The sequence below is a fragment of the Grampus griseus genome (genome assembly GCF_964374135.1).
Source record: "Grampus griseus genome assembly, chromosome: 17".
Taxonomy (NCBI): Eukaryota; Metazoa; Chordata; class Mammalia; order Artiodactyla; family Delphinidae; genus Grampus; species Grampus griseus.
In genome coordinates, this window is record NC_139011.1 from 78,922,460 (window position 1) to 79,167,520 (window position 245,061).

Consider the following 245,061-nt stretch of genomic DNA (forward strand, 5'->3'; position numbering starts at 1 on the left):
GTGCTCCGATAGGTGTGTGTATGTGTTTGTTTTTCTCCCGGAATCATGGCTCCCCGAAGAAGTGCGTTTCATGTTTGTTTCTTACTCCACTGGTGGGCTCTGACCTTCCAAATTTTGGAGACTTCCAGCTCTTTTCTTTCATCTCACTTCTGTGGTCTGGGGATGAGAAGCGTTGTGCTCCGGTGCTGTGAAAAATCTTGTGTTTATAACTGCATGCGATTTGCCGAGAAATAGGGTCCACAGGTGTTATCACCTTCACAAAACAGTTTGTGATACCCTCTCCTAGAAACATATTAAATGATTTTTTATAACAGCCTATCTTAGAGATAAGTCTGCTTAGTTTCTAGAATTCATGGTACATTTTCTCTAATTCCTCCAACTTTTTAGTTAGAAGGATGATAATCTACCAGTGATAAACATCTGCTTGCACTGTACTTGCAGTTCAGTAATGAAGAAACTGTGATTGTTTGGACCTTTGGCTGTGATGGATTGGATTTGGCAAAGCCAATGATATGACACACCAAACGCACTGAGACGAAATTGCTTCCAGGTCGATAAACTGAAACAAATGAATTTCAACCTGAAGCGAACTTTAACAAAAGTCATCCGTCTCATTTTAGTTATAATTTACTTTTTAAAAGAACGTAATAGACAACATTATCATCTAGATAGTAGAAGACGGTACGCAATTCCTATTCACAAGGTCGAAAAGCTTTTATTCGCTTACGTAGTTTCCCTGTTTCCAAGTTCAATAGTAAGGGTGTATCCTAAGATTTTACTTGCAGTAAAAAAAAAAAAAAAAAAAGACATAGAGGTATCCCTCCTTCAATTACTTTTAAGTATTCTCATTTAAATTTTATATCAGTTAACATCTAGGATTTGGACTAAACATCATACAGAAACCAAACCTGCCAATACTGGTAGGTTTTTGATCTGGTGGAATAAGTAACATTTTTAGTAAAAGAGCATCAGAATTAAAATGTTATAAAACTCTGTATATGGTATGGCTTAAGATTAAAACAAAAAAAACTTTCTGTGTATTTTACATATTCAGACAAGTAAATATGTAAAATTCAGACAAAATTTCATTCTTTCATTAGTAAGGAAATAGCTTTCTGTGAATTCAAAAAGTTGGGAAAAGAGAAAATAATGCACCAATTATTAAACTATGAAATTAACTGGACTGTTTTTTACAGCCTTTAGAGTATGACTGTACATCTAGACAAGTTTTAAAAATCGGACTATGTGTTAGTTGGATGGCTTTTTGAAAATTGACTTATTACATATCAAAGCTGTGTGCAATTAGAATGTAGTGCAATGTTGCCGTGAAACCAGGGTTTGCTGTTGTGGGTTTTTGAGTTTATGGTTAGGTGTTTCACAAGATGGTGTAAGCAGGCTGCACCCCTCGCCTCCTCCCTCTACTTACATATCATTGGAAATTATTTGCTTTTTAGAAGAAAAATAGGTTGTGTCACTGAAATACCAGACAACTCTTTTTTCCTTCTATTTTTGTCACATTCATGAACAGAATTTTGCTTGAAAAATGCTGGTTTCTGAAAACTAAGTTTGGAGGTAAAGGACGTATACATTTCACGTACATATATTTTTATATTTAACATGTACGTGTATGTAATATATACACATGTGTATACAGATACGCATGTTTTACCTACATACATATTTTATTTTAACCCTTTTTCGATGTATTTTCTTCTAAAGGAAATCTGAACAGCACATAGACATCAATCATCACATTTTAAGAGTGAATGTGTGGATGTGTGGGCTACTGCTTAGTGATGATTGCATTTGATAAATTTCCGTCCTTTAATTACTTTCGGTGTTTGTACTGTCGCTTGATTTATTCTTCTTTAGCTGCTCTAAGAAAAGATGTCAAGTTGTCTGGTTTAAGGTGAGAAGTATTATTTCTACAGAGGCCTTCAGTGTGGGGAGAATACCCAAATGTGTCATGATTTAAAAGAAATTCACTAAAGAGAGGCATGTCAATGGGTTATAGAACTGCTGAGCCTCTGGGAAGCACCGTGGAATAAAATGTATGAGAAACATAGTATCTGTCATTAAGATTTTTGATGAATTGCTTGTTAATCCATACACTGTATGCATGTTGCAAAATTTTTAGGCTTAATTAGTGTACTTGATGATTATGTTTATTTTCTGATGTACACACTGATTAAGCATTGTCCATACCCCAGAGCTTGAAACAAGATCAGTCTGTAAAGTAGTACCAAGTCGTCTAACGGGGGACTCAGAATGCAAATAGATCAACTTATGTAAAATTAAATTAGTTCTAATAGAACCCATTTTGCCCGAGCAGCTGGTGTCACATTATAAACAGCGTCCTCTTGTTGTAAGAAATAAAGGGCTTCTGTTGACAGATCCTTATATGCTTCTAAGCTTAAAAAACTCAGTGCGGATGGTGTTAGAGTTGAACTGAAACTCTTAGACACAAGGAATCGTGGTGTGTTTTCTGTTAACTCATTCTATTGTGTTCTTGAAATGCCACTCATTAGGCCATTACGGCATCTCCGGGAGTGAGTGCCAGGTTTCAAAATGCTTTTCGTGATAACCTTCTGCTTTTAGGCATTTAAACTTCTGCGAATTCTTCTCTCGTATTGAGATTCTCCAGAGGGTCTTAGGTCATATATTCAGACATTTATCGAACCCTTCTCTGCCTTAATTTGCAAATACTTTAGGCATGTTCTCTTTTCTCTCCTCCATTCGATGGCTACATTTATAAAGCTAAATGTAGCATTTAAGAAGTTAAAGACCAGAAGTTTATTTTAAAATTACTTGCAACACCGCTGAGAAAGGAATTGTCCTTTTATTTGTGTGTATTCCGTAAACGTTCGTTGAGTGTCTTCTGCTGGATGTCATACGCTATACTAAGCGCTGGATTTGTGTGGAAGATACTTCCTGTTCTCAGGAGAGGATTTCTCAATGGGGAATATATTAGGACAAAGATAAAAGACAGCGTAGTAGGCTGAATGGCGTTGGGAGATATTAATAGTGCACGGGTGGAGGACAGAGAGCCCAGAAGGAAAATTCTTGCTGTGAACAACATAGATCCTCACTCACATGACTTCCGTAAGATCTGTTTCCTGCAAAAACCTCCCGTGTCAATGTCACAACCTTTTAGAACAAAGTCTTGTGATTCTCTCGCCCTCCCATAAAAATGTACTACACTGTGTTCAGTTTTCAATGCATCACGTACATGGTTTAATAAGTCATTGCCACGTCTGCATGTCTATATGTGACATTTCTGTCCATCTTTATTTATTTGATAGATTCGAGATTGCACTATGATCTTGAGGACTTGTCATTTTTCTTCTGTTCTCTTTGATGTGACAGCTATCCTATATACTGCTTACTGCTTTAATGCATATTGTAGCTGAGCTCATATAATTGTTTTATCTATTCATTTAATATAGTATTGTTTAAAAAAATAAAAAAATAAATTAAAAAGCTCCAATGTCATGAATCCACGAGCTTTGGGGAGGGGGGAAGAGAGGGTTGGGGGAAAAGCTATGAAGTAGGAATGTTGAGTATCTACTGATAAGCTCCTCGATACTAAGAGCATAGGGAACAGCACCTTAAGAAGTATTCAGGGGCTTCCCTGGTGGCGCAGTGGTTGAGAGTCCGCCTGCCGATGCAGGGGACACGCGTTCGTGTCCCGGTCCGGGAAGATCCCACGTGCCGCGGAGCGGCTGGGCCCGTGAGCCATGGCTGCTGAGCCTGCGCATCCGGAGCCTGTGCTCTGCAACGGGAGAGGCCGCAACAGTGAGAGGCCCGCGTACACCACCCCCCAAAAAATATATATATATATATATGTAGGTCAGCTACAAGAGTAAAAATGAGGTTTTGCCATGATTATCAAAGTCAAGTTTTTAAGAGGCTTCATGGACTCACCCGGCAGAGTCTCCGTCCCTGAACTTGTGGGAAGCGATGTTCCAGAAGAGGGGTCCAGGGTGAAAGGACATCAGATTCTGGGTCAGAGATCCAATCAGTAAGCCCTGAAACTAGGCCCAAACCAACTTCTGTCCATTTCTTCATCTATAAACTGAAGGACTTGTGCTGAGTGACTTTTAAGGACCCTTCAGCATCTTCCACTTTGATTCTGTGATCCCAGCATGAAATGGACAGTGTGGAGAAAAGGGCCATCCGCTTCTGACACAGAAGATTCTGGTACTCAGGCTCCAGCTAGCGTGACACTCAGAGGACAATCCGGGCAGTTCTGCGGGGTTCTCTCATCTGCCCAGAGACCACTCCAAAGCGAGATTGCCAAGTGCATTGAACCACACTTACTCACCCTGTACTCACGCCAGCCAAGCTGCTCAGAGGCTGAAGGGCAGCCGCTGCGCTCTCAGACACGTCTGTAGCAATGAGACATTGGACCTCCATGTAGCTCTAACCTGCTGTGAGTACCACCCCAGGAAGGCCTTCAGAAACCTGGTATCCCAGGCTGGGCTTGTCTTGTAACTCCCAACGGGGCATCAGATTATCCTTCTTGGCCAGTCTCCTGGAGAAAATCATCAGTCATGCTATGCAGAATGCGTCACAGTTCATCGTAAAGGTTCCCTAGGAGTAACCCCACCCCCAGTTCACATCCAAATAGGGGAGAATGGCTGTTCTTTTCAGGGGTTAGGGGCTTGTCTGGTTAGGGGCTTGGATTTTCCCCAGAGTGGGGTCTTATTTGACTTGACAACGTTACAGGGCTGACCTCCACGAGAGAGGATCATAGGAGTGTCACCACGGGGCGCCGGTCTAAATCTTCTCTCCTCGGAATGATATGTGGTGATGGTCGCTAAAGGACATTTTAGGTGTTCTGAAGTGCATTCCGAGACTGAGTTACAGCAGCAAAACCCCATCCGGGTTGGACTCCATGCTCTGTAGGTTGATGTCGTAAGCCTGTGCTGAGCAGCAGTGTTAAGTCCGTGTGCGCCTGGGAGGACGCTGCTGAGTGCACCGTGCATCTCAGGACACAGGGTCCTCCTGATGAGGCACAAGTCCAGCTGTGCAGCCGGCGGTGGCTGCACTTCTCGGAGCAGTGGGTCTGTTGAGATGTCGTAGCTGCCGTGGGCCGTGTGACTGTCACCCGGGGCCGCTGCCGTACCCACAGCAAGGGCACAGGGCTTTCTGCTCTGCTTTCTTCAGCCGTATCCCCGCCCAGTTCTACATCCCCCAACTCGGCTTCTCCTTCCTTTACTCCTCCTTGAGACTTATTATACTTTCCTTCCTTCTGTGGATTCCTATAAGCTGCTTTAAGTTCTCCCTGGAACAAGCAGTACATTAGCAAGTCAGTAAATAAATTGATGGTCTTTTCTTCGGCGTCACCACCAACTGGTCTGGAGGCGTGGAAAGATGATGGGAGACGCCTCTCCCCTGGTGCCTGTCCTTGGTCTGCTCCAGATTTTGAGACCGGCCGAGGAAGGGACTGGTCTCTATATTAGTTAATACTTAGTAGATGAGACAGTAAAAGTCGGCGATAAGGAGCCTCAGGAGGGCTGCTTGCGGTTGCTGTGCAAACTGACACTCGAGTTTTGGAAATGAAGAAGGATGGGGATTCGTTCTTCCATGGACAGACGCGTGACACTGGACCCAAATGCTCTCCGCTGTTTCCCAATATTTGAATTTTGTCATAGTCAGCAAATACGCAGCGAGGGGTCCTCAGTGCCCTCTTTTCTGCCCAAAGGGAGCTTGCAGACATGGTGAAGAAACAACCATAAATCACCCGGTTGCTACGAAAGGGTGCTCTAGGATCATCCTGCCTGTTTTCATGTCCTGCTTCCTTTTCATCTCACTCTGATCTCAGCTGTCAGTGCCGGGATGAATTAGATGCAAAGATGAAAGGCAGGAATGAGACAGCAGTTGAGGGAATCCCAGGGAGGGAGGATGCATCTGAGATCAGCTCGGCAGTTGGAAGATACGTCTGCTCTTTGCCGTGGAGCTGGCAGCCCTGTGCACCCTGCGGTTCCCAGGTGGAGGGTGTCGACATGAACACCCTGCTCACAATCTGTAGGAGCAGAGAGCACGTGTGCCACACTTGTCTTAAATATGGGCTGCATGGTAACCGTTCTGCCATGTGTTTGGTAAGTTAACACTATGTATCTTCCCACTAGACTACGAAGCCCTGGAGGACGAGGACCTTCTGGTACATCATTTTCTGAATCCTTCCCAAGGAGAGGCTGTGGGGTTTTTCCCACACTCACCTCAGAGTTTGAGGGACACTTGGTAGCCTTGCTCCCCATGGCTACTTCCCATTTGTTTCTCCTTCAAATTTTGAAAATTCCAATTTTGGGGAAGTCGACGTGATCTTCGCCCCCCCCTTCCTGCCCCTTGTCGGGGTCCCTGCAGTTTCACAGGGGTTCTGGCCACTCTCACTGCTTCCTCTTCACCTCACGCCTCAGGCTGCTGTTCGCGACCCAGTCAGCATCTCGTGTACCGGCCCCTCGGTTCCTTGACCTCCCCGCCTCCAGTGATCTTTTCTTCTAACCCCCTCAGGGTTCATCCTCATATGATACTTGTGACCTTGTCGTCATCAATAGCTGCGACGTGGCGCAGCGGGTGGCATAAGCGTCCTGTCTCCTGATTGCTTTCCCTCTTTTACAAGTGTAGGTGCTACGGCCCATCATTACACGCCATGGGAACCACTGCCGCCCTCCTGCCCCACCTGCACTCACCTGCCTACAACCATCCTCTTTACGGCTAGCGTCTCCCAGCTCTGTGCCTGGGCCCAGGCAGCCATGCAGGGCTGGAGAACCGGACCCCACGGAGCGCCACTGTCTTCCCTGCCCCCAGCATTCCCTTACTTTCCTAAATTACAGGCTCAGATGGAAACTCCTGGTTCTCCTCCTGAGAACACGCTGCCCTTCTGAATCTAGGCATCGCCTTCACCTGTCCTGTGGATTCCACAGCCTTCCTCTCCCTTAAGAGTCCGCTCCTGTTACAACCCTCTCTCCATTTCATGGTCAGTTTGTCCTTCTCTGCTGTATAATTCCCAGGAGAACAAAACGAGGTATCTTTTCTTGAACAGACTTTTCTTGACAACCACACTTACATGCCTGTCACTTTGCTCATTGCCACAGAAACGTCTTCAGAGAGCCATGTATCACCCGAGTCTCCACTTCTGTACCTCCCGTTCTGCCCTCACTCCAACCCATTCTCCTTACCATTCCTGGAATAGCCGTTGCCTCAAATTGCTGTTGACTCCAAATGGCCAATTCAGTGATCACTCTTCTGTCTTCAGCTTATTTGACCGCTTGCCAGTGTTTCATACCGTTGACCACACCCTTCTTGTTTTTGTTTGTTTGTTTGTTTTGTTTTTGTTTTGCGGTACGCGGGCCTCTCACCGCTGTGGCCTCTCCCGTTGCGGAGCACAGGCTCCGGACACGCAGGCGCAGCGGCCATGGCTCACGGGCGCAGCCTCTCCGCGGCATGTGGGATCCTCCCGGACCGGGGCACGAACCCGCATCCCCCGCATCAACAGGCGGACTCTCAACCACTGCGCCACCAGGGAGGCCCGACCACACACTTCTTGATGAACTCTTTTCTCTTGACGCCTGTGCTGTCACCTACTCAGTCTCCCCTCCTGGCTTCTCCTCTTGTGCTGGTGGCTAAGTATCATCTCGTTCCTTTGTGTGGTCCCTGGATTTCTACCCTTCCCTGTAGCTGTTCTCTCCCCATGTAATCTTCTCCAGTCCCTTTGGCTTTAGATACTATCTTCATGGCTCTGACACTCAAATGTGTATCTTCTGAACCGGACTTTCCACTGAAATGCAGGATTATGCCATAGGTGTCTTAATTGTAACATGGGCAAAAGACCACTCTTTACTCCCCTACCCCTACCCAAACTTGTTCCTTCTGGTTTCTCTTTGTCACTAAATGAACCACCTTCCGTGCAGTTGCTCAAGCCCCAAATAAGAAGTAATTCTTATCACACTTCCAACAAGTTCTATGGGTTCTAGCTCCGACATATCTCTCGAATCCAGCCATATTTCCCCATCTCCATTGTTCACCTTCTAGAACATAAGCTCCTTTAGTGCTGCCTGGCGTATTTCAGTGGCATTTGATTTGACTCCTTGCTCGCCCTCCGTCTCCCTTCTACCTGTTCCACCTAGTATCTAGAGTGTGATCTAAGCCAGTTTGCATCTCTCTGCCGGCTGGAGCCCTCCAGCAAGGTCCACTTGAGCTACAGTAAATGTACACACGTGGCCACTGTGTGACCCCCAACACCTGACCCAATTCCTGTTCTCCCCGGTCACTCTGCTCCACCAGCAGACCTCCTATTCTCTCAGTCAGACCAGCCTCACTGTCTTCCTCCTTTTGCATCTGCCTTTTCCTCTGCTTAGGACTCTGCCCTCAGACCCTCCACCAGCCAAGTCTCTGGAGTCATTCAGATCTAAACTCCACGTGATGTTTTCTATGATGCCTTCTGTCACAAATCTCACCCTCCACACACGCACAGGGGGCTCTAGCCGGTCGCCCTGCTTTTCCACTCACACCTTCACTTTGCGCACACGGCTCCCATGTTGTACTCCTTTGTTTTTCTGTTTATTCTGGAATTCGAGCTCGCTGGTGACAGGTACCTTGTCTCGTTCTCCACTGGGCATGAGTGGTGTCAGACGCGTGGCAGGGACTTCATAAATACTTGTTAAGTGTTTGCGTCCATAGCGTTTAAAAACAGGCATCTCAGTATAACCTCCAGAAACCAGATACTTGTAGAATTGACCGTTGAGGTCAGTTTAACTATTTGGTGACTAAGAATTGACAGTTTTTATTCTATAACGCCTGATGAAAATATCTATACGATGGATAAGTAATCTTTTTATAAATAATACTTTCTTAGCCCCTTATCGTAGACATTTTCTCCTCCTAAAGATCCAACACTGAATTATTTTCATTGTCTTGACTCATACTGTTGTATCCATCTATTTACTGGTTCTTTAAAAGAATGAGCCCTGGAGAATATAACACAAAGTACTATTTTAATATTGGTATGTTATAACATTGTATATTTATAATGAGATGTCAGTGATATTTAGATAATGTACATAGTCAATTTTTAACCCAAAGAGTTTTTTTAAAATTCAGTGTACATTTCCCTCTAGAATAATACTGTCAAGTAGAATTGTCTACATAAAATTAAAATGAATTAGGTAGAGAGCTCATGCAAAAAGTTTGCTTTTTATTTCCCAACAAGTGCTCATCTGGGCAATTAAAAAATTATTAAGATTTGTATTTTGTTAACATTTTTTTCCTGCATTTTTTTTAAGCAAACTCTGTGCGTTTACAATGTCATGACTAATCCCAGGGGATTAGAGAGGAGTACTTGGACTGTGGAAGCAAACGATGGCTATGGAAGATAATTCGCACACAAGCCACCTTTCCGAGTTTCCCTTGAGTCAGGGTCCCTCCCCCAGAGCATCTTTAGAATCAGTGCCCTGGATAGTCAGGATTTATCCTCACAGACTTCTGTTTTCTCATTGTCAAACCCTATTCTTGAACATTTCTCCATGTCTTGTATTTGGAGTCCATGCTGTGTACTCATCAGGACTCCTGTTGACAAGGGGCAGAACTGTAACTCAGACCACAAGCGCAGACGTATCTTGTGGGGAGGGCAGGCATGTAGCTGGGTTTCAGGAACAATGGAAACCAGGAACGTTATCGCGTAGCCTGTTGTGTGTGCATCTCCCTTGTTACGAGCGCCCTTCTCTCCTGCTGCAGACCATCCCCTCCGGACCCCTGGAGACGTGATGTCTGTAGCTTCAGATTTATATCTGAGCCAACCGAGAACCACGAAGCCTTGGTTGCTCTGAGCTGAAGTCCAAAGATCTTAGAGAAATGCTCTCCTCGGCCAAGTATGGTGAATTTTCTAAACCCCAAATATGAACCATATTATGATACAACAATCCCCACCCGCAGATCCATCGATAAGGAGAAAGCATCTCTCTGGTTTCGGAGGAAAATTCCCCAGGAGAGTGTTCATCGTAGTACGTGTTTTGATGTGCACAGCAGTGCTGAGACTTCGGCCGCTCCTGGTGGGGGGTGCTGCCCCAGCTCCCGGGTGCTGGCCTTCAGGTGCTAATCCTCTGTGGGAGATGCCCCAGCTGCTGACCCCCCAGCAGACACGTCCTGTGCTTTCAGCCATTCACATCTCATTCTACTACTCCTCAATAATACATGTGTGGAAAGACGGTGAGAAAATTAGGCTGAATCTAACGTTTTTTTGGTCTCAGAGTCTAAAAATTCCTTTAACAAACCTCAAGGACACCTTGTTCGCTTTGTCTCATACCTCTTGAAATATAGTGTTTGTTTAAAGCATGCATACAAATTTATATATTGAAATATACTTAAAGAATCCAGGGCTTCCCTGGTGGTGCAGTGGTTGAGAGTCCGCCTGCCGATGCAGGGCACACGGGTTCGTGCCCCGGTCCGGAAAGATCCCACATGCCGCGGAGCGGCTGGGCCCGTGAGCCATGGCCGCTGAGCCTGCGCGTCCAGAGCCTGTGCTCCGCAACGGGAGAGGCCGCAACACTGAGAGGCCTGCGCACGGTGATGAAGAGTGGCCCCCGCTCACCGCAACTGGAGAAAGCCCTCGCACAGAAACGAAGACCCAACACAGCCAAAAATAAATAAATAAATTTATATTAAAAAAAAAAAAAGAATCCAAGATGCTTCCAATCTGTGTAATATTTACTTGGAGTACTTGTACTTAGTCTCTTGAAAAGAATTGAGTCTCTAAGTTCTCCATGTGAAACGAAAACAAAAAGAGGCCTACCTGTAATGTTGTCATTTGTACCTAAGTTTTTTAATGAGTGAATTTGCATTATAAATGTTTTCCATTCATAAATACATACGTGAACCAAAGGTTTTTGTCCTTTCCTTCACTGGTTTGTTTTTAAAAATAATAATAACTAAAAGTTTATTGCGAAAAAAAAAATCTTACAGTTTCCATCTGTTTGCTTCTACTCTTCTCACTTATAGAATCAAAAAACTAAGGCACAAAACCTGGTCTAATTTCATATATTGATTTACTGCCACAGCTGGGCCTCCAATTCTTTTTGACTCAACCTAGTGGTGAAGAGATTACCCTGTTTGGCCAATGCTTTCTTATGCAATCTAAGCCTCAGTTTCTTTGTCTGTATGATGGCGATTGTAGCACATACTTCTCCGTGTTTTTGTGAGAGTCAAGTGACATTAGGAAAATAAAGTGATTAGCACCGTGCCTGGGTCACTAAGTGTTTAATAGATATTAGCTATTATTAGTAGTGATATGGGTTAGCAGCCCAGGAAAAGTTCACAACGCTGTCTTATGATACAACTTATCGGGGTATTATATAGTGACAATAGCTCCACGCTATTATTTTGGTGACAACCTGGTAGAGCATGAAAATTTCTTTTCAATAACAAACTTGACCAGATATATACATTCACATATTTAAGTCTCGACTTAAAGGCATGGAAGTTACTGTAACTTAGATATTTAGCAATTAAAAATCAAGAGTATCGGGCTTTCCTGGTGGCGCAGTGGTTGAGAGTCCGCCTGCCGATGCAGGGGACACGGGTTCATGCCCCGGTCCGGGAAGATCCCACATGCCGCGGAGCGGCTGGGCCCGTGAGCCATGGCCGCTGAGCCTGCGTGTCCGGAGCCTGTGCTCCGCAACGGGAGGGACCACAACAGTGAGAGGCCCGCATACTGCAAAAACAAAACAAGACAAAAATCTGCACATGGATGTTTATAACAGCTTTATTCATAATTACCAAAGCCTGAAAACAATCAAGATGTCCTTCAGAAGGTGAATGATAAACAAACTGTGGTACATCCAGACAATGGCATTTTACTCAATGATGAAAAAAAGAAAAATGAGCCATCAAGCCATAAAAAGACACAGAAGAAACTTAAATGGATATTTACTAAGTGAAAGAGACCAATCTGGAAAGGCTACGTACTTCAAGATTCCAGCTATATTACCTTATGGAAAAGATAAAACTATGGAGACAGTGAAAAGATCAGGGGTTGGTGGGGAGCGAGGGGTGAGTGGGCAGAGCACAGAGGATTTTAGGGCAGTGGAAACACTCTGTATGATATTACAGAGGTGGATACATCTGGCCAAACCACAGAACGTACAACGCGGAGAGAACCCTAAAGTAAACTGTGGACTTCGGGTGATGATGAGGTGTCGGTGTAGGTTCATCAGCTGTAACAAATGAAGCATCTGGTGGGGGTGTGGATAACAGGGGAGACTCCACATGTGGTGGAGGGTCACTGGGGAAACCTCTGCTCCTTCCTCGCAATTTCACTGTAAACCTAAAACTGCTCTAAAAAATGAAGTCGAACACAATTTTTTAATTTAAAAATAATTTCCCATTGGAAGTTCAGGTGTTATTTCGTTTGTTCATTTTGGATCAGTGACTTTTGAAATTTTGAATTTTAACACTATCGGTCTGACTGGAGCCCTCACCTTGAGGAATATTTCCTCCTTAATTTATGAGGGTACAAACTCCACTTGGTTATCCATTTTCTTAATGCTTAGGAAATAGGACATCCCCGTCCCAAAATACTTGGATATAAATTAAATAGGGAAAAGTCGCTATTTTATTTATTTATTTTGAAAATAAATTTATTTATTTATTTATTTTTGGCTGCGTTGGGTCTTCGTTGCTGCGCGCGGGCATTCTCTAGTTGCGGCGAGCGGGGGCTACTCTTCATTGCAGTGCGTGGGCTTCTCATTGCGGTGGCTTCTCTTGTTGCGGAGCACAGGTTCTAGGCGCGTGGGCTTCAGTAGTTGTGGCACAAGGGCTCAGTAGTTGTGGCTCGCGGGCTTAGTTGCTCTGCGGCATGTGGGATCTTCCCGGACCAGGGCTCGCGCCCGTATCCCCTGTACTGGCAGGCAGATTCTTAACCACTGCGCCACCAGGGAAGCCCCAAAGTCACTATTTTAAAGAGTGTAAAATAACTGAAGGGAACTCTGCTAGATTTCACTTATAAAATCTATATGGTATTATCAGAAATTCGAAGGATTAAATGTACACAGAAAAATGTTAACACAAGTTTACTCATAATAATAGTTAAATATGGGGAAGAGCGTTTGGCACTGAGGTGTCTGCAAAGATAGAACCGATTCCCTCTATGGTCCCTCGAGTTCATCCTTGTCAAAGGTGTTCTGTGAAACTCAGGTCTGGGTAAGTACTTGCCTTAAATAACTGCAGTATCTTCTAACATCAGTGGTTTACGAATCTGTCTTAACACTTTGGGATTATTTATTTAGCTTTTTTTCTCTGCCAAGCACGAAGTATTTTTGAGCCATCTGTATGTCTACCTGGGAGGTGATTTATTTGGAGAAGAGGCTTCCTCTCCATACAGGGTAGAAGATTCCGGGCACCCAAATCTCAGCGAGCTCCACACCTGTCGATTCCCCAGCAGGGACGTGTGCGGAAAATGGAAGCCGACACGGATGCTCTCTAAGGAAACTGTTAGTTCCTCACCAAAGTGAAGAATGACAGCAAAGGCAGAAGAAGCCCTTCACACAAGCACTGGGACCTCAGTTTCGCTCCAGATATTTGGGTTTCTGGGGAAGAAACACAAGCAGTGTGATAGCCTGAGGACAGCAGTGAGAAGTTTGGGCCCCTTTTGAGAGGAGTCTTCGGGGAGATGGAATCACATTTAAGGCCTCTTTGTTGAAACTGAAATATATTCGACATATAACGTTGTGTAAATTTAAAGTATACAACATGTTAATTTGATGCATTTATACATTTACATTATAAATTTGGTACATTTATATCACTGTAATGTGATTGCCCTTGCTTCTTATACATGATGTCTGGAGATTAAATTAAGTTGTCCCTGGGCAAGAATGAGCATGACATTTCCAGTAAATAGTGAGGAGCTAACTGTATAGTCTGTGTGTGAGGAGAAGCAGGGAAAGTAGCTGAAGAGGCAAAGTGGGATAAAATTGAGAAACTCCATGTAGTACTAAGACATCTGGGCTCAGTCCTATAGATAAAAGAGATTTCTAAGCAGAGGATGTGTTTATGAAGCTAACACTAGCTGTCTAAGAAATCCACACAAAAATGTACAATAACACAAACACAAGAGTAGTTTAATTTTGATCATGTAAATAGTCTCAAAACTTCGTGTCTTGTAAGGGAAGCTGGGGGCTTTGGTCCACGTGGTCATTCAGGACTCAGACTGACTGGGGATCTGCCGTCTTCAACATATGGCTTTCAAGGTCATCTCTGTGCATTTGGCAGAAGAGAATGAAGCTTGAGGACAGTGGGGAGGCTTTGTGGGCTAGACGGGAAGTGATGAACGCATGAGGCTGCGGCCCTGTCTCTGCACGTGGCCACACCTAACCTCAAAGAGGGGGGTGGGAGGCTTAGCCCGGTTGTTGTCCAGGAAGAAAAGGAAAAGCCATAGAATGGACACAACTAGATTCGCCTTCTAGAAAAAATGATGCTGGCGGCACGGGAAAGGATGTCCTGGAAGGAGGCACATTGCTGGGACTGTGGAAGAGCTTGGCTACCGTGATGTTAGGAGCTCAGATGATGGATGATGGGAACTTGGAACAGGCCCTGGAAATAGGGTTGGAAAGGGATCATCACAAGAGTTTGTAAAGGGCTGTAGCTACGGGGGTGGTAGGGGCCTTGGAGTCTGGGGTCCTGCATGCAGTGTGGGTGTGGGTGTCGTACGGAGCGTGGAGACCGGTCGGCAAGGGGTCCACCCCGTGACTCAGTAGTACTCGAACTTTAACATCTGAGCTTCCCGTTCAGATTGAGAAGTTGATGTTTGGGGTTTAACCCAACATGGAACAGTGAGAATGACAGGCGCCTAGAATCCGAGGCCAGTGACACGGTGTTTGCAGGTTGCTGAGGATGTAGCTGTGCTGTGGAGTGGGGTGAACACTGGACTGCAGGAGGCCTGCCTGGATCGAGACGGCCCCAAGTCTTGTCATTTGTCATCCTTGCCTTGTTCCTAGGATGGGGTCCGGAATAATCTCTGGTCATATCTTTGTTCAAAAAAGGGTAAGAAAAATATTGTGTGATCTCTGGAAACACGTTCAACATTCTTAAAGTCTTTGCAACTGATTTATTTAGATGTGTTTTCTCTTCTCACCTCTTTAAAAGTCAGTGGCAGCAGCTGGGCCTCCAGAGCACCATGCTGGCCTCCTCCGCCATTCAGGACATTCAGAGTGTCAGCCAGCAGGCTTGTTTGTGTGCTTGGGCCATCCTGAAATCATCCTTCCTCTTCTGCTCTCTTCTTTTTGTTGTTTTAAATGCTAACTGTTCAGTCATGGAGACACTTATTCCAAACACATTTACAAAATGAATTGTAGAAACCACAGAGAATCCTTTGTTGGAGACCTTGTGGTCTAGTACATCAAATCACAGTGAGACGGAAACTAGGGAGTCTAGAAAATGCAGGGTTTTTCCTGAGTGGAATCATAATAGGCCTGATTGCCTTTCTGAGAAGAGAGGGACAAGCTAGTTATTATGGACTGAATGTTTATGTCTTCCCTAAATTAATATGTTGAAGCTTCTACCCCTATTGTGATGGTATTTGGAGGTGGGGCCTTTGGGAGGTAATTAAATTTAGGTGAGATCTTGAGGGTGGGGCCCCCATGGGGGGATTAGCGCCCTTATAAGGAGAAGAAGAGACCAGAGCTCTCTCTCTCTCCACCATGTGAAGACACAGTGAGAAAACAGCCATCTGCAAGCCAAGAAGAGAGTTATTAACAGGAATGGAATCACCTTGATCTTGGACTTACCAGCCTCCAGGACTGTGGGAAGTAAATGTCTGCTGTTGACACTGCCTAGTCTGTGGTATTTGGTTATAGCACCCTGAGCTAAGACATTTGTTTAAGCCCAAATCTATCTAAATAGAATAACTGCTGTGTGTGAGTGTGTGTGTGTGTCTGTGTGTAGGAGGAGAAGGGGTTGTGCAGCGAAATGAGAATAAGGGCCCACACACCTAGAATGAGTTGTGTGTACTCAGTGCATGTACAGAGCTGGACCTCCGGCTGCAGGAATGTGATCCAGAATCAGCAGGGTGTGGAGGGATGACTGGGACGAGCACATCACCATGGCGACCCTGTTCAGATCCCTCAAGTCCATGATCCAAGGCCACAATGTCACCACGTGTGAAGTAGGTACAAGGATCTTAACACGGATTTCATGCAGCTGAGTGATGCAGCCTGTCACAAGGCAGAGTGAGTGAGTGAGCTGCCCACCACGGACCAAATGCAATTCAGCTGCCTGGGGATGAAGCAAAACTATATCTATCTGATGTCAAGGCCGTATTGCAAATATATAGATACAGACATAATGGATAGAGACAAATATAGACATAGGTGTGGGCATAGATATAGGCAAAGGTACACATACAAGTACAGAAGTAAAGGTACATGTACCAAAAACCTTTCTCAGCAAAGATTTTACTCCTCACTGTATCTTAACTGTATATCAGTGTTCATGTGGTTCCTGATGAAAAGCGTCACCTGACAAAAGAAAGATCTTTAAAATTTCTTATTGACCCCATCGATTTTGCTTGAAAAATCTTCATTTTCCTGAATGATAACAGTTTTGTAAAAGATGAGAAGATGGAGCACTGGAAACCTTTTACACTGGGATCCATTTCTTATAAAAATGCCAAAAGATGAAGGGAAAACAAATTCACTGGAGAGTTTCGCCATCAGATTCATGGTGGTTTTCTCTGATCGGATCTGATGTGTGGACAAGAGGGAAGCTGGCAGAAGTGCCTGGTGGTTGAGAAAAGGGGCCTGGCCGCAGACCACCTGAGCTCGAGGCCTGGGTCAGAGCTTTACTAGCAGCACGTATTTGGGAAATTTATGAGATTTTAGGGTTCAGCTTCCAAATTAGCCTGTGAAAAGCACTTAGAGCAGTGCCTGCCAGAAGATAAGCGCTAAATCGAATGATAGCTACTATTACTGTGGATAATATCACCCTCATTATAATTCGAGCTAATATGTTGCTGCTTTGGGGGTGTCTTATCTTTCATTTATTATCAAAATGTCATTTGATTCTATAGTTTTCCAATATCTGATTCAATTTGCTACGTTTTACTGGCTACAAATAGGTCTACTTTTGCAAATAGGTATAGGAAATACTCAGAATCCATCTGTAGGGGTTAAAAATGGAAAATGTGAACTGGATGGGCCGTATCCTTATGACTGAGGCGGTTTGGTTTAATCCCAGGCAGCAGCTGGAATCTAGGTGTGCCACCTACACCTGACCTTGACAGCGTGTTCACAAATGTTGACATGAAAGGTGAAGACCTAGAAGTTGAACCTATAGTTTGGCCTCTACAACATCACTGAACTTGGGATCCAGGTGACCATTACTACCAGAACCTGAGAGACTTCAAAGGACACTCTGGAACTTAGCTCCGGCAGGCTGTTACTGACTTCCTTGGGGATGCTCTGAGCCACCAAGGCAGACCAAACTGGAAGGAATGAATCCCCTGTGTCAGACCACACTCCAGTTTAGGAGGCAGTAAGCACCGTGACAAATCGCATACCAGGTACTTGTAAAACTGTAGAGCTGGGGGATTTCTTTCTGGTCTCCCCAGGAGTTACACCAATATAGGGCAGTTTACTGTCCCAGGTAGACATTAGCTTTTATATTTAAAATGTGTTTACACTGAGCTTTCCAAATTCCAGAATTAGCTCACATCATGCATAGTGTGAAAGATTGAATTCTTACCTTCTAAGATCGGGAACAGAACAATGGTGTCTGTTCTTTGCACTTCTGTTCTGTACTGGAGGTTTAAAGGAAGCAGTAAAACTATTTCCATTTGCAGATGACGTGATGCAGTATATAGATTTGTATACAGAAAATACTAAGGAATCCACTAAAAAAACTATTAGAGCTAACAAGCAAGCTCGGTAAGGTTTCAAGTTACAACATAAACATATAAAAATCAATTGTATTTCTACACAGTAGCAATAAACAAAACAAGAAAGTAAAGAAAATAATTTTACTTACAATAGTATCAAAAAGGATAAAATACTTAGGAATAAAATTAGCAAGACAAGTGTAAAACTTTGAACACTATAAAACATTGTTGAAAGAAATTAAAGACAACCTAAATAAATGAAAAGGCATGTTCATGGATTAGAAGTTTCAATATTAAGGTGGCAGTACTAACCAAAGTGATCTGCAGATCCAACACGTTCCCTATAAAAATCCCAGCTGGTTTCTTTGCAGAAATTGACAAGTTGATCCTAAGTTTCATATGGAAATTCAGGGGATCCATAAGAGCTAAACAGTCTTGGATAAGAACAAAGTTGGGGGGTTCACAAATCCCAATTTCAAAACTTGCTCCAAAGCTACAGTGATCAAGCAAGTGTGGCATTGGTGTAAATAGAGACATATAGATCAATAGAAGAGAACAGAGAGTCTAGAAATAAACCCCCACCTCTATGGTAAATTGATTTCAACAAGGGTGCCAAGACGATTCAACAGGGAAAACGTATCCTTGTCAACAAAGATGCTTGGAAAGCTGGATATTCACACGCAAAAGAATGCAGTTAGACCCCTTCTTCATGCCGTATACAAAAATTAACTCAAAGTGAATCAAAAACCTACATGTAAGGGCTCACACTATAAACTCTCAGGAGAAAACATAGATGTAATCTTTGTGACCTTGAATTTGGCAATAGTTTCTTAGATACAACACCAAAGCAGAAGTAACCAAAGAAATACATAGATAAACTGGACTTCATCAAAATTAAAAACCTTTGTGTTGGGCTTCCCTGGTGGCGCAGTGGTTGGGAGTCCGCCTGCCGATGCAGGGGACATGGGTTCGTGCCCCGGTCCGGGAAGATCCCACATGCTGCGGAGCGGCTGGGCCCATGAGCCATGGCCGCTGAGCCTGCGCGTCCGGAGCCTGTGCTCCGCAATGGGAGAGGCCACAGCAGTGAGAGGCCCGCGTACCGCAAACAAACAAACAAACAAACAAAAACCTTTGTGTTTTGAAGGACAAAATCAAGAAAGTAAAAAAACAGCCCTTACAACAGGAGAAAAGTTTTGCCAATTATATATCAGATAAGGGACTTGTATCTAGGATACACGTATAAAGAATTCTTAAAACTCAATAATAAAAATACAAGCGACCCAGTGTAAAAATGGGCAAAAGATCTGAATAAACAGTACTCCATAAAAGATTTCAAATAACCAATAAGCACATGAAAAGATTCTCAATACCATTAGTCATGAAGGAAATGCAAAACCATTAGATAGCATTCATATGCCCCAGGATGGCCGTGAGAAAAAAAAGATAGATAATAACGAGTGTTGGTGAAGATGTGGAGAAATTAGAACCCTTGTGTACTGCCAATGGGAGCGTAAAATGGTGTGGAAAACAATTCAGAAGGTAGGACCGAATGACCTAGTAATTCCACTCCGAGGAATACACCCAGGAGAAATGAAAATATACCTCCACGCAAAAACTTGTATATGAATGTTTATAGCAACACTATTCATAGCTGTCCATCAGCTGGTGATGGGATAAATAAAATGTGGTATATCCAAACAGTGAACCAGCACACTCAGTAGTAAAGAAAAATGTCTTTACACGTGCCATGACGTGGATGAACCTTGAAAATACGCCTCATGAAAGAGCCAGTAACAAAGGACAAGATACTGTACTATTAGCATGAAATGTCCGAAATAGGCAAGTTCATCGTGACGGGAAATAGATTAGTGGTTATCTGGGCCTGAAGGAGGGAGTTAGAGTGGCTGATGGGGCGAGAGGGGTGAATGGCGAGGGACTGCTAATGGTTACGGCATTTCTTTTGCGGGTGATGAAAGTGCTCTAAAATTGTGATAATGGTTGCACAACTATGAACAAGATGAACACCATTAAATTGTATACTTTCCATGGGTAACTAATTCAGTGTGTCATTTATATTGCAATAAAGCTGTTCTTGAAACATTTTTTCAATAGTAGGTGATTGTTTACTTCAGTGTCAATAGGGTCAGTAAAGTCACTGAAATTGGTCAAGCGCCTGGTCTGTCCGCTAGAAATCCAGGTCGTTACTACACTGCAAACATCTGCATCTTGTGCAGGTTCACTGATGGTATGGGTGACAGCTCAGGAAAGCAACTCATTTCAAAGAGCGGGATTTGAGTACCCTACACTCCCAGGGTGGAGATTTCCAGAGTGAACATCCTCTGCTCCTCATTTGTCCTTGCATTGGAGGATTAAATAGCACGATGAAATTTTGCACTAGGCAATCAGATCATTTACAACGACAAAGTGTTGTGAAACACGGGTGAATTGATGGCCCACACGCTCGCAAGGCCAGTGATCTAAGCATGAACGGCAACCCCACACACTCAGGTTGTAACGCATTTAATATCATACCCGATCCAAGCAAGTGGTAGACTGCTCTGTTTCGGTGAACAGACAGTTGGAGGCTGGAGGAGTCCTATCCTGGGCCTGGGCTCCAGGTCTGGGGTTGGGGAAGGGGGCAGGATTCTGGTACCTCTCGGGAAACCGAGACACAGAACAGTGCGGGGAGAGGGTCTCAAACAATTCATTAAGGTCCTGCTGGAGGAGAACACTAAGATCCTTTATCTCACATCCCTCGTCTGTTCAGAGAGCCTAGCACAGTGTCTTTGAGGTTTGTTCAAGGTTGAAAGGATGTGAGAAGGTTTTAATTCTTTTAAAAATTTTTTTATAGTTTTCCTCTTCTAAGGCAATAAATTCTTATTAATATCTTTTTTTTCCCATTATGGACACAGAACCTAGTTTGCTGTCATAAGATGCTACTGCCATGGTGGTTTTTCTTTGAAAAATAAATCGACTCAAACTTTTCAAAATGTTGCTATGTGGTTCAACCCTACGAACAAACAAACAAAAAGTGAAATCGTCATTATGTTATCGGTTAGTCGGAAAATACTGCCAAGGGTGTTTCAAAAAATAGTTTCCAAGAAAATATCTGGAAGCCAGATTTTTCCTCTCGATTTTTTGTCCCATTTCCTAAAAGCTCCCACTTGTCTTGGCCGTTTGGGGGTCTGCCCTTTCCAATGTAAAAGGGCTTGCTGCACATTTTTGAAGGATTGATTGGGTTTGTTTTCTTCCCATGATTTCATTTCTTTCATACGGTTAGGAGTGAGTAGCAGATCGAGGATCCGCTAGGAGTCAGGGATGAAAAGAGCCACATGAAAAAATTCCCTGGCGAGCTGGGCACGACCTGCAGAGGGAAGTGAAGCCAGGGTCCAGTGTGAGGGGCAGGGATGGGGATGCAGGGATGGGGTGCCGGGGGGCTCGGAGCTGGAGACCATTCTGTGTGGGAGCCCCATGCAGCATCGAGCTTCCCTAAGCTCCACCCAGAAGTGTGGTCGCCTTTGTCATTTTAATTGGTCTGTGTTTGTGAAGTGGGGCCTCTATTTACTTATAGCTTGGGGCTTGTGTTTACCAAGCCTGGTGGAGGCCAAGTGACAGGGCTCCTGCAAGCTCCCCCGCTGTATCTTGAGGCACTTTTCTTTTCAGTATCTGTGCCTGTCTAATGCGTGAGCTTCTGTGAAGCAAGCACAGGAGGGTACAAGGCCTACAGGGAGGAATTACACCTAATTACTCAAATAATTGCTAGGCTGTTGCCTTCTTAGTCACTGAAAATAATTTCCAGGTCCCTGGCTTTTATAGATAGTCTTCTAAAGGCAGGAGGACACAGCCCCCTTTTTAACTCAGCCCATTCACTCACAAAATCAGAACACTCGAGCCTGCAAAATTAATAAGCGCCACTTCCATTACATATATTTTAGGTTGTTGTTGCCGTGGCGATAAAGTCAGGGACATTGCATCTCCTCTGTTGAGCCATTGTTATCATCCCTGGCCATCTGCTGCCGAGGAGTGATACTCCGTCTCATTTGCATGATGACTGATATATGGGAGGTTTGGAAGGACATATGCCACGGCAATCATGTGATGAAAATTAAAGTGAAAGTTTTGGGCCCAGAGCCGAAAAAAAATCTGTGTATGCGCGTGAGGCTGTTGATGTGCAAATGGGAATCATATTGAGAAGGTCTGAATAGGGAGGTGTGACGTAAAGAGAGGACACAAGGCAGGTGCTTATCTCTGAGCAGTCAGAGGCACTGGATGTCATATCATGGGAACTACCTTTCAAAGAAACAGCTTTAGTGCTTCCGTTCAGCACACAAGGGAGGAGAGAAATATAAGTTTTGGAAACGAACAAAAAAGTAAGTTGAAAACTTTGGAACTGCGTACTGCTCGCACGGAGGTTTAAGTCCCTCATCCTTGTAGTAAGTTTTTGTGTCTTAGGTCGTCATGTTGAGTTTTGTTTCTGGGGGAAAAAAATAATGAGAGCACTAAAGGTTGAACTTTAGAAGTATGTAGACGGGTTTTTCTGATGTTTGTTTTGAACTTCTGTTTCTGGTTTCTCCTGTGGTATATACTTGGTCATTATTTTAAATGCTCTTTCTGTCTCTCTTAAATTTTTGCAGAAAGGATTGTTGTATCTTCATTGAGAAGGATTTCAGAATAAAATGTCTTGGTGCACTTGCATTGATACTGCATCAATAATGCCTTTGTTCATATACACTTTTGAAATGTGCAAATTTACAACAGAGAATATTTGATACAAAATTATACTTAGTACACTTTTTTCTCTGAAACAAAGTAAAGTGGAAATAATTTCTGAGATCGCAAAAACTACCATTGAGATCCCAAATCTGACAGCTCACTAGGGTAGAGGAAATCTTTTCCGGGGGGGAAGAGGGTTATCAACACAACAATATGGGTTATTTTTATAAACAAAAACCATATCAAAAAGATGCTTCATATATTCTTTTTGGAAAGTCGAAATGCTGGTCATGGCTACACATAAGGGAAAGAGTTTGTGGGAAGTCCCAAAGATATTTAAAATGATAAGTACGGTATTTATAATCTTGTCTTTAAATATTTAGAGAATTGGAGTCTTAAAAAATGATACAGTTCATTTTTTGATAAATTCAGATGTCAGGAGACTCTTCAGAAAGTTAAAGAGTGATATTAGAAAAGGCTGAAAAGGAGAAAGACTTAAAATGAACCTTGAACAAAATTTTGCTGAAGGATGAGTTCAGTGAAATATTACTAAAGGATAGAGAAAAATTTCAAATACCTTGATAAACAGTACTTGGCCTCATGTTCCTTTCATCCTCACAAGGCATTTATTAAACATGCTTTGGTTTGATACATGTGGAAATCATAGAAGTCTCCTAAAGGGGTATACTGAGCTTTTCTTTCAATTTCAAAGAACAAAGCAGCTAATAGGCAAAGTGTGTAAAATAACTTCTTCAGTATTTTTTTCTAAGAGGAAGTGGCTTATTGTCAGAAAAGTTACACCAACTCTTATCTTATGCCATAACCGAGCACTGCAAAATCCCATAAACTCAAGGGAAAAAAATTGACGAAGAAACCTTCAATATAATTGTGTACACTGTCTTTATGTTAGGGAAAAAATAAATAAGGTCCAGGGAATAATCAGATTCAGAGTCTAAAATAAAACTGAAATTAGACTTTCCCTAACTTTTGTTCCCCTTGCAAATATCATCTGCATATTATCCTACTCTTATGTGTGTAACCTAAGATTGCCAGTGATCTCTTTTCTCCTTATTCTAAATATTCAGTTACTCAGTGGTGATTATGTGGCCTTCTTGGCTTACCCCAATATTAGATTACTATAGATTTCTTGTGCCAAATTAGCGGAAATCACTGTTGCACATAAGAGTGATTCACTCTTTTTTAGTTGTATTTATGTTATCGAAGCAGCATCATTTTAAGCTTAAGAGCTTTTATATTTTAAATTTGGGTATACTGTACCTTGGAGAGCATAAATAAGGTAGTTGTATTTAAAACCTTTCAAAGTACACTGGAACTTTTATGGAATTCTAAAATTCTTTTTTTTTTTTTAAGAGTGGCCATTAGTATTCTGCTATAACATCAGCTAGTAAGATTTAAAGTTTCCTGGTTCTTCTTAACTTAGACATTTTAAGTGCAAATTAACTAGAAAAGAATAGAAAACGCTAGGAGCTGTCCATGGTAGCATGCTTTTTAAAAAGTTAGATTTATAAAATGCATATCTGCATACTCTGTGTAATTGGCTTTATTACCATTTTAAAAGGTCAGGATTAAATTCTTATTAGATAAATTAACCCGGCATATACGGTAGTTATTTGCAGGTAATGTAACAATCTTATGCTTACAATTCAATTGCAAAACTTTAAGCTTCCATAATGTTAATGAATGTTTCTGGTTGCAGCTTTAATGTATTTATGAGTAAATAAACAAAAATCACAGGCTACTAGATATGTAATTATTTAGGTTGACATTAAAAGAAAACCACAGTGCAAATAGTTTCCATGGTAGTAGGGCAATGCGAACGAACATCAAAAAATGTAACTTGTATGACTTTATTGCTCTTGAAATTAATTCTTGTCCTTATGTGACCTGCCATGTCTGCTATAGAAATCCAAAAGATCATAATTGTTTGATATGAAGTGCAAAAAGAATAGTTAAATTGAAAGTTTAACATCATGAAATGCAAAATCCCAAGCGGTATATAAACATTAAAAGAAACTTTGGACTGCTAATCCTAGGAAATGAGTTTTATGGATTGAATTCAACAAGGCTTCAGAAATGGTTCCATCTGCTGCCTAGCAGCTGGTGAAAGGATAAATTTAATTCATTAATTCATTTGGAAAAAAGGATCCAAAGTAGTAAAGACTTCATTGCTCATAATGCATATAGGTGAAAACACAAACTGAAATCTGGTCCAATTGATCATCCTAGATAATGAGCTACATTTTGTCTTCCCTTTTTTACTAAAGGTCTTAGTGACTGAGTCAATACGGTGTTGATTTTTATGACAATAACCAATCATTTCCAATCATTTCAATGATAAAAAAAATCAGGGAAATTTAAAGTGAGTCACGATTTTTAATCGAGGGAACTGTAGCATTACAAATTATACACGTTCTCATTTTGTGTATGTGTATGTGGGTAGCAGTGTGTGTGTCTATGCTTACACTATATACGTATCCCTACTCTGAATCATATATATCCCGAATCACTTCAGTGAACTACTAATATTAAGTGGCATCCTCCCCTTTGTCGAAATATTCAGACTTACTTAGTACTCGAGTTGAATGCAGGTAAAGCCTACTTCAGATTCAGAATTCATATTTACTCAAAAGTTGCAAGGTTCAAAATAACACTTGTTTTGTTTTCTCCTCTTTCTACACTTCAAACTAGTTACTCCAGCCTCTGTTTTTACCCACACGCTGTAGAGGTCTTCAAAAGATAAAAAAGTTGTACTTGAAGTTGTCTTTTCCCAACTCCTTTTCTACGTTAATCACGTTGACATAGGACACGGAAAAAGATCTGGTTGGCTGGATTGCACGGGACTTTTTAGTATCTTCATATAAAAATGATAGAGGTTTCACGCCCAGCTTCTTGAATTGTTTACATGTAACCAACACGATGAGGTATTGAAAAAGTTAACGTTGTTGGATTCCCTTTAACTTATAATCATATTGGTGGATTTTTTTTTTTTAATCTGCTGGCATCTTAATAAGAGCGAGTTTGCCCTTAGACATGTATAGCTCACCTTCCCCGGCAAGGTGAATGTGTCCTGGTTGCTCCTTAGTTGACTATGATAGAGGTAAGAACGCCCCTGACCTGATTCAGCAGCCAGCAGCCATTCAAACCCTTCTTTTCGGATGGTGATTTCATGAATGGTTTTGGTCTTTTCTTTCTCTGTGGTCATAGCTCACTGTGGTGGGTTTGTTTGCACCCTGTGGGTTGGGTTAAGAATCAGGGTTTATGCATTTACTTGTACTGTTGCATTGTTTATACAGCTTTGGTTTAGTTTTGATCTTTTTTCTTTTTTCCTTTCTTTTTTTTTTTTGCCTTTGAGGCTCTTCCACAGTGTCAGCTGCTGACTGATAGTAGGAAAAACGGCCTCGTGGTGTGAATGAAAGGGACCTAGCGGTTGGTAAACAGAGATAAGGAATAAATAGAGCACAGGCAAAAGGAGATAGTTCTGCGGGGCCCAGATTGCTGCCAGTCTGTTCAGGGGAGATGCAGAGCCTGTCCTTTTCCCAGATTAAATTAGTGTGCGAAATCTCCAGTGACCTCCTCCGCTTCTCCCCACACTCTTTAGCCAAGCTGAACAGCCTCTGCTGTAAAGGGTTCATTTTATCCAGGGACTGGCTGGACAATAGAGCTCTCCCTGATACTTATGGACAGCTGTCGTCATTCACCGTGCTGTCAGCATTTCATTTTTCATAAGAGTTAAAAGGGTTTTTACCTTGTCACGGAAAGAGGGCAGGAACGTAACTTTGCCAGTTCCAAGGCTGCTCGGGCAGTGGGTAGGACTGGGGCAGGGGCAACTTCGGAGTCAGGAGAAACTGCTAAAGGATGCAGCGCTTTTTGGGTTTGCTCATAAGATTAAACTGAGACAGAAATTAAATTTCAAATCCGGGTTCCTTGCTCGGAGAAAATATCTTTGATGCTGAAAGTTCTGTTTTAAAAAAATTAAGGTCACCCATGCCAACCAGAGAATTCCTCTCCGCCTGCTCTGCCCTTGTTTTGGCTAGAGATGCATGCATTTTATTACCTGCGAGGAACCACCCTTCAACAGGAAGCCTGCAAGATACCTCGGGAGTCTCATATTTTTCTCTCTCTCTCTTTTTTTAGTGATTTACTGCAAATATATTCAGCATTTGACTGATTAAATAGACCTTCGGCAACCTTGAGGGTCACTGTGTAGAGTATGTACATAGAAAATGCATCAGCCCATTGTACCCTGGCAGCTAATGAGATTGGTCGTTAAGTAAATGACACAAAGCCTACAAAAAAAGCTTAGCAGCTCACTAGAGTATCACAGAGTGTCCCTGCACACCACACAACGACACAAACACTGGACTACCCTAGCCCACCCCTGCGTTATTCTGCATCACTGCTTCCCTGAGGTCATCGCGAGAGGCAGAACAAAGGCTAGGAGGTGCGGGTAAGTCAGTCTGGCAATTAAGCCCCAGGGAGAAAGTAGAACAAATCTTAGCCTAACCGTGGCGATGCAAGTCCGGTTCTCGACAAGTAGGTCAGGATGGAGGGATTTTGCTATCACTTCTGGAAATACTGCTTCAGTGATCAAAGCTCTTATGTTGCTGTTACGGTTGTTTCATTTTGCCATTTCATAAAAGTTTTTACATTTCAAAGTCGAGTGTACTCCAAAATGCAAGGGAACTTGAATTGGAGAGGTGGGCTATTGGCTGGAGAAAGGGGGCTTCTGCAAGTGACGACCGTTCAGGTGTGTGTGCAGCTTTGAGAAACTTTCAAATGCATGAGGTAACTCTGATTTTAGTTAGTCCTACTGCTTTTAAGACACAACAGGAACTGGGGTATGAATGGGTGCAGTGAAGTTCTTTCTCGTTAATATAAAATTGTTCCCTCCACTAGTATGTATTTAACAGATGTGGGACAACCGTTTCCTCAATCAGTATCTTAAAAATCAATCAATCAGACACAACAAAACAAGGAGATAATAGCTCCTCTTTTTCTGTGCGTTCCAGTTCTCTTGAAGCTGCAAATAAAATCATTGCTGTGAATCTGTAATGCTGAGTAGGATTAGTGGTTATTTGCTTGCTGTACTTGGGGGAAAAAAATCAAAGCTATTTGACACTGAGTAGCACGGGGGTACTGTGTCCCTTGAAAAATGCTTTTAGTATTGAACTATAACGTCGCAGGATCCTTTTAGAGAAATATGGCAACAGGAAGTTGCCAGAAAGTCTTATTTGCCTTGCTGAAATGTCTGTCTGCCTTAGACGTGTGTACTCAGAGGCTGTTTAGTTCAAGAGAGAATGATATTGTTCCACGACGTTCAGGTAAATTCCATATTTTATTCTAAGAACTGTCAGCTCAGTGGATTGTCCACGGTTTAATAAACTCTGACACTCTCACTGAAAACATTTTTTAAAGTATTGTTAAGTGTGCTGTTTTAAAATGGATGGATTCATAATATCTGTGTCAGGATTCAATTTTTGAAGACACTGTCATTTAATATCATAATGGCATGTCATCTGTTCATGAATTAAAACTCTCCATATTACATAGAAACCAGTTTGCAAACTTGCATTACTTGCCCGGAAACATTTTTATTTATGTGAGAATATGGAAATATTATGATACGGAATAAATTGCTTCCTACTGGTATTTATGGGAGATTCATAATAGTTCATAATATGGTCTGGGTGACCAGAGGTCACATACTTTTTAAATTTTTTTGTCTTGAAGTACTTTTCTCCTTTCCCAACGTTCATTTTCTTTACATGAGTCATTTAAGACTGTATGTGTAGAGTATATAACCGTATTATGTATTACAAACTCTAAGTATTATTTTTATAGCAACCAGAATTTAGAGGGAAATAGATTTTGTGAAGAAAGTGGTATAATTGCGTCTCGTTCTTTCAAGTAAACTATATGTAGGGGAGAGATACTTTGATTTTACTCAATTCAGATTTTTCTAATATGTCATCTCATCACCAGGCCTTTAATGGGACAGAACTCGTGGAAAAAGCAAGCTGTCTGAAAGTGGCTACTCGTGCAACCTAACGATTTTGGTTTAAGGCAGAGTTATGCAACTAGGTCATCCTTCTGGGCGTTCTAGGTGCATGAGGTCCTCTCTCTGTGCTGAACAATTTAAATCTGAAGCTTGTGACGTATAATTTATTTTTTCTACGGGTGCTCATGTTCATCATGTTACTACAGGAGTGAAATGTTCAGAAAACGCACGATCCTTTCGGATGGCTATACGTATTTGACTGCTGCCCTCCAGTCCAGCGAACGGTGGGCAATCTTGGCCCAAGTCTGTTAGCTGCATCGCTGTGGATAAAACTGAGTGGGATTACTTTCACAGGGATATGACTGTCACCCTTCAAAATAAAATGGGGCTATGTTGTAATTAAGATCCCAGGGCACAGATCCTTACTTTTGCTTTACGTGAACTTGTTTTCACCAGTATTGGTCTTGAATTGGAAAAATGTTTTTAAAAATTTAACTGAAAATACCTGAAGAAAATGGTTTTATCTGCCGTATAAATTGCTTCTTCAAAGAAATGTGAGGGACTTCATTTCTGTTGACAGAAGGAAACTTTGTTACTTTTATTCAGATTGGTTTATTTGAGAAATAAGTATTATGAGTTCAAAGGATTGTGTGACTTGCTGTGGGTAGTACAGGGAGCTCATTTCCAGCCCTAACTACCCACCATCTAAGCAGAACTATGACATGTTTCCTAGAGATAAGGCCGTCGTTATAAGTGTCATGTGAGTGACACCAAGTGACCAGAGAATCTACCCCACTCCCTTCCCGAGTTCATATGTTTGAAACCTGGCTCTTCCATTGACCAAATCTGTGGTCCTGGATAGTTACTGAACTTTTCTGGGCCTCAGTTTTCTGGTCTGTTAGATGGGGCACAGGGTGGATAAATCTTGCCTTACAACTTCTGTGAAAACTAAATAAGATAATGTAAGTATTTGAAAAGCTTTTGCTGCTTTAACTTTCCCTTGGAGCTCGAACCAGTGAGTGGCCCTGCCAGTATCAGGTGAAGATGCTGCCACGTTTGCCTCACCCTTACAGAGCTCTTTCTCGTGTGTTTACTTTCAGAGCCCTCAGTTTTGTGAGATTCCTTGAAAGACTGTGAAAACCATTTTACATGGCTGCGTGCTCATATCGAGTCTAAGGTAACAAGTTAAAAATACCAAATGTATATTGATATGTCATTAGACTGATTATGCATAGCTTTATTAACAGCAGTCAGGTGTATGCTGAAATTTCATTACATTTCAACTGTCTATAAGCAGAAACACTAAATTTCATTGCAGTGAAATTGAAATTCATTTCATTTCAGAACGGAATATCCATAGTTTAAATATTTAGTTAAAGCAAAGGTCTCTATCTACTACTGTTAGGTTTACTCCTCATTTTTTAAAATTAGTATCTTTATTTTTTGTCCCTTTGAGATTTATTTCATAAGGTTTTGACTTAGATTGTTTCTTTTAATTGATACTTTGATTTGGTAAAAAAAAAAAAATTTTCTTTTTCAATGACATTATGATTGGAAAATATTTTATTCTATGAACTATTTAAAGAAACTTGAAACTAGTGGACGGCTAAATATTTTAAAATTTCATTCCAGTGAACTCTAAGAGACACCCAAGTGTCTTTACAGGTATTTGAACAGTATTTTGTCAAATGTAGCATCAAATTTATAAACTTTCAGGTACGAGTTTGTTACTTTTTTGGTTTAACTCTTCAGATTCTGATTGTAGGAATGTTTATTCTGATGGGGTTTGACCTGTACATTTAAGTTGCAACTCTTTGAGAATTTTGTTGCTAAGAAGAATTTCTGATCTTATGTATCTCGTATCCACAGGTAAATTGCGTCAACCTCAGAAATGTGAATGCGTTCAAAGTCTTACTAGTGACTTATTTATACTACAAAGTAGTATTAACTACAAAAGTATAATAGCTTTTAAAATCAGAGCATTTTAATTTATTTGACTTAGTGTAAATATAAAGGTATAGAGGTACTTGCACAATATATGTTCTCCAAATATTCCTAAATATTATATTTGTTGGGTTATCAGAGTAAAATACCTATTAATTGATATGCTATTAGGACGAAGAGTTACACTTGGCATTTCCATGAGAAAATATTTACATCATGATTTCATTGCCAAATAAGTATACCAATATGGATGGTACATTTTCTCCACCTTTTCCGAAATTTACAAGTAACATAGGTAGTTTAATTTAATTTCCTAAATTTTGAGTTTTTCCTCATGAAGGAAACATGGCCCAAGGCCAGTGTGTAAACCTTGCCTCACCCTTTTTTTTTCAGATGTGTCATATATGTGTCCAATTTCTATATGAGGGAATTCATGCTTGGCACGGGACAAAACTTAGTTATCCGGACTTGCAATGTTAGGCAGAAGCAGCCGGAAATGAAATGGTTAATTATTTAAATAGAATAAACAGTATTTTCATTCCTGGCAAGTAGATTACAGAGAATAAGAAAACAAAAAATGAAAAAGTTTGTTATTGAAAAGCTAATTTGTAAAGGAATACCGTCAGCTAGGAAGATGCATCAACCGTTTGCTCTTTGGTGTCTGTGGCATATTTGGTATGAATTAGAATGAAGGTATTTACCTCTTTTAAATTTTCTTCTTTCAAATAACAAGCACTGGTCAGGAGTGAGTCTTAACATTTCTATGCTGAAGGGTGAAAAAGGGGTGAGGGTGAAATATGCTCATGGAGAAAATGAAATCAAGAAAAGATTGAAGCTGACAAAATGACTACTCCAGAAAAGGGGCAAACCTATTATGTACAGAGCCCTTGACCTTTTTGTGTGTTAAATATACCAGCGTCTACCAAAAGGGTTAAACAAAATGCATTCTGTTGCATCTGCTTACTAAATCCCTTACTTTAGTAGAAATTCAAATTTTGTAAAGATTATTCGTTTTATTGATGCATATAATTATAATAACAAGCCATCTGCTGATTTGGCAGGCACGGTTAAAATTCTCCAACTCTCATAACCTTTCAAGTACTGTGCCCTTGGGACTCTATTTCACTTTTATATTTTGGAAAACATGTAGGGACAAATAAGGGCGGTCATCTACAGAATGTCAGGCCTGAGGAAGGGAAAGAATGGAGATAGGGGTACCGTGGTGGGTACTTTTCATGGTAGAGGAAGTTATTTTTTCCTTTTCTTTTTTCTTTTTTTTTTGCTTCTGACTCCATGAAGGATTGTCCTAATTCTATGAGGTATTTAGGAATTTTTTTCCTAGGGATTAAAGCTCTACCTTTTCACTCCTGAAAGGCAGTTTCTAAGTCTAAACAAAACAAACGAATAAAAGACCTTTCCGAATATTGCTTACGTTGGTTTTCACAGGTAAATGGAATCTATTTCACTGAGACCTTTTGAGCTAATAAAATATTCCACTGGTTTTATTTATCTGAAATGCATTCGGCTGAATTACCTTCCAGCCATAGATTTCGGATTGTAGAACAGTTTGTACATTTTGATGTGGATCTTTGGTTTGAAGGTCAAATTTCCAAGCGTTTTTGTAGGAAATCACGAGCTGATTAGATTTCCCGTGGCAGGAATCTTCTGGTAGCCCTTCTTTGCTCCCATAAACAGTTGAAGTTTGGTGACATCCCATGCCTGCTTCACTTACTTCCTTGGGACTGTTCCTACATAATCGAACCTGGTCAATCCCGGAGATTCCAACAATCAGATTTTGTGGTTGGGGATGGTATATAGGCCGTATCACAGCAGACTGCAAGTGAGCGGAGGGGGACGGACAGAAGCCGTGGGATCCCAGGACTTGGCTTTGTCAAATGATGGAAACACACACCTCCCTCCTTCCCTCTCCCTAACACATGCACGCACTCACAATCAACGCACACCTGTTAAGTCAGCAACCCAAGAACTATTTCTTAGGTTTGGCCAATAAGAAAAAGAACTTCTGACGCAAACATTGTGCGCATGAATCTCTTCATAACAAGGATGACGTACGTGACGACAGTAATAAAATAGCAATCTTTGTCCTTCACCAGCGCACGCGCTGTGCCGGCGCTGTGTTAAACCCCTATACGCGTTACGTGATGTAATACTTGTAAGATTTCCCTTCGTACCCCTTTTTAGCGGATAAAGCAATTGAAGCTGAGGCACATTCAGGTGCTTTCCCTGAGGTCACCAGCAGGACTGAGGCTTGAGCCCAAATCTAACTGTTCCCCAAATCCGTGCTCTTAATCTCTTTCTCTGCTATGCGGTCTCTGGGCACAGAGGTTAGGGAAAAAGAAACATTGTCAGCGACATAGTGTCAAGTGACACTGGGTCCCATGGACTCTGGGCTCTACTCACAGCCAAGTATGGTTAAGGGTTGAATGATCTTGACTCGACCAGTTGCTTTATTTTGATAACATCTGTCACATTCCGGGCTGAGCTTGGTGTCCACTGGGGTCCTTTTCGTTCCTCAAATTCTATAACTCCATGAACTTTTATAATGAAACATCCCAAGATTTGAAAAACAGTTCACGGACAGCTTGTCTTCGGTATACCTAAGACGTAGATGTTTAGCAGGCCAGTAACCTTGGTATCGGAAGTAGCCTGTTCTAAGAACTGTATGCGCTTTAGCTCTGAGACTAAACATCACATCGAAGTTAGACATTTGCCAAACAGCCAGAAATCTTAGGTCTGTGAGCGTAAGTATAGATACGTGGAAACACCTGATCGTTGCATTCTTCTGAGAATTTTGGTGTCGAGCGGAAGACGTTATTTTTTTCTGCTATGATAACAATACAACACTGACCTGGTGTCAGCCACTATTTTGAGTCCAGATAAGAATTGTTTTCATTTTAACCACAGTCACAACCAGAGCAAAAGCCAATAGGTGAGGTCTGCCATCATCCCCTTTCCTAGATGAGGAGACCCCCCTGGGATACGGAGCAGCCTGCCCGGGACTCAGGGCTGCAGGTGAGAGCCCGACTGACCCCGCCCGGCACTGTGGCCTTGGGCAGCGTGGGTTACACAGCCAGCCTCTGTGCTCCCCTCTCTCTGTGGACTTGTGAAGATTTCGCTTTGCTTAAAAAAAGGTTTGGAAACATAAATTACGGATTACAGATATGTTTAGACTCATTGTAGTATTTATTTTTGCATTTTAGATCTTAATTAGGCGGTTACTATTATAATACTCATATAGTTTCCTTAAATTATTATAGAAGATTAACCCGAAAACACTGTTTAATCTTTTGCAAATACCATGTTGAAAATATAATACCGAGTAAAAAGAGTCAAGTTAATGAGATTTGACAAAAATCCTTTAGAAGAGAAACTGTATTTAAAACAATTTTATTCTTCTCAGTATCTAGCATAGGAACTTTGAACGTTGTGAGTTCAAATGCAAAAGTGTTTGTTGAAATAAAGAACCTAAGAATGAAGAGTTTCAATCACAATGGAACTCTTCCTAGGTATTGTAGATACCACGTGACGTTCACAGGAGATTAAAATATTTTATTCCAGCTGGATATGATTTAAGATATTGTTTGTATTTATAGTTTCCAAGAGAGTGAAGGAAGAAATGTAAATATCGTGAACAGGTTATTTAGGCTCTCAGTTGACTAAGAAATATTGTCTAGAAGGTTCCAGAAGTATAGACAGTGGATGTAAGACGTGGCACCTGCCCTGAGGGACTTTAGGAGCCAGAGCAAAGCACGGTGGTGGAGGTGAAGCCTCCAACCTCGGCTGCGTCATTGTTCACAGGATGGGGGGCTTCCCCATGGCCGGTGCAAAGATGAAATAGGCCACGGCCACACGTCACCTCCCTCTGCCACTCAGCCCTACTGTATGTGGGCCAGAGCACCTCACCAGGCACAGTCAGTTTTATTTTCCCCTAAAAGGTAAGGTTATGGCCTAGAGAATAGAATGACCACCTTTGCCTAGCAGTAGCCTCAGGGAAGAGTTCATAGAAGAGGCATTTAAAGGGTCTTGAATCCATCCATTCAACCAACTTCTTGAGAATCTACTATGTTCCAGCATCTCTGTCACACATGGAGGGTACAGACACAAGTATTGTAAGATCTCATACCATAGCAGGTGACACGGGCAAACTGATGTTCACAGTCCCAAGGGGCCCATGTTATGCAAGAGGCAGCCCCAGGGCAGCCATTTGAAAACCAGTCAGGAGTCATGAATGACAGCCATGTGGCTGGGATTACAGGTGGCTGGGTAACCAGGTGAAGAGACTCAGAAGGAAGAGGTTATTTAGAGGAGAAGCTGATGTACATCTTGAATGCAAGACAGCCAGGTGGCGATGCTGAGTATCCAGCTGATCTGTGGATCTGAGATTCAAGGGCAAGACCTGAGACAGAGAGATGGACGTTTGGACGTGGTTTCCAAGGAGAACGCACGGAGTAAGAAAAGGATCAAAATTAGCAACTCCGGGAAATCTCAGTGTTTGGTGGGACGATGGAAAAGGGGGAGCCAACAAAGGAGGAATGTAGAGAAGGCTGGAGAAAGCCTGGATTCAGGGAAGACAAGGATGTAACCGGCTTGCTCAGGAAATAGACTGACGATGCAGCACGAGACACGTTGGCTAGGAGGTCACTGGTGGTCTTTCCAAAGACGCGCGAGCTGACTTGGGCTGGGAGCCAGGTGGCCCTGGGCTGTGCAGGAACGGTGTGCTGAGAACAGAAAGCCTCTGGGGATTTTAAGAAGTTTGACTCTGAAGAACAGAGTTAACAAGATATAGGGAGAAATGTGTTTATATACTGAAGAGAAGGAACCAGAAGACATAAGAAGGCTGGAAAGTTTGAAGATGTGGATGAAAAACAAACTAGATCGAGTAGGAAGCAAATGTCATAGAGCCCAGTGGAGAGCCTACCGTCAGAAAGCAGCAGGGAACTCTCACCCTAAAACCGGAGCAAGGGAGAGAGGAGAGGCTGCAAATAAAAGGCTGTCATGCATGTATAAGATGAGATATGGGGACCATTCAGAGTAGGTAGGAGTTGATGCAGATAGAAGTAGGTCTGTGCATGGAAGGATGAGACATTAGGACCATTCAGAGTAGGTAGCCCCCCAAATTTTCTGTCAAGTTAGGCAGCAAAGTCCTATTTCAACTCTGTGTGGAATGGTTTTAAACTGTAAGTGCCTTTAACATGTTAGTTTTTATTAATTATTACATTTACATCATATTAAAAACAACAGGTTCTACTTCGCTCCTAAATGTTATGCATAATGGATATTGGCATGGAAACTCAGAAGACTGAAGACAACCAGAGGAGCTAGGGCTTCGAGCTGTCTTAGAAGATGCAGACGATTAGGAAGGGGGAGGGGAAGAGGAGAGTGTTCTCGGTCTGGGGCTGATGTGGAAGAGGTGAGCAGGGGGAGGGGGAGGGGAGGGGTTGGCTTCTCTCCACCCAGGATTCGTGAGGACGTTGGGAGTGATGCGTTCGTCTCACAGCAGGCAGCAGATCCATTTCTGTTCTTTATCGCTCTCCTTTTTGTACTTTTCCTTGATTTACACTGAAGACGGAACTTCAAGGCTGTCTGTTGCTTTACCACCTCCACCCCCGGGAGGTCCACCTGCCCACGCCCAGATGACGCCATGACCTGGACACTCACTTCCCTGCTTTCTCACCTCTGCTCGCAGCTGTCCGAGGGCATCCTATCCCACTTAAAGCAAAATACAGACTCCTCGCTACGGCTCACGGGCCCAGCCGCTCCGCGGCATGTGGGATCTTCCCAGACCGGGGCACGAACCCGTGTCCCCTGCATCGGCAGGCGGACTCTCGACCACTGCGCCACCAGGGGAGCCCTCCACCTGTTTTTTAAAACAGCTTTATTGAGATATAGTTCACATACCATACAATTTACCCATTTAATGTTACAGTTCAGTAAAAGTCTTTAGTATATTCAGAGTTATGCAGCAGTTTTAGAACATTTTCCTTCCCCCCAAAAGAAACTCTGCACCCCTTAGCCATCACCCTCCAATGTTCCCTCTGCCCCAAGTTCTAGGCAACCACTTACCGACTTTATGGTTTCGTAGATAGGCCTGTTGGAAATTTCATAGGAATGTGAGAGCATCATGTGTGGTCTTCTGGGACTTCTCTTTCACTCAGCATGTTTTCAGGGCTCGTCTCTGTTGTATCATCTATCAGTGCTTCACTCGTTCTGATTGCTGAACGATAGTCCATGCATTGGATAGACCACATTTTATTTATCCATTCATTAGTTTATGAAAATTTGGGTTGTCTCCACTTTTCCACTATTATGAGCAATGCTGCTGTGAACATTCATGTACAATTTTTTGTGTGGACGTATGTTTTTATTTCTCTTGGGTATGTACCTAGGGGTTGAATTGCTCTATTATATCATAACCCTATGTTTAACCATTTGAGGAACTGCCAGACGTTTCTCCAACACAGCTGCACCATTTCACGTTCCCTCCAACAGTGTAGGAAGGTCCAATTTCTTCACATCCTCACCAACACTTGTTATTATGTGTCTTTCTATTATAGCCATCCTAGTGGGTGTAAAGTGGTTTCTCACTGTGGTTTTGACTTGCAGTTCCCTAGCGACTAATGATGTTGAGCATCTTATCATGTGCTTATTGGCCATTTGTATGTCTTCTTTGGAGAAATGTCTGTTCAAGTCCTTGGCCCAATTTTAACTGAGTAATTTGTCCTTCTATTATTGAGTTGTGATCTTTTTTATACATTCTGGATAGAGGGCTCTAACCCTTTTCAACCTAGGCACAGTTCTTGTACTCCTTCTTAAATGAACGAAGATTATTATTACTTCAATTTAAAATACCCCCGTCTTTTATTTTCCCGTAGCGCTTATCACTGCTTCAAATTGCGCTGTACACGTGTTGTTTCCTTGGTTCTTGGTTTGGCTTCCAAGAATATAATCCCAGGAATATCATTTCTGTCTTGTGCATCCTTGCTTCTCCATCTCCTCTCTCATGATGATGAAAGGTTGCTGTGATTAAACACATGGACCTTGCAGCGAGAGTCCCAGGGCTGCTCATCGAGAGCTGGGTGACTCTGGGAAAGCACTTGACTTCTCTGTGTTTTAATCTCCTCATTTGAAAGATGGGAAAGATTAATAATCCCTGATTCACTTAATTGTTGTGCAAAATGAGTTACTGTATAAAAATATAAAGCATTTACAACAGTATCTAGCACAAAGAAATAATAGAATGAAAAAGTCAACAGAGATTTTTGAATGAAAACTTCATGAATTTTCGCACTAACAAAGAAAGTGGTGTGTTAACTTTCCAGACTTAATCAGCCTCACCAACACATGTCCTCACCATGACCAGGCAGGGTTATTAATTGGGTACCACCTACCTGTGGGCTTTGCATGAAAACTGATCTCTTTGGGGATCATGGAGTTTTATAGAATTTGTACTGTGTGCCGTGCCTTTTATGAGTGACATCTCATGAGTCCTCACAGCTCTAGAGGGAGGTTCTGTTATGGTATCTTTTTAACAGATGAAGAACCTGAAGATCAGGGAGGTTAAATACAGACCTGAGATCACAGAACTAGCAAATGTTAGAGTTAGGATTTAAATTCAGGTTGGCCTCACCCCTCTACACCTGCTGCCTTGGGCCAGGGCTCAGGGTCTCCTGTCATCAACAAGCATTTCCCAGGTCATTATCACTGTATTTCCCCACATATGGTTTTATGGTTTTTACCGTATTTCAGAGTCTCCATAATCTTAACACGCATTACTGATTGTCTAAACATTCTATCCCATTATTTTCAGTCTAAATGCAGCACAGAAGTTCTCATTCCTTGAGTTCATGGGTCTTTCCAGGGTTTGCTCAAAGAAAGACATACAGGCTCCGCCTGCCATTCTAGCCAGTACTACACGGCAGGAGAAACCCTGGCATCGCACATGGTCTTGAGCACCAGCTCAACTTAAATTAGGAATCATAATGTCACCCTCCTTAGGCTGTTGTGAGGCTTAAATAAGACAATAAGACCGTGAGATGCCTAGTCTGGTGTGTGAATGAACATCCAGGCACGACTGATGGCAGTCATTGCTGAGAGCCTCGTCTGATTTTGTGTTTACGTCTTGCCTCGTGCAGATCACTTCAAGCATCGTCCACCACTTTCTACTCCCCACCACCTCCTCATTCTAATTTGAGATCAGCATGTTGCTTAGCGCATTCATGATAACTAATACTATGTTTCTTCTATTACCTTTTAATTTTATTTCATGATATTTTAAGAACTGCCCAATTAAGTTTCTTTAGGCATTTGTAACACGCCAGTCACTCTCCTATTTTTAACATATGACTGAACTGGCAGTGACAGTCCTTAAGCTTTAATTCCCCCCCACACACTTTGAGTTAACATCAATGGTTATGAAGGTTACTAATAGTTACATACGTTTTCTGTCCGTTTTTAATTTGCAAAGTTATTTTTAATTTGTAAAGTTAATCTCAGTTCACAAGTAAACTGTTCATAAGATTGTTATTCTCTACCTCACTAGTTTTCAGATATTAATAATCTACTTTAAGCGTTACATTTATTAGTCTTACAAGTTAATCTACCCTGTATGTTTTCACCAGCATAACTTTTTGCTACATGCTCTGGATACTTTCATACTTTATCTCTAGATATTTGATCCATTGTTTTCCTAAAATTCATATCCCAGAGGCAGGGCCTTGGTCACAGTTCCCTGTTTTCTTAATAATTGGGCAGTGGTCCTCAAATAGTCAGCACTCTCACTGAGCTTCTGGACTACGGAGAAAGAAGGGAGGAGATTGTCCCGGCCCTGCAGGAGCCTTCAGTGAGCAGAGGGGGAGAGCATGTCGAGGGTGATACATTATGAGGTTAGGGGGGCTTCTTTTGGGAACACGGAACCACGCTTGGGAGGAGGAGTTAAAAGGTGAGAGGAAACCCATCCAGGTTACTTGGAGGCCAAGTCTTCATTTCATGAGCATTCTCATTACTCACTTTGAAAACACACTGTATAAATTAAGTCTTGAAAAGCAGGCATTCTGTAGTTCTTCCAAGGAATTTTCTCCTTGTACACTTTTCGAAAAATTTAAAGTACCCCCAAAATACGTAGTCTGTTACCTCTGATGGAAAACTAAGATCAGATTCCCCCAGTAACCTGCCACAGATAATGAAACACCGGAATCTAGAGAGAAACCAGCAAAAACGAACAAAAACCAATAAAAATAACAGACCGGAATTGGATACGCACAGGACAAAGTGCCTGACGTGAACGGTCCTGACCTCTCTGTACAACCAGATGTTCAAATGACCGAAGGCTCTTATTTAGTCTGATTCATTGTAACTTAAAAACCGCCCAAGCAGAGAGATCGGTTAGGATCTTGACACAACAGTCAGCCGTGACAGCACCGTGCACAGCTGACCTGAATTTGTAGGATTATGAGTTCTTCTCTACTCAAACTATACACCCTGATGTTTGTGCTTCTGCAGGAGAGAGCTTGTCAAACCCATCAGATGGTTCTCCCAACTTACCAAGAAATAAACGCGGCACCCTCTTCTCAAAGATTTTCATTTTATTGCCTCTTTGCTTTGTGCGACAGAAGTATCTGTGCTGTGAGAGGGGCACACACCTTACACCTCGCTCCACTCTACAGGACTCCACCTGTTTATATAAACACTTTTCCCGCTTCTCCAGAAGAATAGGTGCTTAGTGAAGATTTGAGCGAATAAGTTAATGAGTTCATTCAATAATACTGTTCTATACAGAGAAGGTTGGTTATACCAGCATTAATCAAATTACTTATTTGGGACATTATCTTGTATTTAGATGAGGTTGATACTTTTAAAATAGCTTTGTTAAATAAATATCAGTGGGGTAGCAAGACATAAGAGGTGGTGAGAATTCAGAAGGGGCATTGAATTGTTCTCATTTGTGAACAAACTTCTGGTTACGGGGCGGGGGAGGGGGAGGGATAGATTGGGAGTTTGGGACTGACACGTACACACTGCTATTTTTAAAACAGATAACCAACAAGGACCTACTGTATCGCACAGGGAACTCTGCCTAATACTCTGAAATAACCTAAATGGGAAAAGAATTTGAAAAAACCATTCTCATTTGCTTACTGCTGTTTCTTATATTGAGCCATATTCTCCCAGCTTTACTGGAGTGTTGTTTAATAAGCTTATGTTTCAGGACACTAAATAGTTTTTCCTGGCCTGAGCACATCACTGCTAAAGCACCTAACTTCTGCTCCATGAGTCATTTTCTGTTTGGAGAATCACCCTCCATCTCGTTACTAAAACACTCCTCAGCAGTGTTTCCTTCTACAATTTATTTTTACTACCAACTGCTTGTACTCTCCTAGTTCTAAAATATGTATTCCAATGAACAATGTTGACAAATGACCTTGTAAGAGCTTTGCCACTGAGGTATTTACCAGGACAGCGACGCACACTTATTTTTAGTATCAGACTAAAAGGTGTTTTCATCCTTCGAGAAGTTTTCGGGATAATGTGTTCTTCAAAACAGCCATCGGCACGCTTTGCATAGCGTCCGTGAGAAACTCGCTGTGCCGTTTAGAAATAAGTCCGAGTTTACTAGGGCTGGTAAAACACTGAACGTCTCAAGGAAATACGCATCATTGCTTGACATGGAAATTCATTTTTATGATATCATTTTTCATTAATTCATCCTCTTCTTTTATTCGCTTTGGGCCAGTTTAAATGCTGTGCGGTCTTAGATCTGTAATTTGTGAACTCACATTTGATAAAGGCACCTGTAATGAAGAAGTACATAATTGCTGTTCCTTTCTCAACATGAACGGCTTCAACTGAAGGGAAGATCAAGTTCAATAAGCTATAAAGTGGTTCTCAGAATGTACTCCAGGGATGGGCCAGAACGTTCACTTTTTATCTGTTCTTCTCTATCGTGAACTATTAAATACAGAGCAAATACATAGCTCTAGAGTAGAGTGGGGAAGAGCCTCTGTTCCACGTGGATGCAGGGGATGTAGCCTTTGGGATTGGAGTTCTTCAAAGCCTGTATTAGTGACTCTCTAAGGCAACGGTTCTCGAAGTGTGGTCCCCGGGCCATCAGCACCTGCATCACCTGGGAACATGCTGCAGAGGTGCTGTCTCAGGCCCTCTCCAGATGACCCTGCAGGTGACTCTGGCGCTGGTTGATGTTCGAGAACGACTGCTCTGACACTTTGCTGTTCAAAGTGTGGCCTGTGGAGCAACGGGAGCCCCTGGACCCTCATTAGGATTACAGGAGCTCGGGGTGTCGGAATCAGGACCTGCACTTTAACAAGACACCCAGGTGACCCTGATGCCTATTAGAACCTGAAAGCCACTGACCTAAGGGTTAGAGCAGGAAACCTACAGGGGAGGGTACCTGCCATTCAGGGGCATTTGGGAGGCTGTCAAAGTGGGATCAGTGGATGCTTTTTTTTCACTGCCCGAAATATATTCAAACACCCTAATTCAACTTATTTATATTAGGGAACTGTGGGAATAACCCTGAGAGTACAGAGAGAAATGTTTGCAGATAACAGCATGAAAAAAGAAAAGAGTTCCTGTGTTTTGCTTATTTTATAAAGTAGTTAATAGGTCATTCAGCCAACAAAATACAAAACCACTACGAAATATTACCTTTAAACCTTAATTATTTTCAAGGCAGTGTTACCCATTAAATGTTCCCTAGCTTTTTATATTGTGATTTCTATTTTTTAATTTCTTTTGGTAGAAGTTGTTAATTTTATTCTAGTGTTTACCTTACATCAATATATCAATACTTCCGTTTTCTTCTTTATTTCTCTCCTTTTTTTAAAAAAATATAATCTTTTACTATCTGGTTTGTATATTTTAAATGATATACTTTGAATCCCAGTTATTATTTATACCACTTCGTACCAGTGATTTCATTCCATTTTCCAGTTTTTCTGTCCCTTGTCAGAACAAAAAACACTTACATAGTAATTCCTCTCTCTATAACTCCATCCTTGTTTGTCTTCATTTTGCAATTAAATAAATGAAATTCTGACCATTTATCTTTTTGCCAAAACTTTCAGTCATCTCTAGTAGAGGGCTTGGCAAACTACACACATTTTTGTTGAGCGAGATCAGTGGATACTTTGCTCTTTGTGGATCCCTCTCAGTTCCCTCTGGAATAAAAAGGGGGAAGAGATGGGTAAACCTCGTGGCTACAATGTTCAAAAATTTGTAAAGGCACCCTGTCTACATTGTGAGATGGAGAGTAGAACCATGATATGAGTAGCAGAGCTATTAACTGGATAATAAATCATATGTGTGCATATATACACACACACATATATACTCATACACACATATACAGACCATATATATCAATATATCCCACAATGACCTAGACATTTTAAGAGAAAGCATAGTTTTCAAGTCTAACTTTTTTTGAAAACTCAATTTTCTAATTCACTTTTCATGTACAAATAAATCCAAGATGTGTTTGTGTCTTTCTATCTTATTTTCTACCCTCGGATTTAATTTTCTGGAATGCATCTTTTTAGAAAGTCTTTTTACCAGGGAAGGAGGTTGCAAACTTTCGAGTCCCGCCTCATCCCCACAGGGTCGTTGTTACAATGCTGAGGAATCAGTAAGACAAAGCTTTCTGTGGAGGCCGTGAAGTTTGCCTCTTTCCAGGACTCGGCATTTTCCATCTTCTCGTGGTGAAGCCAGTGGCCTGGGCAGAAAAGAATAGTTGACCAAGTAAAATCTTATTTGTAAGAATATTTTTAGCGTGGAAACACGTGAAAATGAAGGGATCTTTTTTTTAAAAAAGGCTTTGGAAATCTTTTGCACAACAAACACCCCCATATGTAAATAGGACTGTCACTAGCTGTTTGTCCACAGCGAGGCCTCCAGATGAAGCAGGGCTGTGCTCTGACAGGGACAGCTGACTCATTAGCAGAGAGCAGTGAAAGGTAATTAACCCTGGGAAAAGTACAGCTGCCGTGCGGGCTGTTCCTTTCTGTAGGATCTGATTAGAAATTAGTGTTAAACCACTGATTCTTTTTTTTTTTAAGAAAAAAAAAAAAAAGACTGTCATTGATAATTCACTTTCACTCTCAGGTGTGTCCCCAGAAAAGGTTCTCAAATGTACTTGTAGACAAAAGGACTCAAATCTAAAAAGCATTTTCTGATCACAGTAGACACCTGTTTTTCTTGTTGAGGGGGAGTTCTTTCAAATGAATATTATTGAACTATTGAAGATTGGTTTGTGCCCTGATCCAGTCTCCCATAGTCAGTATGTAAATTACTTGAAAAGATTGTTTTATACAGTTAATAAGCTGTAGATAATTACCATTTAATTAAGTTTCTCTTTTTCTTTCCATTTTCCCTCTGATGATGCTTCTCGTCAGTAGCAATGGAAACTCTCCAGTTCAAATCCAGTGGACGCTAGGGAAGGTAAGTGAAGACTATTTAGAAATAAACTTTCCCCCCCAAAAGAGAAGTATCCCTAACTTTTCAGTGGCCTTCTAAAACTTGAGAATTTAAGGAACTTGGTTTTAGGGGACAGCCGAAGATGCCTGATTTTGTTAGTGTTGGTCTCATCCTGGTCATTTGAGTTACAATTGTGTATTTTTTTTTTTGAGAAGTGTGTATACCTGTTCATCTTGATTTATGACTTCACTTGTCTCATATGAGGAGTATTAATACTTTAACACAGTCAGGATTTACATATGTGGCTGAAGAATGTGGTGGGTAGCATAATGGCAGCCCCCAAAGCATCTGTGTCTTAATTCCTGAAACCTATGAATACCTTGCGTTACACGCAAAGGGAGTTGATTAAATTGCGAGTCTAGAGATGAGGAGATTCTCCTGGATTACCCAGGTGGGCCCAGCTAATCCCAGCGACTTTCAGAGAGAAGCAGATGAATGAGTCATGCAGATGCAGCCTGAGAAGGACTCAATTCCACCAACCATTTGAAGAAGGAGGAAGGGATCTTGGGCCCCAGAATGCAGTGGCTTCGAGATGCTGAGAATGGCCACTGAAAAAACAGGGACCTCAGTCCTATGACAGTAAGGAATTCTGACCTGCAGCCTCCCGTAAAGAGCTCAGCCTGACTTGATTTCAGGCTGGTGAGACCGTCCCAGACTCCGGACCCCCAGAGCTGTAAGATACTGACTTATTTGTGCTGTTTTAAGCCACACAGTTTGAGGACTTTTGTTACAGCAGCAATAGGAAACTAATACAGAAGATAAGCCAACCTATAGATGGGACGTATTTTACAGCTGACAGTATAAATCCTATGAAGAATTTCTTGTGTTTGAATGAAGAGAAGAAAAATTTCTTGAGAGGCCAAGACTGATAAGTCGTTTTTAGGAATTGGAATCTGTAGATTGTAATGATGGTTATTTCAGTAACTCTTGAGATTTCTGTCTTCTGCATCGCAACACCCTGCCCACACCAAAAATGTTCTCCATATGATATTTTTGTAAACATGATGCCTCTATCCTCCAAGGTACAAAGCAGTACCTGCTTTATTGGGGTGGTGAATACATCTGTGTTTCACTGTGCTTGGGTGAGAGGAATGGAACGTCCGTGGGAAAGGCGACCTCTCTGATGCAGAGAGAAAATTGATCTGACCGTCGTAGTGTATGCGGAGCCTGGCGCCTAGAACCACAGCGCTGTCACGCAGAGCCCGGTGCTAGCGTGGGGACGCTGACTTTGTTCCCTTTCTTCATTGTGAAATGGATAGAGTCTCCCTATAGGCACGGGATGATGACGGGAAAAGAGTGCATGATGGTGCGTATAAGAGTGTCTTTCACGGGGCAAGAGTTCAGTCAAGGTGAGCTCAACTTATTTAGAAAATACCATGTCATTTTACTATCTTGATAAAAAATAATGGATGGGGCTTCCCTGGTGGCGCAGTGGTTGAGAGTCCGCCTGCCGATGCAGGGGACGCGGGTTCGTGCCCCAGTCCGGGAAGATCCCACATGCCGCGGAGCGGCTGGGCCCGTGAGCCATGGCCGCTGAGCCTGCGCGTCCGGAGCCTGTGCTCCGCAATGGGAGAGACCACAGCAGTGAGAGGCCCGCGTACCGCAAAAAAAAAAAAAAAAAAAAAAAGGATGACTTTTGTCTTTCCTTGTGGTTCCATTTTTATCTCCAATAGAAAAGTCATCCATTTAGAGTATGTGGACGTACATTGTTTAAGGTAAAATGTAAGTGCATAGTAGTTAGGACACTGGCCATACTGACAAATTTTGAGAAAGAAAAGTGAGATACAGAAACTGGAAACTGGACGGAGTTTAAGTGAGTTGGAGATCTTCCTAAATGGTTTTCTTGCCAAATTTGGAAAAATAAGAATACTTCTATTTTACCTTTGGCTTTTATCCCCACAAAGGGACTGATTTAAATCACATGCTGCCATTTTTCATGCAAATTAGATGAAAGGAGACATTGGGGAAGAAATCTGACCATAAAATCTGTTACAATCCATGCTTGCTCCCCTTTGTGTTTTGGGAGCTGACTTTTTAACACAAGGGAAGACAACATCGTGAATTCTGCTTACCGGGCATTGTAATCAAGCAGACAGAATCTGTAAGTTCCAGGTGTTGTGCTGGGAAGTTATGTTTTGAATACAATTAATAGGATAATATCTCAAGCATCTGAAGAGTATTATCTTTGGCTTATTTTAATTGAATTCAGTAATAACATATTGAGCACCTCCTTTGGCCACAACATCATGTTGCAATGAAAGGTCAGAACTACACAGCCCCTCAGGTCTGTGAGCTTTACTGGCGCTGGGATGATAAAGCGACCTTGAGTCAGCGTGGCGTCAGGCAGCACCTATGAATCCAGGTGGAGGTGCCGTCAGAACAGGACCGGGACACAGAATTCTGTGAGGCGCGGCCACTTGCAGCACAGCATGGATGACAAATTGCGTTTCAACAGACAGATTTTTCAGCTCTGATACCGAAGGGAAAAGTTCCTTTGGAAGTTACAAATGACATCAACATATTCTAAACATTGAATTTTAGCTCTGTCATTTGACCAGCTGGTCTCCTTGGACCCTCGTGTAACTATACAAAAGTATGGCTTTAATACATTGTTTCACCAAGCCAAGTATGATTTCGACTGTTTGTATTTTTTTTCAACTGGTCTTTGGGGACGTTTATTTATTTTAGCCAAAGTCTCTGAATCTCTCAGGATGCATTCTTCAGGATTCATCATTTCGGGAAGCGTTTCCAGGCTGCACTCCCATCGCTGCTTCTGCCTCTTCCGTTATCATACTTTCTTTTTTTTTTTTTTTACTTGAGAATTTAGGGTTTTTTTTTTAAAAAAAACTTCTTATTTTATATTGGAGTCTAGCCAATTAACAATGTTTGGTAGTTTCAGGTGCACAGCAAAGGACTCAGCTGCATATACATGTACCCATTCTCTCCCAAGGCTGCCACATAACATTGAGCAGAGTTCCCGGTGCTCTACAGTAGATCCTTATTATTAGAGAAATGCAGATCAAAACTACAATGAGGTATCAGCTCGCACCAGTCAGAATGGCCATCATCCAAAAGTCTACAAACAGTAAATCCTGGAGAGGTTGTGGAGAAAAGGGAGCCCTCCTACGCTGTTGGTGGGAATGTCAACTGGTGCAGCCACTATGGAGAAGAGCATGGAAGTTCCTTAAAAAACTGAAAATAGAGCTACCGTATGACCCTGAAATCCCACTCCTGGGCATGTATCTGGAGAAAAACATATCCCGAAAGGATACATGCACCCCAATGTTCACTGCAGCACTGTCTATAATAGCCAGGACATGGAAGCAACTGTTTTCATACTTTCCACATCCTACTGGAATCCTCAGTTTTCTGTTTTGTACCGTGAGGACAGGAGCTGTGCTTTCTATATCTTTTGATGCCTGAGACTAACATGGAGTTCCCTAGATCAGTTCTCAATAAATGTGTATTGACCCAATAATAAGTGTTTAGGACAAAGGGATTGATATTAACAGAATCCATATTAAATTAAACACCATAATGAGAACAAAATCCAAAAATCGTTCTGCAAAAATCCAGTGCCCATTGACTTCAGTGTTTGAGAATCAGGTCATTTCTTTGTAAATTTCGTTAGATTCTCCCATCCCATATTTCCTAGTCAGACAATAAAGATAAATGACTCTATTCTTTTATCTTAATTCAATTTTACAGAATATGGTGGAGATTTTAATGCAAAACGAACAGTTCCTGTTGGGAAAAGCAGCACACTTATTGAAAAAAAATTCTAAAAAACCTCTTAAAAACGGGCAAGGAAAATAGAAAATGTCTTAGGATATCAAGCATATTGTATAACAATCTATATAATAAAACAGCTTAAATAGAGAAAACTCCCTTTACATAATAAAAAACCTCATTTTTGAATCAACAAGTGCTCTTTGAACTTTATTAAAAATGTTTTGACATTATAGGGTTGTTTAGTATAGATTTACTCAAAATAGCACATTTACTTGCAACACAAGCCTTGAAGTTAAGTGGTGAGTTTGATAAAACAGAGTTTCCATAGTTACACAGGAGAACAGAGGATAACTTTTATTTCTTTGGAAGCCAGGAAGGGGCTTTAGAGAAAAGATTAAGAAAACAGACCCAAGCAGGTTCATTACGCAGGGCTTTACACCTTTTTAAAAGCGGAAATTACAGGAAATAAAGTTGCTATTACAGGAAATAAAGTTTTCCCGCTAAAATCTATAGCAGCACGGTAAGAAGTCCTCACATTCCCTTTCCCTGGGCGTTCCCAGCTAGGTTCTGAGTCAGAGGGGAAGCTGGTTTCATGAGACGATCTCCGTGAGATGCATTTTTGCTCACAGTGTTTGTTAAGAACCATGCCGTAAACAAGTGGTTTAAAAGCCACGCAGGAGAGAGCACTGCCTTGCCCTCCAAGGCAGATCCTGCCATCTCAGGTCTAACTTGGTCATTCACGATCACCATTCTGTCGAGAGGCCTGATGAAGGGGAAACGGGAAGCCGCTCTGGTGAAGCCCCCCTCGTGCCAGCTTCACTGAGATGGGCTCTGCGTGCTAAAGACAGTCACTGTGGCCGTGTCCTCTGATGCGCGTAACCCAAGGAGTTCTTCACCGTTGACTGTGGAGAAGCAGAATGACGTTGTTCCTAGCGTCTCACCTTCAGCCCGGGAGCCTTTAACGCAGCCGTGATTAAGAGGACTTTTCCAAAGTTTCTGTGTAGTTACAAGGACAGTTTCAATCTTCTGTCATTTTTTTGCATCAGCTCTGATTATGTTTTTACCAGAAAGATGCATTTGTTTTAAAGGTAACAATACAGACTAGGAGAATAGCTTATGTTTCATCTATATTTATCAGCACTCACTGTACATTTGTGTCTTCATTACCAGGAAATATTAAGGGACATTGTGCCATCGATTCCTGTTTACAGTTTATTATGCAGAGATAGGAAACACTTAGCATGTAAAATGAATGTAGAAATTATTCCTGGATAGAAACACGGACATTTCCCGCTCGTTGGCGCTTCTCCTCCATCACTGGATCAGAGTGTAATTGTCAGTAATCAGGGCTGCTCGCTGCTGATAAAACCACTCTGAATGCTAGCAGCCTTCTTTGTGTGATGACTCAATTATTCCAGAAGTGCCTCATCAAATCTGCCCCATCAGCTGGGCTAATAAATAAGGAGAAGAAACTGGCCCCCCAAAGCAAATTATAAATCCATTTGCATTAACCATTTCGCTGGTCCATGATCTAGGCAGAAATAAGCATGGCAGATTGTGTTAAGCTTATTTGAATATGTTTATAATGTTTACAGCATGCAACTTTTTCTCCCCACAAGGTGTTGGAATTATCGGTCATGAATGGCATCTGAATTCAGCTATGTTAATTGCAACAAGGCTTTAAGTAGCTTTGAGGGCTATTTTGTGACTTAAATCAGGTGAAAGTTAAATCCTCTCGCAGGGAAAAAAATAGGGGTCTTGCACAAGTTACTGGCTTTGCTTCCGAGTTGTTTAAGGAGAAGAGGCCTGTGTTTTATTTTTACAGGTGATGGAAGGACAAACACAAATAATATAATGCCTGCTAGTACAAGGATCAGATGACTTCTTATCCATCTCAGTGGAAACCAGAAGTTATTTTGATGCTCTGTATGACTACAGCAATTTGCAAAGCAAAAACTTACATTTTCTAGAGAAGATCAGGGTTGCCATAGCATTCCTTGTACTTCAATTCCTTGAAAGACTCCATAGGGCAGAGATTTCAAAACGCCAGGCAAACCAGTAAAAATCAATTAAATCCGTCCATGGAAACTTTGTACATTGACAAATCTTATTTCTCCTTTTCTTGTAAAATAACAAACTCTACTGCATAGCAAGAAGTTTTGTTTGTATTTGAACTTCAGTGATCACTTGGGGAAGCAAAAAACGTTCAGAATGGATCATGAAAAGCAATCTGGTTGCTGATATCAAAGAATTAGTCTTGTTGAAAATGCAACGACTTAAAATCCAAAACATACCCCCTAAAAGTAAGGGATACCACCACCCCACTTTGCAGTGGGAGCTGTTTTTCCTGCGGAGCTGTTCCAGTTTTGGTGAAGTTCTTCCTTCTACTCCTACATTGACCAGGAGCCTCATTCTGGGCTGATGGTCAAAGTAAAGCTTGTGGCCAATCAACAGTATATTTCTTTGCCTGAAACGACGTAAAAGAAACTCACCACTTCTCTTCATTTGCCCCCAGCCAATGAAGCCTAACCCCCTAATATCAACCTGGAAAGCGAAGAAGAAGAGAGTCATCTTTGACGGCATAAATATAAAATGGCAGTAGGCTAATGTAAATTGTGTGCATCCGTTTCTCAATATATAATCTCTTGCTATGATAGGAGAGGCAATTCTATAGCTCATTGACTAGAAACATCAAAATAAGGGGCTTAAATTTTCATTAGAAATTTAATGGCACAACATGGCAAATGGAAAGACAAAGAATTCGATTGTCTGTCCAGGCAGATTTATACGAAATTTGACTCTCACTAAAATTATCATGGGGATTAATATAAAAATAATGCTGGAAACTTAGAACTATAAAGGACTTGCCTTCCCATTAAAAGAAAAAATCAAGCAGGAATAATCCCCCTCTTTCAGCATGTCAACTAATGAACAATTGGTGAAGATCCCGGAGTTAGTGACTGAGAGGTTAAAAGTGTTAGAGGTTAGGAGACAGGACCTCGAGGGTCCGCAGTGCTGAGGTTAACATGCTGGCGTTCTCCTGTTTTCGTTTTACTTGGCAGGAAACTAAATCTGAGAGTGGTGTTTGGAGCTTGAATTAGCATCCCAAACTTCTGAGAGGAGCCTGCCATGCATTTTGCATCCCAACTGGTTCTATTGGTAAGCAAATTCCCAAAATAGTAGTTATATCACAGGGCTACCAGTGCTACGACATTTCGTATTCAACTGACTTGCCTTTTCACCAGACTTTTCACTTTGAGTTTAGTTTGGAGGATTTTTTTTAAATACAGAGTTTTCTTTGAATCGTAAGTAGATCTATGGTTCTCTGCTTTAAGGACACAATTGACGGTTGCATCCTATCACTTTAGGTCACCCCACCGCCACCACCACCACCACCAATAAAATATAATCTGATATACCCTTTTTAAAAAATAACACTGCAGATTCATTACATTATATTATAGGTTTAAAGAACCGTCTTTTTCCGAAGCAAGTACTTAGCCCTGAAGCAGCTGTAAATTTAGGACTCCATCCACTATTATTGGCATGTGGCAGAGCAGACAAATGGAGGACTCTGTGATGACTCCGTTTAATGAGGGAAGCCATGTCTTACTTAGAGCACACACTGAAGGACTGTGTAGCCCATTCCCGACACCTTGGGTGTCATATAGTTTTACCTTTTAAGATTGCTGTTTCGTGAAGAGATGGGCTTCAATGGAAAAGTGTCCGTCCTGGTAGGCGGGGTATAGAACTAACTCAGTTACAAGTTGGGGGTGCTTGGTCAAGATGCCAAGCCTTAGGTTAACTGTATTCCAACATGTGTATCTCCTATGAAAATTTTCGGAAGTCCTTAAGTTTTACAACATGGTTTAAGGTCATCAAAGAGATTAAAGATGGCAATGAATAAAAATGGGTTTTTTTAAGGTATCTCTTTGATATAATAACAGGACACAAGCAGGGAATGGAGGGAACCGATTGCAGTGGAAGATTCCTTTTGGTATCCGCCAAGGGTGTGTTTCCAAGAGACGGTGGGTGGAGTCACGAATGATGGACGCCTGGAACGGCGAGCGTCCGCGGGCCCCTCTTTCCCATCCGTATTTTGGTGCACTTGGACTTCCCAGCCCGTTTGTGTCAAATCATATTTCTAAACTTATATGTTGTCGGCGCCCTCTGTGCACGGCTCCACGTGGATCTCAGCTGTGCTGCCTTAACTCTCATCCCCGGGGAGGGGAGAGACAGCAGATGGGGTTAGGGCAGAGGGCTGATGCATCTGACAGCAAACGGCCGGGTTGTTGAGTGGAAGCCGCGAGCGTCAGGAAGCTACTTTTCCCCTGAGAACCAACTAACCACTGAAGAAAGTTGAAAATGAGCCCTTTGAGAAGCGCTATTAAAAGTAGTAAAAAATTGCAATTGTGCAGATGATGTGCTGCTGTGTGCTTATTCGGATGCTAATGAGTTTGACATTAGGGAACTCAGAGGGTTTACAGCTACTCCCTTATGTGATTCAGTTCTTTATTGGCAATCTTTGAGAAAATAAATGGAAAATGTATTGCTAATAAACACACAACACGATAGGGTGTAGACAAAAAGCCATTACTTTCAGGATTTAGAAAGAGCTCTGCCCACCAGTGTTTTCCGGGATCTTTTGTCTTAGGTTAGAGTGTGGCAAACAAAGGGGACAGGCAGGTGGACCGAGGGTGAAGGAGAAGAAGCCAAACACGTTTGTAGAGAAAGCTCTTTTTTTTTTTTTTTTAGTTGCAATCAAACAAACTAAGAACTCCCGAGTCCTGTGCTACTTTTCAGTCCTTACATCCCGTGCGATAATCTGCTCTGTCTCTTGAGGGTTTTATCCCCATTACTCCCCAGGAACTCGAGTTGCTGAGGTGAGTTGAAGAAGCATCTGCTTAATGTCCGGTCAAAGCTTTCAAGTAACACAGAAATCCATGGTTAAGAAGCTGGGCACACCAACCTACTGCAAAGGGTAAAACACGGACGAGAGAAATCTTCTGCCAGGAAGGTTGGTGACTTGGGTTCTAGTATGTCAGAACTGACGGTGAACCATTGTAAATGTGCCTTAATATAGATAGTATACGTATAGTGTTTGTACCAATAGCCACTCTCTTATCAGGCTGAGTGTGTTACAGAGTTTCAGAGTATTCTCTCAAGGGCCAAGTGGACTGAAGACAGATTCTGTTCCATCCCTGGGACCAAACAGAGGTGACACAGGCCTGTGAAAGCGAGGAAGCCACGTGCAAATTGTTTCCACAGGAAGCAGGTTAAAACATTGGCAAAAAGCGTTAGTAGCCTTTTAAGACAGCCTCATTCAACAGCGCCCTAAATACAGATGCCTTTGGAATCTTGTCTTTTGTGACTTCTTGAGTATAGCACGTGCCGGACCGTGTCTGAACTTTTTCTTCTGGTGGTTAAAAGTAAAAATGACAATAATGATACTGAGAGTCCCTATTATCCAATTTTCCTAGTAAATTGAAGGCATAACATAAATTATATATATATATATATATATATAGAGAGAGAGAGAGAGAGAGAGAGAGAGAGAGAGAGAGAGAAATTACCAGTTCTTGTTTGGTAAGAAAATTTTCTTACCAATTTTTGTTTGGTAAGAAAAACAAAAATTAATTTGGCTTACCGTAAAAAAGCTAAACATCGTTTTCCCATTGATGTGTTAGTGTGAGATTTTCATTCTGTTTGTAGCGTAGTCCACCGGAGTTATAGCTGATTGTTGATTGTGCACTTCACTGTTCATTATTGCTCTTCTTTTTATTTGTTCTGCCTTATATGCCTTCTCTTACTTTTTATCTTAATAGAATGAATTGCAGGATTTCTCACTAAAGCAGACAAAGGTATTCAGTCACTCTGAGAGAGGAAGGAAAACCAAGTTAGCGTACAAGTTACCTGGAGAAAGAGAGAGGTAAGGCAACGTTTTTATTAAAGAGTAGAATATATTGAAATAAAATGAGTCCGACCAAAGCATTTATATAAGGCTCGCCTCTACAACAGCACTTTATCTCTGCCCATTTGCTTTGACAGAAATTTACTCTTAACGCCCAATTTAGAATTATGATTTTTGTCAGAAGTACGGTCACTTTAATCCTTTAAAATATTAAACAGGTGACGTTCTCCGTACCTACAAACCCCTTAGCATGTTGATTGGTATGTGTTACTTGTTTAAACGTGTTTGCCCTTAGAGAAGGATTCAGCATTAAAATGTTGTAAAATTCCAATTTTAATTCAGTTGTATTTGAAATTAGTTTACTTGAGGATTAAGAGTAAATAAGTGAGATATTTTTAAAGCATGTTTTTAAAAGCACTGTACCTGACATCTAGAGTTCACTCCTACGGACACTAAAAAGTAAGGAATTGGGTTGTCCTTGGGAGAAATTCTATTTAGAATAACCTATCCCTGTAGGAAGGAGCTTGTTTTCTAACATTTTTCAACACATGCTTCTCAAAATATCAGCAAGAAAAAAAACAATTTAAGGCCCATTTAGGGTGTTCCTTACACTGAGCTATCTTTAAACAGGGAATATTAAAAAAATTTAAGTCTCCGAAAACACAAAGCTGGCGGCTGCCCCCTTAGATCACAAAGCTGTGACTCAGAGGCCGTGGTTCGGCGACTAATAGAAATCGCTGGCACACGCTGTCCACCTAAGGGAGTAATAGAACTATTTGCTGGAGTCGTTAGGCAAAAGGACACAGACGTATGGCGTTGGTTCATGGTCACGTGGCCAGCTGTGCAAAGTTAGAGGGTTAGTCTACACACAGGAGCTGCAGGAACTCAGAAATCAGAAGCAGGAATCAACACACCTCAGCTTCCTCCTAAAGCCACCCAAGCTCTCCCAGGCCCAAGGTTTCCTTCATTGCTGGGCATTTCCACTTGACTCTAGAAATTCCCCTTGAAAAGCGTCTCCTCTGTTGCGGATGTGCATGCCCTTGGCCTTCGGGGAGAGCTCTTTCCAGACAGCTGTGCTTCGTCTGAGAGAGCGCTGAACCTGCTTTTCCATTAGGTGTGGTGTTTGCCAGGCTGGGAGGGATCAGGGGACATGAGACGGGTTACCGGTGTAAACGGTACCACCATTCAATTCTTCAGCTTTTTATGCAGAATCAACGGCAGTACAAATAGAGACGGACAGGACCAGAGAGCTGACATCAGGGATGCTGTGCCCTAAATAGAGGATTCAGAAAATTTTCATTGCATTTAGGATAAAGCATTCAGAAAAGTTCAGAAAATTATTAACGGGGCATCAAGGGTGATGTCAAAGCTCCTGGATTTATTCATTTAAATGTTTTTAAGTTTTACTTTCTGAGTTACTCTTCCTGAGGAATTAATAAATGTGTGAAAGGAGAGCCAGGAAAACAATAAAAGGGTAAGAACAGAGAAAAAAATGCTTGAACATTCAATCTTGGTATTCTTATCAATGAGGCAAGTATTCTTTTAGGCTCACAACTCATTTCCCCCATCTTTTTCTTGTATAACAGGGAAACATCTTTTGCTGCCGTTTGGGCTGATCCAAAGCTATGTTTAAAACAAAATAATGCCAGAATCATCCAAAGAAAGGGCACTCGGTGTAGGGTTCTTTGTTCTTCAATCTGGCCAAGTTTCATCCCAAGGTACTGGCATCATTTAGCTGCTCCATTTTCTGGGTTTAGCCTTTTCCAACTTCCTGAGTTTCTCTTTGTCGTTTTTTAAAAGATGATTTTGTAAAGAAAGCATCCGCTGAGGATAAGGTGCTCCTCGTGGGGAGGACCCCTGGACCTCCTCTGGGCAGGCACAGAACTAACTTCCTCTCACCGTTGCTGTGAGTTTCCTGAGATTGAAGGGACAGCTCACAAGTCATGAGGCACAACAGACAAAACTGCTTTGTCAGTTCCCAGCTCTCAGGAGAGGAACACAATGAAATCTTGTTAAAAGTGGGACTTATTGCAAGTTGAATGTATGTGAAGGACTTCTCAAATTGAAAGTAGCTACCCGCATGAAATTATATGTCACTAAACAGCATGACAATTAATTGTATAAGGATTTTGAGAAACTGTCCTCAAAACATTATGATCACCATGGCCTTTCTACTAATATTAAGAAACTCAAGACTGCTTATAAATATATATTGAAGACGTCACTGTCCAGGGTTCTGTTGAAAGGAGAAATAAAACGTAAGCATTACCGAGAGATTTGTTTTCCCCAAATCTTAAGAAGTGACTAAATATTTACTTGGAGGTTGTTTTTGTTGACAAATAATTTTGTTTGTTTAACCATTAGGTTAAAATAGGATTTTTGAGTGAAAAATAAAATCAAAGGGAACTAAATCTCCTCACATACCCATAATTTGCTTGTATGAATGAAAGCAAAATTGAGTTTATCAATTTGGTGTCCTGCTCCTTGAATCTCTCCCTTCCACAAATCAGCAGTTCCAGGGGTCCCTCTTCAGCCCAAAAGAAGGCACCAGATCTGTGCCTTGGAGCAGTGCAGAAGGAAGATCTCCTGATTGCCCCTCATGTAACTAACTAAGCACCAGGAGGAAAAGGTGGTCAGGTCCATGTCACTAGGGAATTACTGTGCACACCTGTATGTAGGTCTGTAAATATGTGACGATGGTAAATGAAGGCTTTCCAAATGCAACTAAGTAATGAACATTTATTTTATGGTCATTTTTCTTCTTTGTCGCCTATCTGCTTATCTCCGTTGTTGGTGCTGGCGTATCCTTCCCCCAAGTTTTGTTTCTTTGCCTTCTTTATTTTATAAGTTTCTTTCCCTCTTGCCTCTTCTTGTATTAACTCCTCTCCCCAGAGAACTGGGGAAGAAAGTCTTAAAAATTTTTTTTCACGGCTTTATTATGAAATAGATAGCAAGCAGGAACACTTTTTTCCCTTTCTACATAAACACTATACATAACATATCCATAATTATAGGTTAAAAGAACTTTTCTTAGTTTCAGGAAAAATAAGAGTGGCAAAACTTGCCTTTACTGTTTTATCTCGATTGAGTAGATTGTCAAAGCCAGGAGGAACCCGTGATAGGAATGTGAGAAAATGTCTTGTTCCCATCCATAAACAGTGGGATGGAGAGAAAGGTCCTAAGAAGTGAGGAGAAGGACAGCTTTTTAGAAAATCAAAGCTCTGTTTTGGGAAAAGAAATGATTCATTAAGTTTCACAAAATCAGTTGCAGGCTTGTCGATAGAATTTGGGACTTTGGTAGTAAAGATGGTCGAGTGTCCTTTTCCAATAGAAAAAAAACCCCATGTTCCCAACAGGAAGTAGAGTTTTCAAGATACAGGCCATGTTCGTTAGATCAATGTCCTGAATCGTACGTGCCCGTGGCCTCTTCTGTAACGTGGAGGGCTTGAAGGGGTGGCCGTCCCCCTGCCCCGCCGCACGCCCCCTGGGTCTCAGCACAAGCAGTGAGGTAGAACTTCTTTCCCCTTGAATGAACCATCACCGGAACGTGGTACCCACTGCATCTGAGGTTCGATTTTACAAAAATTAAGTCTTCCCATTGGCAATTTATTAAAGTCCATGAGAATAATCCATACAGAGAATATTGAGAGATTCCTGCTCCCACGTGTCAGGTGTTTGAGAACAAAGGCTTATTTTTAAGCTGAGATCTACCAGAGAGCGAGCTTTCTCATGATTGTTGCCCCCCAAAGAAAAGCACGTATGCTCCAGGTGTCTGATGTTCTCATTTCCAAAGAGCTGCAAGACAGGACTAGACCCTGAACTTAGTAACAGCCACGGTCCTTCAGGTGTGAACAGGAGAGAGGAGGTGAAAGGGATGGATTGTATGTTGGGGCCTGATCCATCCCACACCTGCAGCCTGGCCCGCAAGTTAAAATGAACGCTGAGCTTCATGGATGAGTTGCCAGTTCTTACAAGGCTTGTGTGGGATGTATGTGCTCCACCAGCAAGAGGCCAATAGCTCCACGAAATGCAAGCGTGAGGCTGGCACTCCAGGCCCCTTCAAGCAGAGGCCCATGAATATTTATGTCTCCCTTCCGATGACTTTAACAGGGAGGTGGCTGCACAGGGCGGCGGCAGTCCGCTCAGGTCCTCGAACAGCTGAATCGTGAAATAGCACGAGTCTTGGAGCCGTTATGAAGAAGGTTACGTTTAAGCAGTTTTCTGACATTTCTGTATGCCTGCTGGCACTCTGCACACTGTGTTTCTGTAAAGAAACGCGTGGAGTTCAACCTTCACCTGTGTTTTGGGGCGGGGGAGTATGGGGACGTCCAGAGTGGTGGGGGGAGCTCTCAGAGCACCTGCACGCAGTGTAACTGCAGACCCGAGTTGAGATGATGCTCTCCCACGGGAGGAGCTCCCTCAGAAATAGGTGATGGTTTGCCCATTTTAACCCTCAAGCTACTGGTTTCTCCTAAGCAAGTGACTCGCTTAGCACACAGAAGGGAGTTTGCGTGAACTGAGCCACTGGATACGCAGCAGAGACCCTCACGGAGGAGGCGTTCACAGCGCAGTGCCCACCGTCCTGTGTAAACCAAGCCACGTTAATCCCAGGCAGTGTCACATCTATCATAAGTCTGTGTGGTTTTAAAAGAAGGGAAATCTACAGGAGGAAAAAAAATCTCCTCTGTTTTCCTGTTGTTTTCTCTTATCATGTAGTTTGAAAATATTCGTTAACAATGGACCGTTTTACTTAGACTAAAGCAATGGCTGTTCAAAAAAGCAGTGGACACTTTTGTTGGCTAATTTGAAAAACAGTTCAGCGATTGGTGTGGTGTTTATTATGAAATGATGACAAAAGGGTGCTGGTGGTTTTAATAGTTTTAGCTTACAAGAGCTGTCATTAATTTTGTCTGTAGTGTTGCAGGTGAAAAAATGCACGATGGATAAATAGTCTATATTGGTTTAACTGAACATAATATATAGTGTGTTCTGGAGTTGTTTGTCTCAATAGACTATAGTAATCAAAAGTAATGAACCTATTATGTGCAGGACCTTGGAGAGCGTCAAATGGCAGTAAAAGTGTGGCACATAAAAGGTTTATTAAAGGAAATTAAAGTCCATCATTGCCACACCTGCTCCCCTATTATAAGTCTATGGCAGGTCAGTGCTTTCCATCACAACTCAGCCTCGGAGAGCAGAGATGCGTCTCCCATTCTCATTGCAGTCACACCGCACCCCCGCCGGCGTCGGGATTTAAGGATGAGCCGTGGAGAGCGCCTTCGGCCTGCTTCTGATTTTCAACAAGCAGAACAACTTCTTTCTACTTAAGAATTCCTTCTGATAAAGTGCAAAAGTGAATTAAACTACGAGATGCTTAGAGGTTCCTAGTGGAATGGTTGGGTGTAGTCAGGTCAGACTCTTATCTCCGTGTGGACAAAAACAAGTTCTTTATGTCTTGGCATCCCTTTGATAATTAGCTTCATTATATTTAAAATCATCAGTAATGCTGTTTTAGGGAATTTGACAGACACAACACTCAAATTTTACTTTCCTTATGGATTTGGACGATTATAACCCGCATTTATTCTGGAATTATGGGAGTAAATGTATGCCATTGTTGATCGTAAACATTTCCAGTGGTATTTTACAATGAGGGCATTTCAGGGTTTTGTGTTCACGTTGGATTTTTACAGTGGGAATTATTTTTCCTAACTTAGAAAGAGGCATGTAGCAGAAAGTTTCTAGAAATGCAAAGGCATCTGGTTTAGTAAATTAATCTGAAACCTTTTGGTTTGGCATTTGAGGTTTTGTCTCTTTCACAATCACTGTTAATCAGACCATCCCTCTTTCTATCTTTGTCATGCCGGAAGTGTTTGAATCACTAGCAAACACTTGTGGGCAAGGACATCTGCCCCCTTGTCCCTTCCGTCTGGTTCCAGCATCTATAGAAGTGTTTCCAGAACTCATGGGGTGTGAGGCAGTCACAGCTTTATCTCTTCAGAGTCAGATGCTGTTCAAGAGCATGAAAGGCTACTCTGCTTTTCATAACGACCTTCAGAACTTCTAGTGACATGCGTTCGTGTTTTGACCAATGTCAAAGCAGTGACCTCAGGACTCTGTGCTTACGTTACAGATGGACGCAGAGGCTGAAGATAAAACGCTGCGTACCCGTGCGAAAGGAACCAAGGGTGAGTTAGCAAGCAGATTCCACGACACCGTGCTCACCACACCATGAAATGTGGGCGTTCCATGCTCAGTCCCTGACGTGTAGTCAGAAGAATTACAACTTCCTCAGGGCTTCCATTTTTAAACCAAGCCAGGACATTGGATCATGGCATTGAGAGACTAAATACTATGAACCAGGAGTAGAAGACTCAGAATAGTCCAAACGATGTAGGATGCTAATTTTTACAAAATGCAATCATGAGTAGATTTAAACCTCGTGCGAAGTAGCATAATGGTCAGCAAGGGAAGAACACTTCACGGAGACCTCAAATCATTGACGTGACTTTAATGTCCAAGGGAAAAGACCGAATTGTTCGTTTATTGCCAAAGCAGGTTTTGATTTTTATGTTATCCGGTTTAGTGGCTTCCAGTCTAAACTTAGTTCAAGTAAAATGACGACGTGTGCTTTTGGACTGCCCCTGCTGGGAATTTCCAGCAGCTCTGCGAAGTAACGTCTGAAAGGTTTAACTTGTCAGTTATCCCTCTCTTTCTGTAACCAACAGATGGTAATGTAATATTGAAATATAGACAGGCCCTTGATGATCCAAACATCTGGAAAACAGGATTGACTGGCAATAATACCCCTTAAGGAAAATAACTTTTATTATAATTAGCTGTATTTGTGTGACCCTTCATTCTAAATGGAAGGTTTAGCCGGGCCTCTGGAAGGAAGCTGGGTAGCTGTTCCCCACCTGACCCTCTCCCGTTGGTCTTGCTGAGGAAAGGTTGGGTTCGACAGTGATCAGGCAGTCGTTTGTAAGCGTTCAGAGATGTAAGTTGAAGATGTCTAACCAGATTCAACGCTTTCATTAGCTTTGTTTATAATTCCTGTTTCAGTCAAGTCCAGAATCCCCCATTTTTTTAAAAATTCCAGGATGATTTTTTTTTTTCAGTTAAAATACAACCCTCGTTATCATCAGCCATGATAACCAAAATGCAGAATCACGCTGTACGAGACATGGGACTTTTCTCTACCCCAACTGAAGTTTTACAGTGTTCTGTTTTCCAGGTTTAGTTTAAGTTACTTTAAAAGTAATTACATCATATATCCTAGTATTTGGAATGCAGTTTTGGAAATATCACATTTTTATGCAGCAGACTTCTCCATGGGATACATGTTTTTAAAACAAGGACAGTTTTATCACTATTTAGCATAGGCTCACGTCTGCCATAAACGTCAGCATTCTAGGAACTGTATTTGGATTATTGGAATCTCTTATTCTGACTTCTGAAAGCACAGAACTCTATCATACTTCTAAAATGTGAGTATTTTAAGTTGCCATTCTTTTTGGACTTTGAATCCTTTTGGCACATACATATACACCCTTAAATAGAGCCAAAATGTTCTTTGAGAACTGAAGACAACTTTTTCTCGTGCAGCATGAGTCATCTTTTAAAACCACCTGTTGCCTCTCTCAGTATGCTGCGTATCCTGGTGTAGGCAGGTATTCATAAACATAAACTTCTTTAGTTCCCATCATCTCAGAAAAATCAAAGCTCTTTTTTTCTCTAAATAGCTTACTTTTAATAGGATGTTGAAATTAATGTGACTAAAACTTCTCTTTCTACAGGAATGAAATTTATGGAACAGAATCTTAGGATATTTACTAATAAAACTTCGCCAGTTTTATTTAAATGCTTGTTTAATGTCAATAAAAATGTAAACAGGATTCTTTTGAAATTTTTCCTAGAGACAGTAAAATTGATTTAAAAAATAGTTCAAGTCCTGTACTTCTTCAATGAATCTCTAAAGACAGGTATTTGGAAGTCCAATCCATGACTGTGAAGTCCCAGGGTCACCTGAGGCACTGTTCTGGGCCATGGTCACCTGTCCTCTTGTTTCCAAAGAACCAGAACCAGAAAAGATGAATTGGCCCAGAGGGAAACTGAGTGGGGTCTGCACTAATCATACATTGGTCGTCATCTCTAGACGGTAAAAGGTTTCTGTCATACAGTTTTCAAAATTATAAACTGATTTTCCTTTTCTTTCTTTCTTTTTGTCAATAGCACCAATGGATTCTCTAATCCAGGAGCTCAGGTAAGGGTTGCCCTACTTTACTTTTTTCTAAGATTGATCAACTTTAATTATTAGAATGTTTTGTACCTTTCAAGCCTGGATCCTCATTTTACTGTGAGGAATAAGCCAACAGGCCTATTTCACTTGGCCTCTGTCTCTACACCAAAGAAACCGAGAAAGGGAAAAACTACTGATTGTCGATCCGAAACAATTCAAGCTAATATTTTGATAACAAAACACAAAAACGCTGTTCTGTAATGTGGGAAAATCTCCACTTCCTCCTTGGAGGGTGCGCTGCCTCTGTGCACACACCCGTGTGTGGTTTGTTTTCGTGCTGATGGAAGTAAGGAACTGAGCTCATCCGAGAACATGAGTGAGGAATAACCCAAGTCCAGAATGCTCCATGTTTCTTTTTAATAATTAGATAATTCTTTTTTAGATTCCACATATAAGTGATATCATATGATATGTCTTTCTCTGCCGGGCTTACTTCACTCAGTGTGATCATCTCTAGGTCCATCCATGTGGCTGCAAATGGCATCATTTCATTCTTTTTTATGGCTGAGTAATATTCCATTGTATCTACGTACCACATCTTCTTTATCCATTCCTCTGTTGATGGACACTTAGGTTGCTTCCATGTCTTGACTGATACAAACAAACTTATTTACAAAACAGAAATAGAACCACAGACATAGAAAACTAATGGTTACCAAAAGGGAAGGGGGAGGAGGGATAAATTAGGAGTTTGGGATGAACAAATACACACTACTATGTATAAAATAGATCATCAACAAGGACCTACTGTTTAGCACAGGGAACTGTACTCAATATTTTGTAATAGCTCTATAATGGAAAAGAATAAGAAAAGTATGTATATGGTGTGTGTGTGTGTGTGTATATATATATATATATATATATCTGAATTATTGTGCTGTATACCTGAAACTAACACAGCATTGTGAATCAACTATACTTCAATTTTTGAAAAAATTTAGATAATCCTATCAGATAATCACGTGAATTTTTGACAGTAGACATTTGAGGATAATGAGATGGTGGTGTTTGGGGGGGATCTGAGCACTTCCGCCTTAGATACTGTGCTGTGCGCCTCAGGCAATGCTCTGGAAATTCCACCTGACTAGGTTTTGCAGAATAAACTCCAAGTGGGTTTTCTTTCACAGAGTCTTTGCAAGGTATAGCTGTTGGGTTTTTTTAAGTGCATATTTAAAGAAACGCATGCTGCCAATACATTTTCTGTCCTGATGCTGTTTTGTAGTGAAATGCTGCAGGAGAAAGAGGAAACCCTTGTCTCCTCTCTAGGTTTGCAAGCCCAGAAAGTCCCAGACTCAGGGTCTAATCCACCTTTCTGGAAACAGCGATGGTCTATGTGTTCCTCTGGGAAATGTGTGAAAACTGGAGCGTGTGTAACAGTGTCTGGATGTGTAACAGTGTCTGGCACACCTTGACATTTGCGGTGTATGCATTTATGATTTCCATGGTTGTTTTCCAGGCCACTGTGCTCTGTGATTTCCTCTGGAGGGCTAGCTTAGTACCTTCATTCTGCAAGTTTTGGTTCAGCAGCTTAGTGGAACTGGATCTGTCAGAATTGGGTGCAAGCTTTCAGGCTTGTGCTCTTCTCTGTGGAGATGTGTTTGTAGGAAATCCATGGCCCTGCATATGTTGTCGATTGTATCGTTGAAAATATTACATTTTAAACTACTTTTATGAGAGCAGAACACAGATACACCCACACATCGGGACAGGATTAAATGGCCGAAGTGTCTGGCTGCCTTACATTCTTGCTTTTTACATCTGCCCTCGTTAACAATTCCTATTTGTTTGGAGACTTGATGTCCTTGTAGAATGACGGAGAGAAGTTGAAAATGCTCAAGGCTCCAGGAGCCTGCCATGTGTGCCTCCCAGAGTGGGTTCCTCGGGCATCCCACAGCTGAAGAATTGTGTTTCCAGTTGGAGTCTTTTTAGGGAATCAAACTATTCAGAGGAGGGAAGAGTCCTTTAGAGTAATGTGTCTTGAAGAATAACTTGAAAAGAAAAAGAGAAATTTGAAGGAATGAATACTTTGTGTGCTTTGGATTAAGGAGAAATATATAATTCATAGAGAAAGAGAAGACATTAGCAGAGAGAAGCAACTTTGAGAGGAAAAATGTTTAATATGACCCTCCTGGAGAAATAGAAGTTACTGTTTAAGCACTTTATTAGCATCAGTAATTACAATAAAACTAATATTTATTGAGAGCCAGAAGTCCTGAGGGTCCTGGAGCAATCTGTCTCATCAGTCCTCCAAGAACCTTAGAAGGTAGAAACTATGATACTTCCAATTCTCAGATGAAGAAAGTGAAAATGAACAGTTTACATAAATAGCCTAAGATTAAACAACTAGTAAGGAATCCAGACTTCTGACTCGAGCCAGCTTCTCACCCACCAGGCTGAGCTTTCTGTCATGCACAGTTAATACTAATTGTCTAGAATATAAATCAAAACCACGGTCCATTGTTGATGTCCTCGGAACCTGGATTCTTAAAATTCTGCAGTTTAACCCTTATGGTTTATTTTTCAAAGCCTATTTTTCTGAAATTCAAAAAAAAAATACATTTTAATTAAAAATAGCATTTCCTAGTCTCCTAATTCTCTAAAAAAACTTTTTGTCAGATATTTAACTTTACCTAATTTGTCATTAGACCAATTCAGAAAGCTGGTGATAATTGCTGGAAAATCATAAACAAAATGAATTCACCTATTTTTCTTTACTAACAGTAAGTTTATAAAAATTACTGATTATTGCTAATCTGATAATTACTTATTTTCAACAGCCGGATCATGCTTAGGCTAAATAGGTCTCGAGTTGTTTCTTAAATGGTTTAAGTTGACCCAGATATGGACCCTAAATGCCATTCTACATAAATCTTGGGAAAAAATTCTGATTCATATGCAAGGTTTATTTTTAGCGTGTTTTTAATTCTGTCCAACTTCATCCATTTGCTACAACTGTTCCTCCAGTTGATTCTGCAGCTTTGTTGTGGTCCAGAACCCAGCATTTTTGTGCACCTGAATTCTGAGTATCTCAGGAAATGTGGCATATTTTCCTCAGTGTAAAAGTTATGGGTCTTTTGTGGAGAACATTGGCAACTTTATTTAGTTCTTCTTTTTAGAATGCATTGGCCGTGTTATTGCTTCCAGAGCTACTACCTATAAAAATACTAATACAAATGAAGCTGATTTAAATATACTGCGTATTGTTCCTGACACTAATAAAAATTGATACTGACATTCTCATCTTCTTACGATACTCTGTCTTCACCATTAAAAAAGCAATTTATAACCCCAGACCCACCGTTAATCACGTGCCGTATTAGCATTTCCAGCCTTTTCTCCAGCACAATTCAGGTTACAGGTGGTGCTGAGAAGGCTCTCGTGAGCCCGTCTAAATCGTGACCATTGGATTTTCTCTGCTCTTTTCTTTTATCACTATTATCTTTAATCTGATCTGCCTGCAGTTGCATCTACTAATATTGGTAATTGTGTCCTGCGTTGGCAAAGTGTTTTACGCCAGTCCCGGCCCCTCTCCTCTAATGAGGAAAATATATTCCAGCCTCTGAAATGGCTTTCCTGTGTGACTCCTTAGAGGCACAAGTGAATTCAAGGCTCTCAATTATATTAGAGACACATCCCACTGTCCTTTCATGGTCTTCTTGCTGCCTCCCAGTTGGCTTAAGTTTTGTAATAAAATTTTAATTTAGTTTTCTCTTTTTATTTTGTTTTACGTAATTTGTTCCTTCATTCAAAACCTTAGCATTTGGTATTTTCTTGTAAGTTTTAAAATACTAAACATTTTATGAGTTCTATAATCGGTAAGCTATAGATTTAATAACAATATTTAATTGACGTGAGAATATTTTGCGACTTACAGATTTAGATGGCTGTCTCTTCTTTCTTCTATGTTATTTCATGCACTAAAGTCTTTATGTCAGTTAAATATTTAATACTTAGTAGTTTTCTTTCCAATTTTTCTTTTTTTCTTGAGACTAAAGTTCCCTTTAATGGTCATGATTTTCTTGGAACTACTTGTTGCACAGAATTTCTGGAGAGGACGTTCAACGGAAGGAAATACAATGAACAGAAACTGATTTCTAAAGTTAAATGTCATAAATCTATTATCCAGGTTAAAAGAAATACGTTGCTTTAATCACAAGGTTGGAGAAAAGAAGGAGGAAACCCTCTTCTTTCCTTTATTGCCGTGATTTCCAATGCATGGCGCAGTGCATGTTTGGGATATTTAATAACATATCATCTCTATTACGTTCCCGTTAGCCAGGTGTCTCTCTAAACGTGGCCAAACCTATAACTTAGAATCCAAGGAACTGACACCTTAAAGAAAACCCATTTTCCTAAAACCCCTTTGAGGGGAAGTGAGACTGATAACCAAAGAAGGTGAAGATAAGGACTTAACTTGGAAGAGAAGTCTCCAGCGAGGGGGTGCCTGAGGCATCACAGTCCGTCACCCCCCCCCCCGTCATCCGCCTCCGTGTAAAGGGCAGGGGGCTGGGGTCCAACCTGCAACTCGGGGGCATGAGTAATCCTTCCAGAAATTACTGTACTTACCGGGGTAAGAAAGTGTCTTAAGATATCTTAGGGAGGCTTTCAACAGAATAAAAATCTGAAAAGAGTTCGTTGTTTAACAAGAAAATTCCCTTAACTGTGTGCCGGCAGTACTTATGGGCCTGCATTTAGCACTGAGCCTGCCATGAGCGGCCTTCAGTAGGTGTCTGTTGAGTGAGGTGGGCAAATAGTGCGCAGGTTCTGATTAGATCCCTACAACCAGCCCTTAGGACAAGTGACTGGGACAAGTGACACGGTCCACAAGAACCACGGTCTTGTGACAAGTGACAAGTGACACGGTCCACAAGAACCACGGTCACAAGCCGGGTTCAGGGAGGTTACGTGCTTTATACACGCCAGGTCTTTGACTAATAAGAGACTGGACCAGAGGCAGAACTTAGGGCCCATCTGTGGTCCAGGGTGCACCCCACGCCTCCCCAGACCCACTGCAGCCACTGTATTGTCCTCTGTTACTGCAGACCCTAGCATTCCTTTCTTTCCCCGATAGACTTTACTTTTTAGAGTGGTTTTCGGTTCACAGCAAAACTGAGCAGAACAGACAGAACTTCCCACAGATGCCCGGGCTCCCCCACCATCAGTTTCCCCACTAGGTGGTATGTTCGTTACAACTGATGAACCTGCACTGACACACTGGGATCCTATCTTATCATCCGAGTTCTGGGGGAAATATTTACTTAAACTTCATCAATAAATTAATAAATCAAGGTGGAATATATCAGACCTACAAACTAACCCCAGCACATTTTCTTTCTTTTTTTTTTTTTTAACGTCTTCATTGGAGTATAATTGCTCTACAATGGTGTGTTAGTTTCTGCTGTATAACAAAGTGAATCAGCTGTACACATACATATGTCCCCACATCCCCTCCCTCTTGCGTCTCCCTCCCACCCTCCCTATCCCACCCCTCTAGGTGGTCACAAGGCACCGAGCTGATCTCCCTGCCAGCACATTTTCTTGATTCACGGCACTGCCGATTATAAAGAGGCCGCTGTCCTTTCCTTCTGGACTTTTTATTCCATGAATTAATTATGTGATTTTAAGTCTGTTAAAATACCTGGATTTGATACAAATCTCTGTTCGTTCTAGTTGTTTTTCCTTTCAAAGTGCTACCTCCCAGGTGATGAGCTATCATGGGCCTTACCCTTCGGAGACTGATTTTACAGAGTGTGAGGTGTGTCCTTTCTGCCGTCCACGTGAGGTCAAGGACGGGCATTTAGAACTGGGCCAGCAGTGGGCTCCTGTCGCTTCACAGTTGAGCTTAGAGACTGAATAGCTATGTGTTTTCCAGTTTGCATATATAAAATGATGATTGCATGGGGCAGGCTGCGCCCCATCTTAACTGTATATGTTTTATTTTCCATCATAATGCCCGCATCATGACGTGAAACACCATGGGGCTTATACGTAAATATTCAGTGAAGTTTCTCAGAAAAAAATAAGAACAAGGAAATGCGCTTTCTTTTCTTTACCTTTTCTTTCCATGTTCCAACGTTATCACAAGGATATCGGTGGCCTGTGTCAGCCAACGGTTCTAGGAATCTAAGGCGCAAACATCTCCAGAAATTAGACCTTTTCTAAAACCGTGACACATGGCACCCCTGCAGGCCACACACGAAGATTCACTTCACCATGGTTTTCAGATTTGCACAGCTCGCCCACAGAGATAATATTTTTATCCATTTAGCTCTTCTTTTCTTGTAACACAAACGAGGAGGAAGAATATCTCCATCTATATTTGTTGCTTCAGCACTTCTTCTGCCCCAGTGTAGGACCACGTACTGCAGTGGAGACAAAATTAGCGCATGGATGTAATAAACCAGGGAAGTATGTGATAACAACACTGTGGGTGACACTGCAGCGGGAGAGGTCCCCTCCCACTCGGAGATCACGTGTCACCGGGAGCCACCCCGGCTGCTCCGAGCACCCCCTGGGTGCTTATTAGCAACGCAGGCTCCCAGGCCCACCCCAGACGGAGTGAACCTGCGTTCTAGCGAGATCTCTGAGCTGTTATCCTGCATATTAAAGTTCCAGAGGCACCCACAAGCTTAGACTTCACTCCGTACCTGGAAAAGCTCTTCTCTCCATTGTTAATTTTCATGGCGTGGGTTGGCAGGGAAAGACAAGTGTCTGAGATTCTTTGGAATTTTCTTGGTCTGTGAATTCTTGGGTTAATGTTAATGACTGTTTGCATTTCTCCTTGATGGAGAGAAGCAGAACACTGAACAAACAAAATGTTGACAGTAGTGTAGCAAAAAGCACAAGCCTTGGTCTTTTGAGAGTCTTTGTTTTAACCTCTTGGACGTGTTTGAAATCAACCAAATCTTCCTTAAATATTTTCCACAGATCATTAGAAAGAGAATTCGTGTAAGGATGCGTTGAAACCCCACTTTATATGCCTCTACAGTCATCTAGAGTGTGTTCTCAGGCGATGTCACTATTATGTTTCAAACAAAGTCCAGACTCTCCATCGGCTTCCATAGGTCACGTGACTGCCTTGTCACCTTGATGTGTTGATAACCAACGTGCTGAGGTTCCTTTCAACCCACCCAGGCACGTCACAGGTTAGGATGTGGTCTTGATCTTCTCGCCCTGACGTGCTCTGGAGCATCTCTAGCGCAACGTGAAAGTACTGAATTCCATCTCTTGTTTCTCCTTCATCTTCCGTGAAGGAACGATGAAGTTGAATCGCCAGGCAGAGCTCTTCACTTCTGCTCTTATCTCTTAGGTAAGCTATACCCACTTGAAGTCCCGTTTCAGTTGCCGTGTATGTTTGCAAACATAAGATTTCTGACAACTGTCGTGTGTTTCCTGCTTGAAGTGTGAACTGAGATAAATGTGTCCCACAATGTTGATACATCAACTTCCTACAACCAAAGCGTGTGTGTGCTTTAGTTTTCAATGTTTCCTCTCCATGGGTGACTTCTCGTAACTCTAACACAAACTTGGACTTTGACGGGTGCGTGTGGTGGCGAGAACATGGGTGAACAGCAGCCCTGGGTTCTGGGGGTCTGGTCAGACCAGCTGTGGGACCTTGGAGACATGTTCAGATGTCACGTCTTTGCCGCCTTCTTGACTAAGGAAACTGTTCCGTACGGCGCTTTCAGTCTTGGCCTCTGGGTTCACCTAACTGCTCCCCCCATCTCCAAGCAGAGCTAAATTGACCTCTGGCTTTATTCAGACATATCTTCTGATTCGTCTTTGCCACTGAAGCTCTCCTTTGCTACATTTTCACTTGTTCCTTTTCCCCTTGTGTGATCCTTCTCCTTATTTATTTTATCCTCCTTGAAGGAGAAAGTCCTTTTTTCGAATCACCTCCACTTCCAAATGTTCTTCCAATCTCATCACCAGACTGTTTTCTGCAGGAATTCCCAAGCCTAAGGCTACTTCTTATTTTATTTTATTATTTTACTATTTTATTTTATTTTTTATTTTGTTTTATATAATGCTTTTTCCATCTCAACTCTGTTACAGTCTATTCCTGGCAAAATTCTTCCCTTCATCTAATCCCCTATGGGATTTGTACTCAATTTTTTAAGGCTAATGACTAATGTCATCTCTGCAATGAGCTGTCCCCATGACCTCCCAGGCTGACTAATACTTTTTTCCATTGTGTCCCCAAAGCATTTCTTTTCTTGTCTGTTTTAAAGCACTTATTACTTTGAATTGTAGCTATTTTATTACTCATCCATTCATCTGTCCACCCATCCAGAAGAAAGCAGGTTCCCTGCCTTCAATTTTAGAATTTGGTTGGGGAGACATCAAAAAAAGAATAAACTATTTAAAAAACTTTAATTAATCATATAGAATTCTTTCTGATACACCTTAAACTTTTTAAAGACAAGAAATCTATTTCATTCACCGTTGTATCCCTAGTGCGTGATGTTACTTGAGATATCTTATTTTACATTGTCTACCAATATTTGTTTTGAGAATGATATAGTTAGTAACTCACTGCCAAGGAACTTCTATTTAACATATTGATTCTCTTTATCTTTTTTTAATGCCTGTGACCTCTTTCCTTCCAGTTCTTAGATTCTTCCCCTACGTCTGTCCCTTTAAAGTCTAGACTGTTTAGTCAACAAAGCTTCTACCGGCCCCTTGACTACAAACCATGCTACTCTTGCTATAATAATCATTTCTAATTTATTTTTCTACCATCAATACGTGTCTTCCTCTACAACATAAAAATGAGGTCCTCTTAATTCTGTTAACTTCTCCCTTAGTTTCACTTGGTCATTTTCAGTCCAGAAAAGAAATCACAACTAGAACAGAAGTGCCTACTGCCCATTTCTGAGTTGCTTGTAGGAAGGAATCAGCCAGTGAGTCTGTGGACAGGAGACCCTGAGGCCACAGGTCAGCAGGTGAAGCCGCCGCTGCTGGACGTGTGAACACTTGGGAGAAACTGGGGGCCAGGACATCTGATCCTTAAAAGTCCTCACCGTGGTCCCTACCTGAGGTCGGGGGCGCATCCCCACCTGTGGGATCTTCTCGTGAGGTGAGGATGTTGTCCAGGGCTGGGGCAATAAAACTTGTAGGGAAATGACGGCACACGTCCGGGGGTGCCGCGGAGTAGACTCTGCTCTCCCCGGTGCCCCGTGAGAGCTGAGGGAGTTCAGACCCCTCTGCCCTCGAAGGGTCTGTGGAAATTGCTCCAGAGCCTCTGAGGGCCCATGTCCTTGGAGGTGGAGGCCGACACAGAGCCTGCCGTCTGTCCTGGGATCAGGGAGCTCCGCGTTTATTGTACAAGAGCACAATGACATGAGCAGTGAATTCCGGCCAGGTTTTGACCTGCATTGGGAGGGTGAGAACGTGTCCGCCCAGGGAACTCCTACGGGCAGGAAGCAGGCACTCGGTTAAACCAGATTTAACCAAGGCAGACTCTTCCAGCGGCCTGGTTCTGGGCCAGCCGGGGGTTTGGGTGGCAGGGAGTCAAGGGGGAGGGACAGATGAGAACAGAGGGGGTCCCTTGAGTGTAGATAAAGGCCAGTTCCCTCCAGGACTTCAAACCCACTTCCTCAACAAGATGGCCCCATGTTTTTTTAAAAGCAATGAAAAATCATGTACCAATAGAAAGCCTGGACTCTGAGATCCCAGTGTCTTCCCTTTTGTGCCTCAGTGAATTAAGCTTTGATGTCCAGTTTATTTCTACACCTAAAACAGATGCAGGACAGTTTCTTGACAACACTGTAGACCAAGCCTGCACACAGGTTTCTAACTTCATGATTCCTACTAACCGTGGAAACATTTCGAAAACAATGACTTACAGGATAGCTCCCAGCCAGCATGGGTGTGGAGCGGTAACACGGGGTCCCGAGCACTTCTGGGCCCAGACGCACTGCTGTGTCTCAGGGGCCACTGTCCACGTCGTCTCGAGGAGTGAACTCTGGCTCGGAAGCGGGTTCCTATCGCTTCGGTGTTCTCAGGGAAGCAATCGTACAGTATTCTGAATGAGAATATGAATTTTTAAAAAAGTTACATGATGGAATAGTAAACTACAAGGCAGGCACGGGCAAAGTAGTCACTCCGCCCTGCGCCCACCAGTGAATGGGAGTAAGGGCGTCCCGTGAGTGGTCCAGGAGGACGGCCGCCTGCCGGGTCCGGGGGTGGCGGAACCATGTTGGGGCCGAGCCTGCCTGACTTGGTGGGGCCTGGGGATAGAGGTGGGCCAGGAGGGGGCGTCCTCAGGAGCTCTGATGGGAAGGATGGCACGGATACGCTTACGGGGTGACTTACGGGAAGTGACGTGTGGATTTGCAGGTTTAATGTAGAAGCCTGAGAGCATCTAGATCAGGAATAGCCCTTAAAAGCGAGTTATTTCTGATTCAGTTGGATACTTGGCTGTCACAACACGGCACAGATTTGTGTGTGTACATACATATATATATACTTACACACACACGTGTACCCAGGTGACACACACATTTATGTACACGTCATTTTAATAACATACAAAGGAGGTGATCCCTGCTAGTTCAGCACTCACTTGACTATTTTAACAGTTGATCCCCCTTTTAAATATTTCTCCGGCATGACAGCAAGTTCTGTGAAATGGTTCATAATGTGTCTTGGTGAAGTCGAGAAGGATGAATGGAAGCCGTCCAAATATCAGACCAAAGACCTTGTGTAGATCTGTAGGTTTCTAGTTTTTTTAGTTCAGGGAACTGAGATTTATGGACCAAGTATCTGCATTCATGTAAATGTCAGGAAATAAAATCGGCATTTATGATAGTAGTCATAAAAGAGCCACATGGTCTTAAAGCGTCTCTTGTCGTCGTCATGTTAAAAGCCAAAACATCGCCGTCTTAGTTGATGGAGCTGTGTCTGTGTGTCTGTGTGTGTGCCTGGTCTGTTCTGTTTTCCCTCGGTGGGTGTACCTCTCCCTCATGTTGGTTGCTCTCAGTGTCTACTTCTGCTGGTCTTTCTGTGACACTGTGCCCACGGCACACGAGGACACACACACACACACACACACACACACACTTAGTTTCCGCCCCTCTCCCAGCCTCCCTGCCTCCGTCCACTGACTCTTCCGCCTAACACTCTCTCCCTCTCTCTCACTTTCCTTCTTTTCATATTATCTTTCCTTCTTCTGCAAATTTCTACTCTAAATATTTCTACTAGACCCCATACACACACGCTCAAAACTGAGAAAACCATTCTTTTGAACACTGAGAAATATCTATTGTAGAAACCACAACAGGAATGGCCAGAGAAAGAAATTAGTGAATAATGAAAAAGGTCAACATTGATGAACTCTGTTCTAGGTGACAGAAATAATGTGGCTCTCCTTCCTACTACAAAAATAATCAAATGTAAAGACTACCTGACAAAAGTATTTGTACATAAATTTCATCTAAAGAAGTGGACTCGTTATATTTTAAAGAGAATGAAGCCACTGTGTTAGTTTCTAATATGCAAAATATGGTTATAATTATCTATCGCATGTAAAACCATGTTATTCTTACATCAAATTTTTAAGCATATGAAGCCTTACTCTGTGTCATTCTCAACAACCCTTCAGAGCCTGCTCCTTAGAAAGAGTTCACATCTGCACATCTTGGGAAAAAGAAAAAATAAATACACGTTCACGGTAGAGAACAGAGGACACCTGTACTTTACTCGTTACGGTGCTAAATAGCTGGTACTTTATGCTTCCTGGTCTTCGTTTAAAGCTACCCAATGTACTCGGTTTTACTTCTGTGGCCCTGATGCGAGTGTTTCCGGGAGTGAATGACCCACGGTAAAAAAGAAGCTGCAAACCCCATCCCTAGTCCGTGATTTTTACTTTGTGAATAAATGAGATCGTTTTCACTTCCTAAGGATGTGTCTGTGCCACAGACGTAAACAGGACCTTGGTATCTGATAGCTTTGGACCTGGTGCATAGTAGTGTCCTTTATGAGTAGCCCACCGTAAACTTTTTTCCGCCTGAGTTGTCTGGCTGATTCACAGGATCCTGAGTTTATTCACCTGACCGTGAATGAAATAGCAATTACCTTTACTACTTTGGTTCAAGAGTAACTTTTGGAGCAGACTTTTTCCCGTGTGACTCTTACAGTCACTGTCACGTACTCTGTCTGATGTTGCCAATCAAAGATGAGGGTTGAGGGCTTCCCTGGTGGCGCAGTGGTTGAGAGTCCGCCTGCCGATGCAGGGGACACGGGTTCGTGCCCCGGTCCGGGAGGATCCCACATGCCGCAGAGCGGCTGGGCCCGTGAGCCATGGCCGCTGAGCCTGCGTGTCCGGAGCCTGTGCTCCGCAACGGGAGAGGCCACGACAGTGAGAGGCCTGCATACCGCAAAAAAAAAAAAAAAAAAAAAAGGGTTGAAATGGCCTTTCTGAACTGAAATTGTTGCCTGTGTCTGGATCCTGGTCCAGCGTTCTAGGCAACAACCTCTGTAAAAACTTAACCTTCTCGTTCTGATTACCAAATAATCAGATTATTCAAATTCACTTTGAATTCCAAGTTTTATGATGAAGTTAAGTGTGTCATCTTTCCTTGGAAGTGTGCGTGGAAGGTTTCTGGTCCTCGTCCAACTGTAGAAAGTGCTCGCACGGTGCCTACATGATTGTAACCAATGCTCTGTGACCTCCAGGAAGGCCCTGAGTTACACACACGCACATGCATAAAGTACAAATCAGTGTCATAAGGTATAAAGCCAGGGAGGATACATGTGGAACATCAGTCTCCTGCACGTCTCCAAACAGGATGAGGTGGGATGCTGATGAAACGGCAGGGTGGGTGAAGCATCTCATTCATGGGGGGGGACGTGGAAATAACGTGAAGTTACTGGCATTTAAGATTTCTCTTTCTTTCAAGTTTGGGACTTACAACCCTTTCCCCAGGGACGAGCTGAGCTGGTTCCTCCACAGCAAGCGGGGGCGGGGCAGGGAACCTGGCAGCCGGCAGCCTGTCCCTCCAGCCTAGGGAGCAAGGGCACCCCCAGCCCCTGCTGACAGCACCCAAGCCTCTTGCTTTTTTTTTTAATCGAAGTAGAGTTAGTTTACAATGTCACTTGAGTTTTAGGTGTACAGCAAAGTGATTCCGTTATACACATATGGTCTTTTTCAGATCCTCTTCCCTTATAGGTTATTACAAAATATTGAGTATATTTCCCTGTGCTATACAGTAGGTCCTTGTTGGTCCTTTTTTTAATTTAACCATTTTTGCAAGCATATTGTGCTAATAGAATTTCTGCTGGTAGCTCAATTGCTACCTAAAATTATGTAAAATACTGTGCCAGGGAAATTAGACGGGATTGCTTGAATTTCTTCTAAAACTAGGTATTTGTGGATACGCACAAAAATGAATGTATATGGTCTTATCATATACTAACATGTTACACAAAGATAAAGCACAGTATTTTTATCCTCATTATCATGGAATTTCACCACTCTCATTATTTTATTTTATCTTAATTTTTGGATAGGAATACAAACTTTAAGTAAAAAAAAATGTCAGATTATTGCCTAATTCATTAAAGTGAAAAGAGTAACTTTGAACACAGTTCTACAAATGCATTTAACTTAAATTGTCAAGATGCTATTATTACTCAACCGCATTTAATTTTTTTAGCAGATGCAATCTATAGTAAAATACTTATCAGAGCAACTAAGATGATGCAATAATCATTTAGAGTTTTTTTTTAAAGTAAGTCCATTTTAGTTATCTTCTCCTCAAATACGATTTTTTGTTAAGGCAAACATTCATGAACTCTGTGAATTTCATTTTTATATTTCTTCATGATCAAAATAAGATCATTGTTTAATTTTTCATAATACTTTTAGTTTTATAGTGCTATTTGACAAAGTTAATATAAAACCATATATATCTTATTGTTTTATATACTTTAGAACATATATTTGAAGTATTACTCAATAAATTAAAAAAAAACAAACTGTGGCTTTAATGAAGCCAAATTTGCTAGCAAACAACAACAAATCTCCTTTTGTGTTTAAATTCTTTGTGAACTCTTTTGGTATCCTGATTCTAAAATCCACATAATAACCACCTCTTACTGTCTTTACTTTCTAATTTTATCTTAATAGATCCAGCTTCTCTTCTTTCGGGGAAATCCTTATGACCTATCATGTTATGTTTCTGAAGAGACCAATGAGCTATTTATGTATTGCATGGCTAAGCTGTGGCTGTACATTAGTGAATCAATTAGTCAATCTATAGGCAATTACAAGGAACTTGGCAATTCCACATTATTTCACTGAGATGCATCCTTTTCCTTTGGGTATAAATTGGAGGACATTTATATCTTGTTAGACTGTATTCCAAATTTTGGTGTATTCATTTGTGTTTTAGTTGATGATTAAATATTGTTTCTTTTAAAATTTTGGTTCATGTGAGGGTTGAACTGTCTTTAAAACTGACTGATCGTTCTGCCTTCTTGGAGAGCAGAGTTTGGGAATGACCAGTTGGTCATTTGGTCAATCCTTGTGTGGGCCAAGTAGGATTTCCTGAGTTATCTGCTCCTGTTAACTTAATTCCCCCTACCCCGCATACAAAAGCTGGTGTGGATCTGTGACCTTTTGTTCCAAGGGGGTGGGCAGCCACGTGGTCTGAACAGTCAATGGGTAGCTTTCTCATGACTCTCCTGGGGAGAGGCAATTGCATCCAAGTCATCTTTATACACTTGCATCTGGGTGGAGTTCAACTTCCGGGCACAGTTACCAAGCGTTCAACTTCCGGGCACAGTTACCAAGCTTTACAGATGCCCAGGAGATAAGAAATGAACAAGAAGCAGTCTCCGTTCCCTTGTAGATGGTTCCAGTTTCCTGGGAGAGACAACGACCATTCAGAGGGCTAAGTTTTATAATCATGGAAAATGCCAAACCCACAGTGGTGTAAAAAGGTTGTGTTCTGACAGCGTTACCAGAATGACATCCCAGAGGGAGGTGTGTCTGGCCAGTGAGGGTGTGAAAAGGTGGTGGGGCAGCAGGAGGTTTCAGGGAGTCTTCTTAGCTCCTTCCACTGTTACTCAGGATTCAGAGCAAGTTTTATTATTATTATTATTATTGCAATGTGGCTTTTAATGGCTCGACTATTTTATGAAAAAACTGTTGTGGATGTTATGCAATTAATTTATCACTCATAAAACTTAATCCCAATTAAATGAGGAAAAAGCATCTATTAGCTCTGGCCTTATGGGAAAAAAAATTCTCCCCTCTTAAAAACCTGATATTATCAAATAACCTTGCCAATGGAGTCAGTGTTCCATGACAGCAAACCAACCATCAATAGATAGCAACGACTTAGTCGCTGAATGGGTGACATGAGTCATAGGAGAAGCTTAATTATAGGTTTACTGCGGGTGCACGGCTCAGCTCTGTAAACACGAGCTCAGGCACAAGTTTCTCCGATGCGGCTGAGAGAGCTGGGCGTGGATTCAGGGACCATCCTCCAAGAAAGAACAGTGTCTCAGAGTCTTGCCTGTGTAAGAGTCAATTTGTCATTTGCGGTGGCCTGTAACTCTTGGGAATCAGGAGGCCCGTATCCAATGAACAAGGGCTTAGCTTTCCCGCAGGGGGTCTCATGATTTCGTAAAAGCTGGTCCAGTAGCCGCGAGAGGACAGGGCAGAGTGGGAAGCAGACTGCGGTGCAGTTGCTGCGGAAGCCTAGGCCGTTCCTCCTGGGCGCTCTCTTCCATCCTTGGAAGGAGGCCCGCCCTCCTTGCCAAGCATCTCTGCTCCTCTAGGCGGCTTACCTGGCAGTGGAAGGGAGACCCTCGTCCCTAAGGGAGCTGAGCCTTGCTCACCATGACCTTCAGATTCTCTGGCTGCTGTGCATGCCGATTGGCTGTCAAGGCTAGGCCAGGAAGAACCAGGAGACGCCTCAGTGGTCACTCAAGGGCCAGATGTGTTCTCTGTTCCCCTAACGTAACAGCAGCCTTGCTGCTCCCAACGGCCAGGGTCCGTTACTCCCGCCAGGATGGTGACTCTCTCCCTGGCCTGCTGGTCTCCCAGCCCAAGAAGCCCAAGTGACCAAGAGGCAGGCAGAGCTGCAAGTTTGATTGGACTCTTATGTGTCCCCTGGTGGAAGCACTCCCATAGGGGACCAGGATCTTTAGACCCACGGAGGGTAGATTTGGGGTGAGGTCTGTACAGATCCTTCAAGCTGGTCATTGGGAGTCATGGTAAACCAAACCATTCCTAATTCCTGTTAGTTCCTGGGCCCATATATTCAGACTATGGAGGGCGTGGCATGACGTAATGATCGTCAAGCGTGCATATTGGCCCCAAAGAAGGCACGCCCTCTTGGCAGGTACCTCCTTCAAGCCAGCATCTCAGCTGTGCCTTCGAGAGACTGTTCTATTGCCCCATCAGGACTGCAGTTTCCAGGATGTGCGATAAGTGATGCCAACGGTGTATCCACTTATTCTCTCCCCATGGTCGTCTTCCCAACTGGGTCTCTTGGTCCGTGAGACGTGTGAGAATTCTCGTTGATAGAACATTCAGTTATCAGTACCATCTGAGGCAATGAAGACGGGCCAGGCAAACCCATACCCAGAATGTGTGTTAATTCCAGTCAAGCTGAATTGCTGCCCCTTCCACAGTGAAAAGTCCAGCGGCTGGTTGGCCTTCTCAAGAGATGGTGTCCTGTTGGCACATTTATCTCTTCTGCTGACAGATTGGACGATGGGCTGCGAGAGTAGCTAAAGCGGTCTTAGTGGGAGCCCTGCTATGGGGCCTGTACTGTCCCTCCGTCCCTGCCATGATGACTCCTCCACTATCAACTCCAGCGTAGGAAAGTCGAAGGCAGAGGCTAGCTGACTTCTCCTGACCAGGACACTCTGTCTGGTTGGTGGTTGAATGCTTCTTCCCGGGTATGTGCTCTCTGGTGGGTGTCATCATGCAAGGAAAGACCTTCTCATCTCATACTAACTCTCACAGGTCCACCCTCAGGCGTCTTCCTTAGATCCCCTCGACCCTGATCTTCTAGGTAAACCATTGACGTCCTTGTCCCTGCTTGACGTCATGACTTAGTAGGTCCAATAGAAACCAGTTCCTAATGGTCAGCTCTGGCCTCCCGGTCAGGGATTCCATCTCTAGAATGTAGTAGTGTAGTTCTTTGCCGCAAACGACGTGGCCTTGCTCCAGAAACCTGTGTCTCTGTGTCGTGATCCTTCCATGAGATCTTGCCACAAACTCTGTGAGCATCTTTTCCTTTGACCACAGATGCCTACAGACATACCATAGGCTCTACCAGGTTTTATGTCCAACCAGCGAGGCTGTCCTCAGTGCAGCCGGGACCTGCTCTGTAGCCCTGTCCAGGCTGGCCACCTTCCTTGTCACCCAAGCATGGATCAGCTCAGTAGGCCCAGGTGTGGAGTATGCGGTCCCCAGAACCTAATCAGGCAGTCTGGCGTTGTGCTTCCTTCTCAGTGGTGGGAAGAGTAGATGCAATGCTTTGTCCTTTATTATCACTGGGGACACCTGAAATGTCCTGGGCCACTGAGCCCTCAGAGTGTCACTGATGTGATGTGCCCCTGAATCTTTGTCAGTTTATCTTCTACCCTCTGGGGCACAGATGTCTTCCTAGAGCTTCTAAAATACTTGCCACTTCTTGCTTATCTGTTCTCATCAACACGATGTCATCAACCTCATCTACCCACGTGATGATCTGTGGGACGCACGGATCACCCAGGCCCCTTCAGATTGTATTACGGCGGAGGGCAGCCGGATTTGCACACACCTCAGCAGGACTGTGGATCTGCCCTCTTTTCTATGTTACTGGTATGCTAACACTCCTGGTTTCGCTCTCTGATGGAGATGGAAAAGGATGTAATTGCCATGTCGGTGACCGCAAAGCACGTAGTTGAGTCTCTGTTAATCTGCAAAGCAAAGATGCCGTATTTCGGTCTAGCAACTGCAGTTAGAAGTATTATTTGCCTGTGTTTGTGGTTGCCTGCTGTTAACCCCCAGGATCAGTCTTACTAGAGTCTGCACTGGTGAATTTCAGGGAGAAATGTAGGGACCACCAGCCATGCATCCTCTAAGTGTTAAGGGAGGCACTAATCATTGTCATTTCTTCTAGAATATGATGTTTGGGTTTGCTATTTTGATGATGGGAAGGAGAAGTTTTTAAAGATTCCACTTATAATTCCACTTTATTTGTCAACAAGTGAGTTATGTTTTTGCATTTACCTGGAGAGGAAAGAGCCTGAGCACCTCTTCACTTGGGTATCAGTTCTTTTGCGATGTGCCTGCCATGTCTTTGCCCACTTTTTAAATTGATTGTCATTTTCTTATTTATTTGGAAGAATTCTTTCCCTTATTGGCCTTTTAAATAACTGTTTTGAAGAGTGTAACACACCTATAGAAGCACGTACTTATCATAGGAGTAGTGCTCAATGAATCTTCACGACCTGAACAAGCTCATGTAAACAGATCAAGAAACAGAATATTGATAGAAAGCTCTCCTTCCTGGCTGGTATCTTTTGATGAATAAAGGTTCTTAAGATTAAGGTGTTCTAATTTATCAGTCTTTTCCTTTAAATTAGTGCTTTTTGTAAACTGCTTAAGTCTTTGCCAAGGTCATGAAGGTATATCCTCACATTTTTTCTAGAAGTTTTATTGTTTTCTAGTGCATGGTTTAAATCCATAATCCTTGGGGAATTGTTTGTTGTATATACCATCAAGTAGAATCAAGCCTTTTTTTTTCAGATAAATATCCAATTGACCCAATGCCAGTCACTGAAGAAAGAACCCTTTCCCCAATGACACCTTTGCCATAAATTGACCATATATGTGTGATGGCTTATGATAAACTTTGACATCCAAGGTGCTTTTTGCTACTCTTGGTTCTTTTCATTCGCATTCAAACTTTAGAGTTAACTTGTTAATTTCTAAAAAAAAAATCTTCATGGGATTTTGTTTGGGATTGCATTAAATCTAGCAGATACATTTAGGGAGAATTGAAATCTTGCAGTACTGAATCTTTATTCCATGAACATTTTTTATTTCTTCATTTATTAAGATCGTCTTTAATTTTCTCAAAATGTTATTTGTTTTTTATAAGTTTTACATGTCTTGTGTTAGATTTATTCCTCAGTATTTCATATTTCTATGCATCATAAATGGTTTTATTTTAAATTTTTTTCTAATGTTTTTATCACTGGTTTATAGAAGTTCAAATCATTTTTAATAGTGACTTCACTGAAGTTGCTTCCTTATTTTAATATTTTATCTGTAGATTCTTTGGGGTCTTCCTCAAATACAGTCATGTCTCTGAAAGTAATAATAGTATAATTTTTTTTCTTTTTCAGTCATCATACCTTTGTTTTTTCCTGCCAGTCTTTTTAATTCAAATTCATACTTCCTGGTCCCTTCCCATGAATCTGTGGTATTCTGCCTAATTAGAAGAAATCAGTAGGAATACTCACTATGAATTTTCCATGGAAATGTTGGAGCAAGTTTCCTTGGACTCAGGGATTTATAACTTCCATTTGTTTTTCTGTTTTATTCTTTTTGGGGGATGTACCCAAAATGTATCTATTGCTGAGCCTACATTTTTAAATTAATTTTTATTGGAGTATAGTTGATTTACAATGCTGTGTTAGTTTCTGCTGAACAGCAACGTGATTCAGTTATACATATGCATATATCCACTCTTAGATTCTGTTCCCATATATGAACCTACATTTTTAATTGTGTTACGTATCTTCTGGTAACTTGCACTGAGGATTTATTACTGTGGAAAGTGGAAAATAAGCTGGAAAGTTGTTCTAGGGTCCAGTGTTCATTGTACAGATTTGGGGGGGATTCACAGTTCCCCACTTTATTGTACTTTCTCCCAAAACCTGAAAGGTCAGTGAATTTGACTTCTAAACACCTCCAGCAATGAGACTCCCATTAGCGTTATTGACTGTTGTTTTCCTCCATCACTTTTTGAATAAAATTTCAGCCATATGTTGTCATCAAAGGGAGTACCGTTTCCAATTAGAATTCGAGTTTCTAAATGGAAGCATTTTTCACATAGGTAACCAAAAATTTCAGGTAAAACTACAGATCCTTTAAAGATGTTTTAATAAAATCAAAACTGCAGATATGAAATATGGCACTGAAAGGTATTTGGCTCATTGGTAATGTCCCCTGGAGGACTCTGAATGTTTAAAGCAACAGTTTGATTGAATAGAACAATAAATGCAGGGCTGAGTGTGCTTTTTCCCTTTCTTTCTCATCTACTAGAAAAATATAGATAATAGAGCTCATTTATTTCCTTAACATTTCAGAGCTCCACAGATGGGAAAACACAACCCAGTGGAAATTATTTCTGGCAACCTTGAGAAGATATGTTACCATTTTGTGGCATTTCTTTCAGTGACATGTAAAGCCTGGCTTTCCCTCATTGCAGTGTCACAGTGAAGTGTCACAATAAAGCCAAAATAGTGTGCCCTCAGGGAAAACGCGGGAAAGGGACCATTTTCCATGCACACACAAAGGGTAATATTTATTATAAAGCCTTCCATTTTAGCTCCAAATGCTGCCTGGGCCATAGCTACTTTGCAGTGGAGAAACGCACAGAAAGGGAGATTTCAAGCAAATGTTATGTATAAATCTAATGTGATTTATGTGAATACAAATACCGTGTTTAAAAGTAGAATGCTTTTATGGACACACAAGCTTGGAGAGTCTGTGCAGGTGACGCTCAGCCTGGTTTTGGTGGAGTCCAAGGTGCAGAGAGTCAGAACCAGGAGTCCGAACAGCCCTGTCTTGACCTATTTTTCTCGCCCGCAGCACAGATGTCACCTTCTTTACATACAACATGTGCTAACATGGAATTATTATCCCCCTTTGTTGGCTAAGGAATTTCGTGTTCCAAAAGATTCAATTATTCATTACAGATGACACAGCCAATGTTATTTAGGGAACTTCATACACAGTGTCAAATACAATAATTTATTTGAAGCTAAATTTGTTTGTTCCTTTTTTCATTTTTTTAATTTAATTTTTTTATACAGCAGATTCTTATTAGTCATCTATTTTATACATATTAGTGTATATATGTACTTTCGATAAAACCTCAACATCCTTTTCATCCTTCCTTCCACAAGTTATTATTTGGACCCAAATACTGAATTTGATTTTTATTATCATTAATGTCTTCTCGTCACGTTCGTTCTACTGCTCCCAACTGTGGACATGTTGGGGGGCAGGGCGGTGTCTTCACCACGTTTTGCGGCATTTTTCTTTGCTGCAGCTCAGCACCATCTCCCGATCTAATGAGTGTCCCGAACCGTCGGGAGCAGCCCTGTGGTAGGCAGGTTCCTCCAGCTGGAGCGGTGGCTGGTTTATTCGGGTCCGACTCCACCCGGCTGTCAAAGGCAGATGGAAATTACCCAGGTTCCTTGTTCTGATTCGGCAACACGTAGGAGAGCATGAGCTTTGGGGACCAGCAGACCAGACTCAAATATCAGCCCCAGCAATTACGGGTCACGTGATTTGGGGAATGTTCCTTGTCTTTCTGTGTAAACTTCGATAATAATATTAACAAGACGAAATCTCTAAGGATCTTACCGGAAGTACACATTCAGCCTCATCCATCCCCCCAGCCACCAAAGGAAGGAATGGCGTTTGTCTGACCGACCAAGCCCACCAGCCCAGGTCTCTTTGATCAGTGTTTCCTGGTGCTGACGAAGCTTGTTTGAATAAACTTTCTCAGCCCTTTTCCCAGTGCCCGTGCTATGCTAACATGAGTGTTTAGAATCCACTACTTTCTTTCCCTGCTTTAATAGCTGAATGTCATTTGCCAGGAGCCTCTCCTTTTCTATAAATCTTCTTGGTTCGGGATAATGGTTAGTGGCCTCACTTGTGTATCTTCTGAGCATCCTGGATGGAAACGCACTTGATTTAGAAGACTTTGGTTTAGGGGCCTTGAACTCTCTGCACATTCCTGGGAACTTTGCCCTCCTGCCCCTCCCCCTTCAGAGGTCTTCCCCCGGACAGAGTAGGCTCCTGCACGGGGGGTCTGCTTCTCTGCACTTTGCTCCCCTGACACGGGACACGTGTGTTGTAGACTGTTCTCTTTGACAGGCCAGGCTCAGGCCGTGCAGGCCTGCACTTTCCAGTGTCCTCACAAAGGCATGTGCTCTCCTGCCCACCTGCTGAGATGCTCTTCCGCTCCATCGTCTGTGCGTGGTCACTTTATTATTTTTTTTTAAAAATTTTTTTGATGTGGACCATTTTTTAAAGTCTTTATTGAATTTGTTACAGTATTGCTTCTGTTTTATGTTTTGGTTTTTTGGCCACGAGGCATGTGGGATCTTAGCTCCCCGACCAGGGATCGAACCCACACCCCCTGCATTGGAAGGAGAAGTCTTAACCACTCGCCAGGGAAGTCTCTGTGGTCACTTTAAATTCGGGCTCATCAGAGAAATTTTGCCAAAGCACATTAGTTTATTTGGGAAACTCACTGTTCTCTTCCTTACTGGGATAATCTTCAGTTCTCAATGTTTAATCTTTTGTGAGAGATTTCTAACCCTCTTGGATTCTCTCTCCTTCCAGAATCTCTTTCTTTCCTAGAAGGAAGAGTGCTTTTTTTTCTTCTGAAGTTTTAAAACCTACTCCTCCAAATTCAAGAATTCATGTGTGATGCTAATTAAATAATTTCCACAAATGGGCCACCACTGGTGTTTCTCTGCACTGACGCTTCAAAACAATTTAAGGCCTTGTCTTAGGAATAATGCTGAATATTCAGTCTTGTTTTAGCGATGGAGTAATATCTCGTTACTCTGAGTCCAGATTCTCTGCTCCGGATCTTTTTATTTTAAGTTTGCATTTTTCTTCAAAGAGTGTTTAATAAATATATGTCAGAGACTCACTGTTGGCTAAACCCTCTGGTCTTCCTGGGTCTTGCCAAGAGAATGTTTGTCTTAACTTCAGCACATAGAGTGAGCTGCGTTAATGCCAAGTGAACTATATGTAGGAAATCTGTTTTGAAAGGGCCATCCTCAGGAGGACTTCCAAATAAAACTGTACGAGAACAGGAGTAAGGATAAACTGTGGTCCATTTTTGGGAAATCCAATCTTATTTCTCCTCCTTTTATTTGTTTGTTCTGTGTGCCAAATGGGTAAGAACCAAACGGCAGAGTGCCACGAGCATCTTTCCACTTTTTTCTGGGACTGGAGATGGGCAGATCAGATGTTCACAGCTTGTCCCCCCGTTAATGCCCTGTCTTTCAAGTCAAAGCCCGGGATATGGCATCTCAAGGTTGACATGCAACTGTGGCGGAGATAAGCAGTTTCAGTAGCAAACAACTATCCGAAAAACCTTGTGATTTATCCATACTGGACACGTTTTCTTGTAGCTGGTGGTATATTTTTCACATTAGCTCTTTCTTGGGATTAACAAACCAGTGCAAATCTTGTTTCATCCCTCCCTGGGTATTTAGTGTAGTGCCAGGCAAAGTACAGATTAACGTATGCTTACTCAGGATTAAGGATGATTTTTTTTTTTTAGCTCTTCTGATCGGCAGTAAAGTAGAATCTGCACAGTTCAGTGAATTCACCGGATGGGCTGTTTTCGTTAATGGCGACAACTAACCCCAAACCTTGGGTCCCAGGTTTCTCTGGTCGTGCTTGGTGATGGTCGAAGGGCAGACAGCCGTGAACTCTTTCATCATGTTCTTAATCCGTCTCCGTTACTGCAGTGCTGCGCGTGACTGCTCCACGGCCAGGAAGAGGAGAGCCGGGGAGCAGGCTCTGGGGGTGCCGGTCAACAAGAGAAAGTCCCTGCTCATGAAGCCCCGACACTACAGCCCCAGCGTGGACCGCGAGGAGGGACGGGCTGAGCGGACGGCGGAGGCGTTGGGGCAGGACGGCGCCCCGGAGACCCACCATCACCCCGGTGCAGGTAGCGAGGTGGAGTGGCCCCAGCTTGAGTTCCTGCCCACGCACAGGCCCAGGCCCACCTCAGGGGGACGTGCCGTTTGTATGGTGGGAAAAGCAGATCCCAACGTGAGAGCAAAACCAGACATTGGTTTCCCTCAGCATCCACTAGTGAGGACCGGTTTGCCTTCCCTAACAGTGGGGGGTCTAAGCACATGCCACAGAGCGCAGAGCATCCTTGGCCCCAGGCACGGGTGTGGACTGTGCCTCTTTCCGAAGAAAATAAAAGCGACTAAGCCCCCAAGTTGAAGAGGACCTTAACTCCCTAATGGGGTGGATGTCTAGTCCCTGAGAGATAAAACCCCTGCAAAGTAAGCTTTGAGACATTTCCGATAGGACATATGAGACGCAGTCTCTATTTTGAAATTTTATTTTGTTAATTTTTTATTGAAGTACGGTTGATTTACAATATTATATTTGTTTCAGGTGTACAGCATAGTGATTCAGTATTTTTACAGATACACCATTAAAAGTTATGACACGATAATGGGTGTAATTCCCCGTGCTGTACAGTATATCCTTGTTGCTTATCTGTTTTGCACGTAATAGTTTGTGTCTCTTAATCCCCTGCCCCTCATTTTTTTTTTGAAATTTTAGGACGTGCTTCTCCGCAGTTCGCGGTCACCCCCACTAGACCCTGGTTGTCCCAGTGCCTCCAGGACCTGGACCATCACAGACCGCTTTGTGCATGAGGCTAAAATCGAAGGACATGCAAAATGTCTCAAAAGTTTATTTTAGCAAATACATGGAAATCTAAAGCTTGACCTTTTAGAAAATGAAACTAGATGTGTGTGTGTTCTATTACATACACATTTTTTTCCGAATGTGAGTTTTTAAGGAATCAAAATATACAAAATAAGTTGTTACTTGAAAAGAAGTATAAATTGTACAAACCGAAGGCAGCGAGCTTCTTAGATCATAAATATCTATTGCATATAGAATGGTAGTAATTGCAGTAGGTGTTAAGAGAAAAGATACGAAAGCATATCGACTGAGTGAGCACAGATCTCAGATCACAATCATCAGATCTCCAGTCATCCCGGCTTACAGTTAATTGGAGATTCTGTAGTTAAAACAGTTGTATTCTGATTTGCTAGTGCTTGACTGAACTTCCTGGCTTTTGTGTATTAAACATGTGGCGTAAAACCTCGTGGCTCATCTGTAAATTATAATCATCCTTGACCTTTTTGTTTGTTTCCTTGAGCTGGTCGGTTTTTTGTTGTAGTTGATTCACGAAAATTGTAGGTTGAATCTAGTACTAGGGAAAGTCCTTGAGTCAGTGTGGTTAGTACTAGGGAAAGTCCTTGAGTCGGTATGGTTAGTACTAGGGAAAGTCCTTGAGTCGGTATGGTTAGTACTAGGGAAAGTCCTTGAGTCGGTATGGTTAGTACTAGGGAAAGTCCTTGAGTCAGGATGGTTATATCATTCATCTCGCTGACATTAATTTACCAAGTATTTAAGAAAATGGGCATCTTTTACACCAACACATTTTGCAGGCGCCCAAAGGACCAGGACGGTACCTGCCCACCAGCTTCCCGCCTTCTTTTGTAGCTGAATGATCGTTGTAGATGCTTGGTAGTCACCAGGAAAGTATACTGTCAAATATTCTCAGTTAAATATTCACTTAGAAGCACTGATGGACTTCTATCTGCAGCTTCACAAATGTTCACTCTTTAGTATTAGAGCCACTACTGATCATAATGAATATGCTAAAATTACAGCCGTAGTGGCTATTATTTTTGAATTCTTAATATATTCCGAGCACATAAATCATATCACCTAATCCACCCAACAGTGACGTGAGTGTGTATTATTATGGCCACAACTTTACAAATGAGACCGTTGAGGACAAAGGGATTTAATGCTAAAGGTAACACAGCTTGTAGGCGTTGGAAAGAAGATAATTAGGAAACAATTGAAGGACAAGCAAAATAACTATTTCCCAGCTAACCATGCTCCATAATCCAGCCCTTCCCATGCTCTGACCACCTTTGGAAGGCAAGTTGGGCAAAGTCCCTACGAGGTCAAATTACGAAGTCACATTTCCAGAAATGACAGGTCACAGATGCTTCTCTCCCTGGTCGAGAGAGGAAAAGTCTAAGTTGCCTTCAGCCCTCTGAGCAAGTGACCCCCAGCCTCCGGAAGGTAAGAGAGCTGAGTTTGCGCCCAAGCCCAGCATAAGGGGTTTCATCTGCCGTCTCGGTCACTCCAGGCACCCCAAGGTCTTCACCTGACCAGGTGTGTGCCCAATTTTGTCTTAAGCAGGCGGTTCAGTTGATGAGAGAGGGTTAGGCTCACGAAGGCTGAGGCCATGAGCTTGAATCCCTTTAATGGCAAAATTGTGCCCCATGCCCTCCCCTGGCTGTCTTTCAAAGAGCTGCAGGTGGGCGTTAAGGATGGTAGAAGAAAATTTGGACAAAACCATGCAGATGCACAGTTTTCACTGGGGCAAACAGAAGGTGACCTCGCAGAGCCCTCTCAGGAGGCAGGACGAGCTCGTGTGTTCCCAGTGCAGACGAGGGAAAGAAGCAGGGTGAGCCAGTGTGTGGGATCCTCCCGGGCTGTGAGCACGTGATCGTGATTCCAGGAAACCCGTCACACCTGTGGAGGCTCTGGGAGCTGGGATGACACTTTGACTATGTTATCTCTCAACAGACAGCAAATAAAGGATACGCCGCTCCCATTCTAAAACTCTGAAAGATGAATTCATCTTTTATTCCCAACAAAGTTGACATACTCAGGAGGCCTGGAAGACTAATTTACCCGTAAAAGTCACTTAGATAGTTACAGAAACAGAACTAAAATCTGAAATCCAGTTGTACGGAAGGAATCAACCTCAAAACATGTGATTTTCAGAGGACTTCTTTTGTTTAAGTTGTTTTGACGCAGAACAGTTGATACCTATGGAGAATCCGCTAGCAGGTAACTTCAGGATTACCAGACCCCTCAGAGGAGAGACTTTGGTTTAAAGCAAATCAACAGATGTGAGGTTTTACATATCAGGCCGAAAGGAAGTTTATTTATTTACTTTTTTGCTCTATGAGGAAAGTATTGTCCTTCTCCAGCCCCAGAAATGCACCTGAGGAATTTTCTACCCCACGTTGTTGTGAGATGCACTTTGTTAGTTTTTGTTTGTTGTTGTGTTTGTCTTTATGTGTTTTTCTTTATACTTTAAGGATTGTTGCTTTTCATTACAAGTTACCTGACAAGTGTATTCTGGTATTTTCCTATAAATTCACTCTTGAAAGTATCCAAATATGGGAAAATAGTAGGCTCCTGGCCATGGGTCTGGATCTCAGCCCCCCCACTGGCTGGTTGTGTGAACTTGAGCAAGCCCTTGGCTTTTTAGAACGCTGGTTTCCCGCCTGTAACAGGGAGTTGAAAGTACTTTTCTTGTAGTTGTTGTGAGGATTAAATGAAATGAGTAACTGAACACCATGCCAGGAACATACCAGTTCATTGTCTTAGCATGTCACGGGGTCATCCAGTCATTGGGACATCAGATCACCCTCGTTTTAAAGATGAGGACCCAGGACTCGGGAGACGTCGGCCTGCCCGAGGCCATACAGGCAGGTGGTGCTGGGCCAACCACACGACCCCGGTCTCTGGACCTCAGACCCGGGAGGTCTCCCTCCACGCCGTGCACGGACCCTCCCATCCCCAAGGCAGTTGGCGAGCATAGCAAGTGTGACGTGGGTGACGGTGAACTGGGCTGAGTCCTCTTCACACTTGGACTGTGACCTTCCACAGCGGGCGTGGTCACTACTTACTCTGAATGAAAAACGGGCCGCACCTTATCTAGGTGGAAGCTCCCATGTCTCCTCTGCCCTTGCTGACTCTACCATAGTAACAGGGAAGGGAGAAGCGGCCATCCTTCACTGCATACCTGTTGGGTGGCACCCGCTTTCCTGTGAGGGTGAGGCTCAGAAAGGGGGAGGAACCCATCGGAGTTGGCACAGAGACACACGCCAGGCCCAGAATCAAACGAGGTCCCTAACGCAGGGCTCTTTGGATTATGTCAGTGGCAAAAGCACAAAACAGACCACCGGGCCACCCCGGAAAACAAAAACACACAAGCGCAGAAAAAGTAGGCAGCCTGTTACAAAGCTGGGGGGAAGGGGCGCCCTGTCGCAGATACGTCTGCTCAAAAGCGAACTCAACTTCTCTCTTTGTGACAATGACAGTGATGGCAGAGGGGGGTGGGCGCGTGGGAAGTTGGTCTGCAGGTTTGCAGAGCACCCCTGGAAACCCCGCGGGCGACGCACGAAGGCACCTCTACCAGCAGGGCTCCTCTCTTTCTGAAGAATAATTAATAAATATTTTCTTTTAGCATATAACCAACAGTTGAACCAAACAATTATGTAAACTGGAAATGACCCAAAACGCTCGCCTGGCAGCGGCTCGGTGACACGCATCGTCGGGCACACGTGCATGGCTGTCACCCCCGCCTCTCTGGTGATCTGCACTTAATAGGAATATTTTAAACTATGTAGCTAAGCAACAGAGGTAATTGTTGCTTTCTAGAGCTTTTGTTAGCACTCTCACACAGCCCAAATATGCATAATTAGGTATAATGTCTATAAATCATTATTGTACACATGTGGGTAGTTAAGTGGAGTTGAGAGAGTAGTTCAATGAATTGAGCATATTCACTGAAAATGCTTTTTATTTGTTTTCTGTAGTTCATAATATTCTAAAATTATCATAACCCTTTACACTTTCTCTTAACAGCCAACTGTGATATTGAGAAAAACTTCATTTGCATTTTAGACTATGTTTAATATATTATTTAAACCTGGAGTCCCTCTGATATGAATTCAGGAGAGGATACACCATCCGTTCAAATATTATGTGCTGGTTTCGCCAGCCTCTTTTCTAGGAAGTAAAATGTTAAATTTTTCAGTTTATGTTGAATAGATCCCAACAAAAGACTGCACTCTATAATCAGCATTATTTAAAGGGGCTAGTGTTGTGACTGAATTCTTCCCTTCATCCAAAAATGCTTTTAGTTACTATGGCAATATTTACTTGATCCGGGCAGTCCAGTGTTGATTTAGGGAGATAATTACCAGAAAGGAAGATGATGGAGATGCATTTTTGAGTGTCCTTGTCAGACGCAATGTTTATAAAAAATTAAACGAGACCCAAAAAAGGCACATTGTCTTCTGCACAGACACCCTCTCCCGCAGCCCTTACACAGGACGACTGTGCTTTTCTTTCCTCCCAAGATGTTTATTAAGGCAGAATGCACTTCACCTGGTGTCTTTAACAGTCTTTAAGGGGGCTTATTATTTTGTGTTCCCATCCACCACCCTGCCTTTAGAGACACAGAAATAGTCTTGCTTCTTCTTTTTGTTTTGTCTCAGTGACTGCCAGGGACCACTGCCTGGTTATCTGGTGCATTTCACAGCCTGGCGATCTCTGGGCGCCGAGCTCCCTGGACCCCGCCATGTGCGCGGCCAGGGCTGGGGCACTGGCGAATCTGCACCTCAGGTGGTGTGTTTGCACCGGGACAGGCTTGGGGAGGGTGACTGTACATATAAATATATACACACACACAATCTGTCACCCCGACTGGGCCACTGCCAAGAGGGAAGGGGGTGACACGGACAGCTGCTCTGGGACAGTGGACACCCCATGGACAGACTGGCGCTTGGGGGGTGGGCGCTCTCCTCAGTCCCAGGCCTTCTTTACCATCAGGACTGAGAAGAACTGGTTAACATTCAGCATCCTCCAACCGTCCCCACTCCTGACTCATCTCCTTTTTACACAAGTGCGTGCAGGTACCAGGCCAGAAACTGAGCTACTATTCAAGATATTATTCCATCATGTTCATTCTCCCATTTACTTGTGTTTTCGTGTGACATTTCGTGTCACATTTTCGTGTGACAGTTATGACAGTGATGAGGGAGTCTCGAGAACCTCAGGCTTCTTTTAGTTATCGTCTCGTGTAGATGTGTTGTGTATTTCAGCTAACGTTCCATAAAATCTGAAAGTATGTTTGGGACTCTACGGAGGCAGAGAAAATCAACCTAATAAGCTTTGAAAATATATTGCCACGCTATCAGAGAAATTCGATGAATACTTCCTTTTTATAATGTATAGTAGGACATATGCTTAATTTTCTTCCAGTTGACTGAGATTTGCAAATATAAGAGGTACAGTAACACGAATTTCACATTCAGGACTCTGTGATGGTTGAGTATTTATTTCAGTAACTAGACGAGCTTAGCTCTGACATGCTGAAAATTAGAATAGCTCATCTCTTTAAAGGCAATTCTCAGAATATTAAGGTCTGAGTTTTGTTTTGTCAAGAGGGTATGTATTTTTCTACCCAATGTTTATATAATTGATGGAGTCCACATATTCACATATTGCATGTATTATATATGTATATGTCTATCTATCACGGTAATTCCCTTAAAATACTTTTTGTTCTTATTTTTTCAAATATTGGCCTTCTTTTTTCCCTAGAAGAAATCATGATAAAACCCATGGAGGAGAAGCTTCATTCAACTGCACAAGAAAATTCCGATGGGAAGGAAGACAGATACGGCCGTTATCAAGAGCTCGTGGTCAAATCGCTAATGCATTTGGGGAAATTTGAAAATAATGCATCTGTTCAGACCATAAGTGAGAACTTAAATGACAGTGGCATCCAGTCTCTAAAAGCAGAGGGGGATGAAGTGGATGAGTGCTTTATGGTTCATTCCGACGATGGAAAAGACAAAATCGACGATTCCCAGCTGCGGTTCTGCTCCTCCGATGACAACGAAAGTAACTCTGAAAGTGCAGAGAATGGTTGGGACAGCGACTCCAACTTCTCGGAAGAAACCAAACCTCAGAGCGTCCCAAAGTATGTTCTCGTGGATGATAGGAAAGACCTATTGGAAGTTCCTGAAATAAAAACTGAAGGTGACAAGTTTATCTCTTGCAAAAGCACATGTGATTCGGAAACAGAAAGGAGAGAGCCACAGCACGCTCCCGTGGACCCGTCGGATGGCCAAGCCCAGCCCTCGTTCCCTGGGAGTAAGGAGGATGATCACAGGCACGGGTGTCCGGCTGCGGGGGTGGAGGAAGCCGCTGCCCTGGAGAAAACCAAGGGGAACTTGAGTTTGCTGGAGCAGGCGATCGCCCTGCAGGCTGAGCGAGGCTGTGTCTTCCACAGCACCTACAGGGAGCTGGACAGGCTTCTTCTGGAACATCTGTCGGGGGAGAGGAAGCAAAACAAAGTCATTGACGTGGGCGGAAGACAAGTCTTTACCAGTAAACGTAAGACACCGATTTGCTTCTATTTTATTTAAAATGTCTTTAGAGGTTGGGGGGGTGGTAAATGAGTAAGGTTTGACTGCTTCTCCCAGATAGCTTTTTGACAGCACAATTTAAAAACCTAATTTATATTTTAAAATTAGCAATTTTTTTTCCTACTCAATAGATTGTTCTCAGATTAAAGCTTGGTCAGTTTGTAGGGTTTTAACTCACGCAAAGTAAAGACCTGTATTTCTTCTAATAGAACTGCTTTTAAAAAATATATCGTACTTGTTAAAAAGTACTATCTTGGGTATGTTAGAAGTACATTTGTATTTACTGGATTTTAAATCATTTTATGAATCAAATCATTTCCAGAAATTTAATTTTTCTTTCCCGCCCTCTTTCTGGGATCATCTGACTGCTTTTTTTTTTTTTTTTGCGGTACGCGGGCTTCTCACTGCTGTGGCCTCTCCCGTTGCGGAGCACAGGCTCCGGACGCGCAGGCTCAGCGGCCATGGCTCACGGGCCCAGCCGCTCCGCGGCATGTGGGATCTTCCCGGACCGGGGCACGAACCCGTGTCCCCTGCATCGGCAGGCGGACTCTCAACCACTGCGCCACCAGGGAAGCCCCATCTGACTGCTTTTGAGCTTCAAAATAGTGTCAAGCCACCAGGAAGCCAGGCAGGATGCCCCGATCCTTCTTAGGACAAGACCGGATGCTAATGCCTTCATAAGCCTGTGCTTTTGCAAGCTCTCTAACGGAGGGTCCACAAACGTCTGTACCAGACTTGAATGAGACAGTCAGTGTGCTCGGAGGAGACCTTAAAACCGATCCTCAGACTTTAGGAAAGCTGTGTTCTGTTCCGTGTGCCCATAAAGATGTCCCCGCCCCTGGGTCTTGCACCAGGCGGGCCTGGTGATGAGGCCTCCAGTTACGTGGAGTTTCCCAAGGCGTGGTCTTTGGCTTGTTAAGATGAGTATTTCCAGGATCCCATGAGACTTACTGCTTCAGAACTTGCTTTTTTAAAAAACTTTTTTAATTTAATTTTTATTTTATATTAGAGTAGATTGATTTACAATGTAGTGTTAGTTTCAGGCGTACAGCAAAGTGGTTCAGTTATACATATACCCATATCCATTCTTTTCCAAATTCTTTTCCCATGTAGGTTATTAGAGAATATTGAGTAGAGTTCCCTGTGCTATACAGCAGGACCTCGTTGTTTATCTATTTCATATATGGTAGTGTGTACATGTTAATCCCAAACTCCTAATTTATCCCTCCCCCCCACCTTTCCCCTTTGGTAACTGTGTTTGTTTTTGAAGTCTGCAAGTCTGTTTCTGTTTTGTAAATAAGTTCGTTTGTATCATTTTTTTAGATCCCACATATAAGTGATATCATATGATATTTGTCTTTCTCTGTCTGACTTACTTTACCTAGTATGATAATCTCCAGGTCCATCCATCTTGCTACAAATGGCATTATTTCATCCTTTTTATGGCTGAGTAATATTCCGTTGTATCTATGTACCACATCTTCTTTATCCATTCCTCTGTCGATGGACATTTAAGTTACTTCGATGTCTTGGCTATTGTGAATAGTGCTGAAATGAACATTGGGGTGCATGTATCTTTTCGAATTATGGTTTTCTCAGGATATATGCCCAGGAGTGGGATTGCTGGATCATATGGTAGCCCTATTTTTAGTTTTTTAAGGAACTTGCATACTGTTCTCCATAGTGACTGCACCTGTTTCCATTACCACCCACAGTGTAGGAGGGTTCCCTTTTCTCCACACCTTCTCCAGTGTTTATTGTTTGTAGATTTTTTGATGATGGCCACTCTGACTGGTGTGAGGTGATACCTCATTGTAGTTTTGATTTGCATTTCTCAAATAATTAGCAATGTTGAGCATCTTTTCATGTGCATAACTTGCTTGTTTTTAAAAGCAAGTTCCTGAGGTGATTCTCGGGCACCCTAAAATCTGAGAACCACAGAATTCAGAGAGGAGTATCTTAGAGGTAATCAAGGTCGTGGACCTAAAGCGCTGAAAAGAATAATGCGCTAGTGTGGTTAGATGTCCTGACTGCTGAGATTTACCCAGAAATCCATTGTATATTTTAAGTCCATTTTAGTACTCACCTACAAGTAGTCTTGTCAAATACTGTCTTGCAGCTCAGAGTTGAGAAAAAAAGAATAAAAGAATGTCATTTAGTGAGGAGTGAGATAATAGTTCTGTGCAAACATACTATAAGGGCTGGCATGGAGACAGAATATCAAGGATAGTATGTGGTCTGGGGCAGGAGGGTGTGGTAGCAGCTCTGAGCACTCCACTCACACCCAACTTGTGGAAATTACCTGTGTGGGTGTTGGTTTTGTTTTTTTTTTAATGAACTAAAAAATCAGAAAAAAAAAAAGATGAAATTTACTTCAAATTCCAAAACCCCATCATTTCCAATATACTATATTTCATCCATTCTAAGATGCACAGTTTTCCCATCTTAGCATCTCTGTGAAATTAGAAACATGTGCCATCATTCAGTTTTCAGTCGTTTTTCCTTCCTCACTGGCACATAAAATGATGTTTCATCTTGCAACTGATAGTACCTTCAGCCAATGAAATCCAGTCTTTGGAGACACTAATTATTTGTGCCATGGCTTAAAACACTTGACGATACTTTGGTCATTTTTTAGAACTTTTTAAAGGTTTTTTTGTTTACAAAAATTAACAAGGCAATAGAATGTGCATGGTGGAGACTTAGACAATCGCTGATGGGACTGGATGAGTCCACAGTGTAGCCTGTGTGTAGGGTGAGGTCCTGCATTGGGATGTAAGGTCCACGCAGGGAGCTCCAGACTAGACCAGGAAGAAACAGGCAAAACAGTGACCGACTTCAGGGGCCTCCAGGCTTCATCCAGAGGCTGCCCAGGTTCACGGTCCTGCTCCCGTCCCTGGTGTGGGAGCGAAAGAGGAGCTTTTTTCTCCTGTGAGTATTCCATGCTCCTAAGTAAGCACTAATCCCCGTGCACCTTGGGCATGTGACTTTGCTCTCAGGGACAGAACCCTAGGATTTCAAAATACCGTTTCACCCAAGCCTTCCGATGAGTCGGCAGTTCTAACAATACCAAGGTTTGCTATCCTGTTGCCACCCAGCAACAGGGAGACTTTGGGTCCCCCTAGTCTAACTAGAGTCGCCATATAATTTATCCTACAGCCTACGACACTTTCGGGGTGAAGGGGAGCCATGGGAGCAATCCCACGAGTCCATCAGGTATGAACAGGACAGTCCCAAGCAAACCGGGATGTCAGGTCACCAGAGTATAAGGTCATTTTTGTGAAGCAGCATCCAGCAAAGAAAATTAAAGAGGAAGAGCCAGGCCTGGGAGCCCCCCCAGAGCTGCAGCTCCAGCTCGTGTCAGGCACCGGCACCGGCCCCGGAGAGCACCGTGGGGCATCTTTGCTCCCCGCAGAGGAGGGGCTGGCAGACACAGTGCAAGACGGACAGTCAGCAACCCACACCTGGTCAGGTGCCAGCCTGGCCTTATCTCCCACACCCTCCCTGGCTTCCCGCAGACAGTGTGGCCAAAGCGCTCCGTGTGGTTTAGAAAGGCGGCCTCACCTGGACCAGATCCAAGGGAGGAAGCCCATCAACATTCACATCACCGCTCCTTCTTCCCGATTCTTTCCAAGTCGCTCTCACAGGGTGTCAGCACCCAGCCCCTACCAATTCCATGTGAATCAAACATCGGGGATTTTTTTTTTCCCAATTGAATAGAAATTTATTTTTTCACACATCAAGTTCCCATATATCATAAGAAGTAGTTCTGGTCAAAATTCTATTCAAATGATCTGTATTTCTTGCTCTGTTCTTTTTTTTTAAATTAATTTGTGTTGGAGTATGGCCGCTTCACAACGTTGTTAGTTTCTGCCGTGCCGCAAAGGGAAACACTGGGGACTTTTACTAGCATATTCTACACACGTGAGTGCCCAAACGGACTGGAAATGTGGCCGTCTTTTCGGACTAAGTAAAAAATACCCCCTCAAAATCATACAGCATGTCAAAACCCTTCGTATGCACCTTTGTCTCGTACAGCAAAGAGTGTAGTCTCCACCTCGTGGCGTTAAATCCCGTCTCAGGAAACACACACGCCCGCTACTCGGGTCCTTCCCTTCCCGCCCAAGACACGCGTCCTCTCCCTGCCGACCCCGCCCTCCCTGGCTGCGCGCTCACGGGGAGGGCCCTTGGCCCTTCCCCCTTGGCTGGAACCACGTCCCCAGATAATTGCCCCGCGTACCACCTGCGGTACCCACCTGCCCAGTCCGACGGCCGGGGTGGCGTGGCAACACGGGGGCACGTCTGCCCCCCGCAGAATTCCGCCCTGGGGACGTCTGTCGCCTCCGGCAGCGCTGCCCTGCTCTCCGTGCCACGTTTGGAGCCGGAGCACACGGGCCCTCGGCGTCCTCGCAGCCAGGACCCTGCCCCGTACCCATCGCCGGCAGCTTTCTTGCGGCAGGATGGTACAGACTGTTTATTTTCCCTCTCAGCGTCGTGTGTTCGTGATTCCTGATACTTCGCGTTGGGAGAAGCCTGCAGCCTGCCGGCCTCCATCCCACGCTGGTCCTCTCTCTGAGGCTGCCTTGCCCACTCTGGTCCCGGTTCCTCTAGATGCCCTGAATGTGAGGGGCAGGCTGGCCCCGATGCCTGACGTTGTCACTCCACGCACGAGTTAGGGGGGCAGTTTCGGCTCTGAGAATGCATTTCTGTTTTAAGCTTATCTACCCTCTCGGTCACGAATATGAGAATATTCACGTTAGTCCTCATTTATTTTATGTATTTATATAACCCTCTATCTAAGCCAGCAGTGTGTGTGCCGAGCTGTGTTCAGCCGCCCCCTCTGGGCAGCCCGGCAGCATGGGTTGCAAGGTGTCCCTTTCCCCTGCCGCAGCACCTGGTCCTCCGCCCGCAGCCCATGTTCCTGGCAGCGCCCGGCAGACCCCTCGAGCCGGTCCCCACCCTGTGTGCCAAGCCTCTTCCTGCTGCCTCTGTCTTCCGCTTCCACACTAGGAGTGAAACCAATAGCTTCTCCTCTGCAGCTACTGCGCGTTGATCCAGAGCTTCACACCGCAGGGCTCTGGGCGTCTTGGGCCCTCACAGCACTTCCCCCTGGCCGGGCGTGGCGCGAGATGTCACTCTTATTGGAGCAGCCTCCCCACGTGTCTAGGAACAGCTGCTCAAGCCCAGAACTCCGGGGCCACTGGACCTGCTGCCAGGACCCACTGGACCACCCAGACGGGCCCTCCTCAGATACGGCGGCTTCTTCATCGTGTGATTTTTGAATCTGGCCTTTTACAGATCCCTTCAATAGGAGACAGTTTGGGTTTAAATAAATGCTTTCCTTTTTCCTTCTCTTTTTTTTTACTTTTCCTTTTCCAGAGCCTATTCATCCTCTGGTGTAGGGCTGACATTTCATAATGAGGCTCTAACTGTGATCTGTGACATGACAACTTAAAACCGTCACTGTGTTTCAGCACTCCCTTGCCCTGTGTCAGCCTCTGCTTAAGGAACCAGGAAAATTGAAAACATTCTTTCTGCTTCCGCAGGTCTTAGCTGAGGGTCTGATTCAAGGCGATGTGAGAAGAATGTTTATCATCAGAAGGGTGAACAGAGTGAGAAGGTCGTGTGCAAGGCCACTTGCTGAAGGGGAGGGAAGAGGAATAACCAGATGTCTCTCTCAATTTAATTCCTCTGCAGATTCACCGAGGCCTGAAAAGAGGGAGACCAAGTGCCCCATCCCCGGGTGCGACGGCACAGGGCACGTGACAGGGCTGTACCCTCACCACCGCAGCCTTTCAGGGTGCCCTCACAAAGTGCGGGTTCCCCTGGAGAGTGAGTACCGCCGGCCCTGAAATAAGTCCACCAAGTTACCCACTTCCTCCTCCAGTTTGGAGTCAGAAACGGAAATACCAAGTTTTCTCCCTCTGTGTCAAGACAATTTCCATCTAGCTGGGTGTTTAAAACAGAGCATATTAATAGAAAACTTGGGGTACAGTGAGGCCAGTAGATCAGGAGATACTGACATTGAAAACCTAATTTGCTACTCAGAGCTCCCAAGAGGAGGGGGCACCTCAGGCCAGGCAGGGCCCGCGGGGGAAGCACCAGGACCCGCGGCGGGGAGGGATGAGTTGTTGTAAGCAAGAGCCTTTTTGAGCTTTCGTGGGAGGGAGCGGAGTGAACTGGCCTCAGATTGGCCAGCTGGAATTTCTAGTGGGCTCTGGGCCTCTGGCGCTGTCTGTGGTTGTCTGGGACCTGGCCCTGGGGGTTAGGGCAGGTGGAGAGTGTCCTGGAGTGTGAGAGTCAGAGAGAGGAGAAGGTCCGGTGTGGGCTCCCACTGGTTGGTTTGCATTTGAAAAGTGTTTATTCTCTCGAAGAATTAGGGAGCCTGGTGGACGATGTAACTGAATTCCTTTGAATGCAAAGTTGAGACAGTTTGTCGGTGTGTGATGTATTGATGATAAATTGCTCTATTCTTTTCTGTGCTATTTCGTGCCTAGTTCTTGCCATGCATGAAAATGTGCTCAAGTGCCCCACCCCGGGATGCACAGGACGAGGGCATGTGAACAGCAACCGCAACACGCACAGGAGGTAATTGGGATGAGACTCGAGAGAAACTTTCCACCAAGAAAACAAGGAACTTGCCGTGTGTTATCAAAATTCCTGGATCAGCATCAGATATGTTAGCACCTGACATAGGTGACAAATATTCTCAATGTGTGCAGAGGAAAAAGTAAAAAATACCCCGTTATTTACTCTCCTATAAATTTTCACTGAGCAGCCAAGTATGCCAACAAAAAAATGTCGTATTTGGAGACCAGGGGTAGATACTTATATAGCGATACACAGAGAGCCTGGTCTCTGCTCTGAACCTCCCCCACCCCAGAGCTGTTTGACCTTGGAAAGAGTGGCTTAGGGGTTATCTTGAATCCCATCCAATGCACATTAAAACGGTGCCCAAGAGTTCAGATTACTGAAGGTAAACGTCATTTCATTTCACTGAGATTTATTTCACTGAGATCGCAGCTAACTTAAAACCACATGTGTGCCTTTATATACAAATATATTGCATATATATAAATACTTTTGGTGAAAATGCTTATCGTTTGTGTGTTTCATGTATAGATTATGTGGTCATGAGATACTAGTTGACTTATAAGCCTATTGCCAGGAAACTTACATTCTGTGCTCTCCATTTAAACTGAGATATAAAATTAAGTCCCTAACATTTTGCAAAAGACCCTGAGCTGTCATAGAATTATCGTGCTGACACCCATAGTTGGACAATTGCAGTTGGATGAGCGCATTCTACTTAAAATATCGTGAGGTTTCAATAATTTAGTTATTCCTCCTTTACATAATATTTTGATCTTAAAAATGACTCTGTTTTTTTATCACCTCTGAGATGAGGTTTGGGGACAAACGTTGACACAGTAGTTTGCAAAACCCTTTGGGATCTTTTAGGCTGAGAATGGTGCTAAGTGAACTATTAATACAACTTAACATTTGGTGCTTGCCAAGGATGCTGTGAGGTAGGTGCCAGAGCAAATTACATTATCTTTTTAACTCAGATCCACCTACTTTTTTTTTTAAACAGTCTTTCTGGTTGTCCAATTGCTGCAGCTGAAAAACTGGCAATGTCCCAGGACAAAAGTCAGCTGGATTCTGCCAAAACCGGGCAGTGTCCTGAGCAGGGTCACAGGTAGGATGCTCCTCTGGGGTTCCCGTTACTCCCTGCGTGCCGAGCACCTACACAGAGGGTCCCTCTCCTCCCAGGTGCCAGCTCACCGTGGGCCACCTTCGTTCCAACGCACAGCCACCAGTGTCCACTTGAGAGGCTGGGCCAGCTAATCGTGCTGTCACTGAAATGAACTGCTAGACCCTCCAGAAGTTTAACTTGAAATTAATCTGCACGCAGAGGTCACATAATGTGAACGAATCTAAAAAATGTAAAGTCTACGATAACAGATTAATCAAATCCTGTGTCGCTAAGCACCAGCCCGCCCCCTAGTCAGGTAGGGGCCCCTCATGGTTGACGTAACCTTTCCACCTCCTAATCCCTCATCACTCAAAATATGTGATGCTATATGGTCGTCCCACTCTTCCAGATATGCGCACAGTCTCTTTGAAACAAAAATTCATTCCAAATTGATAACTATGGAAATACCTCCTGTCGGTCCTAGGTCCTTCAGAGTCTCTGGTAGTTTGGAGGACCTTACTTACACCGAAATAATAAACTATGGATGAGGACACAGTATGAGGTGATACACTTATTAATACAAAAATCATATACATAAGAAAAGTGATTTGGGGATTACAGCAGATGACCAGGTCCTCATTGTCGTTACCGAGACACTGGAATGAAAAACAGTTATTAGGAACATTTTCAAGATATGGTGTCCCTTAGTATTTGCTTCTGTAGGTTTAATTAAAAGACTCAAATTGTCATGACTTTGCCGAGAGTCAAAATCACATGAGTGAGGAATATAAATCAGGCAAATATCATGAATTACTGAATCACGGGTTAAAAATCTCATAACAAGGTTCTTGGTTAGGATTACAGTACCGTATTCTCTAGTTTCTCCCTAAGTAGGTTAGTTATTAAACATAGAAACAGCATTAAGTTTCATTTTGCTCATTTCTTAGAAGTATTGTTTTAGACTAGAACACTGTTGCAATATTAGGGGTATAAAGCAAGTTATATAGACGATAACAAATTCAACTAATCACTCAGATATTTTGATGTAGCAGCTAAAAAGTTTTTTACCTAATCCAAGAAACATCATCAAAACGTTGACATTCTGATGAGTAAGGTATGTTCTGGTGAAAAACAAAATAAAAATACGTATTTTTGATATTGTTAAATTCTGAAAGTATATTTATTTGTGTCCTTTTAGCAATAGACCACAGCACGACAGCATTTGTGTTTTCCTTGGCCGGCATTGGTGCTATACAAATATGATACCCTTGCTTAATCCACACAGTAATTCTAAAGGAATGTTTAAGTCACATTTAGCTTGGATTAAGATAATTCTATTGAAAAATGTGATAGCTGTTATAATACAGTAATTTTTATTCATATTGAAACAGTGGCAATTTAATAGATAAAATTTTGAAATACTATTTAAAATATTACTTAAAGCAGCAAAAGCATTCAGTCCGAAGGTGGGGAAAAAGATGAGACGCCTAAGAAGAAATTCACAGTTCAGGAATCCAGTTTCCGGTGCCGACACTGCCCCTGTTAGGCGTCAGGGCCCTGCCAGCTGTGCTGAACAGACTATAATGACATTATATTGTCCTCAGAGTATAATGACATTTCCTCACTAGTTCCAGTCGTGACTTTTCACTGCTACTCTGATGAACAGTCCTGAGCAGCAGGAAGTACACACCTTATCAGTGCCCTGATGACAGTTCCATGACACTTTCTCTCTTACTGATGGGAGACTCGGACACACAACGTGCAGCCTCCCTGAGGCCACCCAGCGCCCGAAGTGCCCCCTTCTCCCTCACTCCACCCCATCCTGTGTGACCACAGCTCTATTCCCTAGTGCGGGGCTCAGTGGGAAACTCCAGGTGTGACACACCTGAGCTGCTTTAACTTCTGATGCTGGGATGCTCACCAACGGTGTCGTCCTATTTCTTTTGAGCTCTGCCCCTCTCTCTTCAGGACAAGCTTGGTGAAGCAAATCGAGTTCAATTTCCGATCCCAAGCCATCATCTCTCCCAGAGCTACGGTGTCAAAAGAGCAAGAGAAATTTGGAAAAGTACCTTTCGATTATGCCAGTTTCGATGCCCAGGTTTTTGGTAAACATCCCCTCGTACAAACAGGTCAAGGCCGAAAAACACCACCATTTCCTGAATGTAAGCTTCAAATTCTAATACTTATTCCAAAAACAATGCATCTTGTGTATGTGCATGTTGGGTGAGGGGCATGTATTTAAATATGTAATATACTATTTACTGCTGGGAGGAGAGAAAATATATTGTACGGTGAAATAAAATAAGGATAACAATAGTAAGTTAATCAGTACTACTGGTCTTGCATGAAGTGACACTGAGTATGGTAAATAGTGGATTAATTATTCTACAAATTTGGTGCCATTTTTAATCTAAATACAGTAATTCTGAAGAAATACAGGTAAAAATATGGAAATACTACTTACATCAGCAAGTGTTCACACTGAAGGTGGGAGAAAAAGTGAAAAGTCTAAGAAGGAACTCAATTCAGAAATCAAGGTTTTACTAGGAAAAAAAAAACAAACACGTGTGGCTTTGGAGATGTTCATCCACAGATTTAAGAATTAGTGCAGAAACATTTAAAATGTGTCAGTTCTCTGATGCTAACACAGAGACACTATAACGCATAAAACTTGGTGTTTTTACTAACAGTTTCTTCAAGTTGTTTAGAGTCCTTGAATGTTTTAATGAAAAGGTTAGAAAGTAAATGTTGGGAATAAACCCAGGAATGATTTCTGCCAAGCAAAATAATCCCCCAGTTGGAGTCCTCCATAGACCGGGAATTTTTTACAACGTTGTGCAAATCCCTGGAATCCCTTTGATCTCACGCGTAGTTAACCCAGACGTAGTACTCTTAGGAGCACAGGGTGCTTCTCCCTTCTGTGCCGTGGTCACCTTCCGTAAAGAACGTGAATGGCGTATAAAACCTAACAGTGTATAAACAGACTTGAAAGGAGTTTGTCCACCAACAAGAAGTACATGAAACTCCAGAAGATAGTTTACCTGTTCTTACTAAAAATAGGGCACAGCCAACATAAGTAACCACTGACAGCCTGTTAGATCCAGGAAAGAAAGATATACACACAAATATACACACACAATGTTTTGTATCTATCTGTATAAATTTAGATATAGATATAGTTCTAGGATATATACACACATACATATATGTTGAATTCAGGTGAAACAAATTAATGAGTGTTTTATATGCTCATGTAGTATGGATTTTGGTTTAAAAATGTAGCACATTCAGTGACATTTTCATATTTTTATAACTACAGGAATAACATTTGGTGATGTTTTAAATTATTTCGTGAAAAATAATGATCAAATATTTAAAGTAAACACTACTTACGGTGAAACAGCTATAACTGCCTTTATATTAGCCCACATTAAATGCTGGCTGTGTTTCCTGGTCCCTGAGTGGTTTACAAATACCCAGAGTGGAGAGAAGCCCGTTAATTCTCTCAGTAACGCCTTGGTGCCCACAACAACATAAAGCAGCGCTCATGCAACGCCTTGGTGCCCACAACAGAACATAAAGCAGCGCTCATTCTCGGTAGCGCTGAGAATGCTACCTTTCCGCCGCGGTGCCTTTCCGTTCCCCTGGAAGCTCTGTGCATCTCTCACTCACTGCCCCGAACCGAGCGTGAAGATGCCAGCTCAGGAAAGCCTCCGCCACCAACTCCGTCCCCCTGAGTTGGAGGAAGAAAAACTCGTGCTGTTTTAAGCACGAAACAAACCTCGACATCCAATAGCAAAACAATGCAATTCCATGGCTAAGTAAAAACTGTTATTATGAAAACAAATACGAAAAGTCCGTTTCTCTCCCCTGGGGTTACTGGGCCGCACACGTACGCCGTTTGTGGTTGTACCGGCCTTATGCCTGTCTAGTCCCTGATGGGTTTTGCAGCTACCCACGCTGCCATGGCACCTGCCCGCTAACATGAGTTCTGGAGTTTTTGTCATAAGACGTGGAAATGCAAAACAATATTCAGAGAATAGGCTTCTTCCCCCGCAATCACGTCATCTGATCTGTGAACTTTTGTGAAAACCGTTCTGAATAACCTTCATTGAACGTACGCAGGGAGAATGGAGCATGTTTTAATTTATTCTTCACGTATTTTCATGCAAGGAAGTTCTGTCTTTAAAACAAATCTATCTAATGACTAAATCCACGTACGAGCAATTGCTAATCAAATCTCTCTTCAACAGCGAAGCATTTTTCCAATCCAGGGAAATTTCCTAACCGGCTGCTGAGTGCGGGCGCTCACACACCGAGCCCCGGCCGTGCCAGCTCTCACAGCCACGGTCAGTGCGGCGAAGACACCCACGTAGCGGCAGCTGCTGCCATCCTGAACCTCTCCACCCGCTGCAGGGAAGCTGCAGACATCCTCTCCAACAAACCGCAGAGTCTGCCTGCCAAGGTAGGCCGGCCAAGAGCCCGGAGGGGGGCAGCGGCTCACAGCGAGAATCCACTGCCTGCGTGAACCGGCCACACTCTCCCCCGCCCCTGCAGCACGGCCCCCCTTGTCTCGGGGAGAGAACCTGGGCAGGGATGAGTGTGGTGGGAGGAAGGACCTTGGAGGGAGACAGTGGCGCTTTTGCAGGTTGTGCCCCAGAGCTGGGGCAGGGGTGCGGTATGAAGCCGGTTGGGGGCGGCTCGATAGATTCCAAACCTCTTTTTGTGTTGGGGACTCTGGCACACGAGGAAAGAGATTGCCACTAGAGTCACGCTGAACAACGGAAGCTTTTCACTGCCTTCGAATCAAAGATGGTAGGACGTGTTCCATTACACAGCCCCCCGTAAAACACTGGCAAAATTCATGAAATTTCACTGTTGTACATGTGACTGTCGTATAGCGTAAGGTGGTCTGAGTTGCTGTAGTTTTCACGAAGGACACATCCTAAAACCTGGATCCGTTAAACCGACAAGACAGGGCCCTGGGGGCGTCTTGAGAACTCAGGGCCCAAATTCAAATCCAAAATCAAATTCTGTGAAGTTTATGGAGACCCCAGCTTTCTGGAGCTCACGAAATTAATCACATTTCTCTAATAACCTCTCCTCGCCGACTAACGCAGAGAAGTAGACATCTGTGTTTATGATGCCTTGAGGAAAACAAAAAGCAAAAAGATCCTTCATGTCTTGCCTTTTGAGGAGGGGGTTGTGATGCTCCAAAGTAACAGGGACCCTCGGAGGGAGCGTGAGCGTCCTGCAGTCAGCAGGGACCTGTAACTCCCGTCCAAGCTAAGGGCTGTTAAAAGAAGTTATTTTCCTACCTAGACAGCTGAAGCCAGCTGGAGGAGAGTGCCCAGGCTTATTTGGAGAAGAGATGTTACCCTTGCTTTCAGTGGAAGATCGCCCAGGTTAAACTCTAACCCGAAACTCGGCGAGCACAGGCTCTAGCTCTCTTTTCCCTTTAAGCTCAGCCCGTCCCCGGCATGGTCAGCTGCCACCTGTGCCGTGTGCCAGGCCTTCAGGAGAGCAGGGCGCACAGTGCGTCGAGCCTTTGACAGAAGAATCAGAATTAGCTTCTGGACAGATCTCAGCCAAGTAAACCCCAGGAAGAGTTGGTGGCCAAAAACCACTCAAAAACAATTCTTAAACAAATGAGGTTCTTAAACAAAGAAAAACACGTTGCCTCAAAAATATATAGAAAATGCCAAGCTCTCCAAAATCACAGGCAGAAATTATGTACATAAATGAATGAGGTAGGGTCCTTTAAAAGGGAACTTTGGTTATTTTTAAATTCATTTTTAAAAACCTGAATACATTTCTTCTTTTTAAAGGGATATTCTAATATACAGCTTGTGGGAGAAATACTAAACTATCTTCCTTCCTGGTGCTTTATTCTTTGTCTAGGCTGTCCTACAATAAAAAGTGCCGATATTATAATGGTTAAATCTGCTTAAATTCCTTGAGTAAATGGTTGTAGAGTGAAGGCTTTCCATCTGCAAGGTAGATACTTTTTGTTCCTCAGAATTCTGCCTTTAACCTTTATACTCTCCACGTTCTATTAATTGCTGGAGCCAAACAGTGAATCAAACAAGGATGACTAAAATTTGAAGGTATTTTCCCTTATCGATATATGTTCTTCTCTTCTTAAAACACATTTCTGGTCAGAAAAGTGACTGTTAGATCATCACATTTCGAAAATTCAAACAGCAGACTCGCCGTGTGTATTTGATGCTCCTGCTGGGAGCATTCTGTGAGCCGGGGTTGCTCTGTGGAGCTGATATGCCTGTCCCGGGCGGCAGGAACCCCCTGCACGTCTCAGCCTCCAAACTGCCAACCAAGCCCTAACTGCAAAGCCAAACCACTGATGATAAGGGTGGAAGAGACAGAAAGTGCACCAGTCAGCTTTTAGGAAGAGTTTGTGATGCTGGCGGTTTTAGGAACCTTTTTCCCACGAAAATTGTCTTGTTTGACATCGTGGTTGTTAAAATAGGATCACTGTGGCACCCTACACTGTCACCTGGTACAGAATCCTTCTTCCAGGCCCGCATTTGCACACAACTGTAACAGTTTGCAGAATTCTTTCCTGGTTGGATCCTATTTTCTGAATATAAAAGAGAACCTCATAAATTCCTGAAACCACAAAAGGTAATTATTGTAACAAAAAAAAAAAAAAAGAGAGAGAGAGAAAAAGCCAAAGTAATTAACCCTGAAAAATAGGCTCTGATCAAACAGTGCCCAGTGACAGCCATTTCTTTTTTTTTTTTAATAGATCTTTACTGGAGTATAATTGCTTCATAATACCGTGTTAGTTTCTGTTGCACAACAAAGCGAATCAGCTATATGCATACATATATCCCCATATCCCCTCCCTCTTGAGCCTCCCTCCCACCCTCCCTATCCCACCCCTCTAGGTCATTGCAAAGCTCCGAGCCGATCTCCCTGTGCTTTGCTGCTGCTTCCCACCAGCCAACTGTTTTACATTCGGTAGTGTGTATATGTCAATGCTACTCTCACTTCGCCCTCCCATCACATGTCCTCAGGTCCATTCTCTATGTCTACCTCTTTATTCCTGCCCTGCAGCTAAGTTCATCAGAACCTTTTTTTTTTTAGATTCCCTATATAGGTGTTAGCATACAGTATTTGCTTTTCTCTTTCTGACTTACTTCACTCTGTATGACAGACTCTAGGTCCATCCACCTCACTACAAATAACCCAGTTTCGTTTCTTTTTATGGCTGAGTAATATTCCATTTTATATATGTGCCACATCTTCTTTATCCATTCATCTGTCGATGGACATTTAGGTTGGTTCCATGTCCTGGCTATTGTAAATAGTGCTGCAATAAACATGGTGGTGCATGTCTCTTTTTGAATTATGGTTTTCTCAGGGTATATGCCCAGTAGTGGGATTGCTGGGTCATATGGTAGTTCTATTTTTAGTTTTTTAAGGAACCTCCATACTGTTTTCCAGAGTGGTTGTATCAATTTACATTCCCACCAATGGTGCAGGAGGGTTCCCTTTTCAGCACACCCTTTCCAGCATATATTGTTTCTAGCTTTTTTGATAATGGCCATTCAGACCGGCGTGAGGTGATACCTCATTGTAGTTTTGATTTGCATTTCTCTAATAATTAGTGATGTTGAGCATCTTTTCATGTGCCTCTTGGCTATCTGTATGTCTTCCTTGGTGAAATGTCTATTTAGATCTTCCACCCATTTTTTAACTGGATTGTTTGTTTTTTTGATATTGAGCTCCATGAGCAGTTTGTATATTTTGGAGATTAATCCTTTGTCTGTTGTTTCATTTGCAAATATTTTCTCCCATTCTTAGGATTGTCTTTTTGTCTTGTTTATGGTTTCCTTTGCTATGCAAAAGCTTTTAAGTTTAATTAAGTCCCATTTGTTTATTTTTGTTTTTATTTCTGTTACTCTAGGAGGTGGGTCCAAAAAGATCTTGCTGTGTTTTATGTCAAAGAGTGTTTTTCCTATGTTTTCCTCTAAAAGTTTTATCAGTGTCTGGTCTTACGTTTGAGTCTTTAATCCATTTTGAGTTTACTTTTGTGTATGGTGTTAGGGAGTGTTCTAATTTCATTCTTTTACATGTAGCTGTCCAGTTTCCCCAGAACCACTTATTAAAGAGGCTGTCTTTTCTCCCTTGTATATTCTTGCCTCCTTTATCAAAAATAAGTTGACCATATGTGCGTGGGTTTATCTCTGGGCTTTCTATCTTGTTCTGTTGATCTGTATTTCTGTTTTTGTGCCAGTACCATACTGTCTTGATTACTGTAGCTTTGTGGTATAGTTTGGAGTTGGGGAGCCTGATTCCTCCAATTCCATTTTTCTTTCTCAAGATTGCTTTGGCTATTCTGGGTCTTTTGTGTTTCCGTACGAATTGTAAGATCTTTAGTTCTAATTCTGTGAAGAATGCCATTGGTAGTTTGATAGGGATTGCATTGAATCTGTAGATTGCTTTGGGTAGAATAGTCATTTTTACAATATTGATTCTTCCAATCCAAGAACATGGTATATTTCTCCATTTGTTTATGTCATCTTTGATCTCTTTCATCAGTGTTTTATGGTTTTCTGAGTACAAGTCTTTCGCCTCCTTAGGCAGGTTTATTCCTAGGTATATTATTCTCTTTGTTGCAGTGGTAAATGGGAGTGTCTCCTTAATTTCTCTTTCTGATTTTTCATTGTTGGTGTATAGGAATGCCAGAGATTTCTGTGCATTAATTTTGTATCCTGCAATCTTACCAAATTAATTGATTAGTTCTAGTAGTTTTCAGGTGACATCTTTAGGATTTTCTGTGTATAGTATCATGTCATCAGCAAACAGTGACAGTTTTACTTCTTTTCCAATTTGTATTCCTTTTATTTCTTTTTCTTCTCTGATTGCCGTGGCTAGGACATCCAAAACTATGTTGAATAAGAGTGGTGAGAGTGGACCTCCTTGTCTTGTTCCTGACCCTAGTGGAAATACTTTCAGTTTTTCACCTTTGAGTATGATGCTTGCTGTGGGTTTGTCATATGTGGCCTTTATTATGTTGAGGTAGGTTCCCTCTATGCCCATTTTCTGGGGAGTTTTTATTATAGGAATCAAAATCAAAATCATATGAATTTTGTCAGAAGCTTTTTCTGCATCTGTTGAGATGATCATATGGTTTTTATTCCTTAATTTGTTAATGTGGTGTATCACATTGAATGATTTGCATATATTGAAGAATCTTTGCATCCCTGGGATAAATCCCACTTGATCATGGTGTACGATCCTTTTAATGTTCTGTAGGATTCTGTTTGCTAGTATTTTGTTCAGGATTTTTGCATTTCTGTTCATCAGTGCTATTGGTCTATAATTTTCTTTTTTTGTGGTATCTTTTTCTGGTTTTGGTATCAGGGTGATGGTGGCTTCGCACAATGAATTTGGGAGTATTTCTCCCTCTGCAGTCTTTTGCAAGAGTTTGGGAAGGATCGGTGTTAGCTCTTCTCTAAATGTTTGATAGAATTCGCCTGTGAAGCCATGTGACAGCCATTTCTATTGTCTGTGTGGCCCTCTGCTCTGTGCCCTTTGCTTAATGTAGGATTAAGTGTAAACAATCTTCCCCTCCACATTGAATACTAGCCTGATTCTCTCTCCACCAGGATTTGGTGTTGCCTCCATAGCAGGCTGTTAGTACGTTTGTTTTTTCTAGCCCAAATCCATAGATGTCTTGAGTTCCTAGCTTAGAAAGAAGGATACACAGCTTTTCCCTACTCCTGACTTCTATAGCAGAGCATAGAAGCATTTTTGATGTACCAGAGATATTCTGGAAGATGGACTCAGCTGTCCCACCTGAAAGGTCTGTAGGTGCTGGACTGCCCAAGTCACAGGTTAGACTCCCTCAGAGACCCCGCCTTCAAGGAGCTTACAGGAAGAGGAGGACGAAAGAAGTGGTCATTCCAGGTGGAGAACTGGGTCTTCAGAGGTGATGTTCCTGAGGCTCAGGGGAGGCATGGGTGGCTTGTAGGGAGTTTGATCAGAATTCAGACAACGGATTTATTTTCCTTCTGCCTCCATGTCCTTCCCTTTACCCGATGAGCTTCTCTGAAGTTGCTTAAAGAGCCCAAGAGGAGAACAAATTACAGGTCATGAGTAGGAGCACGACCTTGTCAGAATCAAGCCAAAGGTCACTAACCGTGAGATTGCGTTCATCCACTGGTCGGAGCTAATACAGATTGGTTTTCATGCTGTGTGCAGACTCACAGCTGACTCCAGGTTTACTGGGAGGCCTGCATCCGTGATTTTCAAAATCCCTACTCTTCTGGAAGATAAGGGGGTGAAGGAAGACTTCAGAGATGCAAGAGAACATCTTCTAAAGACAGTGAAGGACGATAGGCACATTCCAAAGTGTTCTCCCCCTTCCAGAATTTCTCAGCCTGAGCACCTGCCCACCCAACACTAAAACACCTCCTCCCTGGCACTGAGCTGAGATGCCAGGGCTAACACTGCCCATCGCTGCCCAAGCTTGAGTCCACCACATCCTGAAAGTAGATCTTAGAAGGAATTGTTTATATGTTAAAATCCAGGCCAGCACGTACCCAGCAGGTCTACGCCACCTAAATCACTTGTGCGTGTTTTAAGTATCTCTTTGAGGAATCAAGTCAGGAGGAAAAGTTAGTAATAGCAAATCCCTAATGGAGATTGTCATGGTTATGGGTACTTTTGTCTGAAGGATGAACCCCATCTCAATGCTAGCACGGTCCTTGGTGCTGAGATTTGTATCATGTCCTTTACTTCCATTTGGAATTAATGTGAGTTTGCAGAGCTCACATGGACCACAGCTTCAATCAGTCCCGCTTTAGTCTGGAGACGGGTGCTCCCGAGATGAGGTCAGGGCTGAGTAGAAGCAAGCGGCAGGAGAAGCGAGCGGCGGGGGTTCGCCACGTTCCCTAAGACCCGCGCTCCGTCCTCCTTCTTCCCCATCTTTCTCCTCCTCTTCCTCCCCTCAGCAGAGGTAGGAATAGGCACACAGTCTATCTTTAGCCCGATCGCTGCCGCTTGCCAAGCGCTCTGTTGTTTGTTTTGGTGTGTTCCCCACCTGTTTAGACAAAGTGGCATATGCACAGTGTGCCTTGAAAGAAAACAAAAAATTGACACTTGCTTGAAATGTTTAAAGTTCAAAGTCTGTTTTGTGCTTGAACAAGGCCTAGACACAGCAGGATATCACATCGCCATTCCTGCTGCCTGCTCTCAGAAATAGCCTGGCGGCTCTGGGTGCGGTTAGAATCCAGCCTTTTGCAGTAACTTTAACATGAAGTCGGAGGATGCTATAGAATGTGAGTGAAATGTCCTGAGGGACCTGAGTTGGGATCTCAAGGAACCAGCTGACATGTATGGGGAAACTGCCTCTTTTCCTCAGTGTAGAACAGCATAGGGAGGTCTCTTCGGGTCCAAAAACCTAATCGAATTATTCTTATTATCAGTTGTTGTTTATTGAACACCTACTATGTGCCAGGCACTGTAAATAAGCACTCTGCCCATAATAATCCTTTTTAATCCTTCTAGAAACTCTGTAAAGCAGATACAATTATCCCATTTTGCAGGTGAAGAAAAGTAGTGTGGAGATACTAAATGACTGCTTCCGAGTGGCACAGCTATAGCCATTGGAGCAAAAATTTGAATCCACACGCACCTAACTTCTGACCTGCCTGAAGAGTTTATCATTCCCTGGTGTACAGACTGCTGGCCCACCAAGGGTTTTCACTGTGATTCCAAGTGCCAGACAAAGACTTGGGGGAAATGGTTACAAACTCAACTTTAATTTTATACCTTATATCAGCCACTTGATTCTCCTCTGAATTCCATCACTGGATTTATGTTGAGTACATTTCACAAGTCTATACTCTTAATAGTTTTAATATTCGATTGCTGTTTAGTAAGAATAAGATGTTTTCAGTTAATTGATTTATTTTACTTTATTTTATTTATTTATTTTATATTTTTGTGGCATGCGGGATCTTAGTTCCTGGACCAGGGATTGAACCCGCACCCCTGAAGTGGAGGCGCAGAGTCTTAACCACTGGACCGCCAGGGAAGTCTCTCATCTGTTTACTGTTAATACCCTGCCTACTTATTTTTTTTTTTTGAGGATAGGCAAGAGGATTTTTTTAATATTAATTTAATTTTTAATTTAATTTTTATTTTATATTATAGTTGATTTACAATGTTGTGTTAGTTTACAGTGTACAGCAAAGTGATTCGGTTGTACATACACATATATCCATTCTTTTTCAGATTCTTTTCCTGTATAGGTTATTACAGATTATTGAGTAGAGTGCCCTGTGCTATAAATAGCACGGGATAAATTAGGAGTTTGGGATTGACGTATACACATTACTATATATAAAACAGATAATCAACAAGGACCTTCTGTATAGCACAGAGAACTCTACTCAATACGCTGCCTGCTTTGAAAACGTTTCAGAGGACTTTCGGTACCAAAAAGATACTCCCCCAAACAAACTCCTTGAGGCACGAGCAGAAGAGCAGAAGTGGCAAGTTGGAAGCAGAAACCAGGCTGCGGGCCACCTGTCTTTGCATGTCCTCTTAGCCCAGTCACAAAGGCAAGGTGGTGGTGACCTCTCTCGTATTAACAGAAAACCTGCCACATGAGGAAAACAAGGCTATCTTATCCTATCAATGTCTTGAAAGTTAATGCTTTTCATAATCAGAACATTTAAGGTAAAATTACAATTTTGCTTTTTTTTACTTCATCACCATCTTTGAATGTAAGATCGTTTTTAATTGTTGAAACAACATAATATCATCATTTGCCCGGAAAATATCGGAGGAAAACAGCCATCGGCCTATCCTCTAACTACAAATGCAAGAATTTCTGTGTTTTCCCATTTGCTCTTCTTCAGAAAATGAATTTCTCCCCGTTTTCCCTAGCTGTACACATAGCCAGCATGCCAGGCTGTCTCCTGCTTTCAGTGACATAAGTCTTTTCCCTGTTGCAACAAACTTCTCATAATTATCATTTGACTGAGTACATAACATGCCATTGTTTTACATTTATTTATTTTTATTTTTATTTATTTTTGGCTGCGTTGGGTCTTTGTTGCTGCGCGCGGACTTTCTCTAGTTGCGGCGAGCGGGGGCTACTCTTCGTTGCGGTGCACGGGCTTCTCATTGCAGTGGCTTCCCTTGTTGCGGAGCATGGGCTCTAGGCGCGTGGGCTTCAGTAGTTGTGGCGCATGGGCTCAGTAGTTGTGGCTCACAGGCTCTAGAGCACAGACTCAGTAGTTGTGGCGCATGGGCTTAGTTGCTCCATGGCATGTGGGATCTTCCAGGACCAGGGCTCGAACCTGTGTCCCCTGCATTGGCAGGCGGATTCTTAATCCCTGTGCTGCCAGGGAAGCCCTTTTTTTAAATTTATTTATTTTTATTTTGTTTTACTTTTGTAACGTGCCATTTAATAGATGCAGCGCAGTATCGTTTCTCTGTTGGCAGACATCTGAGTCACTTCTTATTTTATAGCACAGATAAGACTTATAATGAAAAATTATCTCAACTTTCAGTTCAATAATAATTTATAATTGTATAATTTATGTATAAATTATATAACTTAAAATAATAATTTATAGTCTATTTCACTAAAGATGTCCTATATGCACAAAAGAAGCTCCTTGAAGTCAGGGACACTGTACGTTTCAGTTTTCTTTTACCCGTAAATATAGTGGCTTGAAAATATTATGTGCTTTCTCAGTCATTTCATGAATAAATACATCTGTCTTATTACAGGGTAGCATCTGTAACTCAAAAGTAGCTGAAGTAGATGGTCACTGATGTCGCTCCTAAGTTGGAAAGCGTATGAGTAGTGTTAGACCAGCCTCAAAAAGCTTAAAATTCAAATACTGAAAACACGGGTATAAAACAGCCCTTTAAGAAGTGAGCATAGGGCTTCCCTGGTGGCGCAGTGGTTGAGAGTCCGCCTGCCGATGCAGGGGACGCGGGTTCGTGCCCCGGTCCGGGAAGATCCCACATGCCGCGGAGCGCCTGGGCCCGTGAGCCATGGCCGCTGAGCCTGCGCGTCCGGAGCCTGTGCTCCGCAACGGGAGAGGCCACAACAGTGAGAGGCCCGCGTACCGCAAAAACAAACAAAAAAAAAGAAACGAGCATATTCGGCGCCGGGCTGGGGGTCCATGTCAGGGTGCAGCCGTTCCCTCCACCTCCTGCCGCCCCCCCCACCCTGTCCTCGTTGTCCTGCCATTTGGAGTTTCAAGCACAGAGAGATGTGATGTCTGTTGATGATGCTCTGAATAAAATCCGTGCAGTAAACGTGTGAGCCGCCCATCCATGGGCAGAAAGGGGCCCTTCCCTGGTGCTGTGTGTAATTTTGAATGCATCTGTGAGCTCACTTCAAGCCCATCTGTACCCACACGGCCGCCTCCAGCCCAGTCAGGTGCTCAGAGCAGCCGGCTGGGGCACGGGGTGCAGAAAAGCACCTCTTTTAAACATTAGGAATGATTTTTTTTTTCAATCAGCCCATGATTCCTCAAGATGTAGGACCATCGCAACTCTGAGAATCTCCGATTTTTTAATTTACTCATGGGAAGTTTCTTTTTCCTGTAAAAGCTAAAATATATATTAGTGTTGTCTTGGAATAGTTGGTATTTTTTCAGCAAGCTCGAATCTGCACTATTTATGGGTTTTGCACTATAAAACACTGCAGCCCAGTCACGTGACTCCTTTTTCCTAAGCCATCTGTCACAGAGGTCTGGAATTTTATGTGAATGTTGGTTGTGCAGTCTTAACCCAAGTTTTTTTATTTTTTTATGAAAAATGTCAGCAACTACAATATTTAGCATTTTACTTCACATTGGCCATTAAACTTGATAGCTATAGCTCTGTTTCTTTTCTATAGTTATGTATCAGTTTTGAAGCCAAAAATTGCTTTCATGTACTCCTGGCAGAATACATTGTATCGTGGAGAGAGCACGTAGCACTGATATGGTTAATATCTTGGATTTTTGTAACTAAGGTTTATTAATGCTGGTATAAAAACGTATTTGATATTATACAGATGGCATAAGATGTGGTGGTTACTAAGTTATTATCCCGGATAAGCTGTACTGTGAAATTCAGGGCTTAAAACTATCACAGGAGATTAAACTATTTACTGAAAAGGACAGAAAGATATGACCAAACATCTTAGTACAAATATATTAGAAGCGTATTTACCTCCCACAAATATAATAGAGCATTTCTACCTCATAGGCTGAGAGATTGAGAATAGGAACTTTGCAGGTCAAACAAGCAAACAGAAGAGATGCTTTTATTTTTTAACTCAGGCGGCCGCTACGGTGGATCACATCTCAGGGGGAACTGCTGGGGAGGGGGTACGGGTGCAGTGCAAATGGGGAGTTAAAATAAACCCCTGGGAAGTAACCGTTAGGGATCTTAGGAGCATATCAGAGAAGACTTCTGCTTTGCCGGCCAAAGGGAAAAGAGAAGAGACATTGTCCAGAAGCTAATTGTGAATTGATGGATGACAGTGACAGTGCCGCTCAGGTATTCATTTGACCCACTTGCGAGGGTGACGAGCTCGTTCACCCCGCCTTCTGGGAGTTACTGCCCGGTGGTGTTCACGGTTCAGGGCCACGCACGCCATCCTCGGGCACATGAGTTGTGGAAGGTCCAGGGCACATGGGGACTTTGTTGGCACTTGAACCTTGAAAAGAAGACGAAGCTTAACCAAAGGTCTCCCGAAGAGAAACGCCGTGAGGTAGAGTTCAAGTCTCATACTGAGTATCTGGAGGAGAATCACCTTTATTCTGGAGTTTTCACTGTAGAACTTACCCCCTGCTGCCCGCCCCGTCCTGTCATGTGACACCTGGTACCTCCACTCCAGGCCCCCAGGGGAACTTTGGTTTACACTGCCCGCCTCCCCCAACACGCCCGCCACGAGTTAACCAAGCTTTTCTGGCGCAAGGCACCCAGGGTAAAATGTCACTTTCCTACTAATCTAATACAGTTCTCATATTTCCCAGTAAAAAGTCTCTTCCCGCTGGTTATTTGTGCGTGTTTTTCACGTGAGATTAATATTGTGCCTCTTTGTAAACTCAAGTGTTACTGCTTCAAAGGATGAATTGGGAGTGATAATTCTGCAAACTAGAAAGGAAGGTTTAAAGCTAAACTTGGGGGGAAAGAAGATAAAACAGGTTTAGCCAGTACATTTAGTATTTGGACCATCTTACTTACATTAGGCTTCCTTTGTTTAAACCCAGAAACACGAAGCTCACTAATGGGGCTGCTCTGAAAAGTCTGCCTAAGGATTGAACATTAACCAAAGCAAATCGGAAAGCTAGATTTAAAGTCAGATATACTTCCATAAAAGCTTGCATTTAAAATGATCCCTTAAAAGCCCACATGGCTAGGCTGCCACTGCAAACTGCTTAAATGTTTTTCTGTTTCCTGTTGTATACCAGGGAGCCGAGATAGAAGTGGATGAAAATGGCACATTGGACTTAAGCATGAAAAAAAACCGAATCCTGGACAAAGCTGCACCCCTAACTTCCACTAACCCTTCTGTTCCAACTGCTTCCTCTTCCCCATTCAAAACCAGCAGCCTGTTGGTCAATGCCGCCTTCTACCAGGCCCTCTGTGATCACGAGGGCTGGAACACGCCTATCAACTATAGCAAAGCTCACGGGAAGACAGAGGAGGAGAAAGAGGTATTGTTTCAATGTGGCCGGTAAGCTTGAGACGGAGCGTGATCGAAGGGTGTGGTCAGCTTTTTCCTCCTGGATTAATTCTCGCAATCCTGTGTAGATAATACGTAATTCTGTACCTTGTTTTTGATTTTGGTAAAACGTTGGTTTTAAATTTCAGGAGGAATTTATAAATGAATCCAACGTTTCCCATCCCTTGCCTAAAACAATATGTCATCAGAGTGCGTTGTACCCCCGTCACGGCTGAATAGCATGCGCTGCGTGAGAGGTGACGTCATCTCTCCCTCGGACACGGCAGCCTGTGAGGGGCAGGGTGTCCCTCAACACCAAGCCGCCTGCCTCCGTGTGCTCCGCACCGGATGCCGGAACACGAGAACGAATAGGGGGCAAGGACGCATCTCGTCAAATCCCCTTCCGTGGTTTCGTGGAGGGATGGTGTTGGCGTCCCTGTGTGCAGAGCCGTGGTCCGGGGACTGATCGTGGACGTGGGATGTCTCAGCCATGGCAGCTCCAGAGTCGTGGGCTGGGTTATCCTTGGAGGTGGCTTCACCCCCGGAAGCCAGACATTGTGGCCGTGCGGGAATTCTCAGCCCACATCTCACAGTTGGAGCAACCTGGCTGGGTCTGATTAGCCTTGACTCGGTGTCATTCAGAAGAGTTCATGGCCACACCCTCCACTGGTTAGACTCAGTGACATTGCAGATGTGACCCCAGCTTTACTGTAGGCGATGCTGTTTGTCAGGGAAGTGGTTTGTACTTGCCAGTTGCCGTGTTTAAGGAACTGAAATAGACATTTGAAAGTGCGCGTCGTCACCTTTACAGCGTGTGAAGCTCAGAGACTTTGGTGGAAGACTCATTCCATTTAGCATGTGCTTTTTACTGAAGTATAGTTGATTTACAATATCATGTAGGTTTCAGGTAGAGCACAGCGATTCGGTTATACATATGTGTGTGTGTGTGTGTGTGTGTGTGTGTGTATTCTTTTCCAGACTCTTTTCCCTTATAGGTTATTACGTAATATTGAGTATAGTTCCTTGTGTGATTTTAGCATCTACTTCAACATCTCAGGGCATGAGTCGATGTCAATGGCAGTGATGACAAGGCTGGGCTGTTTCCTGTTCCCCTTCTTTCCTTCCCTCCCTCCCATCCTCCCTCTGCACACTTTCACTGTGATCCCCACGTCCAGGCAGTAAGATCGGTCCTGAGGATGCAGCACCACCTGGCACACGCTTCCTGCCCACGCTTCCTGCACGTGCTTCCTGCACACGCTTCCTGCACGCGCTTCCTGCACACGCTTCCTGCACGCGCTTCCTGCACGCGCTTCCTGCCCACGCTTCCTGCACACGCTTCCTCCACACGCGTGCTCAGTCTGGTAGGAGGACCAACCTGTAACCAAGCTCACGGACCAGCGAGTAGCTTAGCAGGCACGCAGAGTAGACGGGAGGGCCGGAGGAGCCCCCAGGACCCAAGGCAGGCTCTGCGTCACCACTGGCCACACCATCGCGGGGAGGGTGGGGGGACTGACTCAGCAGCAGCTTCAGGTTGGAGTCTGCCATACGGGGTATAGTCATTGTCATTCTGCTTGGCTTTTAAAAATTCACCCAAGGACTTCCCTGGTGATGCAGCGGTTAAGAATCTGCCTGCCAATGCAGGGGACGTGGGTTGGAGCCCTGGTCCAGGAAGATCCCACATGCTGCAGAGCAACTAAGCCTGTGTGCCGCAACTACTGAGCCTGTGCTCTAGAGCCCACGAGCCACAACTACTGAGCCTGAGCTCTAGAGCCCGCAGTCCACAACTGCTGAGCCCGTGTGCCACAACTACTGAAGCCCGTGCGCCTAGAGCCCGTGCTCCGCAACAAGAGAAGCCACTGCAATGAGAAGCCCGTGCACTTCAACGAAGAGTAGCCCCCGCTCACCGCAACTAGAGAAAGTCCACACACAGCAACGAAGACCCAACGCAACCAAAAATAAAATAAATAAATAAATTTATTAAAAAATATTCACCCAAGTATTTAGGGATGGTCTTAGTTAATCTGTCATAACACTGTTTTAGAAGAACTGTTTCTTAAATCATATACATTTGACTCTAATAAATATAAAACTGACCCTGCAACGTGTAAGAAGCTGCTTCGCCTCAGGTGGTGACTGTGAACCGGTGAGTGTGCACCTCTGCCCTCTTCCACGTCCCCAGCTGCTTCAGCTGTGCCAAGTCACAGAAGTTACACCTAACTTACGTCATCACGCAATCCAGAAATCTGCCGGTATTCGCATTAGCGATCGCTCGGCACGCGAGTCTGAGATGGAAGTCAGGAGGCGGGGGGGTGGGCTGAGAGCAGGTTTGTTGATTCGGTCCAGTCCGTGCACATCAGCTCCCGAGACAGGGGACGCCCGCGGTCCACGAGCCTCTCGATTGCCAACCGGGCCTATTCCACTCCCCACAGGGGGACCTAATGGCAGTTACGAGGCCTGGAGGTAGAGGTCCAGTCAAAGGCACGTGGCACGGAGGACGGTCCCTTCCGGATAAGCATCACGGCGTCCCTGTTCCTGGGCGATCCAGCTGGAAGGGAACCCCCCGTGTTGGGGAGTCTCGGTGCTGCGTGCAGGGGCTTAGACGTTCTGTCCTCACCCCTGCGAGCCCGCTGTGCACAGGCCAAGGTCACCGTTGACAAGCAGTCTCCTTTCTGTTCACACACAGTCAGGCGTCCAGTCCAGTCCCGACCAGTAACGAAGCATAGTGGGTTCTTGTTCCCTTCAGGGTGTTTGTGTCATTGGACATCGGTTTTAAGTTTGTGCAGCGATGTCTACAGGGTAACCCTCATATTCCGGGACACTCCTGCTGCTTGGGGGTCTAGTGAGCACCTCAGGGACCTCCTTGTATGTACTTATCCCTCAGATCACCAGAAAGTTCAGTCTCGTGACAAATATTCTCTCTTTATCAAAACATGTGGATTCATCCAGGCGGCTTCATGGATTCAGCTGGAGCACGTTCCTATCTAAGGCTGACGGACCTGTGACAGTGTACAACGTGCCTGCAAAATCGTGGGGGAGAGGATTTGTTCAGATTAGGTTTCTGCTCCTTCCGGAATGGCTCGCCCCTTCAGGTCTGACAGTGTAGACTCACTGCTGCAAATGGCAGCCTGAGTATCCAAGTGCTTGCACTAGGGGTTTTTTTTTTTTTTTTTTTTTTTTTTTTTTTTTTTTTTTTGCGGTACGCAGCCTCTCACTGCTGTGGCCTCTCCCGTTGCGGAGCACAGGCTCCGGACGCGTAGGCTCAGCGGCCATGGCTCACGGGCCCAGCCACTCCGCGGCATGTGGGATCTTCCCGGACCGGGGCACGAATCCGTGTCCCCTGCATCGGCAGGCGGACCCTCAACCACTGCGCCACCAGGGAAGCCCTGCACTAGGTTTGAGTTGACAAATATGGTTTCAGCCTAACGCCTATTGTCACGGTCTGAACGTGGGTGGTTCATTGCTGGGGAGCTGTCCCCGCGGGGACACACACAAAGGTGCTTCTGAACCCCTGTAACTCCTGGGGCAGCTTCTCACCCTTGTTCTTTGTGCTTTCATCCGTGCCAAGGTAATTTACCAGTAGAGAGTATTTTTCACATTTTGTTCTGAATCCCTAAATGAAAAATGTGATACTCAATAGTTATTATTTTGAAAAAGTAGATTGTATTCAATGTCGTCGTTGGGAAGGTAGCAGAGGGAGGCCATGTTGAGTAAGAATAAAGATTAAAGATCTATAAACAGCATCTCATTATCCTACCAGTTCTGAAAGGCAGGATTATTATCAAAGTTTCTAGAGGAGAAAATTGAGGCCTGCCGGGGTAAAGTTGTTGTTCTTTGGTCATATAGAAAATAAGTAATGGGCCTGGGCTTCCCTAAAATGAAGAAAAGGGAGAGGGAGAAAATGGAGAAAAGGAAAAGAAAAAAGTACACAGGGAAATGGAGACAGCTAGGAAATACTGAGAAAAAGCAGAAAGGAAAGGAGAAAGAGAATAATGAAGCAGTGGTACCTGGCCAGGTGTGTGCTGGAGACCACAGTGGTTTCGGTGCTTCTTAGGATGGCAGGACCAGAGCCCCTGAGCCCGGTTACAGGACGTGACTCCACGTGACCACACAAACCAGGGACGGATGGTCCTGGCTGTCCTTCCCGTGAGCTCCGCAGAGACGCAGCTCGGGGCCCCAGTGGTGCTCTGTGAATGTGGACTGTTCCCACCTCCCCAGCCCCGCACATCCCACACGAGACTCACACCCGTTGCCACGACCAGAAACTGGGCGATTATTTCCAATTCATTGTTATCTAGTTCATATGCACAACAGTTGCCTCATTTTGGTGGTAATTTTCAGAAAATATTGTCTGTCTCTCTCAGTGAAATAGCCTGTCCAGATGCCCTCTAAAAGCAAAATCCTGAATCTGGAAAAACCTCAAATTATCTCAAAAGGAAAGCGCTGAGAAATAACTAGGCTGTCAGTTGCATTCAACTGTCAGTTCTCCAAAGATTTCAGGGCTTCAAATGTTAAAAGTGCCAGATGCTATTATCTGTTATTCATGTTCCCATTATGTTCTGGTCTTTACTGAAATCTATGTAAACTTCTGTCTGTACATTAAAGGAATTTCATTGCACCCATATACTCTCTAAACACACACATATATGTATGCCACGTTTTCTCTTTATGTCTCCCCAATATAAATTTATTATTTTCAAAATGATACTTTAAATGTTGAAAAAATTCTGACAAATGATGTTGGCATATTTTTATGGTGTGCTTTTTAGGAGTTTATCCAATATACAATGCTTCTGTAACAAAATTAAGCATTCTTATAGTGACGGTCACCTGTATTTTAATACCTATGCTCTCTGCGAGCTTCTAGAGGTAGAATGCTGGGCAAAAAAAAAAAAGGGAAAAAGACAACTATTTCATAATGCAATCACATACCCAAGAGTCCATAGTTTTTAAAAGAAGTTACAAAATATTTAAAAGGTCATATCCAATAAAATTATCCTACTGAAACATCAGCACATACTACTGTGCTAAGTTAAATACCATATATTCTGCAAGCATTAATTTTGAATGCATTTGAGTCAAATAAGTTAAACTTTCATAGTTGATCATTTCTTTCAAAATCCCTTATTCCCTTGTCTTCCATAATGTGCAGATTCAACAAACAACAGCTAATGACCTTTATGTGTTCATCTGTACATGCCTCCTTAGAGATACTTTGCTCTCGTTCATCGCAAAGAAAATAATAAAATCGCTCTTTTTCACTTTATGCCATTTTTGTGAAAAATTCAGCATCTGAACAGAAAAACAAAAGCTGCTCCACACTGAGACAAAATTGGGTTTATCATTTGTGTCGACTTTCAAAAGGCCAAGTCGCTTGTAAATTATAGTGGAAAACACCACCGGGCTGAATCCAGGTAGCTCCAAATGAAACGGAAGGTAGTGCTAATGCTTCACTTTAGGCATTAACGCTGTGAAACGTGAAAAGGATACACATAATTCACTTCTTTTCTATAGATTCCACGGAAGCAGCATTAAAATAGCCCTTCTCTTCTACCTTAGTAGACAACTATCATCAAACACCTATTTCTCTTTATTTTTCAGGGGTGTATTAGTATCTGCTACTATTTTCAAACATTAATCAATAATATAAAATGGAATACTCAGTATTAAAAATAATATGAAAGAAGAAGCTAGACCAAACCAGGTTTTATTAATTTGGTCTGAAGATAATGTTACTTGAGGTCGTGTAAACGTATTTACCACTGTGTGGTCCTATGTAAAATAATTGATTGAACTGTTATCCAAGTAATTAATGAAAGAGATTGCATTTGCCTTTATGACTGAGATGAAGGCTTAGAGTTTTTCTTTGTTTGGGAAAATCCAGGGATTTTGTTTTTCCACTGATTTTGGGTGTAGACTCAGGATTATTAAAATTGTATTTGCCCTTGCAATTTCATATTCATTTGATTTAAATGAGATTTATCTTGAATAACTCAAAATTGTTTTCTCACCTTAAATGGATCAGTACTTCTGAGATTTAGGAGACAGTGTTTTTATATTAGTTAATCTGATTTTAATATTAAATCCAGAACGTATTATATTTACTGGATATAAACTTAATGATAAAAGTAAGCTAATTATGTGACTGAATAAAACCGTCATTAGTTTTCTGTAAGATAATATATCAGATGGTAAATAAATGATTTGAAAGGATCAGTGAGATTTCCTTATGAAATCAGGATCGGTACCAAGCTTAAAATAAGGCCATGAAAATTAGTGATAACCCAACAAGAGATTCCATCCAATGAGTAAAACCATTACAAAATGCCAACTTAGCAAAAGAGGTAGTTTAAGGAAAACAGGAAGTGATGTGAGACTAAAAGCAATTATCCAGAAAAATCAAACTAAATGTTGCCTAGATATTGTGGACTCAGTGATTACATATTTAAACAATTTAAATCTTAATTATCTGCTTATCAGAAAGGACATTCTGGGCTTCCCTGGTGGCGCAGTGGTTGAGAGTCCACCTGCCGATGCAGGGGACGCGGGTTCGTGCCCCGGTCCGGGAAGATCCCACATGCCGCAGAGCGGCTGGGCCCGTGAGCCATGGCCGCTGAGCCTGCGTGTCCGGAGCCTGTGCCCCACAGTGGGAGAGGCCACAACAGTGAGAGGCCCACGTATTGCCACAAAAAAAAAAAAAGAAAGGACTTTCTCCTAGCCTAAATTTACTTCTTCCTTCTCTGTTTGAAAATATGTGTGATTCATTTTTTGCAGTGTTTCTTTTACCAATGACTGCTGTGTGCATAAAGAACTCTTCCTATGTTCTCTACGAAATGTTTGCTATGCTGTAAAACTTAAAATATATTAAAATATTAACTTATTTACATAGCTCAAGAAATACCTCTGTAGTTATATTTGCCAAAATGCAAACTTTCTAAAGGTGTGCCCGTGAGTTACAATTTCTCATTCTTCACTGAGCATAGATGTCCATAGCGGTCCAGATCTACCCTTATACTCATTATCTTATTTATTTTGTGTACAAATCCGACGAGGGAAGTCATCTAAGTCTTTAAGCCAAAACTCAAATTTGACCCCAATGACTTCAAATACAGTTGTCTTTCCAGGGTTTCCTAATGCCTTGTGTGCTTCTGTATTATTTTTGTTTTCAGAAAGACCCAGTGAGCTCTCTAGAAAATTTAGAGGAAAAGAAGTTCCCTGGAGAGGCCTCCATACCAAGCCCTAAACCCAAGCTCCACGCAAGAGATCTCAAGAAAGAGCTAATCACGTAAGTAGTCATCTGGAGTGGCTTACTCTGTGGTTCTAGAACGGAGACTCCAGTTCAAAACCTTGAGTAACAAATGACGCCTTGGCTTATGGAGCTGACTTTGCAGATGTTTCAGGGCAATTTCAACCCGTTGGTAGTTAAATGTTCTGTATATACCTAGACCTATGCTCAGAACTAAGAGGATTATGAAAAAAATGTACCTGACATGATCTCATGCTAAGAGAATTAAAAGTCTAATCGACTGAAAAACAAAACATGTAAAACAATTAGAAATGTTTATGTTCTGATCAGCAGATCTTAATCTAACACCCGCTGGCCTCAGAGGATCCAAGTCAGGGCTTCAGGGAGCCTACAGACTCATAAAGCTTAACTGCAGAGTGTTATTGGGAAGGGGGTTCATGGTTTTCGTCACATTCTCAAGGGCTTCCGTGACTCAGAAGTTGAAAGGACAGGGCAGGAAGTACTAGTCGAGCTGCAGTGGGTTCTGAGACAGGCCCGGCCGTCCGGAGCAGAAGGGCCCAAGCTGAGCCCCAGGACCAGGTGACCTGGAGAGAGAGAGAGAGAGAGAGAGAGAGAGAGAGAGAGCAGGGTGAGGGCCCTGAGAAGATGGCCAGGTTTCCCATGAACAAGCCACAGGGTGTTTGGGCAGAAAAGTGCACTAGGGCTGGGGTATCTTAGGAAGAGCAGTGTGCAGAATTCTTCAGGGGCCGGGTGCGCATGGGGACCGTCTGGCGTCAGGAAGATCACCTGAAATGTTGGCTAAAGATGCAGACGTGAGATCGTGAGCTGCGGCCTGGGAGATGGGGCCTCCAGGGAAGATGTATAAGAGGAAGAGGACAGAGTGCCCGGCCCAGAATCCGAGGGCACGCATCCTGCTGGGACCTGACAGGGAAAAAGAAGCCCACGAAGAACAAAGACCTGGGGCCAAGGGGGAGGCAAGTGATGGTCATGGGAGCTGAGAGCTCAGAAAACTCCCACCTGGGCCTTGGATGGTTTCAGATGCCACAGCAAGTTGAAAGAGGTTAAAGCAGAGAAGGCAGGGCAAACCCCAGGAGAGCGGGCCTTGGGAATATGCGAGGCCAGCCAGCGGGGGGACGCGCGGCGGGAGCGGGGCGCGGGGGCAGAGCTGGGGTGCGAGGGACGTGCCGCCAAATGACGCAGGGACGTTAACCAGGACTGTGGCCTGAGCCCAGCTCGCACACCCTTATTCCTTTTTCACCCCGAAGATCTCTGGCCGGGGACCGTTGGAGGTCAGAGTGCGGCGCACACGGCTCGCTTACGGGTGTGAGTTCGCCCGGGCCATCGCCAGGACACAGGCCGTCCTGACCGCCTTCTCCTCGTCTTCCGGTCACCACCGTGCGGGGGACGTGGAGACATCAGGGTGACGTTGAGGGAGGGAGAGAGGGCACAGGGAGGGGAGGGGCTTTCAGGCAAAGGCAAGGCGGGAACCGTGGCTTTGGGACATTTATATCCTCAGCAGATAGTGTAGTCCCGGGGGGGTGGTTGCCGGGAGTGAGTGAGTGACATGCAAGAAAATCTTTTCCACAGGAAAGTGATTAAACGTTCATGTATATTCTCACCCAATACAGTTAAAGCTGCCAGCTAATGAGAGTTTCTAGCAAAGAGGGACCCTTGCACTTAGGCACTGGCATCTGTACCCTCTCTTCTGAATCCCCCAGCAGAAAAGTACATTTACGTTTTTCTAATACAATAGATTAAGCACCCTGTCCTGAGTAGAATGCACTGCCCACCGACCTCTGCGGGGCCGTCCTCCCCTCCCTCAGCTCTTCCCCCACGTGTCACCCATCCGAGAGGCCTTCCCGGCTGCTGTGGTCCCCCCTTCCCAGCCCCACTGCTCCCGCCCCCTTTCCCAGGAGGGCAGGTTGTTCCAGCCACTGAGGTTGCTTCTTCCACATCCCCGCGTGGGCCCCTGGTACCACTGCACTGCCGCTCGTTTCCCCGGTGACAGGGACACACCTCAGACGCTGCACAGGCCCTGCACACACAAGCTGTCGATCGGAAGACCCCAGTCCAGCATCAGTCTGTCCTGTCCACACTCAAGTGATTTTTTTTTTAACATCTTTACTGGAGTGTAATTGCTTTACAATGGTGCGTTAGTTTCTGCTGTGTAACAAAATGAATCAGCTATATGTATACATATATCCCCGTATCCCTTCCCTCTTGCGTCTTCCTCCCACCCTCCCTATCCCACCCCTCTAGGTGGTCACAAAGCACCGAGCTGATCTCCCTGTGCTATGTGGCTGTTTCCCACTAGCTATCTATTTTACGTTTGGTAGTGTATATATGTCCGTGCCACTCTCTCACTTCGTCCCAGCTTACCCTTCCCCCTCCCTGTGTCCTCAAGTCCATTCTCTACGTCTGCGTCTTTATTCCTGTCCTGCCCCTAGGTTCTTCATGACCTTTTTTTTTCTAGATTCCATATATGTGTTAGCATATGGTATTTGTTTTTCTCTTTATGACTTACTTCGCTCTGTCTGACAGCTGCTAGGTCCATCCACCTCACTACAGATAACTCAATTTCATTTCTTTTTATGGTCGAGTGATTTTTAAATAATTGGTTATGCTGCATTCCTTCAGGATTTCGTGGGCAGACATTGCTGCCTCGAGCATGATGTTCTCTTAGGAGGTTTACGGTTCCTGATGATGTAGGGCCCACGTACCAGAGCTGCACGTCCCCAAGCACAGTGCCCTCCGGGAGGTGCCCTGGCGCAGCCGTGTCAAGGCTGCCGTGGGCCTGCGAGTCGAGTTCCTAAAATCTTTGGATGCGTTTTGTGTCTGCATATGATCTCAGATATCTTCCAAAAGGGCTAATGTTTATCCTTTGAAGGTAGATTTTGGAAATTTCCAGTCGTTCCAAGCTAAATGAAATGTAAAGAACTGGTAATTAACCCGCATCACCATTTTAGACAGAAAAATAAAGTGGGATCATTTTGTAATGGGCACTTCTCATGGGTGCAAAGAGAAAGGGCTCCAAAAAGATGGTGACCAATTTTTGGAATATAATCATGAATTCCTAGGAAATTGACTCTCTAGGGGCCTCGTGGTTTTCCGCTCCTTTCGGAACAGGGGAGCACTTGGGTGGGTACCACGTACTTCTGCACACCTGTGTCACACACTGGTTCTGTAAATGTCTCACTGCTTTACAGTTTCACCCTGTCCTTATTATGCTTTGTTTTATGTTTCTAAGAGATAAATGCACCTTAATTGCTTACCAGAAACTGTTCCGCTAAAATAGGACTTTTTGATGTCATTGATCAACATGAATTTGCTTAGAGTTTGAGCACCACTTACTGAGGGAACTAGCTAGTTTCCTTTCTGTAAGTTGTGATACTCTCATTTGCAAATCTTCCCAGAATACATCACCCAACTGGGATCTGCACATGTTATTGTACAAGATTTCTCATTGAAGATCTGTAAATTAAACCAGCCGTCAGGATCCAAAACAGGACCTTTTCCCACCACCTCGCCCCCTTCAATCTTGGCTTTATTCCTTGACCTCTTTATACCACAAAGCTGAAACAAAATAGCCACTATTTAAGTGCACACTTTATCATTATATTTCCTAAGTAATTTATAACTGTCTGGTTTATAAAATCATTGGCACTTTGCCTCTCCTGGCAGTGTTAATAGGCATAATTTAAAAATAGAAATAAAATTTAAAGTAAAATAAAATAAATGCAAAGCTATTTTGGCACACCAGGTGGCGATGTATTTCCAAAGTAGGAATTCGCAGGGCACTGTGACCCATCTCTCGCGCTCTGAATATTCCAGCTGTGTAATTATCAGAAAAGATTTTTTCTCTGTTTAGCGGGTGAGTGGCACTTGCAAGATAACTCAGCTCAGATGTTAGTCGTTGTTCTTTTTTTTCTTTACTTGTTTACGTATATTTGTAGCTTCCGCATTTTCCTTTCTGATGTTGCATGGCTGGTTCAGCTCGGATCAAGCTGCGGAAATCAAGCATCTCTCTGAGAGATGAAGACGTTCTAACTCTTACAGTTTCTTAGAGTACCTGAGAATGATTGGAACGTAGCTCACAGGGAAAAAAAATACTGAGAAGGTGACGTTTCAGAAATCTTGGATGTCAGCAATCTATCCCCAAATGCCCCTTTAAAGAGGCAGAGTCTGCGTGCCACACGTGGGTGAGCCTTCACGTTAGGCAGGGTGCCGAAAACATCAGAAAGCACGAGTGACGTAGCTGATGTCCCTGATTATTGACACAAAGACCACCGAGTGGGCTGGGGTCAATCTGCTTACCTCACACCAGCAACTTTCAAGCAGTGTCAGAGGGAAATAAAGGGCTCCGAAACCAAGGAATCTGTTAACTCTGGCGGCAAAACTGCTCAGGGTAACTATCCACTTGCACTATTTTTAAAACACACGTAAGATGCGCAGAACGTGACCAGCTTCTGAGACAAATGAAGTGCCCGGGACAGACTCTGGTCCTGGGCAGGCAGCCTGCAGAGCCTACCGCTTAGGTGGTTAATTCCTCATCGTCTTTGCTGGGTTCAAAACTTCGGATGAAACTGATCACAAGCTTTATTAACTAAACTTCGTAACTATTTTCTGTACTATCGGCAGCTGTCCCATCTAAAATGTCAGTTTACATTTTAGCCATATGTAGTATTTTCAAAGATCTTCTTTTTCAGGTGTTTTCTAACATGCTTATGAAGTTACTATGTTATCTTTTTCTTTAAAAAAAGTCACAAAAATTTCTTTCTGACATCTGTGATATAATTGGTACCTAAGAGCTGCTATCATGGTGAAGCATGGGTTTTTTATATTTATGTTGTATAGCTCATATTTTCAAAGAAATAGAACACCACTGACCGTCGATTGACTCACATCCATTGCCAGGACACGTATTTTAGCATCACTGTCCTCCATCGTCTGAATCAGAGAGCTGATGTGATCCTGGAAACTAGTAACTCAGGACCATGGCAGTTCCCTCTTGTCTCGTCTGCTGGTCCTTATATAATCTACATCTTTAGTTCATTAGCTTCTTCACGTCCCATATGTGTTAACTGGTCTTGAAAAGAGAAGCTACCTCATACCCAGTCAGAGCAAGTGCATCCGTGAAGGCACCTGACCCTGATTCTATGTTTTTATTGACCCAGCTGTCCAACGCCAGGATGCGACGGGAGCGGGCACGTCACAGGCAACTATGCATCTCATCGCAGGTAGCTCCCCACCCTCTCACTTAGGCGTTCCACATCTGTCCTCCGTAAGGACTCACCCTCACCCTCTCTAGAAAGATATTATCTCGATCGGGAGTTGGAGACTGAGTTAGTTGGGGTTTTGGTTCGTTTCGTTTTTCAGAAATAAAGCTAAGTCTTCAGTCTTTTTACTGATATTGTAAAGAAAGTGTACTTCTCTGGTCAATAACGGTTTTCTGATCCTATGATCCAGGCTACAGCCAGAAGTTAGAGTTCATGTCAGGCTCGGGTCTTGTCTAGCTTTAGGGCTCAAGTGAAACCCAGGGAGGACAGCAGTGACCTGAACTGACCTTTTACGCTGTGGAAGGCTTCAGTAAAGGGTTGGAGGGACAGTAGTGCAGAGGCTGTGCTCGGCCCTTCCTCCCACCTGTGTCACCCATGTGATTCGCTGTCCCTCTGGGCAGGGCCTTAACTTCTGAGCACCATCCCTCGGGATGCAGAGGGAGGGTTCTCTGGGTCAGTCATCACTGGAGCCGGGGGTCTCGCTGGGCTAAAGCCCCTGGTTTGGTAAATAGCAAACCAGAGTCTGTGACAAGTAGTCAAGGTGCCCAAAGCCCGGACTCACTAGAGCAGCAAAGCCGGGTTCAGACTTTGTCCCAAACCCCGTCGGTGGATTGAACGTGTGTTCACCAGCTCAGGCTGCCCCCAAGTCGGGCCTGCGTGTGTCAGCGCGTGTGTCTCTGTTTTTGCTTTCTCCTCCCTCTTCAGTGTTTCTGGATGTCCTTTGGCAGATAAGACTCTGAAATCCCTCATGGCGGCCAACTCTCAGGAACTCAAGTAAGTGTCCGGCCAGGGTGGCCTTAACCAGGGGCAGACGGCACCTGAGTAAATTACGACCACGAGCTCTCTCACCAAAAGCTCAAACAGCTAAAACCAAATCGCTGGAATTTAGTTTAGTTAATTAGCTGGACTTGGAGAGTTTGTATTATACAATGTTTTTAAAAGCAATGATGTTGGCCTTCCCTGGTGGCACAGCGGTTGGGAGTCCGCCTGCCGATGCAGGGAACGCGGGTTCTTGCCCCGGTCCCGGAGGATCCCACGTGCCGTGGAGCGGCTGGGCCCGTGAGCTGTGGCCGCTGAGCCTGTGAGTCCCAAGCCTGTGCTCCGCAACGGGAGAGGCCACAACAGTGAGAGGCCTGCGTACAGAAAAAAAAAAAAAATGTTAAAAGCAATGATGTTGAACACCTGCGACACCTTTTCTCTGTTACCTTCAGAACGTGTGTACTAATCAGACCTAGGAGGGTACGGCCAGCATTTTCATCATCTGACTTTAGGAAAACTGCACAGCACTTCACCTTGTGGGCATTTTGAATCATACGACAGCCTTTCACTTTCGGGGGCGACATACAATTCCGGCTCATTTTCACCTTGTCTACAGGATCTCAAAGTCACACGTATATTAACTTTCGTTGATTGATTTGATTTTTCCTACTATTATCTTCTTTTATCCCAAACTTCTCACTTGTTATTTTCATGTGTTGTTATAATACTTGTAGACTAATAAAAAGTTATAATCCACTATTTACCCTTTAAAAATATAAGGCATACATTTAGAAAAGATGAAGAATAACATTAATCAAAATTAGAAAAATGCATTTGCACATAATATTTTAGGAAAAATCAGTGTTACTAAGTCTAGTGATAAAATAATATTTGTGTAAATAGTAGAATTAACACTTGGTGTCTAAATTACAGGTAAAATTTCAGAGAATATATCTTCTTAATATTTTGCTAGTATTTCCATTTTTTAACTTGTTTAAAATTTATCTAAAAATTATCTGGAAAACGTTTATGAAACAAGATGTGATATTAAGCAGGTATAAAAATTCAGAAGTTTAGTACCATGAATAGTAAAGACAACTCTAAAATATACAAAGTGAGTGTACAATTGATTGTGTCAGTGTAGATTCTAGAATCATTTTATTGGCTACCATTTTTCTAGATTGAAATGGCAGGACGTGAAGTAGAGACTTATTAGCAGATTGAAAGGAGAGAAGGGCTAGGCATACTCACTCAGTCTTACTCAATTGCTCTGAACTTCTATATTGCCGTATCTTAAAAATAGCTATCAGTTCTCCTGAGTATTTTCTCTAAACATTATTTCTAGAAGAAAATGTTGATAATACATTGAAAACATGTGGATTGAGTGGTTCTATAGCAATGTTCAGTACTTACCTGCTTTATACAGTCACCTAATAAGTAACATCTTTGTGGTTTTTTTCTGTACAGAAAGAAAAGGGGACATTTCATTGACCTCTTGTTTGGATATTCAGGGAGAATTTCAAAACAAGGTTTTTTTGGCATAGACTTTTCCAGAATTGCAATGTGCTAGTAAACCACTATTTTACTAAAAATATTAATAGCATCTGAGCCTTTCTTACAGTATAGAATATGTATTAAATCTCTAAATGTTTGATTAGAGAATCATTGCAGGGTTCTCTGGTTAGCTCGAGGAGACATATGCAGATTGCATATTTCCTTCGAGAAAAGCATTCACTCCCTATGTTCCGCCTCAAGATTGAATATAGAAGAATTTCTGTGAAAGTTCAGTGGGTTAGAGTTTAAGAAAAGGAATAATGTTCACATTCTTCTTTGGATTATTATCTTTCTCAAACTCTTGTTTGAGTAGAGATCTGAACCCAGGTGGGCATACAAGTGAAATAATAACAATGACCTTGTCTACAAGAACTTTCGGGAAAGCAAACATTTTACGACAGCCTCTGCGTTTTATTTTTTAATAAATTTATTTATTTGTTTTATTTATACTTTTTTACTTTTGGCTGTGTTAGGTCTTTGTTGCTGCGTGTGAGCTTTCTCTAGTTGCGTCGAGCGGGGGCTACTCTTCGTTGCGGTGCGTGGGCTTCTCATTGCGGTGGCCTCTCATTGCAGAGCACGGGCTCTAGGCGCGCAGCCTTCAGTAGTTGTGGCGTGCGGGCTTAGTAGTTGTGGCTTATGGGCTCTAGAGTGCAGACTCAGTAGTTGTGGCTCGCCGCCTCAGTAGTTGTGGCTCGCCGCCTCAGTAGTTGTGGCTCACGGGCTCTAGAGCGCAGGCTCAGTAGTTGTGGCACACGGGCTTAGTTGCCCCACGGCATGTGGGATTTTCCCAGACCAGGGATCGAACCCGTGTCCCCTGCATTGGCAGGCAGACTCTTAACCACTGTGCCACCAGGGAAGCCCACCTCTACATTTGTGTTAGTATCTGGCATTTTTTAAGGCAACAGAAGAGTGAGAATCTCTGTATATTTTTGCATTCAAGTGTATTTTAAACCCTGTTCCTAATTAGCGTTCTAGGTAAAATTGGAATCTCCTTCCAGCTTCACTCCCCTGACTCTGAATTTAACGGTTGACTGTCAGCCAGAGTTATTGGTAGAGTTTCCACAAGACTTCTTCAGGTGGACCCTGAGGCAGAACAGATCAGGTGCAAATGTCCTAGGTTCTTTGGCAGGTGCATTAATCCACCAGGTGTCGGTTGTCCCATCCACCACTGCTGTCCATCTGAATGTAAGGGATTATCATGGTGTTGGAGCAAATCAAAGGAAATAAATTACACACAGAAACAATTTGGAAACTCTCTTTTCTTAAGCAAAAGATAAGAACTTTGCATGATGTAGACAGAAGCCCAGCAGTAAGTTGTGGGTTGAATTTCAGATTCCTTCCAAAATAAGGTTTAACAACAGGGACCTATTGTGTAGCACAGGGAACTATACTCGAGACTTGTAATAACCCATAAGGGAAAAGAATCAGAAAAATTTTATGTAGATATATATATATATATATGTATATACATATATATATAACTGAATCACTCTGCTATACACCTGAAACTAACACAACACTGGAAATCAACTACACTTCAATTAAAAATATAAGGCTTAAAAAGAAAGAAAAAAAGAATGGAGGGTAACAATGAATACGGTGTCTTCCAAGCATTGGACAGTAGTTAACACATCTTAATATTTCCTTTAAAAATGGATTCTTAGGGCTTCTGTGGTGACGCAGTGGTTAAGAATCCGCCTGCCAATGCAGGGGACACGGGTTCGAGCCCTGGTCCAGGAAGATCCTACATGCCGCGGAGCAACTAAGCCTGTGTGCCACAACTACTGAGCCTGCCCACTAGAGCCTGCGAGCCACAACTACTGAGCCCACGTGCCGCAGCTACTGAAGCCCATGCACCTAGAGCCCATGCTCCGCAACAAGAGAAGCCACTGCAATGAGAAGCCCGCGCACCGCAACAAAGAGTAGACCCCGCTCGCCACAACTAGAGAAAGCCCACGCACAGCAACAAAGACCCAACACAGTCAAAAATAAATAAATTAAAAATAAATTTATTTTTTTAAAAAAGGATTCTTAGCCAAAAACCAGTTCTGTACAAGCGAAGAGTCCCGCAAATCAGCTCATTCTGTTTGACTGCTTGTCTCTGTGTGATTTGTTGTGACCCCCTACCACTGCTACGTGGCCCCAGCTCCGCTCTCGTGTCTTCCAGGTGTCCCACTCCAGGCTGTGACGGTTCGGGGCACGTGACCGGAAACTATGCCTCCCACCGAAGGTAAGACTGACCCCATGCCCGAGATGGAAATCAGAGCAGTGGCAGCCGCGCCCGTGAGATCACATGCTTCTGTTTTGTTCTTTGTTGGGTCCGTATTTCAGCCTGTCCGGCTGCCCTCGTGCCAGGAAAGGTGGTGTCAAGGTGACCCCTACGAAGGAAGAAAAAGAAGACCCTGAACTCAAGTAAGTGTGACAACTGAGGCGGCGGCATCAGGGCAGAGGCCACTTGTGGGACAAACGGGGGGACTTCGGTTGGGAGGCAACTGCATGTCTTGTTCATCACGAGGCCCTGGGAGCAGCATGGGAGCTCGGAGGCTGCAGAGCACCTCACCCTCCCCAGTCGTGCTCACACGGGTCTCCGATGGTGCAAAGGAAAGCAGGACTTGGTCCTTGCCCAGCGGTTTTAAAGGAAAGCAGCCTCGTGGACATGCCCTAGTGTGACACACATGGCTGCGGCCTCCCCTGAAACTTAAGGCACAATTTTATCTAAAGCGAACTCCCTCCTCTGAGAAACATGCTTCAGGTCTTGGGTGACAGATGCAGATACAGGTGCAGAAATGTACAGAGGCTTGCTCGACAACGTGCAATATTTAGACATTTGGAAATCAGAACTCCCGTTCTCTGAGCCAGGGACTCTGTGATGAGGGAGCGCCAGTTGACACGTTAGACCCTTGGTCTTTGTTTGGAGGCAACGTAACCCGTAACCAAGGGCTCCCCTGGCTGTTTCTGGAGCTGAGAAGTGTGGCCACACACTTGACTCCACTCCTTCTAAACGGGTGGCAAGTCCCCTGAGCTCTAGAAGTCATTCTCCACCCCTCTAAAGTGGGGTAACAGCGTCTCTGCCCACCAGGTGAGCAGTGAGGCTCACGTGAGATAATGCATGACGGTTGCTTAGCTGGGAGCCTGAGGGCCATCCCTGCTGCCAGCACTGCTGTCTCCCTGGTTGGAAGACATCTGGTAGACGCTGTCGTTTCCCCACTTGCCCCCTGTGTGGTCTGCTCTCACCACCACTTCCTCGATCGCTCGCCTCAGTGCCTCGCCTCAGTAAGTCACCTGGCTTATCTCGTCTCTCCCAGCTGCTAACGACTGTCTGTGTCTCTCCAGATGCCCTGTGATCGGGTGTGACGGCCAAGGTCACATATCAGGTAAATACACATCCCACCGCACGGCTTCTGGCTGTCCCCTGGCCGCCAAGAGACAGAAGGAGAACCCTCTCAATGGGGCCCCCCTCTCCTGGAAGCTGAACAAACAGGAACTTCCCCACTGCCCGCTGCCCGGCTGCAATGGGCTGGGCCACGTGAACAACGTGTTTGTCACCCACAGGAGGTAAGCTTTGCTTCTTTTTTTTTTTTTTTTTTGCGGTACGCAGGCCTCTCACTGTCGTGGCCTCTCCCGTTGCGGAGCACAGGCTCCGGACGCGCAGGCTCAGCGGCCACGGCTCACGGGCCCAGCCGCTCCGCAGCATGTGGGATCTTCCTGGACCGGGGCACAAACCCGCGTCCCCTGCATCGGCAGGCGGACTCTCAACCACTGCGCCACCAGGGAAGCCCTGCTTTGCTTCTTAATGTGTGGTTGCTGTGATTGTTTGTCACCTGGATTGTCCAGGGGAGGGAGCGACCCCCTCAAGGTCATTAATCATAGCATCTTAGATGTCCAAGTAATGAGTCTTGCCAGTTAGATATTCGACCAGTTTGAAGGATGGAAACTGTTATTTTCTCTATTTCTGAAATTCACTGCACGATTTTCCACCACTTGTGAAACCGTGCTTGTGGTTTTTTTATTCTAAAATATTGCTTGTGCTGCTTTTTTTAATGGTTCTGTCAGTGGTTCACTTCAGTTCTAAGTGGTGATAGCTCCTCACTTCTGTCGTGTGATCGTGAACGTTCACTTTACGTGTTTACGTCATGCCCTTCTGCTCGCCAACTGGCTCCATTTCAGGCCAAATGGTAGTTATGTTGCAGCTGGGAAGCTGTGAGTCATCCCCAGCGGCCAGAAAGAAAAGGACACAGCGATTACTAAGTACACGGAGGACAAGAGAGATTGAGAAAACTCTTTTAGCTTCACAAGGACTCAGCTCCTTCATCATCGAGCGGCACGTATGTCAACCAGGCTCTTTGTCAGGAGCACTGATCTTAATCCAGGCTTTTGTCCACATTCTCCATCAAGGAGAGGAGCTGGCGGAATTCCCTGGCGGTCCAGTGCTTAGGACCCCGCGCTTTCACTGCCAAGGGTGCAGTTTCGATCCCTGGTCAGGGAACTAAGATCCCACGGGCCAAGCGGCACGGCCAAACTACAAACTAAGGAGCGGGGCTGGAAGGTTCACTGCACACGTCTCTGGTCGTGGGGCTGTGGCGCACGATACAGATTTAGGATCTAACAAAGCTTCGCGAGTCCTGAAGCTCTGCTTATGGGCAGGATGCCCGCAGAGCAAAGCTGGTTCCGGTTTCGAGGTGCACACCGACGGTGTCAGGAGATGAAGTTTTCCAAGAGCTACACCTGCTTATGGAGGAAACCTGATCTCTTCAGGTGGTTTATTTTTTGACGGTTCTCAGATGCCTGATCACGTTCACAACAGTGCACGTTGTTTTCTTCTGGGTCTGTACCATCGTTTCCTGTCCAGGAAGGACAGTCACACGTCAAGTGAGCCTCGTAGCTGCACAGCAGCTGTGCTTTCTCACCATGGACCCTGTCATATCCATGTTGACATCGATAATGAAATATTAATGCTGGATTGTGGCGAGTGCATCCCTCAGTTAGAACACAGATTTCTCTTGAAAAATCCTGGAGTGGTTTTACGTGATGACGCCAGGCCTGGTGAGGATGTAGAGCTGCAGGGACCCTCAGAGCTCTAAGTGGAAGAGGGATTGGTAGAACCATGTCAGGAAGCTGATGCCTCAGATGTAAGGGAGCTGGTGAGGGTGCCCTGCTGTCCAGCCGCCAGGCGTCCAGGCTCAGTCCCAGAGGCTCTCCTGCACCCGGAGATGGAGACGGACGTGTGCCAGGAGGTCGGCTTCCCGGCGCCAGGCTGGGGACCGCCTGCCCGCCACCTTGGCCCCTGCAGCGCAGGGCACAGGAGTGGCTCCACCTGCAGGACCTCGGATCCGTGTGGTTGCAAAGGCACGGCGGGCGGGCTTGGAGCAGGTGTTGAGTGGGACAGAGTGCTGAGGGCTACGTGTGGTAGGATTCTGTCCCACAAAGTGAAAAAACGTGTAGCAAAATCACGTTTTAAAAAACTAGGTAATGTTTCATCTGCAGTTGGAGTTACTGGCTGTCTCTGCGGGACAGGGGACAGCTGTTGCTACGGGGCAGGTGAACCTTCAAAGCGCGTTCTGTGTTTGAAGGTAAATTCAAGGTATGCCCCTCAAGGGTATTCTTTCAACTGCAAGTACACGTTGTATGTGTCTGTGTACATACTATTTATTTCATAATAAGAAAAGGAAATTATGAGTTCAAAAATATGGGCTGCAGTATTAATGCAGAGATACTATGTTCTAGGAGAAGAAAAACAGTTAAGAATTTAGACAGATGAATAATTCAGATTTCACTGTTTTTCACTCTTGCTACTCAAAGGATTTAAGAGCCCAAATGTAACCTGGGGTTTTCTCTTCGGGGTGGAATGCTTTTCTTTACTATGTGTAGGATTTAAGCAAATAAGATAATAAAATACCTGGCTTATTGCCTGGTACATAGTAAGTGTTCAGCACAGACTATTTCCTTTCCCTTTTGTACAATTATATGAATATATGTGTAGCTATGCAATAATTCATTAAAGTAGGAATGACATGCTGGAATCACACGTACTGACCTACGTTACACCTTTATCTGTCCTGTTCTCAACCCTGACGTCCTGACTTGTTCTGTTCTCTTTCCCGTCACTGCCAAGGGCCAACTGCTATTCCAGGCTGCTCTGTCCCAGCAGACAGCCTGTTCTAAGTTCCTCACGTGACTTATCCCTTTAAACCCTTACAAACCCTGTAAGCTACAGGGACTGCGGTGGCCCTCAGTTGACAGAAGAATCAGAGCACAGGGAAGTTCAGGGATTGCCCCCCTCCTGCACAGCTCACAGCATCGGGGCCCCAGAGCCCCTCTCCCGAGCTGGGTACCAGCCCATCCCTGGTGTTTCCTGGATCCTCCCGACGACGAGGCACTCGTGCAGACTTTCCTCAGCTGTCCTCTAAAGCAAGGTCTGTAACTTTTCCCATTTAAGGTTCAGCAAAATGGGAATAATTACAAAACTTACCTTAGAGGATGGCTGAGAACAATTACCTGTGCATTACATCAGCATTTTGTTTACATACTAATTACTTTAAAACCTTTCTTTAAGACTTCATGTTACAGACTTCCACTTTGAAAGAATAGCAACTGAGAAGACAAATGGTATTATATTAAATACACATCATTATGGATGTCTGCAGCTTTAAAACCAGAAGTCCTGTGACTAATAGAACTCATTTAGTGCCACACCATAACTGTAATTTTATTGAGGTTTACTAACATATTATAAACAATGATGTCCACCACACAGATTTGTCACCTGCCGTTTTACTGTAACAGGGCAGATGAAGATATAGTTTTAAATTGCCTTCCCCTGCGGATTCCCTGGTGGCACAGTGGTTAAGACTCCACCTGCCAATGCAGGGGACACGGGTTCGAGCCCTGGTCCGGGAAGATCCCACATGCCGCGGAGCAACAAAGCCCGTGCGCCACAACTACTGAGCCTGCACTCTAGAGCCTGCGAGCCACAACTACTGAGCCCGTGAGCCACAGTTACTGAAGCCCCCGTGCCTAGAGCTCGTGCTCCGCAACAAGAGAAGCCACCGCAATGAGAAGCCTCCGCACCGCAACGAAGAGTAGCCCCCACTCACTGCAACTAGAGAAAGCCTGCGTGCAGCAAGAAAGACCCAATGCAGCCAAAAATATATATATAAATGAATAAATTTTAAAAATAAATAAATTTTGAAAAACAATTTTTTAAAAATCTTTTAAAAAAAAATTGCCTTTCCCTTCCTTCATAGAATTGTGAATTTGGTCCAGGCCGTATAAAGCATGTTTCTCCTGCCTTACGATACGGAGCCTGAACCCCAAAGGCGACGCCCAGCCAACCTCCCTGTTTTCCTGAGCGGCAAGACCGAGCCTTGTGGAGGATGTGGCATCCTCAAAAGGAAAAGGGACATTAAAAATATTTTCTTGCCCCAGTTTTCTTAAATTTAGGATTTGTTTTATATCCCGGAAGATATAACCACATTGGGAGGTACGAAATATCCAGTGGCATTTTTTTAGACCAAAGCCTCCCTCCCATCACTTAACTGTACTCGGTTCTAACGCACATGGTTGTGGAGTTTCACTAGCATTCCACACGGCTGTCCCCCCTGGACGCTCACCCTGTGTTGTCTAAACAGTGCAGACCCTTGACGGGAGAGACAGAAGTTCTTGGGAAGTATTAACATCCATCTTGTTACAAACCTCCCACAGGTGACTTTTAAAATCCAGTTTACCAGCCAACCATTACTCCTGTTTGTAACCATTTGTCAGAACACAATATGTGACAGAAGACAAGACAGACTTGTACAAACTTTCCAGGAAAAAAAAAAGATAATGTAGCTTATAAAGGCCACTCTTTTTAGTGAGCAGCTTCCAAAATAGAAAAGTCAGGTTCAAAGTTCAGTTTGTGCTTTTCCATTATTTTCTTTTCCTGTGTAAAATATTTCATAATTTATCAAACCTTGGCAACCCACAGAGCCTTCTTTTTATATGTAGTATTACATATCTATTATTGTTTTATTTCATAAAATCTTAATATAGAACAATTTTAAATTCTTAAAAAAAATTCATTCTGCAAACATTTATTAAGGGCTTTGTTTCAGAAATACTCTCCTTTCACTCTGCCAAGTGTTCCACTCTTTGGATGGAAAATGATTGTTTCATGCATGAACTGTAAACAAATTTCTCTGGGAAAAAATATTTTCAATGGCTAATTATCATTTTTAATTCTATTTAAAAATGGTATCTCCAAAAATATAACCAAATGACAAAAGAATTAATGGCTGCATAGAGCAACGAAATCATCTCATCATGTGCTACAGGAAACAAGTATCGTTCAATGTTGTCATTATCATTTTGGTGTAATTTAAACAAAACAGATGACATTATAGGAAGGACGCAGGTGTGAAGGGTGTGGATCTCCAGGAAAAGCGTATAAAGAGCCTGCCGGGCAGCGCACTGCGTGGGCAGTGAGGCTGCTTAAATACACCTACAGCCCTGCCTTTTCTGTTCCTTTCAGGTAGAGATTCTTTAATGAAAAATGATGTTTACAAGTTAAAGAATAAATTCGAAACTTTCCCCTACCCAAACTGGATTTGCCATGAAGCGGGGGGGAGGGATATTATTTGGGGCTTGTATCAATTTGAGTCATTCTGTAAAGATCAAATGACAGTGTGTATAAAGACAGGAAGAGCTAGATTTATTATTCATGGCATTTTTGACTAATCTGGAACAAATCTTATGCAAAATGTATACATACAGTTTTACATTTACAGTGAATAAAATAACCACTACTAAAAAAAGGCCCTTACATGAATGCAAAGTAGTAACATTTTAACAAAATTAATTCAGTGATAATTATCAACAGTAGCTATTTGTATTTTGATTTGAGAAAAAAACACAAAACACTTTATTTGAGGGCCTTTTGCTTTTGTTTTAATAGATATTGTTACTTTCTGCACAGAGACTGCAGATTGTAATGTAATGAGTAGGCAGGCAAAGACTTAAAGAGGAAGTAGCGAGTACAAAATTTTAATTTTTGTCAGAAGTAATATGTGTTTCACATATCAGTATGATTTCTCTTTTCACAGCTTATCTGGATGTCCTCTCAACGCACAAGCCATCAAGAAGGGCAAGGTCTCTGAGGAACTAATGACCATCAAGGTCAAAGCATCTGGAGGTAAGAGGGCAGGGCGGGGTCGCCACCTCCGAGGTCTGGACCCTGGTCTCCGGCGGGTCCTGTGTCTAAACCATCCTCCGTGCGGGAAGTGCTATTTGACTAGGCAAGAAGGAAGCTTTCCTCAAATTTGAACTAAACTATCACTTTCTCTAAAGAACAATCTCTTGGGTTGTTTTCCTTACTTTTTTTTTTTTTTCTTCATTGCAAGTGACATGGGGGCGACTAGTTGGTTTGGAAATGGCTCTGATATATCAGAGTTCCATCACTTTCATCATAGGGACCAAGAGCTATTTCAAAGGACAGGCCAGAGTCCTGGTGTGAACTCGTTGGTCACCTGTAGGTGAGGAAGGGGGCTTGTTTGCTGGAATGTATTAGGTCATGGGGGCTAGAGTTCCTGATGGCGATGTTAAAATGCTGAAATAGGTATATTTGTATATACTGTGTGATGTTTTCAGAGAATAGCCTAGTGACCTTGTTGTGACCTCTAGTGGCCTCTAGTGACATACAGCACAGAGAGTGGAGCTCAGTTCAAAATGTGTGGAGATTTAAGTGAAATCCAAAACTTAAATAAAAGATACAACTAAGGAATACTTTAGCCATCTTGGAGAAAAAAGAAGGTACAAACCTTCTTTTTCAGGTATCAATTTAAAATGTTTGGCAGTATTATGTTATGGCGGTAAAATTTCCATATTTGATTTTTCATAGGGATGATGAGAGAGTGGAACATGCTGCAGCTGTCACCCTTGGGGGTCAGATTCACAGGTGATGTGATTAGGGCAGTTAGCAGAGCATGACGACATGTGACAAAGGGTGCTTGAAGAATAAAGTTTCCTGGGAATACTCAGGCTTGTGAACACAAGTGGTATCATGAGAAGATGACTTAGGTCACAAGAAAAGAGAGTCAAATTCGGAATTAGCCGCCTTCAGATGTGCGTGTTGACTGGTGTGTTATTTTTCCAGAAACTTGTAGGTTGAAAGATCAGTCTAGAGCAGGACAGTTTTTTTTTTAATACATAAAAAGGAATATAAACACAGCATGACAAACAGGTATGTAATGTTCTTTTGCTACTGGACAAAATGCCTTTCTGCTCTCATTTATGCTCAGGTCTTCAGAGAACAGAGTTCAGAGAAAATTCTGTCTTCTAGTTCTCAGAAAAATATCTAAGATTTTGGAGTCGTGCAGAACCCACCCCAACTCTACTGATTTTTCAGTTGGAATTTTAATTGCTGTGATAAAATAAAAGTGTAAATGTGGTGTTGCAGATGCTAATTGTTTTAAAAATCAAGCTGATTTAATTAATTTAGTGGTGTCCATGTCTTAGGTTTACCTTACTTTTTAAGAAGGATCTCCAGCAGAGAAAACCAAGCAATGAGACTTTTGATGAATTAGGGTGCACTGGCTGAACTTTTGTGCTTCAGTCCTGAAAATGATAGTTTTTTGTATGAGCCTGCACGTGTGTGTGTGTGTGTGTGTGTGTGTGTGTGTGTGCGCGCGCGCGCGCGCGCTCCTGGTATAAGCCCTCTATCAAATTTCAAGTTTGGGGCACCTATGTTTGAATCCTTAAATTCTGCTCTACCCTCAGAATGGTATTTTTGTGGAGAATCCACATGGTTTAATTTAGCATCTCTATCTCTATTTCTCTACATGCCTTCCTAGTGTCAACCCCCAACCACAGTTAATGTACACAGTGGCTGAGCTGAGGTCTATATTGGATCCTCCTGTGTCCCTCTGATTCTTGAGTACTTTTCTTGAGTTCTCTCCAGCATTATCTCAGGCGTGTGTTGTTTCCTTCGAAGACCATCCTGACGCATCTGGGAAACAAAGGCAAAACAGTTACTTTACTTTGGGGATTTTATCTGATGGCGTCTTTAGCACATGGGGAGAACCAAGCCGGGGACTGTGACCTGTTGTTACTTTATTTCTCTGAAAGCATCACTCCATCTTTAAATCCATGTGTGACTCTTAAAAAGGGTGGCTTGCTTCCAGGTTGTGCTTCCGTGAAGAACATACCACGTGCACCTTACACCTCCTGCTGCTGTAGGTTTGTCTCAGGTGTGTGCCTAGGCACGGCGTTGCTGGGCTGTGGGGCATGTGAGGTCCACCTTCAGTAGGTGAGGAGCTGTGCTCTAGAGCAGCGACCCAGGAAAGTACCAGAGCCTAGAGCTGTTTCGCACAGATTGTCAGCTCTGCTCACGCATTGGGCTCACTAAATCTAAGTGCTGGCATTCGCGTTTATCCCGCTGAACTGTCATCTCTTGGTCTAGAGTCATCATTCTGGACTGTTGAAATGACCTTAAATCCTGCTTCTGGCATCCTGATCACGAGCTCCTCTTCCCAGCTTTTTAAAATCTTTAAAATGTATTCATATGCCTTCTCTAAAAGAATGATGGGAAAATAACTCCCGTGCATTGAGAACCCGTTGTATGTTCAGCACTTTATGTTTTATTGCGTTAATTCTCACAACGTTTTACTGAAGCACAAGGACGTGAAGTAAGTGACGCAAGTTCAGGAACAGGAGCCAGGCAGCATTCAAACTCCAAAGCCACACTCTCCCCGGGCGGCATTTGCTTCTGATTCTGGTCCAGGGAGAAGCCGAGCTGTGTGTCCCTGGGCTCGAGCCCACCTGCCAGGACCCCCTCTGCCTCTAATAATGACTCATAAGACCCCATACGTTTGGTCGTTAGTCAGCACCATCCAGGTCTTCCTGTCCTGGCAGCGTCGCACAAGAGAGAATGCCCGGGCTTTGGAGCTCAGGCAGGCTCTGCCCTTCCTTTGGCCCCGGGGCAGGTGATGCGACCCCGTCGGGGGTCACCGTGGCCTCCTTTAACCTCTGTGAAGCTCTGGCCTTTGTGGGGGGAAGGAAGGGTGATGACATCTGCCCCACAGGGTCCAGCAGCAGACCTGGAACACAGCAGACCTACATTAAACGCTGGGGCATTTCTTACTAAGGAAGAAAATCCTGCAACTCTTTGAACCCACTTTTTAAGAATCTTGAATATGGGTAAAAATTCAACGTTATAAATTAAAGTCTCATTTTCACTTAGCAAACCACAAACTCAGTGTAAAAGGGCTCAGATTTGTCTCAGTCTCTTATTTTCTGTTTGAACTAAAAGAGTCTGACTTTTTACAGGTATAGAGAGTGATGAAGAAATTAGGCATTTGGATGAAGAAATAAAGGAACTCAATGAGTCCAACCTTAAAATCGAAGCAGATATGATGAAACTCCAGACGCAGGTAAAAAAAAAAAATAAATAAAAAGGAAGAAGGAAGGGAAAAGCAGTGGGGGAAGGGATGGAGGAAAGGAGAAGGCAGGAGAGCAATGAGTTATCTTTAGGTAATCATAATCCTAAATGGAGGGAACACATTGAACTATTAAACGCTATGATAAAAAACAAACTTATCGGACTTCCCTGGTGGCGCAGTGCTTAAGAGTCCTCCTGCCAAAGCAGGGGACACGGGTTCGAGCCCTGGTCCGGGAAGATCCCACATGCCGTGGAGCAACTAAGCCTGTGTGCCACAACTACTGAGCCTGTGCGCCACAACTACTGAGCCCACGTGCCACAACTACTGAGCCCGTGTGCCTAGAGCCCGTGCTCCACAAGAGAAGCCCGCGCACCGCAACAAAGATTAGCCCCCACTCGCTGCAACTAGAGAAAGCCCGCACGCAGCAACAAAGACCCAACGCAGCGAAAAATAAATAAAATAAATTTTAAGAAAAACATACGGATCTTTTGCAATGAACACACAGAGTGTGTCTCCTGTACACATCCTTGTGAAGGCTTGAATCCATGGATCACGCTGGACGATCGCTGGTTTGGCAGCTGTAGCCAAACTGCTCACCTGGGTGAGCCTGGGTGCACCAAGGGCTGTATCAGCAAGTAAGACGATCTTCCTATAACTGCAGAGCCTCTGGAGTATGTGGTGCTTTAGAAAAACCGTCACGAGAAGATATAGGAGGCCTTAGTTTTATTGGAAATTCAAGTAAAGCAATGCAACTTTTTAAATTTAATTTTTCTAGAACACCTCTGAATGAGTCAGTCTTTGATAGAAATGGATCTTTTCCCAGATTTTCCTGACATTCTTTATTGAAAATTCAAGCAGTTTCTCAATTCCGCATTCTCCTGGGTCTGCCCCAGCCCCTGATTAAATTTACCCACGAGGGAATTAAAAGTTCAGTCCAGGATTTGTTTTTTGTCTTTTTTTGTTTGTCTGTTTTTTGGCCATGCCCCAAGGCTTGCGGGATCTTAGCTCCCCGACCAGAGATCGAACTCGGGCCCCAGCAATGAGAGCACCGAGTCCTAACCACTGGACCACCAGAGAACTCTCGAGTCCAGGATTTTTAAAAACACTCATAATAACTCTATTGCAATAAATCAGAAGGAAAAGAATGAGACAAAGTTAAGTTGAAGTGTCTTTCTCCCTTTTCTCCTTTCCTGAAACGTGGGGTTTGGGCCACTGAGGTTACTGACTCTCAGAAGTCTTCACTCACAGGGGCCTAAAACAGAAGCTTTTAGTCCATCTGAAAAGCAGGTTTCTGCGTGACCAGTGTCATAATCTTCCATTAATAGCAATCTAAGCTACAAAGAGAGCGTCATGCGTGGTTTTCGCAATCATGAGAACTTGTCTTGAGAACATTAGTGAAGAAAGCAAAGGCCTTGCCCTCATGGAGCTTACAGTCTAGAAGGGGAGGTAAACAATAACCAAAAAAATCAGAAGCGATAAACTACATCGCACGAGGGCAGGGCATGGGGAGAAGCAGCCAGGGTTCGATACAGAGAGGAGAGCGGGGCTCAGCCACAGGGAGAAGGAAACATGTGGCCGGACTCGAGGAGCTGAGGCCGTTAGCCAAACAGGAAGGGGGAGGAGTGTTTCCAACAGTAGAACAGCCAGTGCCAAGCCCCTAACCCTTGAGAAGGCCCAGCGTTTTGAGAAATAGCAGAGTGAGTGTGGCTACAGGTCAGTGACCTGGGGGTTGTAGGAGGTGAGGCCCCAGGGACACACAGGGCTTCCCAGGCCCTTTTTAAGACGTTGGTTTTTATTCTGAATGAACGCAGAACCATTACGGGGTTTAGAGCCAAGGGTTAACACGATCATATTTGATCTACGATCTGCCTGACATTTGAAGAGACCCGCGTGGGTAGGTGGGGTGAAGACAGGTCAGCAAGAGATTGGGTGGTGCCCAGCTGGGTGCAGGGCCGCCCCTGAGAAGGGGTCACAGTCACCACGGCGGCTGCCCCTGGGGAGCAGCAGTGCAGGTGGGCACCATCTCCGTCCTGGGCCCTCTGACGGGGGAGCCCAGTGGACATGAAGTGCGAGACAAAGCGCTGTCAGGGACGCCTCCCAGGCCTGAGCAGCGAGCAAGTTGCCATCAGCTGGGAAGGAGGGGGCTGTGTAGGGAGCGGGTTTGGGGAAATAGTGAAGGTTTGCCCTTGCAGTCCGCCTTACAGCCACGTGGAGGTGTGGAACTGCAGGCGTGGGAGAATCTGGGCTGAAGAGCCGCACTTGGGGCTGTGATTCCGGCCCTCAGAGCAAAGGTGGGGGGGCGGGGGCGGGCAGGGCTGCCGCTTTCTGAGGACAGGTGGCCATAGGCCTGATCAGCGCCGGACCCCGCTAAAGCCCCGCCCTTCCAAACCCCGCTTCCCACGTTCCCAAGTTCTTTCCATTTCAGATCACGTCTATGGAGAGCAACTTAAAGACGATAGAGGAGGAAAACAAACTGATAGAACAGAGCAACGAGAGCCTGCTGAAGGACCTGGCGGGCCTGAGTCAAGCCCTCATCTCCAGCCTCGCTGACATCCAACTCCCGCAGATGGTGAGTCTGAGGCCGCGCGGCTCCGTCCCAGGGCTGCCCTTGCTGGCGAGCCGTCACCCAGGGCTGGGGCGGAAAGTCGGCTCCGAGGGGACGGGCCACCCACACTTCATCCCTGGGAACGTGATGGATGTTTACGTTGAGCCTATGTCACGACCAAGGGCTTCTGATACCGCAGGAGCCTTTCACAGATGATGAGGGTTTATCTGAAACTAGGTTTATCATGTAAAATGAAAATTGGAGGCCAAAGTTCCCGCTCTCAAAATTTGTTTCCAGATGGGAAGCTTGCTAACGTGGCTTACACAATCTGAGACCCATGCTTTCTTTTTTTTTTTTAACATCTTTATTGGAGTATAATTGCTTTACAATGGTGTGTTAGTTTCTGCTGTATAACAAAGTGAATCAATTATACATATACATATGTCCCCATATCCCCTCCCTCTTGCATCTCCCTCCCACCCTCCCTATCCCACCCTTCTAGGCGGTCACAAAGTACCGAGCTGATCTCCCTGTGCTGTGCAGCTGCTTCCCACTAGCTATCTATTTTATATTTGGTAGTGTATGTATGTCCACGCCACTCTCTCACTTCGTCCCAGCTTACCCTTCCCCCTTCCCGTGTCCTCAAGTCCATTCTCTACGTCTGCGTCTTTACCTAAGTATGTTCTTCATATATATAAGTACTCCTCATATAGAATAAAAAGCACAAGAGTGAGCAAGGAATCCTATTTCCAAAACCTAACCATATGCTTGAGACATTGCAACTATTTAAAATTCATAGAAGATTGATTTCCTTTACATTTTCATAAATATAATAAACATTTGGAAGAGGGCTGCATTGTTGAATGCTTTCCATTTCCTCAGTACAGGCATGTTTAGAACAAGGTTTCTAAAGCTGCAAGTTTTATATACAGAGGGTTTGAAAAAGCAGCAATTTAATAAAGAAATAGGATTGGTTTTCCTGAAAGCAAGAAATCTCGCAATTTGTCCAACTTCCCAGCATGGAACCCTCATCTTCACCAATTCCAAATATGTCTCCTGACAGTAAGAAAAGAAAACAATATTTTTTTAAAAAAATCAATAATGTAATAAAAAAGAACCCAAAGGAAAATAAATGATTACTTTATGGCCGGTATTAAGGTAATTATTGAATATTATTGTTATATTATTTCTTGTTTTGTTATATTATTTCTTAACATTTCTCTCATACTTCAAATTCGTATTCTGTAATAGTTTTTTCTTCAGTGGCACCATAAAAGTCACAGTTACCGTGCAAGATATACTTTGCATAGTTACATACAAGGCACTCTCGCGGTGATGTGGGGGCGGGTCCCACTAAATGTTCACAATTTATTTCGAGCACTGGTCTCCCATCTTGTGGGGGAGGGATTGGAGGCTCTGAGCCTTACGTAACTTGATGCAGGTTCCAAAGCCTGCACAAGCGAGGTGGCCTTTATCACTCTGCCATCCGGGTCCTCGTCCAGCTAGAAACTCGTGACACGGCAAAGGCAGAAATGACAAGGGAACGGAGAGCCGCGTCAGGCAGCTGGTGGAGTCAGTGCTCGGCTGGGCACAGTGAAATCAGCTCCACGTTGAGAAAGCCGAGCTCTTCAGCAGCAGCAATCACAGGAATACCCTTTATTCCTTTGCACTGAGACCTTGTACAAGTCCCTTCTTCCACGCCTCTTGTGCAGTAAGTAAGGCACATTTCCAAAAAGCTGGGAAATGCAGGCCCAAGAAGTGGCGGAGCGGCAGTTCCCCAGCCACTCGTTCCTTCCACTCGTGCAGTTTCCACGCTGCGAGGGGCTGCTCTGTTTGAGCTGCCGCGTTAGGGACAGGAGGTGCCCACGCACAAGCAAAGAGCAGGGGGTGAACAGACCGGACTCTGTGAATCCCGTATTCCACCTGGAAAGACAGAGAGAGGGGGAAAGCCTAGCTCTGACCCTCAAGGCGGAAATGGACAAAGGAGTCTGACGATGTGAATCCCGTATTCCACCTGGAAAGACAGAGGGAGGGGGAAAGCCTAGCTCGGACCCTCAAGGCGGAGATGGACAAAGGAGTCTGACGATGAAGGAGGACAATTCCCACCAGACAGCTGGTGACACCTTGTCCAGCCTCACAGCCCTGAAACCCCGGCCCAGGGCTGTCAGAGGAAGCTTCTGGACGAGCAAAGCCCTCCTCCTGCCTGGCCCACACCCGCCTTCTGCAGACGAGGTCTCCATGCTGAGCACGTGCACGTGAGGGAGGCCGAGAGCCCCTCTCGGGAGGAGGGTGCAGCTGGGAAGGGCCCAGCCCAGCAGCGAGACCTCCACCTGGTGTGGCTCCAAACTGACCCCAAAATACGGGCAGTCGCGCTCACCCCATTAACCGAGTGAAGAGCGCGCAGCCGCCTGCCTTCCCGCGTCCCTCCCTGATGCCAGAGTCATGGTACCCCCCGTGGACTTGCTCCCCTTTTCCCAGCAGCCTGGGTCACGTGATTGATGCCATGTGTTTTGTCCTCCTTCAGGGGCCCATCAGTGAGCAGAATTTTGAAGCGTACGTCAACACGCTCACAGACATGTACAGCAATCTGGAACGGGACTATTCCCCAGAATGCAAGGCTCTGCTGGAGAGCATCAAGCAGGCGGTGAAGGGCATCCACGTGTAGGAGCACAGCGCCACGGGCCGCGGACTCTCCACCGGCAGCCGCGTGTACGGATCTGGAGGGCCCCCGGCCGCTAAGGCAGGCAGGCGCCGTACTGCATCTACAATTGCAACATTGCACTAATTTCCCCCCCCCCAGCTAACGTGAAAAGGAAAGAAAAACTATGATAGACTCTTTGGATGAAAAGCAATGCAGTCAAATATTAGATCTTATTTATTTTCATATGCTTTCCTTTTATTTCTTCATTGCACTCTTTTGGGTTCTTTTTGTACAGTATATGTAAAATAAACGTGACATTTTTATATTTTATTTATTTCTAATCAAAGAGTTTTTTTATCTTTTAATTGCATTTTGAAGTCTGCCATATTTTTACAAGTGTGTTTATTAATTTATTTTCCAATAGAATTTAAATAGAAATGCTCTTCTCAAATCACATACCTTGCTGGGTTTAAAGGAGAAGACAGATAAGAATGAAGGAAATCCTTGTCTATGGACTGCACTGTGGTCCGGTTTGACTTTTATTGCACACTTCTACCCCAACCCCCGTCCCACCTTCACTGGCTTTGTGTTTATAGACAGGCTTAGGTAAGGTGCGCAGGAGGGACAGCAAGATAAAAGGCGCCCACTCGTGGGATGTGCGCCCTCACAGAAGCACAGTAGACTGGAAAACAGCCTGTTCCAAATCTGTTAGCAATAATTAAACATAGCAATCAGCAAAGTATTCGACTTGGCTGTACGGTTTCAATTCATATGAATTATTTATTTGAAATGGTTTAAAGAAACAAGCTTTTTTAGTGATGCAGGTTTGTCCATTTGTCTTTCAAGTCACACCAGACAGTGGGCAGCTCTGACCCTGAGATGAGAAGTAAGGCTTGATGTGACCAGCCAGGCTTTCCTGCCACACGTTGTCACAATATACAAGGGACGATATTGATGTAGATTTGTACTTAGCAAATGTAAACGCATCCAAATGGAAAACTGTGTAGATACCATATCCCCTGAAATAGCATTTATCTTACTGGGTTGACTGGGAAGAAATGGAAAATATAATCACACATGCAAAAATGGTACTCAGATCTGAGTCGTTGCTTGAAACGCTGGCGACGTTGTCTCAGCCTCCTTAGGCAGCCAGACAGCTTTCAATTTGACAGAAGTCTTTCTGCAGAACAACAAGTGCTACAAAGCACACGCACTCGCAACCCACAGACAGACACACTCACAGACACGAAATTGAGCCCACAATCTCGCATTTCTGGGTGGATCAGAGTTTAGGAGTTGCTATAGTAAAGGCAATGTCTATTTCAGGGATTGTAAAGTAGTTAAGCATTGTTTCAAAAGTTTTTTTATATTTATTTTTTTTAAGAAAAAGGTATAGACAACCAGCTAAACTGCCTTTTTGCTGTGCACACACCCCGGGTGTGCAACGTGCCTCTGTGTAAATGGGCTTGATTTCTGTGCTGTAATGAAGTGTTTATTTTTCTTAGCCTCCTGGGTGTGTAGACTGAATGCGATGGCGCTCACAGGCTTGATGTTTTCCACTGTTGTTACTGTTACTGCACAAACTACAGCACCGTCCACGGTGATTTCACCCCATGACACTGGTCATTGTTCGCTATTAAGTGGGGCTTATCTTTGGTTTGGGGTTCATTTGAACCCTGACTCTTAGTCTAGTGAAAATGAGATGTCTGTTCTTAGGTAGGAACGGTGGGTATTTAAAAATCATCTTTAAAAAACAAAGAGCTACCATGTGTGCTGTCTATTATAAATGGGACACCAAACAAAATTTTCTATTAAAGTTATGTACTTGCAAACATTTTGCTGTACAGTCCTTGATAGATGCACACAGATGAGTTCACTTATTACAAAGACAAAAGTTTAATTTGCTAAATATTTTAACAAGTTTGTTATATATTTTATTTAATTTAAAAGAAACCTCTGACCGACCTATGTATTTATTATTATAATTTACTGTGACTTCAAGTTCGTCGATTTGTGTTTGCGTAGTTTGAACAGGACGTTTCTGTGAAGGATGTTTGTATTTATTTGCCTCCTTTGTACTTGATCTGTTTTGTAATGTGCACTGAATTTTTTTTTCCTTTCCACTATGTTAATGATCGATGCTGTAAATTGGGTCTTTTGTAAACAACAGAAAGGCAATGATGTACGCATTTTTTTAATTTGAAGTAGTTTGTACACTGTTTCTTCAAACAATTAATATTTCTTACATCAAAGCAACCAGCTGTGTTCAGTGCTGTACATTTGGTGTATGGTAGGAAATAAAAATTGATAAGAGTTTTGCTGTGGTCCTTCTTGAGCTACTAGAGACGCTTGTGGCCATCCCATGGGAAGCACTGTGCCCTCCCACCAAGGAGCTCAGCGTGGGGAGTGCACAGCTGAGCCTGTGAGTCGCTCTGATGCCCTGGGGTCTGCTAGTCTGCTTGGCTTATTTTTTCACCCCAAGTGGACAGGACTTTTGCCAGTTGGTAGCTGCCCCAGCCTGGGGTTCAGTAAACACACGTGCAAACCAGCAGATGCCTCTGAGATCAGGAAACCTTTGCTTGCGCCAGCAGGAAATTCACCTGCATCTAGTGAGCAGTAAGATAGAGGCCCCGCCCTCCTGATGCTGACATCACTTTGGGGGCTGAGTATATCCGTGCATTCCTGTAAGCCAGTTGAACACAGATTCAAGGAAAATAATCAATTGTGGTTTTTTAAATATTTATTTATTTATTTGGTTGTGCCGGGTCTTAGTTGCGGAAGGCGGGCTCCTTAGTTGTGGCTCGCCAGCTCCTTAGTTGCGGCATGCGAACTCTTAGTTGCGGCTTGCATGTGGGATATAGTTCCCTGACCAGGGATGGAACCTGGGCCCCCTGTATCAGGCGTCTTACCCCCTGCGCCACCAGGGAAGCCCCGGAAAATAATTCTTGACAGCACCTGTTTGGCTTGCATGTTTTTCCCATCTCATGTCGAAGAGAACAGTAAGGGTCCTATGTTCACACGACAGATGTTTTATCAGAAGGCATGTGTGCCAGGCCCACCCCGATGTGGGTTCAGCCTGGTGGGGGAGGGGAAATGAGTGATGGGTACACAGGCTCCCGCGGAAACACTGTGCAGGGTACCACCTGCCTCTGACTTCCTGGGAAAAGGGCTGGTTACAGATGAGCTGGCAAGTCGGGAGAAAGGCATTGCACAGCGCGAACAGCACCTACAGAAGATGACGGTGAGACAGTCATCCACGGAGCAGGTAATTAAAATGCCAAAAGTTAGTGAGAAGTGAGGCAAAAAGCCCAGGTAGGTAGGAAAGGGAGTCATATTAAACATCCAAGGTAAAGAACTGTAATTTCCACATGCAGACCCCAGAATACCAAAGAAAGATCTAAACCAAAGAATGCCAAGATCGGGTTTCCATTAGAGACAATTTATTCCATCAGTTCAAACAATTACCATTTCCTACCTGAAGGCAACAAAATTGTGCTCAGTGCTGTACCTCTGATACTTGGTAGGAAATAAAAATTGATAATGGGTTTTGCTGTGATCAGTTGCGGGCTGCTGTATGGAAACCCTTGTCACCAGCCCATGAAAGGCCCTAGAGCCTTAGACACAGAAGTAGAGCCTTAGACGCTTCTACTGGAACCATGTTTTGAGTGAAAAGAAGAGGGTAAATGATTCCTTGATTTGCCTCCCTAGAAAAAGTTTTAAAAATTAACTTGCCATGGTGCATAAATATTTTACTAATCTTCTTAAAACTCATGTTTTCTACATCTCTTTCCACACATTACATCCATCGTATTGTGGTCTGGGAATAGTACCCTGCTATTTCCTCTCTTTATTTAGCAGCTAATTACAAAGCAAGCAGATTTAATTGGCTAATCACTGTCTGCACTGTCAGACCCCATCAACGATGCCTGGATGCTTCAGCTCCTGAAATCCTCAAACACGTTTATGTAGTAAATATCATATCAGTGATACTGATGGAGAAACTGCTGCTCAGAAAAGTTAGTAAGCTGCCCAACACCAGAAAACTGGGAAAAGGCACAGCCAGATTGAACACTTTCCACTGGTTTTAAGATCTAACCCATGGGGACCTGTCTACTCACCTGTTAGATGCCGTCTCACCTGCAAGAAAGAAAACAAGAATTAGTCAAGGTTAAGATATCTGTTATGGGAAGGAAATCCAAAAAAGAAGGGATATATGTATACATATAGCTAATTCACTTTGCTGTGCAGTAGAAACTAACACAACATTGTAAAGCAAATATACTCCAATAAAAATTAAAAAGAAAAAGATATCTGTTGATCCTCACTCATTTCTATTAGGTCTAAAACTAAGAATGGAATTTTAGGGCCAGCTATAGTAAATACTGCTATGCAGTTTCCAATATTGAATATAAACAAACAAACAAACAAACAAACATTTTTGTTGGGCCCAGACACATGGAATATCCCTAAATCTTGATGTGACAGCAGTACCTCCTGGTGTCCTGAGCTCCTGAATCTCTTAGCTTCCCAGACACAACACAACGGAGTGTTCCCACCAGCATCGTGAGACCTGGAGAGTGAAGAATTTGCCTGACACCCCAGAGGTAAGTCCAAGGTCAGGATTCAACCCAGTTCTGACCCCCCGAGAAGCTCCTGCCCCTTCTGCAGGCCACCAGCACCGTCTAGCCAACCCCCAACTCCCCGGCCAACATCCCAACCTGCCTCAGATTACAGCCCGCGGGCAGGAGGGGCCAGTTCCATCACCAGTCCGGGTAAAGTTGTTCAAAGAAGCATCACTTTCACATTTTAGCCACATTGTTACGATGTGCTTTTCTTGTACCGGCACATCATGCAAATGTGACACCCTAATCATCGATTTGACGAACTGGGATTGAAAATCTTGATACGGGTCATTGCTGCCCCCAAAATAAGGAAAATAGAAAGAACTCATTTTTTGTTGTTGTTTTTAAGGCGAAACAACATGATTATCGAGTTCGGTCATAAGCTGCTTTGTGTATGCCTGACAGCGTTGCGTTGGCCTCCGACAAGTAGAAGGACACTTTGTACCGACCTTTACCAGTTACTAAATATGCAAAAACATAAGGAGAATGGAAATTTCCTGCTCTTAAGAAACAGCTGCTGTTTCAGAGTTTCCCCCTCAGATATGTATTTATCACATATAAATGCAGTCATTTTCCTTCTGCGACTGATTACCTAATTCAGTTTGGAATGAGATCCGGGACTGGGGGAAAGGGGTAGATGTTGTAGATGTTTTGAAGTAAGAATGGCACTCCGGGGACAGGACACTAACAATGCTTTTAAAGGATCAAACTTCTAGCCACTGGAAATCATTGTGAACATTCCTCCCCAAGACTAGAGTCCTTGAATTCCAAAAATAAGGCCCAAGACCCAGAGGACCAGCAGCTTCCACGCCCACCACTGGCTGTGCTGGGCTCTGACACACCTGGACCACCGGTGTCTCCCTGACATGCCTTTGCCACTCAGGGAAATCCTTGCCCGGGACGGAAAAGTTTAAATATCTTCAGTACTTGTTCAGCAGCTTCTCAACAATACACGTATCCGATCGGGAAGGACTCAGCGTGCTCTCGCTGGAGACACCCTTCCAGGACAACAGACGCCCCGAAATGACCGTTAACTCTTGGAGATGCGCTCTGCTGGGAGTATCTCTTCCAAACCTGCACGTGGGGAAAACCCCCAGGGGCCAATCCCACCCTCCCAGGCAGAGCCCTCCTCAAACCACGCAGCACCTTCCTCAGGGGACTGCCAGGGTTACATTAACCAAGCTTTGTGCTGTCTGTGGGTGCAGCACTGGACAGACCCAAGGAGTTCCTGCGTCGCCACGAGTTACACCTACGGGTCCCGTCTTTCCGTGAGTGGATAAATCGGTGGCTCGATTAGACTCATCACAAATCTGAAAGCTTAACTCCGAGCCTTGCCAACAACCCTCTTGGGCGCTTCTGTGAACACAGAGGAAAACCAAATGCTTCTGCTCTCCCCACATGCCCTTTGTCTCCAGAGAATCACCTGGGTCCATGGCAAAAACGTAAATAATGAGCAGAAGCAGGGGAGGGAGAAGGGAAGGATGGAGGAGAGGAAGAGAGAAGAAAAAGGATAGAAAATGAGCCATCCCTCGTATCATATGGTTTTTTAAAAGTAAATGAAAAGGGCTTCCCTGGTGGCGCAGTGGTTGAGAGTCCGCCTGCCGATGCAGGGGACACGGGTTCGTGCCCCGGTCCGGGAAGATCCCGCATGCCGCAGAGCGGCTGGGCCCGTGAGCCATGGCCACTGAGCCTGCGCGTCCGGAGCCTGTGCTCCGCAACAGGAGAGGCCAAAACAGTGAGAGGCCCGCGTACCGCAAAAAAAAAAGAAAGAGTAAATGAAAAGTGCACGCAAATTCCTCATGGGCAAAAACGGAAGCTAATTCCTGGGCCTGGACGAGCCCAGAGTTTGACTGGTTCCCACGGGTCCCGCCAAGCACCCATGAGGATTTAAAAAGAGGTGTGCGTGCGTGCGTGTGCGCGCACGCACGCACACGTGTCTGTTTTAACGTGTATTCAGTGCTTAATGTTCACCAGGAGTTTCCTAAGTGCCATGAACACTCGATTTAATTCTCACCACAGTTCCGAGAGCTCTGGATTACTATACTCATCACGCACTTTGAAAAGGAGTCACCCGGTGGCCGAGCCGCGTGAGCTCAGCTGAGGCCAGCCGGCCACGGCGCCCCTTTCTAGTCCCCAGAGAACGCGCTTGTCCACACCCGTCCTTCCTGCCGCCCTCGCCCACCTGCCCCTCCTCCCGTGTCCTGAACAGGAGCGGCCCGCATGAGTGCTGGCTGGTGCCACAGGGAAACCTAAAACCAGGCTAGATATGGTAGCTTGAATAAAATAGAGTTTTAAAATTAATTTTCCTTTCGTTGTACTTATTTTCAATGTAACTGCTAGAAAATGTAAAGTCCACGTGTGGCTCTCACTACTTCTCTTGGATGGGGTTATCTGACCGTTCCTTCTATAAGAGGCCTGAGAGTTTTCAAGAAGAAAAACCGAGTGAATTTCTGCAGCTTAGAAATCACAAGGCCTTTTTTCTCCCTTTTTTGCTTTTTTGAGGGAGAAATTGCCAAATTATGAAACCATCTGAGAACAAATTATGAAAACATCTGAGAACATAAGCTTTACGTGTTCAGGTAAAAAACCGAAGTGGCTAATCGCACCATTAAATCTGTAACTATGTCAAATACGGTCACATAACCGGGAAATCTACTCATTTTCCCTTTTTTAAAACCAATTACCAATCTACAGAAGCAAATTCTGTTTTAAAAGATCACAGTGATAGTTGGAATAATTTTTTTTAGTACATATCTGCGTACGATGCTGAATTAGAAGCTTAGGAAACCGATCCGGAGTTAGAGGACCAAAAAAATATTGTGTATATCTCTTTTCTTTTAAGCAAGGGTGATCATCTGTGGGAAAGGAATCTGAGTTTATTGTTCCCACAGCAGGAGCTCATCTGCTCCTGAAAGGGAAGGAGAAGGTGGCTGTTACTCGTTTAGGGCAGATCTTTCCGTGGACGAGCCTAACTGGGTAAGGTTTGGGGTGTCATTGCTTACCGTGGACCCTGGTTAGGAGGGGAGGGTAAACGGATACTGGGGTTGATTGGCCAATATTCATGTAAGTGGATGGGGGTGGGGGGGTGGTTCCTGAAACGAGCAAGGTGGTGATCTGCAGCTTTACCGTCCTGGGCAGCACTCCCTGGACTGGTAAAGCCATGTGCCTAAAGGCCCTGCAACGGGAAGGCCGTGTTGATTTATATGGTAAACCATGGGGGTAGTTTCTGCTCACCAAGGTAAAGATGCAGCGATTCTACTGCGGACTTAAGGAATCCCAGGGCCCTAGAGCTGACAGGGACGGCCTCAGGAAACGTGTGGGGACCAGGTGGCCAGTGTCAGCACGTGCTCCTTGGTGTGGCGACACAGCATGTTCTCAGAACCTGGTAGGCACAAGCCGGTTACCTACCAGTGGCAACGACGTCAGCCTGGACACCGTGAAAAGGGCTAATGAGAACGCACCCGCCACCCCCGCCCTCGCCCTTAGCAGATCCACAGGTAAGCCTTGAGTGCGGTGGAAGTGATGCGCAGAGGCCTGGGGCAGAACACACGGGAGGGATGTCTAAGGAAAACCAGAGCTGCCAGTTGCTGAACTGTGTGACCTGAGGACATCTTCCACCACGAGGCATGGCCGCTGTATTTTTATTTTATTGAAGCCTCCAAAAAGTGAAATAACTTGTCCCCGATGACCCAACTGGCGATGGAACCGCTAGAATTTACACCCAGGTCTGTCTGATTCCAAACACCACGGTGCTCCCACCTCGCTACCCTGAACCTGATCCTTGATTGAGAAAAATCCCAGATCTGGGGACAGGGGAGGGGTCGGGGTGGGAAGTAGACGGTGGGGCAGATGTGGGAAGATGCCAAGGCGCTTGCAAAGCTGAGCAGACGGTGAGGTCCTGAGCAAAGGTGACCGAGAAGGAAATTGGGAGGAGACCAAGTTCAAGGAAACATTTCAAAGAGTAGAATCAACTATGCTAAGATCAAGTACATTCCAGAATGCTTTCAGAGACACATACAAGCAAGGAAGGGGTTAGGAAGCCATTCCCGGCTATCGTCCGAGTTAACATTCAATCGCTCAGTGTTCAAGGGTGAGGTATTTGTCGCAGGGATACCTTTGAAGCATTGAAACTAGTAAGAAATGAGAAATCTCAGGATTGTTTCTGCGTCCATGTTCAATCCAAGTTCAATCCAACTTCCTGCCAGAGCCACGAAGCAGTTGCCTTCATCGTAATGACCTATAATTATGTCAGGGCTTTTCTAACTTAATAGAAAAAAGAGTAGTTATAGTAGATAGATTTGGTTCATCTGAGCATAACAGTAAAACCCTAATACAAGTGATAGAAAGGTTTCTCTCTCTCTCTCTCTCTCGCTTTCTCTCTTTATTCAGGAAGCTGAATAGCAGGCAGTCTAATGTGGCTCTAGTTTCATCTGTCTTTCTGAGCTCTCATTCTATCACTAGGTTGCATCCTCAGGGTCATCACATGAGCCAGGATGGCTGCTAGAGCTCCAGCCATCTCACCTGCATCCTAGACTAAAAGAAGGTTGGAAAGAATGACAAAAGAGCAAAAAAGGGACCCACAAAGCTTAGCAGATCCCTTTAACCACCCATCCCATGCACCACATATAACACTTGTACTTTCTTTTTTTTTTTTTCCTGTTAGCAAATATTTTTATTTATTTTTTTATTGGAGTAAAGTTGCTTTACAGTGTTGTGTTAGTTTCTGCTGTACAATGAAGTGAATCAGCTATTTGTATACCTATATCCCCTCCCTCTTGTGAACCCGCTCCCCCTGCCCCAATCTAGGTCATCACAGAGCACTGAGCTGAGCTCCCTGTGCTATAGAGCAGGTTCCCACTAGCTACCTATTTTACACATGGTAGTGTATTTATGTCAAACCTAATCCCCCAATTCGTCCCACCCTCCCCTTTCCCCTCTGTGTCCACATGTCCGTTCTCTATGTCTACGTCTCTATTCCTGTCCTACAAATAGGTTCATCTGTACCATTTTTCTGGATTCCACATATACGCGTTAATATACGATACTTGTTTTTCTCTTTCTGGTTTACTTCACTGTATGACAGACTCTAGGTCCAACCACATCTCTACAAATGACCCAATTTCGTTCCTTTTTATGGCTGTGTAATATTCCATTGTATATATGTACCACATCTTCTTTATCCATTCATCTATCATTGGACATTTAGGTTGTTTCCATGTCCTGGCTATTGTAAATAGTGCTGTAATGAACTTTGAGGGTACTTACTTTCATTGGCCAGAATTAGTCACGTGGACTTAGCTAACTCTAGACAAAATCTTTTATTTTGGATAACAACGTATGTAGCCAAAAATTGGAGTTCAGGGTTCTGTTACTCAGTGGGAACAGAATGGATGTTGAGGTACTCATCTCTCATCCTCTACCTCTGAGTCCACTTGACGTAGAGCATTACCTGTGACTCATTTATCCAGGGTAGAATTGGGTGAGTGTTCTTCAAATAATAGCATTCCTCTCAATGCAATTTTAAAAATCATTATTTTAAAAATACTTTTTATTTATTATTTTTATAACTCTGGTAAGTCTTTCTTCTTCCTGAAAAATAGAAGTTTGCAATTCTTGGACTCTTCCTTAAAAGGATTGCATATGCCCAAAGTTTATATGCATTTATGTATATGACTGAATTTGAGGGGCTTAAAGAGTGGTTCCTAAAAGACCCCAATCCTAAAATTCCCACAGGTAACCCAGAGCCAGGACTGTCACCCTCTACACTCCACCTTGAAAAATCCTACCTAACAGGCAAATCACTGGGGGGTTTTTTTCACCCAAAGCCTGTAAACTGTGATTCATAATAACAAAAACTGTAGGTGAGGTATTTGGTGTGGAGCTAATAACATCTGCATCTGTATGAATGCAGTTCTGCTACTTTGCATCTAGCGGTTTTGGCACTACGTAGGCAGAGCCAGAAAAATGTTATCGCCTGACTCAAGTTCTATAATGTTATACAGATTTAGAGAAACAAATTGGCCAAGACACAGTTTTTCAAAACCGCTACGCCATAATGGAATGCTAATTTCTCCCCTGCAATTACACTTGGATCTGGCCCTGCACAATGAGTGAATCAAGTTTTCAACAGCCTTTTCTAGCCTGTTCCTATGACTGAATTATGCACATTGCCCACGACGCTCTTGATTCCAAATTCATTTCCTATCATCATGTGCATCTTTTTCCTGAATGTTCCCTCAGGATTGTGAGGCTGCTTCTGCACTTGATTCCTCCAACACCTGATTTGGTTAGCGCTCAACATGCGTCTGTCACAGAGAGACACCTGACTCTTTAGGAGAAGGTCTGGTTTACAGGATCTGTAGGGAGGAACTCACTAACAGGGGGGCCAGTTTACATGGATTTCACAGACCATGACAGCTTTCAACAACTCATTTTAATTTGTTTTTCCTCCATCTCTTCTGCAGTCATGACTCTTTTCCAGTCAAACCTACACAATATTCTATTTGAAGATTAGTCCAACTTATTCTCTGATTGAATTTGGTCAAAAGCTCTGGTCCGTCTATTTATACTCAATTCATCTCCAGCCTCTTTTATAGACCCAGAAAATTTTCTCTTAATAATGTCCTTTAATAGCCCCTAAAATATTTGAAGGCTTTTTCTAAAAGTACTGGTAATAGGGACTTCCCTGGCGGTCCAGCGGTTAAGACTCCGCACTTCCACGGCAAGGGGGCACGGGTTCATTCCCTGGTAGGGGAACTAAATCCCACTTGCCGCGCTGTGTGGCCAAAAAATTAAAACAAACAAAAAAACTGGTAATAAACTCTACATTTTTTTAACTTTGGGGAATCCAAAGAAGTGACCAGATAAAAAGCATAAGGGGCAGTCCTAGTGGGGCACGTCCTGTCTCTCCCAAAGATCACCCGACAGACATCACCTCCTGCGCATCTTCCTCCAGGGGGGATCCCCTGCAGGGCATCCTCTCAAGCCGGAAGGAAGGGCCCTCTGCCCTCCACACTGTGCCCCCTGGAACCATGGGAGAATCCGCCAAGGACGGTTGATCCCCGAAGCTGTCGAGCAGACGTAACCTCGTCTCTGAGAGGCTGCAGGATAGAGAGGGGAGGAGGTGCTGGGCTCCAGGAAGCTGACTCGGTGTCTGTCCGGAGCGGAGTCCACCCGGGATGTGTTCCAGCCACACGACCCCGCCGGCTTCAGCAGGTCCGTGCAGAGCTCTAATCGGGGTTTGGTGTCGTAACGCTGGGGACAGAAACCTGGACTCTATTACACCGACTCTCCATTCCTCCCGCGTCACAGCCCTCATCCCAGCTCCGCCCTGCAGCCCAGGGATGCCTGACACTCCCAGTGATGCCTGGGACAGTCACACCCCAGCTTCAAAGAAAATTCCCAGAGCTGCAGGTAGAGACCACCCCAAAAGGGCCCAGGTTCCGGAGAGAAGTCGATGAAACTGTGAAAGGGAAAGTGGGGACCACGAGAAGACCACCGGCGGCTTCAACAAAGAAGGTGGGACTTCAGCTCAGGGGCGAAGTAGGGCTTCAAACGTGAAGTCCAAGGTGGAGCTAGACCTGATTTGCTCTCATTTTTAGGAAATTGTTTTCTATAATAATTCTGCCGGAATCAAGATTTCAGAGACTTGGAGTCACAGGCTCGTGACTCGGGGGCAGTTGTCCCTAACGAGACCGGGACGGCCTGCAGCTCCAGCTCTGTTACCCGCCGAGCTGTGTGATCTCGGGGAACTTTGTAACCTTCCTTGGCCTCTGTTTCATCCACGCTCTCGGGCCGGGCTTTGATCTGATTCAGTATGTGTTGCCTTCCCACCCAGGAATAAAAGGGCCGGTCTCCTGCATACATCCTCTCAAGAGCCCAGAGTCACTGTCATGAGCCTGAGGCCCACGCTGGACCCCTTTGGCTGCTGGGCTTTGACAGAGGGCGGGGCTCAGAGCCTCTACTCTGTCCATCAGCCAGTGCGATCTCAGCACCTTCACTGCGGACACAGTCCAGGGGCATGCAAGGAGGAAGAGGCGAGGTCCCAGGAAGGAGGCATTGAGGTGGAAGTTGCATGGGGGAAATTTAGTGGGAGGTGCCCTTAGGATCAGGCCCTGTGGAAACAGGACGGGGCAGAGGGAGGGGCTGAGCAGTGATGCAGTCACTGCAGAGACCTTAGCCAAGCCTAAGGGGGGCTCTGAGGCTGGGATGCCCCTGCAGAGGTGGTCCACTTTGAAGCAAGGGGTCTGGGCCTTCAAGACCCGCCTCGGACCCACAGATGAGTCCTGAGACCTAGCAGCCTGTCGGGAGTGGCCTGGCCCAGGGGGCTCCCTCCAGGAAGGGCACCCCCTCCCAGAAACTGGGGAAGGGGTGTTGGTGCTTGGGCCCGGGTGCACCCCCCAGGCCCTCCCTTCCAGGCAGTAATATCTGAGCTGGGACTTGAAGGATGGACAGAATCACGGGAAAGAGATGGGAGATGGACACCTGCGCAAAGGAAACGGCAGGAAAAGAGGAAGGAAGCACACGAAGCGCAGGATGGGGCCGGGGGCCGGACAGTGAACGGTCGGATTTGACTAGTGCAGACGGTAACACAGGGGCAGCACCTGGAGGAAAGGTACGGTAACAAGAGGCAATGAGAGCGGGACGGAGGAAGACTCAGAACGGGGAGAGGCTGGGGTCTGCAGGAAGTGGTCACAGCACATCCGTGACACTCGGGAGATGGGATCCAAGGAGCTAATGGTGTTCCACCTGTAAGATCTGTTTAACTTAACCGTCTTGCACAAGACAAAATATTAGCTCTGGGCAGCAGTACTTGTATTATAATGTCTTCAAGTTCTAGCTTCTGAGTCACTTGGGTATTAGAGGAAATTGCAAACCAAGTCTCTACCCCGTAAGCTATAGGCATTCCAGCAGCTTCTCCAATATGTACGAGGATCCCCAGAGGGACCGCATTCTGATGGCCTCTCTCTCTATGAATTCCTGCTTGCACGGATCCGGGTGACCCCGCAGAGCCCTCGCAGCTGTGGCCCTGGTCCACGTGGCTGAATCCCACTGTGAACCTCAGCCATGACTCCAGAGACATTACTGAGCTCACCTGAGATCACACAGTTCCCGAATCAAAGCCGGGTCCTCTTGCCCCCAGGCCTGTCCCCTCCTGCTTCATAGCAAAGGTTCAAGGGTAGGATGTGGCTGGGGAAGTGGGCTGCGCTGCAGGGAGATCCTCCTGGTACATGTGAGGATCTTACTGAGCTTTAATGTTGAACAAAGCTCTTTTTAAAAAAATTATATTGGGCTTCCCTGGTGGCGCAGTGGTTGAGAGTCCGCCTGCCGATGCAGGGGACGCGGGTTCATGCCCCGGTCCGGGAAGATCCCACATGCCGCGGAGCGGCTGGGCCCGTGAGCCATGGCCGCTGAGCCTGCGCGTCCGGAGCCTGTGCTCCGCAGTGGGAGAGGCCACAACAGTGAGAGGCCCGCGTACCACACACAAAAAAAAAAAATTATATTGAAGTACGGTTGATTCACAATGTTGTGTTAGTTTCTGCTGGACAGCAAAGTGATCAGTTACACACACACACACACACACACACACACACACACACACATATATATATTCTTTTTAACATTCTTTTCCATTATGGTTTATCACAAGATACTGAATAGAGTTCCCTGTGCTACACAGTAGGACCTTGCTGTTATTTCCATCTGCACACCCCAAACTCCCACTCCCTCCCTCCCCCACCCCCCTCCCCCTTGGTGACCACAAGTCTGTCCTCTATGTCTGTGAGTCTATTTCTAACATATCCTGTAAAGAAGATACTATAATGTATAAAATATTCTCATTACTAAGGGGTAAGGCAGGCTAGTTATTATAAAAGAATCTCGAGCAAAATCCCTTTCACTGATTCACGTTGTATGTCTTTTTCAAATATATATGAAACTTCATCTATCTTTATGAGTCGCTTTAGCAACAATTGGGTAAGGAATATAGCATTACAAATGCTTACAATTTCATTACTAATTCATAAACTTTTCGTTTAAAAAGTCAGAGTAATAAACAGATACGATTTCAACTATATAATTTACAGTACTAGACATATTCTCTTTTGGCTCCGTGGAAAAGCGAGGAGAAATACAAGGCATGTGTTTAATATGCATTGGAAATAGCTCGGCTTTATTACATTTCATGAAGGACACAGGAGCAAAGTCTCTGCCACGTTTATTTGGTCTGACCTCTGGTGGAAATAGCAGTGATGATGTTGGTTATTATTTAATATTGGGTTGTATTTCTTCTTGCAAATTATTCTTCACTGGCACACAAATACATTAGCAAGTAAACATAGACAAAAGTGCACTGGAAATTAGGAAATACAAAGAAATGTTACAAAGAGATTTTATGAAATGTTGATCTTTAAATGGACACATTCATCAGCGGCCATTTCCTGGTGGCAGCAAATTCCTTCTCAGCTTCTCCCAAATATTTCTCCAAGAAGTTTCCTAACATAAATGAACACATATATTTGTATTAAAATTTTATAGCTGGAGAGATGAGTGGGAAGATCACATCAGTTAAAACCTTTCTGATAAACGACTCTGAAGAAAAAAAACCGTGTAATTTTATCCAGAAAACATTACTGTAAGTAATTTTGTGCTTCCTGCTGCTCTCAGAAAACATGCCAGTTGGAGGTGAATCTTGTTTGTAATTACAGACGCTGGTCTCATCTACCAGAGCAGAATGAAGGGGTGGTGAGTTAAAGGAGGAGACCCGCCGTGCAGAGATACGTGTTAAGCTGCATTTCCCGAAACAGTGAAAACCCTCAGGAAGCAAAGAGTCACCCTGAGCCGGAAACGGGTGCCCACAGGGCGGCGCCTGAGGGTGCGGATTCTGGGGAGCCGTGCACCCTAGGCTCGACGGTGCCTCTGGATGGGAAGGCTGCCTTCTCCTAATTCATCCCATTCAAGGGGCTCCTGTGTCTGTAATTCACTCAAGGGAAGCTGAAGTCCTCGCCGCGGCCGCAAAGCAAGTGTGTACAGAGAGCAAAGCGTGGCGAGGACGGTGTCATTGATGGGATGGAGGGGAGGGGTCCACCCAAAAGGTGAGGATGCAGGAGAAGGGCTGGGCCGGGAGCAGTGGCCCAGAATTCAGGGAAGCTGGCATCTAAGCAGGAAGCACAAGATGCGTAAACAGGTCTTATGAGGCGATGATGGAAACCCATCCTCCCCAAGAGGCCACCTGCAGGCACATGGGACCTTCCCAGAGAACTGGCTCTGCAGTGTCGGGTGCAAGACAGAAGGAAAGGGGACAGGCCACCACGGGAAGGGCAGGTGCGAGGTGTCCTTTTGTTTCCTTTCTCAGGGAAAAGACTTGAACGTGATTATAGGCGGATGGGAAGGAACTGGTTAGAGGCACAGGTATTATCTATAAAGAAATGTGCTTAAATGACAGTTCAGGCATCCTTTTTAACCTCTTTCATCTTCTTTCAACTATCTGTCTTTTACATCCCCTTCCATCACCTTCATAATATTACTTTCCTGTATCAATTAAACTTCTGACCTATTAATTTGTGTTTATTACAATCACTAGTATAAATTCTGGTTAATAGCATCTCATGATAATTTTATGCTATTGAAAATATTATTTGAAAATTATAGATGTTACAGGCAACATTAATTCTCTCTTTTTAAATAAAATCCTCAGAAGCCACACAGACTTTTTTAAATTCATTGCTCTTGTCAAAAGTATTGCTAAGGTCATCCTGTGAGCCTAGGACAATCTCTATAGAAACTTTCTGCCTAAAATCATCCGACTGGCCATACAGAGAAGGGTTCAATTTCCAGACATTCTAATAGGAGAGGATTAGTACAGAGCTAAACATTTAAATCTGTTAGTAGCAGCCTTCTCACTCCTAGGTATTGACCCAAGAGAAGTGAAAGCGTTATGTCCGTGAGAATCTTTGTACGTGAATGTTCGTAATTGTTTTATCTGTGATAGTCCCAGTGCTACTTTACTGTTTCTTCTATCTCTCTCTAAACCATTTCTTTTTAACACCAGTACTAGTAATAGAAGATAATCCTCTTAACAGAAGTCATCTGGTCCAGGTACAGTTCATAATGAATAAGTCAGATCAGAATGAAGTTAAGGTTAGAGTTTGCCTTAAATAACATATTGGAACAAACAAAAGAAATTCTATGTCCATCAAGAAAATTGCTCTGGAACCAGTAAACTCACTTAATCTAATAATTCCACATTAATATTTTCTTTCTGGGGCTGAGCCACAAGAGAGCTTATTTATGCAAGAACAGATCAAAACATCTTCATTCATGATTTTCAGAAACTTGTCTAAGATGACCTGAGGGAAGTCATTCTAGTGATGACGGATTATATTAGAATATTGAATTCACAGTAGAAAAAAATTGGCAACATGTGTTGAAATTCCTAAAAGGTGGGTATTTTCTAATGTTAGAATGGATAAACTTTAACAAATGGTAAATTTCTTCTGATTTATACCATGAGTAAGAAATTTGGTTTTGTGACATTATTTGTGGAGAGAAAAGTAATATTTGTATTTTAACTCAACTATCATAAGTTTGGTTTTTAACAGTGCTAGGGCTAGATGCCTTTGGTGTTGGTCCAAATTAATTGTCTCAACTCTTTAAGCTAAATATTGATTCTGTGAAAACAAACAAGAAGATGGACATTTTGTGACAACAAGAGACTGAGGGAAGTCCAGGCTTTCGTATTATTCATTTATCTTGTACCCAAAATACGATTCAACATTTAGATATTGTTTACATTAGTTACAACCTTCTGCTGGATTCATTTACGCCATCTGCCAGGGAGATTTCTTCTTATTTTTTTCTTTCAAAAGTCCAAACTGGTTCTGAGCCTCACCGTCTTTTGGAGGGCAAATACAGAGGGTGTAACATGTAACCATATGACACCCCCATAATTCCCTCCCCTGGGACAGAGATGATGAGCCATTGTACCACTAATCATCTGTATCTGAGTGATGTTCAAGGGCAAATCCCTCCCTCTGATCTGATAACATTCGAAAGGAAACACCAAGAAAACAAATTTCACTTTTGCAATAGGCACATGAACACTTCAGAGAACGTTGTTAACAGACCTTGATGTGATTAAGGACATTAGGTAACAGCCTCAGTCCCCCCACCCCGCGGACTGTTTCCCTGAGAAAGGAGAAGAGTCATGCCTGTAAAGCGTCTCTGTGATAGTTCGTGATGTACAGTCAACCAGCTGATCTTATCGCTGGATTAAAGGATGAAGGGGGGCTTCCCTGGTGGCGCAGTGGTTGGGAGCCCGCCTGCCGATGCAGGGGACGCGGGTTCGTGCCCCGGTCCGGGAAGATCCCACATGCCGCGGAGCGGCTGGGCCCGTGAGCCATGGCCGCTGAGCCTGAACGTCTGGAGCCTGTGCTCCGCAACGGGAGAGGCCACAACCGTGAGAGGCCCGCGTACCGCAAAAAAAAAAAAAAAGATAGTGTAGGAGACAAAGATGAACATTCAACAGTTTCTATGTTATGTCCTACACATCTTCATAAAGGATGAAGGGGCTTGTGGAGGGACGTCTTTACTCTTGGCCGTGCTTTATCTAGAGTTTTCCAACCTGCGAATCTGTGAACAACCATAATTGCCTCTCTGTGGATGTTGCTTTGTTAGTTGGGTTGGTGGTAAGAAGTCTCCCCAGAAGAAAGCTGTTTTTCCCTCTAGGATGGAGGCTGACTTGAGACCAGTGGGAGGAGCCACATGGACCAAACTCCGCCCCCTGGACTCTCTCAATGCCCGGTATGGATATAGCAGGTGTTCATTTAACTCCAACACGTGTCCTTGGGTGAAAACGTACCCTTCTTCACCCTCACTGGTCAGCTTTCTTGCTTTCCTATGTCAGAAGGGACAGGCGCTTTATCTTAGGTGCCTTGTATGTAGACTGAAATCTGCATTAACGGCTACTGAAAGATGCTTAAATAATAGCGGTTTTGAAATAAGAAAAAAGAGCAAGTTGTGAGTGAGTCCTTTCTTCCCAGATCTCCGTGGTTGAAGGAGGGAGGGCAGTGGTGAGAGCTGTGAAATGACCAAAGCTACAGGCTCTGGGTCACTCTGCTCTTCACTTCTGAGCGGTTTCATAACATCCTCATTCGTCTCCTGTAATCTCCCGTTGGGCTCTGTCCCAGTGTCTCTGCCGCGCCCCCCACCCCAGCTTTCATTCCCCTTCCCCAGGCATCTCCAGACAGCTCATCTTAGGATCTGCCAAAGACTCATTCACCCTCCAGAATTCCTTGCTCACAGGCCCAGAGCCAATGACCAGGGCTGGAGATCTTTCGCCTGCCTCACTCCACCTTCAGGACTCTGACCCTTAGCGAGTCTCACCTCCTATCTGGTCTGAAATCAAAGAAAGCTTTCCTTCCTGTCATGAATTAAACCCATGCAGCCTCAGTACTTAAAGCATATGTTTAACTTCCCCTGCTTTGTGCTGTCTGCCTAAAACTTAAAAAAAAAAAAAACACTATACCTTAACATAAAACACCCTAGTATTTAAAATATTTTAAATTAAAAACAATGAGCTGCACTTATTTCAAATTGGTAAAGATAAAAAAAGAGATAAAACTAGTCTTGACAAGGGTTTTTGAAATAAGCCTTTGTTACACTGCTGTCAGGAGCATAAATTGCTACGTTTCTGGAAGAAAATCTGGCAAGATGTATCGAAAACTTTACGAGTGTTACTATCGTGGACCCAGCAATTTTATTTCTAAAAATCAGGCCTAATAAAGATGTGTGCAAAGATGTTAATTGTAGCATTGTTTATGATGGAAATATAGAAATATCTTCATTGTCAAATAAGAGCATTTAGTTTAGTCACTTATGGCATATTCATATAGTAGAATTCAATAACCATTAAAAGATAATTTGAATTACACACATTAATCTAGAAAAAAATTTTTCCTGATATATGCCTAAGAAGAAAATTGTAAACTTTAAAACAATGTAAAAATATAACAGAATATTACCAATGGTTATCTTTGGTTAATGGAATTTCTGTTGAAATATATTTATATTTCTTTTCTTCAATATGGACTTTTAAATTTTACTACCATAAACTTATATTTTTATATCTTTCAAGATTAATTTTTATACAATTTTAAAGGTTACTTTCCATTTACAGGTATTACAAAATATTGCCTCTATTCTCCGTGTTGTACGATACATCCTTGAGTCTGTCTTACACCCAGTATTTCGTACCTCCCACTGCCCCACCCCGTATTACCCCTCCCTGCTTCCCTCTCCCCTCTGGTAATGACTAGTTTGTTCTCTATGTCTGTGAGTCTGCTTCTTTCATGCTATGTTCACTAGTTTGTTGTAGTTTTTAGATTTCACGTGTAAGTGAGATCATACAGTATTTGTCTTTCTCTGATGACTTATGTCACTTAGCATAATGCCCTCCAAGTCCATCCACGTTGCTGCAAATGGCAAGTTTAATTTTTAAAACTCTCAAGTTGATTCCATTTTTTAAAAGACATCAGGACGGTTAACATACCTACTCCATAATGAGTCAACTTATGGGAACGGCAGATAAACCTCTTCAGAAACAAAAAGAGAGGCCAACCAAGGCATGAATCACTGAAATCTCCAGATAGTTTAAAACTTACTTTCTTACCTTCTCTTTCTAAGCCAACATGCAAATGAGAAAATTGGTTACAGAGTTGAGTTTCAGCAATTCCTCCTGTTCCCAGACAAAACTGGGGAGTTATGGTGAGCAACCTAGAACCAGAGGAATCATATGTACCCCCCAAAATAACCCACCAGTTATGCATTGATTGACCTATCGGTTCGGTCAAGTTGGCTATAAGCCCTTGATAACCAACATTCATATTAATCAAAAGGGATTGAGAGGGTCCAGGAGTTCTGCTGGGGCTCAGTTACTGGCGTGGGTTGTTAAGGAGAGAAGTGTAGACACCCTGGTGCTTCTAGTCACAATATTTTCCACACTGCCTGTCACCTCCATAATGATCACCTCCTGCTGGGCCATCAAATCTTGTGAGAAAGGACACATCACAGGTCCATACCCCATAAGCCCACTGGCAGCACACTCTACGTGTTCAATGAATGGACCAGTGGATCGCAAATGCCCTACAGACGCCCGCCCACCCGGCAAAGCACATCTCCAACCTCCAGTCTCTCTGCTCTGAACCAGGCTGGGCGGGGGCCCCGCCAGCACACATTAGGGGAGCCGGTGGGCATCCTCCCTTCATCCTCTCCATCCTCTCACTCGGCCTGTGTGTCCTCATCCAGAAAGAGCGATTCTGTCTGTTCTCTTGTCTATCCAGGAGCTGCTGGGAGACGTGGCGGCCATCGTCACCGACTGCCGGGGGCCCAGCACCCTTGGTCTCGGTGGATGTCACCTCAGTCTCCCCTCCCCTCTTCCAGCTACGAGAGTCCACCAGCAGGCTCCATGAGCTTATTTGTAACCGAGAAGAGAAAACAAATTGCTTTACCAGTGTTTTAATTCAATTCCACATATTTCTCCGTCCCTGAATGTCTCAACTGGAAGAATTGGTCTGAAAGTCTTCTTTCACTAATTCTCCAAACTGCCATTTGGTGCCTGGATAATTATTGACACCAACCTGATAACAGGAGAGCAGAGTCTGTTTGTCGGATTTTTCCTGGCAGTGGTTGTGATGGTTTTTATCCATTTTGCATCATTTAAAAAAAAAAAAAAGGTTTCATCCTTTTATGTTATTATCAAGCTGCTTTTTTTTTTTTTTTTTTTTTTGCGGTGCGCAGGCCTCTCACTGTTGTGGCCTCTCCCGTTGCAGAGCACAGGCTCCGGACGTGCAGGCTCAGCAGCCATGGCTCACGTTTTTACAGTGAAAAAAATTCAATTTCATATGGCAAAGACTTTGGGAGGGTCTCTTTTATTCATTCTCATAAGTGAATCCAAATTTTTGTTTAATGATTAAAAAATTACATAATTTTCCATAACATTTTACATATCCTTGGTTTCCCTTGGATTTTAGGACTTTTTTCCCTCAATACATTTTGAACCTGTCCTTTTAGGTAAGCAGCAGCAAAATGAATTTTTTTTCCTGGTTTGACTGTTGATATATGCATTCTTCCTGTTTTCTGAAATTTTGTTTTATGAATAACATTCAAAAAATTATACACTAGCAATAAATCATAAAAGAGTGAAATAAGTCATTTTAAAATCAGAGACTATGGTTCATGCTCTTGGTGAAACACAACCTTCCTGACAGTGTTTTTCTGGCTTCATGCCTTTTTACCGTCCCATCACCTCAGCTGTGGGGAGAGTGTGTATTTCATAAAGCAACTGTTTCTGTCGTTGGTAATTGTGATCGCTGCCCTCCAACTCATCCCCCCAAGCCCGAATTGTTATGGCATCACACTCACCCACTACATAATTACAGTTGCCAAACACCTGTTATGTTTTATTCAGAATCTAAAGACATTAAATACCACCTTTTGCTGACGACTTCCACACGTGTGCTTCCAGAGTCCTGACGTAACCCAAACCTTCAGCATCGAATTCAGCTGCATACCTGATGTCTCTACTTGACTAGCTACTGGAAGTTCAAACTAAAAATCACAAACGCAGTTCTTACAGATACGCCCTTAAACAGAATTTCCCACCTCAGTACCTGTGAGCTCCTTCCACACGATTAAACCTAAAAACCAAGGGATACCATGCACTCCTCCCTACCATTCATTCCCTTGCCCACGTCCAGTCCAGACACATCCCAAGTTAACCTACCTTCCTCCTGTGGCTGGATTACTAACGAGCTCCTATTTTGGACCTCCTCATTTCATTCTGCTCTCAGGAGTCAAAACGATCTTTACAGAACATAAATCAGATCATTTCACCCCCAACCGCAACTTGAAACGCTTCAAAATCTTCCCATTGCAGCTGGAAAAAAAAATTAAGTTATTAATGCCTGTTTTTCATGGGTTACCTACATAATATCTTTGTGTCCTACCGGACACAGGACACGGACATATAGCGGGCAAAGCACCGTCTCTGCTTCTGACAGCACTGCTGGGGAATGCAGCTCCGGGTGGGAGCCAGCGGGGCTGCTGACTCTGCTGCCCTGGATTGCGCAGTGGAACCGCTGGACGATCCTGGGCTCCAGGACAGGGCAGGCAGACCTCATCACACGGCCAAGCACAGACGTGACACACGCCTTCTGCGGGCAAGTGGATTCCCCGACAAAGACAGAGCCCAGAAGGGCTGTGTCTCCCAGTCCCACCATTCAGGGAACTCACGGGTCCCCTTGGGGTGGAAGGGATCCAGGAGCCTTCCCTGCGGGGACAGCGCCCTGCACAGGGACAGAGGAGGGTCCCAGCAAGGCTACGAGACCCTGTGTCCCCTGGTTCCTGCCCTACTGCTCCCCAGAGGACTCTCCACCACACTGCAACCTCGGGGACCTCCCTTCTCGTCAACTTACCTCCTGCCCCCATGTCTCTGCGTTTGCATCTCTAGTCTCAGCACCACGGACAAAAGGAAAATTTATGCTGGAACGACAGACAGCACCCCAGGACCTCTGACCAGCAAGAAGGTAGTCTAGGTGGTGAGGAGGCGAAACCAAGAGACTACTGACATTCCCTGCCATTAGGATCTTACCAAAGTGGGCTGTGAGCGCAACTAACTTGGGGACGGTGGGCTTGGCTCTGCGCGTGCGTGGAGAAACGCGTTTGGGGCAGAGGGTGCGGGAGGGAGGGCCGTGCACACCTGCACAGTCCTCCCTCGTGACCGCGACTGTTCCGGGACCAGAGCTCCAGCTGCGGGGCTGACCCCTCAGCAGGACCTTCACCTTTAAACCCTGACGCTAGAATTGCCACGGGCCTCGAGAGGTGGATCACACCTCCACCCCGTCTGGCAAAATGAGCGTTGGCAGTGAAGGCGGCTGTGTCACCTGGTGGCGGAGACAGCCCTCGGGTCACATCCGCGTGTGCACCGGCCCTGTATCCATGGGAGTGGCCCACAGCGACGCACTTGCGAGACAAACACTGCTGCCGGCAAAGGGGCCCAGCACAGTGGTGTGATCGAGTATTTCTTCCAAGCTGGAAAAGTCTGGGAAAATCAGTGACACATGGAGAAAAAGAGAACCAGCAGCTGAGAGTAAAGGAACGCATGCGCGAGCTACGGAACAAGGGAAACTCAATGTTATGTTTCCTGCCTCCAGGGAGGCTCAAAACAAGGAATTACTTAGAGGACAGACGTGCGGTTGCCAAGGGGTGGGGGGAGGAATGGGCCGGGGGTCTGGGGTGAGCAGATGCAAACTCTTACATGCAGGATGGATAAACAACAAGGTCCTACTGTAGAGCACAGGGAACTATAGTCAATACCCTGTGACGAACCATCATGGAGAAGAATATTTAAACATGAATGTGTGTGTGAATAACTGATCACTGCTGCACGGCAGTAATTAACACAACCTTGGAAATCAACTGTACTTCAAGTAAAAAAAAAATGCGGGGCTTCCCTGGTGGCGCAGCGGTTGAGAGTCCGCCTGCCGATGCAGGGGACACGGGTTCGTGCCCCGGTCCGGGAAGATCCCACATGCTGCGGAGCAGCTGGGCCCGTGAGCCATGGCCGCTGAGCCTGCGCGTCCGGAACCTGTGCTCCGCAACGGGAGAGGCCACAACAGTGAGAGGCCCGCATACCGCAAAAAACAAAACAAAACAAAAAAAACAAACCAAACAGCAAAGGAGGGCTTCCCTGGTGGCGCAGCGGTTAAGAGTCCGCCTGCCGATGCAGGGGACACGGGTTCGTGCCCCGGTCCGGGAAGATCCCACATGCCGCGGAGCGGCTGGGCCCGTGAGCCATGGCCGCTGAGCCTGCGCGTCCGGAGCCTGTGCTCCGCAGCGGGAGAGGCCACAACAGTGAGAGGCCCACGTACCGCAAAAAAAACCCCAAAAAACACAGCAGCTGCATGCCGACACGCAGCCGTGTGTGTGCGCACAAATATACACCAGCCCTTTTGTGCGGATGAAAAGCTATGAAACAATAGGAAAGGATGATGGGAACTAAGCAGTGGTCATCACATGGTCCAAAATTCCCTGGGAAGTGGCCGCACCTGAGACAAGGAAGGCTGTGGGCGGCATATTCAGATGAAATCACATCTGGGTGTGACTACAGCTCACCTGACCTGCAGGTGGGGGACCTGGGATTTCGGGGTACAGATCAAGTCTCTAACTGCACCCAGGCCGTCAGTTCACAAGGGCAATGACGTTCCTGGTGGATTAAACAACGCTGGCAAGACAGAGAACGGCTTGAGGGGAGATGGTTGCTGGCTTAGGGGTCCCAGGTCAAGGTGAAGCTGCCTTTAAGGAGGAGCAGAATTCACGGGGAGATTTTTTAAGGAGAAGAAAAAGAAGAGAGGGAATTCTCTTCCAGGAAGAGGCACGACAGAAGAGCCACCTGGAAAGAGAATGAGGCTTTAGTGAGTAGGTCAGGCAGACTCAACACACACCCTGGCTGCGTAGAGCCCGGGCCCAGCATTGTGGAGGCTGTGCCCTGACCCCCAGGGCCTCCTGACTATTTTAATACAATGGAGGCTGCAGCACCAGTGGGACAGCGGCCTCGTTCGAGCTGATGAGGTCCGAGAGGCACTCCTGTGGGAAATCTGTGGACCTCCAAAGCCATGGAAATTCTCAGAGGCCACTTGTAATTAACCTCCATGCACTGTGACTGCCTTCACTCCAAGAGTAAGTCAGAATCAGACATATTCTATAGTACAGTTGGCTGGGACGGGAAATATTCTGTAGAAGGCAGGGGGGCGCAGCATGGAAACCAGCCTCAATAGAAGCCTCTCAGCTAAGACAGGATGGTGAGCTTTGCCCCCAACTGACCTGGAGCCCAGAACTAACCACACCGTGGCCAGCTGTAATCATGCCCGTCCTTCCTACTATCTGGACAAGGAAAGAATCTGTTGGGAGAACAGAGTGAATAGCTCTGTAATTCTTACTGGTTTGTTCTGCAGTGAAATTGAATTGTGCCATGACGCTACCGCATGTGGGGTAACCCTGGCATCACTGATGAAATCCAGCTCCCTTATGTAAACAGGAAATAGGATCGCACTGATTCTGTTCTGGAAGCTTTCAGTTGTGCACTTTTGGGAGCCCTGAGCTTCCATGTAGAAGCCTGCTGGAGAGACCAGGTGGACAGGACCCAGGGTATAAGAGTGAGTGAGAGAGAGAGAGAGAGAGAGAGAGAGGAGAGAGCCTGTGACTCCACAGAGGGGAGCAGAGGGCCACAGCCCACGAAGAGACCCCAAGACCTAGACATCCCCACCCCGTCCAGGGTGCCCACCATCCCCCCCTGTTGGAACCGCCTGAGCCGAAGAACCAGAAACAAGTGAGGAGGACACCCTGGTGCAGCCCCAGAAGACGCCGCATGGAGTAGGATGAACGTCTGAATCCCTAACCAGAGTCAGGGAACTTCAGAGGGTCGCGGTTTTGGAGGCAAAGTTTCGAGGTCGTTGGTTTTGCAGCAATAAGACACTCTTTACCAAACGCTCTCCAAGGCCTCCACGCACTTTGGTTCTGCAGACTGGTTCCTCCTGGTCCAGAATCAAGGTCCAGTGTTACTCATTCATTGGATTGGTGGAGCTCAGGCTTTCAGTCTAAGGACCCGAGTAAGAGTCCAGGTGCCCCCAGGCCAGCTTCAAGCTCCCTGTGCCCACGTAGGAACGGGACAAGTTCCGCCTCACTGCCTGGGGATGAGGAATGCCAGAAAACAGTAACAGCGAGGTGTCTTTGAAACAACAAAGCTGATGCTTCCGTTCTTCTGCCCCGATGGAGACTATGAATTTCTAGATGGAGGGGCTCCCTCGCCCCCTGTGCCCTCGGCAGGACAGCAGACACGGTGACAGCATGGTGTGTCCAGGGGGCGTCTGCCAGTGACTGTACGGTGTCGCTATCCTGGCCGTGGAACGAGAGGCCTCGGCCCCAAGGGACACCTCTTAGCCTTAGATGTATGTTAAAGCGACTATTTTGAGCACCACTGAGAGTACAGGACTTTTAAGCACCCCTTTCCCATTTGGCCTGAGCATGAACTTTGCAATTAGACAAACATGGAGTGAATTCCCGGCTTTGCTGATCACTCTCTGTGTGATTTTGGACCTTGCTTAACTTCCCCGCAATCTACTTCCTTTTTCTGGAGAGCAGTAATAAAAAATCCCTGTATCACTCTTGATATTACATTTTTTGTTGATTAGATATAATATTGTGATATGTATCAAGATCCTATTCAATTTTTCTTTAGTTCTGTCTATATCCTCCATGAAGATAAAGTATTTCTAATAAAAATAATCGCACTCAATTACTGGCGCTAACATTTATGTTCATCTATTCGTTGCAGGGACAGTTTTTGAAAATTTACATAAGTCTACAAAGAATGCACCTATTTTCCATTCCCTGAATAGAAAGACTTTTTGTGATGTTTGCTTTTTAATTAATGTTAGAATAAATTCTTATTGCATGAATTAGCCATTAGATGGCAGGACTTCTGCTGTCCCTGTGCACATACTATCTGTATAACCCAAAAGATAATTAGCAAAGAGGCCCCAGCTCCCGTTCAGAGTTTTAAATTCAAGCTTGGCTTATTTATATTTTAAACGTTATGCCATCTTCTTTCAGGCTAATACTAATTTGCATTTTTTGTATAATCCATACAAATACATCCCATTTTATATGAAAGGATGATGACATGATAGAGATAAGGAAAAGTGCTATTTAAAACATGAGGGAAGATACACAATCCATCTCACAGTAGGTGGCTCTTAGTTTAGGGAAAATGTTTTTGAGGGAAAAGGTAAGGTCCCCAGGGTAAAATCTGGAAGGGCATGGAGAACAGAGAAAGCTGGTTTTTCAGCTTAATGAAATGATGGAGAAACTAGAAGAGAGAAGTCGAGTACCGCAGAGACCAGAACAGACAAGGGTGTGAGGACTCGTGAGCGGGGCAATCTGGCCTCCACGCCTCCCTTTTCCTCACAGACACCTGTGACCTCGGCTGTAGAATTGCAGGCCCTGACGCATCTCGTCCTTTTGAATATTATGTAATATCTCCCCCTGGACTTGTGAGCTCACGCGCATTAACGTGCTCTCAGCCCCGGGCTGCATTCTGTTGCCTATTTGCCAACGTTTGCAAATGTTCCTCCCCTTTTGCAGAATCTGCCCTCAAGTTCAAATCTACCAACAGCAGCTTGGCTTTCAGGCACCTGGGACAAGCATATCCTATATTATCCTGGCACTCTTGGCAAGAGCTCAAAAGTAACTGTACACTACATTAATATTCAACAAGCCCTTTCAAAATGTTTCTGAAGGTGGGGATAAAGTTTCAGGGCTCTTTCGCCCCTAGGCATTTATAAATACTGAACTGGTTTAGGAAAGAGGCGCTATCGGAAGGCTTCACCGTAAGCTGCACCTCTTAAAATAATCTTTCAGTACATCACATCGAAATTCCCCAAACTACGGTGTTGGAACAGATGGCACGAGCGTACTGTTTAGCATCGAGACCACCCTTGGACTGATAATTCCAATTATGATTTAAGTCACGGAGGAGCAGATTTTGTTGCTGGTGCCGCTCAGAAGCGTGTTTTCCTAGGTCACACATTTCTCCATGTTCTGTCGCACAGTAGGAGAGAGGCATCTGATGACACTCACACAAGACCACTGCCAGAAATGCAAAACCTAGTTTGAGGACCCTCTAGGTTTGCCTCAGACAGAATCCAAGCCTCCTAGGATGGACTTGGGAAGCCCACCTTCTCACCATCTTTCTTCCACCTGAGAGGCCCCTCTGAATCCAGAGGGAAGAATGAAATAACGAAATCGTGGCAGAATGAAGCCAGAAAGCAACCCCTTGTTTTCTAAAACTGAACAGAATAGACCGTAACGAAGCTTAGAAGCAGTTTAAACTCTGCAGGAGCCATTCCACGAGGGAAGGGACACACTTCACACTGCTTAGGATCTTTGAAAAGAGGGTGATTCAAAAAGAAAGACAAGGGCTTCCCTGGTGGCGCAGTGGTTGAGAGTTCGCCTGCCGATGCAGGGGACGTGGGTTCGTGCCCCGGTCCGGGAAGATCCCACATGCCGCGGAGCGGCTGGGCCCGTGAGCCATGGCCGCTGAGCCTGCGCGTCCGGAGCCTGTGCTCCGCAACGGGAGAGGCCACAGCAGTGAGAGGCCCGCGTACCGCTAAAAAGAAAGAAAGAAAGACAAAGGGGACTGAGCCTTTTGAGTAGCTCACACTCCTGCTTCTCAACCCACAGGGATTGTGTGTGTGTTGGGGAGAAAGGGTGATTTATAAACCCTCCAAAATCCTGCAATACCATCCAATTTTCAGAAAAGTCAGCTAACGGGGATTGGTTCTTTTGGAGGTTTGCCCAAAAAGACAGAGAAAACCATCTGAAAGTGGAAATGTCTCTCACCACTTCCACCTGGGAAAAAAATGCCAGGATTTGTCTTATTTTGTTTTGGATTTTTTTTAGTGGTAAGAGGAGGGGATGGGATAGCATTGCCTCAGATTTCTGGAGAAAAATATTGATGAAAAAGGTAATTATCACAGTTATTGTATTAGTCAGCTGCCATAACAAAATACCATAGACTGGGGAACTTAACAACAAAAATGTATTTTCTCACAGTTCTGGAGGCTGGAAGTCCAAGATCAAATGTGGGCAGGTTTGGTTCTGCTGAGGCCTCTCTCCTTGGATGAGATATATAGGTAGATAGATAGATAGATAGATAGATATAGATATAGATATAGATATAGATATACGAGAGAGAGAGAGAGAGAGATCTCCAAGGTAGTATACTTTAAAGCTATTAGAATAGGCTCAGCAAGACTGTAGGATACAAGACCAATATACAAAAGTCAGTAGCATTTCTTTACACCAGCAATGAACAATAAAATGCAGGAAACAATTTTATTTACAGTAACATCAAAAAGAAGAAAATGCTTAGCAATAAATTTAACAAAAAAGTGCAAAATTCTAAAACTACCACTCATCATTAAAAGAAATTAAAGAATAACTAAATAAACAGGAAGACTTCCATACTCATGGGAAGTGTTCCCTCGTCTTCTTTTGGGGGTAGGTAGTCTATGAAGAATTCGTATTAATTTTTTGAACATTCGGTAGAATTCACTAGGAATCTTCACCACCCTGCTCATCCACTTCTCAGGCCCCAGGTGGGCTGGACTCAGAGCCTCCACTTCCAATCCCCACGAGCTCCCCAAGTGCTGGCTAACTTGGGAGTTTTCTGGTCTTTGGAGAGAGGAGAGGAGCTGAAGACAGAAAGAATGGGCAACTCAAATGGAGACACCAGGTTTTCATTTAAGTTGAAGTTCTGCAGTAGAGGTTGAAGTGTCTGCTATACAACAGATTCTTAGTAAGTGTGGAATAACACACTTTAAATATTTTCGCATAAATTGAGCAGGGCGGTCTATTTAGGGCTCCTCTACCCAAATGTTTCTCACTCTCTGTATTTATTAAGCAGCTACTTTGTTTCCCATCTTAACACTCTTTTGTTTCCAACATTCTAAACAAAACCATCTGCCTTAACTAGTGACTAGCGATGGGCACCCCCTGACAGTGGCTCTTCTGCTTTTCCCACCCCGGTATCAAAGGATTCCCTTTTTTGAATCTCTAAAACCTCACAAGAGCTTCCTGAAGCATTATGAGATTCCCAGTCATCAAAAAAATTTTTGATTCCCTACTTGAAGGTGTCCAAGTGCATTTTTATATGGCGACACAAACAGAAGTCATGGGTACCACAGGGCCAGGCTGGTCCTAAGGCATGGAAGGCCCTCTCAGACCTTCTAAGGGCCCTGAGGACAGGCCATCAGGTTTCCTTCTGCTCATCCAGCCACAGGGACCCACCGCACACAGAGGGAGGGGGCCGGGGTCATCATCCACAAAAGAAGGAAATTTTAAAATGCTGAGAATACATTTCTTTTCATTTTATTTTTCTTATTATGTGATATTTCAGACATCGCAAAACGTTTTGAAGGTAATTTTATAAACACTCGTGTACCCTGAATCCGGCTTAAGAAATTGGACTGTATAGACACATTTTGTTCTTAGGTGTTTGAACATGCATTTCATTTGCTCCCTGGCCTTTATTTTAATTACATGACAAGAAGTCTGTTAAAAAAAAAAGCCTGGACAAAAATTAGAATCCAAAGTTCAGGCCACATCCTCAGCTGAAATGTCCTTCCGATTTCTCCGGTGCCTCAGACCAGCAGAAGCCTTCGTGTCCTAATTGCTATCAGCTACTCCGTGTTTTGATTTTTACTTGTTCAAAAGCAAGCAACCAAAAACTTTGCCCCTCCCAAATCCCTTTAAAATCAACCGTACAAAACCTTGATCTTGACATTCTCAGGTGATGTACATTAAGAAAAGCTTTTAGGGTATTGTTACTAGTTACCTTTAAAATTGTTTTAGGCTTCTTTTGTCATTCATCTGGTTCTTTTTATGAATTCACATAACATTATAAGATGAATATGAAAAATAGTCACCTCATTTTGGCCATTTTTAGGCTTTCTGTATCAAGATGTACCCTGGGTCCGGCCACTGTCAGTTAGTGGAGAAACAGCGTTATTGCAGGATCAGGGCACTCCCCAGCATTCCGACTGGAAGCTTGAGTTTGTAGTGTACCCAGTTCTGACTGTAATCTAGTCTGAAGCTGAAATAATCATTCGAGTGTCTGTTAAAACCTCTTGAAAATCATCCTTGTCAGGAACAATTGCAGAAGTTTGAGCAAAGCGAATTTACCTGCCAATTTATGAATACCGGTTGGCTTTATCTTGGAAAATATTTTCCTGATTCTGAAAACGCTTTCTGTTTCGTTGTCTAATTTAGTGGATGTATACATCGTGTCTATTTGTTAAAGAACTGTGGATGAGTCATTTGTTTTCTTTTAAACGTTGGAATTGATCCAGAATTATGACTGATCCCTTACTTTTCTCACAAAATATGACACTTGGTAGGAGAAAAGGATTCAGAGACAGACCTCACACATTTTCTCCTTAGTTTTCTAGAAAAAGAGATTGTGAGTTTGGATCAGATTCACTACTTGTTCACGCAGAACAAAAGTGAAAAATCAAATGTGTGTGTTACTCCATTAGTTTCCTGGCAGGGCGAGGGGGTAGTAAAACAAAACATCACAGCCTGGGTGACTTAAAAACACAAATTGATTTCTTACAGTTCTGGAGGCTGGAGGTCTGAGGTCAAGGTGTCGGCAGGGCTGTCTCTAGAAGCCTCTCCTGGGCGTGTGGACGGCCGTCTTCTCCCCATGTCCTCACGTGGTCTCCCCTCTGTGTGTACCTGTCTGATGTCTCTGTGTCCTGATCTCCTCTTCCTGTGAGGACATCAGTCAGGTTAGATTAGGACCCGTCCTAATGACCTCATTTCACCTTAATCACCTCTTGAAAGACCTTGCCTCCAAACACAGTCCCTTTCTCAGGGATGGGGTTAGGGCTTCAGCACATGTGATGCGGGGACACAGTTCAGCCCCTGGCAGCTACACCTGCAAAGCTGCTTGGTCACCGGTGGGTGGAGGACGGGTCTCCAGGGGCCACTTTCTGGAAGAAGCCTTTGTGTTTGAATTCGAGGGGATGATTTTTATCCTCACTTTCCATTCTGATTAAATATTAACTACCACAGCTGAATCCAAGGATCTGCTACAATTGACAGAAAAAGGAATAAATTATGGGACATTCAGCTGAGAAGAAAACATTCGCCTTCATTCCCTCAGGCTCCAAGCTGGGCTTGGTGTGTCTCCGGCGTCTCTGAATCGGCCGTGGCCTCTGCCAGGAATGGACCTGCCTCTGCGGCGCCGCGAGCGTTCCCGTGGCCCCGAGGGAAGGCAGGGAATGTGGTAGCCCAGCCGCGGGCTCGGAGCCACGGGTAAGAGCCATCCCTGCGTCCGGGGCTTGTCCCCTTCGGCCACCTCCGGGCACAGGCTGTGTCACTTCGGGGAGGTGACCAGGGGCAGCGCCTGCCTTTGCCTTGATGTTGTTTTCTCCAGGAGCCCTCAAATTTGAGTGGAATGATTCCAACCCTTCTTATACATATAAAATATGTATTCTGTCATTTTTATTTTCATGAATGGAGACAGTGGAAGTTTATGCGTAATGTATTTAAGAAAATCATGTTAGGGACTTCCCTGTTGGTCCAGTGCGTAAGACTCCATGCTCCCAGTGCAGGGGGCCCGGGTTCAATCCTGGGTGGGGGAACTAGATCCCGTATGCCATAACTGAGACCCAGCACAGCCTAAATAAATAAATATTTTTTTTAAAGAAAGAAAGAAAAAAAGAAAGAAAGGAAGGAAGGAAGGAAGAGAAAGAAAGAAAGAAAGAAAGAAAGAAAGAAAGAAAGAAAGAAAGAAAGAAAGAAAGAAAGAAAGAAAGAAAGAAAGAAAGAAAAGAAAGAAAGAAGGAAAATCATGTTATATCCTGGGCACTTAATCCTCAGCCTGTGGAGTTACTGCCATAGAACCTCCATAGCCTAAGGATTTCCTGGGATTTCTTAATGATTCTTTAGAAAGGGAAGCAGTGAGAGACGTGCGTCATCTTGAAGCGGTTGGACTTCTAGGGTCCGGAAGAAAGCATGGGATGCGGAGGCAGCCTGAGCCTCGGCTGCTACCCGGGGTCACAGGGGAGACGTCCTGGCAGAGGCGGAGAGGAATGAAAACTGGTCAGGACTATTTTGGGCTTCGTCTTTCTCCCTGGAGATCTGTTTGCGTACAGGAATTTACAGTGGTCAAATTTGGAGCGTTTTTACTTTGCTGGGAGTGTGCTGGCCTGTCCCTCGCGTTATGGTGTCTGGAGATCTACACTTGACTACCCGACTGGGCAGGACAAGGGCCGCAGGTAGAGCAGGAAGGGGCTTGTCGGCTCAGAACAACACGGTCCTGGAGAAAACAGGTGCATGAATACCTGTGCTGATACAGCTGACGTATATCTCGGGGGACACGGGCAGCGGCACCCAGCTCAAGAAGCCGGAGCAAGGCTGGGGGAGAAAACATCAGACTTCTGATCTCCTCCACCCAGGGTCCCACCACGAGCCTGTGGTAGAAGATGCAGCCCCCAGGAACACTCTCCAGTCCCTGGAAACTTCCCTGGGCACTTTTCCTAGAAGGACACCCCTGGCCTTTGCCCCTCGTCACTCTCCCCAGGGGAGGCGTGGCTTCTCTCACTGGTGAATCCCCAGGGTACGAGTTGTCTGGGTGGCCCCCCCTTCCTCTTCCACAGGAGCGGCTGACCTGGCCTCAGCCTGCCCTCCCTCGTTCAGTCAACACTGCAGCCTGTAGGTGGGGGGCCTGTGGCTCAGGGGGGCTGGGGGAGTCCGTTCAGGTGGGTGGAGAAGGGGTGCGGGGCAGGGCGTTGCTGGCCAGACCCCATCCTCATTCTCCACCTCAGCAGCGCGCTAGGACAGAGGATGGAATTCGGACCCCGGTGATTTCTGCACCTCCTTCACGGTTGCACACTTGGAGAAGGGTCCCAGTGTGCAGGATTATCACCACTCACACCTCAACTGCGGTAACAGAAAGCTCTGCTGGAGATGCTGGACAGCCTGGGACTTAGAGCATGGTGGCTACAACATTCTGGTCCCTGTTTGAAGCTCTGCCACCCCGGCCCTCCCGCCACTAATGCCAGGACATATGCTCCAGGGGAGCCGCGCTTTTCACGGGGTGTATCACTGGGTCTCAGCTGACAGTCATGCCTGGCTGGGGAGGCGAGGGGAAGTGAAGTCTACACCCGTGTGTAATGCTAACCTCGAGTCCCGACTGCCTACTCCTAACCCTTTTAACCGCCACAAACGCCAACAAAGAACACGCAAAGTCCACTTTCTTCGGGACGGTTTCCCTCCTCGCCTTGGTCCCCAATGTCGTCTCCCCTCTGTGAGCTCCTGGAGTTTTTGGAACTTCGAGAGTGACGTTTGCCATATTCTAACACAGGGTAGTGCTGCTGGCTTAGGCACTGCTGGACTCAAAGCCACACGAGGGCAGGAACATCGTCGTGGTCACCGCGTGTCCTCAGGACAGTGACCCCAAAGAGCACTTGCTGCAAGTTTGTCCGGTGAAAGGAGCTTTCCCTCCCGCTGAAAGTGTTTAAAGAGCTCAGCACCACAGCCTTGTACATCCACCCTGCAGGGAGCTATTCTTTGCCCTCCAGAAGTTGTGAACTGCCTTTCAGACGAAAGCGTTTGATTAAAGCAGGCCTTGCTGCCCAAAGCCGCCCAGCTCACCCGTCGGTCACCACAAGTGGCGGCAAGCTGGGAGTGAGCCAGGCCCCAGGGGCTTTCGGATTTCTATAAACATCCGCACTCATATGTTTAAAGCGGAAGCAAAATCCTTCAAAAGAACTGAAACCGTGTTGAAGTGAGGATGAAATACGCGGATCTGAGAGCTGGCGCCGCGAGCAGTTTCCCAGCTCTTTGATCGTCACTGAGATGCGCTGAGGGTCTCACAATGGAGAAGAACGACGCAGGTTACGCAGTCAAGATCCCCCCTTGCGGACGTGCGGACACGGCCACGGGGGGAGGGTCAGCGACGTGATGGACGAGCCCATGGCTGGTCAGTGGTTGAGACGGGTCAGAACATCCGTCCTGAGGCTGGGCTGCGAGGGGCCCTGAGTATCAGTGCATGGACTCGGCTAATCCAAACCCGACTGCTGGCAGAGCCGTTAGCGATCTTTGCGCACAAGGTGCCGTGATCCGGGTCATAGGAGGAACGGTCTGCGGTCAGGCTCAAGGCCAGGCAGGAGCAGAAAAGCAGGGGGCAGGGAGGCCCCTGGGCGGGGGGGAGGCAGTGGAGTGTGTGTTTTAGGGGACGTACTGGGTGGACCAGCTTGAGAGCATTTTACAGAAATGATCTGTAGGGTACATGGCTTCCTAGATACATTAAAGGTCGTTAATCCTAGTTATGCTTTGCTATACTTATTTTCCCATGTGTCCTGCCAGATCTTCCCTCTGGGCAAGACGTAAGAAAATGGTGACGTTAGAGTTTTTTCCCGCAACGAGGAAGATGTGTCCTATGTCGTCCTCTCAGAGGAGGAAAGAAAAGGCCTGGATACACAAGCTCGATGCAGTTACACCCCAGAGTATTCTGCAGCGGTGGAAAAGCTGTGTGATGCCGCACGGTTCGGAGAACTCACACGTCGTTCTGTGAATCACGCGCGGCAGCAGACAGCATCACAGGACCCGCCGACTCATTTAGAGAACAAATAGGGCGGCCGCAGCCCACTCAGACCTCCGTGGGCCTAGTACAAAGACGCCACGCGGAAGCAGCTCTGGAGGGGCCGGGAACACGCCCTTGTCAGCCTGTATCCAACCACACCACTCACATTTGCGCCGACAAGAATGTGTAGGGACTTCCCTGGTGGCCCAGGGGTAAATAATCCGCCTCCCAGTGCAGGGGACGCATGTTGGATCCCTGGTCGGGGAATTAATCGGATAGAAGCCGGCATGCCACAAGGTGCCACCCCTAAAACCCAATGCAGTCAAAAGAAAAAAGAAAAAAAAGAATGTATATATGTGATAATTTTGTTAAAAGATAAATTTAAAAGCATGTTTCCCAAACTGATCATTTTTATCTTGTGGACAAAAAGGAAACCTCTACCAAATTTTCTTGGCTTGTGGAGATAAACAAAAACTAAAGCGAGAAAATGTGGGTTAGATGTGGCTTTTTTTTTTTTTTGTGGTACGCGGGCCTCTCACTGCTGTGGCCTCTCCCGTTGCGGAGCACAGGCTCCGGACGCGCAGGCTCAGCGGCCATGGCTCACGGGCCCAGCCGCTCCGCGGCATGTGGGATCCTCCCGGACCGGGGCACGAACCCGTGTCCCCTGCATCGGCAGGCGGACTCTCAACCACTGCGCCACCAGGGAAGCCCAGATGTGGCTTTTTAAAAGTCGAGATGAGCAGGTCCAGGAGTCTGCAGCGGGGTGGGCGGGGCTTGGAGAACCTGCCCAAGGAGCCTCCTCCTGCTGCCAGCACAAGGCCACCTTCAGAGACGCTTTGGATGGACACCGACACGGTCCTGCAGGGCCAGCCAGCGATTCTGAGGTCTGGGTTAGAAGAATTTAGTGCACAGTCTACGGTTTAATCAATAATGTCTGTGTTTCTGTTTCTCTTCTTGATTTTCTAGAGTCAAAGCCCTTCCTTTTCATTACTTTGGCTTTAGCAGGTCAAATAAGACAACCTTTCTATTACAAGCAGACCTTGCAAACTCAAGGAGCAGCTAAAATGACATTAACATTTTCACCTCATCCTTCTTTCCTTTCATTCCTTCTTTCTTTATTTTATTTTATTTTTTACTTATCAAAATAATTTGAAGTTTTACTCAATCTATTTTCTTAATTACTTGGGTTCCTAAAAAAAAGTGACCCGGCAATCAAATAATTGATTATTTTTAAGATTAACTAAGGATTGCTGAGGGGACCAAAATTTTATTACCAACAAATTATCTGGAAACTACAGAAAAATCACCAACTACCTTGAAGCTGTGGGAATATTGTTCCTATAGATCCTAACAAATGCTGAATGTGCCCCTTTTAAAATGGGAAAATAACCTTCAGCTCCTTTAAAACATAGAGTTTGGCATTTTACTAAATTTCATAGGGAGAAAATGTAATGAGTCAATAAACCCAATTTGGACGCTGGCTATTGTCACATAAATTAATCTGCCTGCTAAATGATCAGAGTCACATCCACCTTTTCCCCACCATCTGCCTTACAACAAAGTTGGCATTGGACTCCTTTGAGGACGGACTGCAAAAATGTCATTACTTAAAGGCTATTATCCACTGAGTGATGCTAAACTCCAATTTCCTGTGCTTGCTGGCTGATCAGGTAAAGAACAGAGTTTGGAATTTTTTTTTCAAACAATGGTATCCACCCATGTCACACCACAGGCGTTCCTTTCTCTGGGCTTATCATCCAAAGGAGCGGTGCTGTCGTGTGACCTTGGCCTCTTGCTCGGCGGATCCCCCCCGTTTAGCGGGAAGATGGCAGGCCGCGTTTCCATGGCGCGATGGTGACTAGCCCCTGCAAACACGCGCGATCTGTGAAACCTTCCCTGACTGCACACTGAGTGGTCCCATCCCATCTCTCTGTGCAATCAGGCACCTGGCGGCCTCTGCCCAAACAGAATGCTGGCCTGGGAGGGTGTGCGGGCTCCAGGCCTCTGCAGGAGCCAAGCTGTAAATATGGCCCTGATGGACTCCCAAGGCCAAGACACTCCCCACCAGGACATTCATACCATCCTTGTTTGGTAGGAGAAGAGGAGATACAGTCAGTAGAAAGAGCACGGCAGCTACAAAAGAACTCTTCTATATTTAAAGGTTTCTAAGCTAAGCTATAGCACTCAACGGTAGGTAATTTTTTGTGTGTTTTTATTTTTTGCCTTTTTATCTGTGCTTTTCCCCAACAGTCAAGGTAGAATCATAGCCTCCAGCCCATCCTATACTGTGTAATTCCTGCTGTTTAAGCTTCCCTGTAATGATACGATGTAGATTTCTCGAAAGATAACTGCATTTTCTTGAAAGATGTGACAGGTAAATGACGCAGTGACTCAAATGATGATTGATCATTATATTACTCAAGGAAAGGATATTGGGAATATATTTTGACCTCAGATTTTCACAAATGTATTATTAATCCCCTAAAAGTTTTGAGAATTTACTATGTGTTAAACAGGCAAAAACAAATCCAATATAAAGAGAGATGGTCCATCCCCACAGGGCTCCGTGTCTAGACTCTAACAGGAAATTCAGACAAGTAAACAGTAATCCACTACACTACATGATGCAAAAAAATCTCATGTTAGGTTCTCGAAAGGGACAGAGTAGGGGTGTCATGGGAGGCCTCCCAGTGACAGGGTCAGGGTCCCCAAGCAGGAAGACGCCACAGGCCCTGCAGGAAGGTCCCCAGGGGCCGCCAGCTCTAGTGTGGAACCGAGACATGGGCAGAAATTCAGTTCTCAAAGGTTTCAGATGTCATGAGAAGGATTTTAGAATTTGCCCAGTTGCAAGCCATTGAAGAATTTTAGGCAGAAGAATCATATGCTCAGGATGAGTTTTCGAAAGCTCGTTTATCCCGCTAGCATAGCAACAAATGTCCTGGGGTGGGTGGAGTCTGAGTGCGGCGACCAGCCTGGGGGCTATGGGGACAGCAGGAAGAAAAGGGTGGGTGGGTTTAGGATAACGGGTGGGGATGAGCCACAGCCACGATGCCAGCCATGGGGGAGGGGACTGTGCTCCCTACACCGAGTGGCTGTATTTCCATCCCCATCTCAAGCTGCGAGCGTCCAAAGCCACAAAGACACGGATGATACCGTTTCCCTGAAGGACGGACAGTGAACTCCATGGGTGAGAGGTGAGGAGATCGAGCTCTTCCGGAGGAATGAAGATGAAGCCGCGGAAACAGCGGAAACCTAATCATCGAATGGGATTGATGGATCCGTCACCTGGAGAAGCATTTTAGGAAAATAGAACCCAAAAGCGCTAAGGGACAGGGGCAGGCTTCAATTCTTAAATTTGGGTTAGAAAGCGGCGAAGGCAGACAGAACGTTGAAACCTGCTAAATATGCCTCCTGCTGGTGGGAGTGGCGGTGGGAGGGGACGGGACAGACCACCAAGGTCAAGGGCACCCCAGTAAGGAGACAGGCCCACAGCAGGAGGCGCTTGCTCCTCCCGGGGACAGTCCTGGGCTCCCCAAGTGCAGGGTCAGCCCTGACCCAGCAGGATTCCCGCCTCTGGAAGATCTGTTACTCGCTGGGCTTTCTCTACAAGATTCTGAAACATCTGGCTGCTCCGAGGGCTGGGACAGCTTAAGGGGAACTGAACACATGTTAAACGCTGAGAGACAGCCAAGTCCGCTTCCAAGCGCAGAGGGTTCTGGGCTGACATGAAATCTGTTGGGTTGACTTCAACTGTGGAAACTGTCAGACTCCAAACGTTCACCTGGAGACTTCCATTATCCAGACATGATCTCTTTCTTCACTCCAAACTGGACAAGTTCCAGATAATCCCTTCTCTTAATACTGCATAGACTCAGCTTGAGAGATTCATTTCTAGAAGAAAGTCACAATTCAACCACAGTTTTGCTGTAGTAGAATTCAAGAGAATCCTCCCCAAAGTTAACAGCAAACTCCACATTGTGGCGTAAGGGAAAGAGTCCCGACATTCCAAGCAGCTTGAGCAGAGGAGCGTGTTATTAGGAATCCAACGTATTTTAGAAAATGGAATTACATTTGCAAATTGTCATTTGTATTCAGAAAATAGAACATCTATCCCAAAGATGCTCTGTGAATTATATGCGTGATTTGAGCCCACTTTTTATATGTGAAGGTTGCTAGTACTGACACCAGCACCACAGAGCAGTTTACAAACTTTTGATCCTGTGCTTGGCAAAAACATTTTTGGTCCTCTTCATGCCGTGAATGTTAGTGATAATGGTAAAACTCCATCTGAATTAGTTGCCATCTGATTTTTATATTATTCATATACCCTCTAAGTTTTAATTTAAAAGTAAAAAATATTTCATTTGACGCTGCTCATTCAACATGATCAAACTTTTGCAAAACCTGGTGCTAAGTCGTATGCTGACTTCATTTAAAATTTGATTCTAGTTTAAGTACATTGAAAATTAGGTCTATTTATTTCCTCTAGAAAAGAGCTCTCAATGTCAGAACACCTTTTAGTAGTGTGGACTCATTTATAATTTTGGAACAAGGTTAATTATGACTATCTCATGATAACATAGAAGATAGATTCTGTTCAGATTTTTTCTAGATCAAATATTTTGTTTCTCTGTAAGTTGCATTTCTGATTGTGATTTCTGAATTCCTATAAAATTTACTGATCTTCCTTTTTTATATTCTAGCTATTATTATTCCACCTCATTCTGACCTATTAGTTTTCATTCTCTCCCGTTTTTTCTATAGAGTCAAACACTGCATGTCTAACATGCCTTTACATATTATACTATTTTTCAATAACAATAAAGTGTTTACTAAAAAGATGTTGGCATAGAATCAATACCCATCGATGGACGTCTACGTTTCAATTTTCTTCCTGAAAATTCTAAGTTTAAATACTAGTCAACTAAGAGGCGGTGGCTATTGGAAAAGGACTTGCATTCTTTCAACAGAGATGAAAAAGCACAAGCCAGTCAAATGTCAGGGATATATTTAATGCTGAACGAACACACACATCACACACGTGCACGCATACACCTGCACACACACTCCCACGCACACACACATGCATGCACAAGCACACACACGTGTGCAAACACACAGACGTGGGTCCTCAGTTTCTGAAAAGCACGGTGTTAGACACTTTGAAACCCACGGTATTCGTCTTATATCCAGAGAAACCAGAAGATCTGCACTAGCAATTCTGAACTGATGCAATTTACATTGAATTTTGTTAACTCACTTTGATAATAGGATTAAGTAGTTGAATACTGTTTGCTCACCTCAGAGGCAAGGATGATTCACCATCCACAGCTGTTCCAACCTGAAAAACACACAGTGTTTCCAGGACCCAGTGGCCCTGACCATGTATTTCTTAAAGACTGTGGAGATATCTATTCTCCTGTTCAAAATAGAAGAGGCACATTTCAATATATGAATAATATAAAAAGAATATCTAATGAAAAACAACTATTTGACTTTAAGAGACTCTGGAGCTCATTCTGAAAATCCCGGAAGGTCAGACGTGGTGACCATTCCAATGCAGTACTTTTCTCTCCATCTTCTCATCACCACTTGTGATAAACATAAATGTGTCGCTTTTCAGGGAAATTTTCTGTCTGTTTCTCACAAAATTAACATAGATTTACTGTGTAACAATCCCAATGGAGGTTTTCTTTCCCTCTGGTTGCACTACCTGGCACGCGGGATCTTAGCTCCCTGACCAGGGATCGAACCTGCAACCCCTGCAGTGGAAGCACGATTCTTAACCACTGGACCGCCAGGGAAGTCCCCTCAATGGAGATTTAAAGGAGACAAACAAGGCTGGGAAAGCACTGACTCTCTGGGTCTGAGGTCAGAAAACTTTCCAGATAATTTATGAGTGTCTCGGTAGTTGAAACACTGTTCTCTTTCGCTCCAGGGTGGTCATACCTGCAGAATCCCAAAGCTACTTTTGTACGTGTGACAGCAAGCCCCAGGGGGTTGGGACATCTCTGACTTTGTAGCCTCTGCCCTGCCTTGCAGTAGCTGGCATACAGTTCATACTCAAATATTTGCTGAATGACTCGATGAACCGTTTCCAGCACTAATGTAAGTGCGAGAGCTAAGACAAGAAAAGCCCAGGACAATTAAAAAGGCTGTGAACATTTTCTATGCATCTCACCTTCTCTTTAGGTTGAGTCTTGCTTGCAGTTACGGGTAAGGCTGAATATACAAGACCATAATTCACCAACGTGATCACAGAAAACTCCTCACCCCGCCAGGGGTACACAGTGCTCAAAGGACCAAAGAGATCAGTGGGCCACAGGTGCCAGCCCGTCATGCCAGAAGTCTGGGAACTTGGAGATAACGGGCCCAGGTGTGATTCTGGTGGGTTAAAGGCTAGCAACGCCCGGCCCCAGCAGCTGAAGACACCGCACTGAACTGTCTCCCTGCCCTGAGGCCCAACACACAGGACCAGGTACAGGAGGACTCGGGAAACGCACAGGCAGGCGGGTGCCAGGGGGAGTCTGCAGCTGGACAGTGGGCATTTCTGAGTCAGAAAATGATACCTGCGCCTCCTGCCAGGTGGGCCCCTAAAGCCGGTTTTGGCTGGACATTCAAGATTTGAGCTTTCTCCCTCCTCTCTGCACATGGCCTTTCTCAAGGACATCCCACTGCCTTCCTCTAGAGATTGGCCACCAGACTGTCCTGATTTCTCCAGGTCACTTTCTCTCTGCTGCCTCAGGAAAGAGAAAGGCACTGGTATTTCAGCTTTTACTACTGTTTTACCAAAAGGCAATTCAATGTGGAAAGTGGTGAGCGTGGGGGAAGTTTCAGAGGCTCGGGGACCCCTTGCGAACGTCTGGCGTGAGCTCTGTGTGCCCAGTGGGCTCTGGACCCGGCCCTGTGTCAGCACATCCTCACGACCACCCGGAGGAAGGTGCTGTCATGACTAGTCCCATTTGCAAAACCAGGAAATCACAGTTTGCAGAGTAGTTATTTTCCCTTTACCTGTATCATGACGTATAATAGCCCAGGCCCTACTTCTCACTGCATTTTCTTTGACTCCTTTCTGAAAGGTCTGGAAGTTTCTCTACCATGAAACGACTTCTTCTTTGATTCCTGGATCAAGTCTACTCTCATCAGCTGTTAAAATGGATAACTAATAAGAACCTGCTGTATAAAAAAGATTAAAAATAACAATAAATTAAAAAAAAAAAAAAGACCCAGAGCCCCTCAGAGCCCCCCCGAGGTGCCTTTCTGTGGTTTCATTTTCTCTGCCATCACTGGGTAGGACTATTTTCCTTTGACATTTTGTAGCTACATCTCCACTGTAGAGAGCGATCTTCAAAAATATCAGAGCTTCTGACCTTCTGCACTTGCTTTATTGCTCTTTGTCGTGGGGAATCAGGTTAGTGGGAGGAGAGGCATTTAAACCAGAAGCTAATGTTCTTCAGTTTTGGAAAGAAAAAAAACCAAATCTGCATTTAAAAAAACAAAAAACGTTCTCTCTCTCCCACTCTTTGTCTCTTAATGAAATTCTTTTAAATACGTTGGAACACAAACACTATTTTTTTTATTTTCTAACTTTTCCTCTTTCGTTTTTCTTTTTTTACCATTTTATTTTCATTTCTCCTGGTAGGTCTTCTCTACTCTCTCTTCCAAATCTTCAGCCGAGTTTGTAATTTCAATTCTCACATATTCTATTGTACAGGGCTCTTTCTTTTTCCCTCTCTGTGCCTTGCGATATTTTTTTCTTGAATAAAATGTCATCTCTTATTTCTCCAAGGGTTTTAAGCATAGTGTTTTTTTTTGTTTCATTCTAATATCTTTATTATCGTTTTCCAACTGAGTTCATTTTTTTCCTATTTTGTTTTTCCTTCTTGAATCATTGAGTTTATGACTTACTGCTGGTGATGGTTGTTAATTCATAACTAAGAATACGACACTAACACATCTCTCGGAACCTCCTCTCAGTGGGCAGGACTTGAAGACGAATCAACCAGGGAGCTGGGGGCCTCTGGGTCCCTCGTCTCGGCATTTTCCCTGAGGCTGTTGGGTTTCTCCAGAGAAGAGTCCCCACGTCCCAGCTGGAGGGGATGCCAGGCAGCAGTCGGGGGAGGACTGAGGCATCTTGCCACCCACCTGTGGAATTTCTCTCCGTTCTCCTGATTTTCTTCACCCTTTGCCAAGCCTGGTGAGCGTGGGTCCAGGGTGTTTCTCGTCCACTATCTTGAAGAATGGCTCAATGCAAAACGTTCTAGAAAACAAAAAAGGAAACATAATGACCTAACTCCTGAGAATAATTTAAAAGAGACCATGCAACAAACATCTCCACGTGAAGCACATTAAACTCTAATATCTCACTTGAATTGAAGACCAGATTCATAAGTTCATTCTCTTCACCTAGAAATAAGGACGCAGCTCATCTGTGACACAGGTGCCATGCAGCCATGACCGTGTGGACTTGCAATCCGGTTTTGTCCACACCAAAGTGAAGGAAAAGACTTAGAAAAGCCTAAGACCACAATCTTAGCCCACAGTCAATGTTCAGATACACAGATACACACTTTAAGGAACAGCTGACTACTTCTTTGGAACATGTACTATGAACACTAAAATATCCCCAGGGTAGATTTTTCTGTAGGAACAGTTTGTTTTTTTAAAGAAATATCTGTTAAAAGAAAAAGTGAGAGGTATATAAAAATGCCTTACTTTATAGAATGCTTTGTGATTTGAAAAAGTTTTATTTCCGTTTAAAAAAAAAAAAACTTGCGGTCACAGCAAGTCTGTATAAAAGGGTATCTTGTCATCTTCGTATCATCGTTTTACAGATGAGAAAGTCAGGTCAGGTTGGGGGAGCTGGCAGACTGCGCCCAGCGACGGGGGTCCATCATCAGACGGTGGGTGGAGGACGGCCACCGGACATTGATTAAGATGATGCTGGGGGCTTCCCTGGAGGCGCAGTGGTTGAGAGTCCGCCTGCCGATGCAGGGGACACGGGTTCGTGCCCCGGTCCGGGAGGATCCCACATGCCGCGGAGCGGCTGGGCCCGTGAGCCATGGCCGCTGAGCCTGCGCGTCTGGAGCCTGTGCTCCGCAACGGGAGAGGTCACAGCAGTGAGAGGCCCACGTATCCCAAAAAAAAAAAAAAAGATGATGCTGAGATTAAAATATTTTCCCTTTAATACAAATTTTCTTAAATGTGTTAGCTAGAATTCTCTGGTTATAAGCAACAGGAACCCACTCTGTGTAACAGGGAAAAAGGGACTTCCTTCCAGGCCCTCAGGTGGTTTCCGGGATGGAAGAGAAGCTACAGAACTGGGCTTTGGGCTGATGGGAACCACGGGCAGCTCTGGAGACCTGGGGGCAGGGATGCTTGGACACCTGGACACCTGGGAGGAGCGGAGTCTGGGATGGACGGATGGAGGGCATCTCGTTGTCCCATCAGGTCACCACTGATGGCACAGGCTGGGAGAAGTGCTGGCTTAGAGTCCCAGTGAGACGTAGGCTGTGTGGATGGAGTGGATGGGCCGTCATGACTGAGGAGGAACAGACGCTGGGCAGGTAGGACGACATCGGTCCTGTCCTCCTGCTTCACAGCTCTGCCCACTTGTGCCGATGCTGAATGCGAGACAACCCTAGCGGATCTGTGCAAATTCCCAACGCACCTCGCTCCTAGCACGTGGGAAAATAAGGTTTAATAAATTTAGAGTTGGGTAGAATCCCAAAGAACTTGGAATCTCCAAGCCAACAGGAATAACTCTTTTATAATTGTTGCCGTTTTCTTCAAAAGAATACAGCTATCAGAGCTGAATAGAGCATCAGGGCTCTGTAATTAATGGCCTGAATTAGGTTTGATTTTGTATTTAACCAAATCTCCAGTGACTGAGGACCTCTGAGGTATAAATTCTGAGTTTCAAGGATGGAAGCCAGTTGGTTCATCCTGGAAATTATTCTGTACAAGTTAATCAAGGAAATAGAATTTGTGTTTTTGGTTTGTCTCCCTAATCAGAAGTCAAACTGACAATAGGTTATTACAAAAAATGACAAGATGAGGTTTTCCCACTGCTCTAGCTGTACTTCACAGCCCACTAGAAGATGCATTTTGGAAATATGTCTTTAGGCATCTGTCCTTTCAGAACTATTTTTACAAAATATGGTTTTCACTTTGTAAGCCGTGTTTTATAAAATTCTTCGTGTGCTGGATACCCCAAATCCGACTCCTGGACACCACATTGCCATGTGCGGTTGATGCCGGAAACTTAAGATCACGTCCATGGGGCGAAAATATGGTGGGAATGTTTAAACATCGCTGATGGCGTTTACATTGGACTAACACACTCCGTTCACTTGGCATCCAATAGAATCCTCCTCTGCCCACTTCCTGTCCACAAAATCTTAACCCTAAACCCATTAATCTCTAAGAAAAGGTCTGAGGGTATCTTCTTAGGAAAGTATGTTGACCTCTGTTAAATATGGGTTATAGTTTCCTGTTATGTTTTTTACTGTGTTTTTGAATATGTTAAATATTTAATCATTACTTTTTTAAATGATAAATAGTATAAAGGAATACTTGTAGGAGCAGAATGACATGAACATTTTAGGGAAGTTGTCAAAAGAGGATTCTCATGTTGGTGTGTAACATCCTACCCCTGGATAGGCAGGATGGGCAAAGAGACAATCTGTGACAGCACAGCTGGTACAAACCAAATTTCCCTAAATGCCCCTTCATTTCCAGAAAGGAGGATGAGACTTACTAAGTCTGGAGACTTCTAACTGCTGAGATGCTTTTCTATTTGTTTACTTGAATGTGTAGCACTGGGTATCCTGAGCGAGGAGCTTAAAGTTTTACTAAAATAAAGTAATAATTAGGCAAAATACACATTTCTCTTCTATCTCTACAGTGTAAAATCAAGTGCCTTACTAAAGTAATTTCTTTTTTTTTTCTTATGTTCAAGCTAATACAATCAAGTGCATTAAAGATGCCAGAGACATAAAAATATGTTTTATTTTATTTATTTTTATTTTCAATATTTTTATTTTTATTTATTTTATTTCATTTATTCATTTATTTTTATTTTGGTTGAATTTTTTATAGGAATAAATTGTATGCAAAAATCAGGGTTACTATGTTTCAGGCTCTATCTGTCGTATTCATTAAGATACAACGCAAGATGCCTTGGCAAATTGACCAGCAGAAAGAAGCAGTATTTGAAGCACTTTTATGAAAGATTAGTTCATAGCTTTGAGACTGTTTATTAAGTATATAAAAGCACTCTGCTGTAAAATAAATTGTCCGCCCCGCCCAGCATCCCATGACGGTGCCCCTGAGCTCAAGCCCTGGAGCAGCTTCCCATCTCCTAGGAGCACTTGCTGAAGTTCTCAGAAGCACAGCCCTGACGTCGGAGTCGCGTGGCACTCACGGACAGGCTGGGTGTCCTCCTGTGGAACCATTCACAGGACACCGACATCAGACAAACCGTTCTGAGACCATGACCCATGGGGACAGAAGCAAGACCACTCTGTCCAGATAGAACACCAGCGGTTCAGGCACAAATGACCAAACATCCCCCTCTGCCGGCCAGGACAGGTAATGCGGCTTCTGCGAAGACCCCGGCTTCAGCCCTGCTTCTGTGCTAGAAATAGGGCAAGATGTAGTACGATGCCCAGTCGTAGAATCGCCCCTGCTCCCTGACAGCATCAAGCCTTAGCAGAACCCTCTCGTTTGAACCTTCCTCCCAAATCCCACAGTCGTTTCCTTCCAGCTCCCTCTGTTGAGAAGGCCACCGTTCCCCATGGTGTGTGCCCTCCCTGGCTGCAACCAGCAATAACCCAGCTTCCTCAACTGGTGTGTTCCTGGTGTGTTCCGGTGGGCTTTGGTGGTTCCCCAATATCATGTGGCTTTTGCCTTTTGCTATTAAAAACAAAAACTCACAAAACGGCTTCTAATCACTTTTTCATTTAACTCAATAAATATTTTTAAAGTTTTGAATTGAGTATTGTTGAAGATGAAGAACTCAGACATCACATTTAAAATCTCCACGGTCATCCGTTCAGAACTGCTTTGCCAGGAGAAAGGGATTATTCCCAGCAGGAAGTTAGGTGGTCATAACACTGATTTTGTAACGAACCCAAAGTATAGGGGTTCTCACAATCTAGACCAGCTCACAGAACTGCAAGGGGTGGTCTTGTCATTACAACGGGCAAACTGCAGGAAGGCTGTTCAGAAAGAATGTCAGGGTTTGTCTAGAAAACCCAATATTGCCGATTATCGTGTATTTTGCTGGGATTTACTTTCTTTTTCTAACAACCAACAAGAGATACTGGTGATTATGAGGGAGCTTCTGTCTTCATTATCACGTGTACAAAGATGTAGTGATGTGTCTCTGTGCTCTGGTAAACATGCTGCTCTCTGGGGCGCTCTGCACTATCGTTAGGGCTCCTCAAGGGATGGGGCTGAGGCTCATGGTTACATGTACAAACCTATTTTTCAAAGTTGTCTTATTGATAATCTCAATTCTGTGTGGTTTATTGTCAGATCTGATTTTTGTTGCTTTTTGGGGTTTTGCCTTGTCGTGTGACTGATAAAGGGCTTGTCTTAGGGGTCAGAGTGACAGCTCCGCAGTTTTGTTATTTTTAGCTTGTGTTTATTTTGGTGCTATTATCTTCAAGTCATGATGTCTTTGCAGGAATCTTTTTGGTCTCTTGTTCGTTTTGTGGTGTTGGTTTAGTTAATACCAGACACCGTAATCTGCACCTACGCTGAGCGCGGCCCACCCCTGCTGTACCACGTGGCAGGTGATGAAAGCAACAGAGAGACCCTGGGGCTTGTGGGCCGCCCCCTTGCCCCCGCCCCGTCCTCTCAGGAGGCCTCACCCGCGCCCGAACAGTGACCGGACACGTGGACCCCATGAGGACCGTGTCCACGGGGACAACCAGGGACGGCTGCATCTCGACCAAGCCTAGCACCCTGGGTGGGGACAGTCTGAAGGGGAGGGACTGCACCCCACAGAGGGACCAGCAGGGGTACTGCCCGGCGGGGAGGAAATCGAGTTACTGCCCGGGAAGCAGGTGGGTCAGGCCTGGGGCTGCCCAAGTGCAGGGTTGATGCTAGGAGAGAAGAGGGCAGCTGTGGACACATCGGTAGAATTGAACCGATCTCAGGTCATTCCCAGAACTGTTTGCGGAAACTGAGTTTCTGAATGAGGCTAAGTACTTACTTAGCAAGTTATTTATGAAGGAGATGAATGAAACGCAGTCCACCCTTAGACCCAGGGCCCCCCGGGCCCCGCCCCCAGGCCCTCCTGCCGTCCCCGCCCCTCCTCCAGGTACGAGGGGCTCAGAATTCCGTCCCCAGATGCCTGCGTCCACGTCCAGCCTTTCTCGTCTCTCCCTTGGTCTCTCCTCCAGGGGTGGACCTGGGGGACCTGCAGCCTGAGGCCTGGGGGTGGCTGAGTGGTGGCTTGCTGCCAGGGCCGGGGACCCGAGGGTGACAGGAAAAGGGGAAATGCCCCCCATCCTGGGGCAGCACCTGGGCGCAGGGATCTCATGGGGGCCCCCCGCAGCCCTGAGGCCGAGCGACGGAGCTGCCTCTGCAGAGAAGAGTGAGGGGCCCTGGGCGCCAGAGCCACCAGCCCCAGGTGGGAGCCTCTCTGCCGCCTATGAGTGGCTTGTCATCTACAGCTGCGTTGTCCAGCACAGGGACCGCTGGGCACAGGCGGCCGCTGAGCGCGTGGAGTGTGATGGTCCCAGGAGAAAGCCTCGAGCTGCAAATGCACCGCAGAAGCCAGAGGCCCGGACGAGCACGCAGAGAAGCTCATCAGCAATTCCACGACAGCTACCTCGACAGCTAGAGCATCTTGAAGCTACCGGTTAAAAGTATATCATTTAAAATGTCACCTGTAAAAAAAAAAGTCCCCTGTTTCCTTTTTTACTATTTAAATGACCTCTCGGACGGGTGTGAGATTTCTGCTGGACACATCACTGACGCAGAGCCTAAGGGTGGGGGCCCCCTCTCCTGGGGCCCCCAGGACGGCCTTACATCGCACCTAGTGTCCTGACAGAGTCATCCAGTTTGGCGCTTCTCCTGGATTTGTTTTTGATCTTTAAACAAAGCAGCGCTAATAGCTGCACTGAAATAAGCTGGAAGGGTTTGTAGCCCTGTACTCGGTGGCTCTCGGTGGACGGGAGGCCCCTGCCCGGTGAGCAGAGGCCGACCGTGTGCGGGCGATTCGGCCACAGCCCATGTCCTTTCTCGGCCTTTCCAGAAGCGTTTTACTAACACCTCCTTCTCAAGGACTCAGGCCAGCACTTAAGGATTACACGATATGCGCTCGGCAATGGACACGTGTACGAACACTCGTGCATTTTGACAGCTGCGGCCTCTCTTTAGACCCGAGCGACACTGCAGTGGGTGCAGGCGCGCTGGGGATGGTGTCTACACCTCGGCCAAATCCGGGGCTTTCCTGCTCCTGGTTTTCTCCACTTAGTCAGGCCACCACTTTCACTGTCCTGCTGCGCTGCCCCCAAAACGTTCCGGATTATCGTCTTAAGCATCTTCCACGAAGCAGAATTTACTCTGCGGTTACCGAGTGCTCAACACCTGTGGAGAATTTTCTCAGCTAAGAGTATTACGGTCCAAGAATCTTGACGGCAAATTCTTTTTTCTTTTCCCCAAACTCCGAATTTATCCCTCCCTCTGCCCCCGCTTTCCTCTTTGGTAACCGTAAGTTGGTTTCCTACGTCTGTGAGTCTATTTCTGTGTTGTAAATAAGTTCATTTGTATCGTTTTTTTAGATTCCACATGTAAGCGGTATCATATGATATTTGTCTTTCTCTGCCTGGCTTACATCTCCAGGTCCATCCATGTTCCTGCCAATGGCATTATTTTGTTCTTTTTTATGGCTGAGTAATATTCCATTGTATATACGTACCACCTCTTCTTTATCCATTCCTCTGTCGATGGACACTTAGGTTGCTTCCACGTCTTGGCTATTGTAAATAGAGCTGCAATGGACATTGTGGTGCATGTATCTTTTCAAATTCAAGTTTTCTCCAGTTACATGCCCGGGAGTGGGATTGCTGGATCGTGCGGCAACTCTATCTTTCCAGCTTCTTGAGAGACTGAACCAGATCTGTCCAGCTGAGCTGCTTCTGAATATCTGACACACAGAAACTGTGAGAAAATAAATGTTGTTTTGAGCCAAAAAAAAAACAATTACGGTCCATACAGAAAATTCAGTGGGAAGTACCAATAATTTCAACTTTAACGCTAAAAGCAATTTGGAAAAAAACTGCAGGCAATTTTATTTTTTAAAACTTAACAAAATAACAAAAATTGTGAAACATTTTCCAGAAAAAATACCAGTGCCACGGTATTTAAAAAAGAAAAAAAAAAAAAAAAGAGATGTCTAAAAAAATTGATGAAAGTGTTTCAATATATACCAAGAATAATGATCTTGCTTGTGTTATTTTAATGATCAGATAACCAATATGAAGTAGCTTACATGTTTTCCTTAATGTAGGCAAACATATGCTACTTTTAGTTTTTAGAAAATTTATATTTGAACATTATTTGTAATGTAATTATTTTACAGGTCTACCGCTATAATAAAACCAATGGGTGTTCAATTTTATTAAACTTAGAGACTCCTTTTATCCTCAGAAGTACTGCAGGCTGGACGGTCTACCCTTTGGTCACCAAGCCCAGAGGCAGCTGATACCCCTCCCTGGGGCTGTGTGGCGGTTTGATGCTGACAAAAGTCCCAGGGCTGCTGGGACTGGTGCCCGTACATCCTTCCAGCCACATCCGTCCTCCTGTGGCTTCCCATGATGCTCCTCTCCCTTCATTTCCACTTGCATCAGCTTCAAATGCCTCCACAATCAGCCGCAGTGTTACTGCACCTCCTCACTGGGTTAAAGTAGCCCGAAACTAAGAACTGAATCATTAGCATTTAAAATTTCTCACCCAGGGACTTCCCTGGTGGTCCAGTGGTTAAGAATCCGCCTTCCAATGCAGGGGATGTGGGTTCGATCCCTGGTCAGGGAACTAAGATCCCACATGCCATGGGGCAACTAAGCCCATGTGCGCTCTAGAGCCCATGCGCCACAACTAGAGAGAAGCCCGCCTGCCACAACAAAAGATCCCACATGCTGAAACTAAGACCCAATGCAGCCAAATAAATAAATATTAAAAAAAAAAATTCTCACCCAATTTGCCTTTTCTGAAGAGCTCTCCTTTTAGAGACTTTATAATATCCTATGGGACTAAAGAAAGGGTCCTTTTCTTTGAAATGACTAAATGATCTCAATTCAGCATTCTTATAACCTAGCAACTGCATCTTTCAAGTCAAAGAACACTAATTAAATCGAGGCCCTAGTGGTATAATTTTTAATCATTACCTAACTCACCAAGGTGTAAGTGTCAAACAAAATACAAAGTTTCATTTATTATGTCATAATTATGTTAATTATACTAACTCACTGTATCAATTTATTAAAATATCATCAAATCCCTAAGATGGCTTAAAACTGAGTATGTAGGGGGCTTCCCTGGTGGCGCAGTGGTTGAGAGTCCGCCTGCCGATGCAGGGGACACGGGTTCGTGCCCCGGTCCGGGAAGATCCCACATGCCGCGGAGCGGCTGGGCCCGTGAGCCATGGCTGCTGAGCCTGTGCGTCCAGAGCCTGTGCTCTGCAGCGCGAAAGGCCACAACAGTGAGAGGCCCGCGTAACATAAAAAAAAAAAAAAAACTGAGTATGTAAATGCAAAAGATGAGAATGTACCTAGGAAGGTCGAAATCAAATTTTTTTATTGTCATTTGGGCTTTTAGATTTATATTTTCTAACATGTGGTCTTTTCAGATTATTGATTAAGACTCTGTTACTTAAAATGTAAAATAAAGGCTAATCAGTAAAAATCTATCCTGCCAAGAGCTCTAAAGGACATGGGGCTCAGGTGAATTCAGAGAAAGGGACTAAGCAAGCTTTCTGCCTCTAGTTGGGTTTTCCTTTCTAAGCATGCGCCCTGAAAAGCCCTAGCAACGCATACGCAGCAGCCTCTCCCGCAGGAGGGCAGCATCCCGGTCCCAGCCGGCCTCGCCCTGACCCAGCGGTCACAGAGCTCCCCCATCAGCTCCAGACTGGACTATAGCGGCAGTACCTGTACAGCTCAGAATTTCTGCACCTTTTCCTACAGCGGCATTCTGCCACGAACCCAGTCACTGAAAGCTTCTTACCGCTGAAGCTCATTGCTGAGATGAAAGCAGATGTCCTAGTTTAAAAATGTTAAACCATCAGTGATCTGGATAATAGATTGTTTAAACTTTAAAGAAAAAAAACTGTCTTACCCTGCTTTGATCCTAATATTTGATCTTTTTTTGCTACTTCATTTAAGTACCATTTCAGTATGCCAGTGGAGCTTTGAAAGTGAACTGCACTAATGAACTGATATGAATTGATATAAATGTATTATGTGTTATTATTCAGTACTGCATAGTACTTTATGAGATGCAAAGGAAGATCAGATCTTAGATTTGAGTCCTAGCTCTGCTCCTAATACACTGCATGATCTGAGGCAATTTATTGAATATTCCTGGAATCCTGTATCCATAAGTAGCTAGGACTGTGCTTGGTTACATGTAAAGGAAACCCCAAATGACCGTGACTTAAACAAGATAAACATCTATTTCTTTTTCTTATTTATTTATTTATTGGGTCTTCGTTGCTGTGCGTGGCCTTTCTCTAGTTGAGGCGAGCAGGGGTTGCTCTTCGTTGCAGAGCACGGGCTCTAGGTGTGCGGGTTCAGCAGTTGTGGCACGTGGGCTTAGTAGTTGTGGCTTGCAGGCTCTAGAGCACAGACTCAGTAGTTGTAGCTCGTGGGCTCTAGGGCGCAGGCTCAGTAGTTGTGGCGCACGGGCTTAGCTGCTCCGTGGCATGTGGGATCTTCCCAGACCAGGGCTTAAACCCATGTCCCCTGCATTGGGAGGTGGATTCTTAACCACTGTGCCACCAGGGAAGTCCAAGATAAACATCTATTTCTATCACACATAAACTCCACTGTCATTTGAGATCCTCAAAATTTCTTTCTGCTTTTTTATCCTCAAGTTCTGAGTCCTGTGATTCTTATCTTTAAGATAACCTCAAGGTCCAATATGGTGCCCAGGGCTCCAACCATCACCTTCATAGTCCAGGAGACACAGGAAGAAGTGTCCACCTTTCTGAGTTTTCCGTTTTTTTGATACTAGTGAACGTTACGCAAATTTTCTCCATTGAAATAACTGGTGTGGTTTCCACTTTCTGACTGTCCCCTGACTGATCCAGTGCAAAATAACTTTGGACTTGAGGGCCTTGGGCACAAAACTTGGTGCACCACTTCTGGGCTGCACAACTTCGGGTAGATTCATCCATCCAATCTCAATTTCCTCATCTGTAAAAATGAGATGATATTGCCTGAAGCTGTAAGGAGTAAGGGATACAATTCAAGTAGAACTGGCCTATTCATGAACATCACATCTCAGACGTAAAGAAGTAAAACAATGTTCTTCTGTTAGAGAAAACTCTTTTGGAAGGGCTTCATGGCACTGTGGACTTTCTAGAAAGAGAATGAGGTAGGAATGAGTGGAAAGTAATTATTTTCACTCCAAACCCCTCTATATGGTTTGAATGTTCTACCGCAGGTGTAGTACTTTCATTTTATTTTTAAAATGGCACAGAGATTTTCTGGGCAGTGGCTGATGAGTCATTTTTGCTTTCTTATAATATTTTCTACTAAAAATGAGTAGATGTTGGACTCCTGTGGGGAGAGGCACGTTACAAGCTTCACAGTGTTTGCAGATCTGAGCGGGTCTGATGACGTGCCTGGGTCCCCTCCTGCAACAGCTGGTCCAGCCACTGGTCCTCTGAAGCCAGGCCGCCTCGGCACCAAGTAGACAGGTGTCCAGTGTGTGAAGAGCAGAGCAATTGCCGGCCTCCGTAATTGCGGCTTTTACTCACACAGGGAATATTGCAGGTTTATGCTAGATGAGGCATGCTCCCAATTTATTATACATGATTCTATGAAGCATTATTCATTTTTCCACATTTGTGTGAAAGATAGTGTCTTTGGTAGGCTAGAAGCCGGCTGTGGCTAGGGAGTTCACCAAACAGAATTGATTCCAAACCAGGTTTACTGCTTATGATCCTTATTGGAGCAGGGACAGAAAAAGAACTGGTTATGTATTAGCAAAAATCAAATTGTGATTTAAAGGCACTAATTTTGTTAACCAAATGTATGCATGTGATTAAAATGCAATATTGCTGTGATTATAATGCAATCAACAAATTATTAAACTGCAATCAAAACGTAAACAAGTCCTATGTGTCTGCCGGAAGCCTCCTCAGCACATTATTTTAACTCGATCTGTAAACTAGTTTTTAGTAAATACACTCTTTCCTATTTCTCAGCTGTCACATTTCTTTTTTTCCCTTTTAATTTGTTAACTAAAAGAAAATATCAGAGAGACATTTTAAGGGATGTAGTGTATCTTTCCACATATAATTTTTTTAAAGTATACAAATCAGGGTTTATCAGTATTATTGTACAGAATTTGATCTCCTAAAAGGAAAAAATATACATGTATAAACATCCTTCTCGCTTGTTTACAACACAAAAATGAAGCAACATGTTAATGAATGATAAGCTTAACCCTACTTTCATGATTGAAAAATTAGTTTTCAAATTAATTTTTAAAAGATTAAAGGTGGGGGGCTTCCCTGGTAGCACAGTGGTTGAGGGTCCGCCTGTTGATGCAGGGGACACGGGTTCGTGCCCCGGTCCGGGAGGATCCCACGTGCCGCGGAGCGGCTGGGCCCGTGAGCCATGGCCGCTGAGCCTGCGCGTCCGGAGCCTGTGCTCCGCAACGGGAGAGGCCACAGCAGTGAGAGGCCCGCGTACCGCCAAAAAAATAAAATAAATAAATAAATAAAAAAAGATTAAAGGTGCTCAACACCAGCTTGGATATGATTACCCTTTTAAAATATTTTAATGCAGGTGATTATTAGATAATAAAATTATAAAATCTCCAAAATGTAGCCATCAAAACATGCATTTAAAAAAAATCATACATGTTAACCACACCCCTAGCTTTCTTTGCTTGTCCACAATTTAAAAATATCTTGCTGATTGTCTAATCCTAAATCAGACGAGAAAGAAAGAAACACTCTAAGTATCTGGCTCATCTTGTCCCAGGACCCACCCCTAAAAGGAAACCTAAAATATTTTTCACCAACTATATCCTCATTTTTATTTACGTTAACACTGTCGGGCGTATTTAATATGAACCGCCTTCTCTAGGCTCCTTTGGAGTCCTCTAATCTCAGCTTCCAGAAGCTTTGTTCTTCGCTAGAAAATTCTTCCTAGAAGCTCTGACTGTAGCTATGGTGTTGTAATATACATGGCAGGGAGTGCCGCCTTCGAAAGTTGAAACACAAAGAGCTCTTTCATTTCAGCAAAATAGAGTCTCAGAATTGTTTTCTTAGACTAGGGTGGGTCCCAGTGGCAATTACGGCATCTGAGGCTTCATTTCTAGCCTGCTTGAACAAGAGCATCGTCGATCTCTAGGCCTGAAGAGCTGGGAGGCATCTGAAAACTGACCTGGGGATTTCTCTGGTGGCGCAGTGGTTAAGAATCTGCCTCCCAATGCAGGGGACACGGGTTCGAGCCCTGGTCCGGGAAGACCCCACATGCCGCAGAGCTACTAAGCCCGTGCACCACAACTATTGAGCCTGTGCTCTAGAGCCCACGAGCCACAGCTACTGACCCCGCGCACCTAGAGCCCATGCTGCGCAACAAGAGAAACCACCGCGATGAGAAGCCCACGCACCGCAACAAAGAGTAGCCCCCGCTCGCCACAACTAGAGAAAGCCTGTGTGCAGCAAAGAAGACAAAACCGCAGCCAAAAAAATAATTTAAAAAAATAAAAAATAAACTTAAAACCTGAGCTGGTTGTTACAGGAATTCCAGCGTCTCCTTTCTCTGTCCTTTCCTTGCAAATAACAATCTACCAAGTTAAAACAAAACAAGGTAGAATGTAATCTTTTTGATTCTAATCAGAAACACTCAGAAGTTATATATAAAATCATGTATAAATATTATTAGGTTATATATAAAACTCAAACACTCAAAAGTTATATATAAACACTCAAATGTTATACATGAAAACAATGTATAAATATTACTAGTTATGCCACACAAATATTTGTGAATCTGCTTTTCCTACACATCTGCCTTTTAATGCACAATAATATATTCTGTGGTTTACTTATCCATTCTCTAATTGTTAGACATGTGAATCACTTCTAGTTGTGAATAATACATTGTACAACTATCTTTATACAAATTATGTTTTTCTCACCTTTGGACTAAGTAAATTAAATGAACAGTTTAATCCATAAAACCAAAAGTTTTTTTAATCATAATATTAAAAAAAAGAACCCACTGAATTTTAAGAACATAATATATAAAACAATAAAAATATTTTGCCAGGCAATGTTCTAACTGACTTACACATATTAACTTTGAATCCTTAAAACAATCAAATAGAGGTGGAAACTGAGCACGGAAAAGGAAAGCAACTTGCCCAAGGTCACACAGAGAATGTATGAAAGAGCTGAATCTCCAACTCTGGCTGCCTGGCCTCAGGGTACACGCTCTCAGCCACCATCCTGCACCGTCTCTCCAGCAAGAAAAATGGGGCTCCAGTAAGTAAGCAAGAAGGATTGGATTCAGATACTGGACTGAAAACAAAATGACAGGAAACAAGAAAAAGAAGGAAGACAGAGAAGGACAAATATCCTACAGTATTGCTTATATGCGGAATCTAAAAATGGTACAAATGAACTTATTTACAAAACAGAAATAGAATCACAGATGTAGAAAACAATCTTATGGTTTCCAGGGGGTAAGGGGGGAGGGGTAAACTGGGAGATTGGAATTGACACATACACACTACTATACATAAAATATATATACATACACACTACTATACTAATAAGGACCTACTCTATTGCACAGGGAACTCTACTCAATACTCTAATAACCATTATGGGAAAAGACTCTTAAAAAGAGTGGATACATATATATATAACTGATTCACTTTGCTGTACACCTGAAACTAACACAACATTGTAAATCAACTATATTCCAATACAAATTAAAAAAAAAACAAGGAAGGAAAGAAGGGAGGCAGGGAAGGAGGAAAAGGAAAAGAAAGGAAGGACAGAAACAGGAAATACACAGCAGCCTTGGGAACCAGGAAGTGGGCATCAGTGGACGAGAGCCGGTGGGGAATCCTGGCCGCTGAGGCCACGGCGAGTCTCATCCTGGTAGCAGGTGGGTGGGCAGAGAGCTCCCCCTGCCACACACACACGTGCACACATGCACACACATACATACATACACTTGCACACCTGTGTACACGCGTATGCACATGCACACACGTGTACGTGTACGCACATCCACACGTGTACACCTGTGTGCACACGCACAGGGTGCAGCATCCGTCAGCGGTTGGCCGGGACCAGCGCTTTAAACCTGAAACCTGCCCTGTGCAGAGAGTGAACTCAGGCCTCAGGAAGCCTTCTGGTGGGGAGAAAACACCTAAGACAGTGGGTGTGTCTCAGGAACCCCTGGACCAGCAACACAAACGTAAACGAGAAAGAAAGGAAGAGGGAGCTTTCGCCCAGGGCGGGAATACACGCAGCCAGGGAAGGCTGGCTTTGCTTGGCGCTTCGGGCCCTCGGCGCGCCTGCCTGTGTCCTGCCCGCGACCCTAAAGTGAAACCTGCCGTCCACACACCTGCCCGCCTTGCTGACCTTCTGAAGCCAGCCCTCGCTCAAGGGAGTGGCCCCTGCAGAGAAACCCACACCAGCGACCTGCAGGGGGAGGGGAGACCCACCGGATGGCTCACCTGATCCTAAAAAGTCTAAAGGGGGGGCTTCTCTGGTGGCGCAGTGGCTGAGAGTCCGCCTGCCGATGCAGGGGACACGGGTTCGTGCCCCGGTCCGGGAGGATCCCACGTGCCGCGGAGCGGCTGGGCCCGTGAGCCATGGCCGCCGAACCTGCGCGTCCGGAGCCTGTGCTCCGCAACAGGAGAGGCCACAACAGTGAGATGCCCACGTACCGCAAAAAAAAAAAAAAATTAGAATGCTTTCAAACCACACATGAGATGTGAAGAGTATCAACCATCCTCTGCTGAATATAATATTTTAGCGTCTTAAACCTGATTCCTAACCCACTAAAAATAATTAACCCTTATTCCTTTCAGTTTCTGTATTTTGACTTTAAAATATCAACCTGAATATTGTATTGTTCCATGGTGCAGAAAATAAGCTACTTTACATATATACTTACATATTTAAGTCTTAACACGTAGCATGTAATATCTGATTCTGAATTAAGAGGTTTCTCTCTAAATTCAGTGGTGGAGAAAGTCAGCTTCATAAAAATGATTTAGGAAGAGATGGAAATGTTTTGATTCCGTGTTTCAAGAAAGAAAAGTAATGAGTCTCCGGGATCATTAAACTCAGTAAAACGTTCTTCCTCTGAAACTGTATTATTATCATTTGAAGTAGTGAAAACATCTTTAAAGCCAATAATGCATTACATAGTTTTGGAAACAATGACTCATTTGGAGAGCGCACATGTGATTCAGATATTCAGAGCTTCACTCACTACCTAACATGGCTCGGTCCGTGAAGAGTGGGTATGTCTGCTGAAGTGGAAAGCCATGGGGACCCTAACTGGTAGCATTTTAGGAATCTCCCACGTTACCGTGTGGCCGCTCTGGGGTCGCCTTCATTCAGTCATACATTTACTCACTTCACAAAAATCTGCTGCTCGTTAGATCGATGAGACCAGGCCTCTGAGACAGTCACGTGGAGGACCTCACCTGCCGGTCCTGGAGTGAGTGGTGACAGCCAGGACACGGTCCATCCAGAGTGAGTTTAAAGTCAACCTGGGTTTTCCCAGGCCCCGAAACGGGGGAGTTGATCCCGGGAAACGCGGCCAGTAGACGGGGAGGGAGCGAAGCCAGTAACAGGTGTGTTGTAACATTGCATCTCCCCAGGGGCTTCTGGAGGTGAGCGGGGGGCAGGCCGGGGGCCCCGGCTGGACAGGGTCACAGGGGTGCGCTCCCTGGACTTTCCGTGGTTTCAAACACTCTAAGGGAACAAGACTCTCCTAAAATTTCTTACGTGCCCTGCGGTCTCCCCAGAGATAAACTTCTTTCCTCTGCTGGCCTCCAGCTTTTCCTCCTATCCCTTCCGTCTCTGGTTTGGAAGAAGAAGAAAGGCTGGAAACAATCTTAAATCATCTGTTTTTTTCTCGAATTTTACTTATCCAATAATTGCTATGCAAGACATCCTTGATGTCATGGGACCACAGAGAGAGGAGAGGCCGCCCCTGCTTGGACAGTGGGATGAGGCTTCTTACAGGTGACAAGGTTTCTTACAGGTGACAGGGCTTCTGACAGGTAAGGCCTACGGGAGGAGGAGTTTGCAGGGTGGGGAACAATGTCACACTGTACAAATTTACTTCATAAGCGTTCAGTTTGTCAACTCCGTTTAGGATTGTTCCTTGGGCCATACTTTGAAACCCACCCCAAAAATATTGTGTACTGGACTTTTATGATAGGTACGAGTTCCTCTTCACTTAGTTTTTCAGTGTCGTTCACTCCCCCCGCCCCAAAATAGACAACTCTTTTGACTCACTGTGATTTAATAATATGGCGTCCATCCTAGTTTATAAATTAACACTCCAACTGACTTACTCCTTCGGGCACCATCCCTGAAATTCTCAATCTTGCCACAAGGGGGCAGTGTCTCCTGCTTTGAGTAATCTAATCCCATCCTTTCTTGAGATCCAAACTTCAATCAAGGATTTTGTACAAATTCTGTGTGTGAATCCAGTGTCTAAGTCCATTAAAACAACTAAACACCATGTATGTGAAGGGTACATAAGGAGTCTACTTACAAACTAACTCTCCATGCAAATTTATGTTTGTGTTTTATGTTTTAAATTTTAATTTGTTATAAATTCATGCTTGTGGAAAATTGAAATATACAGAAAAGTAAAACTAAATTAGCAATTTATTTCTCTTCTACAGATCAAAGATCGCTACCATAAAAATTTTAGTACGCCTTCTAAAATATCATTTTACTCATGTAACATGTATAATTTTACATACTTTTTCAGATAACACTATATATATAGAAACATTTCTCAATTTGGTGGATTCAAAGAGCTTCATTAAATTCCTCCAAACATAAACATTTCCCAATTTAGGTTATTTCCAATTTTTCGACATTAATTGTTTAATATATTTGATATTACTCTTTGAATGAGTCACAGTATGAGATCACTGGATGCAATGCATGCTTTTTTTTAAGACTTTTTGATACATTTTGACAAATCATTTATCTAAATAAGAAAATAAGGTTTTTTTACTTTTTTTAAATTTATTTTTGGCTGCATTGGGTTTTCGTTGCTGCACGCAGGCCTTCTCTAGTTGCGGCGAGAGGGGGCTACTCTTCGTTGCGGTGTACAGGCTTCTCATTGCGGTGGCTTCTCTTGTTGTGGAGCACAGGCTCTAGGCCCACAGGCTTCAGTAGTTGTGGCACGTGGGCTCAGTAGTTGTGGCTTGCGGGCTCTAGAGCACAGGCTCAGTAGTTGTGGCCCACAGGCTTAATTGCTCCGTGGCATGTGGGATCTTCCTGGATCAGGGCTCGAACCCGTGTCCCCTGCACTGGTAGGTGGATTCTTAACCACTGTGCCACCAGGGAAGTCCGGTTTTTTTACTTTTTATAAGCAATTCATATGTGCAAGATATATAGTTTTAGCTTTGCATGCTTCCAATATGCATGAATTTCTGTTTTCATGATTTAGTTAAACAATAGTAGTCCAACTCTGTTACAAAGGTTGTGTGGTGGGGCTTCCCTGGTGGCGCAGTGGTTGAGAGTCTGCCTGCTGATGCAGGGGACGTGGGTTCGGGCCCTGGTCTGGGAGGATCCCGCATGCTGCGGAGCGACTAGGCCCGTGAGCCACAACTACTGAGCCTGCGTGTCTGGAGCCTGTGCTCCGCAGCAGGAGAGGCCGCGATAGTGAGAGGCTCGCGCACCACGATGAAGAGTGGCTCCCGCTTGCCGCAACTAGAGAAAGCCCTCGCACAGAAATGAAGACCCAACATAGACATAAATAAATAAATAAATAAAATAGCTTTTAAAAAAAAAAAAAGGTTGTGTGGTAAAGAACTGACCTTACCCCATAAGAGGTCTGGCCTTTGTCCCCAACTCCTGGGAGGGAACCCCTAAACCGCTTGAATTTCTGAAGCAATAATAGTATCTTCATTGAGCCCCTCAAATGACCCTGACAGTTTATGTTAACAAGCTGACGCATGGTGGGTATATGGGCCACTTTACATCAGCCCAACCTCTGGGGCAGGTGGTGGGCTTGGAGACTGAGTCAGCCCTCGGGCAGTCAATCACTCAGTCAATCAAGCATGCCCTGTGATACAGTCTCAGTAAAAACCCTGACACTGAACCCCGGACAAGCTGCCCTGCTCAGCAATACTCCACGTATCAGGCATTGACGCTGAGAGGGTTCCACGTCCTCAGGTCAATGGAAGCTGTGCATCTGGAACTTTCCAGAAATATTCGATATATGATAATATATAATTAACCAGTCTCCTACAGATGGACAAATGTGCATCTATCGTTCTCTGAACGGTTTTGAAACACAACAGAGCTGTGTATTTGTATTGTGCTTTTCAGTTTTCAAAGGGCTTTTACATCCACTGTTTTATTCACCTGACTGAGCGGTGGTCGGCCAAGGAGAACAGAGACGGATTCTTTGATCCGCCGGAACCAACCGTTTCTGGTGGGAATCCATCCTGATGGAAGCTGAACCAACAGCATATTTTCAACTACATGGCAAAGAGGCAGACGCAAAGTACTACCCTAAGAAGGCATCACCTAAATGAAGTAGCACCTTGGGGCTGACCTACCTTAACGGAAACCACCCCCTGTGGACTCCTAAATGTGCTGAAATAGGCAAAAGTGTAGCACTTTGGGAGATGGACGCACGTATCTACATAGACGCCGCGCGCAAGCTTCCTTCTAAACTGTGACCTTATCTCTCTCTAAATGTCTCCACTGCTTTTAATACCAAACTCGTCTAGCTAGCATGTCGTGGTGCCTTGGCAGAGAGATGAATTTATATTTGGAAAAAGCTCATGTGACAGTCCTGTGATGTGGAAATATCCCCTGTGTCATCAGAAGAGTCCCCTAGTCCAAAAGCCCACTTAGCAGTTGTAATGATGGGGGCGGGGGAATATTTTAGTATCCAGCCGCTGTCCGTGAAAACTGACAGTCTGTGTGCCTTCAACGTCTCTATTAACTTTGTTTATGAGTACTAAAAAGTCACTAAAACTTCAGATATAGGGGAACCAACAGGTACAGTGGAAACAATAGTTGTGTATTCACTAATAATTGGATAACAGGACTTTTTTACCCTGTGGCCACGTTTCCAGTAAAGCAGTGGCTAATCAACTTTGTATGCAAAGCGCTGTGTGTTAGGAAGTCGAATCCTCAAGGCGCAGGTTTATCATCATTCCACCTGCAGCTCAGCAAACACTGAGCACAAAGGGTTCTGGGGGCTGCAGGCCTGCGGAGGGCCTGTCCTTCACTTCCTTCATGTGTTCCCCAAATGCACGTCCTCTGAGTTCACTCCACGCCTGGCTGACTCCCCGGCCCCCAACCTCCTTCCTGCGCTTTATTTTCTTCATAGTGCTATCCGCATGTTAAATCACAGGAATTTTGCTTACATTTATGTCCCTGCAAACTTCAGAGATCTGTTCACCTCCTCCAGTCCGAGAACAGCACCTGCACGTGGAACGCTCTCAGGACACGTCTGCTGAGCCAATAAACAGGAGTTCGCTGTAGGCTGTGAACGCGCAGCGCTGGAACCTCTCCAGGCTCCCTGGTTACAAGGGAACAAGAAAGTCAGTGGATTCCCAGCCTTCCCCAGGTTGGAGCTTTGGCTGCTGTACCCCCTGCAGCTGGATTCTCCCGAGTCTCATCTAGAGGATCTCGCTGGCCCGGGTCAGCTATTCTGAAGCCCGGAGATGTGACACGGTCAGTGGGAAGTCTTGGTTCTAAGACAGCATTGGATGCAAGTTCGTTTATCCAAGCTCGGAGAGCACCAGAAAGAGATAAATGTGTGATTGGTAGCAGCTAACACTGGGTGAAGAGAGGGATGGATTCTACCCCCTGGTCATTGCGTGTTATTTTCATTCCGGGGGGTGAGTGGCGCTTGCTGGTAAAGGGCCCTTCCCCTTTCTTCTGCTCTTCCGGAGCAGCTGCTGGAAGAAATTACAGACCGAGCTGACTGGTTTCACTTTAAATTCATGACCTGAACCAGGCCTCCCCGCAGCCCGGATTCCTGCTCTGTGTCTTCAGCAAGTTCATGGCCAACAAGCAACTTGTTTCCCTGAGATGCTAGACCCCGAAAACTGCGCAGCCTCCCCCCATCTCTGCCCCCAAGTCCACACACCTACCCAGGTCTGCCCAGCTTTCCCCTTCTGTTACAGGAATAAAAAACGTGTTTCCTTGTTACGGGCTGAATTACAATTGAGGTGTTGAAACCCTAAGCGCAGTGCATCAGAATGTGTCTCCTGTGAACTGAGTGTTTGTGTCGCCCTCCCCCCCCAGCCCCCACCCCCACCCCCGAGTTCACGCTGAAACCTAACCCCCAGTGTGACGGTGTTGGCAAGTGGGACCTTTGGGAGGTGATTAAGTCATGTCAGGGAGGGGAAATTTCCCCCTCTACCCCTCTTGAGTTCTTGTGGCTGGACTAATAATAAAGTTGACACGGGACAGAAGAACGGGAGAAAAAGAAACCAATTTTAATTGTGTGCATGGAGGTTCCAGAGAAATGACACTAAGAAGTGGTCAAAGCAGGCAGCTTTTATATTTTTTAGACAAAGAAACAATACATTGGTGAGGAACTGACAGGACAAAGAAACCTAGGTTTGGGTGCTCAGTTCGTGAAGAATCTAGAGACCTTGGGCCTGGGGAGTCAACGAGAGGAGTCACAAGTTTTGTTCATCCAGCCTGCTTGGCCGAATTCCCTATCTCTGGAGATAAGGACGTCCTTCTACCTCTGGACGCAGGGAGAAGCACGTTTCACAAGGGAGATTTATTTCCTGCTTCAGGGAGATAGAGCGGAGGGTCAGAGTGTCCCTCTTGCGTCGGGTGTTTCTTAAGTAACTTTAGTGCAAAAATAGCCAATGTGCTGTTGAGGCACATTTTGGGGGCGACCCACCCAGGGTCCCACACAGTCACGAGGGCAGAGTCCCTTGGCCCATGTACGAGGGAACTGGCTCTCACCAGACACCAGATCTGCCGGAGCCTTGACCTTGGACTCCCCAGCTTCCAGCACAGTGAGAAATAAATGTTGCTTAAGGGCCCCGAGTCTACGAATTCTCTTCCCCAGGTGTATAGGTTTTATTCCCATGGAGATGCTCCCCGTACTTGATTACGGACCCTACAGCACCCAGACCATGCCTACTCCGTATACTCTTGCTTTGAATTTCACATGTGGAGTCAAACATTCTGCTGGAGCTATGATTATTTCTTATTTCTGCTGCATTAAATGGTTAAAAGATTCCATTCACAGGAAGCCTGAGCTTCACTCCCTGGATGAGGAAAGTCACAGGGTTTGCATCTCTCCAAGACAAATTTAGTTTTTCTAAAGTCCCCCCTGGGGGTTGAACGAGGTCCTTTCTTTCCTCACCTTCCAGAACACTGGACATTGCCAACAAGTTCACTGTCCAAGTCCAGAAGTTTGGGAGCTCAAATAATTCTGAGCCAAGTTTGAAGACGAGGTCTTTAGCAAAGCCAGCCCCCAGGAACACCGGGCACTTGTTTCCCTGGGGACCTCCCCGCTGCCCAAGTCCCCAGTGGGAACCCCCTCAGACCAGCCTCCTCTAGGCCCCCGTCTGTCACATCTCCACCTGCTGGGAGGTCTAGGTAGAACCTGCTGGGCTCCCCTCTAGGGGCCAGTTTTTAAAATAACCTCTGGCTTGGCCAAGTTTTTTCTCAAATGGGATTGAAGGAAGGCAAAGTCCTAGTGTAGATGAGAACAGATGGAAAATATCTACATTTCATTTCTTTTGCTAGATATTTAGTAAATTTTTCAAACGGAGAAGCAAATATTTTTCCCAACATAAACATTTTTTGAAGTATCCTGTTAAAAATGTCCTCCCCCTTTTTAAAATTTTTGTTGTTGTAGTACATCTGAAACTCCTATTATTTTGATGTTGGACCTCCCATAATTATCTTCTAATCCTTGTACCTTTTTCTCGTTTTGCTTCTCTTTATTATTTATTGAATATAATTGACACATAACATTGTAGTTTTAGGTGTACAGCATTATGATTTGATACCTGGCTATGTTGCGAAGTAATGACCACAGTAAGCTTAGTTAACATCCATCACCACATATAGTGACAAATTTTTTTTCTTGTGACGAGAACTTTTAAGATATACTCTCTTAGTAACTTTTTGCAGTACAGTATTGTTTACTATAATCACCACGCTGTGCATTACATCCCAGGACTTATTTATCTTATCATTGGAAGTTTGTACCTTTGACTATCTTCACACAATTCACCCACACCTCACCCCCTTCTGGCAACTATCAATCTGTTCTCTGCATCTATGAGTTTATTTTTGTTTTGTTCTTTCGTTTTGGTTTGCTTTGGGGGCTGGTTCCACATATAAGTTAGTTACATGGCATTTTTGTTATAAACAGTCCAAATGCACTAAGATAGTGATTATATTTGGACACAGGGTCTTTACAGAGATAATGAAGTTAAAATGAGTCCATTAGGGTGGGTCCTAGTCCAGTGTGACTGGTGTCCTTATAAGAGAAGGAAAGGTGAGCACAGACATGCATGCACAGAGGGGAGACTGTGTGAAGACACATGGAGAAGACGGCCACCCACCGGCCAAGGAGAGAGGCCCTTCCCTCATGGCCTCAGAAGGAACCTACCCTGGTGGGTTTTTTTTTTTTTTAAATATCATGCTATTTGTTTTCTTTTTTAAAAAAATATTTATTTCTTTATTTTCTTTTATTTTTTGGCTGTGTCGGGTCTTAGTTGCGGCATGTGGGATATTTCACTGTGGGGCGTGGGCTTCTCTCTAGTTCTGGCACGCGGGTTTTCTCTCTCTAGTTGTGGCACGTAGGCTCCAGGGCATGTGGGCTCTGTAGTTTATGGCACTTGGGCTCTCTCGTTGTGGAGCACAAGCTCAGTAGTTGTGACTCGCGGGCTTATTTGCCCCGCAGCACGTGGGATCTTAGTTCCCCGACCAGGGATGGAACCAACGTCCCCTACATTGGAAGGCAGATTCTTTACCACTGGACCACCAGGGAAGCCCCACCCTGCTGGGACCTTGATCTCAACTTCCAGCCTCCAGAATTGGGAGAAAATGAATTCCTTTTGTTTAAACCACCCATCCTGCAGAACCTTGTAACAGCAGCCCTGGGAAACTAACGCATTCCTCAGACCAAAGGGCCATCTCTCCAACTGTGGTTGCTGCCCCCTTGATCTGTCCTCCCTCGTCTTTGCTTTCTGGCATCTACTCTTCCTTCCTCCTGGATTGCTCTCCACCCATGCAGACACCGTCGCTGATCCTGGGTCCAGCCGCCTCTCTGAGTTTTGTGTCTACACACACCATCTTGGCCTCTTCATTCACCTTTACTCTGCCAAATCTACCACCCCGGGGGCAAGTGAGGAGAAGAGACAAAATCTTCCTTCAGTTCCTGCTTTAATGTGGTCTTTCTCCAAGTAACACCACACACACACACACACACATATACATACACATATATATATACAGACACACACATATACACACACATACATATATACACACACATACATACACATACATACACACAAACACATATACACATAAGCATACACACACGCATATGCATATGCGTATACATACACACATGCGCGTACACATACACCCATGTATATGCATGCACATACATACATAGATATGCACACATACACACGCATATATGCGTATACACACAAACGCATGTACACATGCACATACATACACATATATGCGCTGCACACACACAAACACATATACACATACTCACACACACACACACACATATATACACATATACACACACACACACCCTACCCTTAAACCTTCCCCCATAGCATCTGGTACTGGAATCTGACATGGAGGAATTAACCGCTGCACTTCACAGTTTATCGTTCAGCGTTTAGAAGCGTTTTTGTTTTCTAGCAGAGGTATCCAGTGTTACTATATTAAATTCATTTACAGGGTTTCTATTCTGTTTCCAGAAAATTTTAGTTTCTCAGGGATTGTGTGAAAACTAATTGCCAAGCCCCATGAAGAGAAAATTAACGTTGGGATAAGAGTTTCCGTTCTGTAGCTTTTATTCGAAAAGTTCTACATTCTATACGACACAGTCTTCATTAATTAAGTCTCTGATAGACACAGAATATGAAGTCACTCAAGGTGGAAGCCTGGGCAGACCTCTGTTGACAAGAGCAGCTCTCGCTTGGTTTCTGGGCGTACACACTGGGGACTTGCCAAAGGAGAGCTGCCCAGACGGCAGGGACGTGCTGTCGCGATGCTCTTTGGGATGGCAGACTCAGGAAGTCCCCGCTGTGTACAAATGCACGAGACATTTCCCAGGCTCTAGACTGTGCACTTAGACCCCAGGGACAGGCGTCAGGAGGGGTCCCGTCAAGGCTGCTGGCCTGGCCTGTCTGCCGTCTTCTGGCTGAGGCTCCGGTGCTGCGTCTGAAGGACATCAGCTCCCCATGCCGGCCTGTGGCCCAAGGGCAGGGGGTCCAAGCACAGCACAGGTCCCCTCCTTTCCCTGCTGCCTGTGGCTCAGTCTCCCCCTCAAGGATGCATTTATGAATAAGAATGACAATCCTGGTCTCATTTAGAGCAAAAGGGGGCTGAAGCGGGTGTTAAAAGATATACTGAAGCATATTAAAGTTTATAAGAGTTTATTTGTGCAAAAATTGATTCCAGGTGCTTCCCTGGTGGCGCAGTGGTTGAGAGTCTGCCTGCCGATACAGGGGACACGGGTTCGTGCCCCGGTCCGGGAAGATCCCACATGCCGCGGAGCGGCTGGGCCCGTGAGCCATGGCCGCTGAGCCTGCGCGTCCGGAGCCTGTGCTCCGCAACGGGAGAGGCCACAGCAGTGAGAGGCCCGCGTACTGCAAAAACAGCAACAACAACAAAAAAATGATTCCAATTAGCGACATCCCATCCAGCAGATGGAAAGGCGCTCCGAGGAGCTGCATGCAGTGAGACTTTACAGGCAGGGAGCGAGGAGGTTACGCCAGCAAACAGCAGGCTAGTGTGTCAAGGTCACTCCCTTCAGGGCACGCCCGGGGTCTACCAGGCACATGACCTCGCTGGTGCTGGACGGCCATTCCCAGTTGGCCGGTTTAAGATTCCGTTTCTGGGAGAGCAGAGACTAATGCAGTTAGGTCTCAGTTTGACGACATGGGTTCAGTGTAAGTGACTTTATTTGGGACCTATCGTCTCGTAAAAGATCAGGGCCGGGAGGCCGGGCGCCCCTCTCAGGGTCTTCCTGCCCTTGTTCTCTCTCCCATCCCGCTCACCTCCTGGTTGTCTCGGAGCAGACCCCGTCCTGCGTTCCAAAGCCCCCAGCCTCAGCGAGCTGCCTCCGAGGACCCCGAGGGCCCGGGCTGTGGGGACTTTGCGCTCGATCCCACACCACACAGAGGCGTTGCCCATGCGATCTGGGGAGGCCACGGCTTCCTTTACCTGAATTCTGATCCGTGATTAGCAAAAAGCCGTGCGTGTGCCGGTAAAGGGGCTGGAGGGTGTCGCCTCCATCACCCCAGCTCGGCTTCAGAGCCACCAGGAGTTCGGAGCTGGAAGGGGAACGAGAAAACAGAGATAGGGACGCGTGGGAGGTGTTGGCGCAGCCAGCTCAGGGCATCCGGGCCACACCCTGGACTCACCGTCCCTGGGCGCAGCGTCCTGCCCCTCGAGGGCCAGAAGGGGGCACCAGGTGTGACAGGCTGTGCAGGGGTGGGAGGCGGTGCTGGGAGGGGTTGTCATGGAAACAACGGGCTCCACAGGAGGCTTTGTCCGCGTTGCAAATAGGGAAGCAGTCTACAAAATGAAGACAAAATGTAATTTCTCGACAAACACATTCTGTGGTATTTTTGTCACTGATCCTACCGCCCTGTGAGACGTGGAAATGCTTGATTCTGAGACCCTGGTGTCATATGGAGGGAGGGGAGGGGCGGGGGGTTGACCAGAGCTGAGATCTCAGAGTACACATCGTAAGTAAGGGGGGTGCTCTGAAACCCAGACCTGCCTTAAGTCCCATTTCCCACGCTTAATCTACTGTCTCTGTTAATTTCCTGTCTCATTAAACAGTCACCTCAGAAACCCTGAACCCCTCTTACCCTGCCTGGCCTTCACCCTGCCCTGGTTAGAAAGTGGGCCTTACGTGCCTGACGGTTCACATAAAGCCAGGAGATCTTTACTAATGTATGTGAGTCTTGACCGAAACGCACTGTGAGGTCGGGGGTGGAAGTGTTGTCTGATCCCGTGATGCTGGTGTCACAGGAAGTCAACATTCTATTTGAAGTCTGCCCAGATGCTCGGGGTCGGGGGCAGCCTCTGACCCACCGAGAGGCAGAACCTGGTGGCTGTCTCTTCCGTCACAGGTGGGACCTACACTGGAGGCTGGCAGACCCAAGCCACCAGTGTCCCGATGCGCTGATAGTAGGGAACATTTAGCTTTGGAGGGAGCTCACTGAAGTGGGAAGATGGAAGACAGAAGGAATATCATTTACATCACCAATATAATGTAGAAAAATATTGTCACCCTGTGGAAATACCTAAAAGTCTTACCTCTGGGTGATATATCCTACAATCAATGTACGTTAAGGAAAGAAACAAACAAATAAGCAAGTTTGTTTGTTCAAGTAAACTTGAACACAGAATCCAGGGAAAGGCTGCAAAGGTGTCCCTTAGACAGACCGCTCGAGTAGAATATGAAAATAGAACGACAGGCTGCTCCTTGGGTTGTTTGGGCAGCACTGAGTGGCTACAGTACCCGTCAGGGCCAGGAACGGTGTGGAATATGGCTTTTCTCACCAGTAACACATTCACCAGGAAGAGGGATCAAAGACCAGGGGTGCCAGGGACTTCCCTGGTGGCGCAGTGGTTAAGAATCCGCCTGCCAATGCAGGGGACACGGGTTCGAGCCCTGGTCTGGGAAGATCCCACATTCCGCGGAGCAACTGAGCCCATGAGCCACGACTACTGAGCCTGTGTGCCTAGAGCCTGTGCTCCGCAATAAGAGAAGCCACCGCAATGAGAAGCCTGCGTGCAGCAACGAAGAGCAGCCCCCGCTCGCCGCAGCTAGAGAAAGCCCGCGTGCAGCAGCGAAGACCCAACGCAGCCAAAAATAAATGAATAAATAAATTAATTTTAAAAGTTTTTAAAATAAATAAATAAATAAAATAGTGGGGTTTTTTTAAAAAAAAGACCAAGGGTGTCCCAGCCAGGTGCTAACAGCTGCAGGGTCTTTGGATGTGCTCAGTATCTCGGAGCACATTGGCCCTTTAACCAAACTAGTCTCCTGGGCAGAAGCCCTTCAAGAGGAGGGCTTTCCAACACCTATTTAGCTCTAAATAGCAAGGCAGGTTGATGGAAGGGTTGTCAGGGACCTTACAGGGGGAGAACCAGCAATAGGGGAGCCCAGAGTCATGCTTAGTAAGGGCGTATAAACCCCAGGTCCTGAGTGCTGCCAGGCAGTGAGATGGGTAACGGTGGGAATTCCCTAACAGTAACCAGAGCTAAGACCACTCACCGCATTCCCAGCATGTTGACCTCCACAGACTCCAATCTGAACACGCCATGTCCGAAGCTGCCATCATTCGCGTCCCATAACGTGAAACTTCTAGTGCTTTCACGCAGGACTGGTGGGTACTGAAACGTAATTTAAGCAAGAGGAAATCACCATCCGACTATGGGTGCCGTAATGTTGGATACTAAATGCTTAGTAACTAAAACGGTTTTTGGAAATTATTGGCAATAAAATGTTAATAACTTGTACAATATTAACATTGACTACAATTAATTTGCTAATAAAGTTAGTACCCTGAGTGCCTTACATGAAAGAATGTAAAGATTTTCACTTCAAAATATATTTATAGCACCACATAATATTTTAAGATCATAAGAAAAAGCGTGAGGTTGGAGAGAGGAGGAGAGAGAAGAGAAAGTATATGATTAGTGACTCTGAATTTAACTTGTTCTAAAAGCTACTGCAAATCGTGAGACTATTCTCTACAGATTATGCTGGATTTTCTGCCCAAGTGAGTTCTAGAAATAGCCTATTCAATATCAAGAACAAGAACCAGGGGTGCTGGTGGTATAACTTATCCACAGAGGAACTTAGCATTAAAGGGGAGTTTGGAAATGGGAAACTATGGCCCCAAGAGTGTGAATGACTTACTCAGGGTCACACAGGGTCTTGAAAACAAGTCTACGGGCAGGTGCTGGGAAACCTTCAGTGGTGTCAGCCTGTCTGCGATCACTTAAATCATCCCACTTGGAGACGAACATCTGGGGAAACCTCGCTCTTGGCGCGCAGCCTAAGAAAATAAGCGACACAGAGGCCAGTTTCTGGGAAATCAGCTGTGGCCCGCGACACTTCCCACTGTGTGCTATCTGACTCCCGTTAGAATATTTTTACTTGTAACTTTTAAAATTTTTACTTCAACCATGTCCCCCACAGAATATTTGCAAATCATATATCTGACAAGGGATTAATATCTAGACTATATAAAGAACTAAAACTCAACAACAACAAAAAGCCATCTACCTAATTTTTAAAAGGGCAAAAGGCTTGAATAGACATTTCTTCAAAGACACACAGATGGCCAATAAGCACATGAAAAGATGCTCAGCATCACTAACCATTAGGGAAATGAAAATCAAAACCACTGCGAGGGACTCCCCTGGTGGCACGGTGGTTAAGAATCCACCTGCCAGTGCAGGGGACACGGGTTCAATCCCTGGTCTGGGAAGATCCCACATGCCACAGAGCAACTAAGCCCATGCGCCACAACTACTGAGCCTGTGCTCTACAGCCCGTAAGCCACAACTACTGAGCCTGCATGGCGCAACTACTGAAGCCCACGCGCCTAGAGCCCGTGCTCTGCAACAAGAGAAGTCACCGCAACGAGAAGCCTGCACACTGCAAGGAAGAGCAGCCCCCGCTCGCCGCAACTAGAGAAAGCCGGCGGGCAGCAATGAAGACCCAACGCAGCCAAAAATTAATTAATTAATTTAAAAAAAAAAACCACTTCTCATTAGGATGGTGCTCATAAAAAAATAAAAACAGAGAGCCACATGTGTGGGCCAAGAGATGATCATGCTAAGTGAATAAGTCAGGCAGAGAAAGACAAATACCATATGATATCACTTATACATGGAATCAAAAATATGACGCAAAGGAACTTATCTACGAAACAGAAACAGACTCACAGACACAGAGAACAGACTTGTGGTTGCCAAGGGGAGGGGGAGTGGGGGAGGGATGATTGGGAGTTTGGGATTAGCAGATGCAAACCATTATATACAGGATGGATAGACAACAAAGTCCTACCGTATAGCATTGGGAACTCTATTCAATAACCTGTGACAAACCATAATGGAAAGGAGTATGAAAAAGAATGCATATATGTGTATAACTGAGTCACTTTGCTGTACAGCAGAAATTAACACAACATTGTAAATCAGCTATAGTTCAGTAAAATAAGTCATAAATAAGGAATGGTAGATAACGGAAAAAAAAACGGATCTCCTGGTTGCCTCACCCAAATCCATCCACCATGTCACACACACAAAAAAATTAGTTTGTTTTGAAATTTAAACATATATATTTTTATAAGTTTTCCTTTTGGAATTCTCAATCACAAAGTATACCTAATAGAAGCAATGAAGCTCACTGCAAGTACAATAAACTACACGGATAAATGTGTACTTCTAGAATAGTTTCTTTCTGGTCAAATATTTGCATAATCCAGAAACTAAAATACATATTCAGTGCAGAACTAGAGGTTAAGCTTTTTCTGTTTTTATCTATTTCCTCATTCCCCCAAGTAATGACATGATACTACAATTTACAGGAGGAAAAAGCATAATGAAATTAATACATTTTACAGGTCACTTCATATTTTGATTCATGAATGAGAATATAAAACGTTCCACAAATCTATCCTTAGCAAGGAGACCATTCTGTTAATTCATGGGTTATCAGCATGCATTTTTCTTAGTGTAAATCATTCTTTTTACCATCTTTTTAAATTTTAATAAAAATTGATTTAAGAAGGTAGAACTAATCAGGCAAAGTTTGTGACCACTGGGCTTCCCTGGTGGCGCAGTGGTTAAGAATCCGCCTGCCAATGCAGGGGACACGGGTTCAAGCCCTGGTCCAGGAAGATCCCACGTGCCATGGAGCAACTAAGCTTGTGCGCCACGACTACTGAGCCTGCGCTCTAGAGCCCGCGAGCCACAGCTACTGAGCCCACGTGCCACAACTACTGAAGCCCACGCGCCTAGAGCCCGTGCTCCGCAACAAGAGAAGCCACTGCAATGAAAAGCCCACGCACTGCAACGAAGAGCGGCCCCCGCTTGCCGCAACTAGAGAAAGCCTGCACGCAGCAACTCTGACCCAAGGTAGCCAGAAATAAAAATAAATAAATAAATTTATATTAAAAAAAAAAATCTGTGACCACTATGCGCAGTGGTCCTGACAGAGGTGGAAGAGCCTCGTCACCTCCTGCCCTCACGCTTGTGCAGGGAGCCCAGGCACCGAGACTGAAAGGAACTTCACACATCACAGAGAGACCCACACACAGGCGGAGGCTAGCTGGGGACGGACGGGCCACCTCCCAGCCTTGGCCCCGTGGGCGTCAGCTGTGCTGCCCTGGTGCTTTGTAGTTAAGAAAAGCTACAGTTATTTTGATAACACTTAGGAAAGTATGTTGGCAAAAGGGGAAAGAAAAAGCACAGAATTAACTGTGAATGACTCTGCTCATCTGGGCCCTGGGGAGGGGAAGCCGGCTGCACAGTCAAGTCCGGGTCCCTCCCCCAACTCACAGCTCTCCAGGGGCCTCTGAATCTTGTGCTCCTGGGCTCACCTCCCTGGGCACCCCCCACCTCCTGTCCTAGGGTTCCCCCAGCCCGCGGCTCCCGGCTCTTCCTCACAAGGAAGTGCTAAACCCATTTCTCCCTCAGGACATTTGCACTGCTGTTTCCATGGCTTACAGACGTAGCCTCAGAGATCACCGCACTTCACTGAGGCCTCTGTTCAAATACCCTGTCTTCACTCAGGCCCCCCTGGAAACAACTCTCTGCCTTTGGGGACCCCTCTCTCCAACACAGACGGACCCTCAGTCCACTCCATTTATCTCCGTGGTACCCATCCCCACTGGATGCCTCACGGACCTACTTGCTTCCTGGTCTATTGTTTGTCTCTCCACGAGGGTCTCAGTTCCAGGAGGGCAGGGATGGGGTTTTGATCGATGCTGTGTCCCATGATGTAGAACAGTGCCTGAATCATAGAAGATGCTCAACGTACATTTGTTTGGGGGAATGAAGACATCATTCCTGTGGGGCAGACAGACATGCCACAAAACAGTCAGGGGCAGGAATCCAAGCCCTTCTGGGCGAGGGGGCAGGGGAAAGGCTCCCAGACCCAGGATGCTTGAGAAGGGCCTTGGAGATGGAGAGGCAGGTGTGGGCAGAAAGGAGACTTGTGCTGCAGGAAGGGAAGCAAAGGGACAACGCTGCTGGGTTCAAAGAGAGGCCGGGCGTTTGGAGAGAGGAGACAGGATGCAAACAAACCATGACGTGTTGGTGCTCCTGTGACGTCAAGTGGGCAAATTCCAGCACTCAGAGCAGAGGCACCTGTCTCCTTGTCAGGCTGGTAACCGGAGATCATCAGCAGACGGTTCACCAAGAGGGATCACGGCTTCAGGACACCAGCAAGAGCTAACGCCGCTCCCTGGGGACGCTGCTGGGGACAGGCCCCCACCCTGGCCCCATCACCTCAGAGCCTCCATTGGCTGATGTGACCAGAGCCTAAGATGAGGGACTTTGGCCCATGTGGTCCCCAGGCTCGCTGGGCCGCAGAGCCAGACAGAGTGAAAATTCCGAGGGACAGTAAGAGGATGTGCAGCTCAGGAGAACTCCTTATGGGGGAAAAATGCCTCAGTGGGCGCCTTGAGATGGATGATGAGACCCCAAACGCACACCCAAGAACCCCCAAACGCTGGTGGTTAAATGCCTACACAGGCAGCCGTGGGAAAAGTGTGGTTCTGCCCCAGGGAAGGAGATGGGGAACAGTGTGAGGAGAGAGGAGGGAAGGGCAGGGTGGGGACCCCGTGTGTCACTCCCCAGGGACCACAGACCTCCAGCACCTCTGCACGTCCATGTTGACCCACAGTTTGTATGAGTGGATCACCCTGATCATTCGTGGGCTTCACCCATGGGACAGCATTGTGTTTCCCAGAGACCGCTCTCGCAGAAACAGAAGTGTAGACTCAGAACAGGCTCTGAAATTCCCATAAAATCTTAGGGGAGGTTCATTTTCCACAGGCTCCACAGAATTTTCCACAGGTTTCCACAATTCCACAGAACTGGCCAAGGTTCGCCCAATTCTACCTAGATCTTTTGGATCCGAAGGGTTGTGAGTCTAAATTATTAAGAAGGGTGGAATTTCTTTTCTCCAAGCAGCGGTGAAAATGTGGAAGCATTTATGGGGGCTCTGTCCTCGTGGCCGTGTGGAAAGTGGCGGAAAGAGCTTAGGCAAGAAAGACGACGTCCTCGCCTACGATGAGGTTGGGAAGAATGCTCTGGAATCTTCTGGGATGGGTATCCTTCTACATTTGTGCCACAAATACCTTCCTTAATAAAATCACCCACAGCCTGTAGGCGCTCACACGATCTGGGTCCTCGTGCTGTTTCATTTAATTAACATCACCTCTGTCACACGCCACTCACCGCTGCCTCTGCATCTTCTGAGGATTCCTCTCTCTCCTCAGATGATTTTAGATAAGGGTGGTCATTACTTCTCTCTCCCACTCACTGTGACACTGTAGTTCCCCTTGAGCCCCCACCTTTCATACCCACTCCTGACCATCTGCTACTTTCATGAATTAATCCTCATTAAGTAGGGAATGGTACGTTCACCATGTGAGTACAAAAGAATATTTAAAGGCCCTGTTATGTCATATTGGAGATAGAAAGATAATTTTTTTTTTTACTAAAGGCATTTCTTTTCTTTAGGAGAAAAAATACTTCACAAAAACAGTGTTGATTTTTTTCCATTAGTATATGTCTTCTTATTTTCAACAAAGACACAAGGAGGGTGCTGGGCTATGACATGGTAACTTTGAGCATTTTGAAAAGGCCAGAAATTTCCCAATCCATGAACAGAACCCAAAGGCCTTGTGTATAACCACCTACTGGCCCACTGGCTTATCTGAAAAGGCACAATTTAAAAGGAATGTCGAAATTTAAAAGACCATTGTCCTTGGTACAGACAACGACTTCCTAGAATTCAACAGTCCTGTTTCCTGTGATTTTCATCTTTGGGAAAATCTTGATTTCTGTGAGATGTGACATTTATTTATGGCACTGTGTTTTTTTTTTTTTAAGTGTCCCATATGAGCCATTTCCTAATAGTTACATAAGGACGAAGTTAGAAGTAAAGCCTCAGGTAAATTTACCCACAAACATGCCCACATTTATCAACTCAAAAAAAAAAAAAAAGCAAAACAATTTCATGTACTATTAAGTTATGGCTACAAACATTTATCTTAACAGCTTGATCCACCATGAATTTTTTTCTTGTTTTTGATATAACCAATTTAAACATTGTTGGACCGTCTTCTGTGGCACATTGCAAAAGCATTGAACAAAATCCCAGTGGACAAAATTGTACTCAGTGCATAGACCCAGACAACCGATGCTTGGAATGCAGGCACCTGGGTTGCTTGAAGCCTCTCAGTCATTTACACAACAGAAAAAGAATTGAGGACTCTAATGTGAAATTAAGGAGTAGGTCAGAAATGCTAAATAAAGGAACCTGCTCCTATGCAAAGAACATTTTGCACATTTTATATTTTGTAAAAATCCAGCATAACTGTTATTAAGTCCTTTATTCCTATCTCATCTAAAATTACAAAGAATAGAAAACCTCAGGCAGTTTATTCAATTAAATTGCAACGTATTTTAAAAGTTCTGAGTTTGATTGAAATTTAATAAGGGACTAGACCCTTGTTTCTCAAAATTGTGATCCTGAAACCACCTGCATGAGAGTTATCTGAGGTGGGTATCAAAAATCCCATTTCCTAAACGTGGCTGAGACACTTGGACACCCTCGGCCGCCACAGCTTGCCTCCTTGCCTGTGGGGAGTGTTTCTATCCCTCTGCAAGTCTGGCCTGGATAAACTGCCTTAGGGAACGGGCATGCTGCTATTCTGGTCTCAGAACAAAAGCAGGAGATGGTCTTTGATCTTTTCATCTTGCTCTAGCCTCCTGTATGCTTGGAACTTTGCTACATTTTTGTTACAAAACAGATCTAGTTCTCCCCTCCATGCCCTCAAATAAGAAAGGCAGGGTTGCAATTTAATGCTATTGGAGTAGTAAAAGAGGGCGGCAGGTCCCCTTGCTAGGGTTAAGGCAGCCTCTACAAAGCTTGACCACAGGTTCCCTTAACTGAGATCCGTGGCACCCGTTCGTTATGTGCTGATTGATACTTGGACAGCTTGACGGTGGTGCTGATTTAGCAAACCTCCAGGTCAGCCTGTCAGGCAGGTACTATTGTTAGCCCTGTGATAAATTATGAATGAACACTTTTCTGGTCACCTCTCCTGAGAACATTGGGCCTCCAGTTCTCAGAACTTTGAAACACATCACCAAAACCCAAAGCACAGCAAGCAAAACAATTTTGCCTCAGTAGAAGATCGAGAAACTGGTGCAGAAAATATCGTATTTCTGAGTGTTCTTTGGGGCGCAAAATTAAAACACTACTGAAAACTCTTCTCTAGGGGGCTCATACCTTAAATTTGGGACAAAACAAAGGGAAAGGAAGTCTCTCTTCACATTTGGATCAGAAGCCCCCCAGATTCCGGGAGCTGCCTGTGACCTGGAGACTCCAAATCTCTGGGATGAAGTCGGGAACAGAGGACAGAAGCTGTCACCTCCTCCAGGGCACCTGACAAGCCAGGGAGGCCAGGCCAGCTCGTGACCGCCCCTGAATCCCCAGGCCAGCAAACCTCAATTTAGAGACAAGTTAACTTATGCAGAAACTACAGTTCACCTTTATAATGGTCAAATGCAAGCAGGGCCTTGAATGCTTCTTGAACCAGTCCTGTGTGGATGATAACTGGGTTTCAGCTGGCGAGAAGATGGTCCCAGATCTCGGGAAACCTCCTCTAAGAAGGATGCAGCTTCCAGCAGCTAAACTTGGGATTTTTTTATTATTATTATTATTCCAGAAGGATAGAAGAGCTTATAAAATAAAACCTAAATTGGTGGGGACTTTTTCTTTTAATATCTTACAGTATCTAAATTTAGTAGGAAACCGGAGAGGCTAGTGAGATACAGGAAGGAATTGACATCTGTTAACAATTGCCCATTTTATATACTCACCTCCTTGGTTAATGATTTGAGCAATTTAAAAAGATGAGTTAGGACTTCCCTGGTGGCACAGTGGTTAAGAATCCGCCTACCAATGCAGGGGACACGGGTTTGAGCCCTGGTCCGGGAAGATCCCATATGCTGCAGAGTAGCTAAGCTCTTGCACCACAACTACTGAGCCTGAGCTCTAGAGCCTGTGAGCCACAACTGCTGAGCCCACGTACCATAACTACTGAAGCCTGCGCACCTAGACCCCGTGCTCTGCAGCAAGAGAAGCCACTGCAATAAGAAGCCCACACACCTCAATGAAGAGTAGCCCCTGGTCGCTGCAACTAGAGAAAGCCTGCTCACAGCAACGAAGCAGCCAAAAATAAATAAATTTATAAAAAGAAAAAATTTTTTTAAATAAATAAATAAAAAGATGAGTTTGTGCAGTTTCACGTATCAGATAGTGTATATCACACTTTAACCAATGTAATCTTGCTTACAATCCCCAAACAAGAAAACATAGGGCCCGTACATTAATTTTGGTAGGTACATTAGTCGAATTTTTCCAGAAAAAGAGAACCAATTATCTATCTATCCATCTGTCTATGTATTTATTGAGAGAGAGAGAGAAATTTATTTTCAGGAATTGGTTCACATGATGGGGGTTGCTGGGAAGCCCACACGGCGGGCTGTCAGGTTGGAAACCCAGGGAAGAACTGAAGTTGCAGCTCAATTCCAAAGGCATCTGGAGCAGAATTCCCTCTGCCTCAGGTGACCTCAGTCTTCTTTCTGTTAAGGCCTTCAACTGATTGGATAAGGCCCACCCACCTTGCAGAGGGTAATCTGCTTTACTCAAAGCCTACTGACTTAAATGTTAATCCCATCTTAAACACACCTTCACAGCAACATCTAGACTGGTATTTGACCAAATATCTAGGAACAGTGGCCCAACCAAGTTGACACATAAAATTAACCATCATAGTAGGAAAATAATTAGCATTGAATTGATAGGTGTTTTGTCAATTTAGTAATATTTCCCTTTTTCATAGAATTTCAGAGCTGGAAAGATTTTGAAAGATGAAGCATCCTGAAATCAGAGATGTTCAGATCACAGTTGACAACGGTCAGAATCACAAAGTCCTGTGTACTTTAGTTCTCTGCTGCTTCCCTAGAGACAGAAACAATCCCTGGCACTCAGGGATTAATCAGCGGAGTTCTTACACACATAGTCCTACCACGTGTCAGAACTGCTATTCTTTTTTTTTTTTTTTTTGGCTGTGTTGGGTCTTCGTTGCTGCACCCGGGCTTTCTCCAGTTGTGGCAAGCAGGGGCTGCTCTTCACTGCGGTGCACAGGCTTCTCATTGTGGTGGCTTCTCTTGTTGCGGAGCACAGGCTCTAGGCACACGGGCTTCAGTAGTTGTGGTTCGCGGGCTCAGTAGTTGTGGCTTGTGGGCTTTAGAGCACATGCTTAGTAGTTGTGGCGCACGTGCTTAGTTACTCCACGGCATGTGAGATCTTCCTGGACCAGGGCTCGAACCTATGTCCCCTGTATTGGCAGGTGGACTCTTAACCACTGCGCCACCAGGGAAGCCCCAGAAGTACTATCCTTCACAAACGTCATTAAATCCCCACAACAGTCTTGGGACGTGGGTCATCTGTGACCCCACTCTACAGATGAGGAAGCAAAGGCATGGAGGTACTGAGGACCACACCCAAGCTGGTGTTGCTGCCGGTAGCAGAGCTCACGTTCAAAGCAGCCACTGCGGGGACTTCCCTGGTGGCTCAGTGCTTAAGAATCCGCCTGCCAATGCAGGGGACACGGGTTCGATCCCTGGTCTGGGAAGATCCCACATGCCACGGAGCAACTAAGCCCGTGCGCCACAACTACTGAGCCTGCGCTCTAGAGCCCGCAAGCCACAACTACTGAGCCTGTGTGCTGCAACTACTGAAACCCATGCCCCTAGAGCCCGTGCTCCGCAGCAAGAGAAGCCACCGCAGTGAGAAGCGTGTGCACTGCAACGAAGAGTAGCCCCTGCTCACTGCAACTAGAGAAAGTCCACACACAGCAACGAAGACCCAACACAGCCAACAATTTAATTAATTAATTAATTTAAAAAAGCAGCCACTGTGACTCCTGCACCCATTTGCTGAACGAACGAGCCTAGCGGCCCCGTTAACCCCACAAGTCCCAGGTGACCACAGCTCCCCACGCTGCTGAGATCCTCTCCTTTGGCCTCCTGCGCGGGAGGGGGAGGGGAGTGGTCAGAGTAAACACCAATTCTTCCCCAAATTCTCCCGGTTGCCTCTTCAATGCCACCCAGAATTCCTCACCATCCCTGACATTGCCTGGGGTGGGCGACTTGTCAAGGCTGGGAGAAGTTACTTCGCAGCCTCTGGACCATCCTTGTGGAAATGTTCTAGCTTTACTTTTAGGATCTGACCATCCTTGATGCGTATTTTATAGTTCTCACTCTTTTACGTTCTCTGCAAAAACCAGATAGTAGTAAAAGTTGTATCTATCATCATGTTTTAGTAAGGTTTATAAGATCTGTGGTTCAATTTTAAATTGAAGGTTATATGAGAAAAGACATTATTTCATCTTATTCATTTAATTCTATGTGCAAAATGTGTAATATTTCTTCTCTGTCTACTCATTTCTTCCCCACTTAATTAGGGTCCCAAAGTCAACTCCTAATCTTCATTACACAGGTGTTTTCACAGTGGGTACCCAGGAATTCCTGCAGAATGAGACCCTAAAGAACTCGTAATGAGCAAGGGTAACTGACAAGTGTTGGCTGAAGGAACAGTGCACAACGTAAGGGCTGTGAGTTAAGTTTTATTCAGGGTCTTATTGAGAACTGTAGCCTGGGAGACAACCTCTCAGTGGCTCTGAGAAGCTGTTCCAAAGAGGGACGGAAGGGGCTTCCCTGGTGGTGCAGTGGTTAAGAATCCACCTTCCAATGCAGGAGACACAGGTTCGAGCCCTGATCTGGGAAGATCCCACATGCCATGGAACAACTAAGCCCATGTGTCACAACTACTGAGCCTGTGCTCTAGAGCCTGAAAGCCACAACTACTGAGTCCGTGCGCCACAACTACTGAAGCCCGCGGCTGAGGTTGCAGGGTGGTGTCACAGGGGTTCACGTTATCAATCCTTAGGCTCCAGGAGGCCTGGAGCTGTGTGTTCATGGTGCCAATTGTTAACATCTTCCCTTTGGTGGGGTTTTTTCACATCTGCAAAACAACTCAGGAAATTCGCATCAAATACTACTATCTAGGTCCTTCAGAGAGGAGCTACAGCAGAGGACATGGGGGAGGTCTGTCCTGGGAAGGCCCTGGGGTCCTGTTCGGTTACAATTCCCCCTTTTCTTTGCTACTCCTCAGTCTTGAGGAGAACAAGTTTTGAAGAAGAAAAGGAATAAAGGTTCAGATAAGGAAGTTAATCATAAACTTGACAGAGATACCCACATTCCGGCCGACACTGCTTTGAGAATGGCTGGCGGCATCTAAGTCTGACACCGCTACTCCATTTTTACTTCCAAATGCATTTCTCTCCTCAATGGCCAAAGCAGACATCACCATTAGTGATTTTGATGCTTTTCTAGATATGTGACGATGCAAGAATTTGGGCTCGTCAAATCTTCTCCTGAAAACATCTAACTATCTGAAGACGTGTTCTGCTAGTTTTTCCCAGAGCACAGAGGGCCTCGTTCCTGATCACCCTTAACTCCTTTCAGGGCGTGTTGAAGGACAGCAGCTACAGTGGAGAGGCAGGTGGTAAGTGTCAATTTTCAGCCAGCAGGGCCCCTTCATGGTCCTAAATTTGACCATGGTTTTCGTGGCATTTCATAACCGTTTCGTCCCATGGTGGTAGGAATGCTCATCCCCAGGTCTGGCGAAGATTTTGTCAACTACAAATTGTCATTCGCCATTGGCACTCACCCTCTATGTCTTCGAGGATTAAATCAGGTGTCCCTGCGGCCGCTGACCTTCAACATCCCCAGAAAGGAGTTCAGGGTGGAGATCAGGAATGAGGCGCTCTGTGCTCTGGGAAAAACCGGCAGAACAGGTCTTCAGATAGTCAGGTATTTTCAGGAGCTGATTTTATGAGCCCAATTCTTGTATCTCCTCTTACCTAGAAAAGCACTAAATTCCTTCACGGTGACGTCTGCTCCGCGTGACTATAGCAGTACACCAAAATCACATATATATATACTGACCTCCCCCCCCCCCCGCCCCCTGCCTCTTTGGAGCAGTTCCTCAGTGCTATCTGGGATGCTGTTTCCCGGGCTGCAGTCCTCATTTTGCCCCCAATGAAACTTAACTCGTAACCCTCACACTGGGCATTTTTTTTAAGTCGACAATCTCATCTGGAACTATACATTATCATTTTATCAGAGGCTTAGCCGCACATCTGTTAAAGCAAGAAACAACAGAAAAGGCAATCTAGGTTATAGGTTGTTTCAAATATCTCGGGGTTTCCGCCAGACTCTGTAGGGGATGTATTAATGTCTTCTTTCCTGCAGCCATTTACAGGTGGGCGGGGTCCGGATGTTCTCTGTGAGCTGAACAAAGGTATTCTAGTTTAACATTCAAGCGCGGGGGCAGGGTTCCCTGAGATGGGCAATTGTGTGTACTTTAAGCTATAGGCAACATCCCATTAGTGATGAATTTGGAGCAAGAGCGATAGAATACACAGGTTAAATAAAGGGAGATTTGTTCTTCCCTATTAGAAAATGTGGTTGTTAGTGGGTCTGCTAGTATGGACTCAGCAGGCAGTGAGAAGCATGGCAGAGAAAGGATATTGTTTTAGAGAGTTCGTGAATCATCAGGAAGAGACCGTTAACAGACACCGAAGGCTCTGCTGTGAGGGCCCAGAAGGAGATGAGGAAAACATTACTGGAAACTGGAGGAAGGGGGTCCTTGTTACATACTGGCAGTTTCCTGCCTTTCTGTGGAAAGCAGAACTTGTAAGTGATGAACTTGGACAATGGTAAAGAAAAATTTTCATGACTCATGTGAAAGACAGTGAGGTTGACTTCATTCAGCGACCACTACGACGGGGTTTGCAGGAAGCAAAGAGATTCAGCTTAACGCCAAGTACAAGCACAAGTACCCCAGGAAGCAGGTGGCGGTCCGTGGATGGAAAATTACTAAGAGGAGGCCCTGTGGGTAGGGGGATTCTGGCTAAACTGGCCCGACGGGATTTTTGCTGAAGGCGGCTAGCAAAGTTTGAGGATGAGGAATTTGATCAGGGTGGGGTTTTTCACTAAACTGAATCAGCAGGATTCTTGCTAAAATTGGACAAAGTAAGCCAAGGACAGAGCCCAAGGGCAAGACCTAGTCAAAACCAGAGCTCAGAGGAGAGAGTCTGGTCAAAGGAGAGAGTCCTTGTCACTATGTAGCTGAGGAGATTTTCAAGAATGTTGAAGTTGATGCCCGGTTTCTTCTTGCAGCTTTTAAGTAAAAAGTGAGAGGAAAGAGATAAACTGAAGGAAGAACTGTGAAGCAAAAAAGAATCGGGGTTTGATGATTTGGGAAACATTCTACTCAGATTGCAAAAGATGCTAGAAGTAAGAGATTCACTGGCAGGAAAGCCTTCTCTGAGAGCAAGCCAGGAGTGTGGCTGGACATCTTTTGCTGTCGTGAGAGTATTCAAACACACAGGGGGATCTTTGAAAAGACCAGGTATTTGACTCATGGCCACCCTCAGCCACCTAAGTGTAAACAAGTGTAAACAAGGAATAAATCCAGGAACGATGTGTAGAGAAGCCTCTTGTCTCTAATGGAGTGAATCCCTAAGACGTACACGGGAGACTCACACGGTTCTTGGCAGAAACACTGAACTGAGCTGAACTGGACCAGACAGAACAGAATGAAGGAAGGATGCCAAGGGTGTCAGACTCCCCAAATTCTCCAGGCCGGAAACAGGCTGATAAAACTACTCAATCGCAAACCTGCTACCTTTCATGAAAGAAGAAGGATGGCTCTATGTGTGAAGACACGGAACCAGAGGGTGGGACTACAAGCCCAGAGGACAGTCAGTAATTCAGAGGGTGAATTTGTGAGCCCAGATGGTTATTCCGAGGTCCTGAAACCTAGTGGTGGCAACCACAAGTTTGTTCTCTATGTCTGAGTCTGTTTCTGTTTCGTAGGTAAGTTCATTTGTGTCCTATTTTAGATTCGATTTGAACATGAGAAAAAGACCTAAAGAAACACTTCACTGAAGAGGATATACTGATGGTAAGTAAGCACAGAGAAAGATGTTCAGAATCACTACTAGTAGGACAGTTAAAAAAAAAAAAATAATGACAATACTAAAGGCCGGTGAGGATGTGGAAAATCTAGTTCTCTGATACATTACTGGTGAGAATGTAAAATGGTACAAGCGCTCGAAAATAGCCTGGCAGGGGCTTCCCTGGTGGCGCAGTGGTTGAGAGTCTGCCTCCCAATGCAGGGGACACGGGTTCGAGCCTGGTCCGGGAAGATCCCACATGCCATGGAGCAACTAAGCCTGTGCGCCACAACTACTGAGCCTGTGCTCTGGAGCCCACGAGCCACAACTACTGAAGCCCGCGTGCCGCAACTACTGAAGCCTGCGCTCTAGAGCCCGTGCTCTGCAACAAGAGAAGCCACCGCAATGAGAAGCCTGCACACCGCAACCAAGAGTAGCCCCTGCTCGCTGCAGTTAGAGAAAGCCTGTGCGCAGCAACGAAGACCCAATGCAGGCATAAATAAATAAATAAATAAATAAATTTATAAAAAAGAAAGAAAATAGCCTGGCAAACTCTTAAAAAACTAATCATACACTTACCATATGACCCAGAAATTTTACTTATGAAAGCTTATATCTGCAGAAAAATTATGCATAGCATAATTACGCATAGCACTTTTATTTGTAACAGCCCCAAACTGGAAATAATCAGGGTATCCCTCAATAGATGATGAAAAGTTCAATTAACGGTGGTACATCTGTACCATGGAATGCTAGTCAGCAATGAAAAGGGACACACTATTTTTTTTAATTTATTTATTTTTGGCTGCGTTGGGTCTTCGTTGCTGCGTGTGGGCTTTCTCTAGTTGCAGTGAGCAGGGGCTGCTCTTCGTTATGGTGTGCGGGCTTCTCACTGCGGTGGCTTCTCTTGTTGTGGAGTACGGGCCCTAGAGCACACGGCCTTCAGTAGTTGCAGCACCCAAGCTCAATGGTTGTGGCTCGCGGGCTCTAGAGTTCAGGCTCAGTAGTTGCGGTGCATGGGCTTAGTTACTCCGCGGCATGTGGAATCTTCCCAAACCGGGGCTTGAACCCGTGTCCCCTGCATTGGCAGGCGGATTCTCAACCACTGCACCACCAGGGAAGCCCGGGACACACTACTGATACAGGCAACAACTTGGAAGGATATTAAAGACGTTAACCTGATTGAAAAATGCCAGTCTCAAAATGTCATATTATTGTATGATTCCATGTTTATAACTTTCTTTACATGACAAAATTATAGACATGGAAAACAGATTAGTGGTTGTCATGGGTTAGGAATGGTGGGGAAGGGGTGGATGTGATTATAAAGGGGTAATAGATGGGAGATCTTTGTGATGATAGAATCGTGCTATGTCTTGACTGCAGTAATGATTACAGGAATCTACACATGTAGTAAGATTACCTAGAGCTCTACATACAGAAGTCATGTCAGCAAGATGGTAGACTAAGACCTCCCAGCCCTCCTTCCCCCAGAAAAACAATGAACAACTACCCATGGAAGAAAGAAAGTAGCTCTGGGAAAGTTCCAGAATACAATTAAAATGCTTCAGCGACCCAGTGGAGCATAAAAACCAAGGATGGCTGCACAGAAAAGCGTAGGGAGCATTTTACCTGCGTCGGCCTCTTCCTGCAGACTGCACAGCTGAGTGTAGAGAGGGACACCCTCAGCTGCAGCCTCCTTCTGGGGGGAAAAAGGAGAGCAGGATGGCCTCCTCAGTCTGCTGATGCTGATCGAGGGGCCGAAGACCCCACCTTCCCTCTGTGGAGCCACCTCTGCCCCCGCGGCCCCTGCCCAGCTGGAGGCGCCCCTGAGACCCTCTCACCGCACACCCCCGCATCCACGGTGCCGTTGTGCTCCCCCGGAGTCCATGCCTCCACGGCACCCCACATCCCTGGACGTGTCGCGGTGTGACCCCCCCCCTGCCAGCAGGCACCCTCGCACCACTGCAGGGGAAGGTCTTTCCCACCCAAGCCAGTCCGTCAAGTCTGGAAGGGGCCACTGTACACCCACCAAGGCTGCAAGGAACACACAAAATCAAAGAAATGTGACACTACCAAAGGAACACTGAATTTCTAGTAACCAACCCCAAATATGGAGATCTACAAATTGCCTGACAAAGAATTCAAAATAAATGTTTTAAATAAGTTCAGTGAGAACATTGATAGACAGTGAGATCAGGAAGACAATTCATGAACAAAACGAGACGTTCAACAAAGAGAGAGAAATCATTCAAAAGAACCGAAGGTCGGTTCTGGAGCTGAAGGATTCAATGAATGAAGTGAAGAATGCAACAGAGCTTCAGACTGGATCCAGCAGAAGAGTGCATACTGCACCAATGTCAAGCTCTTTGTTTTTTTTGCTTTTTTTTTTAAATTTATTTTGGCCGTACTGCGGCTTGCTCTACGGGATCAAACCGGGGATCAAACCCAGGCCTCTGCAGTGAAAGCACCTAAACCTAACCACTAGGCCACCAGAGAACTCCCAAGCTGTTGGTTTTGATATCATATTATAAACACATCAGATATTAAACTAGGTAAAGGTACATGGGAACTCTCTGTACTATCTTTATCATTTCCTGTGGATCTATAATTATTTCCAAAAAAAATGTTAAGAAAAGGAACAGGTTGAAATGTATTCAAATAACGATGATTAAGAATTTAAGATAATAGAAATATATTGAAGAAGGAATATTTTTTCTTACTAATAAGGAAAACAAAAGTAGCCTTCAGAAGAAAAATGACAACAAAAAATTTGTAATCAAGCAAAATGACAACACGGGATAATTTTGAGAACGTGGTAGATTATAACAAAGAAGTTAAGAAGAAGCTTCTATAACAAAGAAGCTAAGTTAAACATTTCGTCTGAAGTGGTCACTAAGTGTTTCTGGGTCGAGCAGTATTTGCAGAGTACTAGTAACAGCTGGGCTGAGGTAGTGACCTTCTGGCAGCATCAGACTGCAGCCACCAGACCCCTGGGCAAGCTTCCCCAGATCACACTGAGGGGAGGGGAACAATATGAACCAATGTGAAGAAATGAAAACTTGGTAAAGGATGGGCAGAATGTGCACAACAGCAGAACCCAGCCCAACTGACAGGTAGGTACGAATACCATGCAGGTTATAAAGAGGCGACACATCGCTCCAAGACAGTGACTAGGACTAGAATCTGATAACCCAGAGGCTGTGGTATGGTTTTCTACTGAAACATAAAGTTTCTCTCTACAGTCAAAACAAATGGTTAATTTCTTCAACAGGAATGCTAATGACCATGAATGCATATGTATGAATTAGCTTAGTTTTTTTTTTTTCTTTTTCTCCTGACTACTAGTTACGTTAGGGGCTAGGCAATACATATATATTTATGAAGTGTGCATTTGTTTTATGACTATTATTTTTAACTGGTAATGTTCTCAAACTCAAAGGATCTTGAATTGTATTTTGGATTTTTTTCTTAGTGACAAAACTTTAAACCCTCTTATCTTTTTTTTAATATATATTTTTAACAAATAAATTAATTTATTTATTTTTGGCTGAGTAGGGTCTTCGTTGCTGCGCACCGGCTTTCTCTAGTTGCAGCGAGTGGGGGCTACTCTTCATTGCGGTGCGCGGGCTTCTCATTGCAGTGGCTTCTCTTGTTGCGGAGCATGGGCTTCAGGCGCACAGGCTTCAGTAGTTGTGGCACACGGGCTTAGTTGCTCCAGGGCACGTGGGATCCTCCTGGACCAGGACTTGAACCTGTGTCCTCTGTGTTGGCAGGAGGATTCTTAACCACTGCGCCATCAAGGAACCTCAGAGTCACTTTGACTAGAACTGTGGTTAAGCCCGAGGGAAGTGGCAAAGAACTCATCCGCCTACTTGAGAGTACATTTTTCAGCTTCATAACATGACAATAAATAGGCCCCTTGGCTTCTTGCTTGAATAGCTAGCAGTGAGAGTTTTCACACTCATATTCTGCTCTTTTCTTCTCGGAAAATGGCAAAATTACCCACCCCTGCCCTTGCCAATAGTTTGAGCCGTATGAATAGTCCTGGCCAGCAAGTTGGATCATTTATTTGCTGGCATGAGACGCTTTAAGAGCTCTCTTTTCCCGTTGTAAAGGTCGTGGAAAACACATGTTAATATGGTGGGGCCTGGAACCCTGAGCCAACCCACGGGGACAGCGGCCTAGAGTTCACCTGATAAACTTGTGTCGGGGGAAACCACGGCAACTCTGTGTTGTTACAGAGGCAGAATCTAGTCTGTGCAGACGGTAGTTGAGAGTTTTGTATCGGGGAGCCATGCAGTGTATCATCCAAACCTGCGCACTTGCAAGTGAAAGGGTGCACTGTTAATAATCATGACAGGACGGCAGTCATCAACTGGGACTGCCACGAGCACACCAGGACGGATGGTCACCTTCAGTCTGTGGGCTGAGAATATCTGACCTCCAGACAGCCGTCCAGTAATACTCCAGTGGTATGTTGGAATGCAGTTAAAACCACAGCAGACTGTGCAATTTTAAAGTCTAAGTCAATACAGTCAAATATTTTTTCCTAGTCAAAAGAATTTTGAGTGTGAGTTCGTAACCTACGGAACCAATGAGAAATTGCCGTTTGAATTATACTTGCAGGTCTCCTATGTCCGTAATGATTAAACCTCCTGGGTTCTTGTGTGAGGTCAAACCACTGAGGAGGCTGTCCTGGCCTGGAGCTATCAGCTCACAGTAGTTACTACTGAGATGCCCGTTGTCCCACCTGGTGTAGACCCTTGGATTCTGGAGGTCCTACTGAGTCCGTTCTACCCTACGGGCGTGAGAGAATGTCGTGCAACCAGAAACTCCAAGTCTGAAAGTCCGGCCTCTCCAGCTATGCTGCGCGTCCATTTTCTCCGAGGTCTCGCCCCTGGCTTGGTAAACAGGTTTTGGTTTTGCTTTGCTGCTCACTGGACGCAGGGTCATCTGTTTCATTCCCATCTGGGGAGGGAGGCCTTGGGGCATAATTGTGCTAACAAAGTCAGCTCTCTGTCCTGCCAACTTCACCTCTCCCACAAGGCACAAGCCACATGGCTTGCCTACCTGCTCAAGCAGATCAAGGGAAAAGGAACAGATGCAGAATAAAAATATAAACTAGTGTCAGAGATGTATTTCATATTTCAGCCTTTTCATTAGAAATTGAAGGAAGCTAAGGAGACAGAAAGCCCTCTCCCTGTAACATTCAGTGGCGGCTTACCGCTGAGGCCAAAGTCCTCTGTGATTAGAACATCGTTAGTTAATTCCTTTGTAAGAATTCTACATTTTTTAGAGAGTTGTCTAAGTAAAAATACTCCTGGAGGGAAACCGAGCTGATTATGTCTATGAAGCATCTTGCTGTGAATCCCTTATAAGTTCTTTCCAACATGGTGCTACTCCTGGGTCCAACAGGACACATTGTAGAGAGGCAGAGGGAATGTTGGTGGGGAAGGTGGGGATGAGACCACAGAGGGGTCGGGCAGCGTGACGGCACCAGGCAGAGGAGGAGAGCTGATGTGCTGCTCATGTTAAGTGCTGGTTTATAGCTGGTCCTGGCCGGGGAGCTGCGTGATCCAAGCACCTGTGCTCTTGGACTGCCTCTGTCACTTAACCATGACCTTCAAATTGGGCTACACTGAACACTCTTCCAGAGTGTTTGGGGTGGACCAGACTGTAAATATCTCCTTGAAAAAGCGTAGACTTTAAGTAACATTCTGATTTATACCACGTTTGCCAAAAGGAAGGGTGTTGATGATTATTTAGGCCAAGGCTTTGTTTTAGTTTTTCATTTAAATTCTCTGTTCTGCCCTAATAATGAATTTGTTGACACAACCCCTATTTTTAGTATTATTTTTAGCAAACTATTCCATTTAATGGGGTTTTTTAAAAAACACTCTATTTGAAGGCCAGTTGGTTCTGGTCAATTCCTCCTAATTACTGTGTTCAAGATTATCAACCCATTTAGAGCAGCAAGAATCTATGAATACTAGTTATCATTTCAGTGCCTGGACTCATTACTATGGTTCAGTTATCTGATCAATAAAGACAGGCTTATTGACCAAGGAATTTATCATCTTCATCTCAGAATTCAGATGCCATAGCTTAAGCACGTGCCGCGTCACTTTCTTCCTTGCATTATTTGAATACAAGTTTATTAAGAAAGCAATGATGTCACATTTTGCTTCATATCTTGAACAACTATCACAGTTTCTCAGAAAATGTTCATTAAATTTTTAATAGATTCTTTAAAAATTAATTTAAAATTTAGTTACATATAAATGAAAAAAAATTAAATCTATAGTTTCAATGCATCTAATTTACAAGCAGTATCCCTAGTGAAAGAAAAGCATCTCTATAGATTAAAAAACATATTAGAGTTGAAGTCACTATTTACTGCAGACAATGAAGTAGAAATGCTTATTTTCCTAAAATAAATTCCTTTTTTGTTGATAATTTTTATATTTCCTTTTACTGGAAGAACTTCCAGTATCCTATCAATATGAAATCTACTGTAATTGCAAAGTTACAGTTAATACTCAATCCATCTGTTAAAACATGAGAGCTGACCAAATGCCTTCTAAGGTACTGGTTAGCTCTGAAATTCTTTATACTATTGCCCCATAATTTTCACTGTCTGTTTATGTACAGCTGCACTAAAATATGAGCTCTAAGAAGGCAGGGCCTTTTCCAACTGTTACCTGCTGTATCTCCTTGCCCAGCAGAGCTCACATCCTAATAAACACTTGTTGAACGAATGAGCGCATCACTTAACAAGACTGCTTGTCTCTCTCCCGCAGAGGTTTATAGACTATGAACATTCTACTGATGCTTTTTTGGTAGAGCCCCTCCCGCGGGCCACTGTGCTAGGCCCTAGGCCTCTTTTAAGCTTCTCACAATCTATGTGGAGAGGCCTGTCGACACCATAAATTAAATGTGAACATAGCTGTAAGAGCCGTTAAAAATAAGATAATATGGGAATGATAATTCTAAAGGATTAGAAGAATCAATTAATTTGGCCTCTATGAATTTTACTAAATGGAGAGCGGGAGGCTTTTCCTTTCCTCCCCGCCCCTCCCCCCTCCTCCTTCTTAGCACAAATGTAATATATATATATTTTTTATAGAATATAATTCTCACAGTACCAAGGAATAGGAAGTATGAAAATGGGTACACTTCCAGTGTTTTTCTCCTTCTCAGTCATTCATTCATAAAAGACTAATCTTGGGAATTTCCTGGTGGTCCAGTGGTTAGGACTCAGTGCTTTCACTGCCGGGGCCCCGGGGTTCAATCCCTGTTCAGGGAACTAAGACCCACAAGAAGCGGGCGTGGCCCCAAAACAAACAAACAAAAAACCTAATCTTATCAAATTTGAAGGTATCATGCCATTACTTTTCAAGTTTATAATAGAAGTTTGCCCACAGGCAGCTCTCTGGAATAAGTTTTGATAGGGAAAAAAAAAAAATCTAAAGGTGGATCTGAATCCAGATGCAAGATGGTTAGATTTCTCTTCTCTTAAACGTTAATCATCTCTGAAAATGGAATAACTTCCTCTTTCCATTTACTAGTGCCTGAATGCCCACAGTAGAAAAGATGGTGAAGACGTGGAGAAAGGACGAGAGGAAGAGGCTGAAAGTTTTCATGGAAATAGAGTATCTTAAATGCTATTTTTGTCAATAAAAATATCTTCATTACATTTATTATGTTAGTAGCTTAAAATATATAAACCTATGATATATAGTTAGCTTATTAGGGCAATTTCTCCCCTAAGCTGTTATTCTAATGAAAAAGGAAACCACATGATCATATTTGAGTTCCAGAAAGAAGCCTGTTTTGCCAAATTTGAAACAAAGATATAATGTAAATATTTGTCTTAGGGAAATGATTTTAACTTTTTGTACTTTTAATCTGTCAGAGAGGGGGTGAAATCTGACATGTGGAGGGAACGCAGGTTCCAGAGTAAGAGAAAAAATAGGCAAAGATAACTATACAATCATTAAACAATTATTTCAATTAAAAAAATTTATTTAATTTATTTTTGGCTGCATTGGGTCTTTGTTGCTGCGCGCGGGCTTTCTCCAGTTGTGGCGAGCGGGGTCTACTCTTCGTTGTGGTGCACGGGCTTCTCATTGTGGTGGCTTCTCTTGTTGCAGAGCACGGGCTCTAGGCACGTGGGCTTCAGTAGTTGTGGCCTGCAGGCTCAGTAGTTGTGGCTCGTGGGCTCAGTAGTTGTGGCTCGCAGGCTCAGTAGTTGTGGTACACGAGCTTAGTTGCTCCGCGGCATGTGGGATCTTCCCGGACCAGGGCTCGAATCCGTGTCCCCTGCATTGGCAGGCGGATTCTTAACCACTGCGCCACCAGGGAAGCCCTTCAATTGTTTAGGACGAAGCAATTAAAGTTACGTCATCACTTCAAAATAGTTGTTTCATCTATTTAAGTGTATATAGTAATAAACTATCGATTTCATCAACATTTTAGACCCAACGTTTATCATATGAGATAAAAACATATGAACATAAATACAGCAATCTCTCAAATCTTTAAATAAATGAAATTTTCTCTTTAACGTGGCTGGCCCTTGTCCTTTTTTTTTTCTTATTCTTATTTTCACTGAATCTCTATGAATTTACTTATTAATAAAATGGATATTATACATCACTTTGAAAACCATCTGGCCAATTTAATATTACATAGTATACAATTAGAGTCTTAGGCAAATGCAACAAGATAAGTAACCTTAAGACTTCTCAATTTAGGTGATCAAAGGGGCTATCTGCATAGCTTCTTTGAGTATAAAGACTTCTAAGCCAACAGAAAAGAGAAAAAGAGTTGATGTAGGAATCAGTAGTCCATTATCAGATAAGTTATTTTCAAGTAAACCCTGAGAAAGTGAGAAATAAGGCCTGAAATAGTCATTTAAATGTCTTTGGTATTAGGTATTGTCAGACAGAATACATTTTATGTATTGTTAGATAGAATAAAAGGGATCTATATATAAAAGCAGGGTAACACAAATAGATGTATATTATGGTTTAATATTATTAGAGATTAAATTTCCAATTAAAAGTCAT

General features: G+C 44.4%; 1 protein-coding gene across 3 annotated transcripts; it reads left to right on the forward strand.

Annotated features, from left to right (window-relative positions):
- Positions 1 to 26,877: 26,877 nt before the first annotated feature.
- Positions 26,878 to 150,148, forward strand: ST18 (ST18 C2H2C-type zinc finger transcription factor; the record flags this gene model as incomplete). Of its 3 annotated transcripts, XM_082674746.1 has the most annotated exons (23): positions 26,878 to 27,050; positions 43,973 to 44,018; positions 53,612 to 53,715; positions 59,831 to 59,885; positions 61,930 to 61,960; positions 85,739 to 85,941; positions 92,451 to 93,248; positions 98,978 to 99,112; positions 99,778 to 99,868; positions 100,875 to 100,979; positions 102,945 to 103,138; positions 105,230 to 105,441; positions 117,440 to 117,685; positions 124,860 to 124,975; positions 130,111 to 130,173; positions 130,918 to 130,986; positions 134,693 to 134,755; positions 134,857 to 134,937; positions 135,859 to 136,080; positions 141,606 to 141,694; positions 144,826 to 144,929; positions 147,364 to 147,507; positions 150,008 to 150,148. In XM_082674746.1, 20 exons carry the CDS (start codon positions 59,831 to 59,833, stop codon positions 150,146 to 150,148), a joined length of 3,162 nt encoding a protein of 1,053 aa, XP_082530872.1. The 3 variants fall into 3 exon arrangements, with proteins under 3 accessions (XP_082530872.1, XP_082530873.1, XP_082530874.1); XM_082674747.1 differs by lacking the exons at positions 26,878 to 27,050; positions 43,973 to 44,018; positions 53,612 to 53,715; positions 117,440 to 117,685; XM_082674748.1 differs by lacking the exons at positions 26,878 to 27,050; positions 43,973 to 44,018; positions 53,612 to 53,715; positions 92,451 to 93,248; positions 117,440 to 117,685.
- Positions 150,149 to 245,061: the final 94,913 nt, after the last annotated feature.